The 288,358-nt window shown below is 44.5% G+C and overlaps 1 protein-coding gene across 1 annotated transcript; it reads right to left on the bottom strand.

The window, feature by feature from the left end:
• Positions 1-65,671: 65,671 nt before the first annotated feature.
• On the bottom strand, positions 65,672-277,706 carry LOC147701026 (phospholipase A2 inhibitor gamma subunit B-like). The gene is made up of 5 exons (XM_086929838.1): positions 277,591-277,706; positions 237,850-237,969; positions 235,382-235,534; positions 205,993-206,142; positions 65,672-67,277 (listed from the first exon to the last, which is right to left on the bottom strand). The coding sequence occupies exons 1-5, from the start codon at positions 277,640-277,642 to the stop codon at positions 67,150-67,152; spliced, it is 603 nt and encodes a 200-aa protein (XP_086785964.1). The 5' UTR covers positions 277,643-277,706; the 3' UTR covers positions 65,672-67,149.
• Between the last annotated feature and the right edge of the window lie 10,652 nt (positions 277,707-288,358).

Here is a 288,358-nt window from a genome sequence, read left to right as displayed (position 1 = left end):
GCTCTGCCATCCGACGAGCCCTGAGAGATCACCCAGCGTGGATTACACCTCAGCTCCAGATGCACCAGCGCTAAAACTCTGTACATGTACTTTCAACACCGTGAGACCAGGACAGTCTAAAGGGTATCGCCAAAGCAGATGAAAGCACCCTGACCATGCGGTCCAAGCTCCAGCGCTGCCTGGATGACGGCCTGAAGAGACTCGTTTGGTGTTGCATATTGTTTATTTGTTGTCTTACAGGTTGGACTTTTGTTTCTTTTTTATTAAAGTTTGGGAGGAATGTAGTATCCGGCTGGATACATTCTAGTGGTCTGCCCATGATGTCAGCCGCTTTACACCCACCCACCACAAGCGTCACCAGTCAGGTGACCCTGTTAATAAAAGGGACCGGAGTGCACGTGCTCCAGGCCAGTTACCGTACTGGTGAGTGCTGGGGCTCATTCTTTACGTAGTTTAGTAAATAAAGACCTGGTTCCTCCAGAGACTTTAGAAGGGGCAGGCATCACAGCTTCACTGTGAGACACTCGGGCTGTAGAGGGGCAGATCAGAGCCGGTTAGAGTTGAAGAGCCCGATAATGCAAGGAGGGCCGGTATTGGAGAATCTTGTAGATTTGGGTGTTTTAAGTGGTGTAGGTGCTCATGTCAAAACTGCTGGGACCCCCGAGGGAGATACATTTTACTCCCTTACAGAAGAATCTGATTTATCCAATACTAGTGAGAATTGGGATTTGGAAACCTCTGAACGGGTCAATGATAGTCCGGCTTTAAAACCATCTACTCAGAAGTGGGCTTCTAGTCAGAAAAAAAGAAGAGCTTGTGTGGAACAAGTAAGGGCTCAGAATTGGATCGACGGAGCCAGATAAAATCAGATTATTCAACTACTCATTTTGGATTGGACGCTGGGGAGTTAGAGGATGGTGGAATACAACTTGATGCTTTCAAACTCTTCCCGACCCTAAATCTAACATAGAAACCTCTCCTTCCATGTGGCTAATCTTCACTACTCTTAAGAAGACGGAGACAGAGGCACGACAGGAACACAATAGAGCTCATTTAGCTACAACAAAATGGCAAGGAGCCATTTGAAAAGTTAATAAGGCTTGTTATGAGATTGAAGAATGCACAAAGGCATTGGAGGAATGGGTGGAGGAACTTGACGCAGGTGCGGAGGCGACAGGGCAGCAAGCTACTGCAAACGAAGCCATATTGACAGATGTATTATGGAAGATTGAAGACTTTGAGAATCACCAGCAGTGGAATAACTTCGATCAATCAATTAATCAGTACATTTATAGAGTGCACAACATACCCAGGAGGGTCTCACGGCACTGGGGGCGGGGAGGGTAGGTGCTGCTACTGCTCGAAGAGCCAGGTCTTGTGAAGTCTCCTTAAGGCTAGTAGGTCCTGAGTCTGTCCCAGGTGGATGGGGAGGGTGTTCCAGGTCTTGGTGGTGAGGTGGGAGAACGATCTGCCCCCAATGGTTGTTCTTCGGATGCGGGGGATGGTGGCAAGGGCGAGGTTGGCAGAGCGGAGCTGGCGGTTCAGGGTGTAGAAGGTGAGACGTCTGTTGAGGTATGTTGGTCCAGTGTTGTGAAGTGCCATGTGACCGTCCTTCTGGTCTCAGTGGGGATCCATCTGAAGATCTTGCAGAGCATGCAGAGGGTGTTGAAGCAGGAGGATGAGACGGCGTTGACCTGCTTGGTCAAGGGAGGGATGCCTTGAGGATGAACCCCAGGTTGCGTGCATGGTCGGTGGGTGCTGGTGCAGTTCCTAGTGTTGTCGGCCACCAGGAGTCGTCCCAGGTGGAGGGGGTGGAGCCGAGGATGAGGACCTCCATCTTGTCCGAGTTCAGTTTCAGATGGCTGCTCTTCATCTCTTCGGCAACGGCTTTCATTCCTTTGTGGAGGTTGGTACTGGTGGTGTAAGGGTCCTTGATGAGGGAGAGGATCAGCTGGGTGTTGGCGTAGGAGAGAATATTGAGGTTGTGTGATCAGACGATGTTGGCGAGCGGTGCCATGTAGACGTTGAAGAGGGTTGGGCTGAGGGATGATCACTGGGGTACCCCACAGATGTTCTCGGTGGCTTGGGATCTGAATGGCAGGAAGCGGACGCTCTGCCGGAGTGGAAGGAAGAGGTCCAGTTCAGGGCTTTGTTGCAGATTCCTGCGTTGTGGAGGCATGTGGTAGATGGTGTTGAAGGTAGCTGAGAGGTCCAGGAGGCTGCAGGCTGCAGTTTCTCTATTGTCCAGAATGGCTCTGATGTCATTGGTGGCGGCGATGAGGGCTGTTTCGGTTCTGTGGTTTTTGCAGAATCTGCACTGGGATGGGTCCAGGACGCTGTCGTCTTCGAGGTAGCGGGTTAGTCGCTAGTTGATCTTCTCAATGATTTTTGCCAGGAACGGGAGCAGGGAGATAGGCCGGAAGTTCTTGAGGTCGGGAGCAGGGCGTTGATCTCGGCATGCTTACAGCTCTCCAGGAAGGAGACGGTCTCGATCTTTGCAGAGATGAGGTGCGATGGTGGGGCTGGCTTTGTTGAAGATGTGGCGTGGGCATGGGTCTGATGGAGAGCCAGAGTGGATGGTGTTCATGGCTTTGATGGTGTCTTCGTCGTTCACGTGGGTCCAGGCGTGCAGGGTGTTTGTGCGGGTGGTGGGCAGTGATTCTGAGGTGTTGTTGGCTGCCTGGGAGGTCAGGTTGTTGAAGTTGTCGTGGATGTCGGCGATCTTTTAATGGAAGAAGGTAGCTAGGTAGTCACACAGGTCTTGTGATGGTGGGATGGCGGTGTTTGAGCTGGGGTTGGAGAGTTCTTTCACGATATTGAAGAGCTCTTTGAAGTCCTGTGCGTTGTTGTCGAGGTTGTCCTTGAAGGAGGTCCTTTTGGCAGTTCGGATAAGGTGATGGTGTCTCCGGATGGTGCTCTCATGGCCTGCATAGTTGTCTGGAGTCTGGTTGTGGCGCCACTTGTTCTTGAGCTTTCGGTATGTTTATTTGGAGGCTTGGAGTTAGGCGGTGAACCAGATGGTCTTTCTGTCAGAGCATTTGTTGGAGGGTTTCATGCTCGGGCGAGCGTGTTGGCGCAGTCATAGATCAATTGTCTGAGGTTGCGGGTGGCGCTGTCGGTGTTAGTGGGGTCAGTGGGGTCAGTTGGCGGGCTTCGGGTGAAGGTGGTGATTAGCTGGTGATCCATAACTTTGTTCCAGCTGCGGCGGCGTGCCTGTTGAGTGTGGTGGTGCCTGGTGAGTTTCTGGAATGCGAAGTGGATGCAGCGGTGATCGGTCCAGTGGAGTTCAGTGGTGTGGCTGATTGAATGTGATGTGGTTGTTTACGGAGAAGATGTGGTCTAGCGTGTGTCCAGCGGAATGGGTGGGTGTTGTGATGACCTGTCTGAGTCCGAGGTTGGCGAGGCTGTCGATCAGGGTGGTGGAGTTGCTGTTGTTGAGATGTAAGTTGAGGTCTCTGAGGAGGGTGTAGTCTGTGGAAGAGAGGGCATGCATGCTGACAAGGTCGGCAATGGAGTCGCTGAACTGAGGCCGGGGTCCGGAGGGTCTGTAGGATAGTGTTCCTCTGAGGGTGGTGTTGGCGTTGATGTGAATCTGGAAGTGCAGGTGTTCGGCTGTGCTGAGGGTACTATCGGTGCTGGTCAAGATCCTGATGGTCTTGTGAATAATGGTGATTCCTCCTCCAACTCCATTGAGACTTGAGACTCTTGGGCATTGAAGAGAACTCAGAAGGGAATGATATTTGGGTGTTTGTACTTCAGCTTCTCAAGGGTACCTTTCCGGAACTTGCGCACTGGGACTGGGACGCTGAGGTGCAAAGGGTGCACTGATTCCCTTTGATGGTGAAAAAGAGAGGGACAAAGCGATCAGAACCTAGACCTATCCTTATCTTTTTTGGCAACTTTCTTTTATTGCAGGCAGTCTGACAAAGCTAGGCGTACAGCAGAAGGGCATAAATTCTTAGTTAGGCCTGATTTTGGCAACATTACAGTAGAGAGGAGATGGAGGCTCTGCGGCTAATTGCCCCCTTTAGAAACTAGGCAGAGAGGTGTTTCTAATGAGTCCTGCTCGACTCAAAGTTATTTTTAAGGGAACCACCAGGGTGTTCTCTTCAGAAATACAGGCCCAAAAGTACCTGCAAAAGATTTCATGAAGATAGAGAAACGGTGATATCTAAATCTCCTTGAAGGGTCAAGAGGATCAAGAAAAGGAATAAAAAGGGTATATGTTGTATTATCCGATTCCTTCTTATTTAGATACACCTTGATGGCCTATCATTCAGGATACAGGGTGCATTGCAAGGGTCTTTGTACCTTTTTTGCCCACATAAAAGGTGAAGGGGGGTGGGTGGGTTGATCCAAAGAATATTTTTTGGGTTAAAACTGTAACAAGTACAATGTATGAGCACAATGGGGGAACATTTACACCCAGGTGAATGAGCAAGTTAAGAGTAGCCTCTATAAATATATGTGGCCTAAATAACCTGCAAAAAAACATTGAATCAATGTTGAAGTTCAGTTTCTAAAAGTTGATATTGTTTGTCTCCAGGAGAATCATGTGGAAGCAAGTAGGCAGGTGATGGCAGAACTAGCATTTTTTCAACTCATCTGTTGCACTACACAGGTGAGACATACAAGAGGGGTGGCAGTTATAGCTCAGAAAGGGATAGCCAGATTTCCGCGATCCAGCTCAGATAAAATGGGAAGATGAGTGATTACCCAATGTTCTACAGAGCATAGTATTTTTACTCTGTGCTTTGTGTATGGCTCAGTGCTAGATGACCCAGCACTGTTTGACTGGCTAAATAGAGATTTAGTCGGGTGTCCCCTTCCCTTAATGATTTGTGGAGATTTCAGTATTAATATCAATTCTCTAAAGGATAAACTAGGGGGATGGGATTATCAAGGCTGCAAACCCAAATTTTTGTAATCTTTAACGTAGCTATGCGCGCTTCATGGGCTGTCAGATGTATGGATGAGCCAATAACCTAGGGATCCTGGGTATACTTATTTCTCTGTTCCACATCAAGAACACGCTAGGCTGGATTACTTTTCTTTCACAGGAATTACTACAGTCTTGCAACAATTTCAAATATCCAAGACTAATGTCTGATCATAATCCCCTCGTGTTAGAGGTAAGTATTCAAACTAAATCTTCCATGATGGCGCGATGGACGTTTGACAGGGCCTTGCTTAGTGATGAGGGTTTTATTCAACACATAAAAAATGGGCCCCTAGGTTCATAGAGGAGAATGGGATGCCTTTAAAGCTGGGATAAGAGGGGAAACATCTAGGTATGGCTGGACTACCCAGAAGAAAGAGAGCAAGCTGCTCCAAGACTTATACATTGAACTAGCGGTAGCTGAAACACAATTGATAGAGACGATTGCAGGAAACTGAAACACGGACAAAGCACACTCTAGAGTTTTAGTCGGGAAAACCACTATGATTGATATTTCAGCAAAATAAGCTGCATGGAGCTATATGGCCTGCCGTAGCAAGGTGTATGAAAATAATGGTGGGTAATTTACTGGCCGTACGTACGAGGAAAAAGATAGCCATGGGGGGCATCGCTGAAATTAGAGATCTGATTGATGGCTTAATCTCTGACCCTGCTGTGGTGCTTTCCTCGTTTCAGAGGTTGTATCTGCACATTTACTCTGAGGACATTTATTGTGAGGATAAAGTAATTGACAATATGTAACAGGCCTTACAGGGGAACTACTCTCTCCTGAGGAAAAGGAAGATCTAGAGGCTCCTATAACGGAGGACGAGGTAGGGAGGGCTATCGACTCACTTTGCTCAGGGAAAGCGGCGGGGACGGACTCAATCCCGGGTGAATTTTATAAAAAATATATACCCTGCCTGCAGGAATTCATGAGGGAAATCTTTTTAAGTGCACAATCAGGGGGTGGGGATGCCCCCGATTCTTAGAAATCAGCCAACATAGTAGTATTCCCAAAAAAAGGTAAACCCATTAATGAACTGGTATCTTATCGCCCAATTACGTTGATCAATAGTGACATCAAGAATTCTGTTAAAATTCACAAGCTGGCTTCCCCGACTCAACATGGATTTGTTCCAGGACATGGTACAGTTATTCATATCTGGAGAACCATCGCCCTATTTGACTCTTCAAAGATCACCAGAGACCCCATCGATCACCAGAGACCCTATTGTGCAGATAAGGCGTTTGATAGGGTCTCTTGGCACTTCCTATAGGCAATTCTGGAGAGGAAAGGGTTCAGCAGTGTATTTATAGGTGCAATACAAACTATGTACCAGATTCCAGTTGCCTGAGTAGCAGCACTGGGCGGTTTGTCTGATTTAATTAAGATTACTCGAGGCACATGTCAAGGATGCCCTTGTTGTCAGGATTCACAGGTTCCGTGCCTTCTTTATGCCTAATGTATGCCTTCCTTTTGCCTTTACTTATGTCTTGTGGTCCTCTGTACCAATTATGCCTTGTTATCTAATACATTCAGTGAATTTCGTTTCAGGTACCAGTGCTTGTTATTTTCAGTACACTACTTGTAGTTATTTCTAGACCAATGCTTGTTTGAATCTAGATACTGCTGAGGACTTTTTGTTCTTTCCCAGCCACCGTAGTTGTGATCCTGGGACTATAAATAGGACCACGCCCAATGAACCGTGCGGATTATTCTAGCCTGTTTTGCTGATGAGAGAAGATGCTCTGCTCCGTTTCCTGAGGCTCCGGTCATCTCTTGAAGACGTCCTTGCAGTTTCCTGTTCATTGGTGGTTTCCTACCACAGAGTTTCGAATGAAGACACCGCAGGTAGGATCCATCCACTGTTTATTATTCTGCATCGTGGAAGGAACCTTCATTCTGCGTGTCTTGGTGCAATCTAAATTGAAGACCTTCATTTTGCGTGTTTTGGTGCAGCAATTATTTCATTACAAGCGTCTTGCTTGTACAGGGAGTCTTTCGGCTGAAAGCTTCAACATTTAACTATTTGAGTTCTGAAAGGTCACCACTCTTAGTATTTGAGTTCAGAAAGGTCACCACTCTTAAGAACTAATTCTTTTTGAAGATTTTAACGGAGACAATACAACATCATTTTGATGCTCAGTTTAAAAAACGATATTTTGCTAACAATACTTGCTTCTTTGAAACAGTTCTTTTGCTGAATTATATTTTTGCTAACAATATTTACTTCTTGAAAAAGTCCTTTTACTGAATAATATATATATTATCTACTTAAAGACAGTTGAATAGCATATACATGAGTAAGAACTGAAGGAAGGGGACAGATTTATCTCTTTTAACTCATTCGGTTATTTTGGAACTTCAAGACGGATGTTTGTGTTACCTATTGCATAAACCTATATTGTTGATTTATTGAACTGTATTACAGAATACTCTTATCCACAACATTAGAATACTGAATATAAGTATTAGTCACACAAAGAGTAAGGTCTTGCTATTGTGTCTTAATTAACAGTCTTTCTTTTAGGTATCAGGAATTCAGTGTCGTGGGTCCAAAGGTGTTTACTTCTGTGGATCATCACTCACGTGTTCCTGTTGTTCATTTCTTCTCATTCCAGATCTCCCTCCCCGCAGTACCCTCCCTTACCTCCCCTCGTCTAGCCACTTCGATCCTCTGCGGAACTTTTTAAGTGCAGAGACGAAGCTGCTGGAAGGTGGGCTTTTGGGTACTGCTCCTGAGGAACGTAAACTGAGACATAAAATTAGGTCTCTGACAGAATAATCCGCCCAAGAATTTAGTTCCTCCCGAGCAGTACACAAAAGATGGCCACCATGAATGATCTTTGTGCTATGATAGGGAACCTGCAGAAGGAGTTAGTCGCTAGTAGACAAGAAACTGCTGCTTTAGCTAGTAAAGTCACCCAATTACAGACACGTTTGGACTCAGGGCCACCATCTAGTCAGACTCAAACAAATGGTACTGGTTCTAGTCCATCAGTTTCAGTCACAGTACCCACGTCAGTTCCTTTAGCTCAACCTGAAAGGTTTGCTGGGGAGCCGAACAAATTTCAGACATTTTTAACTCAGGTACAATTGCATTTTATGGTTAAACCAGCTTCCTTTCCAGACGCTCAATCTCGTATCGCCTTTTTGATCTCTTTTCTGAGTGGAGATGCAGCGATGTGGGCGGTTCCTTTAGTACAATCTGATGATCCTTTATTATATAATTGGGTACAGTTCAAACGTGAATTTGAAAGGATCTTTGATAGACGGACTATCACTGGATCAGCAGATAGAGAACTATTGGAATTAAAACAGGGAAATAAGGAGTTGATCCACTACCTCACACAGTTCAATCGCTTAGTGGCTGAGACCGAGTGGCCCGAAGCAAAAAGAGCAGCCTTATATTACCAAGGACTAAAAGATGAGCTGAAAGACCTAATTGCACCGATTGATCCTCAACCACGGTCATGTGCTGATTTGATAGCACTTAGTCTTCGTTTGGATCATCGGGTTGCAGATCGTAAAGGTGATAAAAGAAGAACGGACGTCCGAATATTTACTAGAGCCAAAGACAAGTCACACACAAATTCTCAAGAGACCGGAGAACCCATGGAAATCGGAAGTTTGAGGAAACCTTTAACCTCCGAAGAAAAAGACTCTCGGCGAAAAAATGGTCTTTGCCTGTACTGTGGGAAGAAAGGCCATTTTGTTAGAGACTGTCCTCTTAAACCAAAAAATTCTTGGTCACGTGAAAAGAAAGAGAACAAGTTGGAAAACTAGCTAACTCGAGATTGGATCAGGAGACTTTTTCGAGTTGGCAATATCCTCCTGAACAATCAGTAGCAAACACTCTGCAGTTAACTGTACCACATCTAACTTTAAACGTCCAGTTCATTTTGCCGGATCAGAAACAATTAATGGTAGCAGTTATGGTAGACTCAGGGGCTACCGGAAATTTCATCGACACTACGTTTGTTTCAAAGACAAACATACCAATAACCACAAAAGCAAAACCTGAAATAGTTTATGCAGTAGATGGGACTCAGTTAACTTCAGGAATGATCACCCATTGTACCAATTCTCTTTTAATGATCTGCGATACCAATAACAGAAAACATCAAGAAACCATTTCATTTGATGTAATCGATGCACCTCAATTCGGAGTAATTCTTGGTATACCCTGGTTAACCTTACACAATCCTACCATTGATTGGGTTAAGCGTTCTATTGAATTCCCATCTCTTTGGTGCAAACAAGAATGTTTTTGCACAAAGCAAGAATTGAAAGAGTCTCCAAGTTCTTTTCTTCACAATGCTTCTGCTCTTTATGTGTCTACTGCCGCCGAACAAGATATAGACTTACCACCTATTTATGAACCTTTCACTGATGTTTTTTGTGAACAAAAAGCTGAAATTTTACCACCACATAGGGATTATGATTGTGCTATTGATCTAGTACCAGGATCCAAAATACCCTGTAGTAGAATTTATGCGCTAACTGATCATGAAAATCAACATCTTCGAGAATATCTTGACAAATTTTTGAAAAATGGTTTCATCAGACCCTCCAAATCTCCTGCAGCCTCGCCTCTTTTCTTCGTGCCCAAAAGTAATGGAGAATTGCGCACTTGTATCGATTATCGGGCACTTAATAATATCACCATTAAGAATCGGTACCCTCCACCATTGATCCCAGTACTCCTTGACCAAGTGCGATCTGCTACAATTTTTACTAAGCTAGATTTGCGAGGCGCCTACCACTTAGTGCGCATAAGACCCGGCGACGAGTGGAAAACGGCATTTCGAACTCGCTTCGGCTTGTTTGAATATTGTGTAATGCCCTTTGGATTATGCAACGCCCCGGCCGCTTTTCAATTTTTTATTAATGATGTCCTTCGGAATTATCTCGACAGATTCGTCATAGCTTACATTGATGATCTTCTAATTTTTTCTTCTTCAACTGAGTAACATGTTCAACATGTCAAGACCATTTTAACTACCTTGCGAACCCATGGTTTGTTCTGTAAATTGTCTAAATGTGAATTCCATACAACAAATGTTGAATTTTTAGGCTTCATACTTTCTCCATCAGGTATCACTATGGCCCCCAGGAAAATTCAGGCAGTTCTAGACTGGCCTACACCAACTTCCGTAAAAGATATTCAACGTTTCCTAGGGTTCACAAATTTTTATCGTCGATTTATAAAGAATTTTTCGACCTTGGCTACTCCTTTAACCCAGTTACTGAGAAAGAACGTGAAATTCGCCTGGTCTTCAGACGCTGAATCTTCCTTTCAGACTCTTAAGAAAACGTTTACTCAGGCACCTATTCTGCGACATCCAGACACTGAAAAGCCTTTCATAGTGGAAGCTGACGCTTCAGATTTCGCTATAGGAGCTATTTTATCACAAAAAGATCAAAAAACCAATGAATTACATCCCATTGCTTTTCTGTCAAGAAAGTTTTTACCTGCTGAAGCCAACTATACTATAGCAGAGAAGGAACTTTTAGCAATTCGTTATGCCTTCAAAGAATGGCGTCACTATTTACTAGGAGCGAAATATACAGTAACTGTTTATACGGACCACCGAAATTTACAATTTTTAAGATGTGCAAAGGCGCTGAGTCCAAGACAACTTCGTTGGACACTGTTCTTTGCAGAATTTGATTTCATTATAACTTTCAGACCAGGCACTAAGAACAACAAAGCAGACTCCTTGTCACGCTATGACTTCAAACAAGATGACTCTCTTCTTATTCCCAAGCCTACGAACATGCTGTCTAGTAATCAAATCATTGGTGCCACAATGTTGGATGTTTTCTTTCAGCAAATAAGACAAGCCATGCCGATACCTAAGCTGTTATCCTGGGTACAAGAAGGTCCTGATAGAACTATCCATCAAAATCTACCGTTTTTCTCGAATTTACTGTTTGTTCCAACAAAGAAGTTACAAACGCAAGTTTTACAGTGGTGTCATACCAGACAGTTAGCGGGCCATCCAGGGATCGCAAAAACAAAAGACTTAGTACAGAGAAGTTTCTGGTGGCCAACTTGGAAAAAAGATGTGGTTTCTTTTATTCAATTTTGTGACATTTGTGCTCAAGCTAAGGGAGAACATGGGAGCAAAAAAGGCCTTTTAATTCCTCTTCCAACACCAACACAAGTTTGGGAAGACATTGCAATGGACTTCATTACCGATTTACCGGAAGATCAAGGGATGACTACCATTCTTGTAGTAGTAGATCGTTTGTCTAAAATGGCTCATTTTGTTGCTTGCAAGAAACTTCCTACTTCTTCCCAACTTGTACAACTCATCTTACAACATGTGGTACGTTTGCATGGTCTTCCTCGGTCCATCACTTCAGACCGGGGTCCACAATTTATTTCACAGGTTTGGAAGACCTGGTGTAAGGCTCTTAACATTAAAAGTAACACATCTACAAGTTTTCATCCTGAAACGGATGGACAAACGGAACGAGTCAACCAGATCTTGAAACAATATTTAAGATGTTTTTTGTTCAAGAAACAAGGGTCCTGGACTACACTTTTGTGGGAAGCAGAATTTGCATTCAACAACTTACAGAATGCTTCCACTGGAATGTCACCGTTTTTTGCTGTGTATGGTCGACATCCACATTTCTCACCATTACTATTGGCTCAACAGAAAACTAATATACCATCATTGGATTCACATTTCGGAAACATGAAACGTGTCACTGAGACCTTACGAAGAAACGTTATGAAAGCAAAAGCTGCATATAAAAAATTCGCTGATAGGAAAAGACAAAAGGGCCCAGACCTCCAAGTAGGGGACGTGGTTTGGCTTTCTACAAGAAATTTCCAGTTTAGAAAACGTTATAAATTCCATCCTAAATTCATCGGATCTTACAAAATTGTTCAACGTGTAAATCCAGTAACATATAAATTACTTCTTCCAAAATCCATGAAAATTTATCCAGTATTTCATACCTCTTTGTTGAAGCGAGCTACTACAAAAAGAAGGTCTCGTCCTCCTGCAATACAGATTGACAAACAAGAGGAGTTTGAAGTTCGATGTATTAAGGACAGTAAGCGTGTCAGGGGGAAGTTATGGTATTTACTGTCTTGGAAAGGTTACGGACCTGAAGAAGACTCTTGGGTATCCCAGGAGAACGTACATGCTCCCCGTTTGGTACGGCAGTTTCATGCACGACACCCAGACGCTGTAACCTGAACCTCTTGAGGAAGGGTGTTTCCATTTTTGTTGGGGGGCACTGTCAGGATTCACAGGTTCCGTGCCTTCTTTATGCCTAATGTATGCCTTCCTTTTGCCTTTACTTATGTCTTGTGGTCCTCTGTACCAATTATGCCTTGTTATCTAATACATTCAGTGAATTTCGTTTCAGGTACCAGTGCTTGTTATTTTCAGTACACTACTTGTAGTTATTTCTAGACCAATGCTTGTTTGAATCTAGATACTGCTGAGGACTTTTTGTTCTTTCCCAGCCACCGTAGTTGTGATCCTGGGACTATAAATAGGACCACGCCCAAGGAACCGTGCGGATTATTCTAGCCTGTTTTGCTGATGAGAGAAGATGCTCCGCTCCGTTTCCTGAGGCTCCGGTCATCTCTTGAAGACGTCCTTGCAGTTTCCTGTTCATTGGTGGTTTCCTACCACAGAGTTTCGAATGAAGACACCGCAGGTAGGATCCATCCACTGTTTATTATTCTGCATCGTGGAAGGAACCTTCATTCTGCGTGTCTTGGTGCAATCTAAATTGAAGACCTTCATTTTGCGTGTTTTGGTGCAGCAATTATTTCATTACAAGCGTCTTGCTTGTACAGGGAGTCTTTCGGCTGAAAGCTTCAACATTTAACTATTTGAGTTCTGAAAGGTCACCACTCTTAGTATTTGAGTTCAGAAAGGTCACCACTCTTAAGAACTAATTCTTTTTGAAGGTTTTAACGGAGACAATACAACATCATTTTGATGCTCAGTTTAAAAAACGATATTTTGCTAACAATACTTGCTTCTTTGAAACAGTTCTTTTGCTGAATTATATTTTTGCTAACAATATTTACTTCTTGAAAAAGTCCTTTTACTGAATAATATATATTCTCTTGAGGTGTTCTGTGCAGATAGGTTTTAGTAAAGTCCTTTACTTAAAGACAGTTGAATAGCATATACATGAGTAAGAACTGAAGGAAGGGGACAGATTTATCTCTTTTAACTCATTCGGTTATTTTGGAACTTCAAGACGGATGTTTGTGTTACCTATTGCATAAACCTATATTGTTGATTTATTGAACTGTATTACAGAATACTCTTATCCACAACATTAGAATACTGAATATAAGTATTAGTCACACAAAGAGTAAGGTCTTGCTATTGTGTCTTAATTAACAGTTTTTCTTTTAGGTATCAGGAATTCAGTGTCGTGGGTCCAAAGGTGTTTACTTCTGTGGATCATCACTCACGTGTTCCTGTTGTTCATTTCTTCTCGTTCCAGATCTCCCTCCCCGCAGTACCCTCCCTTACCTCCCCTCGTCTAGCCACTTCGATCCTCTGCGGAACTTTTTAAGTGCAGAGACGAAGCTGCTGGAAGGTGGGCTTTTGGGTACTGCTCCTGAGGAACGTAAACTGAGACATAAAATTAGGTCTCTGACACTTGTTCACCCTTGCTGTTCGCCCTATATATCGGAAGATTGAGGGAAACACTGGCATTCTGGGGATGACAAGCATTGGGGGGAACACGAAGATCTAAGATACGCAGATCACTTGGCGATCACTACCCCTAATCCGAGGGATGCCCTCTTTGAAATTGAAAGGGAAGTTACCAACTTTGAATGCATTTCAGGCAATCAGAGCAAGACCCAAATTGTTTTGAATGATTTGATACAACTAAATGATGCTTGAGTAGTCGCATATGTCAAGTATCTTGAAGTGGAGATTACTGCCAATGTAGAGAGAATAGTGTAATTAAATCTGAACCCAGGTGTTCAGAAATTTAAAACTTACTTTGCCAGAATGAACAATCTGGGACTTGCTCTGATGGGAAGAAGCAATGCTATTAAGATGATATTCTTGGCCAAAATGTTGTATTATTTAGAGCCATTCCCTTAGAGATTGACAACTCAAGGTTCAAAGCTCTGAACCAGCTGATCTCTGGGTTTTTATGGTCTGGTACATGCCCCCGTTGAGCCTCAAGCTTTTGACCCTCCCAAGAGATCGGGGAGGCTGGGCTGTTCCTAATTTTCAACTATACTATTGGACGTCAATTCTTCAGCAGCTGGCAGGCCTATTAACAGGGGAAAGAGTGGGAACCTTCATTTTATATATATGAATTGAAACTAGGGAAAGAGGCTAGAGGGTGTGTGGCTCGGCAAATTGATTTTCCCTATTTTAAAAGGATAACGTTTAAAGCCTTGATAGGCGCTTTTATAGTATGAACTGCAGTCCGGAAGAAGTTTGGTTTGGGGAGGGTACACAGATACACCCCGATGTACAACAGTGACTTACTCCCAATTATTTTTCATGTTGGTCATATGAAACACTGGGATGGGAGAGAGCTGAAGAAAATTGGGGACCTTGTCACTGAAGGGGGAATACTTCCTTTTGATGTAATTAAAGATAAATACGATATAGGGAATCATCATTTTTTTTAAAATATTTACAAATTAGAGACTTTTTAACTAAAAAAAAGCCTGGGGGGGTCGGCAGGTTTCTGTAGGGTCACTCTGATAGATCTATTACTGAGGTCTCCACCTACATTGACTATTAAAGATAAATTATTAAATAAGGAAATGGCAGACGATCTTACGAAACACATGAACCTCTTGCAGGACCTTTTACAGGCTGGGACTGTAGAGTGTAAACTCAATACAATTGGCTCAAACAGCATTTTTGCAGCCAATTTGCAGGCTCAGTGTTTTAAGACTTGGTTTAATTTGTATATTACTCCTGCACGGATAGTCAAATGTGCAGGGGGATTTCTGGGCTTCACTGTTCAAGATGTTGACATTTAGCTGCTGATAGCGTTCATAGGTGTGCGACATGTTCCAAGCTTCATAATCTTAAAGCAGAGATCACTAAATTCCCCAGAGATCAGCTGGGATTAGAAATTGTATTAACTCCCCAGTTTATTATTTTAAGTGTGTCTTACCTGGAAGTGTCCGGGCCGACCCAAATATTTCTGTTCACAACTATGGCTGTATTAAGGCTCTGTTTAGCTAATGCCTGGCTAGACCCTGAGCTGCCTTCTGGGCACCAATGGTTGGGTAGACTCCTTGCGGTATACCGTTGTGAGATGGAGATTTATGAGCGAAGGGGCAACAGAGCCCGAAGAAGGGGTACCAAAATGTGGGCCCTTATCAGGCTGTGGATTAACGATTCCTAGGTAGCAATGGAACCTGGTTAGGGTTAAGCATGACAGGTGTCTGTTCACTTATGGCTTTTACCCTTTTTTCTCTTAGGTATGATGAATAACAGACTGTGTGTAAAATACTGATATACTTTCTTTATTTTTCTTCCTTTCTTTTTTCTTTTCTATTTTTTTTCTATGCCCAAATTACAAGATAATACTGTGATGGGTCAAGGGGAGGAGGAGGGTGGGACACACAGAAGTCTTCATTGTATTTGGTTTATGAATTGTATGTGAAAAGGAAATAAGATATATCTAATAAAGATCTTTAAAAAAAGAGTTTTAATATGTGCGGTCATAAACAGTGCATGGCAGGTGAGAAATTTATAATTAGCTCAGCAAATTACACTTGGTTACTTTCAGTGTTTGCTGGGTTATACATTTAAGATTTGATCTAATTTAAATAATTTAACATTTTTATCAGTGAATTTCTATAGTTTTATTAGGGTGACCTATGTTTCTATTACCATACCTATCTATAAGGTCAGTTCAACTTTTGTATTTTTTTTCACTGACATCCTGCATAGGGCCAGGCACTTATGTAAGGGGAGATTTTATTACCACACCTAACTATAATGTTTTCTTAATCATTTTTCAGTGACTATATGTAGATAAATACACACACACAAATATTCACTGAAAATCCAAATGTTTCCCTAAAAACCTCACTGGTAGCAAAAGAGTGCACCATATATGTTTTACTAATCTGAATAATACTTCTCTCCAGTACTACACTGTTTCTATTTGCAGAGTAGCTTGGATTATGAGATGAGTGATGACATCAATGATGTAATCAATCATGCTTGAGATCCTAAGTAGAGCATGGTGGGGTAGCAAGTTAAAGTTAGATCAGTAAGGTATAACTGATGATTTTCAGTGTTGTTTTGATTTAAACATTATTAATTATATCACGACAGGACCTAACTGTAACATCATTTTAAGCTTTGCTTTCTCACGTAAATTCTATTTTTTTGCACATTAGCTTAAATCTTATTTCCTTACTAGCTATAAAATATCATCACTTTAACTTTATCTTTTTAAGTGAATTTCTGAGTTTTGCTTAATGTAAAGTAAAATTGTATTGCGATACCTAACTATAACATCACTGGAGCCTTATAATCATATTCACCCACGTCCACTACTGTGCATAACTTTACGCATTGTGTGGGATGGAGTTCCCTGCAGGACAAACCCTGTGCCCTACCACCTGCGGGCATTAAACCCTCCACTGGAGGCCAACCACATATGTATGCCTTGTTCTTGGTGAGTCTTTATGTTACTATGTATAAAATAGTTGTTTTTTACTTTTCAATTTTTTGCATATTTTACACACATTCATATACTATGCATGCCTGCAAATGCTACATACACATTCAAAAATGAATTAATAAGGTGGGACTTTGTTGGTAGAAAAAACATTTTTTATTTGTGTGAGCGTGCATGCTTAAGTTACACTGATAAACTGTATTGACAACTTCTAGCAGTTTAAAAATTTGTCAAAATGATGGTGTTTTCAAAAATGCATATTTTGATTCAGAGGACACACCTACTATTCATGAGTTATAATGGATGACAATATGCAAATTATAACAGGTTGCATATTTTGTGATGTCAAATTTCTATGTAATGACCACTTTTCTTTAAAAGTTGATACTTGTTTGCTTATGAATAAAACAGAGGTATCATGGAAAAATATGTCTTTTTTAGAAAATACGTTTTTCTTTTTTGTAGAGCAAGTTGTTTTTAGTAGAGCAAGATGTGTTGAGTAGTCTTCTGTACCACTGTTTCCCATTTCGCAAGAGGATTTTGGCCATCGGCTATACTCCCAGCACTATGGACGCTGTTCCGCAAACTCCTGTTCCTCTCAGGAAGATGCTGTCCCGTCCCTCACGGGTCCGAGCGTTTTTTCATTCGCTTACGATGGACTGCCTCTGGCCTGCTGCCACACTTTCCCGCCTAATTTGTAAAATATTAAGTGCAGGTGCTCACATTTTTTAAGGAGGACACACCCACACACCCCTGGCTCAACCCACTGACTCCACTGACTCTACCCACTTCCCCTATTGGCTCCACCCATCCACACCCAAAACTAGTATTGCTGAATGTGCCATAATAAGGGTTAGACTAAAATCTACATGTTAAAGATCAGGAAATGAGCCATGTGCATCGCCATAAGGATGCACTACAGGACAGTCTATACCTTGTACTGTGCACCTGTCGCTGAGGGTCAGTCAATAGCCACATGTCATCGAAGCACAGGTGGGCCAAGCTGTGGCACAGCAAGATCCTGAGGAGGTGCCTGTCACCCACAGGGTTGTACGTCTGAAAACACCACACATGCACCCAGAGAGGTGGAAGACTGAGCACCATACACCCTTGACCTCTCACCTCCACATCCCTAGCCCACAGGAAGCCCATCAAGGCCCCATTAGCTCAGATATACACAGGCTGTCAGGATCTGACTTCCAGAACCTCTGCAGGTGGTCGGCAGTGGGTTGGGAGCCATGCGAAGGACAGAGCTCCTGTCTGGAGTCAAGTGCTGCAGCGAGTGGACCCGGGTAAAGTCTGAAATTAAAGCCCTGCTGTTCCTTTCTAATGATGCTTATTCTGGATTGTCACTTATTCACACCTGAATACCCCACCCCTTCTCCCTAGCTGCAACCGGACCTGACCCTCCAAAACAGAAGCATCAATCAATGCAATGCACTTGCAAGAAAGCAGGAATGCAGGCTTGCAGTAGCAATATCCGATCATAACGTAATGTCTCACAACCACTGCACCCTAAATACAGCAGCAGTCTTGGTCCTATCACAGAGAACAAGACGTGATTCATTGTGATATTATATATATTATTTATACAGTCTATGATTTTTAGGTGAGCCACACCAATACTTCATAGACAAAAGTTGAGCTATTTTTGCAATTTCTGTTCATATTTAATTTCCTGCTTAATAAGGTCCTCTAAGTTGTTTATTGCCGCACAATGTCTGGTTTTGTTTAGCATTACTCCTTATGGACATAAATAAAACATTCCAGTCTCCTCTAACCATTCCAAGCTTCAAATTGGGTACACTGTGAGAAAAAGTGGTGATGAATGTTCAAGGCAAGAGCAAACCAACCCTCTCCATTCCAGCCTCCTGAAAAATTCCCAAGTTAAGCAGCTAGCAATTGCTTCAAACAGAAACAGTGCTAATTCATCCCTTTGCCGAACGATGAAGTGGCCAGGCAGCCAGAAGATAACTGTGGGTGAGCTAGTGTAAATTATGTGAAAGGGCACAAAGTGTGTGCGAAAAATGTGTGTGTGAGAGCGATAGTGGTATTTTTGTATTGGGCCAAAACACAAATAATATAGCGTGTATTGTTTACATTCTGCTGTTTTAATTAGTTTCAAGCTCAAAAGAAAAAAATTTCAATGTGAAACGACCCCTTTTTTTTGGAAAAAGTCAATCTCATTTTAACTCCATCAGTCGCCATTTAGCCATGGAGCCTGGAGGTTCTCCAAGCAGTTTGGCTGAAGAGTGTAGTATTCATTTGATGTTGTCTTCTGTTGGCGGGGAAGCAGGGCAGATGGAAACTGCCACATTAAACATGTCACAGTCCGGGCCTATCTGTGAGTGTTCACACACAAGGCCTGTCTGATAATCATTCAACTGCGTGATTTACATCTAAGGTTACTCCAAGAATGGAGATACTAGAGTCCTACAGTGGACCAATTTGTGCTAGAAACACAAACATAGATAACCTGCAGGAATTTCTGTCCATACATGTGTCACTGGCAATTTACTCTGGAAACCCATACATTGGGAGGTGAGGTGTGGCAGAGGAAAGGGCCATTGAGTCACGAGGTGCTGAGCTTGAAAAAGCAGAGTTGACAGTTAACTTATACATTTATTTGCTGCAAAGAAATTGGTGAAGAGGACACACAATAGTACATCTTTTCCAGGTTAATTAAGACTTGTTGTAGTACTATCTACTACCCTCTTACCTGTGACCTGCAGTCTCCTTGGAACTGGCTCCATTAGATAGCTGGCAAACAATGTGTTTTGGTGGGCCCCAGGCCAAGAGGGCCCACCATGGAATGTAATGTAAATGACAAGTCAAAAGGAATAATTTATGGCTTGCTTCTTCTGGGTTTTCATTTCAGTGCATGCTAGTTGCTAACAGAAAGCAGCCACACACTTTTTTATTACTTCAACAATGTCGTATTTAGGTTATTGCCGAGACCGGAACTTTCCAGTCTGCTTTGACCGCAGCTCACCCATCAGCCAGCAAACAACTGTAATAATTAAGCAATGCGAAAGAAAATTCTCCTTGAATGAATGAATGAATGAATGAAAAAGAAATTTATAGAGCGCACGTTCGCCGGCGGCTTCTTGGCGCTTAGAGATAGACTAGCAGAGGACAGAGCAGGAAGCGTTTAATCGAACACCTGTACAAACAACCATGTCTTTAGGGTTCTTCTGAACATCTGGTGGGAGGGATGTGATGAAGTTCAGGGGGGAGGGAATTCCACTGGCGGGGAACTTGTGAGGCAAATCTTAAACCCCCGAGCCTTTTGCGCCTAAACGTGCAGGTAGCAAGGAGGTTAAGGCCAGTCGACCGGAGTGTTCGGGAAGGGGTATAGCGGTGGAGTAGAAAGGGACCTTGATTGGCGAGGGCTAGATAGGTGAGACAGGCGACCTTGAAGAGACTGCGCTGGATTATGGGGAGCCAATGCAGACTTTTCAGGAGTGGTTTCACAGAGCAGTGTTTAGGTTGTTGAAAAATCAATCTGGCCACCTGATTTTGAACAAGTTGGAGTTGGTGGTTCTGGTAAATAGGGATACCGATGTAAAGGGAATTCGCGTAGTCAAGGCGGGACACTACTAATCCCAACACGATGTGAATCAGGGCTTCATGGGTAAGGAATCTGCTAATCTTCCTGATGCGGCGCAGATGGAAAAAAGAAGCCGACACCACATATTTAATTTGGGCTTTCAGGGACAGATCCATACTGATAGTAACTCCAAGACTCTTGACCGAGCTCGCTGGGCAGGGTGCTTCGCCCAGCGAGGATGGCCAGAAGCTGGGATTCCATGGGTTGCTCAATGTTCCAGAAAGCACCAACTCAGTTTTGTCTGGATTGAGCTTGATCTGGTTCGCTCGCATCCAGCTGCTGATGAACAACATGGTGCTTTGAAGTTCTTGTTAGAACTGGCTATTTCTGGTTGGCTAAGGCTGCGCCAAAGCTAGGCAGAAACCACCATTCTAGTCAGGGCAAGGGAGCCACACGCCAAGATAACCCCTGCTCACCCCCTTGGTAGCTTGGCACAAGCAGACAGGCTTATCCCGAAGGCAATGTGTAAAGCATTTGCGCCAGCACACAACAGCAACATCATCCTAGACGCACCAGACAAGGAACTCCACACAAGGTTATATAACAATAGCTTCTGTATTCTCGAAACACATCAGATAGAATCACACATGTACATTGTACCAACTGGCACGGGCAATATTCACAAGGGATTATTTACAGGACAGGGCCATATGGGCCACTGTCAGAATCAACTCTTTTAGAAATAACACTTCTAGAACTTAGAATAAGTAAAGCACAATATAACATTTATAGATCACAACCAGTAACTACTGGTAACAGGTAAGTACCACCGACGCAACCCTAACCACCTTAGGAGAATGTCACGCAGGGAACCAGGACCACCTGTACTAGAAAGAACAACCACCCAAGTATCACAATACAATTAGGGGTATAAGCAAGAACACATCACACATGATGCATCACAACATTCAGATGTGTAGGGAAGGAAACACATGATGCATAAAACATACATTCAGCGGTGTAAGAACATGGCACATGATGCATCAAAAACACATTCAGAGGTGCAGGGAAGGAAAAACACATGATGCATAAACCAACACATTCAGAGGTGTAAAATCAAGGAAGACACATGATGCATAAAAACATTCAGAGGTGCCAGAACATAACTCAATAGCACAAAAAACACATGATGCCCAAAAACATTCAGAGGTGTAAGATCAAGGTGCGTAATCATATTAAATGCATTATATTTCCTAGCACCATATCACATTCCGCAAAACTCACATTAGGCAATTACCATCACATAGATAATCACATGGCGCCTAAATAAAATCACATACCAGCCCCCATCTAATAAAGGGACTAAAGAGCCCTGTCTCCAGAATGTCAGGGCACGCTGCCAATGCAGCGCCAGTCAGGGGTGCGCCACCGGCGCAAAACCTAAACGTTGCAGGTACCCACTACTTGCTGGGCAACTGGGAACATCCCTAGACCTAAACGGTGCAGCTGCCCACTAATTGCTGGGCAGCTGGGAAACAAACTGTGACAGGGGCTGTCACTAGCCCCTAGAATAAATCTGCGCCACAATCTCTCACTAGCCCCTCATGACAATAAACAGGTGCCCCCAGACGTTGGAGCTCTTAGGCTCTGGCCACACACATGCGGCCTGGGCTCTCACTGGCCCGCTCTAAACAAGTGTGTCCAACGTTGGAGCCACGGGGCTCTGAAAATACACACATGCCCTTGAGCCATTCCGGCTCCTAAACCAATTATGGCTGTAGGCTGCTCACTGGTAAACTGACTTTGTGGTCGTTTTAGCACTACTTCACTGTAGCGCTTCTCTCAGGCTGCACTCTTCGCTCTTCTTAGCGAGATCGCACAATGGGCGGCAGTCTCCGGGTCCCCCCGCACTCTGCGAGGCTCTCGGGGGTTAAAATATGCCTTCAAGCGCTTCCTGCCGTCTCCGTTGTGCTCTAAAAGTGCCCACGCAACGGTCAAGGCTCCTCTGGACAAGACTCACCTCACTCAGGGCAGGCGGCAGCCACGCGACGTTCCCGCACCGGCAGGACGACTTTTCTCGGCAGCGGCATCTCTCAGCGAGAGACACGGGAGATCCACCAATCGATGCGCAGCTCCACAGGCAAGCCCCCAGTGACACCGGAACTGCAGCCACTCACAGCGCGGCTTTCCCCATGACACGGCAGCCCGGGAACCAATCCCAGCGTGGCGTTGCTGAGGGGGCTTGTCGCTCTCAGCCAATGAGGGTACAGGTGCTTCGATCTTGGTCTCCGCGGCCCCAGCCAGGGACAGCGAGGTTGTCGGGGGTGTCCAGGCTCTGGGCAAGATCGATACTCGGTGGCACAGGGTTTCTGGGGGCGCAGGTCGCATATAGATCGCCCTCACGACTACAGACCTTCTTTGAGGCAAAACTCACGAGGGGAGACACCACGATCCCCTGGACCTCGTAGAATGCGTGCCGATGAGCACACCGATCTCGGTCACAGGCATAAGAGAAAACAAAGTAAAGCACTATTAAGTGCTGGGGGCCAAAAGCAAGCGCCCCTAAGCGCTTTAACAGCAAAATAAAGCGCTCCCAGCGCTAAAGGTAGAGATAAAGTGCCCCCAGGCGCTAGGGGTGAAAGCAAAGCACTCCCATAGCAAAGGGACAAGTAAAGGTCCACAAGTCCAGCAAGGTCCTTCAGCAAAGGGAAGCAAAGGGGACCCAGTAAAAGGTCTCCAGAGTCCAGGACATCAGCAGTCCATCAGGTATCCAGGGGCTGGGCAGGGCCCAGGGATTCCCCTGGGCCCAAGCAGCAGCACGCCCCTGGTAGGATTCAAGTTGAAAACAAGAACATTTTTAGAGTGTCACAGCACCCTTTTTATACCCAAAATCCTTTGTCTAAAGAGTGCAGGCAGTGTGAGAACCAGCTAGAACTGGTTATAGGGAATTCCTTTCACTGGCCAGGATAGGGACATCAGACGCACCCCAGTGGGTGGAGCGAGCATTGTGTGGGAAAAACCCAGCCTCATTCAGGACACTCAAACCAGACGGTCAATCCACAAGCAGGCCCAGGCTCACTCCTCCCCTTACATCAGCATGCTAAACACTCCATTCACCACCGGGGCAGACCCTCCCAGACTCTTGGAGCCAGGCTCACCAGCCAGCCTCAGCCAATCACACGCCAGACACAAATTACACAAATATGCCAACTTCTAAAAGTGGCACTTCTACACTAGATACAATCATGGCGCATATACCATTGTGCAGCATTCAATCTCACGAGTTTGCACATACCAAACCCGACCCTGCACTTCCCACACATCAGGAACTATCATGGGCATACATATTCCCCATTCATTTCAATGGGAGGGCAGGTCACTCACCACACATACACAGAGAGCTCACACACTTTACACTGTACCACAGTGAAAAGGTGCGCAGAGGCCTAAAATCACCACTACCAGGTTCCAGAAAAAGCAAAAAGTCTTGGGGTGAACCTGCCAAAAGGGCCGGGTCCAACAGTTCTCTATTGAGGAGGGAGAAGTGTCACTATTGAAGATGAGCTGCATGTCATTTGAATAATTGAAAATGACCACTGGTTTTTCTCTAAGTTTGGCGATCAACGGGAGGATGTAAAGATTGAACAGTAAGGGCGAGCGGGAGGAGCCCTGAGGGACCCCGCAAGTGAGGTCCTTAGTATCGGACATAAAAGGGCCATGGCGAACTGCTTGCTTGCGTTTTTTTAGAAAGGAAGTGAGTGCGGTGCCCCTGATGCCGGCGTTCTTGACCCTCTGAATAAGGATGGAGTGATCAACGGTGTCGAAGCCCGCCGGCAAATCAAGGAGCACCAGGGCCTGAGAAAGGTTCCGATCCGCTCCCTGTCTGAGTTTGTCATGGACAGCCACCATGACAGACTTCGTGGAGTGCTGAGGTCTAAATCCAGCCTGGTGCTGATCCAGAAACTTGGAGCTCCCAATGAATGAACCGAGGCAGCTGGAGATGTGGGCCTCCAGTAGTTTGCCCAGAAATGGAAGCACCGAAGCAGGGATATAGGTCGAAAATTGTTGAGAGAGGCCGGATCCGCCCCAGGTTTTTTCAGGATAGGAGTAACAATGGCGGATTTAAAGGAATTGGGAACCATACCCAGGTTGAGGGAATTATTAAGCAGGGAGAGGGGAGCCTCAGGAAGGTCGAGCAAAACCTTCTGAGCAACATGAGCTGGTCAGCTGTCGGAAGGAGACCCAGAACGAACTTTGCAAAGAAGGGGAAGAAAAGTGTTGGTGGTGACTGGGGGGAGATCCAACAGAAGAACAGGATTGATAGGAGGGTCGCCTAAGTCAGGTCCCGGACCCGAACTGGGGATACTTACTTTGATGAGCTCTATCTTCTCAACGAAGTAGTTATTAAGCGAGTCACAAAGGGTTTGAAAGAGGGAAGGGGACATTGTAACCCGATCAGGTTTTGCAAGCTCGTTGACTATCGTGAAGATCTCCCTTGATTTATTAAAGGAATTGAGAATTTTCTGGGAGAAGTACTCAGTTTTGGCCACAAGAATGGCGTCTTTATATTCTTTCAGAGCCATAATGAAGGTCAGCTTTTTATTGGGGCAGTATTGAGCCCTCCATTTGCGCTCCGCTTGTCGAAGGGCAAGTTTCATATTGGCGAGGTCAGTAGTGAACCAACGCTGCGCATCATGACGGCATTTTGTTCTAAGTTTTTTTAGTGGGGCAAATGTGTCTCGAGCGTCTGCCAACCAATTATGAATGTTCTCTGCCTGTGTATCAATGGACAGGGGAAAACCAGCCTCTCCAATCAAAGGAGGATTCATAGTGGCAAGGGAAAGACAGAGCGATGGGAGGTCGACTCGGCCCCAGTTGTGGCTTAACAGGGGCCTACAGGGACAGGATGTTGTGGCTAAGGACTTAGACTTGGGGACTAAGAAGGAGATAGAAGAATGGTCCGACCAAGCACACGGGGAAATCTGTACATCAAAAATGTCCTGATTCAGTGACCAGACCTGATCTAAAGTGTGGCCTTTCACGTGAGTAGGTGCATGGATGAACTGGGAGAAGTTAAGCCCGGCTAGCAAGTTAGTGACTTCCCTAGAAAGGGCACTTTCGTGAGGGTCATTCGGACAAAAATTAAAATCCCCAATAACAAGGGTGCTGGTGTGGTTAATTGCTAGTTCAGCTATCATGCTACTAAAATGGTGCTGAAAGCTGGGGGCCTGGCCAGGGGGACGATAAAATAAAGCGAAGGTAAGGGGGAGGGCTTTCAACTCGAGTTTGAATAGAAGAGAGTCAATGGAGGGGATAGAGGGCATGAACTGCGCCTTAGATTTATAGGAGTGGAGATGATGGCTGCCACCCCCCTCCAATTTGACCTTGGGGGCGGTTGGCTTGGAGGACATAGTAGCCGTTAGGGACAGCTGCCAAGATGTCAGGGGAGGAATCAATGGTAAGCCAGGTCTCAGACAGCAGGAGAATGTCAGGCCTAACTGTGCCGAGCAGATAAAATATCTCAACCTGATGTTTAACCAGTGACCTGGTATTAAGATACCAGATAGACAGCCTGTCACGTTTTACATCTGACCTGTCTGAGGCCGGAGTAATTGGTGAGAGGTTCGGACCCAAGTCCTCAGGAGGTGGTGTGGTAGTGACAGAAAAGTGTGTAGGAAGTTGAAGTTGCCTAGGGCATTCAAAATTGTCTGTAGCCGGCATAAGCGATGGAAGGGGCCCTAAGCCACGTAAAGAGTGCAATTCCTCCGCCAAATACACCCAGGTGGAAGTCCGTCTGGCAGGGGGACTGGCCCCTGGTCCTGGCCGGGCGCAGACGGGCTTGCCTGCGCGTCCTGGGTAGCATCGGGTTATAAGGAGGGGGAGGAGGTCTGAGCGCTAGACCGCTCACCTCCTTCAACCGGAGGTGAGTGAGTAGCCCCTAGCAAGTGTCGCGGCCAATGGGCTCCCTGCACATCAATCGAGCTAGTTAGTCAGCTCATGGTGGAACGGGGAGTCCAGCGTCGCAGCGACACACAGAGAAGGTCAGAGGGCAAATACGAGCATGAATGAAAATAGCAGCCCAACTCTAAATCAGCTGAAGTAAGACAAGATAAAAAGTACAGTGCGCAAGTTTAAAAAACACTTCACCACTCAAGCCGCAGCCGCAGCAATTCCAGCGTGTGTCAACTCACGCCTGCTTTTGAGGGGGAGGAGGTCTGAGCGCTAGACCGCTCACCTCCTCCAAGCGGAAGTGAGTGAGTAGCCCCTAGCAAGTGTCCTTGAAAGGCAGGCGTGCACTACTGACATCACTAACGTGATGCTGTCATCATGCCTGGACCTGGGTGGGCCATCCTGCAGGAAGGACGACGACACAGGACAGGTAGGTACATTTATTTTTAATAAATATTGGGCTCATCTCACCGGGGAGAAAAATTCAATAGCCCCAGCCCTGTTAAAAAAGTGCTGGTTCTTAGCAAAGCTCCTGCACAAATTAAGCACTGCTTCTGCGGCTCTCTGACAACCCCAGCAGGCTTTTGTAAGGGAGACAAGCACAGAACTAGGGCGGAACATGGTGGCCTGCGGTTGGAGGGGGTCCAAGGCAAAGACCGCACCTACTAATACCGGAGTTAACAGCACAGCTATGACAGCCTTCGACCCGGATCATAACACAAACGGTAAATGAGATGCCGGGGGCAGCGAGAAAGCGATGGGGAAAGCTGCAGAAGGGGTGTGTGCTAAGAGGGGGCATGGACTCACAATCCTCCACCACCATCTGCCTGGGTCAAGTACAAAAGGACATTTAAGAGATGATTAGTATCACATTAATCACATTCATTGTGATGTTTGTTCACAAATTGTGAAAAACACATGTTTAATATGATGAAATCTTTATCCAAACAATGCACGTATAAATTGTGTTTTAAGATAGTATAATTTGTTTAAATTGTTAACAATGTATGTTAAACACACCAGGCAGTGCACACAGATTTTCAGGTACAATGTGGTCCTGAACATTTTTTGTAGCTTACGTGAGAATGCGCTCCTCTCTCGTAATGCTGAAACTAACAAGAATGATGAATATCTGAATCTGAAACCATTACGGTGGCTTTATTTGAGTGCAATACCACAAATTATTTTATCTGTCAGTGGACTCCAGAGGCGGAGATCTCCCTTTGGAATTTTGGTTTGCCTGTAGGTTTGGGTGTATCCAATTGTTTTTGAACAAACTCTGGGTTTTGCTTGGTATTATCCCTGTCAGAACTAGGCTTGTTACATTGCAGTTTGTTGGGTCTAACTTGCCAGATTATTGCATCCTAAAGAAGTATAGACATCAGCAATAATTATAGGTAGCTCCCCTACATGGTTGACTTGCGCCACCTGTGTGAGCCGCTGGCGTAAAGCCAGAGAAGGCTCTTCATCTTTACTGTTAGCCAGAATCATTGCAGACACCAATGGACAGTTTCCCATCTGGGGTTCATTCCCAAATCAAGGGCACCAGCTGCCCTGTATTCTGTATTTATTTTATCACTTACGGCTTGACTGACCAAGACTGAGTACCATGTGTGATGGTCAACACAATGTCAAAGACTGTGCCTCAAGTTGCACAGTCACCAATTATGGAAACCATTCCTTGGAGTAAGCACATTGACAAGATTCTGTGCTTGTCCTTTAGCTCTGTGAGTGGTAACACTTCTCAATTTAGTCAATTTAATTGGTGATCCAAAATTGAATTTCTGCTCGATTTATGGGAATTTTGGCTGTTATTGAATGAACAATCACTGGACTTATTTTTGGCACCACAGGCAACTGGCCTTGCCCCGGTAGGCCAGGTTGTGGTCGTTAGCCATCAGGGTGTGCAAAACATATTATCATTATATTTTTAGCAGAGTTTTATGTAGCATGAACTAGACCCAGAGGTATCAGGGCTCCTTAAATGAGCACCAGTTACGTTACAGACGGACACATACATTTTTGATAAGCACGGGGAGATTAAGTGATTTGCCCAGAATCACAGAATGATGAGCGCCTCTACCGAGACTCAAACCTAGTTCCCCAGCTCCGAGGTCAACCGCCCTATCCGTTAGGCCACATTCTCTCACTATATTGAGTTAGGCATCAATATAGTTTAACTAGACCAGTATATAATACCTGTAGCTGTAAATTAGGGTAGGGTGTATAACCACTAAAGGATAGCCAGGTAGTCCCTTCGTTACTAAGGTAACCCCTTTTGTACTGGTTCAAATTCATGTATAATATCGCCCCAGAACCAATTTTGACGTTTCCAATGTGAAAGTTGGATTTCCAAAAGCACATCTGCTCAGTACTATTGTTGTACATTAACATTAGTGTATTCATGAAATGTGTTTGTATTAGCATCCACTGCCAGAAAATTGACCTAAGAGTAAAGGACTTCTAAGTGGTAGCCATTATGGGCTTCGACCACAAAGAAAAGTCCCCCCCTGCATTAGTAAGGCCATGTACAGTTACATGAGCGCAGACTGCAGTCCTGCAATTGTCTGCAATGGTGATAGGCTGGGACAGTGCAATGACTAAAACAGTAAAGGAAACAAAGTGCAAACACAAAATGGGTAAGCCCTTTAAAAGGTTCAAGACTGAACAACCAACAGAAAAATAATTGGTGTTTTCTATAAATACTGTGCAGGATATATCCCCAACACCACGGATGTCTCTTGTTGTAGGTGTGAGGGTACTATGGGCACACACACCACTGCTCAGGACACCCACTAAATTGGAACAAGACCCTCCTTGGTGGTGCCACGTGGCAGGGATTCTGTTTGAAAACAGAACTGCCCCTGACTCAGGTTCCTGAACTGTAGCAGCGACGGACAGAGCGGGGCCTCGATCTTCCTGAGTTTGGTCCAGTAGAGATGAGGTCTGTTTCCCGGTCAATCTGGATGTGAGACACATCCATTGATCTGGAGGAGTACGAATTTAGACAAATAGGTCTACTTGTATCCTTTATTAAGCACATTTTTGTTTGCACTTTAGCAGTAGTAATATTTTGAAAGAACAGAGGCCCTGACGAAAACCTTGGGACCTTGTTTCCCTCCAGGCTGAAACATGGTGGCCCCTCGTGGCCTTATTGCACTGTTCTGGTTGTTTAATTAGAGGAAGAGACGTATTTTCAATTAAAATTCACTCCTTTTTTATGTCTCTTCACTCTATTTTAATTCACCACTTGACCTTATAATTTCTTGCACTGCACTGGTTCCCAAACGCATTGTTTTTCCCTCTTGGTCTTTACAGTGATTGTGGGCTTGACCCCCTGAATTTGTACGGGTGGGGAGTGGATTAGGTCTCAATGATCAATAGACGGACCACCCCCTAGGTTGGATGACCAGATGAGAATATTGATCATCCACAAATCATGTACACTCGTGAGAGTCTCACTTACAATCACTTGTGTTTACTTTGCTGTTTTGTCTGTATTACAGGCGGTATAGGATTAGGTGTCTCTGACTGATTTGGTAAACAGTCTAGCCTGTCTGGAAGCACCTCTTTGGCTTCTGATTAGACCCCCTGGTTTGTTTTGAGGTATTGTTATTAGTTTGAGGGGAGCAAAACTTGGGCAGGTCTTTAAAATCCCTTGGACCCTTCTTCTCTGTAGTGTTGTTTATGAAAACAGAACTGTGCCTTGGGAGAACGGGAGGCAAGACTGTATGGACTGAGTTTTGCTACCACATCAATACCAATAGGCCCAAATCAACCTAGCACACAGTGTCTCACCTGAATCCCTAACCTTCTAGAGTAACAGGGGATTTCATAAACCTCTAATCGCCAAGGGAACCATTGAAACAGATCAGCATCTTTCATTCTAACTCATGCTTGTCCATGATAAACAGAAGGATGACACAAAGGAAGTTTTCAATATATTTATTGAAACTATCATTGTTTATTTGAGGCATGTTTTATGCGATTAGTAAACAGATATAAATATGAAAAATAAGTAACATTACTAACAGGCTATATACTATGAGCAGCCCGACCAAGACAACTAATATAACTACCTTAGCCTACCCTAACAATGTGAGCAGGAGGACGTACTAGGACCCCTGGAATAACCACCAAACAACATACCTGGTATGTGTAGTTAGGTGGTCCACATCATAGGAGTAAACTGAGTTTATGCAAGGCTGCTACCTCCGTTCCAAGACTGGTCCCTCTGCTGGGATTCTCTCTTCTACCTCCAAGACACAGTTTATATTATACAAACTGCTGTGTTAGAAAACTTGCAGCTGTCCTACCATGTTATGTGTAAAAATGGTAGCAGATGTTGCTGACCAGGCACAAGAACAACAGTACGCCATGTTGTTCAACCTTGTACAAATTGTTCAGACTAAATAACAAGAACAATCACTAATTAACAAATAATATGCATAGCATGCTAAAAGAATATCATGTTGCAAAAACAAATGTTTAATGTGTGACCTCATGAAGCAAATGCAGCCTAAAGCTGCTTGTACATATATCCAATGGAGAACCAAAGAGGACCCAGAAGACGAAATACTACAAAACCACCTTAGTCAAATCTTCACTCAACATCTCAACAACCTGACTCTTGTCACTCTTACACACACACGGATAATGACTCTCCTTTCTACATTTCCTACAATTGGACTTCCTGGCATAACTTTGGGCACTGTTAGTCACATTACCAGGATTACCACAGCAGTAGCACTTAATCTTAACCGTTGAAGTTGTCCTTAGCAGCTGTGAGGGGTGAGAATCAGCTGTGCTGTTAGTGTAGATGATGTTTATTCCGTGGTTTCTGACAATGGCTGCAAGCTGGCTGTGTAGCTGTTGAAGAAGTGGGGCTCAGGGAGGGCCACAGGGGTACTCCCTTCTCTAAATAGTTTCTGGGCCGTGGGAACCCCATACCCCAGGGCCTGACACTTTTCATATATATATAAATATATTTTAAATTGGAAGTGCTCCAATTTTACCTTCAGGGCAGAATGAAATTTAGCCACACTACAGAACTCACCTGGAATGACCACACCATTGTATACTTCACCATCACTGACGCACAGTACACCAGCAACAGCCATCTGATCCAGCCATCTACAGCTGGAGCAAGGTCACGGAAACTCACTGGTCACTGACCCTCACCAACTCCCTACCCCAGTACTCAAAATAAATCAACCAGGCTGTCCAGAACTTTGCCACCTGATCACCAACTGCGCCAACAGAGTCACCCATGTGAAACCCACACAATTCAACAAGTACTCCAAATACGTCAGCTGGTACACCCCAGAACTCAGAACCACCATGCGCAACTGCCACCAACTGGAGAAACAATGGTGCAAAACTAAGTACCCCACCAACAGAGTACCATAAAAATCAGCCCTCAGTAATTATCACAGGCACATAAGGGAAGCCAATAAAGCAGCCATCAACACGTACATTGATTCATGGCCAACCACACAAAGGAAATGTTGCAGGGATTCTGCTTCTACACAGAACTGTGCACAGAGACCCAGGACCTCAGTGAATTGTGGTAAACCAAAAAACTCACCTCAGTACCTAGAAACCCTAACGGACCAACATCAGTGTTACATTAGCTCTTTGTCCTATAGCAAAGGAACCAATGATTAGACAACTCAGAACATGCGATTTAGGTTATACTCAAGAATGGTGGGAAGCAAGAACACTCTCTCATACCAGTCCACAACAGGAGTAAAAAGAGACACAGGAAAGGTTAAAATATTTATTTTAATGACTTGCTCTAAGATGCAGTATCTTTGCTAACATAAGCAGACATATAATTAGAAATATTATGATCAGCATTGTTAAAACACAAAAGGAGAAATCATATTACAATGATGATGACAACAGGCCTTATAACGCCTGGTATATCACCCTCCCTAGCTAGGAACTATGTTTTATAAAATCTAGAAGGTCTCTAAGGCTTGTGTGGGGGACCCCATACCTCCAAGATCAGCAGGAGTGTATCATATCTGGATCTGCAAAAGCTCTCTGTCTCTCTGGAAAAGGAATTTTTCGAAGTGAAATCATGCCTACAGTGCAATATTAAAGGCGCCAGATCCTCCGTTGGTTTGCAGCTGCATGTATGTTATGTCTAAAATGTGAGCCGATCAGCCAGAACAACAGCTACCTTGTTATGATAACCTTGGAGGCTTTAGCACTCACTGTGTAGACTAGGGGCGCAATGTAAGTCTAGGGATGCCGAAAACAAGCCTTTCTCATGTGAAGTAATTCACATAGCCTAACTTACAACAACAGCTATATTCAGTGTTGTGTGCAACATCAGAAAATGGTAAAATGGCGTTTAAACTTCTAATAAGCCTATACTAACATAGCAATGTGCACAAACGAGGCTCAGCCCTCACAACAGAATCTTCAAAATAGAAAGTATTCTCCAACCCAACAGAACACTGTCTACCCCTCCCAAAAACTTGGGGCCATGCTCTAAGACTACGTCAACAGCAAGATCACCAGCAGCTATAATCCTTTCAACATCCAACTCACCAACCTAAACCAGTCAGTCAGACCACCACCACCTGGTCTCTGCTCACCACCCTGACCATCTCAGTCACTTCCACTCTAGGGCGCACACCGACCCCTACCACCACCACCAGTACAGCCTTGCAATTATTATAATTACTATTAAATTAAATTTGTAAGGCGCACAGCTACCCAGAGGTTTCCTGGCGCCACTGGACAAATGCAACAGAGAGGACCACGTCTACTGGTTAAATAGCCTGTTTTTGAGGCCTTTGCTGAAGATCTTATGGCTAGTTTCATGACGGAGGGATTTGGGTAGCGAGCTCCACAGTACAGGGACCAGATAGGAAAAGGATGTCCGCCCATGCGTGACAGTTTAAACCTAGGAACTAGAAATTTGGCTTACGATGAAGAATGGAGCAAACGTGTCGGGAGATAAGACTGGACTAGGGAGCCTAGATAAAGGGGTGCTATGCCCTGTTTGATCTTGTGCAAATTTAAGGGGCCGTAAATTTGGTCCCTTTCTCTATCCTGAACCAGTGGAAAACACGGAGAGCACCTGAGATGGAAGATGATTTAGGCACATGGGAAAGCAGTCCAGCCGCCAAGTTCTGAACCACTTACAATTTGCGAACTAACTCCTTGCTGGCTCCTAGATACAGGACGTTACCATAGTCCAGCCTCGACATTATCAAGGCGTGGATCACAGTTCTTTGAGTGGGACTAGGCAACATCCAAAGTATTTTACTGAGCCATTTTAAGATGGTAAAGCAAGATGATGCAATCTTGACTTCTTGATGTCTTATAGACAGCTGATTGTCGATCATCAGACCTAAACTGCGTGCAGTTTGCACCAGTTGGGGTAGTTTACCCATTTCTGGCGGCCAATGATGCGGGCCGTAAAGATCACTAACAGCAAAATGGGGCTCTGGAGAGTCCACTATCTGCCCTGCTTGTGGCTCAGGTAGTGAATCTCTCGGACACTTTTTGTTTTCTTGCAAAGTGTATAGTGTTCCTAGAAGAGTCTGGTTGGCACCTATGTGCAGAAACCTTGGTACCACATGTAGTAGTGTTGCGTTGCGTATTTTATGTACAACTTCCCTTACATGAATCATAATTGCCACTGCAAAATACCTTGGGTGGGCTTGGATCATCAGGCAGAGACTGCTAGTAATGTAACTATTCTCTGCCGATGACAAGCAGAGATTGCTAGCAAATTGACTATTCCCTGCTTATGTACTGTAACAGTGTCTCCATGAAATGTATATTAAGGTTTTTAACTTTGGTCATTTAAAATCAAGATTTTAATAATGAACTTTTACACCTTCTTAATTGTTTATTAACATTGTGGTTTGTTTTATACAATGGTTTTATGGATTTGTAAGTGCTTTGTATTTTCTGAGTACTTGTACGTTTAATTGCTTCTTAATGTGTTTGTATGTCTTGCTTTTATGAGTAATTACTCGAATAAAGCACTTTTGAATTGAAAAAAAATATATATATATTTTTCCCCAGAATCAGAACCTCAGTCTTTCCCCCATTTAACTTTAGCCAGTTTGTGTGCATCCAACTAGCTATTTTATGCAGCCCTACCTGTAGAGATGACACAGTGGAGGGTTCATTGGAGGAAAAAGAGAAGAGAAGCTGGGTGTCATCCACATAAGAGAAGATAGACAACACAGCTTATTCAGCAATGGTAGCTAGAGGGCTGACATAGAGATTGAATAACACAGGGCTAAGAATCGAGCCCTGTGGTACCTCATAAGGAGATGCATAGGTCTCAGAGCTGGCAGTTGGGGAAAATACCTGAAAGGTCCTTCCAGTGAGAACCTTTTTAATCCAGTCCAGAGCTGAGCCAACTATCCCAATGAACTGGAGTTCCTTTAAAAGAGCTAAGTGGGACACTGTATCAAAAGCGGCACTCAAATCCAATAAAATGAGTGCCGCCATTTCCCCTTTGTCCAGATGCTGAGGAAGTGTCTATGTAACTCCTAGGAGTGTTGACTCTGTGAAGTACCCAGCTCTAAAGCCTGATTGATACACATGTAACATTTTATGGGATTCCGCAAACTCAGAGAGTTGTTGGTTCACATGTCTTTCCAGGATTTTTAGAAAAAGCAGGGAGCAGGGAGATCGGGCAGAAGTTTGAAGGTTCAGCCGGGTCAGCATTCAGTTTTTTCAAAAGAGGGAAAACCATGGAAGAGGTGTGGGCAGCGGCCAGGGCAGCTGACGCCAATGCTGGGGATCACAGTTTGATCACCGACAGCAGGGGTCTACCCAGCACCATGTGACTCTGGGCAGTAGCTTGCTTAATTTTCCCGACGGCCCCCAGCGCTGGAAAACCTACGGGTAGCTGTACGCTTTACAAATACAAGATTACTAGTATTATTATTATCGTGTGATTCCATTTGGCTAGTAAAGTGGCTTCCCTCAGTGACACATTAAGTAACTCCCTAATAAGTTCCAATGATGTGGGTTCAATTTTTGGTGAATATGAACATGGAGCTGACCTTTAGGGAAATCTGATTTAAGAATATTTTGAATGCAATAAAAGGACAAAGGGTCTAATGGCTGCCAATTTGTAATACTGTGAATAGACACAGAATCAGGGGTCCGTGTGGCGTGTTACAGCCTAAATGTACCCACTCAGCACATAACTCACCAGTAGCCTAAACACCTCCATCATCACTGCTACCTTCCTAGACAAATGGAAACCTGCTGATTTAAGATGGCTCTTAAAGACAGCCTCTCCCGACCCCAGGGATCTAAAAAATTATCATTCAATCTCCCTGCTCCCCTACCCAGCCAAAGGATTCCGGGTAAACCACAGCACTGAGACCGTGCTGATTGCTGCCATGACATCAGATCACTCCTTGACTGCAGAGAAACAGTGGGCCTGATCCTCCTCTGCCTCTCTGCAGTGTTCGACACATCTCCTAGAACACCCTAATCAACAGACTACACAACATAGGCGAACAGCAAGAGTTTCTCAAGCAGATTGCCTCCCTTCCTTTACAGGACAAGCACAGAGCATCCCACTGTATCCCTTTACTTCCGCACCAAAAGACATCATATGCGGCTTCCTCTAGGATCATCCATCCACCCTACCCTGTTCAAAATCTACATGGCCCCCCTAGCAGACGTTGTCAGATTCCATGGACTCAACATAATCTCCTAAACCGACAACACTCAGCTTGCTCACTGAGGACCCCTGAAACGCTAAAATCAACTTTTGCAACACCATGATCAATATTGCCAAATTTATGGGAGACAACTAACCTTCCTGCACAAAAACAATAATTTAATAATGGTGATTTGCTATTTATATGTGTGCTGCAAAAAACAATTATCTATGCAACACAGACTTTCTGACACTATGGCGCAAGTGGCCTGTGTCGGTACCAGGCAGCTATTTTTAACGCCAGGGCAAGGGGTTTTGACTGCTTTAGGAGGATTGTCCATGCAATGCAACTTTGGTCCTAAGTCTAATTAAATGATTAGGGTACAGATAATTGTACACGTAAAAAATGAGACACAAGAGCAATTATTGATCATGGGGGATCCCAAATTAGAAGAGGCAATTTCCACAGCAAAAGTGTTGGAGAAGTGGATGTCCACTGTGAAAAGTGCCAGGATGCATGTGGAGAATGTAGAGGATGTGTGTGCACTAGGATGTTCAAATGCAGCAAAACTTTCAAACACATATTCCCGATACGTTGCCTGCATGTGCTAGTGGGGCACGTGCAAGCCATTTCTGGGGTGCAAGAAAACTGTACAAGTCTGAAAGGAATGGTGTTTGTTACAGATATAATATACACATTTGGCCCGATTCACAAAGGTAAACTGTGAAAAAAGTCTAACTTTACAACTTTGGGTATTCACAAAGGGCATTTATGAGTAATAAAGTTAGACTTTTGTCTCAGTTTAGCTTATGTTTTGGTCTCAGTTAGACTTATGTCCAGAACTTAAGTTAAACTGAGATAACAATCTAACTTTATTATTTGCAAATGTCCTTTGTGAAGACTGAAAGTTGTTGGGCTCAATTCACAAAGATAAACTGAGACGAAAATCTAACTTTTTGACTTTCGGTATATACAAAGAGCATTTACGAGTAGTAAATTTAGACTTTTGTCTCAGTTAAAGTTAAGTTTTGGTCTTAAGTTTAACTGAGAGCAAAAGTCCAAAACTTAAAGTTCCCTGAGCTAAAAGTCTAACTTTTCTACTCGTAAATACCCTATGGGAAAACCGAAAGTCATACAGTTAGACATTCGTCTCAAATTTCCTTTGTGAAATGGGCCCTTTAAGTTAGACTTTTATCTCAGTTTAACCTAAGTTTTGGTCTCAGTTAGACTTAAGATGAAAACATAAGTTCAACTGAGACACAAATCTATCTTTCGTACTCATAAATGCACTTTGTGAATACTAAAAGTCATAAAGTTAGACTTTCATCTCAGTTTACATTTTTGTATCTGACCCCTTAAGTTAGACGTCTGTCTTAGTTTATCCTAAGTTTTGGTCATAAGTATAACAGAGACCACAGGGTAAGCTTCTTACTCAGGACGTGTTGGTCATTTTGCATGTGTTTGCAGGGAACTTAGGAACAATGTCAGTTAAGTACGTGGTACGGTATCATGTACTGCTGAGATGTGTGCTGTCAAATCTGGTGAGTACGGAAAATTGGTCAAAAACAGTAAAGGGATTGTTCTATCCATTCACGGTTGCGAGGCATACTCCATGGAACAAGTGGTTAAGAATTCTCCTAAATGTGTAGTACGCATTTTAGGTATGGAACTAGATCTTAAGGCAGATACTGGTTCTCCATTAACTATTATCACTAGGATATATTTCAAAGAGAAATGTGGCAACATGTTTAATGTCGAACAGTTGCAACCTTCCTGCACTGTGGCTGAGAGTCTTGTTGTTTCACAATTGATATGGCCTTGTACAGATGTGTGCAGCTGGAGTTAAAAGGTAGGTGTGTGCAAGTCAAGTTGTATGTAGCTGTGAAAGGTGTGCAGATGGTAGGCTGAACCAGTGAAAATTTGAAATAATTTTGAATCCTTGTTTTAAGGGAACCGTCTTATAGAGTGATGGAGCGTATGAGGAGCAGGTGTTATCTATTAAAGGGCGTAGTTGGGAGAGACTGGTGGAAGAATGATTTAAGAAAGTTTTCTCTGAAATGTTTGGGAAGTTACCAGATTTTGTACATTCAATCAGACTGAAAGGCAACATTGTTCCAGTGTAGCAGAAGTTGTGGGGTGTTCCTAAAAATTTGAGAGATAAATTGAGAGGTATGCTCAATGAGCTGGTTAGTGATGGTATAATTGAGGTAATTGAATTGGCTGAATTGGTCTCTCCCATTGTTTTAATGTGTAAAGCTGATCAAAAATTGAGGCTGTGAGTGGATTTGAGAGCATTGAATGCTAATTTAATAACTGATTGGCATCTATCGGCCAACATCATTGAAGTTGTATCCATGTTGGAGGATGCTAGGATCTTCTTGATCCTGGAACCGGTCTGCATATCACCAGATCGAGTTGACTGAGAAATCTAGACTCCTTGCAGCTTTCATCACTACTCAAGAATTGAGTCAATTCACCAGAATGCTGTTTGGCCTATCTTTAGAGATATTGATCGGTATGGTAAATGTTTTCAAAATTACATTTTAATATTTTCTAGGAAAGAAGAAGAACATTTACATCATATGATTTTAGTGTGCAGCAAGTTGCAAAGACATGGATTGACGCTTAAGAGGCACAAGTGCAAAATCTTTTAGAGCTCAGTAGAGTAACTTGGGCAGATTCTATCAGGTGATGGGGTTGTCCCGCAGAAATCTAATGTTGAGGCTATTGTGAATGCTCCTGCTCCTACTAACAGGGAGCAAATACTATAATTTGCTGGCATATGTGAATACTATAGAAAGTTTATAGAAACATTTTCAACCAAAATGGAGTGTGTGATTAATATTGATGCAAGTTTGTACAGAGTCGGAGGAGTGTTATCCCAGAGGATCAGCAAAGAGAAGTGGATTGTTGCTTTTGCATCTCGTGCACTTAAAGAAACACAGCACAGGTAGGCAGTTATAGAAAGGGAATTACTTGCTTTTTGGGGGCAATTGAACACTTCAGGAACTATGTAGGAGCAGTAAATTTATTTTTAGGACAGATTACAAGCCGTTGGTGAACATTTTATCTCCTGGTGTTGATTTGAACTCCACGGCACATATTGCCTGACTCACGTCAAGACTCTAAGAGTACACTTTTTGGACTGAATAAGTTCCCTGAAAAAAAAATGTGAACACTGACTGTCTGTCACGTCTTCCGTGTCAGCACAGTGAACCGGGTGTTTGTGTTGAATGTGGAATGATTGCTCCTATTAAGGATGTAATGACTGAGAGTGTGAAGAGATTTTGGAGGAAAGGTGGAAGGCATGTGAAAAGACAGATGATGTATGGCAAGATACCAAAATATGTGTTTTGGAAAGGTGGCCCAAGAGAAGGGAAGTCAGGCTCGAGCTGTTGTCCATGTACAATGTACAATGTAGCTGAGGAATTAGAAATAGAGGCAGACCTGTTGTTCAAAGGTGGGAAATGCGTTCCCCCCAAAGGGGTAAAAGATCATTCTCAAGCTAGTACATAAAGGACTTCCAGGTATGATTGTGATGTGGTGGTTGGTGCTTGCCCATTTCTGGTGGCCAGGCATGGATAGAGTGATAGACCAGAGAGCAAGAGAATGTTAGGTATGCCTCTTTTGAGAAGTGTTGAATGGTTAGAGATGCCTTGGCAGTAGTAGCTTTTGATATTTCAGGACTATTTAATTTTCTTTTCACAGATGTATGGTTTGCTTTAGTATTAGTAGATTACAATTGTAAATGATCAGAGGTGAAACTTGTATCGCAGGCCACCACTGGTGCAGTTCATGAGATTCTCAAAGAAGTCTTTGCCAGGGAAGGATGCCCTTCCACTCAAGTTGCAGACAACGGAGATCAAATTATGTCTATAAAGAACTTCTTAATCATTGTAACATTAAACATGGGACTACTGCACTGTACGAACCCCGTGAAAATGGTCAGGTTGAGAGTTTCAACCCAGTTCTTAAAGGGTATGTGGTGGAAGTACATAGTCAAGGAGGTGATTGCAAAAATACATTGCGAGAAAGATTGTGGTTGTACCACATATCTCCACACACTTTCAAATTGTTAAAAGGTTGGAATCCTGTGTCCAATGTGTGTCCTTGATGGTTTAGGGAAATGTGAGGAAGAGAAGGGGTGTAGTGTCAAGAACACAGCAGTGAGAGTGAGGAGGAAGCAAAGTAATGCCAAAGAGTGGTATTACTATAAGTGGAAGACTAAAACCACACATGATTACAGTTGGGGGCTGGGTGAGAATTATAAGGCCAGGGTTCATCAACAAAAGTGCATTCAAATTAGGGAAGACTATGGGAGTGTAGACAGTTTTCCCTAATTTAGTGATTTGTGATGTGGCAGACCCCATACGCAACATGCACCTTTTTCTGTTTGTCACCAAATTTTCAAATAAAGTATTCATAAGATGTGCACACAATATCAGAACTGCTGTCAAGGTGTGGTCTAAAAGGAGGGACTACATATGCCTAAACATACAATATGGTGCACCAAATAACAGTTATAAATCAAAGTCAACAGTCCAAAAGAAATAGATTTCTGAATCTTGTGCACATCTTTTTTTATTTTAAACATAAGTTCAAACGGTCCCTATATATACAACACTCAAAGAGTCAACTCTTTTGTTCAAGGCAGGACTTCTTCGGGGCAAAATGCGACACAGGCTGGCCAATAGTTGGCTGCTAAGTTGCTGTTCAAGGTTAATGACGCCAGTGTCGCAGTTGGGGCCTGATTGAAACCCCTCTGTTTATTTTGGAATTCCTCAGATAAGGTGCTTGGCTTAATCAGGAGTGCCACAACTTATATACATTGTATTACTGTGTGAACAGATTGGCCGTATGCACCATTTGATGTGCAGATTGAGATCTGTAATCTATTTTGAACTATGGGTTGATATATAGACTGATACTGCTAGTTGTGACACTGCTTTTGTCGCATTTTGCTTTGAAGAATTCCAGCCTTGGATGAATAAATGTGTCATGTATTGGTCATCAGTGGCAAGAAAAAAAAATCCAAGCATTTCAAAAGTGTGGGCATCCTGTAGTTTGAGTTGGTTTTGGCATATCCATTTTAAGATATGGAACACTAATCTAGTGTGCTTGGTACATGCATAACAAAAATATACAAAAAAGTGATGTATTGAGTGCTTCAATTACTCCTAGCTGCTGGTAGTCTCGGGCTGCATCTCAGTTAATCATTTTTTTGCACACCATGCTGCTGCAATTTGTACCCAGCCATATGCAAATCAGTCTCAACCACTTGCTTGTGCTCTGGTTGAGTGAGGATCTTGCCTGAACTGCCAGTCCAGGTCCTCCCTGACCTGTAGCACAAGCAACACAGGACTGGTTTTATCCTAGTTATGGTTCATAAGCTAGATAGAACTTGGTTCCAGAGACACAGTTTTTCACAAGACCCACATTCAGGCATAACCTTTCCACTTACTGCGGCACACTCAAGAAAACAAAAATGTAATGGATGGAATGTTTTAATTATTCTGAGCTACTGGTAATCAAAGTGGCTTGCACACCAGGTGACATCATTTGAACCCAGCCATAATCAAAACAGTTACTTTTGTGATGAACGAAGCTGCGTCAAATTCTGCACAAAACTGTAGAACAAATCAACATTTACTCAATTTCTATAGAAGCTCATAAGGACAAAATAGAAACGGTCACCCCACCTTTCAAAAGTTTTTTTGTGGACTGTGAGCCTCAAGCAAATATATAAGCAAGATTTACTTGGCTACATTTATCGATTGACTGTGATCATACCAATCTACTGTATAGATTGGCTTTTGGATGTGATTCTATTGAAATACAAAAACACCTGGAATTAAAGAAGTTGTTTCAGACAACAATATGTTTATGAACTCTTGAACATTATTTAATTTTGCTCAGGATAAAGAGACTAAATCTTGCTTATGATTAACAACAGTGTTGGCCCTCCTCCATTGGGAACAGTGCAGCCCAAACTGCCTGGCCAGGTCCTCCCTCAACTGGAACACAAGCAACTCAGGACCAGTTTCACCTTAGTTAAGCTCATCAACCAGATATAACTTGATTTCATTGACACACTGTGCACGAGACCAATGTTAGCAAGCTTGTCCCACTTAGGGTAATACAATAAAATATACAAACAAGTGATAAATTGAATAATTGAATCAATCTCCGTCTCTGGTAAAAATTCGAGCCACATTCCAGACCATCACTATTTTACCCACCATCCACCTCAATTTGGAGCCCAGCCATATGCAAATCAGTCTTGAACCTGCTCCAATGGGAACAGTGCAGCCCAAATTGCAGGCCAGGACCTCCCTGAACCAGAACACAAGCAACTCATGACCTGTTGCCCAGATGTGGGTCCTGCGCTCACTGTATCACTGGAACCAAGCTACACCTAACTGATGAACCCTAAGTAGGGTGAAACTGGTCCGTGTTCCTTGTGTTCTGATTCAATGTGGACCTAGCTACTATTTTGTATGGGCTGTTCCATTGGAGCAGTTACATGCACATTCTCATGCACACAAGCATACATGCAGGGAAGTGTTTTGGGACTTTAACACCTTCGAAGCGGGGCTAATTCCACCGCGGCGCTGGGGGGAGGGGAGGCCCATGCAGCGCCACGGTGCTTGTGACGAGGTCGGCTCGTCATGCTGCACAGTGGCGCTGTGCTCATGACAAGCTGAGCTTGTCATGACCACGCCTGTTTTCATAGAACGCTCAGAACAGCGGGGGAATTAGCCCTGCGTGTGAGCGCCGCACGTTTCATGACGAGCTCAGTTCGTCATGAGCACAGCGCCACCATGCCTCATGATGAGCTGTGCTCCTCATGAGCACGGAAGGAGTTAAAAGGCCTATGGAAGACTCTAGATGTGTTGCCTATCGCAGCTAGGAAAATGTTAGTTCATACGCTAGTCACCGCTCACCTGGACTATGGGAATGCTCTTTACCTAGGAGTAATTAACAAATGCATACACAGACTGCAATGCATTCAGAATGTGGCTGCCCACCTGATCTTGATGCTCCCTAGAAGATCCTACTCTAGGAATGCCTTCTCTGCTCTCCAATGCCTCCCAATGCAGGAGAGAATACTATTAAAAGCCCTATGTATCGGTTATCCTATCCTGCAGAGGAAGGGGCCGAGCTATTTACACAAGCTACTAACCCCATATATACCAACACAGCATTAAAGATCATCCGGGATTAGGCGGGTCATAATCCCCAGAGCATGGAAAGTGAGAATGGGAGTTCGCTCCTTCAGCTATCTGGCCTCGAAGCTCTGGAATACACTTCTCTCTCTCTGCGGAGTGAACAATCAGAGTCTCTCTTTAGGAAGTAGCTGAAGACCTGGCTCTTCCGGAGTTAGGCTCTGAAGGGGTGACGCTGCTTCATACCTTTGCTCCCTATGAGGTAACTGTGCCCTAGCGGGGGGACACACTAGCTAGTGTAACCATGCGCTTTACAAGCTTGCTTATTATTATTATTATATGTTGACACTAACCTCCATCTACTAACAGGGCTGGCTTTAGGGTGGTGTGACCAGTGCAGCCACACCTGTCTTGGACCCTGTTGGGAGCCCTATATTTAAAATAACTTACGGATTAAAATGCTTGTTCTTCAGAGTTCCTTGTGTGTCAAGTAGTTTTTAGGCAACAATAAAAATGTCAAGATAACTGTGGTGATTAATGTTCTTACTGGAAAGAGATCAAAGTTTTGTTTAGTGACGGTCTTGGCTCATCATAATGTATTGGAAGGGGGTTAATGTGCCAGGTATCATGCAGATAAAAGATCTAAGCGTAAATGAAATATAAGTATCACCAAAAAAACAACATGTATGTCATAGAGGGCGTACAGAATGTTGAGGAGTATTTTGTGAAGGTGGTGGTCAGGGAATTGTTTTAGGAATAGGTCATTGGAGAGGCACAAAAGGATTGCTGCACTGGGCGCCAACTGTCTCCTAACATTGTCAAAAGAGGTTTGGGTAAAAAAAGGACACCTCTTTGAGGAAGGTATATAGCTTGGAGAAATTATTTATTTCTCCAAAACTGCCTAACGTTGTAATTCGGTTGCACTGTAGGGCACAAATAAAAAGAGGTAAAGTGTTAATCTTTATCAAAGCAAAGATAGTATCAAAGCATCGACTTTTGCATACCCTTTCAGTACCAAACCTATGCTTGACATGAAACACCTATGAACTAGTGATGCAGGCCTTAGCCAAGGCTGCCTAATGTATGCCAGTGCTACGGTAGAGTACAACAGCACCATATTGTTGCACATGCAGCGCTATTGTGATCTCTCCTTTTCACACAGCGCAGTAACATTGTTACTGACCTGCACGGAAACTTCATAAATCTGTCCCTTTGTTTATCCTAGGCAAGCCCTCTTAAAAAAAGGCCCAGATTCTCAAATGTTTAGCCTCGGCTTAGGGTTACTTTTGTAATGCTAAACCGACACTAGACATTTTTGGGGATTCACAAACCAACACAAATTGGTATTTGCATTGGTTTGTGTGGGAAAGTAATGCAAAGCAGGCGCAACGTAGCTTAGCAATACATTGCTTCAAGGGGGCGCTACCTGGGTAGTACATGGCTATACTTGTGCTACCACCCATGCTTTTTGACATAAACCTCATTCTCAAACATGAGTAGAAAGGGTTTAGCGTCAATAATTAACACAGCTGAAAATCTGGAATTACACAGAGAAATGTTTTCAATTCTCCATGTACTTTCAACTTTGCATTGTACAGCACACATCAAAGTAGGAAAAGCATTTCCTCTTGTCTAGGCATAGAACCCTTCCTGTGCAAAACCAATGCTAGACTCACCGACACACCCTAGAGCTATGGTGCTAAGGTGTGTGCATGGTGCTCAGCAGCTGAAATCAGCGTCGGGGCTAGGGAGAGGGGAGGAGTGATCCATTGCTATATGAATAGGGTGCTCTCCTGCTCCCTCTCTGTCATGCAACACAGTGCAGCATACTTGGACTGCTTTACCAGACACTGACAGGAATCTGGGCCATAATGCCTACCAATGGGGATGGTGTGAATATTGCACCTTGTATCCTTCATTGCATGTGTTTGTTATGTAAAGCGCTCTAACATCCTATACCTATATTGGGATGAGAAGTGGTATACAGCAACTCTATGTGATAGGCACTAAATAGAGATGAGGGGTACTCTTGCAGGATGCTAATGAGGGAATCCTGGAAGAAAGTCATTTAGGGAGAGGCGCCAACAAAATGGTTGCACCGGGCACCACCAACGCTAAAGCCGGCCCTGCCTCCGCTCAGATATGCATCCGTCCACAGAAGTACACGTCTTTACTGGCAATAATGTTTTGAACCAGTAACTTTCTTGGAAATACCTGAGTAATCAGAACTTCACTTTCTCAGAACAGACAATGCTCATTTCATTTACTGACCAATGGTGGCGGTTCATTGCAAGACAGTATACATTATGAGTTCCTCAGGGTTCCCGAATTGGGCTGAATAGAGTGGTTTCTTGGCTCTGCATGCTCTAAATGACCTCCTTAGTTTATTTACGTTTGAGGTGCATCCCTAAGTACTTTTCAGCTGTCGGTGTGGTTTGACATGTATCACTTATTCTTTGTGCTCCCTTGGGGGAAGATAAGCTGTCTGTTGTCTACCATAAGTGATTGAAGGACTCAAGGTGCCATGAAGAAGACATTGACAGAGCAATGGTTGATGACATAAAGAGACTACTTTCAGTTTATACCTCAGAGACTAATGCTGTTCCTAGCAGAATTAATCAGCTTTAGGGAAACGTATTGTTAATGCCCAGCAAGCAGGGTAGTGGTGAGAATCAGAGCGCTGGTTCACAGTCTTCTGTCATAAGTTGGTGGACTTATGAACGAGAGAGCAGTCTTTATGAAGTTACAAATAAAAAACACTCCTTCCTTCCGTCATGGCGTGAGAGCTAATATAACAGAGTATGCACAGACTGGGCTGTGCAGAAAAAGAACATGGGAGATAGATTGTAACTTTCTAGGAAATAAACTGGATATTCTGGCTCAGCTATAAATGGAATAAAATCACACTGTTCTTCACAAAAGAGGTTAGATTTAGACTCGTTCTAGTGTTCGGGTCGGTGGTGTTCGTACAATAGTGTTCAAACACCACGCTTCTTGATAATGCCGTAACACTCACTGTTGCCTGAAACTAGTAAGAGTTAATTTTATCTGACGTCACTACTCGTATACAGATTAACATTTCTAGATCAGTTCTCAAGGCTCTCCCCACTCGGTCATACAAGTGAATCTCTTCACACACTTCTACTAATCGGATCATTGTTAACAATGCAATGTAATGATTGTGTTTTATCTACGAGGTAGGATTATGTCTGTCCATGTAGACATTTGTGGCAAGCTCTGACCTGAAGTCTATTGAATTTATAGCTGCGGAAGGCACAGAAAAAGAACCGACGAAGGCAATTTGGGCTTCGGTAGACCTGGCACAAAAGATCCTTATGGAACCCGAGACCTTTAAAAACTGGGGCATTACTTTGAAGCCCTTTACAAAGCCACGATACCCGGACGTACTGTGCTCTGAGAGAAGCCTGAACCTGAGGGAGCATGCAGAAGGCAGTAAAATCTCGGTTCTTAGGGGTGCTGTCGGGCCAAGTTGCACTGGTAGAAATGGGTTCATTGAACTCACTCTAGGGGAAAGACATGGAAGACAAGCCCCTAACGGGTGGCAGGAACAAAGACGGTTCGTGAGAACGATAACAAACAGTAATTGACAAGTGCAGCGGACAACAACAGAGCACCTACAGGATCAATTGCGTTTATGTTCCTGGAATATAAATGGCCAAGCATCCAAAATGCTTGACTCGGACTTCATAGCTTATATTCAATCCTTTCATTTAATTGCGCTACAAGAAACCTGGCTTGCCGAGCCCCCGCACCTTCAGGGGTATCTACGCTTTTTCTCCGGTGCAAAGAGCTTAGCCAAGTATGGTCACTTAAGAGGAGGTTTGGTAACATATGCAGCTACAACTAGCTTTGCGATGGCTAAAGAAATCGGGCCTTCGGCGACAGCTGCACTTGCAGTTAACCTGACTCTGACAACAGGACAAGGCAAAACAATTAATAACTGCATCCTGGTCAATGCTTATATTCACCCCATAGGAAAGAAAAAAGCAGCGGAGGTGTTATATGCATACATAGAAGAGTGCATCACGGGGGAAAAAACAGCAAACTTAGTACTCACTGGGTATTTTAACCTCAATCTTATTGGAACAACACAAGAGGAGGGTATCATGGCACAAAATACATTCTGGGCCCTACCACTACAACGCAAGCCAGAAACAGCCAATCAATCAAAACTGGGAAAGAAGGTTCTCGAGGCATCAGAAAACTTCAACATCAGGGCACTAAATGGCAGGTTTGGAGGGGATAACCCGCCAGCCTCAACTTTTCACTCAAGAATAGCGAATAGCACGCTAGATTCTACCTTCATGTCACTTCCACGCTTGCAGTTCACAATATCTTATCGGATAGGGAACCAAACAGATAGTGATCATTGTCCTCAGGAAATCACTATGGACATTGCAAAACCAATTTACGAGCGCTCGACGGCTCCTAAAGAGTCCATCTACACCGTAAACTTTAAAAAGATCAAGTATTCGGCCGCAATGGGTGAATTTTTGATTGGTCTGGCAAAACAACATTATATGGAGTGCACAGGCCCCAATGAAGTAGCGAAATGGGCGCAGTTTACTACCACCCTGGGGCAATATGCAACAAAGCCAAAAGTGCGCACAAGGACGAACAAGCTGGGCACCCTTCCCCAAGCATATAGAGGGAAAATAAAAGAAATGAAATACTCAATCTCTAAGCTAATGAGAGCAGCACAGCAGGACCATAATAACAAAGGGATGCTGCATCAACTCTCTAAATTAAAAGCTTCATTAAAAAAACTAAAGTGGGAAGCAAATAGAACTATAGAGGAACAACTTTGGGCAACACTCCATGAGGACATAAAAAAGAATGACGGTGCAAGTTTTTGGAAAACAACAAATTCATTAACGCACCCTGCAAAAATAGAGATTATATCAAACATCACAGAGGCAACTTGGGCAGCATAGCTCGAAAACCACTTTAACCGAGATCTGTCGGCCAAACAGAATATGAGCAAACCTTTCCCTGTACGAGCCCATGATGTTGGCAATAGGCTACAGAGGTGCCAAATTGTCCAGGACACGGCAGGGGACGTAGATCATATATTACTGGAACCAATAATAAAGCCGCAAATAAAGAAAGGAAGAAGGGAAGGCGCGCCGGGTCCAAATGGGATTCCGCCCGTCCTCTTCAAACAAGAAATGGACTATTGGGCAGCAGCACTTGAACCCCTTTTTCAGCAGATCAGGTACACTAACATCTTACCAGTCAATTGGAAGGGTTCCATCATTGCCCCCATATATAAAGCAGGGGACAGAGGCCTTCCTCAAAATTATCGGCTAGTTGCCCTAATCGATAATGATGCGAAGTATTTTGCAGGTCTAATACTGGAAGAACTAAAGGCATGGGCCATGAGGAAATCTCTTATACCTGTTAATCAAACAGGCTTCGTTAAAGCAGTGGGGACAACAAAAAACATACTGACAATGGGTATGCTTATAGATAAGGCAGAGATGAAAAATGCCCCTGCACCTCTGCTATATTGACTATAAGGCGGCATTCGACAACATCAACCGCAATCTACTATGGACAAAACTCAATGATTGGGGTATCCCAAAAGGTTTGTTGGAGCTGTTAATCAATCTACATACAGACACTTGGATTCAGATTAAGGTGGGGGGCGGCTCAATGCTGTCAAGGCGGATACAAACTAACAACGGCCTTAAGCAGGGCTGTGTGTTGGCCCCCACACTGTTCAACCTTTTCCTGGCGGACTTGGTGCCCCTATTAAACAACTGCAACTCACACTTGCCAAAATTAGGAGGCCTAAATCTACCATGCCTCTTATATGCAGACGACCTGGTGTTAATAGGCCATACAAGAGTAGGGCTCCAAAACCTCTTAAAAACGACCCAGAGATATTCCGAGTTAAATGATTTAACAGTGAGCCTCGAGAAAACGCAAACAATGACAATCAGCAAGAACAAAAATAAGAAAGTCTTCTTGTGGTTCTGGAATAACACCCACATAAAAGACACCTCGTCGTACAAATATTTAGGTGTGAAGATTTACAGTGGTGGCCAATTCAGTGAACAAAGGGCCAGCATAAGAGGCAAAGGCCTCGCTCTGGCAATCGCTTTAAAAACATTAAATAACAACCTCTCCGGCCCTTCTCTGACCCCTTTACTACATGTCATACGCGCCAAACGCGCCAAACTGTTACCAACACTAACTTATGGGAGTGAGGCCCATCGAGGCAGAGATGCCGTAACACTTGATAGTGTTGGCATATAGAATCATCTTCAGCCTTCCAAAGCGATCCTCCCCAGCACAGATCAGATTGGAGTTTGGTATTCGGTCACAGCTTTTGGCACGACAGGGGGCATATATCTGCTCATGGGATAAAGTAAGAAAAATGACTGAAGGAACACTGAACGAATATTTATGGAAAGACCTAGAGCAGACCCAAAACTCACCAGCAGCAAAATATCTGGAAAAGAGCATAGTGAACACCGGGCTGGCAGAACTCTGGGCGTCCCCTGCAGATCACAAATCACTCAATAAACTGGTGAAGAAATCGATCAAGCTTCAGTCATGGGTCCAGGATAAAGCCACCCTATCAAAAAGATCTCACGCATGGATGGTATTAAACACATACCTGACACATGCCTCCCAGCCTTATCTTGGTCTAGGTTATACAAAAAAAACCTGTCCTTTTTAAGATATAGACTGGGCCTGCTACCATGCATCCTACATCTCCCTCACTGGTTGAGATCGAAAGCAGGAACACTATGCAGGCTATGTGGCAATGGGTCTGAAGACATGATGCACCTGCTATGCTCTTGTGAAGAACTGCAAGAAGAAAGGAAGCTCCTGCTGAAACGCCATTTTATTCTACAGGGGGTACGCACACGAAGGAGTGCAGTGCTAACCTGTTTCTCAGCACAGGACCCTCAGTTGAGCTACAGCTTCGTGAAATTTTTTAAAGCAGTGGAAAAAAAACTACCAAAAACTGACCCATGAATGATCTACAAACAGGACATATGATCTAACTTACATTGATGAACTATCTATGTTGCAAATTTTAATGAGTTTTATGGAAAACAGGAATAGACTAACAGGCCTACAAAGTGGATAAGAAGTACAGAACGGCCTAATGTGGGCGGCCGGCAAAGAAAATTATTTTTTATGCTGAATTGCTTATGCTTATTGCACCATAGTATAGATTTGATCTTAAACACATGTTTTTTATGAGCATTTTAACTTATTTATTGTGTACTGTATCGCATTGGTTTTAATTAACTGTGCAATAAACTAAAACTAATAATAATAATAATAATAATAATGTAGATGCTTAATTCAAAACCATTCACCAAAATTGCACTTTTCTGTGACTTAGCGGACACTGTTCTCACCATCAGTCGGCCACAACGGCCCAGTTTTTGCAAATTGCTCTCTCGACGCCCACAAAATAACTAAGCCCCCTACAAAACAGTTTTGGATGAAATGGAGCTTATCCTTGCAAGGCAAGTACATGGTTAAGTCTACAATTCATTCTAAGGTTAGATTATCACCATATACTTATAAATCTATATTGCTTTAAAATATTTGTTCTTCATATTTCCAAAACTGTGACTTTATTATGAACCTCTCATTACTTAAGACAGCAAGTAGCATAAATTATTTACAAGGAGTTGACGCAGGCGCGTAGCTAGAGCTTCTGGCGCCCGGGGCTATCCCTCAAATTGCCTCCCATGGCCGATAGCGGGAGGGGGACAGGGGCAAGGGAAAACGGACGTATTTGCTCCGGAGCCCCCCAATGAAGACAACCGTGTAACTTGGCTCTATCGCGTCAAAAACCTCCAGCTTGTTATTGATATATAGAAGTTCATTTCACACAAGGCCTATTGTCTTACAGAAATTGCACACTGCTTTTGTGTTCAGACATTCTTAGCATGCTTTACGTCATAACGTTAGACATACACCATTATTCCATCCCGTTACCATGTATTTTTAACCATATTACCCTCATTCCTCATCACCCCATTCAGTACCTTCCAGCTTGGGTTGTGACCCCTAGCTATGTGTGTGCCCATCCAAGAATATATTTCTATCCTAACAAAACCCTTTAATAACATTAATATAATTAAAGACTGGAGGGAAAAATAATGTTGTAACATATAAAATGTCATTTGAATGCAGCTCCTTGATGGGAGTTCGTATGTAATTGTGCTATTAGGATATTAACTTATGAACTGCAAGTAACTAAAGGAGTTCTGTGACAAAATGCAGCAACTCACTGAGATAGCCACATAAAAATGCAGTTGCACGGACATGAACCATCTGCGTTACTTTATGATCAGTAAGATCTGCCACTAGACAAAATGCTGATTTCTCTCCAGCAGGAACATTATTAACTTGTGTTATCTTGACATTTTAACTGTCTCCTGAAAACATCTCGACACATGGGGAAAATTAACACCAGTGCTACTAGTCATGCTGGTGAATCACATAGCTGCCAAGGTTTCCGATTGCTATCTGTGACATTTTCATAATTTCAGTCTAATTATGAGTGACATTTCAACAACTATGAGTGACACTTTCTTGCGAACAAAACCAAGCAACGAAGACAACGGAAACATAAATATCAGAGATTATACCCATTTGAGCAACGTGAAACACGAAGAAGATCTTAAAACTGCTGCAAAGCAACAGAAATGAAAGGGCACTAACTGGAGACAGACTGCGTGAATGCACTTCTTAGTAACTGAAGGCAAGCACTGTCGCTGCTCAGAACATGATCACATTGATCTGATCATTTATGACTGCACCCTAGCCTAAAAAGCCTAAAAAGCAAAATGTATAGCATAGCAAGGGCTACTCTAGGGGATTATACGGTCACTTGTCTCAGGCACTTACATCTTTGCGAACCTGGTATTTCACAAATGCTTAGGCCCAAAATAAATGAAAGAATTAGACACAGTATTTTTTAATGTGTGTAAAAGTTGAACAATCAGTAAAATGGTATGAGAACACTACAAATGTACTGGCTGCTTCAGCACCACTGCCAAGAAATATGAGGAAGACCTTGCAGATGTTAAGGGCAAACGTGGCACTATAGGCACGCAAACAAAACATGTCTGATAATGAGTTCCCACTTAACAGTCATCCCTAACCAGTTTGACTACGTTAGGGTCTGCTTAAGTCCCTGTCACACTTCAGCATTACTGAAACCAAAGACAGACTGCTCAATTTAAAACAGCCTTCGTGGTAGTAGGTACGGCGTCACTGGCAGCCGTGGTGTGGTCTCAGATAATGAATGCGGTCAGCTGTGTCCAGTCCAGGGCACGTGACTCTGATAACAGCTGCATGTAAGCTGCTTAAAATGTAGCAAGTTTCAAACTAATACATTAAATCACATGCCGAGACCTAGCACAGTGTGCACACCACTCACCATGTAGGCCCGAACAACACAGATCTTCTTTTCTCAGCTACTAAGTGAAGCCAGGTGGGCCGGCGGTAAAACAATTTAAAACAAAGATTACCATAACCCAGAGTTTGTCTCCTGGGTCACCCTGCTACCGCCAATCAATAAATCAGATAAAGAGCATCAGTGTGGACTCTAGGCCCTCTGACCGACGTGGGACCCGGCCTGATGTTCGGCCATAGCAACACAGACCTTATCTCAGCAGGTGCCTAATTAAACAAAATTAGGCGTCAACAGTCAGCTGACTCGCAGACTACAGCTCCACAGACAAGCTGGAAATTGGGCAAGTCTCAGGCTGGTCGAGGTACACAGTGACCTAGGTCACAGCCGGCAGCCAGGGCGATGTAGTGTAATTATTTCAAAAACAAGATGTCAACTCTAAAAAAATTATTCTGGACTCTGTGAAGAGCGCGCCTATTACGGTATGGTTGAGCAGACATATAAGGTGGCAGCAGGAATGAGCTTGATCACGCACTAAACATTTTTTTTACTTCTAAGCACGGAGTCAGTACAAACATCACTCCAGGCACTTACTTCTTGTAGCGAGCCTTCACAAACACATGTGCTGGTAGCTGCTGCCCGCAAGTTCCGAAATGAGTAAGTGCCTTCTGTGAATACCAAAATGAGTAAGTGCCATCTGTGAATACCAAAATGGTAGTAAGTTCGGAGTTCGGATTTTGTCTTAAGTTAGTTCTGTGAATCAGGCCCTATAACTTTCCACTCTATGACACTCCACTCTATTCCCTTCCACTCTACAACAATGTATGACACTGCTCTCCACTATACACTACTCTACCTATGTACTCAACTCTCTGTCGCTCCAATCCATTTCACTCAACTGTATGACACACTACTGAAATGTACTTTACTACTACACTCCATTCCACTCCATGCTACTTCACTTCCCTCTTTTCCACTCTACTCAACATGCTACTCTACTCCACAGCACTCCTGTTCTACTTCATGACATCCACTATACGACACTCCACAACCCTCCTCTCCCCTCTATGCCATTTCAGAACTCTCCACTCCAATCTACGGCCCTCCACTCTGCACTACATCACAACATTCCAGGACACTACTAAACTCCCCCTAAACTCTAGAAAATATTATCCCATTCCCTTACTGATATGTTAACTCATGTCTGGAACTCATTCCTTGATACTGGTGTTAAATATTACAGGAATTTTTTAGCATGAGCTGAAAGCCGTTTTGTATTTCTGGCAGCCACCTTGTTTGCCATGTGCTGCCACATGCTCACCATGTGCTCTGTCCTCCCTCAGTGTTGACTGCTCTTTTAATCTGCCTAGAAACAAACTATATTTAGCATCTTCCACCTTCGCACATGCTCAGAAGGGCCTAGCTCTAGTAGAATGCATCTGCTACTTCAGTATAACTGTCAGGCTATATTTGCTGCAAGCAGATCTTGCATGCTCATCCTAGGCATTTTGCATGATTAGATGAGCCAGGACTGCCCCTTGGTCTTATGCTGACTATGTAACCCTAAGCATATATAAGGCCATGTTTTCTGTACTCCTTAGACAGCTTCATTCAGTTGATAAGGCTTCTGTGTGATGTAGTCTCCCTCATCTGAGTTGAATAAATGCATTCTTTTTATATTTCAGCTTCTGTGCCAATTTCTTCTTTGTTGGTTTAAAAGGACCAAGTATCAGTGGGACCCCAGAGAAGGTTTCTATTTTCTACAAATGGCGCTCCAATGTGGACCTCATCAGAGAAGTGGCTGTTGAAGGAGTGATCTTGTCAGGAGACAGAAATCTACTGTGGAGGACAGGACAGGACTCTACTAAGGAGGTACTCTGTGCACAGAGATTCCTGGGATTCTCTGTCTCTGCAGCCCAGTATATTTCTGGTCTTCCTGATTTTGATTCTCCACATGATGTTTACACTCCTGAGTGAGAACCTTTTTGGCGTGAGTATTCTAAAAAAGACCGTTAGGTAATTCAGAACTGGGCAGTTAGAATTTGGCAACCAATTGTTTGGTAAGAGTCGTTCTGCGGCACTTGCTGTTGGTTTTGATGCCTTGGATTGGTAAGGTAGTTTAGAAGCACTTATTGTGGCTTAGATTTGCGTTGGCCAACTTTTGATTAGTATGTATGTAATATGTAAATTGCAATTTATGTAAGCAGGTAATGAAGAGATTTTTCTCTGTTTGAATTTGTTTGAACGGTTTGAAGAGTACCTTAAGCGCTACTTAGGTTATAATATTTGCATATTTTGCAATGTTTTTGGCATGCCTGTTTCAAGCACACATCGAAGAATGGGTTGCTTTTTGGAGGTACCATAGTGAGATGTGAAGTGAATTAGCCAGCTCCCTTGAGGGAATATCTAAATAGGTTTAGGTATAAAAACATATTTCTTCCTTGGTGAATCTGTATCCCCATGGAATTCAAATATGGACATAATACAAACAGGGATCCTTTTCTGCGCACGTTTATAAATGGTGATATGCAGAGTGATTTTTTGGTGTTCTGCCAGACAAGGCTAGTGAATTGAGTGTATTTCGGCTTCTTGAAAATAAAACAGTTAGTTGAACTGGTTTTTTTTGCAGTCTTTTGGAATACTATTAAGAAGCTCTTCTTGTAAATATGACTTACAACTAGTATTTACAAATGGTTTGGTTTAAGAACAGTCTGTGGGCTGTCCTTTGTTTCTGTCTTAAGTGTTGATCTGTGGGTTAAATGTGTGTTTAAATGTCTATGTGGTGTGTGGTTTACACATTAGTGATACTTCTGTAAGTAAATAGCAATTGCGCTCTTTGTGTAAGGATTGCTAGCCTTAAGTGTGCTGTATTATGTGATTCTGAGTGTCGGACCTCTTCTGTATATGTCTGGAATGAGCTCAATGTGTGTGTTTGTGTTTTCTTGCTGTCATCAGTCTGTTATGCAAAATGTATTTTAATTATTATTACATAAAAATTAAATAAAAATACTGAAATGAACCATATGTTATGCTAAATAACCGCATATAACTTTTCAATTGATAAGAGTAAGCAACTATGCACATGTACAAACTGCTTATGCTTAAAATATAAAATTAGAATTCACATTGAATAGGAATAAAATAGGCCTAAAAATAAAAAAAACGAAATTGTGTGTTTTTGCAATAAATAAATAATTATAAAATGTTCCAACATTTTCTGAAGATACATTGTGTTAGATATAAACAGGCAAACATATAAGCTGAGTAAATTGGATGTTGTTTAACTAAAACACATATTATAGAACATGCATTGAAATGCCTCAGTTTTAAATAGACAGTCACTGTGCTTCCATTTCAACACTGAAAAAAGCTTTCCAACAGATGTGTTTTAACTGCCCCTGAGGAACAGCTGTTGTTTTGATTGTAGGCCACGGAGAGACAGGAAATGTTGACTCAGCCAGGATTTTGTTACTACAGAATATGGTGTAAAACCCTGCATTTCAGACTGCTGTTTTAAAAAGTTACAGAAATCAGGTTCTATATTTTAGATAACAGGAAAACATTTAAAGTAAAGATTTCCTTTTCTAAAACCTTTTTCCATACGCATATCCGTGGTTCTGATTTTAAATAATGACTGTCCTTTAAAAAAAAGTGTCACAAAATGTTTCAAGTTAGGCTTCTGTGCTTAAGCTTATGAATGAATGTGTCTAAATATGATAGGCAAGAGATGCAGCTTGCTTTTGCTATGTAGAATTATCAAAATGATTGGTTTTTTAAAAACAATTATGAAACAGTGATTAAAAAATAAGTGCTTTTAAATTCGTTTTTTAATATTTATAAAGCTTAATACTCATACTGTGACCTCCTAGCATTAAAATTAAATTTAAGTTGTGTTGTACTGCATAATGAGGATATTTGCATATGAAATTTCACTCTGCGCAGGTGTAAAAAACTCATTTTTATAAGGGTATAAATGATATTTCTGATGCCCAAATCTCAGGGATTTGTAGGGAACATTCTGAGGATGACTATTATGCAAAGAAATTTTAGGATATTAATTTTTAAGTGCCCCAAATATCAAAGTCAAAATTGGGAAAATTCACTAATTTAAAAACAAAATTCTGCATTCTGAACAGCTTTGAAAGTGCCTTAGGCTTCAGTAAACGCATACATTTAGGTATAATACAAATAGCCGACTTCTATATTGTTACACAAGTATATTACACACTGCTTACAATTGAAATTATGTATAAAAAACCAGCAGACGTTATTAAACTGACAAACAGGGGAATGGATCAGCTTTTTTTTCAGGGTGACTTTGAATAGGAAGAGCTGCATGGAAAATTTGCACACAGAATAGGACAGCTGGAAAGAGTTAAAAGTCAGTTCTATATTTAGAAGCAGCCTGGCAGGGCTACCAGAGCAAGGTCTGCTTTAACATTTTGACATCTGAAACATTTTGAAAGACAAGATGGCAGCGCAGGGAAAGAAGGAGGATTTGTGCTTATTTCTTGTTGGCAAAAACAAGTTTTTATGCACTCATATGAATATACCACAATACATTTGTATATGTGAGCTTGGCCATATATACAGCCCTAATGCTTTTAGTTTGGTGCTTACTAGGGCTGAGCCAATGGGATTTAGTTTCAATACATTCACCCTTATGTTTCACTTGTACATTTGCTAAAAGGATTGGGGTTTGGGTATTAATGTTTTTTTAGTTCTCTCAAATGTACTATGTACCTCCTATAACTTTGTTTATGCCTAGTTGCTACAAATAGGGGTTGATAGTGTTGACAGAAGTGAAACCTGTTTCAGGTTTCCTACTGTCAAAATGGGGGAAGGAGGCTAGCTTCTCTACAAATTAAGGCTAGGTAAAATGTATGTTGCTCTCTCTTTTTCTCAATTTTTTTAGCCTGTATAAATTGTCTGTGAAATAGCAATGAGACATTATAATTGGCTATTCGGTAATACTGTTTTAAACATTGTTAGCATTAATAAAAATGAATAAATATATATGTTATGTTACTGCCCATCCTGTTTGATGAAATTATGACAGGATCAGCAGTCTAGATTGTTGTTCCCTTAGTTGACCTTTAAGGGGGACTAGATGTGGGTAGTTTTTGTTCTACAAGTCTTAGGTGATACACATTCTGTTTTTATGTTCCCTTCAGTTGTTATGTTGCTCCCTTTTGGTGGGTACCTTCGCTAAAGCGCCGGGATGCTCCGTGGAGTGGCCGTGCGCTATAGAAGCACAAAATTACCATAACATAACATACCATTATTGTATGTTATTCCATGCTACATAGTTTTGCAAGGGCATTGCTAGTTTTCTATTAGCTAGTCCGTTTAAATAAACTGCCTGTCCTTATTAGAGCTGATGTTGCATAGTTTGGATCACGAAAAGTAGAACGCAGGGAAGATGCCCATGTGATCCTTATCATTTTTTTTAAAGGAAATGTTGTTTTATAGATAAGAAACTCCTGTTTAATTAGCCCTTTTAGATTTTCCTGCTCCTCCTATAACTTGAGAGCATGGTCCTAAGCGTACAATATAGGTGCTTTTGTTAAGAAGAATCATTTTAGAAGTGTCTGCAGTCCTGTACAAGTAAAGTAAAGTTTATGAGCAAAAGTGTAGAACATTTCCTTTTTTTTTAGAGTTTTCAGATTAGTACATAGGAATACACCAATGTAAGGATTTAGGGTATGTCTGTGTTGTTTTTCTCTTTCCCTCCAAATTTAGTAAATGAATACAGACTTCCTTGGCTGCTTGGGATTGGGTGACGTATTAGTCTTGTCAAAGAATTCCTTTTATACTTGCCAATAGGTCCAGGTTTTTTTTAACTCTCTCATAGATATATGAAAATGGTTCTTGGGTGCCTTGCTAATATATGGGGTGTCCCAAGACTAGGAAGTATTCTGACACTATCCTCTCTGTTGATAGACTGTTTCTGTGCCTTGTCTAAAGACCTTTGGTTCTGTCCACCAATAGATATTTGCTGCTTTACAACCATTGCCAGAGGGGCCCGGACATCAGATTCAGCCTGGGGAGTCAGCGTCAGCACCAGACCAGCTTGAAGCCAAAGTGAAGGTAACCAGCACAGGCCTTGCTGGCAACTAGGACCTCAGTGAAGGCGAAAGCCCTGAAATGAATTGTGTACCCATGCCACTCTCTTGGGCGAAAGACGGGGTCACAAATCAGAAAGGAGAAATTGTGGATCATGCCCAGGTGAGAGTCACAGACCGACCAGAATGGCGAGGAGACTTTGCTTGAGGTGACCCCTTTTGAAACAAGGGTTGCTTCAGAGATCCTAGAATCAGCCCTCTGAATCCTGGTCCTAGAGTGAATGCAAGTTTGCTTCTTTGTTTGTTGGTCAAGAGATACCTGAGCACACTGTATGCAGTGTTTTGCCCCAACTGTCGTAAATTGGCAGCAAGCAGGTTAGCATTTGCTGAAGTGACTGAGTTTTCTGATATTATCTTGCCCGTTTCTGGGAAGCCATTTTGTATTTCTGTCAGCCATTTTGTATGCCATGTCCTACCTCGTGTTCACCATGTGCTCTGTCCTACCTCTTTGTTAACTACTTGTGTAATCTGCCTAGAAACAAGTTATATTTAGCTTCTGCCAATTCCACGCATGCTCAGTCGAGCCACATCTGTTTCTGATCCATCAATGTTCGGATCTAAGCCCCATGCCATCACTCAAGGAGTCCCGCAGGGCTCGGCGTTGAGCCCCACTCTCTTCAACCTCTACGTTCAACCTTTGGCGGAGGTTGCGAAGAGTTGGGGTCTCACTATGGTATCATACGCCGATGATACCCAGTTGGCGGTGGCTCTTAACGGGGACTCTGACCAACTGGCATCGAACTTTGCGGATGGTTTGAGGGCCGTTGCTAGTTGGCTTACGTCCAATTGTTTACAACTCAACGCCCTCAAAACTGAGGTGATGGTGCTGGGGAAACATCCTGATCTGTGGGGTGCTAGCTGGTGGCCTAGGGAGCTGGGACCTCCCCCAAAACCTGTCTCCGAACTCAAAAATCTTGGCGTCTGGTTGGATTCCAAACTAACCTTCTCGTTCCACACTAAGAAGGTGGCATCCATGTGCTTCGGCATTTTGTGTGGCTTGAGGCCTATCCTCAAATTTTTTGATGCCCCCACCCGCCAGATGGTGATCCAAGCTAGCGTACTATCGAGGCTCGATTACGCGAGCTCACTGCTCTTGGGCGCCAACCAGGCTGAAGTCTTGAGACTTCAACGGGTGCAGAATGCGGCAGATAGGGCCCTGGTGGGCCTGCCACGCTTCTGCTCAGCCCGTAGCACAATTTTCAATCTGCACTGGCTGCCAGTAATCAGGCGCATAAAGTTCAAGGCCCTCTGCTTTGCGTTCAAAATTCTTAAATCTAACACCCCTATCATCCTTCAGCACCTTTTGTCCTCGTACACCCCTTCGCACAGCCTTCGTTCTGCTGGCCAAAATCTGGCACTTGTCCCCCGATTTCAAAAATGTAGATTGGGTGGCCGATCGTTTACGGTCTTGGCCTCTAAACTATGGAACGTACTTCCTGCCTACATTCGCTCTTTGGATGACATTCTTGCTTTCAGGAAAGCTGTCAAAACCTATTTCTTTCCTCTGTCTTATTAATCACTCCCTACTTTTTCTGTGTTATTAGTTATGTTACTTTTTCCAGTTACAGCGCTGGGACGCCCCTTAGCTGGGGCAGCTGTGCGCTTAAAAAATCCAAATAACATAACATAACATAACGAGTGTAATTATCCCAACTGGACAATCGTTGGCTCCTCCCACTAGTTGAATGTGTGTTCTCAAAATGTCCTTATATGTACATAAAACTCATTTGAACATGTGTACCGCCCTCTTTTGAGCCCCTGTGTGGGTATAAAAGGACCATGTGCCTTCCATGCGGTGTGCTACTTCATGCATTGCCTAAGGGTACTGTGTGACTGTATTACCACCTCATGAGGTCTTAATACATTTCGCTTTTCTATTCCAGTTTCCGTGCCAACTTCACTTTTATGATTTAGGGCTTCAGGCGGCGCAATTAGGCCTTGCTGAGACTCGATAATGCACAACGAATGAGCAGTGCGCCAGCAGAGCAATACAGGAGTTAGGGAAGGACTTGAGTTCAGGGTACAGGTGCTGTGTCTCTGGTGCCTGTTAGATTGCAGTGAAGAAAACTGGTGCACTGCCTGAGACACTGGACAGGATCGCTAAGAGCATTTGCCTGGTGGGTGACTGCCCTATCCTGAAAGAAGAGATTTTTTTTCCCTTGAAACTGGGCGGTGATTCTTGAGTTGCGAGTTGTGCAACTCCCCCGTGGAAACAACAAGAGCCTGCCTGTGAGGCTCAAACGGACACAGGGAGAAGACTCCCCTCTGGCTTGGTTGTACAGCGGCTTCAATTTCCCCAAGGACTTCTTCTTTTTTTGTCAATATTGTATCCTCTTTAGTCGTCCCATTTTTGAGGAGGAGCAGCCCTTTGCAGTTCTTCGTTCTAATTCTTATGGCCCTGTGTGGTCAGTGGTCCTCCTGGTCCCAAATAATTGATGTTCTAGCCCTCATAAAAGGAAAATGGACAAGTAGCCCTGAAAATGTTTACTAGATGGATTTAGGATTTGCTTTTGCTTAGGACTAAAAAAATGATAAATCTATTTGTAATATTGGTCATTACTTTCTCCTGCTGTCTGTATGTTAATTATGACCTAATGCTTTCGTTCCCTTTCTATTCCTGCTTAAACTTTATATATACCCGCTTAATGAAATGTTTAGAATGGAAAATGCCCACCTAGCACTGAATTAGGATACTGATAAATTTATGAAAATGGATGTGCAAATATTTTCTATGTTCCTACTGGATCATAGGAATGTCTTTAGCTCATGCTAAAAGGACCATCTGTTAAATATTGCAGGGATTTGTTAGCATGAGCTGAAAGCCATTTTGTATTTCTGGCAGCCATCTTGTTTCCCATGTGCTGGCACATGCTCGCCATGTGTTCTGTCCTCCCTCAGTGTTGAGTGCTCTTGTAATCTGCCTAGAAACGAGCTATATTTAGCATCTTCCACCTTCTCACAGGCTCAGAAGGGCCTAGCTAGTAGAATGCACCTGCTTCTCTAGTATAACTGTTTTGCTGCTGTATGGAGAAGTAACTCTCCTCCCACTTTGTTGAGCAAGCAGATCTTGCATGCCCATTTTCGGCATTTTGCATGCTTACATGAGCCAAGACTGCCCCTTGGTCTTATATGTAACCCTAAGCATATATAAGACCTCTGTTTTCTGTACTCCTTAGACTGCCCCATTTAGTTGCTAAGGCGTCTGTGTGATGTAGTCTCCCTCATCTGAGGTGAATAAATGCATTCTTTTTATATTTCAGCTTCTGTGACAATTTCTTCTTTGTTGGTTTAAAAGGACCAAGTATCAGTGGGTCCCCTGAGAAGGTTTCTATTTTCTACACTGGTGTCTTTCCCGATAAGTGGAATCATGCTAGCCTTCTCCCTTTGAGAAAGAAACCTACCAGGGACACAGGAGACCTCAACAATCTTAGGCCAATCTCTCTAATGCCCACTCTGGGTAAAATGCTCGAGAAGTTGGTCCAGCGTCAACTGACCAACTTCATTGAGTGTAATGCCGTTCTGCATGAAACACAATCTGGCTTCCGATCGGGCTTTAGCACAGAGACTTCCCTCCTTGAGGTGGCAGAATCAGTGAGATGGGCATTAGATTCAGGGGCATTAGCACTGCTGGTGCTCTGGGATCTGTCCGCAGCATTCAACACTGTCGATCATACTCAGCTGGTTCAAAGATTAAAATATATAGGCTTTGGGGAGAAGGTGCTGACCTGGTTGCAATCTTACCTCAGCGGCCGCTCTCAAAGAGTCGCCCTATGACCATTTACAACTAAACCTAAACCTCTTTGGTGTGGCATCCCTCAGGGCTCTGCGTTGAGCCCTTTACTTTTCAATTTGTACTTAGCTCCTCTCTTCTACTTGATTGCCAACTGGGGTGTTAAGGCAATTTCTTACGCCGATGACACCCAGTTGGTTTTCTCTTAACAGGAGCAGACGGCAGAGAGTTTTAAGAATTTTAAAGTGTGTTTGCAAGAGATATTGCCCTCTGGATGAACATAAATAGACTAAAACTTAATGCGGGTAAAACAGAGGTGCTTTTTTTTGGAAAGGGCCCCGTACCTGCTCCAGATCTCTCGTGGCCTTCAGAAATGGGACCTCCGCCCTCCCCCAGCTCTAGCATCAAAAATCTGGGGGTGAGATGGTAGACCAACCTCTCCTGTTTGGCCCAAATTCAACAGTTTTTCCCTGGTTGCTTTAGTAAATTACCAAACCTCCGTAAACTCTTACATTTGCTACCTGAAGACTGCCATAATCTGTAATACATGCCACTGTAACATCCAGGCTGGACTACGTGAACATCTTATATCTCGGCCTGCCCAAATATGCTATTATACGTTTGCAAATGATGCAGAATGCGGCTGCGAGACTGATCAGATGCATTCCCTTTCCACATCATGTCTCTCCGCACCTACAGGATCTGCATTGGCTCCCAGTAGCAAAAAGAATATAATTCAAGGCCCTGACCCTGACTTACCGCGCACTGAAGGGAAAATGTCCCATCTATCTTAAACTAAGACTCTGCTGCTATAAGCAGGATCGGTCTCTGCGATCAAACACCAGAACCTGCTCTGTGTTACCTGCTTTGCGAAAGCCCGGCTGGGTGGTTGGGCATTCTCTGCTAGAACAGCAAAAAAGTGGAATGCCTTGCCTGTGTTTCTCCTTCATGCAAATACAGAGTCCTTCAGAAAAGCACTGAAGACATGGCTTTTTAACAATAACTAAGTCTGCCCCCAGCTTCTGAAACTTCTGTGCATGCTTTGCTTGCTACTTGAGTACCGGGACACCTCTGTTGTTGCGGTAGCTGTTTGCGCTTTATAAACGTCAGTATTATTATTATTAATATTATCATTATTATTACTCTCCACCTCCTGCCACTCCACAGCCCTCCACTGTCCTCCACGGTACACCACTCCAACCCACTTTACTCCACTCTACTCCAATCTACACAACTTTATTCAACTCTACACCATTCTACACAGCTCTGCTTCACTCTACTTCACTCTACTCTGCTCCACTCTACTCTACAGCACTGTACTCTACTTAACAACACTGCTCAAAACTCCACAACTCTTCACTCTACTCCATGACAACCCATCCTATGGCACTTGATAACACCCCTCTCCACTCTACGCCACTCCACACCACTCTACACCACTCCACTCTACAGCACTCCACTCCACAGTATGGCACTCTGTGACACTCACCCTACTTTCCTTATGCTTTTAACTTTTAGCCATGCTGAACAGCTGCCACGCTGCTGCACTAAATTTCTATTTCTATTTCTATTTAGGGGGTTTTGTAAAGCGCTTGGTGACGCACAGCGGCGTGTCCCCGCGCTGAGGAGCTGATATTTACTGGAACTTACACATGCAGAACAACTTACTGTGCGAATAGTACTGTTTTAAGCTTGGCTTTAAAGAGTGGTTCTGATGGTTGAACCACATTAGCAAAGCCAATTGATCTTTCATAGGCAATACCTATTGGCTTGGCAATGCTTGCCAATGCTTGTTATGATTTTTCTTCCCCACACTTTGGAATGGCAACAAACTGTTTTGATTTGGAATGCTTAGGAACTTTTTTTATATTAAGCATTTAAAGCGTTTTAAATGTGCTTACATATTGTTGCGATATTTGAATATATCTTTTAAGAAGTTCACTATTATTATAGGAACATGCCTATTCTAATAAAAAAAAAACTTCCCCGTGCTGTGGGCATAACATTCCTTTAGTTCACTGCCTGTGAGAATGTAGCCCTTTCAGCAAAATGACATTAGTCTCAGACATCAAGCCATCATCTAGAATAACATATTCCATGATGCATGTTAATATTTAAACAAAGGCAAAGCAATATAAATGCTCTGCATTTCTGGAATAAGCATTAATCTCTAACAATTGCCATTGATGTCTCTAGCTTACTTGCAAAAAACAATCAAAACAATTGATATTGTATTGCAAGGTATTGTGCTATCAGTCTTTAATTGCAGATACAAATCAAAAGTCAATAGTGAATTATTCTGGGATTTGATACTGACCCACATTGTTTTTATCAATGTTATTAAACTGCTCACAATTTTAAGACACAACATTCTAAAGTCAATAGCTTCATGCCAATGAAGTTTTATATAAATAGTGAAAATCTTAATTTGAATGATAAATATTTGGATAAACATATGGCTATGCAACTATTACTTTGAAATGTGTGTACTTTTTACTGCTAGTTTGTGCATCTGGTGAGCAAAGTGTGTTTATATCCAAGGTGTGCTTAAGACTGTAGTACCACCTCCTGTCTACAGAGGTAGAGCTGATCAAAAAGATAAACACACTTCATGAAACAAGGGTTCCCACAAGCAATTTTTAAAAAGTTGTAGAAATTGACACAGTTGCTTCTTAAGTCATTTCTTTACATTTAGAAGACATTGCCCTGTGGGGGCCTCAGGTCACTACAATGCAATCAACTCCCTGCAGTGTATGTGTTATCACACCCAAGTCCCCACAAGCACAGTAACACAAACCCACACCACACACATGCACACACACACACATGCATGTACATATGTCAAGGACAATCATCTAAATGATAATATCTTTTATATTGTCCATTAAACCATTTAAGCAAAACCCTAAGTGGCAGAATGTATCTGGTCAAAAGGTAGGGCCTAATTCACAAAGTTTAACTCACACTTTTGTGAAAGTTTACTATTTTATTGGAATTTAAGTTAAACTTTGTGAATCAGACTTTCAGTGTTGATATCAATGGATAGTTGGGAAAGAAGATTTCTATTTTGAGGGTGGAGGTTAGGAGTAAAACCTGATGTGTGGTAGTCAGTCAGTAGTTTCATTGTCAAATAAAGTGGATATGTTATTGCTCATGCTAAAGACAATTCAAAAATGAATACCAGTCATATTTTAAGACTTTAGCCATCAATAAATAAGTTGCTTTTAAAGGTTTGACATATTGGAGTTTTCATGATAAGCATTTACTATTTTATTTGTTTTAATCATTGTTTGTGTAGGGGCATGAATTTGTCATGGTGTAAACACCTCACACCTCACTCACTCAGGCCTTTGGTAATGATATTGTATGTAGAGGCAGTATGGAGCCAAGAGTTACATTAGCATTTGCTTGCCATCCCCTTTATCCCACATAAGAGATACAGACTCGGATGTATTCATTTTACAATGAGCTTTATTCATCTACATAGCTCCAGCACAGGCAATCAATCAGGCTTTCATTGACATGCATAGCAAACCTCTCAAGAATGATGTAAAGGATTTGAGACATGCATCATATTGGTCATGATTAAATGCTGTAGTCAACATGCATAAGTAATTCAACATGATAATGGGAGTATAAAAGACTGTGAGTAAGGTAAAAAGCTTGATGATATGGAAGAACAGAAAAGAACATTTAAGTCAGTCAAGTAGTTTCATGGTATTCCATTATAGAAACATCTGAATGGTTGGCAGTGCCTCCAGAATATTTGTTGTTTGTGAAGTAAATGAGTTTTTCAACTTTATGTCCATGGTTGTGGGAAATAACACTAACTGGGCCCCAGCCCTGACAGATATTTAGGGAAACCAAAAGGTAATACAGCCCTTGATCCCATGAGGTGCAGACTTTCTCAGGGTGGGTAGGCTGGAGGCAATGAATCTGTGGTAGGACGAGAGGGTGCAATCTATACATACGCACCTCTCTCATCAAGACAGTGTTTTGAAGGATGCAGACACAAGTTAGAACAAGAGCTGTCGGTCCCAAACATAAACATCTCTCCCTACCCATCACTACATAAGAAATGTCTATTGATGACTCAACAAACTCTGTTAAAGGAGATCAGATGACCTAAAGGTGATGTACCAACACTTCCAAAGTTTGCATATGTGATATCAAAAAAATGTGTTGTGTACCCTGACCTACAGGATGGCACACCAGAGGTTTCAGATGGTTTACTGGAGATATTAGATGAGATGTCTTGCTGGAGATGACTGATGCCCTTATGGCAACTTGGCTATATCAGCTGCTGACCCCTGTTCTCAGAAGGTACTAATTGTGTGTGAGAGGGCCAGGTCACACAGTGTCAAAGGGGATTGTTGCATGCAGAGGAGCATCACATGTGTATCTCCTGCCATTATAGACAGGATGCAGCGGCCAGGGACCTAGGCCTGGCTGCACAGCAACCCTCTACCAATGTGATTTTACTGCTGTCTTTACAACCTGTTAAAATCCAGTGCAGTGGTCCTGCAGCAGGAAAAAGGTGTGGGATATCAGTGCACCTATGATGGGCAGAGCAAAATTCCACCCAACACATAATTGGGACCTTAAGGCATAAAGCAGGGGCATGTCTGTCACTTGGAGTAGTTCCATGAATAAAGGAGTACTGTACCATTCATTTGGCGGGTGTGCCTACCACTATTGGTGGGCACAGGCATAAAAAAGCACTGTGCTAGCACTAGAACTTTCTGTATGCGATGAAGCAGATTGGAAGCTGTGCAGACGTCCCAAGTAAGAGATATGTAACCTCTAGTCCATTCTATAAAATCCAATTTCAACAATCGAAGATGCATGTTCAACTTGCTTGTTTCCTATTAGCTATAGCACTCATGCAGGCGGCTGGCTAATCATCTTCTCAGCACTGGGATGGGGTTGCACATTACACTTAAGAGGCTGATGTGCACTTATACTGAGATGCAGATATGTCCACTTTGGTTCCAGGAAATAAGCGCATGATAGAACAAAGACCGGGGGTGGAACATCCTTGAAAGGAATAGGACATCAGACCAGACCCTGCAAAAAAAAAAAAAACATTAAGACATGTACTCACACCTGAGAGTAACACAACGTACACTGTTATTACTTCATTCACCGTGTTACCTACATCAGCTGCAATGTAACTCTGGAATGACTCATTTAATTAGAACAGCAGCATCAACACTTGGGTTAATACTGGTATTATAAAACATGGAGATTTTAAATAGAAAAGGTACAGGCAGATCTCGACAGCTGTTATTGAAACAAGCAAACATTTAGATTACAAAACAGAGAAAACGTAGGCAATAGGCTATCTCCATCCAGGCACCCAGAATCTGGAACATCATTTCCTATATCGACCAGGAACATCTTAACTCTTCTTCAGTTTAGGAAAGAGCTAAAGATACCCTTCTTTGGAGAACCCCACTTCGCAAACACAGTAGTCTATCAGTAAGTCAAAAAATGTGTTTATTGGGGCCAGGGTCAGTTAAATTACTGCAAAACATCTTAGAAACATTATAACATTACATTTCATGACATTTACCGTAAAGTTCTACAAGATCTAACATTATTGCAATCAAAATACATTAAGAAGTTCATATAAAATTCTATCTAACACCAACTGCGATACTACATCCACTAAATCCGTTCTCCAACATTTTAGATCCATATTTACAAAAGATTAAACCTCCATACATATTAATACACATATTTATATCTCTTCCAATATGGAATCTCCTTATCTTTTTGGTTCCCTCCTCCACTCCCTATAACCCAATTCATCTGATATACCCACCTACATCTATTCCTCTCCTGTGTAATTGACTTATTTTCTTTCTCTTGTTTTATCTATCTTATCTACTGCTCTTAGTTCTTTCCTTTTATTTCATTTATTCTTATGGGGATCCATTGTGCATCCGTCAATTAACATATTACATCTACTAATTGTGTTAGGATTTATTTTAAGATAAAAATAAACATTGCTGTTATATCGATAGCTTTAGAATTATACTTACCCCGCTTTTATTTGACCACATAGCTGCATTGCATATATGATGAAGAATGTACACTGTTTTAAATACTTTGTTATATTTCTTTAAAAACGAATAAATTATTCTGAAATAAAAAAAATTATAACCCGCCATAAGGATGGAAAAAAAGCTGGTGTCTAAGAATTTTATATCAATTAAATTAATGTTGAAATTCTGAAATACAATACTTTTAGTCGAGGTAGATAAAACTGTTTTTTTACTGGAAATAGGAACTTTTCAATGGTGATGTGAGATGGGATACAAGTACAGAAGGTAATAAATACAGTAGTTGACTAGCTTCCTTTGGAATCTTCCACTATACAATCTCCTGTGACATTCTGTTGACTTGAGTTAAATGGAATAGTATATGAGCTTCTTATAAAACATACCCATGACCACCATGCGTGATAATAAATATTGATGAGGTTCCTTTATTCACATAAAATTGTCTCACTGCCAACTGATCAATGCGATAAAGGCTGTTCTCCACAAGTTTAATGGCAGGGGACATACCCAAGGGATAAATACACTGTTACATGGATTTAGAGCAATATTTAAATGAAAAAAAATCCCTATTACCCATGCAATCACAAGTTTCCAACAATGGTGCAATAGAGTAGCATATGTTTCAGATTTTATTGCTTTTCTGGGCAACTTGGGGAGCCAATATGACCCTGTTTATGAAGTCTTTCAGGGGATCTTTAGCATTTATATTTGTCCAATGTTTACATTGATATCAGAGGGGAGAAATATTGCATTTTGGAGAGGGTGACCACGTGTAGTACCTTTCCATTTTGGTTGGTAGTATTACAATTAAGATATAAAAAGATCTCTCCCATTTTGTGTCTAAGTCATTATTTATTTGTTGTTAAGTTTTTCCAACTCTTTGTATATATTATTAGCAACATGTTTTTGTGAAGAGTTTTTTTTCAGATAATGGAAATAGTTAGAGACATGTACAGTATTTAATTTTCTGATAGCTGGATAAAGTCTTAGAAATGTATAAAAGTCTGCATTTGGAAGTTGGTGTTTAAATTGTAACACAACAAAGGAGGAAGAATGGTTGACAACGTGGTACACAACATTGAGAGTATTAATCCCTTTTGTAGCCCAGTCTCTCACATTAACATTTTCACATATACTTTTCTATTTGCAATTTGCCATAGTGGTGTTCAATTTAAGCCTCGGCGTTTGAGTTGAAATCCACACTCAAGCATTGTATTAGGATGGATTGAAGAAGCCACATCATGTACAAAGACCAATGAGACAGGAGTAGTCTGGAGGTATAAGGACTATGAAGATAGACCATCAAGAACCAGCACAGAGGACAGTGCTGGGCCTGAAGAGACTATGAGGGACAAGGGTCCTACCTAGCCACAGCTGCTTCACTACTTGAATGTACAATTGTCTGACTCCTGGTGAATGTGAGAACAAAATTGACCCTTAAGACATGTATCACTGGGTGTAAAACTATACCTCTGTTTTTATGTTGGCCTATGGACCATGTCGGTTAGAGCATGTGCTCCCAGTGCCCACCACATTTTAATGTAGAACTGCGGTGGAGACACTAAATGAAATCCCTGCATACACCTGTACCTAGTGTGTGTTAGATTGCTTTGTTGCAATGTTACTGGATTGGTTTGGGTAGGATCAGATGATTGGTTGGAGTAAGGTAGTGTAATGAATTAACCTCAATAAACTCCGCCAACGAGGATGATGAAACTGTGGCAAGAGCTGTATTCAAAGTGAAGTGTGAATTTCTCTACTTTTGCTTCCACTTTCTTGGTGGGTGCTGTTGATATTTATAAATTCTATTCATTTATGCTCAGATGAGAGCCCTTCAGTCAGAAAACAACTTGATAATGTCATACAGCCTACCCTGAGTGATGACCCCCAGGATTGTGTGCAGTGAAGGTTTATGGTTCTTGATGCACACCTGGAAGAGTGTAACTGTTGCGATAGAACATCCCTGGGATGAATAAGTTTGATAAAATATGACAGGGTGCTTTCAATCTTTAGAAGACAGAATGTCAGGATTGTGTTACTTCAAGAGACTCACTTGGACACATCAGAGCTTTTAAACTGTCTTGGAAATGGCAAAAAGTGTTTTACTCATCCTCACATTCAACTATTTCTCGACAGTAGCAATATGGATTAATTCAGGGGTCCTGTGTACAATTTCAATAGCCCAAAATGACCTGTAAAGGAAATATGTAGCCTTGCTTTGCATCCTGGACGAGATACTTCTGTCTGCTCAGAAAACTAAGAATACTATTGATTTAGAGTCGGACCGTACAACTAAACAGAAGAATCATCAGTGGTCTATGTGTAAATACCGAATAGAAAAGTAGCAGGTAATGGCCTAATATGTCTTAAAATGAAAGAAGAAAAATGTAGTGTAAAGGTGACCAAGTAGGGTGAGTCTATCCGTTTTTTCCCATAGGTAACAAGGTTTGATACAAAGGGTGTAGAAAACGGTGGCCTCTATGGGAAAGAACAGCAATAATAAGGCAAAGACAAGAGAGAGTGGTAAAAATAAGTGATATCAGTGCAACCCACAACCACATAGGATAACTAAAATATGTATCCCTGTTTCAGAATGAACATAATATTATGATGGTTTGAAAGTTCTGTACTAGAGAATCCGCGAAAGTAGGATCTTTTGCTATGTGATCGGGTAAATGATATCAGTATCTATATGAATTCCAGAAATGCGTAGATAGCTCATCGTGCATTGCAGGGACACAGGTCTGGAGTAACAAGGCATTGACATAATAGCCCATTAAGCCTAACACCAAAGAGGTGACACGATATGCTTCCTAATGAGGGTTTAAGGATAGATGTGTAATAATAGTGAGTGTGCAAAAATCAGGCGAAAGATGTGTATAAAATAACCAATGCCTTAAAGCAATTCTACCTAGGGTCCCTAATTGTACTATGAGAACATGACCATGGGAGGACTGTGTAGTTTTGAAATAAGTATGAAGATTATATTATACACATCAGGGGCCCGATGTAGGTAAATCGCTTTTTCCGATTTCAAAATACCGAAGCGCACCGAATCGGTATTCTGAAATCGGAAAACGAGATGTGAGAAAAAAAAACGAAAAAATACCGATTCGGTCGTAATCGGTATTGTGATTCGATACGTACCGAATCGGCATGGACCGAATCGGAATGTACCGAATCGACTACCACCGAATCGGAAATTGCCGATTCGGCAAATACCGATTCGGCAAATACCGAATCGGTGATCGAAATACACCACCATGGCCAAAATGCCCATAGGAATGCATTGAACAATCCGAATCGGTAAAAATCGATTCGGTAAAATCCGAATCGGTAAAATCCGATTCGGTAAAATCCGAAACAGCCAATGAGGTGGATCCACCCTCCCCCACCCAAGCAGGGAGTGGCTACCCAGGCAGGTGCAGCTCATTAAGAACTTTCTGGAGAGGCAGCCTGAGCTGAACATTCACAGTGAGCAGCAGTGGAAGCAGGAGCCAGAGCACTGTGAGAGAAAGATGGCTAGCAGCAGTGAGAGCCAGAAGGCTGGCCACAAGAGAAAACCCAAATTCAGTACCATGGAGCTGCAGGTGTTGGTGGAGGAGGTGGTGAGGGTGCACAGGCAGCTCTTTGGGAGGCTGTCCCTCAGTGTACCGGACAGCACAAAGAGGAGGCTCTGGAGCGAGGTTGCTGTGAAGGTTAACTCAGTTGGTGTTACCCCCAGGAGCCTTGATGACCTAAAAAAAAGGTTTTATGATATCCGCAGCCTAACTAAACGCAAAATGGCAGAGCTGCAGAGGCAAGCTGGACTGACTGGTGGAGGCAGGAACCCGGCGCCACCCCTCACTGAGCTGGAGGAACTGGTGTCCAGTACCATCGAGATGGTGAGTGTGTATGGATTCGGGAACCTGGATAGCTCAGCTAGAGCTACAGCTAAAGGTAAGAAGCATGCGCATCATGACACACCCTACCAGACACCTCCCCTTTAGACACAATGCACAGCCAAACCCCAGCCCAGTACTGCTACCAACAGACAAGAGAAATGCATCATGGTAAATGTAGTCAGCAGAAGTAGGCAAAATATGGCAGTGCAGAACCATAATATATAAAACAGTGGAACAGATTCAAAGTATATGCAAGGACATGTGCAATGCTTTAATTGTAGTGACTGTAATACATCGGCACTCAATTCACAAATGCTTCTTTGTACCTAGGGGCACCATCAGGCGTAGGAGCAGAGGCAACTGAGGCACCAGCACCAGCAACAACTTCCAGTGCGGTGGCAGGGCCAAGCACTAGTCAGGCTGCCCTGGAGGAGGAGGAGGAGGACAACACCATTGGCCAGGGAAATGGGGGAGACCTAGGACTTGACTTCACATTTCTTCACTCCCCCCAAATGTCTGGCACACCCCCATTGCTGTTCTCCCCTGAGAACTCACCAACAACGGCCCACCCTGCACCTGCCACATCTCCTGCCAGGAGTATTGTCGTGGCTCCACTGAACCCTATCCAGGGAGCAGCGGGTCAGGCCCCAGCTACCACCACAACAACACCAGTGGCACCCCAGCCCACACAGCAGGGCAGCAGCAGTTCCTGGAGGCGTACAAGTTCCAGCACTGCACTTCCGGCACGGGAGGGCAGCGTCTTTCTGGGGCTGGAGGGCAGCATGGTGAAGATACAGCGCATGCAGGCGAAATCCATCATGACCTGCCAGCTCCAGCTTCGCCAGCATAACCTGCAAATGGGAGAGATTGTGCAAGGGTTTGAGCCTTTCGTCAAAACCAATAAGGAAGTTGCTGCAGGTCTTGGCCATGTGACCTCAGCCATCACACAGCTATGCACCAAACTTGACGAGCACGAGCACTCTCGCCGCCGGGATGCCCGCATGAACAACAGATCAATTAGCCGCCTTGCTGCTGCTACCGCACAACTGTGCCAACGTGGGGCTAATATGGAGGCCAGCTTGACCCAGAACACCACTGAGGTCACCAGGGGCATGGCCCGCGTAACAACCGCCATGGAGGCAATGATTATTTACAACACTGTGGCCAATCCAGCCCTGGACCTGGGGGAGGCTGGGGACAGCAGCAGCCACAGCAGCCCGGCCAGCGCTGTGTCGGAGCCGCGCCTGAGCACCAGGTGCTCTGCTGAAGCTGCTGGACATGCGGAAGGGGGAGAGGCACACCCCAGTGGGGCTGCTAAGCGCAGCAAAAAGTAGGCTTGCCAGGGCGGGTGAGGCAACCCGGACCTTTGACATTGATTTACTTTACATTAACATTTTCTTTTGTTGCACATCAGTGCAGTAACGGTGTTGCAACATTATTAAAAATTTCTTTTCCTCACAACCATTTACCTGTCTGTGCATCTGTACTCACTCAGAAATAGTTTTCTGTAATCTCCTCACGTCTGTATCTGCCATCACTTGGCGTAGACACCCCAGCAGGTTGTGTTTGTGGCACAGCAACGTCGTCGTCATGGTCCTCATAGTCTGACAACTCCACCTCAGTGCCCTTCTTCACCGCAAGGTTGTGCAACATTGCACACACAGCTATGATCTTGAAGCAGGTGATGGGGGTATACTGCCTTGCACCTCCACTCTTGTGCAGGCATCTGAATCTGCTTTTCCAGATGCCAAAGGTCCGTTCAACTACATTCCTTGTGCTTTTGTGTGGCCCGGTTATACCTCCTTTGGCTGGGTGTGGAGGGGTTGAGGTAGGGGGTGAGTATGAATGAGCGGAGGGCATATGCACTGTCGCCTAGAAGGAAAAGGGGTAACATTACTCACATGCATACATGTATTTCACTTAGCTACTTTGTGTTATGGGGGTCTGATGATGTGTCTCACCTAGGAGGTATCCTTCACCAAATTTCCAGCCATCAGCCGTGCATGGATGCCGCTCTGTTAAAAAATGTAGGAGTCGTGGGTACTCCCTGGGAATTTTGCTACCAGGTCTGTGATGGTGCACTTCGCATTGCAGATCACCTGAACATTGATGGTGTGCGTAGACTTTCTATTGCGGTATATGTATTCTGTGTCAGCTGGGGGGCAAATCGGAATGTGCGTGCCATCTATGCAGCCAATGATTTGGGGAAATTGTGCCATCTGGTAGAAGTCAGCTTTAGTTTGTACCAGTTCTGCGTGGGTTGCAGGGAAAGAGATGTATTGGTCCATCCTGTGTATCATGGCGTCAAGGAATGTGTGGAAGAACCTTGACAGGCTGCTCTGGGTCACCCCTCCTACCGCTGCAACTCCACTTTGATAGCTGCCAGACGCAAGCAGGTGTAGGCTGCATAGCACCTGGACGTGCGCTGGGATGGTGTGTGCCCTTGGGGTGGGGTGGTACAACAGTGGTTTGAGGTCCCTGATGAGCTCCAGAATGGTGTCTGAGTCCAGCCTGTACCTCTGTAGGATCTCTGCCTCTGTGAGCATGAACAGGGTGATCCTCTGTCTGTAGACCTGTTCCTCTCTTTGCCATTCCCTCTGTCCTTCCTGCTGTAGCCGTAGCCGCCTTGCAATGACATAAAAAGCAGCCATCCTGCAAGTTGCAATGCATTTTGGGTCTATTTTTATGGGTTGGAGTTGGTTACCACCTGATTGTAATCCATGGTAAATACCGATTTAGAAATACCGATTTTGAGCCAAAATCGGTATTTCTGTGCTTCCCTACATCTCCCTATCTGTCCGAATCGGGAATTTTCCGATTTGGTGATTCTACCGATTCGGTAGGTTATCCAAATCAGCTTTTTTCCGATTCGCTGTCTCTACCGATTCGATACATGGACCGAATCGGATTTTTTCCGATTCGGTGTCACTACCGATTCGGTACATGGACCGAATCGGTATTTTTAAACGATTCGGTATGTTGCCGATTCGTTATATTTCCGAATCGGGGTATTTCCGATTCAGATTATTTTCGATTCGGTAGTCATTCCGATTCGGTATTTGTACCGATTTGGACGATTTTCTTTGCCCTACATCTCGATGGCTGTATACCGATCGGTAAGGGCCCAAAATCGGTATTTTCGGCCGTTACCGCTCGGTAACGGCCTACCTACATCGGGCCCCAAGTATTGTTGTAAATGTATATCCAACACGTAGGATGTTTACATAATAGTAAGATGATATCTATGTTAGATACTGAAGGAAATATGTTTATCTGCAGTATATTTTTGTCAGTGGCAACCAACCAGCGCCCAACAACAGGAGAGACTGATTACTTTGTCTTGACAAAGATGGTAGAGTATCAATAAAAGCCCTCGAAACGTGTCAACGCCTTCTTCGCATAATCAAGGGACCGAACCTAGCCTGTAGACAAAAAATTAAGCCAGTCCAGGTTCTGGTTTTGTTTATGTTAGGTCTCAAAATGTGCAAAATTCAATGACAAACAACGCATTTCTCTGTATGTCTCTCCCTTTGTGTAATTTATTTTAGTTACAGTCAATGAATGTCAATATAAATTGATTGTGAGCTATTGTGTTTTTAATTCTTATGTGTACCAAAATTGTATTAATGAAATTGTAAATGTGTTTTTAATGCAGGCGCGCAATGTGTTGTTTTTAATATAAGTGTAATATCTTGAAAATTCTTTAAAAAAATAAAATAATGAGTTATATTACTATTGTGTGAGTGCATTAGAGAGTGAAAGGATTTAGTGGTTATAGTTTGGGTGGCCTTGACATCCATACAGGTTGTGAAATGTGAGTCAGTCCGCCAAGGGAGGAACTCTCTTTACTAACATTATATGGAGCCTTATGTACAATGCAAAGAACCTTGAACATAATGTGCTTCTTTACTGGAAGCCAGGGCAGTTTGAGTCGTCCTTTGACATTTAGAGGTGTCCAGGGTAAGTCTTGCTGTCACATTTTGCACCCATTAGAGCTTTGCTTGAGTGGTTTTAATGGTCTCAAGGTAGAAAGCATTGCAGTAATCTATCCTTGATAATACAAGTGTTAGGGTTACTTTTGTACATGCCAGGAGGGCAATAAACTAAAAGATTTTCTTCAGCGTTCTAATGATCCAAAAGCAGGTCTCTATTGTGTGATTGACCTGTCAGTCTACTAGCAACTTGCTATCCAGGATAACACCTGTATTATTGCCTGTGTCCTTTGGAGTAGGTAAGGTATCCAATATATCAGCCCACCAATTGTTGTTCCAAATAGAAGCTGGACTTTGAAAGAACAGCACCTCTGTCCTGTCTCTATTTAACTGCAAATAACTCTTTCCTATCCACATTCCACTGTCATCTCACAGTCCTTGAAGTTGGCTGCATGACCTCTGTGTCTTTAGAAATAGACACAATTGTCTGAGTGTCACCAGCATGAGATACAGACTGACGTCCAAAAGCGTGTATGAGCTTGGCAAGAGTAGAGACATAAATATTAAATAAAGTAGGACTCAAAGATGAATCCTGTGACACCCCACATAGTAGGGAGAATGGGTCAGAATAAAACTGATTTAATGTTACACTATGAGATCTATCTGTAAGAAATGAGGGCAACAGTTTCAGAGCCACTGTCTTTAATTCCTGCAGGCGTGCAGTCAGCAGGGTTGGAGAAATGGTCTCAAAGATCGCTGTAAGGCCCAGAAGGATCAAAGCCACTGCCTGACCAGCTTCAACTGATCATCTAATGCTGTCCGTAGCAGATGCCAAAGCTGTTTCTGTTCCATGTTTACTTCTGAAACCATGCTGCAATACATCTAACAGACCCTGATCTTCCAAATGAATCATCAGGTGTTGGTTAAGATATTTCTCCCGGATCTTAGCTGGAACCAGAAGGAAAGAGATAGGACGATAGTTCTTGAGGTCATTTTATACACTGAACCCCTTTGTCTATCCACTCTTTAAAATAGACATCCCGAAATATTTCTGGAAATAGAAGATTCCTTGCAAAGGGAGAATATACATGAAACTGCCCAATTTCGAACATTTTGCGGACCGCCGTCCAAACTCTTAAGGCGCTTAGCAAGTCCTTGAATATTACCCTTTTAAAATAAGCAAAGTCTGTATGCCGCAAAAAAAGTCCCCTAGCTTCTGCCCCATAAATTAAACCATATATTGATTTATCCGGGCAGTCCGAAACTCCTCCATCCAATAATTCCCCTATCTGTCTCAATGTAATGGACCAATAGGAAATTTGAAAATTAGGTACTGCCCACCCTCCCCTATCTCTGGGCAGAGTCATGAATTTGATGGCCTTTCTTGGGCATTTCCCATCCCATAAAAACCATGAAACGATCCAATCAAGTTTTTTAAACCATACTTTATCTATCAGCAAGGGAATTGCTCTAAAGCAATATACAATTTTGGGGAGGAATATCATTTTAACAACATTATATCTGCCAATCAATGTCAACTGTAGATTGTTTATTCGACGGGCATCTATAGCTAGTTTTTGTATGAGTGGCTTGAGATTAAGCTCCACTATTTCTTCAGGTTTCGAACTAATTTCTATGCGTAGGTATATAGCATTTTCTACTACCCGATGATCCACTAAATTAGCTCTGTTATTACAAATTATTTGAGTTTTGCCCTCATTTAGATGGTAACCAGAGATCTTGCCAAACTGTGATGTTAGAGTTTCGATTTCTTGTAGGGCCGGCTGTGGATAGCAAGTCAAGATCGCTAAATCATCAGCGTAACCGAAAATGTTTACATCTTCACTCTTAGCCTGCACAGGTTGAATTATTGGGTCATTCGCTATCTTCCTAATTAAGGGATCTATATAGATGGCGAATAGCAGGGGGGAGCACGGGCACCCCTGCCTTGTTCCTCGCAATATATTTATTATTCCGGATTGGGCCCCCAATTTAGCAATTGGTTGTTCATACATGCTCTGAATAGATCAAATTTATTCTTCACCTAGACCATAATGCTTCAGAGTGGCCCATAAAAAAGGCCAGGAGACCCTATCAAAAGCTTTTTCTGCATCTAGCAGAATTAAAGCCATAGGGTCTCCTGTAACCTTAGTGTAACCAAACAAAGTAATATTTTGATGTATGTGATCAATGGTTTCTGGCCCTGGGACAAAGCCATGTTGTTGAGGGGATACCATTTTTTTAATAACCGATGACAACCGGTCAGCAAATATCTTGGAGTAAATTTTAATATCACTATTGATCAGCTTAATTGGCCTATAGGACCCTGTATCTGTCGCTATCTTTCCTTTCTTTAAGAACGTGACTATCCTAGCCATCTGCCAGGATTCTGGGGGCTTCTGCCTGCTCTGGACCACTCTAAACATCTCCAACATGACAGGTATAAAATGAGGCTGAAAAATCTCATAAAATTCTCCAGGTAAAAAATCTGGGACAGAATCTATAGCAAAAAATAATTCTCCTGTATTAATCAGAGCATCAAGCATGTCATAGTCATCAGGTGGCAATGGTTCAAGCTCAATATCACTGAGATACCTTTGTATTTCCGTTTGTATCTCATCATTATCCCTGAGGTCTTCTGAGTAAAGTTTTTGATAACATTTCTGAAAGGCCAATAAAATTGCCCCTTCCTTGATGATCAAACCAACATCCTGATCCATTATGCTAACAATCCAAGAAGCGGCCATTTTCTCCTTGGTCCTTATTGCTAGCATGTGGCCCACCCTTTCATTACTTTCATATAGTTTAAATCGCCAGGCTAGATATTTGCCTGCAGATTTAGCAAAGAAATTTCGGTTATGGCAGAAATTCGCAATTGTGATCCTAGTTTGTGCTGCTTCAGCCTCTCCACCTACCGATATGACCTTGACAAGATTAATCTCTGCATCTTCAAGTACTCTATACAGCTCGTGAACCTTTTCCTTCTCTTTTTTCTGGATCTCCCACCCATACCGGGTAGTCTTGCCCCTAATTCCAGCTTTGAGGGTATCCCAAACATTTTGTATATCTGTGCTGCCAATATTTTTCATTAAAGGCCTGGTTATCCACATCGCCACGTATTCTATATAAACACGATCTCTCAACAAACCCAGATTGAAAGTCCAACTATCATGTTTTTTCCCACTAAATTGGATATTAACCTCCAATACAAGCGAGTTGTGATCGGACATTACTCTGGGGTATTTAGTTATTTTAGCACCCTGTGTCAAGCATTGAGAGATAAAAAAAATATTCGAATCTAGAGTGAACTCTATGTGATGCAGAGAAATAAGTAAACCCGGGATCATTACTCCTAGCTAAAGCCCACATATCAACCATTTCATTTGGACCAGAGACTTAAAAACTTTAGGCTTCCGCTTTGAATACCCAGTTTCTGGGTGGTTGGCTGCCCGGCAAGCTATATTGATATTAAAATCGCCACATAATATGATTGGGGAGGGCCAACCAACCAGCTCTAAACTTAGCCATTTATAAAGTTCTGGGTCATCTAATACTGGGCCATAGATAGAACAAAGTACAAACATCTTATTATTGATAATGCATTGTATAATAACCCACCTGCCATACCCATCGGCAGAAGAACGAACAATATTAGACAACCCTCACCATACCAGTATTGCAACCCCTTTCATCTTTGCTTCCTGCTTTGTCCAGGAGATTAGTTGAAACCCCTCAAATTCCAAAAGTTTATTGAAACTGGCTTCAATGTGCGTCTCCTGGAGGCAGATGATATCTGCCCTCAAGAACCAGACATCTATTGTCCCCCTGGGCCTTTTTACTGGGTCATTAGCCCACAAATATTAATAGAGACTATCCTAATGCATCCCAGTTCCTTGCAAGAGACCAAAACCAGGAAAAAAATAGATCACCCAACCCAACTGCCCTCATACCCCCTAAATGCCCAACTAGTAAGACAAACCTCCCCCTTCCCTGAAATTAATCCACCACCCCCACCCCTCTCCCCACCCCCCACACCCTCACTAAGGCAAAAAAGACCCTTGCAATGCCTCCCGTGTTCCAGAGTGTCATCCTTGTCACTCCCTGACCCTTAAGAAAAAAATGGGAAAAAGAAAAGGGAAAAAAACGGAGAAACCCCCCCTTGAGAAAAAGGGAACCCTACTCCATTAGGATTATCAGAGAACTCGAGAAAGGGGCCCCCACCAAACAATTACACCTATCATATCGCACCTTCTCTTCTAACATTCCCAATTTTACCAAACCAGTTACAGAATAAGACATACCTCGCAAGCAGACCACCGATGTATCCAACAGACTATAAAACAGCTAAAGTCTGTTACCAACAGTTAATTCCTTCATGTAGCTTTCGCCTGTATTGACAAAAGAATAAGAAATAGGGAGAACAAAGGGAAAACATACCCCTAAAAAAAAAAAAAAGAAACGCCCAACTCTATTGAGATTGGCAAAGAGATCAAGAGAGGGACCCCACTCAGAAGCCCAAAAAACCACATCAATCAAATCCATCCTTCTCTTATAGAACCCAAGCATAGTGACATAATAAAATGTAGTTCACAGGCAGGATTCCGATGTATCAATCACCTATAAACAGCTAAAGTTCAAGTTCAAGTAATTTGTATAGCGCACTACTCACCCAGAGGGTCTCAAGGCGCTTGGGGGCGTGGGGGACTTTACTTATCGAATATCCAAGTTTTAAGTTGCTTTCTGAAGGAGAGGTGGTTCTGTGTAAGGCGGAGGTGGGTGGGGAGAGAATTCCAGGTCTTGGCCGCTAAGTAGGAGAAGGATCTCCCCCCCATGGTGGATCTATGGGTGCGTGGAATTGTGGCGAGTGCTTGATTGGACAATCGTAGTTGGCGGGTGGGGGTGTAGAAGGACAATCGCGTGTTGAGACATTCGGGTCCTAGGTCGTAGAGGGATTTGTGTGCGTGGGTGAGGAGATGGAACGTTATTCTCTTGTTGACAGGGAGCCAGTGGAGGTCTTTCAGGTGACCGGAAATGTGAGCTTGACGGGGGATGTCCAGTATAAGTCCAGTATGAGTCTTGCTGAGGCGTTTTGGATACGTTGGAGTTTTTTCTGTAGTTTGGCTGTGGTTCCGGCGTAAAGGGTGGTTCCGTAATCCAGTCGGCTAGTGACCAGTGCGTGGGTGACCGTCTTTCTTGTTTCGGTGGGGATCCAACGGAAGATTTTTTTGAGCATGAGTCTATTAACCAGCAGTTAGTTCTTTCGGCTTGGTTCTCGGAAGTGAACACAGGAATCCTCCTCTGGTAAATGACCTTCAACCGTGCAGGATTTATCAAATACACTTTGCATCCTTTTTTTTTTTAAAGAGGCTAATCATTTGGCGTAGCCTCCATCTCCTCTCCACTGTTGAATAGCAGAAATCAGGCCACACGAAAAAAGTCTGCCTCTCAGCTGATTTCTTGGCATCTGGCCTTGCCTTCTCAAATATGGCCTGTCTCAGCAAAAAGTTCCTCAAAAAAATTAGATTTGCTCGGGGTTTAGAATCAGATCCTGCATTATGTTTCAAGGTTAGGGGAAATCTGAGGGCTCGCTGTATTTCTGTTTCCCAGTTCCAATTTGACAGCTCTGGAAATGCAGATTTAAACAATTTCAGTACGAACCCCCTTACATCATCCCCCTCTGCTTTTTCTTCGATCCCTAATAGGCGTAAGTTATTTCTACGCTGTCTCTTTTTGGAATCTTCAAGCTTCCACATAATGTTAGCCAATCTTGCGTCATTTGGTTTGTCTTCGATTCGGTACTTTCTAGCCCAGCCTTCAAACCAACTATGTGTTCCTCGAGGGCAGTAGTTCTAGCGGCAACTTCTGAGCAGATTTAGGTGTTTTTACGAATTGCCCCTTGAATATTTTTAGTTGCCAGTTGCGCTCTTTTATGCTCTTGATGAGCTTCTATTTGCATAGCTTTCAATGTAGCATAGATCAAGCTGATTGAGGGGGGTGGATCCGATTAACTACCTGAGGCCCGTTGATCGTCTTCTTGAAATCCCAGCTCAAATATCACTGCTAGATTAGTGGTAGCATAATCCCATTGAAGGTTGTCGCTGACTTCAGAACAAATGCTCTCACGTCGTAGGCTAGCCGAGGCTTTCTTCTTGGTTCTGCTATGCAGTCGAGTGGCCCCTTTTAAAGTATTCGCAGCTGTGAGGGGGCTATCACTATCTTCTCCAGTAGTCCCAACGGAGTTATCTAAATCAGTGCTATTGGCCGAATCAGACTCTTCCTCAAGTGAAAACAAATTCTCCCCATCTGGAGTATCCAGTGCGCCCCCCCCCCCAATGTCCAGAGGACACCCAGCATACTCTTGAAGAGAAGAGACAGCAACATGATTTATCCCTTCCTCTAATATTTGCTTTCCAATATCCCCCTCAGCCTCAGCTCCCCTTGCTACAGTCTTTTGGGGGTTTGCAATCTCAGAACTCCCTAGGGTAACAGCCATGTTAATAAGATCTTTCTCTATAACAGCTGCTGAAGTGTTGCCATCCATTCTGTCACCATTGCTATCAGCATTAATGCTAATTGATTCAATATGTTTCAGCTGCCCCCCGGACACATTGCTTGTATTAGCAAAGAGTTTGGTACCCTATTTGGCATTAGTGGGCTTACCGGAGAACATTCCAGGAATGATAGGTGCTTTTCCCCGCCCACCACCATCAGTTTGTTGCAATGCACCCTTCGCTAATCCTCTCCTGTTACCTGCCGTCTCATCCCTCACATGAGAGGGTGAGAGAGCCACCTCCGTACCCTTTGCCTTGCTCACGCTGACTTTCCTGGAGATCAAGCCACCGCTTTAGAGCTGTGCTTATCACCAGCCTGCTCGTCCCTCTCATCACCGGGAGACAGCACAGCATCCGCGTCCTTGTCCAGCGGCATTTTCCTCTCTGCTCCAGCTGCCGTAGCCGCCGCAGCCGCCACAGCCGCCTTGGTGCCGAGCGCCACTTGATTTGGATTTCTGCGAGGTGACATCTGGCTCCGGTTCCCGTCACGCCGTGCTTTCCCCGCAGACCACCCCCGCCAGGTCCACAGGTGGGCGCGGCTTCTGAAGATACCTAAGCTGAACCGCACTGCTCAGAGCAACAGCTTTTCCTTTGCAAGAAGCCCGATCATCCAGCTCAGTTTTTTTTTTAATCGCCCGCTAGAATCCCCCTTTTTTTCAATACAGTTCCAGCTTGGGATAACACTTATACTTCATTTCCCATATTCACTTTAGAGATAGCCGCGGTTGGGGAGTGACACCCGCTCAGGTCAAACAGCCGCCATCTTGCCCCCAATTATGTTTGCGGTCATAATTTAACTGCAGAAAAAAAGTCTGTGCTAATCAATTGGTTTAGATTTTTGATCACCTGCTGGATCTCACACATGAGGAGGATGAAAGCGTCTCTAAGGACCTAAATGAACTTGAAAGGTGTACTAAGAAACTGAACAAGCAATATTTCCCAAAAGTTTCCACTGTTTTGGAAAGGCACCACTGTGGCTGACGTGTGTAAGGAGAAAAAGAATCAGAGGAAGATTATATGGCTTCCCTGCGTCAGTTGACTGCCACATGTAATTATGGTGATAGCACTGATGAGAGGATAAGAGACACATTCATGTTATGATGTAGTAACAAGTATGAGTCAGAGAAGAGCTTTTGCTGAAAGATAACCCCTCTCTCTCGCTCTGAAGTACTTTTGGCAGGTAAACTGTTTGAACACTCACTAGCCTTCATAGCTGAGCTACGCAAAGAGAAGACTCAAAATGTGAGTGTGACTACAATAGGATGCAAACCAAATTAGACATGTCCTTTAGACTAAGGGGCGATTTTGATGGGGTTGGAAACGCCGTTACGACCGCATCAAAATGTCCCATTTGGATTCCTTTCTGACCGATCAATTTTGATGGGGTTGGTCGGAAAGGAATCAAAATCGGATTTCCGAATAGCCAACGAGCTTGGCTGCCATTCGGAAATCCTCCATCAATCCCTTAGGCAGCTCTTTCCGACCGAGGGATTACGATGGAAGATTCCCACAAACTATTTGTGCTGGCCTTTGCAACAAATAAAGTCTGTGGGGATCCGACTTTAGGGGCCCCCAATGGGTGCAAGGCCTCCAGAGGGTGGTCTAGGGGGCACCTTTGGTACCCCCTGTTGATCCCAGCACCCCGTGTCAGGCACCCTCATGTGTGTGCCACAGGGTACAGGGATGACCTGCACCACTGCTCTTTACAATGAGAGCATGCATTCCATTTGGAATGCATGCTCCCTAAGTAAAGAATAGGATTGCGACCAAACAGTGTTCGGTCGCATCCTACTTGCTGGGCTGGAACCGACGACAGGAGGTAGTTCAGTTCCAGTTTCCAAATCATGTCGTACTGGCTCCAGTCCATCCGACATCGTTATCGGGCCCTAAATGTGAAGTTTAAAGGTGTTTGCTAATGGTGGAGTATTCCAGGTCATTTGTTTAATCTCAGACAATCCTTGTTATCAAGGTATTTTACAAAACCTATGGGGAAAAAAGATCATATGTAAACATTTTGCAGAGGAAAAAAAGGTGTTAATAACATGAGTCTAGACACAACAGATATGTATAGGTTTGTCCCACAAATGAGAAATTATGTTAATAATATGTGTGATAAAGATTTCCCTTATCCAATAGGAGTTGGAAAAATCAATGGTATTGCTGTGAATTTGATAATGGAAAGCTGACTGCAGTAGCAGAAAAGAGCATGATGAGATATTTAAATATATTGTGCCTCTCAAGCAACCAGATGTAAGACCATACAGTTATGGGGTAAGCCCATCAAGCTCAGAGGGTGTTTTGTTGTTATCATTGCAATCAAAGGAATGATATGGAAGTGAAGGTGTATGTCTATGTGGTAGGGGACACTGTACTGACTGAGTTGCCCACATTAGAAATTACTTGGCATATGTTTGAATCCAAAAACCAATCCACAAGTACAAGTTAACTGTGTGAATGATTCAGCAAGCAATATTTTGAGTTGTTTTCTTCAAGTATTTTCTGACAAAGTGGGTGCCTCCAAGGATATTCTCGTTGTAATAAAGTAAAATATGGGGCTGTATCCCTAGCCAGTAAAGTAGGGCGTATTTCCATTAGTGCTAGATAAACTGTGAAAAGAGAAATTAAGACACTCTGACCTGAAGGAATCATTGAGCCAGTAGAATCTATCAAATGAAAAAAGAGTTGTAATAGGCAGATTTCTTTACCTCATGTTACAGAAATGGTTAGTATCTCTGATGTGAAATATTGTACGACCTTAAATTTAAACTCAGCATACAATCATGTCAGACTTTGCGAGCAATCTAAAGATGTAAAATCATTGCTAACATTTTTTAGAAGCATTTACAATAATCGCATGCCATTATGTTCTGCTAGACCAGTTTTCCAAAGGATTATGGCTTACTTACTTGAAGATGGAATTGAAATACAGTTCTTCTAGGATGATATCTTGATTTTTTGCAGTTCTCTTAATCAACACTTTGATAGACGTAGGGAAATATAGGATATGCTTGGTAGAAAATGTTTACCTCTCAAGGACCCACAAATATGAATATGCCCAAACTATAATAAGTTATTTAGCCCATATTTTTTTAGGAGAAGGTATTAATCCCAAAGAAGAGTTAATCCATCCAAAATATTGTGAGTCCAAGTAAAAAAGGTGTGCAGACATTCCTATATTATGTCAAGATTTTTGTATCATTTAAATCCTAATTTTGCTAATATAACTGTTGTTGTTGCCAATTGTTAACGAAGGGAACTCATAGTGTGTGGCCTGCAGATTGTGATATAGAGTTTAAGTTGATTAGGGATCGTTTTCATGAAGTACCTAGCTAAACTGAGCAGCATTTAGCCTGATCTTTCCTGTATGCTAGTCACTGATGCCAGTGAAAAATGCTTAGGAGCAGTTTAGAAGCAGGTACGAAAAGAAATGTAATGTACAGTTGCATTTCAGGTGACCGCAAATGTGAGCTTGACAGGCGATGTCCAGTATGAGTCTGGCTGAGGCATTTTGGATGCGTATCTAGGGGATTACAAGGTGTGGAACACAAATATTCTACTATTGAGAATAAATAGCTAGTGGTGTTTTAGGTGATCAGAAAATGTAATATTGAGATTTTCTCATATCACAAACCACTCCAAGAAGTATTTGCAAATAAAGGACTTGATTCTGGCTCATCTAGAATATGCAAATGAGTTGTGACTCTACAGGAATTTGAATATGTGGTTAAAAAAGGACTGGGGATCTAAACAAATCTGAGGATTGTCGTTCTCATTTAGAGGTGAAGTCTCATGAAAAGGATAAATCTGAGGCAGGAGGGTGGTCATCAAATACTATTAAAGTGTGTATCTTTATTGAGGGATACATCACAGAGGAAGAGTTGATAAGAGAAATAAACAATGAAACTCTGTTGAAGGAAGTTTGTGAATCAGTGAGTAATGGTTGGAAAAAGAGATATGAGCATCTTGAACATCCTAAGGGGTTTGAGAAACTGGAGGATGAGCTACCCATACAAGACTGTGTGGGTCAAGATTAACTCAAAATACTAGTCTGAGGTCTCAGTTAATTGATTCTGCCCACATGGACCACCAAGGCATCTGTAGGACCAATAAACAGAGTTATTGGTGGCCAGAGATGTATGTTACTGGTGGCCAGAGATGGATGTATATGAATAAGTAAATAACACGATTGTTTGGAGTGTTATCAAAGAGATAAGGTCAGGACGACCATAACTCTGCTAATGTTGTGCAGAGGTCCCCAGGAAGAGGTGTTGCTTGATATTTTAGGCCTCATAACTGGTGTCTTGAGTAATTTTGTGTTGGTGTTAATAGATGTGCTCTCCTGTAGGCTTTAAGATACACTGGTGACCAAAATGAAGACAGGCTCTGTCATTAGACTTTTTAAAGAATTCTTCAGGATAGAGAGCAACCAGGCTTTTGTTCTTACAGACAGGAGTGTCCAACTAACATCCTATGATCTAAAATATTTTTGGGAAGCAAGGGGTATAGTTCATGAAAAAGTTCCCTCTATCTTCTCAGACAAATGGAATGCTTGAAAGATTTAACAGGGCATTGAAAGAAAGTATCCAACTGGCAAAGCGTGTGGAGAGAAACTGGAGAGAAGAAATATGAATTGTTGAAGAAAACTGTACAGTGATGCGTTCATCAAAGGTTAGGCAAAAAATGGGGATCAAGATCTTTCTTCACTGGAAATGCCAATTTGATGCGTTATTTAACTAGTCTGAGGCATCGGTTGATTCAGCACATTCATTTTACTGTATACTTTCAACCTGTATAACTTTGATTGCTGGTTAAATGTTTTACATCAGAAAATAAAGTGTCCAAAATATATTCTAAAGTAATTAATTTATCTATTACTTACCAAAAAGTTAAAGATTGTTTACCTAAATTTAGCGTTATTCCTTAGCCAGAGAATTAGGGCCATATTTACTAAAAGGGCTCCATCGATGTTGCCTCACGCAATGGGGGTGCATGCTCGATGCAACCCTAAACTATGATTATCAGGCAATGCAAGGCCAAATTGCATGGCCCTGATTGGCTTGATAAATTTAGAGTAACGCAATGCAGTGCAAATCGCTGTGTTACTCTGCCTCAGGGAGGCGTTTCATGGATGGTGCGTTGGTGTTCCCATGCAACACCCATGGATTTTGGCATATTCCCAGATTTACTATTTTTTGTAGACCTGGGAATGAGACAAAATGCTAAACCTTCCCAGTTGATGTGTAGCGAGGAGAAATCTTTGTATTTCAGCTCGCTATTTCCTCTTCTTGTGTCTGCTTCATTGTGCAGCACACATAGAAAGAGGAAAATGTCTCAGGATTGTTTTTTTGCAGTAAGGTGACCCATCCTGCACAAAACAATCCTTCTTATAACGCAGTTTTTTAAGGATTTCATTGAGTCCTGAAATATAGATGCCCAGGGTGTTGATGGCCAGGGTGTTTAAGAGTTCAACTTATATTTATAATTTGTTTTATTGATAATTTAAAGTTTTTGTTGTAGCTTCAAGTGTATTTAGTAGTGTTGCCAGCATGTTTTGTTTGATTTCTGGTATCTTGTATCCTGGATGGGTTGGACTAAAGTGTTATTGCCTGCACATATGCTATATCAACCAAGTGTTTATAATGCTAGCTGTAGGTCTACTGGCATTACTAGTGGTATTCCTTTGTATACTAACTCTTTTGTATCTTTCTTCCCTGTTTTTGTTTTGTTCACTTCTGCTCTACCAGGAGGATCTAGTCAAGTCAAGTCAAGTCAAGAGATTTATATAGCGCGCTACATACCCGGAGGGTCTCAAGGCGCTTGAAGGAGGGTGGGGAGTTATTTGTCGAATATCCAAGTTTTAAGTTGCTTTCTGAATGCTAGATGGTTCTGAGTGAGACAAAGGTGAGTGGGGAGTGAGTTCCAGGTTTTAGCTGCGAGGTAGGAAAAGGATCTACCTCCCATGGTGGTTTTATAGATGCGAGGTACGGTAGCAAGGGCTTGGTTGGAGGATTGTAGCTGACGGGAGGGGGTGTAGAAGGAAAGACGTGTGTTGAGGCATTCGGGTCCAATTTCATAAAGTGCTTTGTGTACGTGGGTTAGGAGTCGGAAAGTGATCCTCTTATTGACAGGGAGCCAGTGGAGGTTTTTCAGGTGACAAGAGATGTGGTCTTTACGCGGGATGTCTAGAATGAGTCTGGCTGATGCGTTCTGGATGCGTTGGAGTTTATTCTGGAGTTTTGCGGTGATACCGGCGTATAGGGTGTTTCCGTAGTCCAGGCGGCTTGTAACCAGTGCATGAGTGACCGTTTTTCTGGTTTCGGTGGGGTTCCAGCCAAATGTTTTTTTGAGCATGCGGAGAATGTTGAAGCAAGATGATGAAACGGCGTTGACTTGTCTGTTCATAGAGAGTGAGGAGTCCAGGTTGACGCCCAGGTTCCGTGCGTGGTCCGTCGGAATGGGTGCTTTTCCAGGGGCCTCTGGCCACCAAGAGTCGTCCCAGGCGGAGGGGGAGGTGCCTAAGATAAGGACTTCTGTTTTTTCTGAGTTCAGTTTCAGACGGCTGTGCTTCATCCACTCGGCTACTTCTTTCATTCCTTCATGTAGGTTAGTTTTGGCGGTGTTAGGGTCTTTGGTGAGTGATAGGATCAGTTGAGTGTCATTCGCGTAGGAGATGATGTTGAGGTTGTGTTGGCGTGCGATGGCCGCGAAGGGGCTCATGTATACGTTGAAGAGGGTGGGACTGAGTGAAGACCCTTGGGGTACGCCGCAGATGACTTCAGTGGCCTCTGAGTTGAATGGTGGGAGGCGGACTCTCTGGGTTCTTCCGGTGAGGAACGAGGTGATCCATTCCAGTGCTTTTCCTTGTATTCCGATGTTTCTGAGGCGCTGTAGAAGGGTGCTATGGCAGACTGTGTCGAAGGCTGCGGAGAGGTCGAGGAGGATGAGTGCGACTGTGTCTCCATTGTCCAGGAGAGTTCGAATGTCGTCTGTTGCTGCGATGAGGGCGGTCTCCGTGCTGTGTTTGGCTCGGAAGCCGGACTGTGAGGAGTCGAGGGATTTGTTGGTTTCGAGGAAGGCGGCGAGCTAGTTGTTGACAGCTTTCTCGATGACTTTGGCAGGGAATGGAAGGAGCGAGATGGGGCGGTAGTTTTTGAGTTCGGTGGGGTCAGCTGTGGGTTTTTTCAGAAGGGCGCTAAGTTCTGCGTGTTTCCAGCTTTCCGGGAAGGTGGCGGAGTTGAGGGAGCAGTTGATGACGTCTCGAAGGTGCGGTGCTATGATGGAGTCTGCTTTGTTGAAGATGTGGTGAGGGCATGGGTCTGTGGGGGATCCTGTGTGGATGGAGTTCATCAGGCGGATGGTGTCCTCAGTGGAGATTGGGTTCCAGTTATTAATGATATTCAAGGGGGGTGAAGGTTCTGCAGAAGGTTGGGTGGGTTGGTCTCCGGGTCGGTTATCGAAGCTGTTGTGGATGTCTGCGATTTTGTCGTGGAAGAACGAAGCTAGGGAGTCGCAGAGGGCTTGAGAAGGGGTGATGTCATTGGAGTTGGCTGAGGGGTTGGTAAATTCTTTGACGATGTTGAATAATTCCTTGCTGTTGTGGGCGTTGTAGTCTAGTCGGTCTTTGAATGCAGCTTTCTTGGCAGATCGGATTAGTTGGTGGTGTATGCGGGTGGCGTTCTTGAAGGCGTCCCTGGTGCTGGTGTTTGGGTCTTTTTTCCAGGCCTTTTCGAGGGAGCGACAGAGTTTCTTGGATTTCTTAAGATCATCGTTGAACCAGGATGCGTTTTTGCTGCCTATTTTGGTTTGACGTTTTTTCAGCGGTGCTACGATGTTGGCGCTGTTGGATAGCCTTTGGGAGAGGTTAATGGCTGCTTGGTCGGGGTTTGAGGAATGGGCAGGGGGGTTTTGGAGAAGCGATGAGGAGATCTGGTCGATGGTGATTTTGTTCCAGTTTCTTCGCATAGTAGGTTGAGGATGGTTGTGAGTTGTGGTCTTTTTGTAGATAAAGTGCACGCAGCTGTGGTCCGTCCAATGGAGAGTAGTGGTGTGACTGAAGGAGACATGTTTGCTGGAGGTGAAGATAGGGTAGAGTGTGTGCCCAGCGATGTGGGTGTGCGTAGTGACAAGTTGTTTGAGTCCGAGGTTGGCGAGATTGTCCAGAAGGGAGGTGGCGTTGCTGTCATTGCTCTTTTCTAGGTGAAAGTTGAGGTCTCCCAGCAGAATGTATTCCTCGGAAGGGAGGGCGTGTGGGGTGATAAAGTCAGTGATAACGTCGCTGAACTGTGCACGGGGTCCTGGGGGTCGGTAGAGGAGTGTGCCTCTGAGTGTGGTTTTGGGGTCGGTGTGGATCTGGAAGTGAAGGTGTTCGGCACTGGTAAGGTTGACGTCTGAGCTTGTTGAGATGCGGATGGAGTTCCTATGGACGATAGCGATGCCTCCTCCTGTTTGGTCGGTGCGGTCCTTACGGATGATCTTGAATCCTTCCGGGATGGCAATGGTGATGTCTGGAGCTGATGAGGTGTTCATCCATGTTTCTGTTAGGAAGGCGACGTCAGGAGAAATGGTGTCTAGTAGGTTCCAGAGGTCGATGGCGTGTTTGTGGACTGAGCGGGTGTTGAGCAGGATGCATTTTAGGTGGTTGGAGTCAGATCTCGGATGTGAGATCGTGGCTGAGGAGTTTTTCTTGGTGCCGTCGAACTTGCAGGAGTAGCAAGTGAAGGGTCCATGTGTGTGTCCAGGAGCGGAATACTGGAATGGCATATTTGTTGTTGGGAACGTCCTGGTCATAAAACCTGTCTTCCGAAAGGTTTAAAAGGTTGTGCTTTGGGTAACATACTTGAAAAAGTTGCATTTTAAGGATTTATGCTCTCTGTTTCCACCTCTCTGATTAGTTGTCTCACACTAAGAGACCATGTTTTTGTTTATTTGCATGTCCTCATTTTTTTTGTCCCCTTTGCTTCACTGCTGGATCTGTGAAGGATCTTAACAGCTTAAGTACAGTGGATAAACTGTTGATGCCCCCAACACACATCACACGCTCATCCTCCGCACTGAGAAAGGTTCTGTTTTTTAAATGAGAAGCATTTTCTTTTTCAAAATCTAAGTCGGGACTTCAGGCTGCAAGTTCCTTCATGTCCCAAGTTGGATTTTGTTTATTTTGCTATAATAGCAACCATACAGCGCGATAATGTCACAGGATAATAATAATAGTGCATTTTTCACTTTTCATTGGTATTGGTGGCATAACTCTGCCCACATCCATTAATATGTGAGCGACAGTGCTCAAAAAGGGGAAGTGTCCCCTTTATAGTGGTTCCTTTCCTAGTGGATCCCTGTTTGGGGATCTAATCCACTAGACCCACAGGGACAAGGAATATGAAGGGAGTGGCCCCTCTGTGCGTGGGCCTGTGCATTCTTAGTATTTTTGCCCCACCCTGGGTGAGGATGGGAGTGTTCACCACTATCTTATCCCATTGGGGTGAACAGAAAGCACACAGTAATTTTGTGAGGGCAGTTCCAATTACATGGGCCTGTGCTCCCCTTAGCTGAGGCTCACTAAGTCCTTTTGCTACCCCCTGGGAGCGGAAGGGAATGTTCTCCACCAATAAAGGATGACTAATCAGCAGAGATATTTATACATCAGTTTTATCTTTCTTTGCGGGGGCAGCCCCAATGAAATGGGCCAGGTCTCCCCCTGCCCTCGGCCAAGCTTGTTTTTCTTCCTCAATGGAGAGAAAATATGGTTGTTCGCCCCTCATCGGCCACCCAAGTGGGCAGAAAGCTCACCAGACACCAGATATAGGTGAAGAGCATTATTTGTTTGGAGAAGAGTGCTGCCCATGGCTTGGGCCAATGCACCCGCCTCTGCCCAGTTAGTACTTCTGCAACTCCTGAGGGTACAGATGGGGGTGTTCACCCCTGAAATGCCCCCCAGGGGGGCAGAAAGCTCACTAATAACAGGCATAGGTTAATGGCAGTATTTTCAGGGGAAACAACACCCATAGAATTGACCAGTGCACCCTCATCCTGGGCTCAGCTAGTCTTTCTACACCAGATGTACAAATGGGGATGTGTGCCTCAGATCTGATCCCCCAGACCAGGGGCAGAAAGCCCACTAGACAAGAAGGGTTGGGGAACATCAGTATGGTTTGGCTGGGAGTGACCCCCATGGCATGGACCAGTGATACTATCCTGCCCCAGGCCCAGTTTGTTTTTCTGCCTAACCATGTGGTACAGGGGTATTCACCTCCAATCTGCTACCATTGGGGCAGAAAGCCAACTATACACTTGGGATAGGGTAAGGGCCGTCCTTTATATTTTTTCGTAAAGGAGCGGAACCGCATAAAATGGGCCAGAGCTCTCCCATTGTGTCGATCTCAGCTAGGTTTCCTGTTCCCACTGTAGTTTTGACATATGGTCTGGGAGAGTAGGAGTAAATGCAAATTTCCTCCTACTGGCCATTGTGGATAATCCCACTGTTCGAGCCCTTGTTCTGCCATCCAGTAAAACAACTAAACCAGGAAAATGTTCAAACTAGGCACCCAGGCAACTCAAGGGAGGTACATGTTTTCTTCCCACAATGCACTGTAAACCTTAAAGTGTGGCTAACATGACATTTTCCCCTACATTTCCCCACTTGCCCTGATAAAAGTTGTTCTCTACTTATGTGGCTAACCTTAAAGGCCCTGAAACACAACATGGGAAAATCACCAATAGATGTAGGTATGGTATTTGGGCCGGGCTGGACTGCCGCCAAGGGAAACCTACCAAACCCAGACATTTCTGAAAACTAGGTACCCCGAAGAGTCCAGTGTGATTTGCCTTGTGTGAATCTGACAGTGTTTCTTATTACCCACAATGCCCTGCAAACATCAAACTTTGAATAATATTTGTACATTTTACTTGCATTTTCTTTGATGTATACTTCCAGAATCCGCAGAGGGAACCAAATTTCCTACCACCCAGAGTTCAGCCACTTGTGCTACTGAAAAAGTGAAGCCAATTGTGTGCCAACAAGAAAGGATCAATCCAGGGTCACTTGAAGTCCTCTTAAAATAATTTTTAAGGTAAAAAATGGTTTCTTTCTTTCTTTAATCTTTATTCGGTTTAAAAAACCTTGTAAGATACAGTACATTTGATCATAATACATCATATCACAATAAAAAAAGAAAATTTGTTTGAATACATAAAAATAGCGGGTGGATAAAAATATCGACACACTTCCTTTGCATATAATACATAGAATTCAATTCATTTCCCAGATTGTCCAATTGGGGGTAACTTGGTCCTAGTCGGCCCCTCTAATGTACAAGAACACTGAATAAATATACAGAATAAAACAATAAATTAAACATCTGTTTTTGTTAAAAGTGTACACCAGAACAGTAAAGCAAGCAGCACTTTAGCAGCTAACAGTTGACACAGTAACATGGTAAACTAGCCTATTTCCTTAAGTTTTTTTGGTCTTTCATCTTCCTAATCAAGGCTACGCATAAGAGGAAACGGCTCAGGCTGAACACAATCGGTTGGGCAGTGTCTCCCTTAAAAATTCTGAGCCCAACCTTAATTTGTCGGAGGCCTAGCTTTTTACAGATTGGCTTTAGCCATTTTTTCCTGGCTTTAAGGTATGCTGGGCATATAAATAAAACATGGGACACATCCTCTTTCAGCCCCATCACGCAATACTCACATATAACGGAGCCAGCGGCCCCGGCCAGCCCCTTATTGCAGTTCCAGCTTGTTGTCCTTTCTTTTAATTGCAAAATACCATACCGGAACTTTAAGTATAGGCTTTTGGCCAATGGAGGGTAAATTTCGTCCATAAGGGGCTCTAATTGCATGGTCACTTTTAATTCAAAAAATTTCGAGGTTAGAGTCCCTGTTCTGGGGTTTGACAGCACTGAGTCTCTAATATAGTCCCAGTACCTTTGTTTCAAGATCCTTTTTGAGCTATTTGTAAGAGAATCAGGGTCAAACCAAAAATCACTTAACCCTAGTTTTTCAAACCATTTTTTGACGTACTCTAACCATGGCAAATGCGTGATATTCCTTATAGCCAGTATCTCTTTCAATGCTTCTCTGTAATCAGTCAGCTCCTCAGTGGACCATAAGCGGACCCAATAGAGCAGCGGACAAAGAGAAGCATAGTCATCTGTACGTCGAAAGTAAGCATGGGCGGAAAATCCGTTTCGCTCGCGGATTTTGCGGATTTTCGGGAAATTCGCAATCCGCGAGATTCGCGAATCTCCCGCAAAATCCGCAAATCCGCGAGCAGCGGATTTTGCTCGCACTGCTCGCACTGTTCGCGTGAGTTCGCGCCCCGCGAATAAGTGCAAAATTGCAGAAATACGATCTTAGCAAAACTGAAAGTAACTACTTACCAGGTTCAAAAGTTCAGGCTCATCATTAGTAGCCATTTCCTGTAGTGCTTCCTGAGGGGCCCCTCCAGAGTTCAGTTGCCAGTTGAAACTATTATGTGACCCTGCTCTGAACCTCAGAATAGTTACACATATGCCACAAAGGTCCTGAATTACAGCTAAGGGAGACAAGCAGGAGCCAGGCTGGAAGTTAAAATCCATTAATCAGCCCCTAATTCATTATTGTCAGTTGGGGCAGGGCAGGTGTTGTAACTAATTTTGCAACAATGAAAGCACTTAGCAAGTGCAAAAGATCAATAATCAGGGCGCACTAAGGAAGCAGGTGCCAGCTAAAAAAATATTCTGTGACACATTAATCAGCCCCAAATTAATTCAGGTCACTTGAGGCAGGGAAGGTGTGCTTTGCTTTGCCGAAAATAATGTACACTGGACAACCAGAGGGTGTGGTGATGAAACAGAGGGTGGCATGGGTGGGCCAGAGGGTGGCATGAGTAGTCAGAGAGTGGCAGTGGTGACAGAGAGTGGCAGTGATGAAGAAGAGTGTCCCAAACAGGCTGGACACGTAGAAACAACAAGTTCGCGAAACTTGCGACCCGACAGGTAAGTTCGCAATTTGCGACATTGTACAAAACCCTCGCGAACTGGCAGAAACCCGCGCAAACACACAAAAAAAAAAATCCGCAAATTCGCGAGAATTCGCGGATTTTGCGGATTGCGAATCCGCAAATCCGCAAAATTCGCGAACGCGAGATCCGCAAAATTCGCTCATGCTTAATCGAAAGTTGAGGTCCCATAATACGGGTGTCAGTGGTGTTGACCCAGGTATCCCTAAGAGTTGCCTAATAAAGGAATTTTCCCTCACCAAAAGGGTTTGTTCAAGAGGAGGCAGTGATTCAATAGAGCATTGCATCTTTTTAAACAAGTAAAAAAACCTTTTTTTAAGCAGAGATCTGTAGTGTTGCATATTATTAGGAGATACCATGTATCCCACTGTGCAAGGAGTGAACCGGTTGGAACACCTCTGAATGTACTGTAAAGAGGGCTGGCCCGGCGTACGCCTTGCCAGTGTAACAAGGGTTAATAAATAGCCCGGGACTCCGGATGTGGTCCAGCTACGATCTGGCCACTACCATAACTGTGCCTCCAGGTCATCATTGCTGGCTTCATATAGGCCCAGGGCCAAGACTTTACACTGGCGACAAGGTAGTCTCATAACCTCACTGCACCGCCTCGCACCTACTGTGTCTGCAGCCGCCATCGCCGATCCAGGTGCACCCCATCCGCATGTCTGGAGACTTCAGCATTGGTGCGCAGTGCCGGCTTCCATCCGATGCACAACACCGTTCCAGCCATCGAGCGTGCAATTACACGTGTGGTCTGTCCTCCGACCTCGCATGGCGCAGCTGCACTCTTGATGCTGTGTGCATTTCTGGGCGATGCGCACCACCGACTGCAAGGACACCGGTAAGAAGTGTGTCTGGCCTCCGCTGCTGCCTCACCGGTGGCCTTTTCCACAACGCACACCATACACTGAGGGCAGAAAAGGTTGCACTGCTTTGCCTATGAGGCCTATTCACCAGTCTCCATTGCAGCCCACATGATGTCCCTGCTACCCACACAACCCTGCTGCCAGCACCCACCTGAACGAACTTGGCCGGCCCAGAGCTGTATGGGCCCACTCTGCTCAGAGTCTCTCTCCTACCTCAGCATGCTCCTGTTCAACCTGCTCAGTGGCTAGGTTCATTGCCATCCAGCCTCCAGGCCCTTCACTGCTATGCCTGCAGGGCTCAGAGGGTGACCAGAACCTGCCCATTGCACATCCAGGACCTGCATCCAACACCGTAAACCAGTGAGCGCGCCCGCTCATGCCCTCATCCAGCGAGGGTAGAGTCCTGATTGCTGTTGCACCTATCTCTTCTCCAACATGGTGTCTGTCCCACCACTAGAGCTGTTCATTGTCACTGGTCCCCTGCTCTCCCAAGCGGCACGCTGAAAGGTGTGGGTTGAGTACCTGGAATCCTACTTTGATGCAGCAGACATCCCAGCCCCGCGGAGGAGGCCCATGCTCCTTCACGTAGGGGGAGCAGATATTCACAAAATCTCAAAAACAGTAAGGTAAGCCGGACCCCCGAGGAACTATGCCACGCAGCGCGATGACATTACAGCTCATTTCGAGCCGTATGCTAACGCCGACTATAAACCCATTCTTCTCCGCTAGGCGCGTCAACTGCCGAATGAGTCAGTGGATGTCTTCTATGGGCTACTGAAGGAGCTAGCAAGCACCTACACCCTCCCAGATGAGGATGACCAGTCCGGGCCCAGTTCATTCAGGGTTGTGCATCATCCAAACTGCGCGAATGCGTCCTGCAGGAGCACAACATGCCGATGAGGGACATTCTGGTGCTAGGATGTTCCAAGGAGCTATCCAAGGCCGGGCAGCCCACATGGATCCCAAGCCAACCACTCCGATCAAAAAAGAACCAGTCTGCACCATTCCCACCGATGCCCCGGGAGACCAAACCAAAGGTCGCCAAGTCAACCCCACACTCCTCTAAACAAAGTTCACAGAGTCGCCCATTAAGGTGGTGCAGAGGTCCATTCTCCCATGAAGGAGCCTGCCCTGCCAATGGCAAGACTTGCAGTGTATGTGGAAAAATATACCACTTCTCCAAAGTGTGCCGCTCGACGCAAAGAAGACAACTGAAGGGCCCGCAATGGCAAGTACGAGCCCTCGAACCACTCCCTGACAGCTCTTCTAATAGTGACCTGGATGATGATGACACAACCACTGTCCATGTGGTACGTATGCTGAACTCACTCACAGCCATCCAGCATGCCGCACCCATTTGGGAGATTGGTGTGCAAGACCACTTTATTGCTGCACTCATCAACACCATTGCCACCATCAACCTCATGGCCGCCAGCATCTATCGGAACCTACCCAACCCACCGGCACTCCGCAACAACAAGGTACAGGTGTATGCGTTCAGCACCCACTCCGTGCTACAGCTGTGTGGTGTCTTCCAGGCAGATCTCCCTCATGACGACACACACCTACGGGCCAAGGTCTACGTGATGCAAGAAGGATCAGGCTTCCTACTCAGCAGTCGCACTACGCAAGATCACAACCTTATCCAATTTGCTTTCTCTGTGCAAGTTCATGACCTGGACCGACTGCTACAAGATTTCACAACCCTCTTCGATGGTATTGGATGTGTAAAAGGCCCGGCTATCCAGCTGCACATAGACAAGTCTGTGGCTCCAATAGCCCTAAGGCACAGAAGGATTGCCTTCCACCTCCATTTAAAAGTGGAAGCAGAACTCCGTCTCTGGAGAGTGCTGGTATCATCAAGCAGGTGTGAAGCCCTACTCTGTGAGTGTCCCCATCATCATGGCAAAAAAAAATAAGCAGCCTGATGCAGTCCGCATCTGTGTGGACATGAGAGTCCCAAACCTCACCATCAAACATGAACGCTACCTTACGTAAACAATGGACGACATTATCAGCGAACATACTGGGTCCAAATTGTGCTCAAAAATGGATCTTCGCTCAGGTTACCACCAGATCCCTCTGCACCCTGACTCTTGCCCCATCATCACTTTCTCCACTCATGCAGGGCTCTGGTGTTACACCCATCTCAACTTTGGAATCTCAAGCACGGCCGAGGTGATCCAAAACATTGTCAAGAATGTCCTCCAAGGGCTGGTAGGAGTGCTCAACGTCAGCAACAACATCTTGGTGAATGCTCCCATGTTGGAAGAACATCTCCTTCATCTTCAAGCCATGTTCACCCGCCTCAGAGACAGTGGGCTGGCCTTGCACCAGGAAAAATGCAAGTAGCTGAGAAGAGACATCAGTTTTTTCGGCTAACGATTCTCTGAAAAAGGTGTAGAGCCGGATCCTGACTAGGTGAAGGACATCCAAGAAGCACCTGCCCCAACGTCGGTGTCAGGAGTTTGCAGTTTCCTAGGTATGGTCACATACTGCTGGCATTTCAACAAGAACCTGTTGATTTGACTGGCTGTCTCAGAGACCTATCCAAAGCCACCAGCCACTGGACGTGGGGATCTGAACACGATGAAGCATTCCAACACACAAAAGCTGCACTATCTGCTGATACCACAATAGTGTACTTTGACCCCAGAAAAGAGTCCTAGCTCACACCTACACCCACAGAACAACGATACTCTCAAATTGAAAAAGGGGCAATTGTGACCCAACGGAGGTGTCGCCATTTCTATATTTACCTCTATGGCCACCCTTTTACAGTCATTACTGACCACAAAGCTTTAATCCTGCTGTTTCAGGGCTCATTGTCCCGCCCTCCCCCAGGGATTGAAAAATGGGTTCTGCAGCTGCAGGAGTTCCAATTCACTGTGGAGTATAAACCAGGCACCCGGAATCCGGCAGATTCCTGTCAGGCACGCCCGGCCAGTCACCCTCCCAGAAGCCGCTGAAAAGGCACCCATGGAAGACTATGTTAGGATGGTCATAGAAAGGTCTAGACCTCTTCCAATGTCCAATAAAGAGGTCATAGAGGCCACAATAGACAATCACTGCCTCCAGATCGCCATCCAAGCAGTCAGCTCTGGGGACTGGAAGCCTCTGCAAAGCCTAATGTCGCTCGACACAGTGAAAGCCAAGCCATCCTGAAAGCCTTATACCAAGTGCGCCATTAACTCTCCGTGTCAGCCAATGGCTGTCTCTTGAGAGGCCCACGCCTCGTCCTACCAGAGAGTTTGACCCAGCCAGCAGCCCTGTTTGTGCATGGAGCCCACCAAGGGATAGTCAAATCGAAAAACCGCCTCAGGAGTAAGGTCTGGTTTCCTGGCCTGGACCAACGGATAAAATCAACAGTACAGTACTGCCCTGTTTTTCATGCAACAGGCCTACCAAGCAAACCAGCACCAGTCATCACAGAAGCAGCTTGGAGTGCACTGTGGGAAAGGGTGAGCGCTGATTTCGGCAGTCTACCCGGAGGAAAGTACATGCTGGTGGTGGGATACCGATTTCTCACAATGTTTGGAAGTTGAAATTGTCTCTTCAACATCCGCGGTGGAAGTGTTCCCCAAACTGGAAAAACTCATGGAGAGACGTGGACTCTTTGGCGAGCTCCGCACCGACAATGGCCAGCAATTCACCAATGTGGAACTAACAGAGTATCTGGCCTCACACAAAGTCAAACACCGCAGGATAACCCTGAGATGGCCTAAGGCCAATGGCGAAGTGGAACAACTAATGGGGACTTTAAACAAAACAATCTAAATTTCCCTAGCCAACAGTCACAATCTAGAACACGCCTTGTACCAGTTCCTTCGAGAGTACTGACTCACTCCTCATTGCACCACCGGTCTCTCCCCGAGCAGGTTGTGTTTTGATTAGCTGGCATCATCCGGTGTGGGGCGAAACACCAAACCCCCGAACCAGTCAGTCTCCAAGCGGATAAAGAACAATAATAAGGCCTCATGGAGAAGAAACGCTAGGGAGAGCCCAATTGTTGTAGGCAACTGAGTGCTGGTACAAGACTGCCACCCAGAAGGGACATTCTGGTTACCATTTCAACTAGACCCCTGGACAGTAATCAAAATCAAAGGTACTATGGTAACTGCTCGAAGGGGACACGAGAGCGTGACCCACAACATATCCCTTTTCAAGAAAGTCCCAGAGGATGACGTGGAAGAGTTTCTGATGGCCGGTTTGCAAAACGAGACCGTCCCAAATGAACCTCCCTGCAAGCCCGCACCCTCTACCACTGAAGATCTGCATACTACGCCAGCTCTTGGGGGAACCCAAGATCTGGAACCTGAGCAACCCGACAGTCAGGAGGGCAGCCTGAGGTCCAGAGGCTGTGACAACCTGCCTGCATCATCACCAACACCCTTCGGGCGAAGCAGTCAAGGTTGGTACAACCTGCGATCACATCCAAAGCCGTCTCAGAAGTACAAAGACTTTGTATCCTGCTGTTTGTCAGCGACTGCAGAGCTGTTGATGGATGGAAGAAACCACGGCGCCCAAAGACCAAGTAAGAATGTTCCATAAGCGTCCCACTGTCATGGACTGTGTTTTGTGAACTGAATGTTATTCCACTGTTTTCCATTCATATTGTTGAACGTTGAATTGGTCCCTATTCTCCTGGTAAAGGAGGAATGTAGTGATTCTAGTTATTAGGAGATACCCTGTCTCCCACGTTGCATGGGGTGACCGAGTTGGAACCCCTCTGAACATACTGTAGAGTGGGCTGGTCTGGCGTACGCAGAGCCAGCGTAACAAGGGTTAATAAATAGCCCAGGGCTCCGGGCGTGGTACAGTTACAATCTGGCCACTACTATAACTGTGCCTCCAGGTCATTATTGCTGGCTTCACATAGGCCCAGGGTCAAGACGTTACAAGATCAATTTTCCTTTAAAGGTAACAGACTGCATTTGAAAACAAAGATTGCTTTATTAAAAAAAAAAAAAACACAGACGAGGTGGTGTGCTGACCCAACCAAGCCATTATTCCTGTGGTAGTGACTGTCCCAGTGGGTTGCAAATTGTGACATACCTCATTAGGTAGGTTGATTTGCAATCAAATAGGAATCTCTCATTTAAAAAGAAAACATTCATACATTTAAACTAGTGATTACCCAATATAAATTTGGAAAAATCACATTTGGAAATGTCTTATCTAAAGGTACATACTTCTGGCACTAAATTCCTCAGCCACCAATGTTGGTTTTTGAGTGGAAAACATTGATCAGTCCATGCCGCTTATTGGACAATTTCCCGTCGCAGACACTAGGCCAACTTACAAAAAGTGATGTGCCATTTTTATCATGTAACTTTGGCTTGTGATTTTAGGCACTGTTTAAGGTTTGCAAGGGCTTCTAGGGAACAAACCCACATTGGAACGACTCAAGTCACTCACCCTGGACACTTTTCTGTGTCTAGGTTTCAGAAATATTTAGGTATAGTAGGTTTTCCTGGATGGTATCTGAGCCAGGGCTCAAATCTATAGCTACCCACATTGTTAAAAAGCATGTATTGTGCTGGGTAACACTTGACAACTCAAGGTCAAGCTTTGTGGTGTATTAAGTCACAGGCGCTAGGCCCAGCCACAAAGCTGGAGTGCCCCAAATAAACAAAAAGTGCTCACCACTGGGCATTTACAGGATATCCTACCTGACCTCCTTTTTTGTACCTTAAATAAGGCTTTGCAGCAGCAAAGTTTAGCAATTTTGAAAACTGTAGTTGTAAGAAATTGAGTTATTGGCTGAGGGAGGTGTAAACCCTTCACAAGCTACAAAAAACCCTAAATTAACCTATGCTTAATCCTCTGGTAGCTTGGCACAAAAGCAGTCAGTTTAATGTAAAGGCTATGTGTTAAGTATTTATGCAACAAACAAACAGTTAACAAAGTGAAATCACAAAACAAGCAAAATGTAGAAAAATTAAGTATAGTGCCCAAAAGTGCAAAGCGCCATTCACGATCATCTGGTTGTGCTAAACCCGAGGAAAGTAACACATTTAGACCAAGTAAAGGAACCAGGTCAGTCCCACTAAAAAAATAACGATCCTAAAGTCTAGAGCGAAGGGTCCAGTTTGCGGTGGAGGAGGGCGTGAGGAGCAGGTAGAGAGTCACAGATGGTTGTCACATGAGGGTGAAGAGCAGGCCTGGCATTGCAAACGGTCCTTGATGCAGTGTGAAGATCAGGTCATATAATGCATTGCCTGTTGGCACTGGTGGTCACTGTAGCGAAAAGGTTGGGTTCACTGGAGGTTTGCATTGGCGGTAGAGTCTCTGAGAGAATCAACCTGTTTGCAGCTGCAAAGATCCAAAAACTTCAGGATTTCTCCTTATTTCACAGAGGAGTGCACTCTGATGCCAGCCAAGGGCCTAGAACATTAAGAGGCACTCTGGAGGATCAGTGACTCACTCCAGCAAGAATGGCTCAGACTGGTTCAGTTGTAGGACCAGGCAAGTCATGTTGCAACAGGTTAGCTGGGCAGTGGCACAGAGGTCTCTGGAGTTTGTGTGTCCCTGTCTCTCAGAGCAGGAGTTCAGCAAACGTACACTTGGAGACACTCAGGTCTCCTGGGAACAAGGATATGGTCCAGGTCTCCTTCACCAAGGAATGTTTCAAGCATAAGAACAGTCCTCTGGGGGCCCAGGCAGGCCTCTAGCAGCAGGGCATTCCTCTGGTAGCAGCAAGGAGTCCTCTTGGGGTTCAGACAAAGCTATAGCAGTAGGGAAGCCTTTCTAGAGTCTTCCAAAAGTCTATGAGTATAATGAAGAATCAGTCAGAGGGTCCTAGTTTTATACCTGGTGCCTCCTTTAAAAGGGAAGAAACTCCTGGAGGTTTTTTTTTTACCACACATGGTGTTAGAATTTCCTGCCTCCCTGCCCTCGTCCCAGAATGTCTGGAGTCATAAAAGGCAAGTGCGAAGTGTGAAGACCACTTATTGAATGTGGAGTTGAAACGCCGGTGACACACATTCAAACTAACCATTTTCTTAGCCCTCACTAAAGTTCTAGACGGCGAAGAACAACAAATATGTATTGAATAATGGTCATTTTTATTGATTATGAAACCTCAATGTATGGTACAATTTGTCACTCTGGCTGTATAGGTTCTAGGTTCACTTGGGACTCTGAGCACATTTACAGCTATATTGCAATATAAATATACTATTTGCACTAACAATAATTGGCCCTTATATTGTGGTCTGTGTAATTGGTGTTCTCTTTCAGCATTCATATACCAATAGTAAATGCCATTGTGCGCAGGAGCATTAAGTATCCTGCACATTGCCCACATGACCCGTTGTTTCTCTGCCCCGGTTCTTTGGGAGTAGGGCATTTATTAGAATTGTGACTTGAAATGTAACTTTACCATTAAAGAGGATTTTAATGTACAATTAATTAATTTACAATTCTCTTGAGACCAAACATGATGTTGCTGTCTGTTCCTAATAAAAGCTAGCACGTGTTAAATGTAATATAACCCAAATGCATCATTTGGGAGAGATAGCCCTAACAAATGACTTTGGGAGTTTTTCACTACATAAAGTACTTTTTAAATATGATTCGCACTGCCCTATGGGATGTTTATACCTACCCTAGGGGGGGTCCTATATGTATTAAAAGAGAATGTTTAGAACTAGCAAAACGTTTAATAAGCCAAGTTGAATTGGCAGTTTAAAACTGCACTGCAGGCCTGAGACATGATGTAAAAGGATACTATATTGGGTGGTACACTAATAGCAATTACTATGTAGGCCCTGGGTACGTTTAGTACCACTTTATTAGGGACTAACAAGTAAACGAAACGTGTCAAATGGGTGTAAACCAAGTTTACATTTTTTAAAGGAGCGAGTGCAAGCATTTATCAGTGGTTAGAAGTAGTGAAGCGTACATAGTCTTAAAAGCCAACAAAAACACTCTGCAGGGAGGAGGGGTGAAGGAAAAAGGTTTGGGGTGACCCTGCACAGAGAGCCAAGTCCAACAGTAATCTTCTTTGTTCCTCCTTTCCTTTATGGCGTCCATCACATAATGTATGTGATGAACCATTTCCTAGCATAGCAATACTATAAGCCTTGTATTGCTGAAATTGAAGTGTTGTGGTGCTCCACTGTTCTCTGGGTCTTCTGCTCTTTACATGAACATGGTTTGATGAATCCCAAAACTGAGTTTTTGAAACACTGTGAAACTTACAAACATGGCTGTATTCCATGTATGTTGCTGCGCTGAACCGAAAACTAGAAGTAATGAGAAGTTGGAATTTTATTGCCAGTTGCAGCCGGTGCAGGTAATCGTGGTGGTGCATTGGGAAGTCAACGGAATAGGATCTCATTATTTATTTAATTTTCCCTATACTGTCATCTGTTGACTTCCATCCTTCACCCTACCCCACCCCATCACCAAACTGTACTTATCTGCACCAGCTGCTGCTATTTTTGCCTCTCTGCTCCTTTCCAAATGTAGGTGATTTTGTTTCTTGGACTATTGCTTAATTGCTGCTTGGTTCCTACTCATCCCTTGCCTGCTTGCCTTGATAAGGTGCTTGGTTTTTGTCTGGATGAGTGTCTATTGATTGCTGCCTTCTTTACCCTGATGAGGGCCTTTCTTCCCCAGCATGCTCATGGCTGTGCCTAGGGGATGCCAGTGAGTGGATGAACCAGCACTGAACAGGAATCTTTCATTCACTTGAAAAAAACAGGGGGGTGGGGGGGTCGTAAGTCAAGCTAAATCCAAAGTAATATTTTATGATTACAAGATTATTACATTGGAGTAAGTTGGAGATTTACTGGTAGCTGGTCGGCAAGTAAATAAACAAGCACACTGGGTGGGCAGCAAAAGAACAGACAATGTAGGTCACAGAGGTGGGCCAAACTACATAGACTGGAAGGGCGGTGTGGCAGAATTCAAGATCAAAATGTCTACCATTGAGAATCGCTAAACATTCCATAACTACAGCTCGGGCCACTTTAAAAAAAACTTCATTTGGGTAAATAAGCATTATTAGTTATGCATTTGAGTGTACAATAATTTCAAGGCACCTTAGTCATGGATAAGTCAGCATTGACAGTTAGGGATAGTATGTATGTCAACATGTACAAATACTGAGCATAAGAACGACTTACAGCCAGGCTTTGTGAGAAGATGCCGGCTACCGGTCCTGGTCGATTGCCACCCTACGCTGGGCAAATATCAGAGAGCATTGCGACCAGTCGTCGGCTAGCATCTGGAATCTCCTTGACATACCCTTAGAGGCAAATCATGGGGTCTAGTGCAAGAGTGTCCGTGGTGATGTCTCATGTGATGCAGCAAATGTCACATCAAAAAGTCGCAATTCTGGGGCATGTCCAAGCTAGGTGCACAAATGATGCTTTAGGAGTGGAGCATCTCATGTAGTAAACTTCTGCAGTCAGTTCCATTTTGTAAAAAGAACTGTAGGCGTGCAGTACAATCTATGTAAATATTTGAAATTTATGAGGCGTAATCGATAATTGGGAGTACGTTTTTGACATTGATTGCAACAGTATAGCCACTATTGAGAGGTGGGTTTGTCTCTCAGATCTGGCGATCCAGGCGAGATTTGCCCGATTAGTGTCAACTGGGAAAGCTGCGAGACTCAATGCGTAATTCCTACTAACCAGTTTTCGCAAAGAAGTGCTAGAGTGAATATTTTAGAGTGTAGCTCCCCGGACAGAGAATTGGGGAAGGAGTAATTTGTGCCCCTACATGTAGTTTTGATCTGATAGTAAAGTAATTTATCTAGTGGAGTTGTGTTCTCTGGGGGGGTCAAATTGACCATTGGGCTAAAGATCAGCATTGGTGCTGATGCCTAGTGCAGCCGAGCAGCGCGCAATGCCAGTTGTTTGCAACAGGGGAAATGAGTTGTTGTTTGCCAGTTGCATCGCCGGAGCTTATAAAGTCTTAACTCGTGTGTATCTGCGAATCCCATCCCAGTCACAGCGCATGCATTCTAGGGTGTCTATTTCACCCTTTGGGGCTGTGTAAGGAAGGAATATGGCCATCTGCAGTGGCCACAGGGAGGCAAGGTCAGTTTCGACCGTGACATGTGGTTGGAATGGTGTGGAATGCAGCCACAAGTGGAGGAAGCTGGCCTGAGCTGATTATGCGTAGAGTTTGAAATTTGGGAAGCCCATCCCACCGCGAGAAAAAGGTAGTGTTAATGTTTTGTATGCTATGCGTGATTGGCGACTCACCCAAAAGAGCGAGATGATATTAGAGCGCAGTCTGTGAATAAATTGATATATGAACGGCATTGGGATGTTTATAAACAGGTTTGGGAATTTGGGTAGGAACACCATTTTGGCAATTGCGATTCTACCTGCTAAGGAGGGTGGGAGGGTTTTCCAAGTAGGAATTTTGGACTTGAGCCAGTCTATTGCTTTGCCGAAATTTGCTCTCTACATCTCTTCTGTATCCCTTGTGAGCCAGATTCCCAAATATTTGGTCGGGCCAGCTGCCCATTGTATCGGGTATTCTGTGGGGAAGGGATGGGTTGGTTCCGTTAAAGGAAACAGGATTGATTTTGCCCAATTGAGCTGTACCCCAGAGTAAACGCCAAATCGGATGACCTCTCTGGTAATGGGGGCTAAGTTTTCTTGAGGTTTGCGAATAGAAAGTGCCACATCATCTGAATACATAGACGTTACAAGACAGCGGGATCAAAACCTAATGGCCTTTTGCATATGATGTTGCCGCAGCTGTGCAGCAAGAGGCTGCATGGCAATGGCAAAAAGCATAGGAGACAGAGAACAACCTTGCTTGGTGCCTCTGGTGATGCTTATAGGTTCGGTGAGTTGACCATTTATACAGATGTGTGCCACTGGTAGTGTGTATAATAGCTTAATTTTACTAATGAAGAATGGACTGAGGCCCAGGCAGCTTAGCAGGGCAAAGAGAAAAGACCATTCTAAAACGTTGAATGCCTTAGTGGCATCCAACAAGGCCACAACTGCTGGCAGATAGGGATAAATCTGATGTATAATGGAAAAGTGGTACGCAAAGTGTGCGAAGTGGCACAGCCAGGGATAAAACCGGATTGATCCAGCTGAGCATGAGAGTAGAAGGCGGTTGGTGAGCAGTTTTGTATAAATCTTGTTATCCGTATTGTTTAATGAGAGTCGGCAATACATGTCTTCGATTCGGGAAGTTTGCCAGGCTTAAGCAAGAGAGTGATTAATGCCTTGCGGAGAGTAGTTGGAAAGTATCCCACCATGATTGACGTTTGAGATCACCTGCACAATCTCTATTCATAAGTGAAGGGTTCGTCCAAGTATTCCCGATGTGCATTACTGAGCCATAGCAGCTCAATAGTGTCAAAATATTGTGTGAGGACATCAGAAAGAGTCTCGGCACTGGTGGTATATCAGTTAGAATAAAATGTAGAGAGATTGTCGAGTATGCCTTGAGAGGTGATGATTCTGCCACCATTGTCATAGTGTAGTTCTGTAATGTAGGAGGAGGTGTGGGGCTTCCTTAGTAAATTTACAAGGGTCCTGATTGGGCGGTCTCCCTCGCCATACCGGCGCATTTGCATTTCATGGCCTAGGTGTGTGACCATGCGTTCAGCTTCTGACTGATATTCAGTCATTTTTAGGTGTAGTCAGCTAATAGAGAAGGGGAAGGGTTGCTGCTGTAATTTAAGTCACGTTGTTTGAGTTCTGCCTCTATTCTCTCCAGAGTACTCCTAAGGGATCTAAGGACCAAAGATTGCTTCGCTATACATTCACCTCTGATCACAACTTTAAATGTTTCCAGAGGGTAGAAGGGGAATTTCCTGAGCTAAAGTTCAATAAAAAAAATGTGTCCATGGCCCCACAGAGCTCCTCCCGAAACGTTGCATCACAAAGCCGATGTGGGGTAAGGCGCCATGCAAACATGTTTTTAGGTGTGTCAGGGAGCCGGACAGCCAGGAGCACCCGTGAGGGATCGGATAGTGTTCGGCAAGGTGTTAATGTTAAATAGATTTTTAGAGCGCATGGCTACCCACAGGCTTCCCAGCGGTAAGAAGTGGACTGATAAAAAGACAGCGGGAGAACAGGCACTCAGTTAACTTCTGTGAACCACCATGTTTTAAATTTTTTTCTAAATGTTGTCTCTGCTTATGTAAATCTCAACTCTCGCGTGAGAGAGTTCCACAGCTTGGACGCCATGTAGGAAAAAGCTCTCCCACGCCATACGGCCCTTTTTATTCTTGTGTTTTTTAACAGGCGCTCAGAGCCTGACCTCAGACATCTGTTGGGAAGATGTCGGCACACCAGTTTCCTAATCTTACTGGGCCCTTTGTTATTTATAGCTCTGTGGGTTAGGCAAAGTACTTTGAACTTGATTCTAGCCTCGATCGGAAGCCAGTGTAAGTTTCTGCGGAGTGCCAAGAATGATTCTTTCATTGGTGATTTGATACAGGAGTCGGACCGCAGCATTCTGAACTACCTGTAACTACCTAATCACATATCTGGTTGCTCCCAAGAAGAGCCAATTCCCATAATCCAGACGTGAGGTGACCAAGGAATGTATGACCATTTTCCTTAGCTGTGCAGGGATAAGCATAATGGATCTTGGGAAGCATTCTTAGTAGCCCAAAGCACTTACCTGCCACCTTCCATGCTTGGGTCTCCATGGTCAGCTCATGGTCCAGCCAGAAGCCAAGGTGTGAAGTAGAAGTGATCCAGCCCAGCACATCTCGGGTGATGAGCCACAGATCAATGCAGGACCAGGAATTATGAGTGGTGGAAATGCAAGTGCTTTTGCGTTTCTCAGGGTGGTCCTGTACAATAGAGTGCAGTGTGGCAGTAGCCTGTGGGTGGAGTGTGCGTGAGCCAGAGCGATCAAGAGTGTTGTGTGGGGCAATGTTGAAATCTCCGCCCCATAGCAGTGGGAGTGGGCCAAAGGAGGAGATACGTTTCCAAATGTGGGTATGGAATTCTAGACTGTCTGTGCTTGGGCCATAGACAGTTGCTATGACCACGGGTTGGACATATAGAGTGCCCATGATAATCACATAGTGATCTTCGGAATCTGTAATGGTGTGCCATGGTAGGCCCTTCCTAATCAAAATCACAACACCCCTGGCTTATTTAAAAATAAAAGGAAGAATGGGTGTCACCCCAGTGTCTTGATCTGACCCTAGCAGCATTCTGGACTGTCAGGTGGGTCTCTTGGAGAAAGCAGATATCGATTTTGTGTCTGGTAAGATAGGCATGTATAAGACAGGCCTTTTGAAAGTCGTTCATATCTCTGATGCTCCACGTCATGAGTGTTAGCTCAGTCATTGGGTCAGTATAATGCGGTTATAGGCGCATAACCAACGGCCGTTGCAGGAACAAACTGGGCTTAATCAATTACAGGCATAGACAGAGTGAGTCATTGTCACTTGTGCGTTCTTCCTCGGTTGGCGACTGGCGATCGCGGAAGTGTGGCATTTGTAGTTGCTTAGCAAAAACGAGGGCAGCTTTTGGACCAGTGAAGTAGCGGGGTTTATTTCCAGAGTCAATATTTAGCTTGGTAGGGTGCATGAATGCATATGTCACATTAACTTGTTGGAGGTTGCACTTAGCTGGGAGAAAGCATCTGTGGGCAGTCTGCACAGATGTGGTGAAATCAGCATAAAAGGACAGTATGTTGCCTTGATATCTGCTTTCCCCCAGCTCTCTCGCCCTGCAGAGTATAGCATTGCGGTCGTGATAGTTTAATAGGCAAATAAATTGAAAATCCTTCCGTGCACTCTTTGATTCATTTTAACTCAAACAATACTCCTTCTATTTCTTAGTGCTACTCCATCCTAGCACCTTGTCTTGAGGTCCCAATATTATATGGATACTATGTGGTGTAGAGAAATTCTGTTCCAATGGATGTGTGCATTTTTCAAAGAATATTAAAGTTTCATCAATATTTCTCTGCGGTAATAATCAATTCTACCTCTTTTTCAATTTTCAACAAAATATTTAATTCATATTTTGGTTTCCATTATTATTCATAGTTATTTGTTGTGCATTATGGGCCATATGTATCCTCATCACTATTTCTAAATAGTACATTTTAAGGAATCGCTATTTAAAGAAATCGCTAAATGGTATGTATGTACAAACCGCTATTTTTTTGCGATTTCCAACTATTCCGTATTTGCGAATTCGCAATTTGTGAATTCGCAAATAAGGAATAATTTCCCATTAATTTCTATGGGCCAGGAGGCCCATAGAAATGACAGTGAATTAATCCTCAATTTGCGAATTTGCAATTTGCTAATCGTAATTTGAGAATTATTTCAAGGGTGCAGGGGTGTCTCAAGGACACCCTGCTGCACCCCTGTAAATTACATGTGTGTGCATATGGTGCACATACATGCCCAATGGGCATGTATGTGCGTCATATGCCACCCTCACGAATGCACAATTGTGCATATTTACAAGAAATGGCAAATTACCACCAACTACAAGTTGGTGGTAATTTGCGATTTCTAAACCTGAATTTGCAATTTAGAAGAGCTTCATACATAGCATTTAAGGAATCGCAAAATTGCGATTCCTTAAATGCTTAAGCAAAATAAAGAATCGCAATTTTTTGCGATTCCTTATTTTGCAATTTTTTTTATACATTTCAAAATTGGTAAAAAGGCAGTTTGTGATTCGCTAAGGCCGAAATTCTGCGAATTTCGGCCTTAACAAATTGCAAAAGGCTTGATACATATGGCCCTTTGTCATTATATCCTTATTCTTTGTTAAGATTACATTTCACCCAATGCATTTTGGGTCTAATGAATGACCCTACCTCAGGGGTCTGGAGAAAAGAAAGAAACGGAAACATATTGAGCTAGTCTCTACATTACTGATAAACAGTAATAATAAACTGTTCCATTTGTTGTCAATAAGTTATTAAAGGCAACATCTCAAAGTCCATGCAGTTCTAAGATTATAGTTATCGATATTTAAGGCATACCTTTTCTGAGCGCTAAACTCTCTTAAGTATTATTGTTTTTGGGGGCTGACTTACTTTATATGTAATCTGTGGAGAGGTCCCTTATTCCTCCTATCGGTGCGATATGTAGGCTGTTGAATGAATGGCAGCCATGTTATTCCTTTATATTTATTATGTTTCATGATTGGTGTAGTCTATGTCATGTGGCTAGTGTCATAGGATGTTAACTCATGTTTCTGTGGTCGAATATAAATGTCGTGATCATCGTAATAGAGACCGTGCAAATAAATCTCGGAATGGCGGTCTATATAAATGTTCACCCAAATTGCAAGTAATGATTATGGGGAAAGGTCAGGATCAAGTATTAAAACACTGTCTCTGTGGGCTTGGATTGTCTGGATAACAAAATACCACATGATCGTTACTTAGGCCAATCAGGCGGCGTCTGTCTATAAGCACAGGATAAACTTAAGTTATCGCTTATTCAATTGGTGCATATTTGAGCGCAATGTTTCTTGTAAGCAACAGAGGTTTGAAATAAAGTTATATTGAAGATTAGGATCTGTACAATATATTTGAAAACATTCCTAAATTGCAAGACTGTTAGCTCTGTCTCTTACAGTGGAGAATCAATTTAAAGTAGGTGTTCAATTATATTGTCTGAATCGGGAAGGTGTGTCAAAATATAGCGGCCATCTTGGGTGAGTGTCTAATCAGCATAGGCTAATGTTCCCTAATTCTGTATAGGTAAATAATTGTATTTTCGGAACCGAAAAAATTGGAGCAATCAGTAGCTAAATCAGAAAAGTGTGGCTAAGTATAGCAGCCATCTTAGGTGAGTGCCTATTCGACATGTACTATAATTCTCTCATACTTATATATGTGACATATATGCAGGCATAAAGACATCATTACTTTAAATAATCATAGAAAATCCTAAGAAACAAGCCAGTTCTATCCGATCGTTCATACCTTGGGGGTACAGGCTCCCCAGTTTCTGGATCCAATTGTATTCGTTCCTAAGTCTTTGTTTATGAGGATTCATATCGTTCTGTGGATGGATTACTTCTAGGATCGTGAATCTGAGTTGTGCTATGTTGTGGCCAGATTCAATCTAATGAGTAGCCACTGTGGATTTTTTTTATTTTTACGAATATTACTTTTATGTTCTGTTATTCTTATTTTAAAAGTTCTCTCTGTTTGACCCACAGAGATTTTTCCACATGGACATTTTATTCCATAGATCACATTTTTTGTGTCACACGTACTTGAATGTACTAGATACATTTTCTGCCCCGTCATAGGGTTAGTAAAGTTATTTCCTGTGATGACATTATTGCAATGTGTGCAATTTTCACATCTTTGCATCCCTTTCCATGTTTCTTTTGTGTTCTTCTTTTTCTGTGTTGTTAATAGTTCTTTCAAATTCTTTGATCTTTTATAGGCAAAGGTGATGTCTTTTGAAAACAAGCTTTCAAACCTTGTTCTTGAGTAATCAGTGGCCTATGTTTCCTCATGATACTGGTGACTTTATGTGCTTGTGTTGAGTATTTCAGAGCACATACTGTGAGTTTTTCATTCATTTTCGTTTTTCTCTGGAGTAAAGTGGCTCTATCCATGTTCATGACTTTTGTTTTAGATTCTTCTAAGATTTGTTTTGGGTATCCTCTTTTCAAATATCTTTTGATCTGTCTGTCTATTGTGGTTGAAATAACTTAGGGATCTGATGTAATTCTCTTTTGTCCAATGAATTGTGATAGAGGGAGGTGTTTCTTGAGTGAAATTTGATGAAAGCTTTTGAACTGCAAACAGCTATTACGGACTGTACTCTTGGTGTATACATTGGTTTTAATCTGGGTATTTTCTATGGTAATTATTACATCCAGAAATGGTAGTTGATAGTTGTTAATTTGATGATTACATTTAATCCATTCATGGCATGAGTTGAGTTGTGTAATGTTCTCTAGTAGTTTATTTTTTTCATCTTTCCATAGTATAAAGATGTCATCAATATACCATTTGAACAGTATTAATCCTTGTTGCCAATTTGGGTCGTTTAAAATGTGGTCCGGTTCGAATTTAGCCATATAGATATTTGCGTAAGAAGGTGCTCCCACAAATCCCATTGAGGTTCCACTGCATTGTTCAAAGAAGGTGTCTTTCCATTGAAACTAACTATGAAATAGTGCATAGTGTAATAGTTTAAGTAAAAAGCCCACAGAGACAGTGTTTTAATACTTGATCCTGACCTTTCCCCATAATCATTACCTGCAATTTGGGTAAACATTTATATAAACTGCCATTCCGAGATTTATTTGCACGGGCTCTATTACGATGATCACAAGGTTTATATTCCACCATAGAGAAGTGAGTTAACATCCTATGACACTAGCCACGTGACATAGACCACACCAATCATTAAACACAATAAATATAAAAGAAAAAAATTGCTGCCATTCATACAACAGCCTTCATATCGCGCCCATAGGAGGAATACAGGACCTCTCCACAGATTACATTTAAAGTAAGTCAGCCCCCAAAAACAATAATACTTAAGAGAGTTTAGCACTCAGAAAAAGGTATGCCTTAAATATTGATAGCTATAATCTTATAACTGCATGGAATTTGAGATGTTGCCTTTAACAACTGATTGACAATAAATGGAATCGTTTATTATTACTGTTTATCACTATTGTAGAGACTAGCTCATTTTGTTTCTGTTTCTTTCTTTTCTCCAGACCCCTGAGGAAGGGTTATTCATTAGACCCAAAATGCATTGGGTGAAATGTTATCTTAACAAAGAATAAGGATATAATGACAAAATGCACAACGGATAACTATGAATAATAATGGAAACCAAAACATGAATTAAATATTTTGTTGAAAATTGAAAAAGAGTTAGAATTGATTATTACCACAGAAAAGTATCGATGAAACTTTAATGTTCTTTGAAAAGTGCACACATCCATTGGAACAGAAGTTTAATAGGCAAGCCACTATTGGCCGAGCCGGGGCCCCAGGAGGGGGACACAGACCCAGCGATCTGTGAGCTTGTTCAATGATGAATAAGCCTGACGGAACTTCTCCAAACAACTCTCCCAGAAGTGTTTCCAGGTAAGTCTCCATTTTGTTGATGGTGGTGGATTCAGGGAGGCCAACGATGCGAATGTTGTTCCAATGGGAACGAGATTCAAGGTCTTCATTTTTGGCATGAATAAGTTCAAGCACCCTGTCCATTTTTATGAGTTGTTGCTTGTCCACCGCCCCAGCATCATCAAGATCCAAAACCCTTGCATAAAGCTGCAATATACTGACATCATATGAATCTACTAGTTGGTTTACCTGATCCATGCGGGAAGTGAGGCTGTCAATATTTGCATCAATAGTTTTTAGACTGGACTTCACCTCAAGTAGCAAGTAGCGGAGGCTGTCGTCTTGGGCCTCCGCGGTCTCTCTCTGCATGGCGTGTTCTCCTGTGTCCTGAGATGGCTCCTCCGGCCTGCCAGCCATACGGCCTCGAAAGTAAGTCTGGATTGCTTTGCGCCGGCTTTCCCAGATGTCCAGCTAGGGACCAGGCCACACAGCAACAGTGTCATTGAGTAGCAGGTGACTCCCCTTCTTGTGCAGCACAGGGGTTAGCGCACAGTGGCTAATTGGGTCCCAGTATGGCCGGAAGCAATAAAATGGGAGATGGCAGGCAGGGGGGGGGCGGCATCAGTACCTTTACCTATATCCTCTTGAATATAGCTAGGGGAGGGCATGTGGCAGAAGTCTCCAGGCCAGGGAGATGAGCAGTGACCGCTTCCCGCCAAACCTCAAGCCCTGCAAATGGCACAAGTGGGGGGAGCCCCTCTATTGAGTGAACAAGTGTTTCAGCCCACAATTAGAGGCCAGGTTCTGGGCATCGCGGTGAGCGCTGGGGCCCCCTAGTAAGTCAGAAGTACCATGGTCAGGGAGGAGCGGGTGCCAATTGTCACACTAATGTCGCGGCAGGCCTTCCGTTGGCCCAGCAAAGGAGAGGGATCTCCAACAGAGGAGAGTGGAGGAGGACAGGAATAGGTAGGACGATTAGCTGTTGGATGGGTCCAGTAAGCAGATCAATGTCCCAGTGTACTGTCACATTAGCGAGCAGCCTCGCTCCGGGATTCCAGCAGGGTGTACAGTGGCAGCCTGGACGAATTCAGGTATTTCAAGCGGTTTTGACTCCCACCACCTTCACTCCTTACTGGGCATTTTGATGCGGTGCTGGGCCAAGCCTGGGACTTCCCTACAGGCCTTTGGCCCATGCTGTGCCAGCCAGGGTCCTCTGGAATAGGCAGGCAGGATTGTGCCCCCCACACGGGCCTCACAGTGGTAGGGGCTCAGGATTCAATCGGGCCCCCGGGCTGCACACCGCAGCGTCATCACCACAATCTTGACCTCGGCCAGGCCCAGCCGCCACTTTCAGGAGATCGGACAGAGGCCGGAGGCAAGGGCACAGCCAAGCCGCACCGGCTGTAGGAGAAGAGGCCGCACAGGCCAGGAAGGAAGCTGCGGGGTACCGGGCATGATGAGGGCCCACAGGATTCTGACAGTGGTGGTTGCAATATCGCCAGCAAAATACACAGCTCAGTATACGCCTTGAATGCTGTAGAGCCAGGGCGCACGTATTGCGTGAGTTTAGCCCCCGCACTCAAGCAGGATGATGCAGGATTCTTCACTCGGCCAGCAGAGCTCGCCTAAGGTGCAGCCATCTTGCCGGTGGCGAAACCACATCCCCCACAGCTCATGCAACTTGAACCACTTCGGTCCTCTTGTCCTCACAGCCACATTTTTGCAGCATTCATAGCTTGGTCCGCTGATATCCTCTGAATTGGCCTGTAGCCTGTTCTGGGCTCATTCACTTTCTCATCCCCGACTATGTCCCCCATGCTGCTCATTTCAGGCTACTCTTAAGCATTTTTGCAATGCTCCTCCCGCAGTACAACACTGCACAATTCCACGCAATGTGCTCATGTCACCACAACCATCACTATTAGTGCCTATTTTCTCTTTTCTGGGTGGGATGGCTTGCCTTCTATGACTGTCCCTGTACATAGTGACAATGGACATTTGGCAAAGGCATACAGAAACCCTGAAGGATATTATTGAAATGCATTTGGGTTTGTGTTGAAAGCTATTATCAATGCGAGGAAGGTTACCTTCCTCAAAGGTCGAAGAGTGTACAAGATTTGTAATTGAGAGGAAGTATCTAAAGGCCCTGAGAGATTCACCCTGGTCTAAATGGAACAGTTTTGGTAGCCATAACGGCGGACATAAAGTACCTAGTTTCCCGAGATGAGTCAGAAATCAATGTCAATTGAATTAACATTGAAGAATGAGTGAGTAAGAACCAAGGTGCTGGATGTCTCTTGGTAAATGATTTGATAGTCTCCATTTAGTACCAGTCAAGCACCAGAAGTTTAGATGGCTTGGACCAAGTTAGCTATGCAAACCAAAGAACAGGCTGGACATCAGTTTCAAGAAAAGAACACCCTCCAAGATTTGTACAGACCTGGATACATTAGCATGCAAATTAGAGCACATTATAAGCAGGTACTGGTTAGTGGTGTCCATAACCTCTGCTCATAAAAAAGAAGTGGATGAAACACCTGAGGAAGACAAGTCGTTAAGGTTTGGGCTATTGCTACAACTGCAAGAGTGGAAAGGGGCGACCACTCGGTCCCCCCGAACGTATGGTGGAGTACCCCGATCCCCCCGGGAAGCCATCTTGGGCAGGAGGCGAGTCTCGGCTGGTATGCCCGAAGCGGCGTAGCCGGGGCGCGCTTTTTCCCGCCCTGGAGTGGGTTGTCCTAGACACTGAAGCCGCCAGCCACGCCCCCGGAGGCGGGCGGAGGCGGGTTCACGCCCGCCCGAAGAAGGATAAAAGGAGCAACAAGCCAAAGAAGCATCCTCTTGTTCCTGTGCTCTGAAGCTGCACCTCCCCGCTGCACGTGAGCTCGAGACGGAACGAAGAGCCATTTTTGAGCGTTGTAATTTTGTCCTTGTTCTTTCAGATATCATCGTTGGAGAATGCCGGGCAAGAAGGTCGGAAAGCGGGTCGGTACCGATCAGATGCTCCGCATGCTCGTAAAAGACATGGCCGAGATGAAGAAGCAGATGGCTGCAATGAACAGTGTAGGAGGCCCTAAGCGAGTCGTCGGACCAGCATTGCCGGGAGTAGTCCCCAGCGGGAGAGGCAAGAGGTCCAAAAGGGGGGCATCTGGGGGAGAGGCCCCGGTTCCCGATACACCGACTGAGGAGCCAATCCCGGTTCCGAAGGAGGGGCAACCAATCCCCGTCGTAGTCACCCCTGTGAACGGGGGGGTTGGCTGCACAACTGGCAGCGTGGTTGGGGAAAGATAGTGAGGGCACCACGGCAGATGATGCCAGGGCAGTAATGAGGCAATTGCGAGAATCTAGAGAGGCTGCGAAGGCACCATGTTCTTCTGTTCCCCCACAGGCTTCGGTGGGTGAAACCGCAGCGGGCACGAGTTCGGCAGCGACTACAGCTTCTAATTTAGGTAAGCGGCTACTGCCGATTGCGGGGGAGGGGTCTGTACCCTCACGAAGGGAGAAAGTGGCTCAGCATATTCCAATTGAAGTCAAGGAAAAGATTTGGGCTGATAAGTATGTAAACATGTTTTCTTTGCTAACTGATCACTACGAGATCGAGCATGTGAAGGGTCAAAAAGAGTTTCTGCATCCGAGTGTTTGGCGCGCCAAGATGGCCGCCTTTAAGGTCGATGAGAACATAGGTAACTGGGGCAGAGCGTTTGGCATATTCACTTCAATTATGGGGGAACGAAGGCCTGAGATGTTGACCGAATTGCCTATATATCAGACACGTATTATGGAGTATTCTCAATCATATGAGGGCAATCAGTGGTTTTGCTATGATAATGTTTTTCGGAAGGCCAAGGAGCACGACCCAGCTTTGACCTGGGATTGTTACGACTCCATTTCCTGGCAAAAGATGGAGAATTCAGGCATGTTAAAGGCACCATTGTCGGGGGGTAACGGGGGTGAGTTTTCCCACCAGGCACGACTGTGGGGGGTGTGGACAGTCCTCGCATCCTGAGACCATGTGCAGAGCCAAAACGGGTGATAACGGAGGTAGGGGAAGCGCCAAACAGGTCTGAAATAGTCCGAGGGGCGCCTTTACCTACCCCGGTTGATACCATGGCAATGATTCCTTGGCTCAATGAATACCCGGATCATGTCTCCGCTGGGGTGTTGCGAGACGGGTTTTCGTATGGTTTCCGCATCCCAGTGGGGAATTTTCAGGGTAAGACGCATTGTAGGAACCAATTGTCGGTCCTGCAAAATACGGCGGTGGTACAGGTAAAGATTGGGAAAGAGGTGACTCGGGGGCGGGTTGCCGGACCATTCGACATACCACCAGTTGCTAACTTTGTTTGTTCCCCATTGGGAGTGGTCCCCAAGAAGGACCCGGGTGAGTTTAGATTAATACATAACTTGTCAGCCCCGCGAGGTCTTTCTGTGAATGATGCGATAGACCCGGGGGTGTGTTCGGTGCGGTACGCATCTTTCAATGAGGCCGTCGCCATGTTGAATCGCCTGGGGCCTGGAGCGCTGATGGCCAAATCAGACATCGAGTCAGCGTTCCGGTTGCTCCCGGTACACCCAGACGATCAGCGTCTCCTTGGTTTTATGTTTCAGGGTCGCTATTACATGGACAAATGTATGCCAATGGGATGCTCCATATCTTGTGCTTATTTTGAAAAATTCAGTTGTTTTCTGCAATGGGTATTCAGGAGAAAGACGGGGTTTCAGCATGTTTTGCATTATCTCGATGATTTTCTGTTCCTGGGGGCAGCCGGGGACCCAGAATGTGCACAGGCTTTAAAGGAATTTTGTGGTCTGATGAGTCATTTTGGTGTGCCATTGGCGCCAGGTAAGACTGTGGGGCCATCAACTTCGCTCGAGTTTCTTGGAATAGAGCTCGATTCAGAAGAAGGTTGCTTCCGGTTACCCAAAGAAAAGGTGGTGAAATTCAGGGCCTCCCTTGAAACATGTATTCGGGAGACTAAGGTGAACTTGCATCAATTGCAGCAAACTGTGGGTCAGTTGAATTTTGCCCTTAGAGTAATGCCAATGGCCCGCCCCTTTTCCCGCTCGATTGCACAAGCCATGGTCGGTCTTAAAGAGGGACACCACCGCACGAGGCTCTCGGCAGAGATTCGCCAGGACATGCGCATTTGGTTGGCATTCCTGGCGGATTTCAATGGTCGGATTGTCTGGAACAAGCCGGCGGTGTCCTCCGAGGAGCTGGGGCTGTGGACAGATTCGGCGGGGAGTATAGGTTTTGGCGCCATATTCGGTAATCAATGGTCGGCTCAAAAGTGGCCGTCATGGTGGCACGAGTGCGGGCTGACGAGTAACATTGCTTTTCTCGAACTTTTCCCTATTCTGGTGGCCCTGAAAACATGGCCTGAGGGGTTTCGGGATCACTCTGTGGTGTTCTGGTCCGATAACATGACCGTGGTTGAGTGTATCAATAGTCAGGCAGCACGTTGCAAATGGATTCTGAGATTGCTCAAGGAAATTGTGTTGTTGTGTATGCAATTGAACGTGCTCTTTAGGGCAAGACATGTACCGGGGGTACTGAACCAGGCGGCTGATGCGCTTTCTCGTTTCCGTATGCAGGCCTTCTGGGGTTTTCTGCCCACAGCGGACCCGGTGGCGGCACCCTTTCCCGAAGCTCTCTGGTCTCTCGGTGCCCCGAACTACAAAACCTCGTGGGAGAGAGTTTAGCACCCAGGACAAGGAAGGCATATGAAGGGGCGTTCCGTTCCTATTGGTCCTTTTTGGGTTCTGCTAGGGGGGAGCTTTGGGGTCAAGAGGAGTATGTCGTAAAATTTTTGCTGTCTTTATATCAGGCAGGCAAATCGGTAGCTACGGCCCAGAGGCATCGGGCCGCCTTTTCCTTTATGGCAAGGGCTCATGGGATCCAGGACCCGACAGCGTCTTTCGTTGTGCAGAAAGCGCTACGTGGGTGGCAACGCCTTGAGGGTCGCAGAGTAGATGAAAGGCACCCGATAGGTCTGGAAAGGTTGGCCCTGTTATTTTCCGTACTCCCTGCGACATGTTCATCCCAGTATGAAACAGTGTTATTCCGGGCCGCTTTTGCATTAGCATTCCATGGGGCGATGCGAGTAAGCGAACTGGTGGCAAAGAACAAGCAGGATACGGTGGGGGGACTGTGCCGAGAGCACATTCAGGTAAAGGGGGAGACGATGAGTGTCTCGTTTCTCAGGTCCAAGACCGATCAGGGTGCGATCGGGGACTGCATAGTCATACATCGGATTCCCGGATCTCCCATGTGCCCCGTTGTTTGCGTAGAGGATTATTTAGCGCAGAGGGCGGCATCATGGGGGGGGACCTTGTTGAGACACGCTGATGCCACCCCACTGACGAGGTTTCAGTTCCAGCGGGTGCTTGCAATGGCAATTTCGGCCGCGGGCTTGAACCCCGGCGAGTTTGGGACCCATTCCTTTCGGATAGGGGCTGCTACAGAGGCTACAGCCAGGGGTCTGAGTGTGGAAAAAGTGAAACAATTGGGGCGTTGGTCCTCGAATTGTTATAAAAGGTATGTGCGGTTGCACATGTTGTGAAGCCGATATCATGTACTCACGCTTCTTGTTTTTGTTTGGTTTACAGTTTCGCAAGCTTACGAGGCGGGGCGGACTGTGCAGTCGACCCGACACCTGGGAACCAGCGGTCAGAGATCACCGGCTGCGGAAAAAGTGGTGTGGGTCGTGGGCCACTCATACGTGAGGCGTGCCGCGGACGTATTCAAAGCAGGTGACATGATTCACATAGCTGGGGAATACGGGTACAGGGTGACCTTCTACGGAAGGGGCGGGCTCTGTATTGACCAGTTTCAATCCTTTTTCGAGGGTTTGTTAGGGCGGACAAGGTCACCGCCATCTATAATCATAGTGCATCTTGGGGGCAATGATTTAGTGACCACTGGTAGACGACTTCTTCTCGAGGCGATACTATCCACAGTAAGTTGGTTAGCGAGAAGGGTTCCAGGGTGCACAATTGCATGGTCCCATATGATTCCACGTAAGGTGTGGCAGGGGCGAATTCGGTGTCTGCTATAAATCATTCGGTGAAGAAAGTGAATAACAAATTGGGTAGACTGTTCCGTTCAAGTGCATTGCATTCTATTCCTCATGGTTGTATCAAGGGAGACAGTATGTATCTAGAGGATGGGGTCCATTTGTCCCGGGTGGGGAATGCGTTACTCATAGGAGACCTCGTAGCCTGGCTAAAGTGTTTACAGCATGACCTTTAGGTAGGAGTTTTGTGGGGGGTCCGGATAGCCGGTCAACTATCCGGCCTGTGGCGGTAAGGTCATGATCGGTGAGCAGTAATTGGAAGATCCCTATGGGGGGGCGTCACCCATTACGGATGGGAGCGCCCGGGGGGAGGTGGCCATTGGCCCTTCAACGGGGAGGCGGTCCCTTCTAAGGATGGGACGCCGAAAGGAAAGGGAAGGGGGTCAAGGCCCCTCCCTGGATAGGAGGGGCTACGGGCCCCTCCTGGGAATTTCCCGGGGCCAGGACATCTGCGACGGCAGATGTGGTAAGTTGTGTGGGGTGGGGAGGGGGGTCTACGCTACCTTCTAGACACCTCACACGAGTCCTCGGACAACCATAAAATGGCGTCGAGTTAATTGGGGCCCCCGTCAAGACAAGGGAAATTGGTATGTGCACATGAGGTACAGCCCTCTGTGCTGTCGCCCCTCGCAAGTGAGGGGGTATTTCTGGTTTAGGGATCTGACACCGGTTACGACCTTGCCGTTGGCCCTTAACGTTAGGATGTACAATTTCAAGTTTAAAATGTATTGGTAGGATGTTAGTTTCGGCTAGGAGAACCTTTGTATTAGAAATATGTTAAGGTTAGCCAAAACATCGTAATGTGGAAATGAAATTGTACATGATATGAAACCGTTATTTTAATGTTTTTAATTTTGTTTCATATTTTAATAAATACGGCCGGGAGGGTAACTCCCTCCCGCCTTCCAAAAGTTCAGAACTGTTTCCGGTTTCCCATCCTTGGGGATTGTGTTGAGAGGGGGTGGCGGGTATCTCAGCCATATGGAAAGGGGCGACCACTCGGTCCCCCCGAACGTATGGTGGAGTACCCCAATCCCCCCGGGAAGCCATCTTGGGCGGGAGGCGAGTCTCGGCTGGTATGCCCGAAGCGGCGTAGCCGGGGCGCGCTTTTTCCTGCCCTGGAGTGGGTTGTCCTAGACACTGAAGCCGCCAGCCACGCCCCCGGAGGCGGGCGGAGGCGGGTTTACGCCCGCCCGAAGAAGGATAAAAGGAGCAACAAGCCAAAGAAGCATCCTCTTGTTCCTGTGCTCTGAAGCTGCACCTCCCCGCTGCACGTGAGCTCGAGACGGAACGAAGAGCCATTTTTGACCCACCCACCAGCCCCTGGAGACAGCAAGCGGTTTTGAAATAAAGTTTTGATGTGCTAACTCTATTTTCTTACAGGTTGTTGTGATTAAAGTAGTGATTCAGTATGCAATAAAGTGGATAATTCCTTACAGTATATTTTATCGAATAAAGTATTTGCACCAGTGTTGATCAGTGATGTTTCAATAGTCATACTTTGAGCATCTGTTGTCTTTTAGTTTTAGTATTTCTAGTTTAATGTCGTATTTATTTCGGTCGGGCGGTAAGGTCATGATCGGTGAGCAGTAATTGGAAGATCCCTATGGGGGGGGCGTCACCCATTACGGATGGGAGCGCCCGGGGGGAGGTGGCCATTGGCCCCTCAATGGGGAGGCCAATGGCCACCCCGTTGGGTGGCCATTGGCCTCCCAACGGGGATCTGACACCGGTTACGACCTTGCCGTTGGCCCTTAACGTTAGGATGTACAATTTCAAGTTTAAAATGTATTGGTAGGATGTTAGTTTCGGCTAGGAGAACCTTTGTATTAGAAATATGTTAAGGTTAGCCAAAACATCGCAATGTGGAAATGAAATTGTACATGATATGAAACCGTTATTTTAATGTTTTTAATTTTGTTTCATATTTTAATAAATACGGCCGGGAGGGTAACTCCCTCCCGCCTTCCAAAAGTTCAGAACTGTTTCCGGTTTCCCATCCTTGGGGATTGTGTTGAGAGGGGGTGGCGGGTATCTCAGCCATATTGTTAGATGCTGGAGAGTCAATCTGGGAAGAAATCCACGAGACACCTGCTAAGTGCCCTATACTTGCGTAACTTCAGAAGGAAGCCCAAGAAAAGATCAGCAAGTTAGTTGTTGGAAGTATAGACTGCTGTATAAAAGCCTGTGAAACCAGAGCTCGGTACTAGCAAGTGTCTAATGGTTCTACTAGTACACAGGAGTTCATGAAGCGCTCTTAGCAGAACACTTGGGCTTTAGAGCAGCAATTCAGAAGGTTTGTGTTTTGGCCATCTGTGAGGCTTACATTTGAATGGGTGTGAATTGACAATGTCCAATGGCCCCTCCCACACAGACCCCTGGCATAGGAGAACAAGTATATCCTGTTTTTAGTGCATCATGCTACAAATTATCCAGTGAAGATGCCTCTAAGGAGCAGGATTGCAAAGGTGGGATATAGGGTTATGCTGGGAATCTTTTCTACAGTTGGATTTTCTAACCATATGATTAATGAGTACTGGACCAATGTTTTCTCCTTATGCATCAGAGAGATATGGGGTAAAGCTGGTGTGATCTACCACTTCTGCATGGCATACAACTGACAAATATGTAAATGGACATATTCAATTAGACGCTTATGAGCTTGATTGAAACTCTGCCTGCAAGAAATGGAGGAAGTGAGATTTTCTTCTGTTGTGCCTCTTCTTTGCTTATAAAGAATTAACTCATGCAGAGGTAGGTTTGTATTCCCTTTGAACTTCTGTTTGAGTACATACTGGGCGACCCATTCACCTTCTTAAAAGTGGAGAAAAATCAGTCACATCACATCAGAATGATATGGTGGATTCCTGACTGGCCTCAGGAATTTGGGGCCAGATATATGATCATTGTAAATTGTGCCTTGCAAATTGCGCTCAATTGCGAGTCGCAAATTGCGAGTCGTAATTTACAATGTACTACAGTGTCAGAGACACTGATTGCGATTCCCAATTGGGTCGAAAATGTGAGGCTCATGCATATTAATGAGCCACTCGCAATTTGCCACCCCATTGGGAATGGCAGGCCCTCCCAGGTATGGTGGCCTGCTGGGCTCAGCAGACCACCATTTCTGAGACTGCTTTTAAATAAAGCAGTTTTCATTTTTTAATGCAGCCCATTTTCCTCAAAGGAAAATGGGATGCATTTTAAGAAAGAAAAATTAACGCTTTCATTTAATTTTTTAAGGCTAGATAGTGGTCCCTGGGATCACTGGCTGCTCCTAAAAAAAAAATATTTTTGCCTGCATTTGCAAAGGGGAAGGGGTCCCCTGGAGACTACATTGAATGTTTTACCACCCGCTTGAAGAGGGCTGTAAATTGCGAGTGTTTTGCAACCGCAATTGTGATTGCATAACATTTGTACATAGCTTTGCGGTCACTATTTGGAAGCGAACGCCCCTTCCTAATAGCAAGTTGCTAAACACTATTTTGCGAGTCACAATTTATTTGCAACTCACCTAAATAGTGTTTGTACATTGGCCACAGGTATTTAACATGCACAAACAGGTCGCAAACCCGTTTGCACATGCTAAATACCGTTGTACATCTTGCCCTTGGTCATATAATGTGAGTCAGGCAAAGAAAAACTTGCACTCAAAACAAAAGCTGATGAAGGAATGGTTTGATCTTAAAGATATGATGGCAGGGAAAATACACAGTAATTATCATGACTATGGCAGGGAAAGTTGAGGAAGACAGGGATCCTCTTTTGAACCTGCTGCTTAGTGAAATTGTATTTTCTTGCTGACTCCAGGATTGACACTTGTCTGTGTCCATAAGATAGTCACAGGAAATAGTCTGCCAGTGAGTGAAAGCAAGACTTACCAGATGTATTAAGGTCTAACTAGCCAATATGTTGGACTTGGGGGTGAGTGAGTGACCCTCTAGTCTTTGGGTAAGTGGGTAAGCCTAGTAGTGTTGATGCCCAGGCAATGTTGCACAGTCAAGTCAAGTCAAGTCAAGTCAGAAATTTATATAGCGCGCTACATACCCATAGGGTCTCAAGGCGCTTGAGGAAGGGGGGAAATTACTTGTCGAATATCCAAGTTTTAAGTTGCTTTCTGAATGCTAGGTGGTTATGAGTAAGGCGAAGGTGAGTGGGAAGAGAGTTCCAGGTTTTGGCTGCCAGGTAGGAGAAGGATCTACCTCCCATGGTGGCCTTGTTGATGCGAGGAACAGTGGCAAGGGCTTGGTTGGAGGATCGTAGCTGACGGGAGGGGGTGTAGAAGGACAGTCGTGTGTTGAGGCATTCGGGTCCAAGTTCGTAAAGTGCTTTGTGTGCGTGGGTTAAGAGGCGGAAGGTAATCCTCTTATTTACGGGGAGCCAGTGGAGGTTTTTCAGGTGACCAGAGATGTGTTCTTTACGCGGGATATCAAGTATGAGCCTGGCTGAGGCGTTCTGGATGCGTTGGAGTTTTTTCTGGAGTTTTGCGGTGGAACCGGCGTATAGGGTGTTTCCGTAGTCCAGGCGACTCGTGACCAGTGCGTGAGTGACCGTTTTTCTAGTTTCGGTGGGGATCCAGCTAAATGTTTTTTTGAGCATGCGAAGAATGTTGAAGCAGGATGATGAGACAGCGTTGACTTGTCTGGTCATTGAGAGTGAGGAGTCCAGGATGACGCCCAGGTTCCGTGCGTGGTCCGTCGGGATGGGTGCTGTTCCCAGGGCCTCTGGCCACCAAGAGTCGTCCCAGGCGGAGGGGGAGGTACTCAAGATAAGGACTTCTGTTTTGTCTGAATTCAGTTTCAGACGGCTGTGCTTCATCCACTCGGCTACTTCTTTCATTCCTTCGTGTAAGTTGTTTTTGGCGGTGTTGGGGTTCTTGGTGAGTGAGAGGATCAGTTGGGTGTCGTCAGCGTAGGAGATGATGTTGAGATTGTGTTGGCGAACGATGGCTGCGAGGGGGCTCATGTACACGTTGAAGAGGGTGGGGCTGAGTGACGATCCTTGCGGCACGCCGCAGATGACTTCAGAGGCCTCTGATTTGAATGGAGGGAGGTGGACTCTCTGAGTTCTTCCGGTGAGGAACGAGGTGATCCATTCCAGTGCTTTTCCTTGGATTCCGATGTTACTGAGGCGCTGTAATAGGGTGCTATGGCAGACTGTGTCGAAGGCTGCGGAGAGGTCAAGGAGGATGAGGGCGACAGTTTCTCCATTGTCCAGTAGGGTTCGAATGTCATCTGTTGCTGCGATGAGTGCGGTCTCAGTACTGTGTTTGGCTCGGAATCCGGACTGTGAGGGGTCGAGGGATTTGTTGCTTTCGAGAAAGGCGGCAAGCTGGTTGTTGACAGCTTTCTCGATGACTTTGGCCGGGAAAGGAAGGAGCGAGATGGGGCGGTAGTTTTTGAGTTCGTTGGGGTCAGCTGTGGGTTTTTTCAGAAGGGCGCTGAGTTCTGCGTGTTTCCAGCTTTCCGGGAAGGGGGCGGAGTTGAGGGAGCAGTTGATGACGTCTCGGAGGCGTGGTGCTATGATGGAGTCTGCTTTGTTGAAGATGTGGTGAGGGCATGGGTCAGTTGGGGATCCTGAGTGGATGAAGTTCATCAGGCGGATGGTGTCCTCAGTGGAGATTGGGTTCCAGTCGTTAAGGATGTTCAAGGGGGGAGGAGGTCCTGCAGAAGGTTGGGTGGGTAGGTCTTCGGGTCGGTTGTCGAAGCTGTTGTGGATGTCTGCAATTTTGTTGTGGAAGAAGGAGGCTAGGGAGTCGCAGAGGGCTTGAGAGGGGGTGATGTCGTTGGAGTTGGCTGATGGGTTGGTAAATTCTTTGACGATGTTGAATAACTCCTTGCTATTGTGGGCGTTGTTATCTAGTCGGTCTTTGAAGGCGGCTTTCTTGGCAGACCGGATTAGTTGGTGGTGTATGCGGGTGGCGTTTTGAAGGCGTCCCTGGTGCTGGTATTTGGGTCTTTTTTCCATGCTTTCTCGAGGGAGCGACAGAGTTTCTTGGATTTCTTAAGATCATCGTTGAACCAGGAGGCCTTCTTGCTGCTTAGTTTGTTTTGATGTCTTTTCAACGGTGCTAGGATGTCGGCGCTTTTGGATAGCCATTGGGTGAAGTTAATGGCTGCTTGGTCGGGGTTTGAGGAGTGGACAGGAGGGATTTGGAGGAGCGATGAGGAGATCTGGTCGATGGTGAGTTTGTTCCAATTTCTACGCAGGGTGGGTTGAGGGTGGTAGTGGATTGTGGGCTTCTTGTAGAAAACGTGAACGCAGCTGTGGTCCGTCCAGTGAAGAGCTGTGGTGTGGCTGAATGAGACGTATTTGCTGGAGGTGAAGATAGGGTCGAGTGTGTGACCTGCAATGTGGGTGGGGGAAGTGACAAGTTGTTTGAGTCCGAGGTTTGCGAGGTTGTCCAGAAGGGTGGTGGCGCTGTTGTCATTGCTCTTTTCCAGGTGAACATTGAGGTCACCCAGTAGGATGTAGTCCTCGGAGGGGAGGGCGTGTGGGGTGATGAAGTCAGCGATGTCGTCATTGAATTGCGCCCGGGGGCCCGAGGGCCGGTAGAGAAGGGTGCCTCTAAGTGTGGTTTTGGGGTCGGTGTGGATCTGGAAGTGAAGGTGCTCGGCGCTGGCAAGGTTGTCATCTGAGCTGGTTGAGATGCGAATGGAATTCCTATGGACGATGGCGATGCCTCCTCCTGTGTGCTTGACGCGGTCCTTACGGATGATCTTGTATCCTTCTGGGATGGCGATGGTGATGTCTGGGGCTGATGAGGCGTTCATCCATGTTTCTGTTAGGAAGGCGATGTCCGGTGAGATGGTGTCTAGTAGATTCCAGAGGTCGATGGCGTGTCTGTGGACTGAGCGGGTGTTGAGCAGGATGCATTTTAGGTGGTTGGTGTCGGGTCTCTGTGTCGCGTTGGTGGATGAGGAGTAGGTTTTGGTGCCGTCGAACTTGCAGGAGTTGAATGAGAAGGGTCCATGGGTGTAACCAGGAGCGGCTTGGGCGCAGTTGGGGGAGCGGGTGGAGTTAAGGGCTTATATGTGGAATAGAAGGCACTCAATGAAATCAATAAGATAGATGCATCCCTGATCCTCAGAGAGATTGCCCATTCTGAGGTATATATGTATATATATATATATATATATATATATATATATATATATATATATATATATATTCACTGAAAAAACCATAGGTTATAGACCATATATAGTTAGGGATTAGCATTTAAAAAACCTTATTTTATTTGCACAAAACCATTGAAATTCCATATATAGTTAGTTACACTAACTATATATCGCGGACCCGCAATCCACTGCTAATGATGTCACATATTACATCATTCATGACATGGTCAGTGACATCACTGATGACATCACTGATGACATCTCAAATGACATCACTGATGACATCACTGATGACATCACTGATGACAACACCCAGTGACTGTATGTTTCTGTAAAGTTAAAATATGTCTTACATATTGAAGAATGAGTGGATGTATAAGTGTCTGGATGAAGGATTTAGTAGGTGCATGACTGACTGTATGAGAGAATGATTAAATGTGTCTCATTGAGTGTATGGGTTAGTGATTAAAGTGTCTTAATTTGGCAATCATTATTTATGTTGTTCTGTAAACTGCTGCATGTTTAAATCAGTAGCTATATCAGTAACTATATGGGTTATTGAATGGTTGCCCAAGTATTTGTATGGGAGACTGAGTATGTGTGTGGGTGGCTGGGAGGTGTATAACTCTGTGCATAGATGTGTGAGCAGTTGATTCCCTAGGTGTATGGGTTCAAAAGTGCATGTAGAAACAGCTGTATGGACAGTTGACTGTGTGCATGAGTATATTGGTGAGTGAATGGATATCTCAGTGCTACATGTCAAAGTAAGTACATATGTAAAACACACTCCATGTGAGAGTTGACATATATAAATAACTGAACATAAGAGCCAGTGAATGTGTGAGTGGCTGTATGAATCATTGTGAACTTGTATCAAGGATTGTATAAGAGAGTAAATATGTGTTACTATATGTTTGAATAAGTAAGGTGTTTATAACTGTATAGTTGAGGAAATGGAGATGTGATTGATTCTTTGCATGACTGACTAGGTGTGTGAGTAACTCCATGGATGTGTGACAGTCTGTGAGTGCCTGTTTACACTGAGTGTATCTAAGGTTATATTAGAGTCTGAAGATGTATTATCACATAAATGATATCATCAGTGATGTAATCAGTAATGTCAAATGAGATGTCAGTGATGTCATCAGTGATGTCATTTGAGATGTCATCAGTGATGTCATCAGTGATGTCATTTGAGATGTCATCAGTGATGTCATCAGTGATGTCACTGACCATGTCATGAATGATGTAATATGTGACATCATTAGCAGTGGATTGCGGGTCCGCGATATATAGTTAGTGCAACTAACTATATATGGAATTTCAATGGTTTTGTGCAAATAAAATAAGGTTTTTTAAATGCTAATCCCTAACTATATATGGTCTATAACCTATGGTTTTTTCAGTGAATTTTCAAGGTTTTGTAAATGCAAATTCCTAACTATATATGGTCTATAACCTATGGTTTTTTCTTTGAATTTCATTGGTTTTTTAAAAGCTAATATCTATAGCTGTAAAATATATTCTTTATTAAGTGACGTATCACGTAGCCCGTGAGACGCCTCATGATGCATCGCATAACCGTGACGTATCGTCTCTGCAGCGCAAACCAAACCCAAAACGTAAGCGCGCCAGAACACGCTTAAAGATATATATATATTTTTTTAACCTTAATTAGACAAACTCCACACGTGCACATATCACAAACGTTCAAAAAACACAATATGTCGGACTCCCGTTACGCTGCCGGTTAGCTGCCCGGTTAACGTACCAGGAAGCACCTTTACCGCGAAAAATCGCAATTTTTTTTTTCTTATGCCCCGCAGGGAACTTTAATAGCCCCCTCATCAATCCTAGGGGTTCAGGAGGGGTCTGCCTTACCCCTTTCATTCATTTACACCTTTTTTTTCCCACCTCTTGTCTCTCGATCCTACCGAGAGACAAGATGGCGGCCGCTCCGGACTGTTTACAATGTTGACAGCCAATCAGCTACTCCTCAGACTCCCGTTACACTGCCAGTTAGCTTCCCGGTTAGCTGCCCGGTTAGCTGCCCGGTTCGCGTACCAAGACGCGTATCTACGGCGAAAAAATCAGATTTTTTTTTTTTTTTTTTGGGCCCCGCGTGGCTTTATAATATCCCCCTCATCAATCCTATGGGGTCAGAAGGGGTCCACCTTGCCCTCTTTCCTTCATTTCCCCCTTTGTTTTGGTCTCCTCTTGTCTCTCGATCCTACCGAGAGACAAGATGGCGGCCGCTCCGGACTGTTTACAATGTTGACAGCCTATCAGCTACTCCTCAGACTCCCGTTACACTGCCGGTTAGCTTCCCGGTTAGCTGCCCGGTTCGCGTACCAAGACGCGTCTCTACGGCGAAAAAATCAGATTTTTTTTTTTTTTTTTTTGGGGCCCCGCGTGGCTCTATAATATCCCCCTCATCAATCCTAGGGGGTCAGAAGGGGTCTACCTTGCCCCCGTTCCTTCATTTCCCCCTTTGTTTTGGCCTCCTCTTGGCTCTCGATCCTACCGAGAGACAAGATGGCGGCCGCTCCGGACTGTTTAGAATGTTGACAGACACCGGAGAGCCAATCAGCTTCGCTTCGCAAAGTTCCGATACGCGAAATGTACGCGAACCGGAGCGCAGCCCGGAGCGCTGTTACAGATATATATCTTGTTTTAAACGTTAATTTCTCAAAATCCACTGAAGCACATATATTGAGACCTAGCAAAGGCACATCGGGCTAACAGTCCCTACAATTTTGCCAAGTTTCGTGGAAATCCATTCAGCCGTTCGGGCTAAAAGTGAGGCCAACCGCCCTATGGAAATTAACATGGGAAAAACGCGTTTTGGGACCCCCCTTTTTTCTCGGCCCCCCCCTTGACGAACCCCCCCCAAATTATCAGGGGCTGCTCAGAAACAAAATGTGCCATTTTCCTGAAAATTTCAGCCAATTCCGTCCACAAACGCCAAAGTTATTAGGCATAGAATTTTCAAAAGTTCCATAGAGAAAAAATCCTAACTATATATACCTACTGGCGACCGCCAGTAGGTAATATATATATATATATATATATATATATATATCCTACTGGCAGTCACCAGGAATTAGTTATAGTTAGGATGTAGTTTCCATAGGAAGAACATTCTTTGTTTTGCCAATAACGTAGGCGTCATTTGACGTATCTTTGTGAAATGTTTAAAATTAGTTTGATGCTCACTTCAGCCAGTCTTGATAATTTCCGAGTGATCTGTCAAGCAGGGGCCGAAAAAAAAGGGGGGTCCAAAACCATACTTTTGACATGTTGATTACCATAGGAACTTTAGACCAGGCTATAGCCCAAACTGCTGAACGGAACTACACCAAATTTGGCAGAAAGGTAGCTGCTGGTCAAGAAATCAACTTTTGTTAAATTGTATAAATCTGTTCAGTAGTTGTGGAGTTATTTAAAGCCTTTTCAGCCGTAGAACTGGGGACACGAAGGATCGAAGATTTTTAAGAAAACAAAGCCGGGGCTCCTACACTTTGTTTCAAATCAGCCCCTGTGATGGGCCCGTTACTTGGCACATTTATAATTATAGGAGAGGGTGCATAGGCCCCCATCTTGGGGCTTACTAATGTCCCGGGGAGAACCACCTTCTTCTGAACTTCTTTTTAAAAAAAATGTGTGCCCCTGGGACCCCCACCTCCCAAGGCGTATTATGTTTTAATCGGGGAGCACCTTGGCCCCCCTGTCAATGGGGACTGAAGCTTCTCTGGGGCTTTGTGTTTAGTAAATGCGGGGGCTGGACAAACCCCTGCATCCCCGGGGGCTAATACCTGAGTGAGTGGGTGCATGTATATGGGTGAGTCTGTGAGTGATATGTGAGTCTCAGAGTATATGAGTGAGAGACCGAGTATAAAAGTCTCTAAGAGGGTGTGTGACTGAATGTGTCAGTGACTGTTTTAGTGTGTGAGTGGGTGTATGAGTTTCTGAGCAGATCTATGACAAGTTGTATGAGTGTCTCAATGGGTCTGTCAGTGGGTGTTTGAGTGTCTCAGTGGGCCTGTGAGTCCATACAAGAGTGTTTGAGGGAGTCTTTGAGTGGGTGCATGAGTATCTGAGTGGGTCTCCGAGTAGGTGCATGAGTACCCAGATGGGTCTGTGAGCGGGTATAGGAGTCATCTCCAAGTAGGTATGAGACTGTACGTGTGTCTCTGAGTGGGTCTGTACATGGGTGCCTCACTCTCCAAGTGAGTCTCTAAGTATATGCATGAGTACCTGAATGCGTGTGTGAGTGCGTATGTGGAAAGGTGTATAAGTGTTGTGAATATCATGCAGAAATAACATAACTTGTGTCACTAGCATCCCCATTTCTCAAAGATTGGGTCAGAGTACCTCTACCCTTATGTTAGCTTTCACAGAAATGTTTAGCCCCCGGGAACCGTTCCCGATCGATAAATGGCAGTAGCAACTTTCTGTTTAGGTTGCGGCCAGCCAAAAAGAGCACTTCCGATGGAGCTCACATTTGCGATTTACCACTGATTCACATATAAATATCAGGGACACCAGTGAAACAGCCGTGAAATATCAAAGACCAGAGATATCACTATATAGTTCGGTTTCATTTCTCAAAAACTATTGAATGGATTTGCATCAAATAACAAAAAGCATAATCTGCATAACAACATCTACCCTTCTTCCAAATTTGGTGTAATTCCCTGCAGTGGCTAAGGCTCTAAGTTTGACAAGGCATTCCTATGGGAAATAACATTTCAAACACACCCTTATTTTGAGCCCCTATTTCTCTGTCCCTACCGGACAGATCACCCCCAAACTTTCCATGATGCACAGAACCAACTTTGACACTTTTGGGGGAACATTTCATGCAGATTGGTCAAACGATGCCAAAGTTATAGGTAGGCACATCCAAAACTGTTTCCCTATGGAAACTAGGACCTAACTATAATTACATACTGGCAACTGCCAGTGGGTTATGTGTGTGTGTGTGTATACATAAATGTAGCTAAAGAGCTTATTTTCTCCCCCATATATATATATATATCTACTTTACCAGTAGAGCCTTTTAGAATTGTCTTGGGCTTTTGCAATCAACACAGGGATCTGCGTAAAATTATAAACAGAAATTGGCCAACAATACTAAAGGATGCCACAATTGGAAGTTTGCTTCCAAACAAGGCATCCATCACGTACAGTCGTGCTCCCTCAATGAAAGACAAATTGGTGGATACGAGTCCTGAAGTGCTGGATAAATCATCTTGGTGGCAGACCAACAAAGGGTTCTTCAAGTGTAAAACTTGTAAGGCCTGTACACATGGCATTAACAAAAAGACCTTCAGGGATGGTTTTGGCAACAAGGACCATCTAATTAGCAAGGTCCAATTTCCAATTTAAAACATTTATAGAGCGCAACGTTCACCGTACGGTTTCTTGGCGCTAGTGGAGGGTCCAGCAACTGAGAGTGAAGTGAACCTGTCGTAGGGGAAGGAGGGGCCAGTTACACAGAGAAGGCCTGTTTGAACAGGAACGTTTTTAGGTCTTTGCGGAAAGAGACATACTGAGTGGCAGAACGAAGGTGGTCGGGGAGAGAGTTCCAGAATGTGGGAGCCAAGGTAGAGAAATTGGCTCCACCCCACTTTTTACGTTTGAAACGTGGGATTTGCAGGAGAGACTTGGAAGAGGAACGAAGGTCTCCGATCGGGACGTATTCATTTATCAGCGAGGAAATGAAGGCGGGGGCAGTGCCCTGGCGGGCCTGAAAAACCATACAGCCGGTTTTAAAGAGGGAGCGTTCCTTAACAGGTAGCCAGTGAAGCTCCTTGAGGAGGGGTGTGGAGTGGTGGAAACGTGGGAGACCATAGACCAACCGGGCCGCCTGGTTCTGGACCATCTGGAGCCTCCGCAGGCTGTATGCTGGGATGCCGTTGTACAGGGCATTGACATAATCCAGCCGCGAGATCACCAGCGCGGCCATGATCAACTTAAGTGCCAGGGGGGAAAAGAAACGGGAGACGGTGCGGATGGTTCGAAGGGTGAGGAAACAGGAAGAGATTACAGAGCTAATTTGTGAGTGGAGGGTGAGTTGGTTGTTCATTTTGACACCCAGTGTTTTGACTGTAGTTGAAGGAGTGGGGGGGGGGACCAAAAGAGGAGGGCCAGAAGAGAGAGTTCCAGGGACTGGAAGAACCACCGGTGAGAACCAACTCGGTTTTATCCGGGTTCAACTTGAGATGGTTGTAGTTCATCCAGTCCCTGATGAAAATTATAATAGACTGGAAGTTTGAGGCAGAAAGGGGAGAAGAGGACAGGTCAATGATGAGCTGGAGGTCATCCGCAGAGTTGTACACGGTGACCTCCAGCTGCTGAAGTGCGAAAATGAGAGGGAAGATGTAAAGGTTGCACAGTAAGGGGGAAAGAGAGGAACCCTGGGGAACACCATTGGTGACTTGAAGTGAGGTGGTCGTGAAGTCTCCCAGCCGAACCGCCTGGGTGCGGACCCTCAGGAAGGAGGATAGCCAGACCAGGGCTGATCCCTCAATTCCAGCCGCCTTGACACGGGACAGTAAGATGGTGTGGTCCACCGTGTCAAAGGCGGTGGAGAGGTCGAGGAGCACCAGCGCCTGGTGTTTGTTGTGATCCATGCCCTTCCTGAGGTTGTCTAGGACCGACACCACGACTGATTCGGTCGAGTGCCTGGGGCGGAAGCCGGCCTGGCGGGAGGCCAGACCCCCATTTGCCTCTACGTGGGCGCTGAGTACCGAGGTGACATGGCGCTCAAGCACCTTGCCCAAATAGGGCAGCAGGGAAATGGGGCGGTAGTTGGCAGAGATGGACGGGTCAGCGCCAGGCTTCTTTAGAATGGGCACTATGGTGGCTGATTTGAGCGCGGGGGTCACCACTCCCTGCGTAAGGGAACTATTGAGGAAAGTAATGGGGGTTCGGGACAAGAGGAGTAAATTTGTTGCAGGATTCATGCCGGACAGATGTCTGCCGGAGAACCCGATTTTACTTTGGGGAGTGTCTCCAAGAATACTTCCTCAGTGAGGGGGGGAATGGAGGTAAGATGGCATTGAATAGTGGGAGGGGAAGGATCAACAAAGGCAGACGAGGGGAGGGGTATGTTGGCCTTGATGGTTGCGATCTTGTCCAGAAAGTAGGTGTTTAGTTGGTCACACAGGGGCTGGGATGGGGGGATTTGGGGTGAGGCTCTGTCGGAAAAGGCTAGGTCGTTCACTATACCGAAAATCTCCCTAGGTTTATTTTCGGCTGTCGTTATTTTAGTTGAGAAGTAGATGGTTTTGGCGGCTAGGATTGCTTTTTTATATTCGGTAAGTAATGTGAGGTAATGAGTTTTTAGTGAGGGGCAATAATTTTTTCTCCATTTCCTCTCTGCTTGCCGTACGGTCAGTTTTAGCTCTTTTAGGTGGTCGTTGAACCACCTGTTGGAGTCCTTGGGTCGTCGGATGGAAATACGACGCAGAGGAGCCACTGAGTCACAACCTCCAGCCAGCCAGGTATTGATAGCGATGGCTTGAGAGTCAGATGAAAGTCCAGAGAGGGTCGGAATGGAGTTCCGAAGCAGGGAGGTCAAGGAGGGAAGATTAACTCTGTTCCAATTCTGCGCCCAGGTGTTTTTGGCGTGTGGGTTGAGAGAAATGGAGAAAAAGATAAGGGCATGGTCGGACCAGGGACAGGGAGATACAGACGCCGGGGAGACAGGAAGATTGAGGGACCAAGACAGAATTTGCCATCCATACCCTGCAATGTCCATGTGCCCTACGTTATGTCGGGAGTACTAAACTCCTGGTTCATAAACGAATATTACAGCACCTTAGGGCCATTACAAACCAGGACAACACGTATCCCGTAGCTAGACATTTTAGGGAATTCCATTAGAGCAATATTAATCAGCTACAGTACTATGTTATTGACTCTATTTGTGCCAGCAGAAGGGGTGGCAATAGAGAGGCCCAGTTGAGGAAGCTTGAAACCAAATACATTCTTCAGCTTGATACCAAGCAACCTAAGGGTCTGAATCTGACAGAGGATATGTATACATGTTTACACTGAGGCCCCCAAGCTTAGAATTTTTTGTTCCGTTATGTGGTATTGTTGTATTATATACATTTTAAATGGTTTTTAACTTTTTGATAGTTATTTATTGTTTTATATGCATCAATACTTATGAACTTGGCTTACTGTATTGCACTTTCTAGTACTGTACTGCATATTTTGCACACATGCCATTAATCAGGGAGTTCTATAAAAGCACTTGCTCTGTTTTCCGAATTTCCCTTATTTTTCGTCCAATATGTCTTGCCCTCATGAAATTGATGTGATGTGTAGTGGACTGTTAATGGAGTAAACCAGCAGTGGGGTCAGTCCCTCTGGGATCAAGTCTGGGCTCAGTCTGATCCAGAGGAACCAGTCCAGAAATATTCAGTCTCATTTTTTCTTAACCAACACTTTGCACTAATACACTTTATTATACAAGCACCTTTGGGTACATGTCACTGTGCTGGAATTCATATAAGGGGATTTATCCCGTGATTGAACATGCTCAAGACTAGTAACTTAACTTATGAATCAGAGAACTATGGTATAGATATTATTACACATGGGCTCTATGTTTCTATTTGGCATTATATTGCACATATTTATGTAATATACAGGGAATCATTATTTTAGATATAAATGTTTTAATGTACTTTAACATATACTTTTATCCCCTACATATGCCATTATTTAATCGTATTTTTTTACAATGTTTTTAACACGATGTATTAATTGTTGACTAGTCTGTTTTCTATATCCATCCCATGTGACGTAATCACTATGTGGCACTAGCACTTTAAAAGTAGACTTGCACTATTATCACGTTGTCATGTGATCAAGGCTCGAATGAGCAGAAACGTTATGGTGACAGCACCTGAATAAACCAGCATCCGACAATTTGGTGGTCCGTGTCTGTTCTTGCCCCGCGTCTGGGGAAAGTGTCAGCGTGTGGGGAACGGAGTTCTTCATATATATATATATATATAATTCAAAAGGCTTCTTTCCTTGTGGGAAATGCAAGGCCTGTATGAACAGTAGCAATGTCTCCACCTATAAAGTGGCAGGTCTGATGAAACCTAAGGAGATCAAGAAATTAATGAACTGTTTAACAGAATTTACTGTGTACTGCCTCTTGTGTTCATGCCAATTGTAATATGTGGGGAGCACAATTCACCCGACTAAACAAAGGATTTTGGAACATATGATGGCAATCATTAACAAAGATACCACCTACCCAGTGTCGAGACATTTTGAATCTCATCATCAGAGTAATAGGAATTTGTTGAAATTCTTTTGGCTAGACCATGTACCTCAAGAAGAGCGAGGGTAGAATAGAGAACTTAAGCTGAGGAGACTGGAATCTAGATATATAATAGATTTACAAACAAAAAACCTCATTAGGTCTGAATGTCAGTGTAGAATTGGTGGTTCACTTTTAGAACAGAATTAGATTCAAATTTGTTTCACCTCTAGGATAGAATGGCAGATAATATCTATCTCAATTGAGATACTAGCCCATCTAGGGCAAAATAGAAAATAGAGTGAGAGCTTTGACATAGGAAGGTATTGAATGTCCATTCAGGGCGAGATCTTCAATGTGATCAATATATTTATAATAAGACTCAGAAATCGGGCAAAGTGTAATAAATTAATCAATTTCTTAAATATAGGTCTGCTCTGAACATAGCATCATAGGACCATGCACAATATGATTATCAATGGTTCAACTTCTCAATAGGAGCAGTAAACATATACTCCTAAAAGCAATAGAATATGTAAAAGCATAAGTATTGCATTACATTTCACAGAATCAATTTTTTAAAAATGCCACAAATACAAAATGTTTGAATAACAAGTTGTATGCACTGAAAATGAATTGTAACAAAGATGAATGTTAATGTTACAAGATGGCGCTGATGCTTAACTCAGTTTACTATATTTAGTGACATATTCGGTGGCCTTTGCCGTACAAGTCAGAGGCCACCGAAGTCATCTGCGGCGTCCTTCAAGGATCCTCGCTGAGCCCCACCCTCTTCAACGTCTACATGAGCCCCCTCGCGGCCATCGCACGCCAGCACAACTTCAACATCATCTCCTACGCTGACGACACCCAGCTGATCCTCTCCCTGACCAACGACCCCGCCGCCGCCAGAGCCGACCTTCACGGAGGGTTGAAACACGTAGCCGAGTGGATGACGACCAGCCGCCTGAAACTGAACTCAGATAAGACGGAGGTCCTCATCCTGGGCTCCTCGCCCTCCGCCTGGGACGACTCCTGGTGGCCCCCCGCCCTGGGCACCGCACCCAAACCGACAGACCACGCACGGAACCTGGGCGTCATCCTGGACTCCTCCCTCTCCATGACCAGACAAGTCAACGCCGTCTCCTCGTCGGGCTTCAACATCCTGCGCATGTTACGGAAGATCTTCCGGTGGATCCCCACCGAGACCAGGAAGACGGTCACCCAGGCCCTCGTCACCAGCCGACTGGACTACGGCAACGCCCTCTACGCCGGGACCACCGCCAAGCTCCAGGAGAGACTCCAGCGGATCCAGAACACCTCAGCCAGACTCATCCTCGACATCCCACGACACAGCCACATCTCCGGACATCTGAGAGACCTGCACTGGCTCCCCGTCAACAAAAGAATCACCTTCCGTCTCCTCACCCACGCACACAAAGCCCTACACGATCAAGGCCCGAGCTACCTCAACAACCGCATCAACTTCTACGCTCCCAAACGCCATCTCCGATCAGCCAGTCACGCCATCGCCGCCATCCCCCGCATCTGAAGAACGACAACAGGAGGAAGGTCCTTCTCCTACCTGGCCGCCAAGACCTGGAACTCCCTCCCGACCGACCTACGCCTGACCCAAGACCACCTCTCCTTCAGGAAGAAGCTCAAGACCTGGCTGTTCGAGCAGTAGCAGCACCCCCTCCCCCCCCCCCCCAAGCGCCTTGAGACCCTCCGGGTAAGTAGTGCGCTCTATAAATGTCTTTGATTGATTGATTGATAGCAAAACTCTGAGCACTACAATCAGGCAGGCCTGATTGTGATAGGTTAGGCAATGACGTCAGATAAGCAACAAGCAGACCCCATATGTCTTTTGAGTGGGAAGATGCACACAACTCCTCCGCATATATCTCTAACTGTTCTTTACTGTACACCATGTGATCTATCCAGTGCTGTAGTTTAGGAGATTATTTTCTGTCCAAATTCATGGCCACTCCTCTTTTAGCAAGCAGTAAGGCTACAACTACAAATCTAGGACTCGGTGGCTGCAGAATTCTCACAAGGCCAAGTAGGCAAAGCTGGGAGTTGTTGGAAATAGAATCTGATACCATGGTCTACAGGGCATCTGTCACCTCATTCCAAAAGTGATTTACCAGTGGGCACACCCAGGCCACATGCAGAAAATCCTCCCACATAATCCTATATCGAGTGTATTTTGCATCCATCCACAGTCTGTATCTATGTAGTCTAACAAGTATATAATATGTTTGTTGTAAAAACTTTTTTTTTTTTGGCGTTCAACTGTTTATTGCATCTTTCATACGGTACATCGCTTTTGCACCTACAACCCTGGGGTCGGTAGCATGTCAGTTGTGGTGATAATAAGGTATTTAACGGATTGAGACAGCCTCGTTACCGACAGCCCGGAGGTCCGGTGGCGTTGGGTATTAATATTTGTTACGCACTATGTACCGTGTGCAAAACATATCAGACATGGCATTACAGTAGAACCTTTTTTAAGATTTTCATGTATAAACATACTTGAAATTTAGTTAGATTTTTTCCAAAAGAAATACAAAAAGAAAGAGAAGTATACAAATGCAATATAAAATGACGTTTCATAAGGTGTCGCTCTAGTCACAATCACTAATAGTACAATCATTTAAACATACTCAAATTGCACGGCCAAGATAGGGATAAAGGTCCACAGTGGGGGGACATATCTACTTTAAGCACTTAAGGCAACATTACCACTCAGCGTTCCCATCTGAGCATGGACAAAACGGCCGGCAAGGCGCCTGGCCAAAGGGGGGGGAAATCCCACAAAGTGTGTGTTTATCAAAATGATCAACATTGGGGTATCCTCACAGCCCTCAACCAATACCCTCCGGGGCCATTGCAGGTGTAGGGGTGTGTTGACTATCTCAATGGTGCCTGCTATATATTCGCGGTATGGGCCCCAGATGTCGACCGGTCTGGATGTGGCAGGGACCATGTCTGAGTATTCGGTACTGTTGAGATTGCAGTGTGCCATGCTCTGGAGCCAGGAGCTGTGTAGTGGGGGTCGTCAGTCGCACCATCTCAGTGCAACTTCTCGTTTGGCTAGCAGAAAACCCAGGGCCGCCAGTCTGCGCACTGACTTTGGAAATTCAGCCACATATCCCAGGAGAGCGATCTCCGGGATTGGGGCCAGGGTTAAGTGAAGCATGGAACTGAGTGTGCTGTGTACTCGGGACCAATAGTCATGCAACCCAGGGCAGGTCCATGAAAGGTGAGCGAAATCTGCGAATGGGCCGCTGCAATTGGGACAGGCGTGAGATCTTGATGGGTCTATCCTGTGGAGCCGCGCTGGTGTGAAGTATAACCTACGTAGAAAATTAAAATGTAAATGTTTGTGTTTGGTATTGATAGAAATGTTTTTGTCGCTCTACAGCACCACTGCCATTGATCATCCGAGATGGCGTATCTCAAGTCTGCCTCCCAAGCAGCACGAACCACTTGATCTCGAGAGGGGAGGAGGTCGCAGCACATCCGATACAACTTAGAGACCAAGTGAGTGCCCGACGGGTGTTGTATGATAAAAGTGAGGGGTGTCATCTCCTCGGGGGGAGGGGGAACAAGGCGAATGAAGCGCGCAGCAAGGAGCGCAGTCTGGTAAGTACAAAAGAGTCCATGAACGTCCTCTCCGTAAAACGGTGATCCTCCGTAAGTGTGAATGCATGACCTTCCGGTATAAATAAATCCCCAATAGAGGTTATGTGAAACTTGGTCAACGTTTGTCGCACCACAGTCTCTCAAGTTATCGGGAGCCAAGAGGCGTTTGGCAACGGGAGGGCCTGGGAATACAGCTGCGGAAGGCCTACCAGGTGGGCCAGTCTCCCCCATGCCCAGCATGTAGCCGAGACCGTTTGGATATCTTTCGGACGGGAGTGTGGTAGATAGTGAACCCGGCAGTACCAAATCGGCCTCCGGTTTCAGGTATGGGATTCTGGCATTAGGGTGAAACCATGGGTATGCATATGAGCACTGCACCACCAGAAAATAGAGATAAAAGTCCGGAACGCCCAACCCACCCAATTCATATGGGAGCGTTAGCACGCACCAAGTCACCCCTGGGGTCTTGTTGCCCCATACCAGTTTCAGGAGTGAAGAGCGGAGCTGCGTGAAGAAAACTTTGGTGAGGGGGTAGAGGTATATTATTGAACAGGTATAGAAACCTTGGCAGTACTATCATTTTGATGATGGCAACGCGGCCGGCCATGGACAATGGGAGTCTTTTCCATCTTTCAACCTGCCCCTCTAGGGACGTCAGCGCAATACCGTAATTTAATCCGATAATGGATTCTATCTCGAAGTGTATATGGATGCCTAAGTATCTCACCGAATCCTGGCACCACGCAAGGGGGAAAGAGTTGGGCCATTCGACAGTACTGGGCGTAAGCGGGAATATGACTGACTTGTGCCAGTTGATACGAAGGCCAGAGTATTTGCCAAATCGGGTGATTTCCAAGAGTAATGGCTCCAGGTTGGTTTGGAGTTGTCTGATATAGAGGATGGTATCATCCGCATATAACGAGATCAGAAGTGGGCCGGTGCGAAATTGGAGGCCACGGTGCAAATTCCTTTCCTGGAAATGACGGACCAATGGGTCCATTGCCAGAATATATAACAGTTCAAGTTCAAGTTCAAGAATTTATATAGCGCACTACTCACCCAGAGGGTCTCAAGGCGCTTCGGGAGGGGGTTCATTATTTATCGAATAGCCAGGTTTTAAGTTCTTTTCTGAAGGAGATGTGGTTCTGTGTAAGGCGGAGGTGAGTGGTGAGTGAGTTCCAGGTCTTAGCCGCCAAGTAGGAGAAGGATCTACCTCCCATGGTGGATCTTTGGATACACGGAACTGCGGCGAGGGCTTGATTGGAGGATCTTAGTTGGCTGGTGGGTGTGTAGAAGGATAGTCGAGTGTTGAGGCATTCGGGACCTAGATTGTAGAGGGCCTTGTGTGCGTGGGTGAGGAGACGGAACATTTTTCTCTTGTTGACAGGAAGCCAGTGGAGTTCCTGCAGGTGGCCGGTAATGTGATCTTGCAGAGGGATGTCCAAAATGAGTCTTGCGGATGCGTTTTGGATGCGTTGGAGTTTTTCCTGTAATTTGGCTGTAATTCCGGCATAGAGGGTGTTTCCGTAGTCTAGTCGACTCGTAACCAGTGCGTGGGTGACAGTCTTTCTTGTCTCGGCGGGGATCCAATGGAAGATTTTTTTGAGCATACGAAGCACGTTGAAGCAGGAGGATGAGACGGCGTTGACTTGTTTGGTCATCGAGAGTGAGGAGTCTAGGATGAAGCCAAGGTTACATGCGTGGTCTGTGGGTATGGGTGCTGAGCCCAGATCCGAAGGCCACCATGAGTCGTCCCAGGCAGAGGGGGATGATCCTAGGATGAGCACTTCCGTTTTGTCTGAATTAAGTTTTAGGCGGCTGTTTTTCATTCATACGGCTACTTCTTTCATGCCTTTGTGAAGATTTGTTTTGGTGGTGTTGGGGTCTTTGGTGAGGGAAAGGATCAGCTGGGTGTCGTCAGCGCAGGAGATGATGTTAAGGTTGTGTTGACCCGCGATGGAAGCGAGTGGACTCATGTAAACGTTGAAGAGGGTGGGACTGAGTGATGATCCTTGTGGTACACCGCAGATGACTTCGGTGGCCTCTGATTTGAATGGGGGAAGTCGGACTCTCTGAGTTCTCCCAGCTAGGAACGAGATGATCCAGTCCAAGGCTTTTCCTTTTATGCCGATGTTGCTGAGGCGTTGTATAAGGGTGCTGTGACAGACAGTATCGAAGGCGGTGGAGAGGTCGAGTAGAATGAGGGCCACTGTTTCTCCGTTGTCCAGTAGTGTTCGGATGTCATCTATTGCTGCGATGAGGGCGGTTTCGGTGCTGTTTTTGGCTCAAAAGCTGGACTGTGAGGGATCGAGGGAGTTGTTGGATTCAAGGAAGGCGGCGAGTTGGCTATTGACGGCTTTCTCAATGACTTGGGCAGAGAATGGGAGGAGGGATATGGGGCGGTAGTTCTTAAGTTCAGAGGGGTCTGCTGTGGGTTTCTTCAGGAGGGCGCTGACTTCAGCGTGTTTCCAGCTTTCTGGGAAGGTAGCAGAGTTGAAGGAGCAGTTGATGACATCACAGAGATGGGGTGCGATGATGGAGTCTGCTTTGTTGAAGATGTGGTGGGGACTGGGTCGGTTGGCGAGCCAGAATGGATGGAATTCATTAGGCGGATGGTGTCTTCAGTGGTGATTGGGTTCCAGGCGCTGAGGTTGTTAGAGGGCGGTTTAGGTTCTGAGGGGGGTGGAGAGGATTGTTCGTTGGAACTGTTTTCAAAGCTGTTATGTATGTCGGCGATTTTGTTGTAGAAGAAGGAGGATAAAGAATCGCAGAGGTCTTGGGAGGGAGTGATGTCGTTTGAGGCTGCGGTGGGGTTGGTGAATTCTTTGACGATGTTGAATAGTTCCTTGCTGTTATGGGCGTTGTTGTCGAGTCGATTCTTGAATGCTGATTTCTTGGTGGATCGAATCAGCTGGTGGTGTTTGCGGGTGGCTGCCTTGAAGGTGGTCATGTTGTCAATGGTTGGGTTTTTTCTCCATGTTTTCTCGAGAGTACGGCATAGTTTCTTGGATTTCTTAATCCATGGGTGGGGGTGTCAACAAGTTGTTTGAGGCCGAGATTGGCCAGGTTGTCAAGAAGGGTGGTGGTGTTGCTGTCGTTTTTTTTTTCCAGGTGGAAGTTGAGGTCTCCTAGTAGAATGTAGTTCTCGGAGGCGAGGGCATGTGGACTGATGAAGTCAGTGATGTCTTCGCTGAATTGTTTACGGGTTCCTGGAGGCCTGTAGTTGAGGGTGCCTCTGAGTGTGGTCCTAGGATCGGTGTGGATCTGGAAGTGGAGGTGTTCAGCGGTTGCAAGGTTATCATCGGAGCTGGTCGTGATTTTGATGGTGTTCTTATGGACGATGGCGATGCCTCCTCCTGTTTGATTGGAGCGGTCTTTTCGGGTGATCTTGTAAGTGTCCGGGATGGCTATGGCGATGTCGGGTGTTGATGATGCGTTCATCCAGGTTTCTGTAAGGAAAGCGACGTCAAGTGAAGCAGTGTCGAGTAGGTCCCAGAGTTCGGTGGCGTGTCTGTGGACCGAGCGGGTGTTCAGCAGGATGCACTTCAGGTGGTTAGAGTCGGAGCTGTGTTTGGGGTTAGTGGATATGGTATGGGTCTTGATGCTGGTAAATTTGCAGGAGTGGCAGGCGAAGGGACTGTGGGTACGTCCCAGGGCAGCTTCGTAGCATTGTGGTGTGCGTCCGGGATTAAGGGCTAGGAGGGTGGCGGCGTCATACGTTATGCGGGAGGAATGCGGTTTGCGGGGGCCAGGGGGTCTGGCGCTGGGCGTGGTCCAGGCGCGGACGGGCACAGACGGGCTTACCTTTGGCGCACCTTCGGCGCTCATGGGGCTCGATCGCTGCACGTGAACGCTGCGCGCGAAAGCATCTGTCATATGTGTTGATAGAGGGAGGGGTGTGGACAGGGGGCAACCCTGCCTCGCGCGCCAGTCGGAACTGGGCAGTGATTGTACCATTTAAGCGCAGTCGAGCGACGGGAAGAGTATACAGTAATTCAACTGTGTTGACCAAGCATTCCGGGATTCCCATGCGGCGCATCACAGACATTAGAAAAGGCAACTCTAAGGAGTCAAACGCCTTTTCGGCATCCAATAGTATCGCCGCCGCCGGTGTATCTGGGTCTACCCGGTGCAGAACGGAGAATAGGGTGCGGAGGTTGAGGGATGTGGAGCGGTGTGGGATAAAGCCTGATTGGGCAGGAGAAACTATGGATTCCATCAGGAGCGAGAGGCGAATGGCGAGAACTTTCGCTAAGATCTTGTAATCAAGATTCAGTAGGGACAGTGGGCGGTAAGACTCACAAAGCGTAGTGTCTTTGCCCGGCTTAGGTAATAGCACGATGACCGCCTCCCGTAAAGTGGGGGGCAGACAACCAGTTCCAAGTGCTTCGGCGTACATTTTCACCAAATGCGGAACCAGCAGATCCTTTTAAGCCTTGTAGAAGTTAGCTGAAAACCCATCCAGCCCAGGGGCCGAAGAATTCTTCATGGAGTCAATGGCCTCCTCTACAGTATCCGACGTTATGGGATCCGCCAAAAAATCAATCATCCATTTATCTAAGTACAACATTGCAATCTCATTCAGATAATCTCCTCGCTCAGTAGCATCGTCAGTCAATGTGGAGGTGTATAGTTTGGTGTAGTAGGATAGAAAAGTGTCGCAGATCTCAGGTGTGGTGCGTAATATGTCTCCCGTCTGAGGTTCCGTGATGATCGTAAGTGGTGTTTTCGACTCGCATGAATATGGTCGAGTCTAGTATCTATGAACCGCAAATGACAAGTTTAGTGGGTGTACGCAGTTTCGCTGTGCTAACCTAAACCGTTCGTTTGTTTCGTGGGTTTCTACATCCGAGCCCACGGGTTCCATCTTAGATGCGGCATCCATTTTGTCTCTTGCCCTCAAGTAGGCAGCAAACGGAGGACGCTGTCCGCTTCGCGACCCTGGGATTCCCAAGACTCTTGCGGAAGACACGTTTCCTCTGAAAGTGTCTTTATGATGAGGGGGATAATACTGTAAGGCAGATGGCCTCGCTCGAGGCTCATCTTGCTGTGCCGGTCTATTGTCTTAGCCGTGCATCTCATTAGGCGCGTCCCTTTGATGCCTGCAGCTCGTGTTTCCCGATACCACCCCCTTTTACACCCTTTCCGATCTCCCCACTGTTTCTGCCTTCCTCTGCACCTGTTTCTGTTCCTTCTTCGATCTGTTTACTGCCAATTGGAATGTCCTAATGGTGGGAAGATGGGTTTTTACAGTTGGGAACCACCAAATGTTTCCGTACTTATGTACGGGCCCTGAATACATGAAAGCAACCTCTTCTGGTGTTTATGATGGGAACCAAGTTGTAAACCTTTGTGTATCATGTTAACCTATGAGAGAAATGTGTATAAAAGGAGCGACCCACAGTAGCAATTCGAATCAGGCTCCGTGAACCTACGTTATGTACTTCTCGTGACTTCTGTGTTCCCTGCAGTAATAAACCTCGAATCTTTGTCGCCGAAGGAAGTGTCCCGTGTCTCTGTCATTTGTACGCCGGAACAGGTTACCCACGAAGGTTTCAGGTGTTGTCCCCTGGCACCGCTGGGTCTTAGAAAAACCCAGTCCTTCAGTTGGCGCCCAACGTGGGGCTGCATCAGTGGTACCGGTCCAAGCCCGACGATCGCGAGGAACTTCGTGTGAAATCTCCGAGGGAAGGTGCACCCCGCTTCATCGATCCTGTTGTCGAAACAAGTGGCCCGACGACTTTTCCCGCGAAGATTCCTGCCTCCTGACGGCTGCAACGGACTGCTGCCCTGACTGTAGACCTGTTTTGGCGCCTGGCGTAGACCTTGGTACAGCGAGACGATTGACGGGCCTTCCTGGTGACGCCATCGATCTTTGAGTTAAGTATTTGTGGGTCGCTCCCAGAGTCCTTAGTTGTGGGTGCTTAGTTGTTGCATGGTTCCATTGCATTTGTGGTTCTTAGTACTTGGTTCTTTGTTGTGATATTTGACGTCTGCAGTCGCCAAAAACCGAGGGTTTTTGCTCTTTGCGGGGACTTGGTAAATCCCGTAACCCTTGAAGTTTGTGAAACTCGGCTAGTGTGCAAGATGCCTGGCCGTAGTACTTTGTTCAGTTGTTTTGGTCGTTGTGGTGCGGATTCCCGACTGGAGGACTCGTGTCCGATACCTCCGGTTGGAACTCCAACTTATGAGCTCTATAGCAAGCATGGGTTAGGTCCGATTACCTTTAATGAATATTGGATTCGCTATACTAGAAAGGACGGTGTCCTTAGTTGGCCACCTCATGGTAGTTTCGAGACCCCGATTTTAGATAACCTCGAGGCTAAATTGTTTAAGAAAAAATCAAGGCCGGCCATGTTTGATGCCTTTCAGTTATGGCGCAAAGAAGCCAAACAGAAAGAAATCAGACAGACAAAACGTAATCAGAGAGATGGATTTGCTGCCAAAGTGAAGAAAGCAGAACAGTTTCAGCGAGATAAGGAGGAAAAGGAAAAGGAAGTTTTCGATAGGCTTCAGCGTATGTCTATAGATAAATGTTACCCCGCTTTGCCAACGGAGTCGGATAAGAAAGAGGAATTAGTTGAGGACCCAGTACTGTCCTATCTTTTGAAATCGCCACCTCCATACGCACAGGGTACCGCAGTTCCTGTGGTTCCCCCTGTACCTGCTCCCGTACCTGTTCCCCAACCTGTTCCCCAGCCTGTACCCGTTCTTCCGACTGTTCCTGCTCCCTTGCCTACTTCAGTTCCTACTGCTCCTCCACTTGTACTTCCCCATACTCCCGCTCCCGCTGTTCCCGCTGCTCCTGCTGTTCTGGTTACTTCTCCTGTCTCTTCTGCTTTTGGTACTTCTCTTGTTACCCCGTTGGGTTACTCTTTGTCTCCGTCTGTTCGACGTCGTACCCCCTCTGTAGCTGCTAACTTCTTCAATTCTCTTGGACCTATTCTTGAGTCCGCTGGTTCGGACGGTCCTCAAAGACGTAGTCAGCTTCCCGGTAATCGGGAACGTGCTGCACTGTATAATATGGCGATGACTTGGATGAAATACCCCCTTAGAAATCCTCCACGTGCGGTGCATGATACGTTTTGTCAATTCAATATACCAACACAAAGATACGTTTTCGAAGAAATGTGTAAGGTTTTACGTGATCAAATATCGGCCGATGCATCGGACGATGTATTGACTGCTTTGACTAATCTGCAGCTCCAGTTTTCGAACGGAATGATAGTAGACTCTAATGTTCGACGCGCTGTTGAGCAATTATTGTCTTTTCGTCCTTCTACGATGCCTCGAGCATTGTTTGTGGAGGACATTGTGGGACCGCTTGCAGCGCCTGGTCAGTATCCCATGCGTGAAGTTCCACCGGTGTGGATGCCAGGTGATGCTACTCAAACACTGCAGTCTTGCCGCACTTTCGGAGGGTGTGGATTCATCTCCCGTAGAAACAATCGGAAGTTCTGCAAGTGAAGCAATCTTTGCCTGACCCTCGCAAAAATCCTGCAGGGTATTATAAAGAATTATCGCAGCTCGTAGACGCTACGATAATGAATCTTGCCGATATCGATATGCTGTTTGGCAATGTCGTACCGCAACCGGTATGGGCAAAGATCCGTCAAGAGAACCATGCGGTAGAATTAGGTGGTGATTGGGCTGCTCTTGTAGCGGCAGACGCCTTGCAAGTTGGTGGGGCTAAACCTGAACAGCTAATTGCCGATCTCCCTCAGAGAATAATTACCCTGATGAAAACGCTTATGCCAGCTATGAAGGTAAATTGGGACAAGTTGTCCGCTTGCAAACAAAAGAAGGATGAGAGCGTCTCTGATTTCTTTACGAGATTTGAGGAGGCTTTCATTGACCATAGTGGTCAAGACATGGGTACTGAAGGAGGTCAGCGATTGTTTGTGGATAAGTTTGTTTCCAATTTACTGCCTGACTTAAGCAACAAATTGCGTAATTCAGAAAGTGCGTGGGCTGTTTCTACTTCTGCTCAAATATTGGCTACGGCCCAATATTATGAGAATAGGGAGAAAGAGGAGAACGATCGTGCTGATAAGAAAACGAAAGAGCTCAAAACAAAAGTGTTGTTGCAACAGGCGTATCCTCCGCGTTCGAATCAGAATGACTCGCAACAGGGTAATCGATCGCAGTCTCAGTCAAATAGGTCGCAGTCACGAAATGATTCCTCTACGCAGAGATCTTCGTTAGGGTACAATCAGTGTGCCTATTGTAGGAACGAGGGACATTTAAAATTCGATTGCCCAGTTCTAAATGAGCGTAATAGTGGTAATTCGTCTAGAGGAGGTCGTGGTGGTTCTCAACAGACATCACGTGGTAGAGGTCGCGGTGCTCAAAACGATCGTTCCACTAACACTTCTGACTCCAATAATTGTTTTGATCAGCGCGGATCGTCGCAAGGGCGATCTGCTCAGTACAATGTGGATGATTATTACGTCGATCAGGATGCTGACGACGGTAATTACTAGGACAGCCATAGACAAGGAGAGGGAGTGGTATCAGTTCCGGTTGATCAGAGAGGGCCTTACGTCGCAGTTGCCACCTCGGGCGTCGTTGAGCCTTTTCTGTTGGACACTGGTGCAGCGAAAAGTTCCATAATGCATTCGAAACTCCCTGGCGCACCTTTGTCTGGCTTAACAAATGTTTCCGTTGGATTCTCTGGCGCCCCTGTTAGCAATCCGGTTTCCTGCCCTTTGCCCCTTACAATTGGGCCTCGTGAGCTGAAAGCTCCGTTGATTTTGACCACTGGTTGTGGTGAAAATCTCTTGGGTCTGGATTTGCTAAAACGTCTATATGCGACTTTATATTGTTCTCCTGCGGGAGTAAAGCTTACTTTGGGTGAGAGAGTGATCTCTCCAATGTACTTGTCTCTCGATAAGCTTCCACCGGAATTGAGTTCTCTTCCTGCATCTTTGTGGGCAACAGGTCCCAATGACGTGGGCCTGCTTGACATCTCCCCTTATGTTGTCCATTTGAAATCTAATGTGCGATTGCCACGTATTCCCCAGTATCGTATCTCCCTTGATGGTGAACGAGCATTGTTAGCGATCATCTATGACCTAATCGAGAAAGATGTTATTGAGGAGACTCGGGGAAACGTGTGCAACAGCCCTGTACTGCCCATTCTGAAACGTACTGACCCTTCGAAACCACCTGTTTATCGTTTTGTTATCGATTTACGGGAGGTAAATAAAATTGTGATTCCTCAGTTCCCTGTTGTGCCTGACATCACGGCGCTACTGACTCTGATTCCAGCCTCTGCATCTTGGTTTTCAGTGATCGATCTGAAGAATGCGTTCTTCAGCATTCCGATTGCTGAAGAGAGTAGAGACCTTTTCGGGTTTTCTCTTGGTGGCCGCAGCTTCCGGTTTAAACGTGCTCCTCAGGGCTACTGTGAGAGTTCATCGATATACAGTCAAGCCTTGAAGGGCCAACTAGATGCGTTTGTGTTGCCGGCTGGTGCAGCCTTGATCCAATATGTTGACGACTTATTGGTGGCTGCAGATACTCAGGACATTTGCAAAATTGCTACGGTATCGTCGTTGCAGCATCTCTGTGACTTACATCACAAGGTGTCTCCTTCTAAGCTTCAATATTGTTGTCAAGAAGTAACCTATCTAGGTCACTTATTGTCAAAGGAGGGAAGAAGGTTGACCCCAGAGAGAATTGCAGCGATTGCCCGAATGACTGTGCCAACAACTCAGAGAGATGTGCGTGCCTTTTTAGGTATCACGTCATACTGCAGGCAATGGAATCCAAATTTTTCATTGCTAGCGAAACCATTGGTGGCTCTTACGTGCAAGGATGTTCCAACTCCTTTACCATGGACGGAAGAATGTCAGAAAAGTTTTTCTGAATTGCGTGACGCGTTGTGTTCGGCCCCTGTGTTAGGTACCCCTGACTACAGCAAGCTGTTTACATTATACGTTCACGAGAGAGAAGGTTGTGCGTTGAGTGTTTTGACGCAACCTTTTGGTGGTAAGCAGCGTCCATGTGCATATTTTTCCTCGACCTTGGACCCGGTAGCTAGAGCATTGCTGAGTTGTTTGAGAGCAACAGCGGCAGCTGCGGTGTCCATCCGACAATCTGCAGGATTGGTCATGGATAATATGCTTACGGTGATGGTTCCGCATGCAGTTGATACTCTGTTGAATCGTACAAAAACTCAGCACTTGATGAGTGCAAGGTTGTCTGGGTACGAGTTGACGCTGTTGGCAAGTCACATTCAGATAAGACGTTGTAATGTCCTGAACCCGGCGACTTTGTTGCCAATTAGCATGGAGTCAGATGAAGTAACACCTCACGACTGTTACTTACAGACTGAGGAGGAAACAAAAGGTCGCGTGGACCTTAAAAACACTCCTTTGGAAGATCCCGATGGGACCTTGTATGTGGATGGTTCATGTTTTAAATTGCCGAATGGTGATGTGACGACTGCGTATGCTGTGGTAACTTTGAATACTGTTGTGGAAGCTGCGAGATTGAATCAGAACTCTGCCCAAGCTGCAGAGCTGATCGCTTTGACTAGAGCGTGTGTGTTGTCGAAAGGGAAACGGGTGAATGTGTTTACCGACAGCCAATACGCTTTTGGCGTCGCCCATAGCTTTGGACGATTGTGGCGAGAGAGAGGTTTTATGACATCGCATGGTACTAAGATTCAGCATGGACAGCTTGTGAACGATCTTTTGGATGCACTTACGTTACCTAAGCAGGTGGCGATTGTTAAATGTAGTGCGCATCGTAAGGTGACGGATGATGTTGGTCGTGGTAATGCGTTTGCGGATGAGACTGCTAAGGAGACTGCCCGGAACCTTAGCACTAGAATGTATGTGACGAGTTCGGTTAGGTGGCCTACAGAGACTAGTATGTGCGAGGATACCATCGAGAGTGTGAAAACGATACAGAATGAGGCCACCGAGACTGAAAAGACGAAGTGGAAAGAGAGTACGGGAAAGTTGGATGCGAATGGGTGTTGGATTGATTTGTCGGAGCATAAGAGATGGATGTTGCCAGATGCGTATGTGCTAGCTGTTGTGACGATGGCACACGGGTTAGCACATATTAGTGCGAAAGGTATCTGCAAGTTGTTGTCCCCTGTGTGGAAGAATGATGGTATCACTAAATGTGCTGAGAGATTGGTGAAGAATTGCATGATATGTATGATGTACAATCCTGGTAAGGGAACCCCTACGCCTCCTGGCCATTTTGCTCCACCTTCATGTCCCTTTGAGGTGATTCAACTAGACTTCATCCATATGGAGCGATGCAATAACCTGAAATACGTTTTAGTGGTGGTTAGCGCATTCTCCCGATGGATCGAAGCCTACCCTCTCAAAGACAATACGGCTCTGTCCACTGCGAAAATCCTACTGAAGGAATACTTTCCTCGGTATGGAATGCCACGGATTGTATGGTCTGATAACGGAAGTGAGTTTGTGGGGAGTGTGATGAAGAGTGTGTGTAAGGGCCTTGGAATTAATCAAAAATTCCATAGCGCCAATCATCCCCAGTCAGCAGGTTTAGTTGAAGGGTACAATGGCACCCTCAAACTAAAATTAGCAAAGATTCAGGCTGCGACTGGTCTTTCGTGGCCTGACGCTTTGCCTCTAGCTTTGTTGTCAACAAGGGCGACAGTACACTCCCGAGTAGGGCTTAGTCCCTATGAAATAGTGTTCGGCCGTCCTGCGAATGTTTGGGGGGTCACTAGACCGAGTGTGTTTTCTGATCTTGAGTACCCAATGTTGATTGATTATCTTCATGATCTGACTGCTAAACTGAAGTTAATTCACCAACAGGTCTTTGAAGCACTGCCGACGCAGACGGAGGGTCCAGGCCACCAGCTCCAGCCCGGAGACTGGGTGGTGACGAGGAACTTTGGAAGAAAACGAAATCTCGAACCTCGCTTTACTGGACCTTACCAAGTCCTCCTTGCCACGAGAACTGCTGTCCGTCTGGAAGGCCGGAAGAACTGGGTGCATGCCACCCACACCAAAAAGGTACCTATACCTTTAGCAGCGGACTCATGGGTGAGGAAAGGCATTGCTTCGTCTGAAACTGAAAGATTGCAGACCTTCGTACCTTTTTGCGACGCCCAACCTGTCGGAGAATCCTCAGTGCAGCAGGACGACATTGTTGAACATTTGTCACCACAAAGCTCAAGATCTGAACAATTGACTGATCAACAGAACTCTGTTCCCTCATCGGATCCATTGTTTGACGAACAGACACGTCCTGGAAAGAGCCGATACTTTTTGCGATCTAATACCAAGGACAAATAAAATTTGCTTTTGTTCCTCGACATCTACGTTACCCCATTGCCACGATCAGTCTAAACACTCGTACAACTGTGATTTTGTAAATATTGAGTTTTTCCACATCTGTGTTTTTGCTTCCACAGCTGAGAGACTTTGTACATATTTGTGAATTAAGATACCTTGCATCCAGGTGTACCGTAGGGCCGCGCGTGTACTTCCTTCTGGTTAGTAGGTCTTGACACTAGGTCAAAGGCCGTCGGTTCCTGGGAACTCCTAGGGATTGACTACTGCTACACAGAACGAAGTGCGTCAAGAAACGTTGCGGACGGTTTTAGAGGATGGCGTTTTCAAAGCTTGTGGATTTGGAAAAAGCTCAGGCGCAAAGATTTAAACTCCAACAAATTACTCGTACAAAATGCTTTATGTTTCAGGTGCTCCTTCTGTTTCTAATTGTTTCCTCGTTATTGGCGGGTGGGGTGTATTATATGATACAGTACTTCCTACCTTCTGCCATACCTACTCCTACTTCTGAACCTAAATCTACCACCACTGTGTCCCCTCATTCCTTCCATATTCTACCCCAACACGAGCAGGCTAGACGTGCGGAATTCAGAAATAATTCTTTCATTCAGCTCCTTCATCAGCATCAGCTAGTGGTTAATACTACTAATTGTTGGGTGTGTGGGTTAATGCCACATACCACGGATAAGGGAATTCCATACCTGGTCCTTCCTTATAGTTCCCAGGGTTCAGCTCGAGCATTCCAAACAATGTTTCGAAGTGCACTAGATTCCTACCCCAATCGAGAGCCACGTCCTTCCCACTTTGGTCCTGGTCCGTATCACAAGCCTTTGGCTATAGCGATCGCTGATTTAGATAGGGATATCTATGAGCCGTCGCTCATCCCAGAGGAAGAGGTGCGAGCCTATAGGGACCTGAGTGAGGCTGAGTATAGTGCGCTCGTGGGTGAAAGACAGCTTAGAAGCTCGTCTCCGATATGGATCGTACCCCACAATGGTAATTTCTGTCTAAAAGGTCGTGGCCGAAGACCGAGAGCTCATCTTGGAGAGAGTGCTTGCTTCGAGACGTATGTCTTGCCGATGCTCTCCTCCCCTGTGTTTCTGACTGCCAAGGGTACATACTTTGTCTGCCATGATCGTGCATATAGGTGGTTGCGGGCACATGTTACATTGCAAATTTGTTGCCTCCGACGTTCACCGTAGATGCAGATTACCACAAGACTAGAGTTGTGAGGGGCGTGATTAGCGAAGAGGACACTGCCGGTCAAGAGGCAGGAGACTTTTTCAAGGGTTTCTTTCCGTTTTGGGGGCCTATGGTCAATAGTAGGAACCTAAGACAGTTGACCCGAGTAGTGGAATCGACAGCTAATATCACTGCCAGTGCCCTTGGTAATATCACCGCAGAACTTCAGGCTCATGACGTTACAAAACCGTATGGTTTTAGATGTTGTTTTAGCAGATCGAGGTGGAGTATGTAAGGTGATCCATTCGAGCTGCTGTATTTTCATTCCAGATAACGCTCCGACTGTATATCAAGCCATCTCAAAGTTGCATAAGATCTCTGAGTCCATACACATGGACGTAGGGGATTGGACGCTACTTGGGTGGTTTTGGGGCCTAATGTCGACTTGGGGTTGGAAGATTCTGATGATCATCGGAGTCGTTGTAGCATTTCTGTTCACGTGTTGCCTTTGTGTGCAGTGTGGTCCTGCCTTATGTGGCCTCTGTGCTACGACGTGTATAAGACAGCCGCCTGTTACCAAAGGAGCTCAGATGGATAGAATTATGTTGCAGCAACATCTAGATGGTCTGATGAATATCGAATATGATTCTGACTAGTGCTTGTCTACATGAGGGCAAAAGGAGCGTCTGAGGTTCCATGACGATCGTAAGTGGTGTTTTCGACTCGCACGAATATGGTCGAGTCTAGTATCTATGAACCGCAAATGACGAGTTTAGTGGGTGTACGCTGTTTCGCTGTGCTAACCTAAACCGTTCGTTTGTTTCGTGGGTTTCTACATCCGAGCCCACGGGTTCGATCTTAGATGCGGCATCCATTTTGTCTCTTGCCCTCAAGTAGCCAGCAAACGGACGCTGTCCGCTTCGCGGCCCTGGGATTCCCAAGACTCTTGCGGAAGACACGTTTCCTCTGAAAGTGTCTTTATGATGAGGGGGATAATACTGTAAGGCAGATGGCCTCGCTCGAGGCTCATCTTGCCGTGCCGGTCTATTGTCTTAGCCGTGCATCTCATTAGGCGCGTCCCTTTGATGCCTGCAGCTCGTGTTTCCCGATACCACCCCCTTTTCCACCCTTTCCGATCTCCCCACTGTTTCTGCCTTCCTCTGCACCTGTTTCTGTTCCGATCTGTTTACTGCCAATTGGAATGTACTAATGGTGGGAAGATGGGTTTTTACAGTTGGGAACCACCAAATGTTTCCGTAATTATGTTCCGGGCCCTGAATACATGAAAGCAACCTCTTCTGGTGTTTATGATGGGAACCAAGTTGTAAACCTTTGTGTATCATGTTAACCTATGAGAGAAATGTGTATAAAAGGAGCGACCCACAGTAGCAATTCGAATCAGGCTCCGTGAACCTACGTTATGTACTTCTTGTGACTTCTGTGTTCCCTGCAGTAATAAACCTCGAATCTTTGACGCCGAAGGAAGTGTCCCGTGTCTCTGTCATTTGTACGCCGGAACAGGTTACCCACGAAGGTTTCAGGTGTTGTCCCCTGGCACCGCTGGGTCTTAGAAAAACCCAGTCCTTCACGTCGACCCTCTAAGCTCAGTGATATATGAAGAGGAGTGAGGGTGACGGAGTAGGTGTGCTAATAGCCTGCCTTGTTGTCTGGCCGTGTATGATCTGGTCAACAATCGGAGCTCTCGTTCTGCTTCTTCCCTAAACTCCACCATCAGTTGTAAGCACCTGCGCTCCCTCTCCTTTGTGTGCTGTTGAAGCTGTTCCGTGTCCAGCGCCGCTATGTCGCGCTCTATGCGAGAGAGGGCAGCCCGCACTTCGCGCAGCATTCCAGTATATTTAGCGATGCACACACCCCTGATGGTTGCCTTAAATCCCTCCCAGAGGACAGCCCAGGTGTCCAACGTGCCTGTGTTTAATTCAAAATAGTCGACTATGGCCTCCCTGATTTCTTCTGTGAAAACTGGATCCATTAAAGCCTTCCCAGGGAAGCGCCACTTCCTTTCATTGCCCTCCTCCCGCGGGATCCTCAACCGAAGCACTATTGAAGAATGATATGATAGCGTGCGTGGCAGTGTAAGTAGGTCCGTTTGCCACCCAACCACCTCCGGGGATATCAGCCAATAATCGATTCTGGTCCATGTGTCATGAAACCCAGAGTAGTGGGAGTAAGCCGGTGTGGAAGTGTGCAACAATGCCTCAATGTCTACTAGGGAGAAGTGTGTGCAGATGTCACGCAGAACCGGAAGTGATTGGGGTCTCGCGTCCGGGGTAGCTGCCGTGCTGTCCCTTGACGGATCGAGAAGTAGATTAAAATCACCGCCAATCAGTATTAGGCCTGGTTCCGAGTTCAACAATTGTACCTGCAGATCATTGAAGAAAGTGGGAGTATCGGTATTTAGGCCATATATCCCAACGAGCGTGATCCTGTGCCCCATTAAGGTTCCCGTAACAATGACGTATCTGCCATCCTTGTCGATGACAGTGTGGTGTAGTTTAAATGGTAGTCACTTGTGGATGTAAATTGCCACCCCCTGGAGTATCTATTGTAGTTAGCAAAGAAGCGATGTGTACCCCAGCTTCTGGCCACCCTAGTGGCGGAGCCGGTGGTCAAATGTGTCTCCTGCAGGAAGACAATGTCTATTTTTTGCCTGGCTATATAGTTCAACACCTGTTTACACTTTCTGTCGTTGTTCAAACCCCTAACATTCCAGGTCATCATTGACAATTCCGAGGGGCCCGACTGCAATCCTAATGTGGCCATGGGAACAAAGTAGGGCTAAATGACCTATAGCATGAGCAATTTAGTACCAAGACTGTAATTGCATAGACTTTTGGACACCTGCAAACAAAACAAAACCCAACAAAACCCTGTTCCCTCCCTCTACCCAACCTCTTACAAAACCCAAAGAGGACCATCCAACCCTGCACTGAGGTAAAATAGAACATTATGAACAGTAGAAGCGCATTTGCAACTGAAACCTCCGTAATGAAAAAAACAAGAAATTCCCCAAGCAGAACGGCGTTGGCAAGGGGGTCGCGACGCCTCGAAATCAGGGCAATCAAATCACTATTGTGTAGTAGTCAATCTAGTGAGTCTCCGGCAGCAACGCTGACGGTCCAAAATATGAGAGTAGAAGCAAGCTGAAGAGAACAGATGTCAGCCATGACCAGTGTCCGTGAACAGATCCAGGCTTTGTTGAGTGTCTCCATGCGCTGGTGACGGTGGGTGCCCTGGAGTTGGGTGTGCTCTGGGAACCTTTGGCTTTATAAGTGTGACAAAATTCTTGCACCTCCGATGGGGAGTCAAAGACGCGGGCCCTGCCGGCCACCTCCACCCTGAGGCGTGCGGGGTAGAGCATACCATATTTTAGGCCCATATTTCGCAGGGTAGCCTTAACCCCGGTGTATTTCCGTCGTGCCTCCTGGACCATGGCGGTGAAGTCAGGGTAAAATGACAGTGAGTCGCCTTGCCATCGTATTTCACATTTCTCCAGGGCGGCACGTAGGGCTGCATCTCGGTCCCTGAAGTTCATGATCCTGGCGATGATAGGGCGTGGTGGCAGGCCCGGTTGTGGTCATGGTCCAAGTGAACGGTGAGCCCTCACCACCAAGAATCCAGGCGTAAACTGGTCCCTTCTAAACAGGTCAATGACAAGCTTTTCCACGAAAACGTCCATCCGGCCGGTTTGGGTCTATTCTGCCACACCCAAAATGCGAACGTTATTGCGTCGTCCGCGCGTCTCCAAATCCTCATTCTTTTTGGCCACTTCCTTCAAGATCTTTTCAACTCTATCAAGACTTTTCAGCGTTTTAGAGCACGCGTCTTCAATATCAGAAATGCGGGTTTCGGCCACGTCCAGACGGCGATCATGGGCCTGCACTTTAGATCCCATGTCTGCGAGTTTTTGGTCCAGCGGATCAAATATATTGTCTAGTGCCTTAAACCCAGCCCTAATTTCGGACATCATTGTCGCGACCAATGTAGTGGTGTTGTCCTGCTGAGTAGGGGGCACCACTTCCGACGTGGTGCCCATAGTAGTGTCATTGCTCAGCAGGGGGGTCTTATCAAAACTGAGCTTACGCTGGTTAGGGTGCGCCTGCCGCGTGCAGCAGCTAATTAGCCAGGTGGGGGGCAAGTGCTCAGGCCTAGTGTGGATAATATAATATAATAATATATAATGAGCCAGGCTAGTAGGGTAATGTGGCAACTGTCCCTCAATGCTCTTGGCGTTCGGAGGTCTTGCAATGGGCAGGCCGTGTCAGGCAGGGCAGAATGGGCTGTTAAGTCTGGTTCCCGGCGGGCATCAGGTTAGTCAGCGTCCAGGGGATTAGTCTACCAGCACACCGCTACTGACCATGCAGCTGGGCCACGACTCTCTGTCAACTGTGCTGCCGGAGAGGCTTTGAAGTCGTTGCTGGACGGTAGAGCACTCACCGCGCCACTGGCGGGACCATCAGATAAGATGGCGGACCAGGGCTGTTAGTCCGCCGAGAGTTCAGTCCTCGCCCTGCTTCACGCTGCCGACTGGCATAGGGGAACCTCCAGGGGGGGTGAGGCGGGCCGCCCAGTCTCGGGGAAGCCCCGAACTGAAGGCCGCCCACCCCCGCCCAGGCGTCCCCTCCTGGCACCCGGGTCCGGCCCGCCTCCCGATCCCCGCCCGGGGCAGCCGCAACTCTAGCTCCCGGCTCCGGCCCACGCACTAGGCCCGATGCTGCGCGCGGGCCGGAACCACAGAGCCAGCACGGATAAACCCCCAGGCCGGCACCCGAAAGGCAAGCACAAGCCCCCCCGGCACCCAAAGCGGACCCCGGACAGCAGGCGCAGCGCCCCGGTGCGGAACTCACCGGTGATCCAGGTGCAGGGAGAGCAGTCGCCGGTGGGGTGGCGATCCGCTCCTCCATCGGTGTGTCCCCCTCCGGGCACCCCCGAGCCCAAGTCTGGTGTTGATCAGCGGTTGACGAGAGCGGGGTTAACGAAGCCTCAGGCCCTCAGGATGTCGTGTGTAAGCCGCCCGGACGGCGGAGCTTCAAACAAAGGCAGCCATCTTAGTCGCCTCCGTGGCAACGCCCCTGTTGTAAAAACTTGAAATTAATAATACGTAAATTGCAATTTGAAGTTAGCATACCTGTGAGAGTTCAACAAGAACCCCATTCATCTGTAGACAAGGGTGTGTCAAGTATGGCATTCCACTTACCTAGGGATTTATTTGAATCAATGAATTGGTCTCCCTGTGCAGCATTATACAATTTGGTAATGAGGCACCCAGTAAGTCGGACTGGTGAGCAATATCTGGAGGGACCCAAGGGTGGGAGGCTCTAAGGGACAGAATTGATATAAAGGGCATGATTCATAGAACTAATTTACGATAAAATCCTAAATGCACTACTTTTGGTATTCACAGAAGGCATTTAGTAGTCTTAAGTTAGGATTTTGTCTTAAATTAGGATTTTGTCCTGAATTAGGATTTTGTCCCAGGTTAGGATGTTGTCCTGAATTAGGATTTTGTCTTAAGTTAAACTTAAGTTTGTCTTAAATTTAACTTAGGACAAAATCCTAATTTAGAACAAAATCCTAATTTAGGACAAAATCCTAATTTAAGACTAAATTCTAATTTCGGACAAAATCCTAATTTAGGACAAAATCTTAATTCCAGACAAAATCCTAATTTAAGACTACTAAATGCCTTCTGTGAATATCAAAAGTAGTACGTTTAGGATTTTGTCCTAAATTAGTTCTGTGAATCGGCCCCATAGCTATTATAGCCACAGGTAAGTAAAAACCAAGAAAGCAGAGTGTGTGGTATATTAGAGTAATGAGGCTATAAAATAATGAAGGAGCCCTCTGGGAACATATAGCCTATGGTTCCCAAACCAGCACTCACCAGCACTGCTAAAACCTTTTGGTTGCTGTGTAACTGATATGTCAGGATGATGCATAAGAGGGGGGGGGGTGAGGGCATAAAGTGAGAACTGAGGAGCCTATGTTCCCAGGATTCCCCAAGCAGTAATAGTGCACTTAACAGTTAATCTCAGAATGGGGAATAATAATTTTCTCTCTGGTTTAAGAGCGGGTAGTGGGAGGGGATATGCATCATCCAATTCTCCAGAGGTATGAGGTATAAATTCGTGAGGGTGGTGCAAATAATTTGTGAAGTGTGTCTAAGCACTTAAATAATACAAATGCAGGTCTGGAGCTCAGAACCCTCCCTGGGCGGTGAAGTAAGCACTTCCCATCTAATTCTAGGATGTTTACCGGCCCATGTCAGAGTGATCATGTGGGAGCGTACTGTTTTGAAGAAATGGAGAGGAAGTTTGATGGTAATGTTCATGAATAAATATAGAAAGCGCAGAAGCATGATCATTTTTAGGATCGCTACCCAAATCCACCTTGCCACTTGATCCTCCAGCTTGGAGACAGCCCATCCATAAATTTCCTATATTACCACCTCTGGATTCATGTGGACTCAAATTCCCAGATATTTGACTGGATCTTTAGGCCAGTCCAGAGGGAAGTGGGAAGTGGCAAGGAATTTTTAGGATTTAGGATGGGTATGGGCTTTTGGGTGGTAAGGGGCCTTTTTAGGGTTTATGATGCATATGGGTTTTTGGGTGGCAAGGAAATGTTATGGTTTAGAGTGGGTTTGGGTTTTTGAGTGGTAAGGATTTTTTAGAGCTTAGGGCGGGTATGGATTTTTGGGTGGCAAGGGAATTTGTAGGGTTTAGAGAGCGTATGCGTTTTTGGGTGCTGAGGGATTTTTTAGGGGTTAGGGGGTATTGTTTTTTGGTTGACATGGTAAGTTTTATTTATTTAGGGTGGATATTGGTTTTTGGATGGGCATTCTGATGGCAGTCAGACAGCATTCGACTGCTCATCAGATGCAGTCTGACAGCCATCTGCTGCTGCTATCTGACTGAAGCATTACAACGCATGTGGTTGGAGGCAGAAGGCAGACGGACAGTTTTAACGCTTTACCTGTCGGACCGTCAAAGGGTCAGTAATCTCTACAATTGGGGTGGTGCCTGCTCAGGCACCATCATAGGGATTACAATGTCCCTTTCTGCCTACCCTTTGATGGCAGTTCGAAACGCCATGTAAAGGCAGACCAAAAGTGACTCTGGTTCTCAGCTATGGGCCCTAAACATCCCTTCACCGAGTGTGCAAGCTCAGCATTTGGCCTCCCACACAGTGTAGGGATGTTTTTAAGGTGTACATTTTCTATTGCTGCTTGTGTTGCAGCCTGCAGCACAAGTAACAGTACAAAATATACACTTTGCAACTTCCGTGAAGGCCGTCGTATTGTAATAACGGCAGTGGAACTGCCGACTCCTTGTCAGGCAGTCCCGCATCAGGTATGGTGCCAGTCGGATGGAAGTCCGACTGACATCACATTGACACCCTTAATGTTCTGTTGAGCTGATATTGCCCCTCCCACCTGCCTAGCATGGTCAGATGGCTGACTCCTGTCTCTGCCACCTCCACCGTGCCTGTCCAAGTTCCATGCCCCTATTCACTCCCTTCTGTCCTCCATGCCCATTTTGCGGGAACTCCCTTCTGCCCTCCATGCTCTTGTGGGTTTCAAGTGCTCTTCCTGTCTGCCCTGCGTGGTCTGTTGTGAAGCCCTTCCCCTGCCTTATTTTGTCTGTGTCCAGACCCTCCCACTCCCTTCTGTCCTACATGGTCCTTTTTTGCATGGCCCTGCCCCCTCCCTTTTGTCCACAATTGTGATTGCCATTAGGTAATTTCTAAGGTATTCTAAATTCTATTTCCTAAATTTAATGACCCTGTCTACTGTGCAATGTGAAAGTTATGAAATAATCAATTGTGGGAATGGACACTGGTATCTACAATAACCATTGGTTATTCTTTGACAACCCTCATAGACGCTGATTGATTCGGATGTAAACTGTGCGGTATATCTTTTCGTCCGCCCCTTGTCAAGCGTCAGGACATAGTCATTGGGTTGTCAAATGTTGTGCTATATGCCTGCCTCACCCGAGGCAACCTCAAGTTAGTGTAGAAGTGTCCAGAGATTGGGGGACAGATCTCAGGAGGTAGTGGGTAGAAAAAAAAGGTTTAAAAAAACGGTGACTCCCCAAAAACAAGATTTATTAAAGAAAAAAGGTGAGTACTGTTGGTTAAAAATTTTTTGGTTATATTGAGTAATTGACTTACCGGATTCCCATATAACTCTTAAAAGACAGGTCGACATGTTTCAGCTCACCTAGGGCCAGGAGGTCTACGGAGCTTTTGTCAGGACAAAAACAAAAACAGGAGAAAGAAATAGGGTTGGAAAGTACTCACACAACTTATGTAGTTTTCATGGGTTTGTACGAAGATCTCATATTGAGATTCCTGTAATATGGGAACAAAAGATAATACAAATGAACGTTTACATGAAATAATGGCATATAACACGCTTGCGCAGCTTAGGGCTTCAAGCTGGGAGAGAAGAGCATTAGTTCTTCAAGTAAAGTGCACCTAGTTGCGGGCACTGTTGGGGGACGGGGTCTAGAAGAGAAGAACGGAAGGAGGTTCAGTTCACTGGAGTTAAGGACAATTGTTAAGATAGTTAGGTAGTGCGCAGCAACAAGTTTTAGGTATTTAAGGAAGGTCACAGGTTTCAACATGTCTAAGGCAGCGTACTTCGGGGAGGTAGTGCTAGAGTAGCAATATCTCACATACCTTCGTAAATAGTTAATTTCTCCACATCAGGTTGCAATGGAGTCGCTAATAACGAGGTCTTTGCTACAAAGGAGAAACAAACAAACAGTATTATCAAGGTTTGGGCCTCACGGGTGTAAACTAGTACCAAAGGTCTAGAGATGGTTGTAAAAGGAGCTAGCCGCCATTCTTACCCGCGTGTAGGAGAGCATTTGCTCCTAGTGCTGACTCTGCCCCTGGTAACTGAGGAGGATCAACTCAGGTCACTATTTATAGCGGAAAAATAGAAAAGGGGTTACCAGGTAGGAATGACCTACTTAAAGATGGTGGGTCTGCGGAGGTAGGTAGTGCACTCATTAGTATGCGATTGAATGCAAACATATATGAAACTTGTGTTAACAGAACAGTTTCTACTGAAGAGATTTGTATAGGTCTATGTTACATACGGATTCTCTAGGATCAAGTTAATCAGGGGCTACTCTTTTCAGTGCTCAAAAGAAGTTGGACTGAGTTTATAGGGAACAGATTAGGAGAACTGATGCCAAGGAATATTGTCGTTCAACCCCGATATATGGGTTTTGAGGCGATTGACCGATCGCTGTTCCTTTTCGAAAAGGATCTGTTCAGCATTTTGGTTTTTGTCATGGAGCATCTCAAGGATTGTCCAACTCAGGTCATCGCATGTGTGTCCAGCCTCCACAAAATGTGTACAGAGTTTCGTGGTGTTTTTCTTCAGTCTCACATTGCTTCTGTGCTCACCTATGCGTATTTTGACTTTTCTACAGGTCATGCCCACGTATTTCAGTTGGCAGGGACATGTGACCAGGTACACCACATGTGTAGAATTGCAATTCGTGTGTGATCTTTGGGTCCAGATTAAGTCATCGGTCAGCTGTAATGTCTTAGTGGTCTTGGTAAGTTTGCACACACCACAAGTGCCACAGGGAAAATGCCCTGTTACGGGGGCCATGTTGACATTTCTGATGGTCGACACGGTGGAATTTTTCTTCTTTGGTCGAGTGTGCACCAGCACATCCCTCAGATTCTTTGTTCTTTTATTCGCGAATCTTGGTTTCGGCCAATTGAACGTTCCTGAAGTTACTATTCTCCAGTTTTTTCTTATCAACTTTTGTATTTCGTAACTTGCTGGGCAGTAAGTTGTGACGCAGGTGACCAGATCTTTTATTGGTTCTTTGTCATGCATCTGTAGCAGGCATTCACGTGGTTGGTTCTTGGCTCTCTTTCTGCATTTTGCAATCACCCGAAGCGTATAGTCTCTAGCTCGCAGTTTTTTACTCAGGACTGTGGCTTGTTCTTTATAATCACATTCTTTGCTGCAATTGCGTTTATGTCGGAGAAATTGACTGTATGGAAAATTGTCTCTGAGTGGACGAGGGTGGTAGCTCTGATAAGACAATAGACTATTTTTGGCCGTTGGTTTAGTGTAAATCTTAGTCTCAAGTTTACTGTTTTCTGCGAAGATAGTCAGATTGGCTGACGTACAATCCTGCTACTGATGGCGCACGTGAATGCCTGCTACAGATGCATGACAAAGAACCAATAAAAGATCTGGTCACCTGCGTCACAACTTACTGCCCAGCAAGTTACAAAATACAATAGTTGATAAGAAAAAACTGGAGAATAGTAACTTCAGGAACGTTCAATTGGCCGAAACCAAGATTCGCGAATAAAAGAACAAAGAATCTGAGGTATGTGCTGGTGCACACTCGACCAAAGAAGAAAAATTCCACCGTGTCGACCATCGGAAATGTCAACATGGCCCCCGTAACAGGGCATTTTCCCTGTGGCACTTGTGGCGTGTGCAAACTTACCAAGTCCACTAAGACATTACAGCTGACCGATGACTTAATCTGGACCCAAAGATCACACACGAATTGCAATTCTACACATGTGGTGTACCTGGTCACATGTCCCTGCCAACTGAAATACGTGGGCATGACCTGTAGAAAAGTCAAAATACGCATAGGTGAGCACAGAAGCAATGTGAGACTGAAGAAAAACACCACGAAACTCTGTACACATTTTGTGGAGGCTGGACACACATGCGATGACCTGAGTTGGACAATCCTTGAGATGCTCCATGACAAAAACCAAAATGCTGAACAGATCCTTTTCGAAAAGGAACAGCGATGGGTCAATCGCCTCAAAACCCATATATAGGGGTTGAACGACAATATTCATTGGCATCAGTTCTCCTAATCTGTTCCCTATAAACTCTGCCCAACTTCTTTTGAGCACTGAAAAGAGTAGCCCCTGATTAACTTGATCCTAGAGAATCCGTATGTAACATAGACCTATACGAATCTCTTCAGTAGAAACTGTTCTGTTAACACAAGTTTCAAATATGTTTACATTCAATCGCATACTAATGAGTGCACTACCTACCTCCGCAGACCCACCATCTTTAAGTAGGTCATTCCTACCTGGTAACCCCTTTTCTATTTTTCCGCTATAAATAGTGACCTGAGTTGATCCTCCTCAGTTTCCAGGGGCAGAGTCAGCACTAGGAGCAAATGCTCTCCTACACGCGGGTAAGAATGGCGACTAGCTCCTTTTACAACCATCTCTAGACCTTTGGTACTAGTTTACACCCGTGAGGCCCAAACCTTGATAATACTTTTTGTTTGTTTCACCTTTGTAGCAAAGACCTCGTTATTAGCGACTCCATTGCAACCTGATGTGGAGAAATTAACTATTTACGAAGGTATGTGAGATATTGCTACTCTAGCACTACCTCCCCGAAGTACGCTACCTTAGACATGTTGAAACCTGTGACCTTCCTTAAATACCTAAAACTTGTTGCTGCGCACTACCTAACTATCTTTACAATTGTCCTTAACTCCAGTGAACTGAACCTCCTTCCGTTCTTCTCTTCTAGACCCCCGTCCCCCAACAGTGCCCGCAACTAGGTGCACTTTACTTGAAGAACTAATGCTCTTCTCTCCCAGCTTGAAGCCCTAAGCTGCGCAAGCGTGTTATATGCCATTATTTCATGTAAACGTTCATTTGTATTATCTTTTGTTCCCATATTACAGGAATCTCAATATGAGATCTTCGTACAAACCCATGAAAACTACACAAGTTGTGTGAGTACTTTCCAACCGTATTTCTTTGTCCTGTTTTTGTTTTTGTCCTGACAAAAGCTCCGTAGACCTCCTGGCCCTAGGTGAGCTGAAACATGTCGACCTGTCTTTTAAGAGTTATATGGTAATCCGGTAACTCAATTACTCAATATAACCAAAAAAAATTTAACCAACGGTACTCACCTTTTTTCTTTAATAAATCTTGTTTTTGGGGAGTCACCGTTTTTTTAAACCTTTTTTTTTCTACCCACTACCTCCTGAGATCTGTCCCCCAATCTCTGGACACTTCTACACTAACTTGAGGTTGCCTCGGGTGAGGCAGGCATATAGCACGACATTTGACAACCCAATGACTATGCCCTGATGCTTGACAAGGGGCGGACGAAAAGATATACCGCACAGTTTACATCCGAATCAATCAGCGTCTATAAGGGTTGTCAAAGAATAACCAATGGTTATTGTAGATACCAGTGTCCATTCCCACAAAATTTGATTATTTCATGATCTACCCAGGGGAACTGAATGGACCTCAATTCCTCTTCCCTCCCTTTTGATGAAAGCAATGTGAAAGTTAGCCACAAGGCAACCCCGTCAAAGGCAGCCAACCCCACTCTGCATACATGCTTCGGATGTACACAGCAGGAGTTGGCCCTTTTTTTTTAAGGGAATGTGTGGTGCGTAACCCCCATCCCCAAGCCTCATTAGGCTCTACGGAACCCATTCTTAAGGCCTTATTTATTTTAAAGAGGTGACAGACTGCGTGGACCTCCAGGCTTTTTAAATCCATGAAACTCTCCTTCCCCAGGGCCAATGCTTAAAAAAAGGGGAAGGGGGCAACACAGTCCCCTTCACAAGCCTTAATAGACTCTTAAGACCCCATTGCCCATTGTGATTTTTTTAAGGGTTGTAGCCCCATGCTCCCTCTCAGTGAGCTTTTTTTGCCCCTTTGCCTCAGCAGTAATTGGCCCCTGGGCCCAATTCCACCATGGCCCAAATTGCTTAAGGGTGGGTATCTTTTTACCCACCCAGGGTACCTACCATATAATCATTGAGGTAAGCATGCATTGCTCTCACCTGGAGGGAGACTACTACTAATGCTGCCCCTTCCAGACAGGAGAAATATTTTGATCTGTTTCCCTGCCTGCGACAGTGGGAGTAGGCAAACACATCAAATGTCTGATACTAGCTGCCGGGAGCATTTTCAAAACTTTCACCAGATGGGAGCAGTCTGCTCCCATTCAGCAAAAGTTTTGTGTTTTGTGTCTGCTCTCGCATGGAAGGACTTTTGTAAATACTTCCACCAAACAGGAGCTACCACAGATTTCACTGCCCATGCCACTGCGGACAAGGAAACTACTATTTCAAGGGGAGGGACTACCTGGGACCTGCTTGTGAGCTGTTGGGCTATTGATGGGTCAGGGAAAGGGGCCGCCCAGACTCCCTTCTTTAAAAATACATTGGCGCCCAGGGGATCAGGTACCTGGAGCAAAAAATGGCCCAGGGAGGGGGCACATGCCCCCCTCTTTCCTGAAGAATATGTCTGGCACCAAGGAATGGGGTCTCTGGGGCTGAAATCAGCCCGTGAAGAGGCCATATGCCCCTCCCCTTAAAAGAAGATGTCAAGCCCGGTTGATGAAGTGCCTGGGGTAAAATTTGACAGGGTAGAGGGAAATGTGCCACTTCCTCCCCCAAACATAAAAGTATTCTCCCCAGGCGCTGGCTCACCAAAGGGGGGAGGGGGTATAAAAATAAGCTTGAGAGCATGTGTCTGTTTTTTAAAAAAAATCACATCCTCTATGAATTTGCAGCAACACTTTGTAGAAAAAGTCTTGGGCCCAAGAGCCCTGGGACCTCAGCACCAGGCCTAGGAGTTAGGATATCCCTACTCTGCCCCCTTATGTCTTTTTTTCACCTTTTTTAGGACTCAGAACTGAGTCCTGAATCCTAAAATGGCTGTCACCACTCCCATGGTGATGAGGTGGCAGCTAATCAGATCACAGCAGAAGATCAGTCAAATGCTCGGAGGCTCAACGTCCCCAGTTATATAAAGCTTTTGAGTATTATTGGCTCAAAAGTTACTGAGTAGATTTACACCAAAACACAAAAAGGCACTCTTTCTGGACGAAGATCTAGTTTTCTGCCAAATTTGGTATAAATATGTTCAGTGGGTTAGGCTGGAGCTGTGTTTAAAGTTCTTATGGAAAAATTAATGGCAAACATATCTTTCTCGGACTTGCTTCATGGAGCACCCTGAAACTTTCTGTAGAGGTTTGTAATACAGCGCCAAAATTATTAGCAACAAAAAAATGCTGTTCCTATCAACCAATCAAGTTGAATTTGTATAGAAGAGAATCAAGAGGCAACAAGACAAAGTACACATGCAGAATTTGTTCATGGAACATCAAAAGGAGTTGAATTAAAAAATACTGTGGTTGATTCTGTGACATTTTAATGAAGTTTTTCTTCACCAGATAAAGATTTATCTGGTGATTTGCCCGGGGATCGGTTCCCGCTAGCTGGAAGAGTGCAGTGGTGAAGGCACTCCTTAAAAAACCCCAGCTAGACACAGCAGATATGGCCAACTACCGGCCAATCTCACTCCTCCCTGGTATTAGCAAGGTAGCCGAGAAATTGGTCAACGGACAATTGTCTCAGTTTCTTGAGGCAAATAACATCCTACGGCAATCCCAAACTGGGTTCCGCCCGGGCCATGGCACAGATACTGCCCTTCTTGCCGTCATCGAGGAGGCAAGGCGCATTCTAGACTCAGGAGGGTCAGTGGCAGTGATCCTCCTGGATCTTAGTGCAGCCTTCGACACAGTCAACCATCGTGTCCTCCTCCATCGGTTGACGGCAGCAGGGCTCACCGGGACGGCACTCAGATGGATAGAGTCCTTCCTTGCTGGGCGCACACTCCAGGTTTGGGACGGCAACCATCGCTCGTCCACTCTTCCCCTCATGAGCGGGGTTCCTCAGGGATCTTACCTGAGCCCGACGCTTTTTAATGCTTACATGGCCCCCCTTGAAGACATGGTGATACCATTCGGTATAAAAATAGTGAGCTACGCTGATGATACACAGCTGGTCGTCTCCCTATCCCAACTAGACGACCACCCAGACAACCTGGCAAACTGCCTTACGGAAATCCACGGTTGAATGTGTGAGTCAGCACTAAAACTAAATGGGTCAAAGACCGAAGTGATGCTCATGGGAAAGCAATGGGTGACCATCCCCCCAGCGGTCTGGCCAGACATGTTCGGGGAAATTCCTACCCCGAAACATGAAATTAAGACCCTAGGAGTATGGTTAGAACCCGAGCTCTCCATGAAAACGCAAGCGGCCAAAACTGCAGGAACCTGTTTTGGGCTTATGCGTACCACCCGCAGGATTCTCCCCCTACTCCCCCCCCCTGCATCCAGGAAACTACTGGTCCAAGGGCTCATACTGTCACGTTTGGACTATAGTAACATGATCTACCTGGGAGCCCCTGAGGCCACCCTGGCGAAACTGCAACGAACACAGAATGCAGCAGCCCGTCTACTCATGAACCTTCCCTCCAGAGTGTCAGCGAAACCTGCTATCAAGGCCCTGCACTGGCTCCCTGTGCGCCAAAGAGTGGAATTCAAAGCCATGTGCACAGCATATAAACCGATCAATGGAGGTGGCCCTTCGATCCTCAGCGACCTGGTTACTCCATATAAAACGTCCAGATCCCTGAGGTCCGAGAGTGAGCACCTAGCCAACATCCCCAAATTTAAAAAGACACGCACTGGAGGTCGACGCTTCTCAGTGAAGGCTTCCACTGGATGGAACTCCCTCCCACGTACCCTTAAACTGGAATCCAATTATTTGATTTTTAGAAAAAAATTGAAAACACTTTTATTCCCTAAATAACGTCATCCCCCTTCTTTCCTCCCTCTCATCTGGACAGCAAAATTTTTATAGCGCGGGGATGCCCTTGGGTCACCAGGCGCTTTACAAGTCGCTAAATAAATAAATAAAATAAATAAGTGCAGCCAACTTGTTTTGCCTGGTTACAGGCTTCCTCAGGGCAAAATGATGTGCCTAGCCAGACACATTGTTTGAAGCAGACACGTGGTACCAATTACCACTAGTATTCCTCGAAGGTTCTCATACCTGCAGTAAGCTAAAAAATCTGTCAGCTTCCTGTATGCAGACAAACAAGATATTATGCAATTGTTGTGAGAAATGACGTCCATCCATAGGGTGCTGTGTTCTGCAATGAATAATCCAACCACCAGCGTTCGCAACTATATGCCGGCCCTTCTACCCCAGAATTATTGAAAAAAAATTAAAAAGCCAGGCCCCAGGGGAAGGGGTCCTCACGGCTGAAATTGGCCAGGGAGGTGTTCCTCTTACAAAAAAGCATGGCCCAGGGGCATGAGGTCCCCTGGGCTGAAATAGGTTTGGAGAAGGAGGCCACACAACCCACCTTCCCTAATAACATAAAAAATATATAAAAAGGCCCTTCAGGAAGTCTCTTGTGGCCCCTCTTTTACCACCACTCTGCAAATGCACCTCTTGGTGCATAATGGTTGGAGTATGAAGTCTCTCGGCTCCTGGCAGTTCTTGGGGGCCAGGAACCTCTGTTATCTCCAGTAAGTCCTACACAGTGGGATTGCTGAGAGGCCTTCAGATGCCATGCCCCTTTCTCCACCACTCGGAAAACACACCTCCTGGTGCACTAATTGTTGGAGGATGATGTCCCCTGGATGTTGAGGGTCCTTGGGGGCCGAAACCCCTACTGTTACCTTAAGTAATTCCCACACAGCAGGATTGCTGAGAGATGATCAGAGGTCCCTTTCCCTTTCTCCACCACTCTGTCAGTGTGACTACTAGTTAAAACACCATAGACATCCACTTAAAAGAAAAGTTTCCAGGGACAATATAGTTAGGAAATAGAACTAAAAAAACCATTAAGGGATGTTATACTTAGGCTCAAATTTCACTCATAAAAAATAGATATTTGGCAGTTATAATTACCTGAGCTAACTATAACTTATGTCCCCACAATACAATGCCTATTACCTCACATATTACATCACCAATGACATGTCAGTAACATCAGTGATGATATCATCCACAGAAGTAACCATACAGTCACTCACACTCCATACAACCTCTCGTAGCTCACTCACACAACCACTCATTCACAGACCAATGTCAGTACTCACACACCCACTCACTCACTTCTACAGCAACTCACACAACCATTCACTCATCCATACAGCCACTCATGCAACAAGTCACTAACTCTCACAGCCCCTCAAAGTCATACACTCACCCATATAGCCACTTACAAACCCAGTCACTCACTCATACAGTCATTCAGATACTCACTAACATACCCATACAGTCAATCACCCTGCCACTCACTCACCCAACCACTAACACACAGTAACATCACCACTCATACATCTACTTACTCATCCAAACAGCTACTCACATTCCTTATTATATACCTATACAGCCACTCTCACATCCACTCACACACCAATACAGCCACTCACCCATCCAGAAAACCACTCACACACTACCTCACACACCTGTATAAACACTCAAATACCCGCTGACACACCAATACAACCACTCACTCATCTACAGACTTCATCAGAAATCCACTCACCCATACAGTCACTCACGAATATACTCACACACCTATACATTCACTCACAAACCTACTCACACACTGATACAGTCACCCAACAACTCAGGTCAAACGTTAGAGATAGTATAACTCATTAATAGTACAACTAGTATAGTAATGTATCTTTTGTAGCAGGTTAGTATATATGTTTTACGCCCATAAAGTCTTTTGAAAAGGTACACTCACTAGATTATGACATCAGTGATGTCATTTGAGGTGTCATTAGTAATGGTACCAATCATGTCATGAGTGATGTAATAGGTGAGGTCATAAGCAGTATCTGTATATATAATAAGCAGTGTATGCATCTAGTTCAGTTCAGTTTGATGCTATGGCTTCCCTTTGAGAAAGGTCAGGGTGACCGAAACGCGTCAGGACTGCCAGCACTGTAAATGAATACATTATTTAATGCCACCGCTGAGAGTGCAGCTCTGTTTCTTTCCGAGGAGAGAGTTTGTGAGATGTTTAGCAGCTTGGTTCTGCCAGGAGCGACGCACCACCAGCAACGAGTGCCATGAATGTCCAAAAGTGAACCATCTGGGTAGCTTGTGAAAACGTTAAGGGACAGTAGGCGCTGCCGAAGACTGACTTTGACATGGATTCCTGGAGCCATAAAATTGGTAATGCAAGGGAACAACGGTGAGTAGGAAAACAACTGAAAAGAAAATAATCTTTAACCCCTTCGCTGGGGGGGGATATTCCCCCGCTGTTCTGGGGGGGAGGGGGGCGCGCACAGCGCTCACATGCTCATGACGAGCTGAGCTCGTCATGAGGCACGGCGCTCCTGTCCTCATGACGAGCTCAGCTCGTCACGGCCACACCCGTTCCCGTGGAACACTCAGCACAGCAGGGAAATTATCCCCACATGCGAGCGTTCACGACTCATGATGAGCTGAGCTCGTCATGAGCACCGGAGCGCCGTGGCTCATGACGAGTTCAGCTCGTCATGAGCATTCAAGGGGTTAAAGGCATCATGTTGTAAGTAGATTAGGTAGGCAGCAGGAGACGTCTTCAGGTTATTAAGATAGATTTATTAAGTTAGACACAAAGTAGCCATATTGAATGAAGTATAAATATGCAACATATCTTCTCCCTTTACAAATAAAACAAAATAAAAGACTCAAACACATTGTAAGAGTTAAAGCATGGAAAACATGAAGAAGAAAACATACAACACATAGGAGGTCAACTACCTCATGGACTTCCAGAACACAAGGAAGAGAATCAGGATCAAGATGAGAATGATGAAGAAGATCATGATGACCACCTTCTCCCCTTCGATCGACAAAACATGAAGAGCCAGTCTGCTCTCTACAATCCATCATTGTGGCCATCAAAAACGGAAATAGACAGTTTACTTTCTCCAATTAGTGTTTGTCCGTCACGGCTTCCCACTCATTGTTGAAGATAGAACAACAGTTCAAAAAATGCCTCAATGGGTCACAAGTTCTGGAAGAATGTTCCCATAGAAAAATTTAGAGCCAGATCTCTTGTCCAAGATAAAGTTCTGGACCAGGTGTCTCGGTTCTGGGTTTTTTCTATGGGTGTGGGCCTCTAGTTGTGATTCGGACCTCTGAGTTTCCTTTAAATTTCATTTCTTTTGTGGACAAACTATCTCAGTACTGTGGGCTTTAAGCCTGGTTCAAAACGTGGAACATTTATCCCGGTTCAGAGAACTACCTTGTCACAACCTTTCCTGTTGTGGTACTGGGACTGTTGTCTATCACGAATCTCAGTCGTGAACTCTTCTGGTTGTGGGACATCCTATGTCTTCTCCCGATTCTATTTCTGGGACCTTTGTCCCCTTCCGATCCTGGGACGTCCTTTGTCCTCTCCCGGTACTGACTCTGGGACCTTTGTCCCCTTCCGGTCCTGGGACATCCTTCGTCCACTCCTGGTACTTACTTCTTCCGGTCCTGGGACATCCTTCGTCCACTCCCGGTACTTACTTCTTCCGGTCCTGAGACGCCCTTTGTCCACTACAGGTATTGATTCTGGGACATACGTTGTCCTCTTCAAAGCACAGTTTGGAACCTTTGTTCACTTTTTTCCTGGGACCTTTGTCTCCTTTTGGAACCTTTGTTCACTTCTTTCACCTTAGACCACATGACTCTCCATCCAGGTCTTGTGACTCTGTTGAGATACTGAATTGCGCTGCCTCCACAACACTGCACTACCGCTGCTTAACGGTTGACAGCAAATCTTTCATAACTGCTTTTTTTTTTGCATGCCTTTTGCACATTAGGTGGTAATTCCGTAAAAATGACACTATGTGTACATAAACTATGTACGTGGCTCACAGTCTTTCATTCGCAGTATGCAAAACTTGTGAATAGCACTGATGTGATGACTCTGATGTGAAACAGAATCAACACTAAAAACAACACATTTAGGGGCAGATTAGGATAGCGGTTTTTCCGCATTCTCCGGATACGGAAAAAACGCAGCGGACCCACCATAGACCCGCCGCCACATTAGGATGGCTGGTGGGTCCTAGTTTCCGTCTGCAGCTTTTCCGCCGCGGTTGGCTTACAACCGTGGCGGAAAAGCCCTAATATGGTGGCGTTGTCTCTCAGACACCGCCAGCCATATTAGATGCCCAATAAGAAATGCTTTTCCACGGCGGGTTGTCCGCCGTAGAAAAGCATACAGAGCTTCACTGCGGGGGCCCGTTGTGGGCCCCCTGGGTGAAGGGGGAGTGGGGGGTGCACATGGGGGGTACCTATGGTACCCCCCTGCATTTGTATGCGGTGCTTGCCGCTTTCTGCATACAAATGCAATGTATGCATTTTTAACATTGCGGCGGGTGCAGCTTGAAGCCGCACCCGCCGCAATGTTAAAAATAGAGGTGGCCATGCGGAGGTTCCCTCCTCCTCGATGGTCGCGGACGGACTCAAGTCCGTCAGCGATCATAATGAGCCCCTAAATCTGGATTGACACTCTGTTGTTTTTACAAAAATCCAGTAGGTGGCACTGTTGTGAAGATTTCAATGAATAACAGTGACTATTCATGTACGAAAATGTTCAAAGGCTCGTTTCAATTACTGATTCTTCACCGGCAGCACAGAACTAACACACAGATGGTCATCTTCTGGGGCATAAGGAAGCAGACTGTTAAAATCATAATTACACTAACTTTGAGTTGGTATTCATGCAAGATTAAAGACAAGTTGCAAACTAGATCACTGGAAGTGCATCACAAAGCTTAACTGGCGATCCAATATGATCCTTTCCATATAAAACCATTTTGTTGAATGCATTGCATACCATGAAAACAAAACAGAGTATGCTTCAGGTTTTAACTTCGAGGGACAGGCCGTAGAATACAAATATAGCAGATGTGAGTACAGACAGACCCTTTGTAACTGAGACTCACCGGCATTGCGATATGCTGCAAGATTGACAGATTCTCATTAAAAGTTTCTAAAACCGCATTTGTCATAAAATACACACACATTCCAGCTGTCATTAAAAACGGCTGTTAACGCATTCCATAGGTTCCGCTTGCGCTTCCCTTACCTCGAGATTGCCTGGCAAAGTATCTACCAAGTGCAGTCTTTTGTAACTAATTAGAGCACAGAACAGTTCAAGTTGGCAAGACGGGAGCGTTGCGTTGTTCCTGCTGACTGGCGTTTCATCATGACGTTCCATGTTGCCCTAACGTCGTGACGTTTCACGTAGGTTTCCAATCGGACAGCACACTGGTAAAATCAACACACATACGCTGTGACGCAGAACACTCAGGCCCTCCGCTAGGACCCATGAAGATTCTGATACGTCATCAGAGAACCGATGACTGCCTAGGAGAAGGATCTCTCTGCACACCAACTGCGAAGCAGCCAATGTAAGGTAGGATCGCTCACCTGCAAATGAGCAGAATGTCCCCTGGTACTGAACAGCTGACTACCCTCTGAACAGCCAACTGCTGAGTTCGATTGGGCTGATCTCCTCTTCCCCTTCTCTTTTCCTTGCCTGTAAATCCCCCGTTTTTGGCAGCAACCGTCAGACAGTAACAGTTGAGAAAAGAAACATGAATAACTAGTTTCTTACTTCTTCTTGCGTTTCTGTCAACATTGAATTCAAGGGCTAGCAATTACTTTCTTGTTTTCTCTCTCATCTGACTTGGTCAGGCAGAAACTGGAGAATACTTGTGTCAGATTTAAATGAGTTAACAGTTTCTTTGCTTAAAGAAGAATTTATTTGAAATGACAGTTTCTTTACCATAAGATTTTTGCTGCAGTGGCACAATGTCTTCTTTAAATTTCTCTGTTACTTACAGTTGCTCCATGCTTGTTTTAACGTGTTTCACAGGTTTAACTTGCAGCTTGCACCTTCAAGTTTGCGGCTAATTTCATCAAGCTTTCTTGTGTTACTCTGGTTTTTTAGTTGCTTTTCTTCTTGTTACAGGCCACAGTTAGGTGGGTTCTTGTTTGTGAGGTCTTGCTCGTGCTGCGCAGTTCTTCTGGATTTTCTTCACTGGTCTGCTCCTCTGGTCTGATCAGAGCAGAATGTCGCCAAAATGTTGTAGGTAGATTAGGTAGGTAGCAGGACATGTCTTTGGGTTATTCAGATAGATTTATTAAGTTAGACAGCAGAGCAGTGAATCTCACAGGTGACCAGACCATCAACTGCCAAGGTTGGAATCCTCACATACTAGATAGTACACTCTTAGGTACTATGGGGGATTAGTAAGATAGGAACACTAAGAAAGGACCACTGACACCAAGTAGCCATATTGAATGAAGTATAAATATACAACACATCACCCACTGGAGGGTAATGATTTACTGAATAACGCACCACAAGTACCAGCATGATTCAAAAGGAAGACCCACCAAGGGTGCCCAGCAGGGGGCAAAAATTATACATAGAAGCAATCCCCTTGTTTTGATGTGAATTCAGTTTGATGCTATGGCTTCCCTTTGAGAAAGGTCAAGATGACCGAAACGCGTCAGGAATGCCAGCGCTGTAAATGAATAAAGTGCAGCTCTGTTTCTTTCCGGGTACCTCTCAATCAGACCTCAGCTCTGCCCCAGAGCAAATCTGAACATGACACAAGGGAGAGTCAACCAGGACAAAAACACACATTTGTTGAGGAATTTGTTTTTGTATGCAACGACAGAAGGCAAACCCTCCGACCAAGAACACAAAAAACCAACAATGGACAAGCAAGAACCACAAACGTCAACAAAGAAGGAAGGCCAATAGGAACAGGTCAAAATCAAAGGAAACGGGGAGGGTGGAGGCGAGGCAAATAAATGAAGAGAGTAACATCAACAGGACAATAATGAACTTAGCAAATATAACGCTTAGTGACACGGACAAAAGAATATTATGTTTGGGCCTCTCAGACTGCCCGTGAAAAATTTCAATTACTAAAACCAGGGTGGATGTTTTCAAAACTCAAAAAGTCCAATGCATTGAACAGGGCAGATGGGAGCTTTACACATGACAAAGACACTAAAGGACGGAAATGACCATTGGTACTCCGGTGACACTGTGAGATGCTACCTTTTGTGAAGAAATGCAAGAACTTTGGCAAAGCAACGAAACAGCCATTGCGGATACAAACATTGAACCCAATTCAACTGAATCAATTCAACTTAACTACTCTACAATAAGAAGCAGATTGAACGGGGCTATAAAAACACCTTTTTTAAGCCAAATTGACTTTCAACCCTATTATGACATGAAATTCCATCGATATTTTCCACAAAATAGTGGTATAACAAGTTAAACAACTGAATCTAACAACAAGAAGTAAAAAGATGGAAGTACAATGAACAGAATCAAGAGTATGACCTACTCATGAAAAGGTTGCAAGAAAATAACAGTATCATTATCCGCAACTCGGACAAGGGTGAGAACATTGTCCTGATGTTCAAAGAGGACTACACAAATGAGGCGTATCAACAACTAAGGGACAACACATGCTATTCTAAAAGCAACATTGTTGAAGTTAAACCTATATATACAATCTATTATTCTAAACTAGGGACATGGTAAAAGAAAGAAGTGATATCAGCTAAAGAGTACAAACTTTTAAGGAATGATCATCCAGTGGTACCCACAATCTATTTTATCCCTAAGGTCCACAAAAATCCACAGAAACCACCTGGCAGGCGGATAATATCAGCCAGGAACAGCCTACTTGAGCACACGTCTCAATATTTTGACTTTTTTCTCCAAAACGCATCTAAAGCTTTACCATCATAAGTGTGTGATACTAGTGCTTTCTTAAGACAACTTAAAGATTTCACTTGGAAACCAGAATATTTATTCACAGCACTGGATGTATGTTCATTATATACCGGTATTCAACATCCAGATGGTTTGAAGGCATTGAGATTTTATCTGGAGAAAAAAGCTGAAATTACAGTAATCCAAAAGGAAATGTTAATTGAGATGGTGGAATTTTGCTTAACGAAGAATATATTCATGTTTAACATCTACTGTACAAACAAATGAGAGGTGTAGCCATGGGAGCTAGCTTCTCCCCCAGCTATGCATGCTTGCATATGGGCTAGAGGGAGGAGTTGGTACTCAAAACCCAACACAGACAGGTGATGACAAAGAATGTCAAGATGTGGTTACGATTTATTGATGGCCTGTTTGTGGTTTTGGGAAGGGGATACAAACAAAGCCAATGATTTTGGTAAATCATTGATATTCAGTGACATTTCACAGCAACCATTAGTGCTACAGAAGTAAGCTTTTTAGATACTAAGATCTTTGTGGCCAACAATAAGATTGAATCCAAACTATACCGTAAAGAGACCGCGGGAAACTACTATCATCAAAGCACCAGATTACTGAAACTCTCACCACACAGCCAGCAAATAAGCATATGGGAACCAACAATGAATTCAGAATCATTGTTCAGTACAGCCAACAACATGGACAGCTCAAATCAATGATTTCCCGCAATTGGCCCATGGTATTAAGTGACCCCATCATTGGCAAGAGTTTACCGACTTGACCTTCTATTACATATAGTAGAGATCTTTCAATGCGGGATGAGTTGGTAATAACCAGCCCAGAAGTCATTGACAATACAAGCTGGTTACAGACACTTAAAGGTTTTTATAGATGCAAAACCTGTAAGGCCTGCCAACAAGGGGTAAACCGGATGGCATACACAACATCATTCAATGCCAGAAGCATAAAAATAACTAAACTTCTAACGTACAAGACTGACGATGCAGTGTATATTTTAATCTGCCCATGTAACCTACAATACGTAGGTAGCTCAAAATTACAGGTGCATTAAAGAATTTTACAACACATACCAGCGATTCGTAATCATGACAATACCTATCCGGTGGCAAGCCATTTGAAAAATAACCCTGAACTAAAAAGTCAAGACCTCAGATATTAGGTGATAGATTCTGTGGGAATAGAGAACAACGTTTGCGCCAATTGGAGACTAGATACATCTTAGAGCTGAAAATAAAATATCCAACAGGGCTGAAAGTAACAGAGGATCTCTATACATGTTTGTGACTTGTTATGGGTATTTATACATTGGCATTTTAATTCAATTCAATAATTTTATGCAAGTATTTTAGTTTGTTTTATTCAAGTTTTATTGATGTATTTCTGTGTTTAATGATGTTTTAAATCAAGATATTTTACCATGATTTTATATTTTGATAATAATATTGGTATTGATAACATTTAACATTTACATACATTGATCATTGTCAATAATGAATTGTTAATAATTTATGGAAGACATCGAAGGTTTTTTGCACAAGCTATGTTGCATAATGTACATGTAGAAAGCTGGCACATGCCCATAATTCTGCACATTCTGCACATTTTGCACACAAATCTTCATATTAGGGACTTATTGCACGATTAAAACAACTCACTTAGGACCAAGGAATTGATTTTATCACCTGGTATTTACACTGGTATGAGCATCCAGACAACAAACCACAATATTGCAGCCCAGGGGAGGCTCTATCTAATCAGGGGCATAAGTTAGAACCAGGTAAGCATAGAATACCGTGACTGTGCTTAACCTACACAATCGGGGCAAACACAATGAGACAACCAATGCCACAAATCCATATGAATTCAAATAAACAGCATCCAATTAATTTATATCAAACGAAACCCACATGGGTGGTACATAGAAGGGCAATGCACCTTGGCGTAGCTTACTGTGGCTCCAGTAACAATAAACGCACAGAGCAAAATATGTACAACCGCATTTATTAAAAAGGATTTAAAAGAATGGAATATATGCCAGAACATCAATTAGACAAAAATGCATTTAGGTTTATGAAACATATGCTAAGTCAATCTGACAAATAGTAACTGGAAATATTGCAAACTGATCTGATTCAATGTAATGTAATTTTATCAAGAATCAAATGGTGTTTTTAAAGGCAAATCGATCAGAAGTTTATTTAATGCACATATTGTCGTTTTATGTATCCTTAAACTGGAGGAACTAAAGAAGTAACTCTTTCATGTCCATTATGTATTTTACACATGTGTATGTAACCACGCCTGTACTAGTCACTTTAAAAGCACTAATGGTAATGCAGAACTCTGTCATGTGATCAAGGCTCCAGTGAGAGCTGAAACGCATTATGCCGACTTGCACCAATAAAGAGTAAAATATTGCACTGATTCACGTGGTACGGCCCCGTTTGTTTGAGTATTTGTAACAGTAAACGGTGACGAGTGGATATATCATATATATATATGTATGTATGTATATATATATATTCATATATATATATATATATATATATATACATATATATATTCAATGAAAAAACCATAGGTTTTAGGTACAATATAGTTAGTTGTACTTTTTGAATTTTTACTTGATACATAAGCAGAGAAATTCAGACGTTACAGTTAGTTGAGCTGACTATAATTCGTGCCCCCGCAGTGCACTGCTGATGACATCACATATTACATCATTCATGACATGGTCAGTGACATCATGGATGACATCACTGATGACATCTCAAATGACATCACTGATGACATCATCCAGTGACAATCTGATGCACCTCTTCACAAACTAATATAAACTTTGATACACCCAAAAAATAACAGACTACCATTTTCAAAACCATAGACATACTAATACCAGTTACTAAACTCACTGATTCCTAGGTCTACACACACATCCACTCATTCACCCATACAGTCTCTCATACATGCAATCACTTATCAATACTGTACTATCATTTGCACTCATACACCTTTACAGACACTCACACATCACCACTCATCCATAGAGTTACTCACACACCTAGTCAATCATGCAAAGAATCATTCACACTCCCATTCACTTACCTATACAGTTATTCACACACCACCTCACTAATATCATACAGATACTAACACATACTTACACAGCACCGAGACTGCCCTGATCGCAGCCACCGACGACATCCGAGCCCTGCTCGACAACGGAGAAACAGCGGCCCTCATCCTCCTAGACCTCTCCGCGGCCTTCGACACTGTCTGCCACCGTACCCTAGTGCAGCGCCTCAGCAACGTCAGAATCCAGGAGAAGGCACTGGAATGGATCATCTAGTTCCTCGCCGGAAGGACGCAGAGGGTCCGCCTCCCCCCGTTCAGATCAGAAGCCACCGAAGTCATCTGCGACGTTCCTCAAGGCTCCTCGCTCAGCCCAACCCTCTTCAACGTCTACATGAGCCACATGCGTTGTGAAGACTCGCAGTAAAAAGAAGATTGCGGGAAGATTGGAAAGGCAAAGGACTCGAGGGTGAGTGAACCGGCTGGGGGGTGTGTCAGTTTCGCTTTACTCTGTAGCGCGGCGGAGGCGGCGTTCAGGTGGGGTGAGGAGACAGCCTCCTGTCGGCGAACCAGCCATCTGGAACGGTAGCCGGGGTGTAGCGGGAAAAAGGAAAGCAATACATCTGAGAACTGATTCTTCCCTTGCCAGGAACCGCTCGCCTCACAATCCGCAACCCGGCGAACACCCGCGGAAAGCAGGACAAGCCGACATTAGAGATTCACCCGGAGGGGGAGCCAAAAAACTACATCGTCAACGACGGTGAAAGTCAATATCCCTTAAAGCAGCATATCAAGAACCGAATGGACACAGGGTGTTCAGTAGGAGCAACAGACACTCTGGGGGCCAGCAAACTTTGTTACCAGGGAGCTGATCATCCTTGAATTTTACAAACAAAAGACACACCTGGCAATAACAACGGTGCATCAATAAGAAGTTAACAAAGTCAACCCTGCACTGTCAAAAATGGCAGACAAATCCAGGAATCGCCAATTAAGGGCGAGCGAGTTATTGAACGATGATAATCCCCCCACAGCAACCACCGAATCTAAAGGGGATGGAGGAGAGAAAACAAAAGAAACAACAATTGCAAACATAGTTAGAGAGTTACAAATACAGCAAATCCAAGAAATAAATAAGTGGTGGGAAAAAACAACACTTGAAAAATACATTGAATATAAGAGAATTCCGCGAGGATTGAGGATCCTCATAATGCCAACCCTTAAATGACTTGGATATGGATTTAATCAAACTATGGCAAACAGATACAAATGAATGCTCCTTCAAGTTAATGAGAACTTTGATCATCCATGCCAAAAGGAAACTAGAGAAAATCACGAGCACAATAATGGCATTAGAATCTGAACTCGCAGATATCCCCACATCGGAAGAAAATAAAGAAATCATTGAGAACATGGAAAAGAAGGTGGCAAAACATGAAATGGAGGTGGACAAACGAAAGGCCAATAAATTCACCAGAGACAGGCGGGATTACATGAACGGGCGAATTTATACATTTGCACGTAAATATGACACCCTGAGAAGCCATGTGGCAATGGACAAGAACATAGATACAGTCACTGAACCGACGGAGGAGGTTGACAGCTCGGAAGTGAGCACTGTTGAAGGAGAATCCACTAGTACACCACTGGATTTTCGGGGGGAAATACAGCTAGCACACATGGTGACGCGACAGAGAGGAAGAGGCAGATCCAATGCGTGGGGAAGGGAGCAACGACCACCGAAGAAACCCCCAACAAACCAAAAACCAGAAGGGGTGGAAAAAGAAGCAAAACCAAAAAGAGGCAAAGGAAGCAAAAGTAGCCATAAGAAAGAAGATGTCGATATCCAACAATATAGTTATAAACTTATCAAGTAATAAATTGACGGATATACAGCTAAGACTTTTAAACAGAGGCCTCTCATATTGTCCAACGAAAACTATGAATATACCAAATGCACGCATTGATCTATACAAATTTTGCCGGAAAGTAAAACTGAAAAAATATTTTGCTGAAAAGGACTCTAGAAAATCACATGTCCCTAAAATGAAAAAAGTAACATCTACTGTCGTACAAAAAGATCTGCCAGCCATGATAACTCTTGCATCAATTAAGGAGAGCCCCTCAACAAGTCAGGAAGACAACACAATATCCCCGGAAATGGAAATCGAGTTCTGCAACACCCTGGGGATACCAACGAATTTTGGAGGTAATAGCGGATTGAAAAGAAACTCAAAATTTTGTCCGCAGCTTTCACCAGGCAACAAAGTGGATTTGTTTCATGAACTGATGGTTGAAGAAATCACAAAGATCGCTGATAAATCAGCCAGGGAAGTAAAGAAAAAACAAAATCTCTCACCAGAGGAGTATAAAGCCATGTCTGAATTGAAAAACAATACATCTATAATTATCAAATCATCTGATAAAGGTGGCAATCTCGTTGTACAGGATGTTTCCAGCTACATTGAGGAAGCAAATAGACAATTAAATAACCAAGAACATTATGAAAAATTAACAAAAAACCCCATGGAGGAATGGACCAGGGAATATCACTCCATGTTGTTGTGCTGGAAAGAAAGAGGCCTACTTGACTTCGAGGAATATTGCTACCTAAAAACTGATAATCCAATTGTGGCAACTATATACTTTTTACCAAATGTGCACAAATCCCTCAAATGCCCTCCAGGAAGACCGATCGTAAGTTCGATAGGATCATTACTGGAATCCACATCAAGATTTATAGACATTTTCCTAATGAACTACGTAACAGCTTTACCATCTTTTCTGAGGGACACAATGGATATCTTACACAAAATCTCTGAAAGTGAATGGAAACCAACTTACTTAATGGCAACCATTGATGTTGCCTCGCTCTACACCTCAATTCGCCATGAGGATGGCGTAAGGGTTGTTAGAAATGCACTAAAAGCACGCTCCGTTAACCTGCTGGAACATACAACAATGTTACTAGACATGCTTCTTTACTGCCTGACACACAATGCTTTCCTGTTTCTGGGGGGAATGTACCTCCAAAAACAAGGGGCTGCCATGGGGACATCATTTGCGCCCACCTATGCAAATCTCCTGATGGGAGCAGGGGAAAGCGAGGTAGTGAGAAAAGACAAAGAGAATCTGGAGGGGCCCAGAATAAAACTTTGGTGTCGTTTCATAGACGACTTGTTCGTCATATGGGAAGGAAATGAGAACTCACTAAAAACTTTCATTGGGTCTCTAGAAAACAATGATTATAATCTACACTTCACCTCAACAATCAGTTCTAGGAACTTGATCTTCCTAGACGTGGAAATATCAGTGAAGGACAACAAATTGTGCTCCAAGATCCACAGGAAACCAACCGCATGTAATAGCATCCTCCACGCGAATAGTGGACATCCTGTAAGATTGAAATGGAGCATTCCATATGGCCAAATGTTACGAGCAAAAATAAACTGCTCTGAACAGGAAGATCTGGTAGAAGAAATAAACAAAATTAGTATACGGTTTCTTGAAAGGGGATACCCTGAAGAAGTAATATCCTCTGCAAGAACCAGAATGCATATGAGAAACAAAACTGATCTACTGATTCCGAAGAACAAAAGGCCAGAAAGCACCATGGATCCTGAAACCAATCATGAGAATGGAGTAACTAGATTAATCATGGATTTTGACAACCAGAGTACCAACATGAAAAAGGCACTTCGAAAACATTGGCAAGTTCTACTTTTGGATGATACCTTAAAAAAGACCTTAACGGTGCACCCTAGCATCGCATACCGAAAGACTTCTTCCCTAAGGGACATCTTGACACAAAGTCATCTGGAACAAAGGGAAGGGAGTAAACAAACTTGGTTAACAACACCAGGATTCTGGAGATGCTATAAGTGCAAGGCCTGTGAGCACGGAGTAAACATCAAAGACTACAAGTTGCAAAACGGCAAAACAGAAAAAATCAAAGACCATATCACATGTGATTCGAAGTGTGTGGTCTACAGACTACAATGTCCATGTGACAAGTTTTACATCGGGAGCACTATAAACAAACTGAAACTAAGAAAACTCCAACATCTAAGGGCCATTAAGAACAAGGACCCATGCTACCCGATGGCCACACACTTTGCCAAATACCATCAGAACAATCCCGCCCTATTAAAATACTCAGGGATCAAGTTAAGCAAAATCTCAGAAAGAGGTGGTGATCAAACTGTACAACTAAGAAGACTTGAATCAAGAATGATACTGAGTATGGGAACTGAGGTGCCGTTTGGGCACAATCTGGATGCCGAACTACATGTACATCTGTAGATAGAAATTGATGTGGTATAAATCATGAGACTGAATTTTTCACTACGGAGTATGCTAACTAATGTACATAATGAGTATGATGAATTATGTAAAAAGATGTGGATATTATTGGATATTGCACATACCGGAACCCAAACCATAATATCATTTAACCCTACTGCTTCTGTGTACAGGATATAATCAGGGAAGTTAAACAAAAACAAATAAAGAACTCAAGAGAGATTATTGGAATATGGAATTGTTTGATATAAGGTACTTTACAGATATCATGAATAACCAACCCCCCAATTTCAGCATAATTGGCCATAAAATCTAGAACCAACTGAGTATGTACATAATTGTAGATACATGATTTTGATATCGGTTATGATTTGTGAAAAAAGTGTATATATATATCTGTGGGATTTTTGTATGGCTATAAAAACTTGAAAAATTGTTTAGAAATTAGCTGACCCTGAAAAGAGAATAGTACTTTACTGGAAATAGTAAAAAGTAATAAGTTTTAGTTTACAATTTTTTAGTTTAAAATTTTATCTTATGATTTGAACTGTTCATAGGAAGGGGGTGGGGAAATGGACATTATGATTAGACAAACATAGCATTGTAAATACCTTATTTTGGTTTGGAAAGCCTTGTTTGAATACAGTAATTTGAAAATGCAAAATGGCCACGAGTATGAGCCGGCCTAAACATACTGTGCAGGCTTGATGGTCTAGATGACCATGGAAAGGGAAGAGGGTACTTACACATAGCACTACATTTAAATCAGGTCTAGACTCGAGGACTCTATGGTCCAGTTGAAGGCAAGGAGCAGAAACGCGTAGACCGTCAGTTTTTTGATGCACTTTTATTTTGCACATGGTGTGTAAATAAATCAGTGAATACTAACCTGTTGCTGTGGTGTGTCTTCATCTGCGGGAATCATGAGGGGGAAGAAGCTGAAGCAATATATATATATATATATATATATATTTTTTTTTTTTTTTTTCTCCCCAATGATGCGGCACTCAGCGTTTATGGGTTTATAAACAACAATTCCTTTATTTCTCCAGCTCGGACCAACGCGTTTCAGCCATCACAGGCTTTGTTCACGGTAAGTGAGCTTTTTTCTATGTCCACTATTTATCCCATTTCAGACAGTTATGGTGCATTATGGGATTTGTGGTCAAGTTACATTTCATGCAAATTGCAGATAGCAACGTTTTTAGTACTATTTACAGATTTAGAAACAAACGCTCTGCTTTACGCGCTTTAAACATTTTTACAGCCTCATATTAAATGCATATGTAGACATTTTCTCAAGTGTGGGGTATCGTACCCTTTTTCCCATTTACAGTTCTCATTCAACATTATACTTTTCCCAATGTCTGTCGACTGCTCGCTGTTATACTATAAGTTTTTAAGGGATTGTTCTGGATGTCGAGTTTACCAAACCAGCATCATTAAACCGGGTATAGTACCCTATAGTACAGTGATCGAATCTTAGTCTGCATATGAATCAAGTCATTATTTACAATTATTCCAAATGTACATAAAGTTCCTCATCAAAATTCATCCCTCTCGGCATCTTGGTCTTTAATCTGATTATGAATTTGGATTCAATTTGTCTTAATTTGCGCAGTCTGTTTCCTCCCCGTTCTCCCAAGTTGACCATGTGTATGCCATAGTAGGACATCGATTTCCAGTCTCCTTTTTGACATGATATCATGTGTTTTGCTGTGGCATATGCCAGATTTTTGTTTTTTACAGCTCGGATGTGTTCTAGGATCCGTTTTTTCAGGGCACAGGTTGTGCTTCCAATGTAACGTGAACCACATTTACACTGTATCACATAGACTACATATGTGGAGGAGCAGGTAATTTGACCTTCTATGAGTGTTTTTTTGCCATCTGATTCATCATATGTGTTTGTATTCAGGCCAATTTTACATGCTTTACAAACATTGCATTTACGGAATCCATTTCGTTGGTTGGTTAACCAGTTATTTGTTCCACCCGGTTTTCTCAATTTAAAGTGACTCTTTACCAAATGATCCTTTAGGGACATGGGTTTTTTGTAGCTCATTTTTGGTCCGTCACCTATGATTTTCTTCAAATCCGGGTCTCCTGCAATCAGATGCCAGTATTTTTGGATCTTGTTTTTAATGATGCCACTCTCTTTGCTGAACGTTGTCACGAATCTCGGTGCTTCATCAGACTTTTCCTTTACTCTTTGTGTAGACATTATCATAGGTCTTGTTTTCAGTTCCACTTTTTTCTTGCTCTTCTCAAGTGTTCTTTTACTGTATCCTCTCAATTTTAGACTTTCTGTGGTTTCCATTATTTTCTTTTCTGCATCCTGTTCTACGGAGCAATTTCTTTTCATGCGAATAAATTCGCCAAATGGAATACTCGCCAGTAGAGGTTGTGGGTGGAAGCTTGTCCCATGGAGGATACTGTTGGTAGCCGTTTGTTTCCGAAAAAGTGTAGTTTGTAACTGCTCGTTCTCTACGTACACTTTTATATCTAGGAAATCGATTTCCTTTTCACTGATGGAGTGAGTGAATTGTAGCCCAATGTCATTGTTGCACAGTTTTTCAAAGTATACCTCAAAGTCCTTTTTGGTTCCATTCCAAATTATGAACAGATCGTCGATAAATCGGACCCACAGTATTATTTTTTCCAGGTGTTTCTGCTGTGTTAGGTTCATACAAGAGTCCGAAAATGCTCTGGAGATCAGGTAATTCTTCAATCTGCCAGTCTGATTGCTTGTCTGATGCCTCTCCAATTTCCGTGTTCAACGTTGTTTTCGGGCGTTTGGCATGAAATTTCGCAAGTTTTGATAACAATGGATGCAGTTTCACTGTACACCTCGATAAGACATAACATTGGCTTAGAGGCTTGCAATTATTTCCTTAAGCAACGAAACATCGGAGAACGTAAACACACAGAAATGCTCATGACAATGATTGAGTTATGTTTAACCAACAATGTATTCTTATTTGACACCCAATTATACAAACAAGAGTGTGGAACTGCTATGGGGATTTCGTTTTCTCCCAACTATGCTAATGTGACTATGGGATGGTGGGAGAAGACCATTGCATGGGATCACGCAAACCAAACAGACCTGGAAAAAATAATACTGTGGGTCCGATTTATCGACGATCTGTTCATAATTTGGAATGGAACCAAAAAGGACTTTGAGGTATACTTTGAAAAACTGTGCAACAATCCAGGATGAGTCGTGCTGAGGCGTTCAGAATCCGCTGGAGTCTCTTCTGGAGTTTGGCGATGGTTCCGGCGTAGAGGGAGTTGCCGTAGTCCAGACGGCTTGTGACAAGGGCCTGGGTGACCGTCTTCGTGGTCTCGGTGGGGATCCACCGGAAGATCTTACGTAGCATGAGCAGGATGTTGAAGCACGACGAGGAGACGGCAGTGACTTGTCTGGTCATGGAGAGGGAGGAGTCCAGGATGAAGCCCAGGTTGCGTGCATGGTCTGTTGGTTTGGGTGCGCTGCCCAGGGCGGTGGGCCACCAGGAGTTGTCCCAGGCGGAGGGTGAAGATCCCCGGATGAGGACTTCCGTCTTGTCCAAGTTCAGTTTCAGGCGGCTGTTCATCATCCACTTGGCTACGTCTGTCATCCCTTCGTGTAGGTTGGCTCTGGCGGTGGCGTGGTCGTTGGTGAGGGAGAGGATCAGCTGGGTGTCGTCGGCGTAGGAGATGATGTTGAGGTTGTGTTGGCGTGCGATGGCTGCGAGGGGGCTCATGTAGACGTTGAAGAGGGTTGGGCTGAGCGAGGAGCCTTGAGGAACGCCGCAGATGACTTTGGTGGCTTCTGATCTGAACGGGGGGAGGCGGACCCTCTGCGTCCTTCCGGCGAGGAACAAGATGTTCCATTCCAGTGCCTTCTCCTGGATTCCGATTTTGCTGAGGCGCTGCACTAGGGTACGGTGGCAGACAGTGTCGAAGGCCGCGGAGAGGTCTAGGAGGATGAGGGCCGCTGTTTCTCCGTTGTCGAGCAGGGCTCGGATGTCGTCGGTGGCTGCGATCAGGGCGGTCTCGGTGCTGTGTAAGTATGTGTTAGTATCTGTATGATATTAGTGAGGTGGTGTGTGAATAACTGTATAGGTAAGTGAATGGGAGTGTGAATGATTCTTTGCATGATTGACTAGGTGTGTGAGTAACTCTATGGATGAGTGGTGATGTGTGAGTGTCTGTAAAGGTGTATGAGTGCAAATGGTAGTACAGTATTGATAAGTGATTGCATGTATGAGAGACTGTATGGGTGAATGAGTGGACGTGTGTGTAGACCTAGGAATCAGTGAGTTTTGTAACTGGTATTAGTATGTCTATGGTTTTGAAAATGGTAGTCTGTTATTTTTTGGGTGTATCAAAGGTTACATTAGGGTGTGAAGAGGTGCATCAGATTATCACTGGATGATGTCATCAGTGATGTCATTTGAGATGTCATCAGTGATGTCATCCATGATGTCACTGACCATGTAATGAAAGATGTAATATGTGATGTCATCAGCAGTGCATTGCGGGGGCGCGAATTATAGTCAGCTCAACTAACTGTAACGTCTGAATTTCTCTGCTTATGTATCAAGTAAAAATTCAAAAAGTCCAACTAACTATATTGTACCTAAAACCTATGGTTTTTTCATTGAATATATATATATATATATATATATATATATATATATATATATATATATATATATATATATATATATATATATATATATATATATATATTTATATCAGGTCTAGACTCGAGGACTCTATGGTCCATTTGAAGGCAAGGAGCCGAAACGCGTAGACCGTCCGTTTTTTGATGCACATTTATCTTGCACATGGTGTGTAAATAATATATATATATATATATATATATATATATATATATATATATATATATCCACCAAGACGATCCAAAGGCTCCGGGCGCACAACTGTGGGTGCTCTGCAAAGGGGCCGGATCAGGGCCCTTTTAACAATTTTCTCCCCAATGATGCGGCACTCAGCGTTTATGGGTTTATAAACAACAATTCCTTTATTTCTCCAGCTCGGACCAACGCGTTTCAGCCATCACAGGCTTTGTTCACGGTAAGTGAGCTTTTTTCTATGTCCACTATTTATCCCATTTCAGACAGTTATGGTGCATTATGGGATTTGTGGTCAAGTTACATTTCATGCAAATTGCAGATAGCAACGTTTTTAGTACTATTTACAGATTTAGAAACAAACGCTCTGCTTTACGCGCTTTAAACATTTTTACAGCCTCATATTAAATGCATATTGAAATAATGTAGATGGGACACAGGAAAGATACTCTTCAATCGTAGTTTATTGCAAGGTGAAGGGAGAGCCGTCCCAGCAGGCAGGTCGATGGCAAGGAAATAACTGCCCCAACTAGAACACTGTACAAGGAACATTCACAATGACATAGGACAGTTCCAAGTTGCGCAATGCACATCACCACACCTCCCCTCTTTTGGAAAGAGAATCACCAAAACATCAATTACAGTGAAAGTAAAACACAGATCATGGGAAAGTAAATGAGGGATACCATAGGGTTGAACATAACTTCGCAGCTTGTTGGATTCAAGTGAAAAGTACAACAGGGTTAAACATAATCTCGCAATTTGCTAGGTCTGACAGACATTCTAGTACTTTTCCTAACCCCATCCCCCTCTGAAACATTTTTAAAGTTGACATTACTTGAAAAACCAGAGGGATCTTTTGCGATTTGGGAAGTACACCACCAATTGCCATTGGTCAATCTGACCGCATTCTTGCGAGTATCCACTACTTGCTGAGAATCTAAAAACTTTGAAAGACCTTTCCTAACTAAAACAGGATTTTTAACTTTAACCCAATCTCCAATCTGAATGTTGTGAGACATTTTCTTTCCAGGTTTAACCTGTTTAGAACACACATCAGAGGATTTTCTATGAGCAGCATCCCACATATTGCTCATGTCGCCACTTTGGTGAAAATTTCTTACCATCCAGAAGGGATATACTTGTGAACAAGCTTTCCTCCCTCTCATGAGTTCAAAAGGGGAATAATTGGTAGCAGAATGAGGGGAAGTGCGGTAGGACCATACAAGATCTTTAACTGCTTTAAATACACAACTTCTAGATTTGAAAGCAGACTGAACACACTCCACGATAACTCTATTAAATCTTTCAGTCTTGCCATTGCTTTGCGGATGATAAAGAGGAGTTCTGGTGTGTTTGATACCACACAACCTCAAAAAGGAGTTCATTTCATGAGAGATGAATTGAACTCCGTTATCGGTTAATATTTCCTCTGGATAACCTTCTCTCAAAAAGATACTATTCAAGCAATCAATGACACTTTTGGAATTTGGTATACTGATTGGTTCAACTTCGACCCACCTTGACAAATGATCAATGAGAACCAAAAAATATTTGGAGTTGTTGGGAAGGACATGGAATGGTCCCAAGAAGTCCATTCCCAACTTCTGCCAAGCACGACCTGGAACAGAAACCTTAGATTCAACAAGACCTTCCAACACTAATACCTTGTCACTGGCACTACAACGTGGACATAGTCTGACCATCTCATCTATCTGAGAGTCCATTTTTGGCCACCAGAAATCCGACCTCACTTTTCTTTTAGTAATGGTAGCGCCGAGATGGCCAGAATGTGCTGCCAAAATAATTTTCTCTCTAAAACATGATGGAGGAACCAACTTGTCACCACGGACAATTACACTATTTTCCATTGAGAGCTCAGTGTTAATTTTCCAAAACATTTGGAGATCGGGAGAAAGACATTTCTCTTTCGGCCACCCCTTTTTGATAAGGGAGGAAACTTCTTTAAGGATTACATCATTACTTAGTGCTTTGATCCAATCATCCTCTAGAAAAGAAATGGGTTCCTGACAGACATTAGCAACAAAACATTCCTCTACCTCAGTCTCCCAATCTTGTTCATCACTGTCGGTTATGGGAAGCCTGGAAAGGCAGTCAGCTCTGCTGTTTCTTCCCCCAGGTATGTATTCGACGCTAAAAGAGAATTCAAGTAATTTCGTGGACAACCTTGCTAAACGAGCTGTTGTGCGTTTGACATTTTTTCCATTTAAGATATCAACTAAAGGTCGATGATCTGTTCTGAGAACAAAAGACCTGCCCCACAGATATGATTTACATTTTTCCACACTCCATGTGCATGCCAGAAGTTCTTTTTCAATGACGGAATATTTCCGTTCCACAGGACGAAGAGTACGGGAGGCAAAGCCGACCGTATACTCCTTCCCGCCAGAACATTGGGAAAGAACTGCACCCAAACCATACTCACACGCATCAACCGTGACAAAAGTTTGTTTTCCTTCAACAAATGCCTGTAAAGCTGGAGCTGAAAGTATGTGATCTTTGATAATCTGGAAACCTTTTTTACATTCTTCTGACCACTCGAAAACAGCTCCTTTCTTCAGTAAGGTCCTGAAACATTCAGTAGTTTTTGCGAAGTCTTTCATGAATTTTGCATAAAATTCACACAAACCGAGGAAAGACAACAGTTGTTCTCTGTTTTGAGGAGCTGGAGCCTCAATAATACTCTTAACTAAACCAGGCCTAGGCTTGATGCCTTTTTCTGAAATAATATGTCCTAAATACTCTATTTCTTTGGCCTTGAAAATGCACTTAGCTTTCTGCAGGGTCAGACCTCGAGAACTTCGAAAACTTCATTAATCGCTTGATCGTGCTCACTCTCTGTTTTGGAAAAGATGAGAATGTCATCCTGAAAGACAACTACATTGGGATTATGGGCAAACATCTCCGACATAAGTCTTTGAAAGACAGCTGCGGCTGACGCCAGCCCAAAGGGAAGACGACAAAATTGGAAAACACCATCAGGGGTGACGAAGGCAGTGAGATGTCTAGATTGAGGATTTAATTCTACCTGATGATAGGCAGCCTTGAGATCGAGTTTCGTAAACCACGAAGATGACCCCACTTTGGCAATAAGGTCTTCAATTCGTGGCAAAGGAAACCCATCAACCCAAATGGCTTCATTTAGGGTGCGTAAGTCAACACACATTCTCAAATCTCCTGACCTCTTCTTGGCTAAGACAATGGGGGAAAGCCACAGAGTAGATTCGACTTTTTCAATGATCCCTTGATCACACAGAGCCTTCAAATGTTTAGACAGATCGCTTCTGATGCTCAAAGGAACATTGCGTAATTTGTGTTTGGTAGGAACAACATTGTCCTTTACTCTGATGGTATGCTGAAAGTTAGTGATTTTTCCAAGACGGTTCTCAAAAATTTTACTAAACTTTTGTTCCCAAGTGTTGTGCGCATGAGTGCACAGTGTATTATTAGTAATCGCGGAAACAGGAGTGTCTTTAATCTGTTTGTCGATGAAAACTGGATTGGCTAATCCTGGCTTGATAGTTAGACCTATTTCAGCTTGGTGGATAAGACCAAGAACATTAATTCCTTTCTTGGCCACATATACCTTCCCCTTGATAGTTACTCCTAACACCTTGATGTCGGCCCAGAAAAATCCAAGTAAATTAATCCTACTGCCTTCAAAGGCCACAGTAAGGATATCTGGGGGTAATAAACTCTTGTTATGCCAAAATTTGGTGTATTTATCTTGTGAAATAAGGGTTATGCGTGCACCAGTGTCGACTAGCAACTGAACGTGATCTTTTCCAATGATAACATCAACCTCGGGATCAGGGATGTCATGAGAAATACTTTTGTCATGGGAATCCATGACTACTACCACATATTCTTGATGCATGACATCTTCATGAGAAAGATCATCCTCATACGAAAAATTGTCACCATTCTTGCTCATACTTTCATCATTGATGACACATCGAACATTTCCTCTTGTGCCTCCTCTCCTGCCTCTCATGCATATCTTAGCAAAATGCCCCATTTTACCACACTGTCCACACTGTTGGTTGGCTGCAGGACAGTTCCTAAAAGAAGAAACATGAGAGGAAGAACCACATCTATAGCAAAACATTCTAGAGTCAGACTGTCTGAATCTACCACCTCTAGAAGAATAGGGTCTTCTGAAATTGCCACGCGGCATAAAAGGAGTTCTGGTTGCAGGAGAATTAGATATAGCACCAGAGATCGTGGTACTGGACATAGCACCAGAGATTGTGGTATTGGACAAGGCTGTTTCCAGCTGTTTGACATCATCCATAGAGGTTTCTATGCTTTTAGCTATATCTACCGCCTTATCTAATGAGGGGTCTTTACACGTTAGCAACTTCTTTTGAATTTCTTTACAATAGCAACGTGCAACAAGCTGATCTCTAATGAGCTGTGATGTGAAATTGTCAAATTCACAATTTGCAGCTAACATTTTTAGAGCAGTTATGAAGGTATCAATATTTTCATCACTCTTTTGTGTCCTTGTGAAAAACTTATACCTATGTACAACTAAGTTTTTTGTTTTAGTAAAATATTTCTCTAATTTCGCCTTAGCTATTTCAAACTCATCAGGATCTTGACCCTCAGGTGGATCATATGGAGGTAAATGGTCAAAAACATTTTGACCTTCGACCCCCAAATGGTAGTACATGAGGTTCTTTTTCCTCTCCGGTCTATATCTTTGACCATCAATGGCACCCAAGTAGGCCATGAACGATCTGACCCATAATTTCCATTCCAAGGGAGGATCACCAGGTACCTGCAAGAATGGAGCTGGTGGGGTGACACTTTGCATAGTTAAATGGATTAGTTACTGATGAGATGTAGATTAATTTTGATAGTTTGGATTGGCTTCAATAAAAGTTGTTTGAAAATTAGAACATGTTCTGGACCTTCAATAAAATAAAATATGTACTAGTCGTGAAAAAATGAAATCCCCAGAATTTACTTCTACCCACAAAAATGTGAGCATATCACAGAAGTAATATGCCGCAAAAATTGTACACACTGTAATAATTGTGTGTGTATCACAGAAGCAATGAGTTGTGTTGAGGAAAGGAGAAAGAGAAAAAAATATATATATATTGTCCAATTCTAGTTTAGTTCCAGTTTCTGTCACTAGATGGCAGTATGAGATGGAAAATCCTGTCTTTCGTTTTGAATTCCGAGGCAGCGTGAGAATTTGTTCAAACAGACGAACTCTGCATTTCAAACGCTGTGAAATGCTTGACAAACACGTGTAGAAGCTGTGTGTGTCAGCGCAGCGTTACATGACAGGGTGAGCGATTTGATCTCGGAGTTTATTTATTTTGTTATAAGGCACAGATGTTCGATGTCTACCATTTGCACTCATACACCTTTACAGACACTCACACATCACCACTCATCCATAGAGTTACTCACACACCTAGTCAATCATGCAAAGAATCATTCACACTCCCATTCACTTACCTATACAGTTATTCACACACCACCTCACTAATATCATACAGATACTAACACATACTTACACAGCACCGAGACCGCCCTGATCGCAGCCACCGACGACATCCGAGCCCTGCTCGACAACGGAGAAACAGCGGCCCTCATCCTCCTAGACCTCTCCGCGGCCTTCGACACTGTCTGCCACCGTACCCTAGTGCAGCGCCTCAGCAAAATCGGAATCCAGGAGAAGGCACTGGAATGGAACATCTTGTTCCTCGCCGGAAGGACGCAGAGGGTCCGCCTCCCCCCGTTCAGATCAGAAGCCACCAAAGTCATCTGCGGCGTTCCTCAAGGCTCCTCGCTCAGCCCAACCCTCTTCAATGTCTACATGAGCCCCCTCGCAGCCATCACACGCCAACACAACCTCAACATCATCTCCTACGCCGACGACACCCAGCTGATCCTCTCCCTCACCAACGACCACGCCACCGCCAGAGCCAACCTACACGAAGGGATGACAGACGTAGCCAAGTGGATGATGAACAGCCGCCTGAAACTGAACTTGGACAAGACGGAAGTCCTCATCCGGGGATCTTCACCCTCCGCCTGGGACAACTCCTGGTGGCCCACCGCCCTGGGCAGCGCACCCAAACCAACAGACCATGCACGCAACCTGGGCTTCATCCTGGACTCCTCCCTCTCCATGACCAGACAAGTCACTGCCGTCTCCTCGTCGTGCTTCAACATCCTGCTCATGCTACGTAAGATCTTCCGGTGGATCCCCACCGAGACCACGAAGACGGTCACCCAGGCCCTTGTCACAAGCCGTCTGGACTACGGCAACTCCCTCTACGCCGGAACCATCGCCAAACTCCAGAAGAGACTCCAGCGGATTCTGAACGCCTCAGCACGACTCATCCTGGACATCCCCCGTCGCAGCCACATCTCCGGACACCTGAGAGATCTGCACTGGCTCCCGGTCAACAAGAGAATCACCTTCCGTCTCCTCACCCACGCACACAAAGCCCTACACAACCAAGGCCCAGGATACCTCAACAGCCGCCTCAACTTCTACGCTCCCACGCGCCAGCTTCGATCGACCGGCCACGCCCTCGCCGCCGTCCCCCGCATCTGAAGAGCTACCACAGGCGGAAGGTCCTTCTCCCACCTGGCCGCCATGACTTGGAACTCCCTCCCGACCCACCTCCGCCTGACCCAGGACCACCTTGCCTTCAGGAAGCAGCTCAAGACCTGGCTGTTCGAGCAGTAGCGGACCCCCCCCCTCCCCTAGCGCCTTGAGACCCTCCGGGTTAGTAGTGCGCTATATAAATGCTTGATTGATTGATTGATTGATTATACAATCACTGAAGCTTACACTCATCCATACAGCCGCTCTGACATATAGTCATGTATGGGTTTTTTCAGTGAATTTCTATGTTTTTTAAATGCTAATTGCTAGCTATAATATCCCTGAAACCCATGTATTTTTTACTGAATTTCTAAGGTTTTTTAAAGCAAAATGTCTAACTATAACGTCCCTGAAACCCATGTATTTTTTTTGTGAATTATATCAATACGTCCATAATTCTATGCTCAAAAAAATGACTGTAACAGTGCTGTGTCATGACTCATAAATCAACCACAATTTAAACTTACTTTGCACTAATTAAGATATTAAACAATTCTAATGCTGAATGTTTCCTGTGTTGTTTTAAATTCTTTGTAATCTGAACCATAGTTTATTCATATGTCTTGTATTCAATATCATAGCAAGTATTAGGCGTTTTCAGTCGCGAGAAAAGCAAATGAGACTCTTTGGTGGTTAACAGTTTTCATCCTCTGCCAACGTTTGCACATGTCAAACAGTTAACAAGTGTGATGATGCAAATGAGAATATTTAGCGGTTAACAGTTTTCAACCTTTTCCCAACATGTGCACATGTCAAACAGTCAAAACGTGAGCACATGTTAACAAAGATTATCTAAACCACACCCAGCCCTTTGACAATCGATTAGATTAGTTTAGTTTTTGCGAGTCATTTCCCTGTCTCCAGTCAGTGATCCAGCTTCCCTTCTCCTGCGTTGGATGCTTCTTTTGTGACAGTAATAGAGATTACGTACTTCTAAATTGTTAGATTAAGGGATAGTAGATATGTATAAGACATAACTATTTATCCGACTGATGGAATTAACCATTGTAATTGCTTTTTGTGTTCTAGGAAACACCTAACTAAAAGTATGTCTTCAAAGAACCATATTTAGGTTAAAATTGTATTATATATGGATAGCAAGAGTCATCAAGATTTTTTAACTTTAGGTATTTGTATAAAAGATTCTAAAAAGTTCAGTGTGTTTGATATTCAGTTGTTACATTGTTTGTTTTTTTTGCATTTATATCTAACGTCAGCAACATCTGTTCAGAAACACACAGAATTCAGGAGACACTTATCTTTTTCCCTCTTCTTGCCCCTATTGTCCTTCTCCCCTCTGGTGAGATAATGTGACCGTTTATATTCTACTACTGTCTTTGTATTTCATCTCAGAGGAGTTCGGGGCCTGTCGGCCATAGGACTGAACATTCCCGAGTTCCAGAGAACACAAACATGAAACCAGTAAGACGCTTGATAGCATTTTGTCATTTTGTCTCTTGTAGTCCATATTTTTCTTCTCCCCTTAGATGATATAGAGGAGCTGTGTATATTCTACTACTGCCTTTCTATTTTATCTCAGAGGAGTAGGAGGCCTTTTGGCGCTAGGACTCAACATTCCAGAGTCCCAAACAACAAAAAGTTAAAAACAGTAAGACGTTTTATAACATTTAGTAATTTATCTTTTTCTCTCTTCTCACCCCTATTGCCCTGCTCCGCTGGGGTGATATAGTGCAGCCATGTATATTCTACTACTGTCATTTTAGTCCACCTCAGAGGGATTGGGGGCACGTCGGTGCCAGGACTCAACATTTCCCAGTCCCAGAAAACAACAACAGTAAAAATGTTAAACGCTTGATAACATGTTGTTATTTATATTTTTCTATTCTTTATTTCGTATTCTCCTTCTCCGATGTGCTAATATAGTGCTGCAGTGTATATTCTACTACTGTGACCCTGTAGTACCTCAAAGGGATTGGGGGCCTGTCGGCGCCAGACGAAACAATTTGGAATACAGTACACTGGCCTTCAAAACTTAGTGGCTCACAGTTTCTGATAGTCATACTGTACTGCCAAATAGTAAACAAAAAAATTAATGTCTACATACATGGGGGCATAGTATCAAGTCCCTATCGCCATCACAGTGTCACTTTTTTTGATGTTGTGGTGGGGATAGGGTCAGCTCTCTATTATCAAGGCAGCGCTAAGCCACTTAATGTGGCTTAACCACTTGCATGCATTTTTTAAAGTGAGTGGGGTTTTACGCCCCCGACCGTCCTCCGCACACGCCCACTGTGATGCATGATGGCTGTCATGAGCATCCAGGGGGTTAAAGCCATGTTACGTGGCTTAACGCTGCCTTGATAATAGTGCCCCTTTCACGCTAAACTTAGCGTGAAAGGGGGCGTGCAGTGGGTGTTGTGGTGGCCGTTCCACCGCAACACCCATTGAACTTGACACTGCCACCTATTATCAAGGGTGGCGATAATAGGTGGAAGTGCTGAGCTTAAGACCAGGAAAATCCTGGTCTTAAGATGGCGAAAAAATGAGAAATGCTTTATTTCTCCTCTTTTTTGCTTTTTCCCTGTGTGCTGCCTTGTGCAGCTTTTGTGAATTGCTACTATTCCTGCACATTAACAAACCTCCCTGCTCGCAGACACCCTTGTACTCTGGTGCAAGGGTGCCTGCGTTGGCGCTAAGTTGTAAAACTTAGCGACATCGCAGGGGGAAATGCGAGGCTGCGCCATATCCTTGATAATATGGTGCAGCCTCACGTTTCCGAAGTGGCAGGGAGAGGCGTTAAGCCAAGAAGGCTAACGCCTCTCTCCAACACTTCCTCGTTAATATGCCCCATAGTTCCTAACTGAATGCCTTGAGAATCCCTACATTTCCAAGTGACATTTCCTCATGTCATTTTCTGTCTTCTAATTCCTATTCTTCTTCTTCTCTTCTGAGATGATATATTGTGACCGTTTATACTTTACCACTATCATTCTATTCCACCTCTGAGGCGTTGGAGGCCTGTTGGCGCCAGGATTGAACATTCCCAAGTTCCACAGAACAGAAACTTGAAAACAGTAAGACGCTTGATAACATTTCCACATTTATATTTTTCTGTCTTTGGGTCCTTATTCTCCTTCTCCCATTACATAATATAGTGTATATTCTACTAACGTCACCCTATGTTTCTTCAAAGGGGTTGGGGGCCTGTGGGCGCCAGGACTAAAGAATCTGGAATACACATTAGTGGCCCTAATGCACTGGCTGCTTACATAGGGCGAGCTGCGGGGCGATGGGGCACAGTTTCTATGAGTCTCAGTGTACTCCCACAATAATTAAAGAAATACTTTATTTTTACATCACTGAATGGATATGTTGAAAATACTACTTCAAAAAGTTCAAAACTGCATAGTGCCTCTATGAATGCTTCAGTGCAAAAGTACTCCCTCTCTCGCTCATTGCATAACTGCATAAGTAACCCATGATTGATTTCATTTGTGTGGTACTACTGCCTACTTGATTCTATAACTGCATAATTTCTGCCTAAGTAAGTACATAAATGAAAGGATTATTTTGGAATAAGAACATTTATTTATAAAAGCAAACTGAGCGTAGGATTAACAGTAGCTAATGGAGTTTTTTTTACAAAACAGTTTAAAATAGGAGCAGAAAGTTAGAATTGCCTTTTAATTTAACTTGTGTATAAATTAAAGAATTTTAAACAAAGCAAAGTGTTACTAAAACTTACTTATCTTTATTTCGACAGCAAAATGCAAAAACAAACAATTCAATTCATGAATAAAAGTAGTTTCAAGCTTGTTTAATAAATAAACTGGGCAGTGTTTTAAGCAATCATGGAGGCTGTGGTATACAGAGATCAATCAATCGGACATTAGCAACAGAATTATGTAAAACTTCCATTTTTATGTTTGCACTAAATTAAGGATTGAGGCAGTAGGGAAGCACTAATGCATATCACAGTGCTTCTGAGTTCTTGAGCTTCAATGAATCTCCATAAGTGTGCATGGTAACCCAACTTGACAAGCTCTTATTTCTACAGTTCAAGAACACTGTTTTTTTCTCTTTTCTCTTTTCCTACCTTTTTGGATTTTCAGATGTTGACTTTCTTTACGAATTCCCCTTTACAGACTTGATTACCCTCTTCAGATGTTTACACTCTCTTTATCTGGTTATTACAGAGCTACTCGAGAAAACGGCCGACTTGGCAGTTGGGAACTTTACTATCTATATTAATAGGTATGCAGTCTGCAGACAAACCTCTGACATGTTCTTTTTTTATAATAGCAGTTATTTTTAGCTGCGAGAGAAACGTAACTCAAAATACCCTTTCTCTATTCTCTTTTTCTGATAACATCTTCATTTATCAGATATTGATTTACTACAATACTGATTACAATTCTATCACACGCTTTCTTTTTTTGTTATGGCACATATACTTGACATTACCCCATCTACTTTAAAATGTATCATGTCTGTGTCATATGTAACACACTCATTACTCACAGATAAATCCTTTCCCACTATGTTTTTAGGTCCTTTGCAATTCGAGTTTAGTATGCCTGAACTCAGAGTAATAAAATACATCTTTTAGTAAAGTTTATTTTAATATTCTGTGTTTGCAAATACCACTTTTAGAAAGTAGGTTTTTGCTTGCCTAACCATTTGAGCCCGCCTCTGCTAGGTTGTGGATTCCTTGTCTGTGTTTGTGTGTGATAGGACTGGGGATTTCCAGGAGACAGGCTGGGGCTGCCGGGTGGTCAATAGAGGATCTGCATCCAAGATGGGAAGGAGGAGTTGCACCTGGGACCTGAATAAGGCTGGGCCTTCCCTCTACAATGCTGGCTCCACCCCCTGTGGTGTGTCTGATGTCTCCACCCTGCACACTCAAAGAAGAGAAGGAAGACTGTCAACAAAGTGATCCTGGCCTGTACTTGCCTTCCACAATGCTGGCTCCACCTCCTGTGGGGTGTCTGATGTGCCTGCCCTGTGCTGTGAAAGGGAAGGAGAAGTCTGGTCAACAGAGTGCTTCAGAACTGGCTTGAACTGAGCACAGGCCCCTCTCCCCTCAGAGAGCAAAGGATTTTGGGGTGTAAGTATTGGGACCCTTAGCCCATGAAATTAGATCACTCCTGGAATTGAAAAGAAGAACCCTCTGGAGAAGAGAAGCAACCTGAAGACACTGAGGAGAGACTATTCCCAAGCTGAAGTGCTGTTTGTGGGATTGGACTGAAGTGGTTGCCTGGCTGCCTAGAGAGGAGATTGTGGATTTTACCTTTGCTTTTCAATTTGCGCTAAAAAGATCTCCAAGGGCTTGGAAGAGAGCTTGCCCCTGACCGAAGTCCCAGGACCAGCTTTTGTGAATTGCTACTATTCCAGTGGCTAGGGAGGCAGGAAGCTGTGACCGACTCTCACGACCGGCCCGGTGTCCTGTTGGCACCGCACTGAGAAATGTCTGCCTCGAACACCGCAAGCTCTGCGCTCACCGACTCCGTCTCGACGCCGTCAACGAGCCGTAGCCTGCACCGTGACTGAAAGGACTCCGCAACGTGCAACGCCGCGCTACACCGAATCGAACTGGTCTGACCGATGCGGTCACTGCTGCTGACTTCGAGTCCTGTGACCGCACCGGAGTTAGGCACCGCCTCGCACACTTCGCAACGCACGGCCCAACTCGCACCGCTGTCCGGACTGACCTACGCCAGCTCCCGAGCTCCGGCTCGTGCGCTGCACCATAAAGCTAGAAGCACCACAACGAGCAACGTCCGCCCCGAACAACGCAAGCTCTGAGCTCACCGACGCTGTCAATGAGCCGTAGCCTGTACCGGGATGGAAGGGACACCGTGACCTGCAACGCTTTCTTTTTCTGCACAGCGACGTTTACTGGAACAGGCTCGCACATCCGTGCTGGCCGCCCCAAGGAAAAGATACTGTGTTTGAGTTCGTCGACATTTGAGTGGACCCGGACCGCCGCGGTCCGCTGGATTGTTAGACTCTGTGTTCTTTCAGCACACTGTAGCCGGACAAGGCTACCGACTCGCACAGAACTTTGATTTACACCATTTTAACCAGAACTCTCGAAACTTGATAGTACTGTGGATTCTTTTTGTCGTTTGTTGGTCTTGTGGTAACTCTATGTAAATTATAACTTATTTTTGATAAAAAACCTTGTGTGGTGTCCATTTGTAGTGTTGTCACTGGATTACTGTATGTAGTCACTAATGCTTACCTTACATCGCCTCCGAACTAGCCTTGACTGCTCGCGTCACGCCGCCTAAAGGGTGAGCAGGGGTTTTTTAAGAGGGTAGTTCCCTTGCCCTGACTAGAGGAGAGGGTTCCTGCTTGGCACAAGTACCTACCTACACCAACCAGAGACCCACAATTCTAACAGTTCCACATCACACAAATAATCTCAATACGTTTCCATTACACACCACATAATTCAACAAGAAACCGCATAACACAAATCAACAACACAATTACATAAAACATCACAGTCATATAATCCACACCACATAATTCAACATTGCACCATATAATGACAACAGCACACGACATAATAAAACTCCAATACATAAAACCGCACAAAGTATCATACACAAAATTACTCTCTATATCACAAAATCCCAATATCCACATATTTCAACAGCACAACATACCACATACTTCCATTACACACCACATACCTCCACTCCACTCCAAAACACATAAAGAAAAAACAATTACATTTACAACGTCAAAAACTCTCACTCTTGCCAATCCAAGACCTACTGCATTGCAAATGCTTGTTTTACTAACAGTTAAGTTTGCAGAGTGGTAAAAAAAATGGGGTTGGGTCTCGGACCAGCTCTCAGGAATCTCACAGTGTAGGAATTTACAGGAGGTACCAGAAGTAAAGTGGAATCATCCCGCAACCGGTAGTGCACCACAAGCCGCATTTGCAGAGTATTGGAGAAAGGGGGCATGGCCTCCATAGACCTCTTAGCAATCCTGCTGTGTGGGACTTATTGGAGATAACAGGCGGGTAGTTGGCCCCAAAGGACTTCCCTGGGGGGCCAACTAGGACTCCTATTACCTCCAGTAAGCCCCATACAGCAGGAATGCTGAGACCTGATAGCAGGCCACACCCCCTTCTCCACCCCTCTGCATTCGTGCCTCCTGGTGCACTACTAGTAGGGGGGGTGAATTACTGATGGTCCTTGGGGGCCAACCACCCCTCCTGTTGCCTCCAGCAAGTCCCACACAGTAGGCTTGGTGAGCGGTTTTTAGTGGTCATGCCCTCTGTCTCCTCCACTCTGCCAATGTGCCTCCTGCACACTACTAGTTGGGGGATGAAGTTCCATTGTCTGTTGAGAGTCCTTGGGGCCAACTAGATGCTGTTTACTCCAGTAGGCCCCAAACAGCTGTATTGCTGAAAGGGGGTCAGAAGTTTTGCCCCTTTTCTCCACCACTCTGCAAATGAGCCTCCTGATGCACTGCTGCTTGTGGGAAGAAGTCCACTTTAGTCCTGAGACCCTCAGGAAGCAAGGGGACGTCATCCTCCCACCAGCAGTGTGTCAAGAGGTGCAATTGCAGAGTGTTGGAAAAAGAGGGTGTTACCTGTAACCACATCTCAGCAATCCCACTGTGTAGGGCTTACTGGAGGTAACAGGTGGGCTAATTGGCCACTAACGACCCCCATCAGTGAAGGGGATTACTTCATCCCCCAACCAGGAACCCACCAGGAGGCGGGTTTGCAGAGTAGTGGAGAAAGGGGGCGAGACCTCCAGTGAGTTGCCTGCTTTTGATTTTATTTGTATTTTTAGGAAGGGGGGCTGTGTGGCTCCCCTTCCCTTGACCCTTTTGGGCCCCCGGGACCCATCCCCCGGGCCTGAGACATTTTTTATGTTTTAATAAATTGAAACCGGAGTGGGCCGCGCTGTCTCCCTTCTCAGGCCAATTTTTGCCCCTGGCACCACATACCCTGGACATGGCCATCTCGTTGGGGACAGCAGGGGGAGCCAGAAGGCCTCCCTGGTCCCGGCCGGCTCTCCCACAAGGCACATTCTGTTACCACCCAACTCTAAACCAGCCCAATTGCTTTAGTGTATCAGAGATTCTGCTGTCTAGAGTGTAAAAAACCTAAATTATTAAATAATCAATGAAGAAGAACATTTGGCACCAGAAAAGGCATACAATGGACACTACTACCTCCATCTCTGAGTATTTGAAAGGACATTCCAAAAGCTAAGATCTCAACCACCTACTGCCAAGCAGCTGCTGGGTGACAGCCAAACTTGAGTGATGCCCTTACCTGGCCGTTCGGCTGTACCATGATAATTGAAGCAATCCGTCTCCGGTCCCCTACATTCGATGAATTTATCAGCTTTACATTCCTCGAGGGTGTCTACTTTGAAGCAGTCTGGGCACTTCTTTCCATTGGGGATCCATTTCCTTGGAGTAACTAAAAAATTGGCAGAACAAAAGAATTAGACACCTACAGTTTCAAAAATAAGTAACAAAAGTCACTGAAGGCGCCCACATAGTAAAACATATATAACAGTAGGAAAACGCCACTATAGATTGATGCTAACATTTAAAAGTGCTGTGGCACAAGGAGCACTGCCTAGTGTTGCAGTTCACATCTTAGGCAAATCTCTGGATTACATCAACTCGAATAAGAAGATAAAGTAGGCATGGCTCTGAGAGTCCTATTTACACTCAGACATTTTTCAGGGATTGCCCTGCCCACAGTAAATAGAAAGCTGTTGAGTGATTTAAAAGGGAGGCAAGGTGTTACCCTGTGGTGTTAGCAGGATGTGAATCAGTACATGATGTCACTTGCTATAGTGCCAATGCCTTTATGCCATGAGTTGTTTTATATAACGTGCCTGTCAGCCAGCATTCTTTCTTATGCAGTTTTCTGTCTTATCTGTAGCTATTTCACCATGTCTACTGCGTTCTTGTCTTCTCCAACTTGTATAGTTGTTTTTCGTAAGTACAAGTAATGTGTTTTCCCTATTAAAACAGTATACTTCTCATCAGTAAGTTCATATCTTTGTCCACTTCATAAAACCTGCCATAACAAATGTGACCTCTGCTCCAGTTATTTCCTCCTAGATTTGAAGTATATTTGTGTCTTTTTGGAGACTATGGATTGCAAAGGGTGGTAATTACTCGGTCAAGGCAACAAAGTAAAATACATCATTGACCTGATGGAGTACCCATCCTCTCTACTTAGGGCCTGATTATTAGTGTGGCGGTCCCAGCCAAACCCCTGGTAGAGATGTGGCAGCTACCACACCAGCAGTCCGACAGCCCTATTATGGCATTTGTGGTCAGCCCGCCATAGGACCACTGCAACGGCCGGGGATCCATGAGCCCTCGCCAGTGGTGTAGATCCCTCTGCAGTGTCATGGCGGTCAGAGGCTCGCAATATGCTGGTGGCACCCCTGCTAATTTAGAGATTAAGAGAGACTAGTATTCAGGGACCAGCGCTAAAATGGTTTGCAGACTTTTTGGATCAGCGCTCTCAAACAGTGAGCCTGGGTCTTTTTCGTTCTCACACTCTGAAGCTCACCAAAGAGGTTCCCCATGGCTCCTGCCTTTGCCCCAGACTGTTTATTGTTTATGTGGCCCTCCTTGCAGGAATCATCAGAGACCATGGGTTTACCCCCAGTTATATGCAGATGATACACAACTGCTTTTATCTTTTGATAATGATAAAGACCTGTCCAAATGTCTCTTCGCTGAGGGCATGTTAGCAATAGCTTGATGGATGACTGATAACTCCCTCCAGCTAAATGCTGCTAAGTCCTAGATTCTGCTATTTGGTTCCACTCAGAAAATCTGGTCCCCATACTGGTGGCCTGCAGCCCTGGGCTCAGCTCCCTGCCCTAAGCCCATGGCTTAAAACCTTGGGGTACGACTGGATCACTCTCTGTTCATGAGAGACCAAGTCATGGCCACCTCTGGCACCTGCTACCATACAATGAGTCTTCTTCGTAGTGTGTTCCAGATTCTCCCTTTATCAGTCCGCAGAACTCTGATTTAGTCTTTAGTTATAAGCCATCTCGATTATTGCAACTCTCTCCTGGCTACAGCTAATGAATCTCTTTTGAAGAGAATGCAGGTGATTCAGAATACAGAATCCCGCCTCGCTCTCAACATGCCTCTCAGAACATCTTCCAGGCCTTTGCTGAAGTAGCTTCATTGGCTTCCCATACGCCAGAGAATTAAATTTAAAATCTGCAGCCTAGCTCTCAAGGCACTTCATGACAGGAGCCCCAGCTACCTAGCGGAAAACTGTTTACTCTACCAACCTGTCAGATCTTTGCGTTCTGAGGGCATAGGGCTGCTTGTTGTCCCCCACTTTAGAAAATTGAGAACTGGGGCCAAACATTTGCCTATTTGGTGCCGAAATATGTGAACTCTTTTCCCGTTGAGCTACGTAACTGCCCCAACTTCCTTCTCTGTAGGAAACTTCTAAAGACAGAATTGTTTCGCTATTAAGGGCTACAACCTGGCATACCCTTCCTCTCTCTCACGGAGATACCCCTTAGGGGTTGATTCCAGCACATTACAATTCCGTTACAAATAAAAATACAAGTTTCTCATGCCACACTTCTCATGGCGGTGAGCGTGCCATGAAAAGTGTGGCAGTGAGGAAACAAAGAGGGCCCTGTTGGCTCAAGGCAAGGAGATGCATGTAGGAAGGCACATGGTATGCCACCCTGTGTGCATGCACCCCTTGTTCCTGAATGGCATGAACTTCCCAGTCTGGGCTGTGCAAGAATAGTCTTCGGCGCTCTCCTAACGCTGCAGCGCTAAGGTTCACTAACAACCCTTTATGTTGCACAGTAACAGTACCACCAAAGGACCTCCCGCCAGACTGTGAGGAAACTCGTAATCTGATGGGCAGGTGGCGGTTTAGTTTGGCGGTGTTGGAGCAGGGCAGTGGCATGCCACCCCACTCCCACACCAGCAAACTCATTATCAGGCTCTTAGAGTCAGCCCAGCAGATGACTCTCATCACTGACAGGAACCACTTTCACAGCAGCTGCTGTCAATGATGTAATGTTTGTCTGAGAGCACTGTCAAGCATGATGGACGCCTATCTAACTTTTAACTTGTTTTTTTATATTCAAAAACAAAATCTCAAAGCACCAAAAGAAAACAAAAACTAAAGACCCACACATCATGCGGGAGTTCTCTCATAGTGTGGGGATCATTTATACATCTTTATTTTCCCTTACTTCCAGGTTTTTCATGGAGGTAAGGGATAGTAGGAATACTAAAAACTGGTCATTGGACCGCTCACTTACAATCCAGTGAGCAGTCGATTGCCAAACCTCCACCGGTCCACACACTGTCATGCCATCGGAAAAGAATGTCGTCGAGAGACTGGGTAGACTCCGCTGCAGACATATTTAGGGTTTCACTGACTGTAAATCAGGTGGGTGGGCCTTCAGTTTGCAGGACAGGGGACTCCATCGTCATTTCACCAAACTTTAAATCAACCCCTCTGTACGAGAGTTGTAGATGTCCAGGGCTATTGGTCATTATTCAGTTGTGGTTGTAAACCACAATATCGAGGTAAGAAATAGACTATAGAACACTGACTAACACTGTATTGTTAAGTACAAGTACATGAAGGCCATAGTTGCAGTCGACAAATACTTTCAGCACAATATTAAAAACTTGATAATGTGACGCAACACTTGACGTTTTCATCCATGTTTTCCATGAACTTTTTTTCCTTGACGGTGCATCTCCATGAAATGTGTGTATGTTGGCTTTCTGCTCCCACTAAACGTACACAGGGGGTTATTTACTAAATGTTTGTCTGGGCGTTGTAAGGTGCAAAGTTACATATCGTTGATTTACTTACCATTAAAATAGCACTCACATAAAACAAAACTGCACCGCATCGTGGGACCGCCGGCACAGCTCTTAGTAAGTCTGAGCCTGAGTGACAGCATCTTGAGTTAGGATTTACTGTAGATGTGTTTTCCAGGGTTTGAATGAGCATGCAAAACAAGTTGTGAGTCTGTACACAAATGTAGGAGTCTGTGGGTGTTTTATGATCATTTCCACATCCATCTCCATGCCACACCTCCTTCCCTATCTCTACCACTTAGTTATGTTTATGTTAAATGTGCCATACCATCAGATTCTCCAGAGTTGCATATGCATTGCACATTGCTAGAATTCCACTGATCCTGATTATGTGAAAGAGAAGGCAGAGTATAGAATCACAATTGATTTTATATTCACCCAAATTGACTTTAGATGCAGACACCTTTCCAAACTTTGTCCAGTCATTTCCTTTTTATCTGTAACAATGAATATGAACTTTTTTCCCCATGGTTTTGGGAGCTGAAAGAGTAATCTCTTTATACTCTGAAGCTGTATAGTGGCAAGACTTTGTGTAATTTGTGGTCTGACTTACAAACGTGCACTGCCCAATGATTATTTCATTTTGGATTCATTTCTTATCTATAGGTCTGGCTTACAGACAGCTTCAGCTGCCTTACCTGCCTCATTTTTCCTCAGACTAATATATATTATTTTGTAGTTTAACTTCCAGAGAATGGTTTTTGATCAGCCCGCTTTAGTCATTGGTCAGACAGAGGACCTGATTTTGAGTTCCAAACGTGCGGTGGCCGACCCTTGACCTCCAGACTGGTGGTCCACCCGCTGTATTTACGAATACGACATCGGAAGATCTTGGATCCCACGGTGGTGACGTGGCGGTCAGAGGCCCTAACATGCATATTAGGAGTTTCCTGGCCACTTCACTTCCAAAGGTGGTGAGTATGCCTCTAAAAGTGTGGCAGTGAGGAAACAAAGGGGGGCCTGCAGGAGCCCCTGTTGCTTCAGGGTTATGGGATGAAAGCAGGGCTGCACTTGCACCCACTTTCATGCACGGCATAGACTTTACAGTCCAAGTCATGCAGGAACAGGCTTTGGAGTTCCCACGGCGGTGCCTTTTTCATAGGTACCACCATGGAAAGGCCAGAGGACCACCTGCCCGACCAGGAGAAAAGATCTAACCTGGCGGGCGGCCAGCGGTCGAGTTTTGCAGTGCAGGAGCGGGGCAGGGGAACGCTGCTGTTCTCCAGCTCTGCCATACTTGTCATGAGGCTCAGCGTATCAATCACATGTCGGTCAGTCCACCAATCAGCACACATACAGCAGGACAATGATATTACACACAGACTTTGTAATGACAATCTGTGTAACTCTACATTCTAAGGAATTTAAACCTTTTGCTTAATGCATGCCCAGAAACTCCCTGCAACTGCAGGCAAACTGAGTCATGTCAGTAGTGGCGTGCCCACTGGCTCAAATCTTACGGAGGGTACTCCCTGCTCGCCTCAAAACCTGCCATTGTCCTCCAACTGATAGACTGCAAGCTGTTCAGTGCCAAGCATTATTTTGTTATTACAAGCATATTCGCACAACATTTTGGATGAGTCAATTGAAGTTTTTATTTTATTTTGAAAATTTCGAGAACATCCTTGCAATACAAAATGGCATCACTTATGTTTGTTTTGAAGGTAAGTATGCCTTCTTTTAGTGCCCCCACCTTTAAACCTCACCCCCCGCTCATGGGCAGTAGGACTCCAAAATGTTGTTCAATCGGTTTCAGAGAAGGAAAGAAACTTGAAAACCAACACATGTGGACTTTGAAGTTCATCTACGTTTGAGATGATCAACATACTTAATATTTCACTGTGTGATGTTGGGTTTATTTAGCGATAAGAACATCTTTGGATTCCATCAAGTATATGTTTGTTAACCAACCATGAGGCCTATTCACAAAGGCATTTTAGACTATTACCGTATGTTTGCAGTCGAAGATACCACATTTATGCCTCCCAAGAACATGTCCAGGCATTCCTGGCAGGAGGAGATACATTTACTACTCTGGAGTTCAACGCGATAATGGGAAGGTGAGCTGATCATCCATGGATTATACTGATTTGTAGTAAAATCTTTTTCCATGAGAATTTTTTTTTACACCAGTGAGAAAAAAGTGGTTTTGCAAATGTAGCTCCATTTCCGATGTTCAATGGTATGTAGAACTCTAGACTGGAGAGAATAGGAACTTCTGTGACCTGTCACATGACATATGCCTTGGAACCTGCACCTAGCGCACTTTTCAAGGTATGCTATGACAAATGTGAATAGGAAAAAAATTACAAATATGTTTTGTAATTAGGGCACTATGTATTACCTGTATGTATGCACACATATATGTGTGTGTGTGTGTGCACGAGTGTGTGTGTGTATTTTTATATAGAACGAACTAAAAGAACTAAATCACTAAATATTTTGAGGGTGGGTGAGAGAGGAAGTATTGAGAAATAAAAATAACTCTAAGGTATGTTTCTGGAAGAAGAGGCCAATTCATTTAAATAACAATGAAGGAATCATTAAAAGAGGCCTTTAAAATGAATGGGGCCAAATCCCAGCTCTCCATTGTGCTGCCAGCCCCTGCCGCTGCCTCACTCATTCTGCTGCTCAACTCTTGTGCTCTTGTTCGACTGAGCTTTTCTCTTTCTCTTTTCTTAATTCCTTTGTCTGTTTCTTGTGCCATTCTGCTGCTTAATTCTTGTGCTTCTGTCTGATTATGCTTTCTCTTGCTTAATCCCCTTGCCTATTTCATGCGCCATCTCCGCTGTTTAATGTTATGCTTTTGACGCCAGTTTTGTTCCTCCTCCTGATCACTGACACCATTCTCCTGCCTCCCACCTAGCCCCTCCCAGCAACCCTTCCTACTCCCGGGACGTACTTAATGGAGCCCACAGTTCAACCCCACTGAGCAGGTCTCAGACCCAGTTCTTGCCTGTGCTGCCAGCCCCGCCGCTACCTCGCTAATTCTGTTGATCAACTCTTTTTCCTGACTGCGCTTTTCTCCTTCTCTTTGCTTAAGTCCTTTGTCTATTTCCTACGCTTTTCTATTTCTCTGTGCTTAATTCCTTTGCTTATTTCTTGTGCTTTTCTTCCTTTCTTTGCTTAATTCCTTTGCCTATTTATTGTGCCACTCTGTCTCTTAATTCTGGTACTACTGTCTGGCTGCGCTTTTCTCTTGCTTAATTTCTTTGCCTATTACTTGTGCCATTTCCGCTGCTTAATTTTGTGCTTTTGGTTCTTGTTTTCCCCTCCTCCCACCTCTCGATTGCTGCTGCCATTCTCCCGTCTCCCTCCTAGCCCCACCCATTGCCTCCCGCCGCCCCTCCCTCTTCCCAGGACCTACTTCATGGAGGCCACAGAGCGACCGTGCCACTGTGGTGCTAGAGACAAGCCCATATGCGCCCATCTGTGCCTCAACCATGTACATTGCCAGGACACCTTGGCTCCCGGCCCACCCACAGGTACAACACCTACATCCTCGGCGCACTCAACACTGAACAACCCGGCAAGCACTGATACCATGCTGCACCGAACTCTAAGGTAGGACAATTTTCCTGTGCTAAATGCACCTTCTCCTGCACCAGCATGACCACCATGACACTGCAAAGTAAAACACCATCCTCCCACCGCACCACAACAGAAATGACCACCGACTCCACTACCTACTCTTTAATAGAGCAAGCATGCCACCAAACCTTGGGACCTCATAACCTCCTTTGCACCCAACATTGTCTTCCTCACAAAGACCTGGCTCAACCCTGCATCTGCCCTGATGGATATAAAATCACACACTATGACCACACCAATAAGCCATAATGAGGAACAGCCATCATCCACAAAGAGACCATAAAGTGCACGCAGCCTCGGTCCATGCATGTAACATTCGTGGGGCAGTGGGGCCGGGTGTTGGAGATTCCGACGGACGATGCAGAGGGAAAATTAATAATTTATAAAATGTTCCCTCTGCATCATCCCTCGAAATCAGCCTGCACCCAGCCTCAACAATGGTACCTGCACGAACTGCAGCTGAGTGCACCACCACACCTATGGAACACCTCAACTTCAAGTTCCAAAATGAAAGAAACAACCTTCATAAGCACCCTCACATACCAGGCTCCACCATATGGAACACAATCACAGACTTCATTGCACCCTTAGCCCTGGACTCCAAGGGATACATCTTCCTCTGGGTCCTCATCTTCCTCATTGACGACCCCAATGTCAACGACATCGCACATCTCCTCAGAAGTGTGAGCAGCCTTGTACAGACCCAGATCATCTGCGATCCCACACACTCTGCAGAACATAGGGTGAACCCCTTCATCACCTCCAGCAACCAGGTCAAATACAGCCCGGTCACAGAACTCACCCACTTCAGCATAGCCAGCCCTCATACCGCCACTCCAAGATGTCCAGCACTCTCTCCACAGCTGGAGTACAACTTCATAGACCTTCTGGACAGAGCCCCCAACACCTTCAACTCAGTTGCCACCCCCAACCTAGAACAGGGAATTAAGAGCTTCAACACATGTATCACCAACAGCTTAGCCCCCATGAAGAGCAACAATCAGAGAAGATCCTCTGGAGTGACCAGTTGGTTCACCCATGAAATAAAAACAGTAAAATGTGGCAGCAAACAGCTGTAAAGTGGATGGCATGCCAGCATAGGCACCACAAACAGGACAGCCTTCAAGAGCACCCTAAACCGTTTTCCACCCCCCACCTGCTGAGGGCAAAAAATTAAGGCAGCCCTAGGCACACACATCAAAACCAGCACCAACAGAGGCAAGGAACTTTTCAACATTGTTAAACAAATTATCCTTCCTGGCTGCCAGCAAAAACAACATCATCCCTTCACAACAGCTATGCAACAACCTCACTAATTGCACCCATGTACAGCCACTTTGAACCCCATCCTACATCTACAGTCTTCCACAATAGATTCCCCTCTACCACAACTGACACGAACCACAGACTGACTACCTGGAACCACCTCTCCAACAAGTAATCCCTCCATGCAGTCAGGAGGAGCTCCCACAGACCCATGCCCACACCTCATTTTCACCCTAGGAAAGCAAAGGATTAGCTAGGAACTCACCACCCTGTTCAACACCTCAAGCGCCACTGCAATATTTCCCAATGTCTGGCAACACGCCAAAGTCAGACCACTACTCAAAAAAGCATACGCTGACCCTAGCAAACTAAAAAGCTACGGTACTAGAAAAGACTATCAACAAAATATCTTGGCATACCTGGAGTAGGACCAGCTACTCGAAGCCTCCCAATTTGGCCTCCGCAGAAATCACAGCACTAAAAAAAACCTGATCGCAGCTACCAATGACTCCTGAAGAAAAAAAACAGCTCTGATCCTCCTTGACCTCTCTGCTGACTTCAATACCATATCCTACCACACACTGATGGAGAGACTCCACCACATAGACATCAAAGGTGACTCACTAATGTTAGATACCCTCATTCTTCACTGGTAGAACACAGAGGTTCCGCCTACCATCTACCTCACTGACCTTGTCATCGTGTGTTTCTTCCCCCATCGCACAACTCCACCTGGTAGTGGCTTGCCCACTTGAGGTCTAGGTTCTGTGTTTGAGGCCCTCCTTCACCCACAGGCTCCGGCCCTCACCTAATCCCTCATTGCCAAATGGTGAGCCTGTCTCTGGTTTATGTTCTTTATGTGTTGTCGCACGAGGCGAGAGGGTGGTGTATGCGGGGACAGGTGAGGGGAGGTTGATTGAGATCCTGTTGGAAAGGCTAGTGGGAGAGGGAGTGGGGGAAGTATCATAGAGGTGGTCAGTTTGAGGAAGAGCAAGAGCACCGTGAGTATAGGTTACAGTCTGGTCAGGTCGTGGCGCGACGGGTGAGTTAGGGGAGCCTGGTGTTGGAGAGGCTATGGGCAGAAGGGTGTTGATAGGGGAAAAAGATGTCTTCCTCAGAATGTGGTGCGATAAGGAGGGATCAGGGACCTCCTGAGAGGAGGTACAGGAAAGAACATACCTGGGTTGAGTAGGGGGGTCGCTAGGGACCAGGATCTTTTAAAGAGAGCAAACCTGTCATCAAAGACGTCAAGGCTGTGATCAGTGGCCTGAATAAGAATAGTCCCATTGTTGTAGATGGATATAGTGGCATTAGCTCTAAAAGTGGGGGACTTTGAGACCAAAAGTCTCAGACCGTGAGGGAATTTTTTGGAATGGGTGATGTGGAGTAAATCATGGAACATAGATCCCTATTGAGCTCTTCTTTTAGTGTAGAATATCAGGTCACTAGTAATAGTACCTTTTTTAGGGCAGAGGTAGGGGTCTGAGATAAGGGATTATGGATTGGCTTTGAGTAGTTTGTGTTTTAGAGTTTTGGTCGCATTTTTGGGTAGGTTGTCCGGATAGTTAATTGTGCAGCTGTTAGATCCTGACTTCAAGTCTGGGGTCCATGTTGCGAAGTGAAGGAGTGGTCCTGGAGGAGAGAGCTTAGTGAACGTGCGAAGGCAGTGAGGAAGGTGAGTGCAGGAACTAGTAAACGTGGTTTGGCATTGTGGTAGGAGTGCGCAGCCATGCAATGAGGCACCTATCAGGTCACCCACCGAGTAGGATACATGCCAATTAATTAAGGGGATAACAATAGTCCGAAATATCGAAATACCAGCAAAAGGAAGCATTGACTATGGTTTACTTTGGCTCCCCTTTTGCTCAAGAAAGCAGCTGAAAAGAGAGAGAGAGACTATAAACTAAATTGCTGTCAGAAGCCCCTCATTTTCAGCTGATTACATTCAATGCGAGTTAGCAGACGGGCAGAGGTGTGGGGGTTGATACACACTGGTAGCACTATTCCATGGGCACCGGAGGGGGACACCCGATTTGCAAAAGGGGCAGTAACCAGATGGATGCCCATGAGTCGGTAGCCGTTACAAGATGGCTGCCAATAGTATGTGACATAAAATGGCTGAGGTTAATTTCAGAGGCATGAAATGTAGTACTCTAAACTAGCAAGCAGTGTGCTGTGTTGTGCATAGGGCAAAACAAAACAGATCCGGCCAGTTCAAAACTCCCATGATTATTCAAAGATCGCAGTCACGCAAGGCAGAGTTAGGTCACAAATCAGGGCATCCGTGAACACTCCAGCTACCAGGCAAAGGGAGAGCCTTCTGCCTAACGGGCCAGAGCAAGGAGCTTAAATCGGAGTTACGAGCAGAGCTCTGCTCGCAACGTGGGGCTCACCTTGAATAGGAGTTCGACACCAGGCTCACGAGAAAGCAGCTGTCCAAAGCAGAGAAGGCATCAGGAAGGGCCACGTTAAACCTGAAATTTCCAAGAGGCCCGTGGCAGGATGGCGTCCCGCAGCTCGCCCAGTTGAGGCTCCACTGGACTGGCACAAAGCGTAGCAGGCGTGATCCAGGCTGATTCCTTCTCCGGAGGCCCGCTGTGAAAATGAGACCGTAGTCCAGGATCAGTGCAGGCGCGACCCGGGCTGATTGCTTCTCCGGAGGCCCGCTGTTGAAAAAGAGTCCGCAGGTCAGGATTGGTGCAGGTGCCATTCGGGCTGAATCCCTCTCCATGGCCCGCTGTTCTAGAGGCCACAGGTTAGGGATCCGTGAGCTGCAAGGGGGCGCCCACTCCAATTGCAGCGCTCACAAGTTGCAGCTACCGATCGAGCCCAACCACTCCAGACCCAGACCGCATGAAAGGGGAACCGGGTGGGGGAGTCGGCTCCAAGTGAAGTGCCAGCCGTTACAAAGGGACCAAGTACTCACTGGAATCGTCTTCGCAGGGAGCAGCCTAGAGGAACACAGCAGAGGAGACTTTACCGTGCTGGTCCGAGTCCACCGCAGAGAGGTGCCGGCCAGAATCAGGTAAGGTGCAGACACTAGTTCAGCGAAGTCATTTAATCCGTTGTTATGGCTCGATGGGCAGAGTTATACAGGGATTTACGCTGATGGCGATCCCTTAACTCAGGAGCCCTCTGGTAGAGACCCTTCTCCGTCGGAATGGAATAAGAGCTTACCTGCATAGTCTTTTTCTTGTACCTTCTTTCATATATTTTAAAATTGCACCTATACATGAAATTAAACCAAAACACTTCTTTCAAACGAATGGCTGATGTACTAAGCCATTTAGCAGTTGCACACTTGCTAAATCTCATGGTCGGCGACCAGTAAGGGCCCAATTACGACAGTGACCATGCAGGCGTAGAGCTGCCATGCGGCTGCCCCGCTCCCACACCACCAAAGCCGAATGACCACTGCCTGCCAGATTGAGAGTTTTCCTGTGTCCGGCGGACGTTTCTTTGGCGGTCCCATGGCGGTGCCTTTGAAAATGAGCACTGGACTGGGAGCACCAAAGGCTGTTCAAAAGTGCAGAGTCCATGCCGTGCAGGAACTGGTGTGCATGTACACAGGGCGGTACAACATGTGCCCACCTGAATTCACCCGTGCACAGGGCCAAGAGGAGGCCCATTAGGGCTCCCCTTCTTTCCCACTGCCAGCAGTTTCATGGAGTAAGAACCCCCTTCAGAGCCCGCTGGCGGTGAGGAAAGTTGTAATATGCTTGGCGGTGGTGCCGCACACCACCAAGCATATTTTCGGCCCTTAGACCTCCACACCACCACCATAGATCTCTGATCCCTGGCAGTTGCAGCAGTGCCATGGCGGTCCGACCGCAAAGTTGCAATCTGGCAGACAGAGTGCTGGTGCAGCAGTGCCTGGACTGCCACCGCTGCACCGCCATGAGTTTGGCGGTCTTCGGGCAGTGTACCTAAGTCCAAGGGTGTATGCATGATGTCTGGCATACAATTTGTTCTGGAAGGGTACAAAATACAATTCTTAGATGGCTTTTAAATGTGTTTTACTTTGTATGTGTCCTGTATAATTGAGCACACATGAAAAGCTGGAAAGATTGGAGCAATAAAAGCATTTGTCCTTGATATTACCAATGTCAAAACAGTGTTATTTTTGTATGCAAAACCCTGTGCACTTTTTGTAGTTGGTAAGGTTTTGCATGAAAAAGGTTGTCTGTATGGGAAAACACATATACCACCCAAGGAATGCCTCCTAGATGCTAAGGAATGCTAGGTGAAGCTCTGCAATATTTGTGGTGACTTTCCAGCGGAAAACAAGTTCAGCGCTGGAAAGTATATTTCAACTAAACATCTTACTTTAATTTGTGCCACTTTTGTAACTGAAAACCCAGTGCAAATGTTAGTAAATATACCCTTAGGTGCCTACATTTGTCCCACAGACTACAAGTTCCAGTCACAGTAACATACTGCTTGTGAAATCCCCATCGACCCTGCAGATGCTACAATTGAATCCATAGCAGGCCAGCTCAGGTTTTCACCTTTTTGGGTGATCAAAATTTATATATTTGAGTATGGTAATAGTTTAATAAAAGTTGTTACTCAAATAGGTGAGTAGAACTCATGTGCTTCTGTTAACTTACTTCCTCTCCTCCAGACCTCGCCCACTCCACTCTTTAAAAATAAAGAAATACGTCTGTCAATGTTTAACTAAATGCATTTTTAAGAATAAAAATGGGAGTCTAAAGCACAGAAATTGGCAAATTGATATCTGAGTTGCTTCCGACCAATATTGTTGCAGATTGGTCGGCGGTTCCGACCCCGCAATTAGGATGCGACCACACAAGGTGCGGTCACAAACTTCCATTTTTCAATGGGAACTAGTGTGGCAGCTCGAAACTGCCCATAGAAAGAGCTCCCATTGAAAAATGTACGTTTTAAAACATCCCTGCACTGTCTGGCACACAGTGCAGTAGGACCACATGCAGTGGGCCAGGGGGCCCTGATAGGGGCCCCAATGTCATTTTTCAACAGCCTTTCCATATCGGAAAGGCCGACATGGAAAGGCTGTTGGAAAGAAGACATCATAATTCCGACAGCAGAAACGCCGTCCTTAAGGGATTATGAGGCCTTTCTAACCAACCGACAGGCAGATTGTGTCAGTCAGACCCCCCGACTGCTGCTTCCAACCACATGCATCATATAGCTTCAGTCGGACCGCAGCAATTGATGCGGTTTGGACCGCAATCGACAAGCAGTCGGTTGCGGTCTAAACCTCATTGTAATAAGGCTCTTAATTGTAAAATATTTACTAACTCATGTGATTCAAGCCCTGATTTTACATCTTGGTCTACAAATCGAGGGATGAATCTCCATTCATTGTAGTACTACCTAGGAAGTAAGATTCCAAGATGCAGGACTGCAACCTAACCTCAGCCTTCTACTCATCCTCTTTGAATGAATATTGGAATAAGAGAATCTTCCTGATGTTTGTAATTATATCTCTTTTATTTTACTCTAAGCCTGGGTGAAATTTTCAGCACAATGGTGTGATTTCCCGTATTTTGGGGAATTTCAAGTTATACTTATTATGTGAAATTGAAGTCTGAAATTGCTTCGTAATACCACACCATGTTTCAGCAGGTTGGCTGGGGCTCAAGAAAATGAAGACCATTAGACTCTAAAGGGTCCGCCTATGAAAACACACAGACATAAGCATGCAGTCAACATCTGAATCTAAATGTATATTTAGGTCAAAGCTATAGGTTTTCCTACTAGTTCTTGAAAAAAGTAATGATTTCAAATTGCAACATAAATGTGTTTTAATGGGCATTTGCTTCTGTGGCCCGGCTCTTTCACAATAGTTAAAGAACGTGAAATAGTTCTTCAACCGGTTAAAGTCTTCCGAAGCCCACTTCGGCTCTTTTAGTGGGGTTGCTTTATTTTACAACACACTTCAGCGCCGGGATTGTAACTACTAAAAAAAAGACAATAGAAATTGTACTCTGTCGTGCAGTTTGTGAAACAGTAATCTGGAACTATGAACAACACTGATGGATTTTTATGTGTATAATTAATAAAATGACAATGAAGACAAAAAACGAATATTAAAAGGCTGCAGCTTTAAACATGTTTATTTTTCACTGAAAGATTTACCTTGCTTTAAGGTTTAAGCCTTTGTGCTGTGGGCATGTAAGAATTGGTGAAGTGAGTGCAGTTCTCAAAAATCTACAGACACTGGTGTCAGGAGGTCAAAGCGACTTGGCTGGGGCTGGGAGTGTCAGGCTAGGCCCTTTGTCCTGCAAGAGGTTTTCTTCGCACCTCGTTCGCATCCCCTGGAATGACAATGCAAGCCCTCACCTCGCATCAGCAGGAGGGGGAAGGGACTGTCTCAAAGATGCATGTGAATCGCGCTTTCCTCTTTGAAAGTGTAAAGCTCTCACTGCGCAGTAACAGGGAAGGGAGTTTCCATTCTTGAGCCCGGGAGAAGGTGCAAAACAACATATTTACTATCTAAAGAAGTCACAGAGGGTCAGGATCTCGCAATGGCACAGACCAGCAAGGTAGAAGTTCAGCAGCCGCTTGACACTTCATGTCCTAAAATAATTTGTAAACTAAAAGAAATATTCCCGGTTTTAGTTTGGCTTAAACAATCAGTTCATTTATCCTGATTCTGGTTCTTTTCCTTCTTATGAAAAGTAAACATGACCTGGAGAATGCGAAGACAGTGGAGGCCTTTTAACCGAACTTCCTCTACTGAGCAGCCACGTATAAAAGTGTGGCAAATGTATTCTAATGCACACTTTTAATGTGGTGTTTAAACCCCCACGGCCAAGGCCCTCTTTTCATGAGAAGTGCCTTCCACTAGGATGGATGCATTTTTAAGCAAATACTTTCCTGGACAAGGTCCCTTGTGCTTTAATCTTCGATTACAGTATTCTGATGAGTGTCGCTCGCTCTGACTGTTGAGGTACGTGACACAGGCTTCCATTAAAATATGTAAGACCGAGAAATCAATGCATCACACTTTCATGGTTGGTAGAAACAGCCATTTTTGTTATTAAAAAACATGGATCTCGTGCTTTTATGATAAGCACTTTAAACAGAGCTTTTGGGAATGTGATTTGTATCCTGCTAGTTCATTTCATCAACTCTTGATGACGAAAAGACTATTGAGAAATTAAACGTGCAACCTGCAGAGGTGAGAGTTTAATCCATCGAGTTAGACTGAAACGCAGTGCTAAAAATGATATAGGGACACAAGGAAAAACGTTTGGTTATTGTGGCACAGTGTAATCAAAAGCATTTTCACAGATTTCACTAAAGGCATGGGAAGGAATAGTGGAAGCCTCCTTAAGACAAGGGGCAGGTACTATACAAGTACCAAGTGAAACGTGTAGATGCAAAAGACACCATGTCCCTCTACGCTGTCTTCTTGGATTGGATCGTAATAGTTTACACACAGATTTAGGTAACAGATAGCGGGCTCATTAGCTATTCTATTGAGATTTAACATGTAACCATGCTGTTCTCAGAATTTTTTTCAACTGAGCTATTGCTAACATCCCTCCTTTTCTCAGAACTGAGCGCTCAGTGATGCTTGGCAGTAGAACAGAGCATCACAGGAGCACTCTATCTCGGTATTATAAATATCAGTGCAGAGTTTAGCTCAACCCATGCCAATGTCTCACTTATTGGATGCCATTGCTTGGTGCATCTTCGGATAAAGGTGCAATGTAATTCTTGAGTAGGAGGGTTCAAGGTTCAAGACCTCATAACTTTGGGAATTCAATATTTACACTTCACCAGTTTTGCTAAGCAAAGAGCTCACAAAGTTTTAAAAAAAGCACCCTCTATAGCAGTGGGACTGTCCCAACTGTCATTTTGGGTATGTCAACTTTACAATGCATCCTTCACCACATAGCACCTTTGCCAGGTATTGTTTACTGTGCAGGAAAGTACCACGAGGGCTATTTATTGGTACCTTACAATGCAGGACCTTACCATGCAGGTAAGTTATGTTTTTTTAATTTCATAAGCACATATATAGTTCAGTGTAATTATGTGAAATATGGCACAATTACATACAATTAAGTTCAATCACATGAAATAGAAATCCGTCATTTTGTATTTCATTTTAGCACAAAATGCATCCCTGCATTAGTTTTTGGCACATCAACATGTTAAATAAAAGCACTGTGAACACAGTCATTTGCGTTTGGCTGTTCCTGTGTATTTGTGGCAATTGTTTTACAGTGAATTACACCATTCACTGTAAATTATTACCACCATGGGCACATAAATTGGCATAATGGTTTAATTTTTTCTGAAATTACCCAAAGTAAGCCAGCGTAATTTACATTTTGCCCTAGACCTAGATATGAAGTGGGTAATTTTCCAAAAATGTTAGGCTATCTGGACCATTGGGTCCTGCAGGACTTCTATGGAAGTCCATCTGAGCCCAACATTTTAAAACTGCTTGAATCACATTGGCTGATTGAGCCTTTTCTCCTGACACTCAATGGGGTTCAACAATTACCCTGGACTGTACTGCAGGCCTTCACACTCATATCACAGTAACATTTTGCAGGTGCCATTACTGGATTTCGGGGCTCAGTACCAAAGTCCTGGAAAAAAACAGAATAAAGGCGCATTGTAGGCACCCCTTGGCCATCAGGCTTCTTACACAAATAATTACAACAGTGACATCAGACAAGATTTCATTAGTGACCATTACATGCAGGATTACTAGTAATGACCACCACTGTACATCTGGCAAGTTCACTAACATTGTCCTAAGAAAATGTGTTATCAATTTTGATTTGGAAGGACTTTAGATGCCCCCAATGATTTTCTTTGGGCCCTATGTACCAAACTACTCTAATGAGACCAAACGAGGCCCTCCTGTGAGGTTTGCCTGTACTCCTGTGGGAGTCTGTACAAGTGTCTGCCTCATGATACCTCGTAACTGTTCAAACATCCTTGGGAGTACCACAGTACTAGAAAGTAATTACAAAGTACTGACAGCAAAAGATGACAAAATAACAGGGAACAGAGTAACAGAAAGTAGAACGTGCACCAGCAGAGAGGCAGACAGAGGGCTGGAACCTACTGGCAGGGGTGATGCTGGGTCGGCGGTGGTGGCACACCAGCTGGGCTGCTGTGGGGGAGAGCAGGACCCTGGCCGGGAGGTCAGGGGTCTTGCTCGTGCGCCCTCGCAGTGGCCGCTATTAAATAGGGAAGGGGGAGGGAGGCGCAGCTGGGAGGCGGGAGCGGGAAACCGGCTGGGGGGAGGGGCCGCGGGGGCAGCAGTGATGGGAAAGTCGGTAACAACAGGAAAAACAGGGAGAAGGAAAACAGGCAAAGAGGCACAAAAAATAGAAGGCACAATCTCAAGCACAGATCAGAGGTACAATTACAGAGGCACAGGATAACAGTAATTACTAACCCTGGGCGAAGCACTACGCTCGCGAGCTGCACGTAGCACAGTGCGAACACGCGTAGTGTTGTGCAGCGGTCAGTTTTTGCTTGTTTGCGGTCCTCAACGTCATGTTTGGGACCGCGAGCAAGCAAAATGACATCCCGGCGATATTCTCAATGTGGGGAGGTCAGGTTTCTCATTGCGAGTGGTTAGGCATGCTCGCGACCGCTTGCGATGAGAAACTACCAGTTCCCGTTAAGAAAGCTGCCACTCGAGTAAAAATCTACTCGGGCAGCAGAAAACTACAGCTCGCACTGTGCAAGATGCCGTTTTCAATGATTGCACAGTGCCGGATGCTTGTCCACACTGTGCAATCATTGAAAACGCATCTTGCACAGTGCGAACGTGCTACTACACAGCTCGCGTAGTGCTACGCGAAGTTCGCATAGTGCGAAGTGCACTTTGCGTAGCTTCGCGTAGCGCTACTGTGTCTCCCTCCCTCTGTGTCTCCCTCCCTCCCGGTGTGTCTCCCTCCCTGTCTCCCACTCTCCCTCTGTGTCTCCCTCCCTGTCTCCTACTCTCCCTCTGTGTCTCCCTCCCTGTCTCCCATTCTCCCTCTGTATCTCCCTCTCTGTCTCCCACTCTCCCTCTGTGTCTCCCTCCCTGTCTCCCACTCTCCCTCTGTATCTCCCTCCCTGTCTCCCACTCTCCCTCTGTGTCTCCCTTCCAGTCTCCCACTCTCCCTCTGTGTTTCCCTCCCTTTCTCCCACTCTCCCTCTGTGTCTCCCACTCTCCCTCTGTGTCTCCCTCCCTGTCTCCCATTCTCCCTCTGTATCTCCCTCCCTGTCTCCCACTCTCCCTCTGTGTCTCCCTCCCTGTCTCCCACTCTCCCTCTGTATCTCCCTCCCTGTCTCCCACTCTCCCTCTGTGTCTCCCTCTCCCTCTGTGTCTCCCTTCCAGTCTCCCACTCTCCCTCTGTGTTTCCCTCCCTTTCTCCCACTCTCCCTCTATGTCTCCCACTCTCCCTCTGTGTCTCCCTCCCTGTCTCCCACTCTTCCTCTGTGTCTCCCTCCCTGTCTCCCACTCTGTGTCCCTCCCTCCCTCTGTCTCACTCTCTCCCTGTGTCTCCCTCCCTCCCTCTGTGTCTCCCACTCTCCCTCTGTGTCTCCCTCCCTGTCTCCCACTCTTCCTCTGTGTCTCCCTCCCTGTCTCCCACTCTGTTTCCCTCCCTCCCTCTGTCTCACTCTCTCCCTGTGTCTCCCTCCCTCCCTCTGTGTATCCCTCCCTCCCCATGTGTCTCCCTCCCTGTCTCCCACCCTCCCTCTGTGTCTCCCACTCTCCCTCTGTGTCTCCCTCCCTGTCTCCCACTCTTCCTCTGTGTCTCCCTCCCTGTCTCCCACTCTGTTTCCCTCCCTCCCTCTGTCTCCCTCTCTCCCTCTGTGTCTCCCTCCCTCCCTCCGTGTATCCCTCCCTCCCCCTGTGTCTCCCTCCCTGTCTCCCACTCTCCCTCTGTGTCTCCCTCCCAGTCTCCCAATCTCCCTCTGTGTTTCCCTCCCAGTCTCCCTCTCCCTCTGTGTCTCCCTTCCAGTCTCCCACTACCCCTCTGTGTCTCCCACCCAGTCTCCCACTCTCCCTCTGTGTCTCCCTCCCCGTCTCCCACTCTCCCTCTGTGTCTCCCTCCCTGTCTCCCACTCTCCCTCTGTGTCTCCCTCCAAGTCTCCCACTCTCCCTCTGTGTCTCCCTCCCTGTCTCCCACTCTGTTTCCCCCCCTCTGTGTCTCCCTCCCTCCCTCCCTACGTATCTCCCTACCTCCCTCCCTCTGTGTCTCCCTCCCTCCCACTGTGTCTCCCTCCCTGTCTCCCACTCTGTTTCCCTCCCTCCCTCTGTTTCTCCCTCCTCCCTCCCGGTCTCCCTCACTCCCTCTGTGTCTCCCTCTCTCCCTCTGTGTCTCCCTCCCTGTCTCTCACTCGGTTTCCCTCCCTCCTGCCCTCACTCTGTGTCTCCCTTCTCCCTCCCTCTGTGTCTCCCTCCCTCCCTCTCTGTCCTCTCACCTGTGTGTGTGTCAGCCCTGGCTGAGACAGCTTCCCCGGGCGCACACAGCCGCACCAAGTACTTCATGGGTCTTTAAAAGACAATTTACATGTTAATTAGGCTTTGTTGAATTTCACCTCTTAGGCCCCTGCAGCTCCCCTATGACAATCACTGGAATCACCCGGGCCCCCACAGAGCACAGTCTGAGTCCGAGCTGCTGCGGCTGTATTTGCGAACACTATTTATTTTTAAACACAATTGTCTGCAATGTCCGTGGGCCGCCCAGGAAGGCTTGCCGTGCCGCCACCAGCCCGCGGGCCGTACTATGAGTACCCCTGATCTAAAAGTTCATATTACATTGTGCATATTAATATACAAACAAAGGAAAATCAAAATAAAGACTCACAATTCCTCGTACATACATTAAAATGTAACAATAGGCATTGATGCCTGTAGATTATGTGCAAAAAAAGGATAGAATCAGTTTATATTGAATACCTGTGTAGTGCACCATCATTGTTTTGTTTCAGATAAGGATCAAATGGCAATAGCAAAGTTTTTTGGGACTTGAAGCTGACCTATTTTGCTTTTAGTGATGTTCATGAGAGCACTAACAATTTTCATGCTCAAAAAAATATAAATTCAGCAGCTTCATGTAAACAAAGTTTTATTTTAATAAATAGAGAAAAGGTTAATATTCATGAAAAATATTTAGATAAACACAAGTTATAAAGCTTTTTCTTTCAAATGTCTGGCCTTCTGGCTAATAGAGGGTTTTCTGGTGAGCAAAGTGTGTTTAAATGCAAAGTGTGTTTAAGACTGCAGTACCGCCTCCTGCCTACAGGGACAGAGTGAGCAGAAATATAAACACAGGTCCCCACAAGGTCATTTTTTTAAAAGTTGTAAAAATTGACACAGATGTTGTTTAAGTCATTTTTTATCATTTAGAAGACATTGCCTTGTGGGGACCTGGGTTCAAGTCCCCACAGTGCAATCAAGTCCCCACAGCGTGAGTGTGTTATCACACCCAAGTCCCCACAAGGATAGTAACACAAACCCACACATGTGTGTGTGCGCAAGTGTGTGTGTGTATTTTTATATAGAACGAACTAAAAGAACTAAAGAGCAAAAATTATAATCACTAAATATTTTGAGGGTGGGTGAGAGAGGAAGTATTGAGAAATAAAAATAACTCTAAGGTATGTTTCTGGAAGAAGAGCCCAATTCATTTAAATAACAATGAAGGAATCATTAAAAGAGGCCTTTAAAATGAATGGGGCCAAATCCCAGCTCTCCATTGTGCTGCCAGCCCCTGCCGCTGCCTCACTCATTCTGCTGCTCAGCTCTTGTGCTCTTGCTCGACTATGCTTTTCTCTTTCTCTTTTCTTAATTCCTTTGCCTGTTTCTTGTGCCATTCGGCTGCTTAATTCTTGTGCTTCTGTCTGATTATGCTTTCTCTTGCTTAATCCCCTTGCCTATTTCATGTGCCATCTCCGCTGTTTAATGTTATGCTTTTGACGCCAGTTTTGTTCCTCCTCCTAATCACTGACACCATTCTCCTGCCTCCCACCTAGCCCCTCCCAGCAACCCTTCCCACGCCCGGGACGTACTTAATGGAGCCCACAGTTCAACCCCACTGAGCAGGTCTCAGACCCAGTTCTTGCCTGTGCTGCCAGCCCCGCCGCTACCTCGATAATTCTGTTGATCAACTCTTTTTCCTGACTGCGCTTTTCTCCTTCTCTTTGCTTAAGTCCTTTGTCTATTTCTTACGCTTTTCTATTTCTCTGTGCTTAATTCCTTTGCTTATTTCTTGTGCTTTTCTCCCTTTCTTTGCTAAATTCCTTTGCCTATTTATTGTGCCACTCTGTCTCTTAATTCTGGTACTACTGTCTGGCTGCGCTTTTCTCTTGCTTAATTTCTTTGCCTATTACTTGTGCCATTTCCGCTGCTTAATTTTGTGCTTTTGGTGCTTGTTTTCCCCTCCTCCCACCTCTCGATTGCTGCTGCCATTCTCTCGTCTCCCTCCTAGCCCCACCCATTGCCTCCCGCCGCCCCTCCCTCTTCCCAGGACCTACTTCATGGAGGCCACAGAGCGACCGTGCCACTGTGGTGCTAGAGACAAGCCCATATGCGCCCATCTGTGCCTCAACCATGTATATTGCCAGGACACCTTGGCTCCCGGCCCACCCACAGGTACAACACCTACATCCTCGGCGCACTCAACACTGAACAACCCGGCAAGCACTGATACCATGCTGCACCGAACTCTAAGGTAGGACAATTCTCCTGTGCTAAATGCACCTTCTCCTGCACCAGCATGACCACCATGACACTGCAAAGTAAAACACCATCCTCCCACCGCACCACAGCAGAAATGACCACCGACTCCACTACCTACTCTTTAATAGAGCAAGCATGCCACCAAACTTTGGGACCTCATAACCTCCTTTGCACCCAACATTGTCTTCCTCACAAAGACCTGGCTCAACCCTGCATCTGCCCTGATGGATATAAAATCACACACTATGACCACACCAATAAGCCATAATGAGGAACAGCCATCATCCACAAAGAGACCATAAAGTGCACGCAGCCTCGGTCCATGCATGTAACATTCGTGGGGCAGTGGGGCCGGGTGTTGGGGATTCCGACGGACGATGCAGAGGGAAAATTAATAATTTATAAAATGTTCCCTCTGCATCATCCCTCGAAATCAGCCTGCACCCAGCCTCAACGATGGTACCTGCACGAACTGCAGCTGAGTGCACCACCACACCTATGGAACACCTCAACTTCAAGTTACAAAATGAAAGAAACAACCTTCATAAGCACCCTCACATACCAGGCTCCACCATATGGAACACAATCACAGACTTCATTGCACCCTTAGCCCTGGACTCCAAGGGATACATCTTCCTCTGGGTCCTCATCTTCCTCATTGACGACCCCAATGTCAACGACATTGCACATCTCCTCAGAAGTGTGAGCTGCCTTGTACAGACCCAGATCATCTGCGATCCCACACACTCTGCAGAACATAGGGTGAACCCCATCATCACCTCCAGCAACCAGGTCAAATACAGCCCGGTCACAGAACTCACCCACTTCAGCATAGCCAGCCTTCATACCGCCACTCCAAGATGTCCAGCACTCTCTCCACAGCTGGAGTACAACTTCATAGACCATCTGGACAGAGCCCCCAACACCTCAACTCAGTTGCCACCCCCAACCTAGAACAGGGAATTAAGAGCTTCAACACATGTATCACCAACAGCTTAGCCCCCATGAAGAGCAACAATCAGAGAAGATCCTCTGGAGTGACCAGTTGGTTCACCCATGAAATAAAAACAGTAAAATGTGGCAGCAAACAGCTGTAAAGTGGATGGCATGCCAGCATAGGCACCACAAACAGGACAGCCTTCAAGAGCACCCTAAACCGTTTTCCACCCCCCACCTGCTGAGGGCAAAAAATTAAGGCAGCCCTAGGCACACACATCAAAACCAGCACCAACAGAGGCAAGGAACTTTTCAACATTGTTAAACAAATTATCCTTCCTGGCTGCCAGCAAAAACAACATCATCCCTTCACAACAGCTATGCGACAACCTCACTAATTGCACCCATGTACAGCCACTTTGAACCCCATCCTACATCTACAGTCTTCCACAATAGATTCCCCTCTACCACAACTGACACGAACCACAGACTGACTACCTGGAACCACCTCTCCAACAAGTAATCCCTCCATGCAGTCAGGAGGAGCTCCCACAGACCCATGCCCACACCTCATTTTCACCCTAAGAAAGCAAAGGATTAGCTAGGAACTCACCACCCTGTTCAACACCTCAAGCGCCACTGCAATATTTCCCAATGTCAAGCAAAACGCCAAAGTCAGACCACTATTCAAAAAAGCATACGCTGACCCTAGCAAACTAAAAAGCTACGGTACTAGAAAAGACTATCAACAAAAATCTTGGCATACCTGGAGTAGGACCAGCTACTCGAAGCCTCCCAATTTGGCCTCCGCAGAAATCACAGCACTAAAAAAACCCTGATCGCAGCTACCAATGACTACTGAAGAAAAAAAAGCAGCTCTGATCCTCCTTGACCTCTCTGCTGACTTCAATACCATATCCTACCACACACTGATGGAGAGACTCCACCACATAGACATCAAAGGTGACTCACTAATGTTAGATACCCTCATTCTTCACTGGTAGAACATAGAGGGTCCGCCTACCATCTACCTCAATGACCTTGTCATTGTGTGTTTCTTCCCCCGTCGCACAACTCCACCTGGTAGTGGCTTGCCCACTTGAGGTCTAGGTTCTGTGTTTGAGGCCCTCCTTCACCCACAGGCTCCGGCCCTCACCTAATCCCTCATTGCCAAATGGTGAGCCTGTCTCTGGTTTATGTTCTGCTGTTGTTTCTTTTTCATAGCATTTTTCTGTCGTTCATTTTTCTGTCTTTCATTTTTCTGTTTTTATTTTCTTGTTTTATTTTTATCCTTTTCCTGTCCTTTTAATTTTGTTCTGGTACACTTTTCTTTCTTTCCCTTTCTCCTTCTCCATTTCCCCCTTCCCACCATTGCCGCTGCCCATTCCCCACTGCCCAACCCCTTTCCAGGGCCGTTTCCCACCTCCCAACTGAACACCTCCTATTCCATACCAACGTGAACGTGTCCCAGACCCTGCCCCTCCTTTTGCAAAGCCAGAGCCAACTACATCGCTCCTCACACTCTTGTCTCAATGGACTCCTTGGTGACCTTAATTTCTATCTGAACAACTTCAATGACCACAACAGATCATACCTACTAGAAAACCTCACCACCATTAGACTGAAAAAACTGGTCTCCTCCCCAACCCACTCTGCAGGACACATGCTCGACCCCATCTTCTCCGCAGGCAACAACATTTCCGTCAGCCACACCTTTAACTACATTGGATAGATCATCACTGTGTCCCCTTCTCCTTTATCAAACCCACCGAACACCACCACACCCACCATGACCAGAGCTGAAGCTGGAACAAGATCTCCAAAGATGAACTCGTCACCTCCTTCAGCTAAAGCCCTACCACCGACCACCATGAATGCAAACGCCTCAACACACAACCTCTACAGATGGATCTTCAGCTGCGCCTACTCACTGGCCCCCCTTAGAAAACCCTCCAACAAGCAGCTCTCCGGGAAAGCCAGCTGGTCCTCCCCCACCCTCCAAGGGTCCACGGGCACCTGCAGATAGTTCGAAAGAAGATAGAGAAGCAGCAAGACCTCAGGGGACCAGGCAGCCCTCAAGACCGCTGTAACCGCATACCACTACCTCATCAGAACCACCAAGAAACTGCCATAGAGGAACGCATCAAATAATTCACTAAACCCTGCACGGATAACACAGACATCCCCCCCTCCCGAGATCTCAGTGACAACTTTGCCACATATTTCCATCACAGGATTTTAGACATCTAAAACAGCTTAGCAATCTAGGAACCACCCTACGGATTCCAGCTGACACTGCTCAACTGGACACCCCTCCTGCTGATGACACACTAAGCATCACAAAAACAATCCACTGTGAGAACCTACCCCCATCACATTTTCAACTGGGTAGGCACCGCCATTGTCTCCGAACTCTGCTGCCCAATCAACTGCTCCACTGAATCTACCATCTTCCCTGAAGACTGGAAGCAAACAGAGATCAAGCCCATGCGGAAGAAATCCTCTGCCAACCCGACTGACCTGAAGAACAACAGACCCATCTCACTGTTCCCCTTCCCAGCCAAAGTAATTGAAAAGGCCATCAATGCCTAACTAACAGAATTCATTGAAACAAACCACACCCTGGACCCCTCCCAATCTGTCTTCAGGAGCCACCACAGCCTGAGACTGCACTCCTCGCCGCAACTGACGACATCCGCACTCTCCTCAACCAAGGCGAAACTTCACCCCTCATGCTCCTGGACCTCTCTGTCACCTTCGACTCCCACCTGTCTCCCACTATACCTTCTGCACAAGACTCCACGATGCTGGCAAGCTTTGCAAAGTGCTGGAATGGATCCACTCCTTCATCACCAGCCGAACCCAGTGAGTCAGGGTCCCACCATTCTCCTCAAATCCTACAGAGATCTGCTGTGTAGTTTCCCTGGGCTCCTCCCTGAGTCTGACCCTCTTCAACATCTACATGGCCCTGCTCTCAGCCAACGTCAGAAACCACAGACTCAACATCGTCTCCTTTGCTGACAACACACAGCTGATCTTCTCCCTCACTAACAAAACAACAGCTGCTACAAGCAACTTCCACTACAGAATGAAGGCAGTAGCCACCTAGATGAAGGAAAGCTGCCTAAAACTCAACTCTTACAAAACCAAAGTCCTCTTCCTGGGCTCTTCTCCCTCCCTGTAGGACAACTCCTGTTGGCCAAAAGCACTTGGAGCCCTCCCACACCCACCGACCACGCACGCACGCAAACTCTGCATCATCCTCAACTCCTCTCTGTCCATGAACCACCAAATCAATGCTATATCATCCTCCTGATTCCACATGCTTCATCTACTCCAAAAGATCTTCAAATGGATCCCCAACAAGTCCAAGTGAACTGTCACCCATGCTCTTGTCATCAGCAAGCTCAACTACGGCAACACACTCGATGCCTCCACAACTGAAAAACTTGAAAATAAATTAAAGTGCATCCAGAATGCCTCTGCCACACTTATCCTGGGCATCCCCTGCTGAAACCAAATCCCTGGTCTCCTGAGAGTCCTCCACTGGCTCCAAATCAACAAAAAACAAAATAATGACCTTTAAGATCCTCACGCATGCCTCCGAAGCCCTGCACAACATCTGATCTTTATACCTCAACCACCGCCTCTCCTTTTACACATTGACCAGACACCTCTGCTCCGCCCATCTTGCCTTGGCCACTATCCCATGGATCTGCAGGACATTGGATGGAGGAAGATCCTTCTCCTACCTCGCTGTGAAGACCTGAAACTCCCTACCTCTGCACCACAAGCTACCACCATCACTGCCTCAATTCAGGAAGGACCTCAAGACCTGTCTCTTTGACTGAACTGTAGAACCCCCTACCCCCAGTGCCTTGAGACCCTTACAAGTGAGTATGATTGCCGAACCCAAGGACATTCTCTGTGATCTCTTGACTGGGTAGGAGTATTCTGCATCATTCAGAAACTCTGTCCATCACCACCCCCTTTTCCAAAATCCATTCTCTGCGGTGTCCCCAGAGCTCATCCGTCAGCCCCATGCTCTTCAACCCATATATGATCCCACTGGCCAACATCGTTAGATATGATGGTCTCAACATAATATCGTATGCACGCAACACCCAACTCATCCTCTCACTCACTGAAGACCCAACCACTCAGGACCAACTTCCACAGATACATGATAAGTGCAGCTGACTGGATGAAGAACAGCTTCCTGAAACTGAACAAGGACAGAACAGAAGTTATGGTCTTCCGCAATATCTGCAACCCATGGACTCCTGGTGGCCATCAGTCCTAGGACCTGCACCCAAACCTGCTGACCATGCCAGAGACCTTTGAATCATCATTGATAACAAGCTCAACATGAAATCACAGATCACCACTGTCTCATCCGCCTGTTTCCTCACTCTGCACATGCTACGTAAGATCCTCAAGTGGCTACCCTTAAGCATGAGATGCACCATGACACTGGCAGTCATCACCAGCCGACTGTACTATGCGCTCATACACAGACTTCAAACCATACAAAACACGGAAGCCAGACTCATCCTTGACCTCCCTTTATTGAACACACATCACACCCCACCTCAAGCAACTTCACTGGCTCCCCATACAGAAGAGTTGCTATTTAAAGCTACTGCCACACAAACACAAGACTCTACACAACTTAGGACCCACCTACATTAACCACTGTCTGACCATCTACCAACCAATGAAAAGACTACCATCTGCATATGTATCACTTGTCCACATTCCCTGCATCTACCGAAACAGAGGTGGAGGATACTCTTTCTCCTACATCGCAGTAAAGACCTGGAACAGCTTCCCCACACAGCGTTGGACCATCACCTTGCTTCCGGAAAGACCCGTTCGGATGATTAGTAGTGCTTTATAAAGATTGATTGATTGATTGATTGATTGATTGATTGATTGATTGATTGATTGATTGATTGATTGATTAGGCTGCTATCGGTAGTTGTCATCCCCATTATTGCAGCTGAAATTCCAGTTGGAAGTTAAGGATAAATGAGGAATCCCGGGGAATATTGAACAGGAATTACTGATTTCCCCAGTAATTCCCCAATTTTAGTGGACTCTCGGGTGTGCACCTTGTAATTGGCCAGATTGTCCTTACTTTTAGAGTTACAAATAACCCCAGTCTCAGTCACTTTGTAAGGAAGGAACATCTGACCCATTTACTGGGCCACTCCTAATGAGAGCAGAAGCCCAATTAATGTTTTATTTCGATGAGTTCAACAATATTTCCCAGAGATAGAAATTAACATAACATTTAATTTCAAAGGGTCTGCTTTAATCCCTTAGCTGCGGCGGCTATTCCTCTGCAGTGCTAAGGGGGTGGGGGGGCCGCGCGGCGCTCCCGTGCTTGTGACGGAACCGCTCCCTCACGAGCCTCGGGTGGGCTGTGCTTGTGACGGAACGGTTCCGTCATGGCCCCGCCCGCCCAATAGAACCCTCAGCGCAAGCGCGGAATTCACGCCACGCAGCCGCGGTGAGCGGGCCGTTACGGAACCGTTCCGTCACCAGCACAGCCCACCCGAGGCTCATGACGGAACCGTTCCGTCACGAGCACGCAAGGGGTTAAATACATGTTTGAGGTTTATATTTGACCAGTGTGTTCTTCTCTCAAGACCACTAACACGATTTCCAAAGGAGATTTTCCCAGAACAGTTTCATCCTTGCAAATCAGTTACCACCTCAACCCCTGGATCAATTACAGATAAGTGATGTTCCACTGTTATTGGCAATACTTTTCCTGTTCAAATATAAATGGGGAATATCCTTTTAATGCCTCCTCCTATTTGCTGCCTTTTATGAGCTGGGAAGATGTTTTACACTGTAAAAACCCTGTGATTCTGAGAATTGCAGGGCTTGTCACCTGAAAAAAGGCGTGCTGACACAGATCCAGATTAGCTGGAGTAGCTGATGCTGTCAGATACATATAGGGGAAGGACAGTGATACACAGGGCTTAAATGATGTGGGTGGAGGAGAGTAGAGGATACCTCTTTCAACCCTTGGTGACAGGGGAGATGTGCAGTTCTATTGGCTGACACCAGTTAATAGGCACTTACATGCCTTCCAGTGGTCCTTATAGCTGCTCAGGTCTAGAGATGTTAAACAAAAAGCCAGATTCCCCTGGAATAATTCTCAGAAATCCCTCTAAACACTTAGCCATGAAAAAGAATTGCGCCCTCTCTCTCATTGTGAGTTAAGGTTTCCAGACTGACATGCAACCTTAACCCTTCGCAAGTGAATTAGGAGCAACCATACCCCTTGGAAAGGACGTACCGTTCAATTCTCCCAGGTCTTTGCCGCACTCTGCCACAAAACGATAGTTTAGGTCGGAATTGCTGAAGGAGTGCTCGGGAGCTTTACAGAGAATTGGCGGCATTTCCTGTGGATTGTGGCACCCCTTCACAGCCGTTAGACGGATATTACCACCTGTTGGGAAGAAAGTTTGGTATGAACACAACAGCGACTCTGGATGTAGGCTTTCGCGATACCCACTAACGTGCATTTATTCAATGACAATGTGTTGATACATAGAATGTCTGCTGCTAACACCAATAAATAACAAATGCTACTTTTACCCAATTTAATGGTACTCAGTTTAACCACTTTTAAGGATGGCAGACTGAAAAAGCCGGGGTGGGGGGTGGGCAAAGGCTTCCAATTAGCACATGATTTTTTCAAACCACAGCCAAGCTCTATCCAAGAGATTCTGAGTCAAATAACCACCGTGAAACTGTTTAGTTTCTCTGAGCACCCTCTAGTGGCCATGGAGGAACCCTTTGATTAGCACCAGTGGACTTAGGACCTGCAGTGGTTTGAAATAAATACATGGGTCCAGGAGCATGGAGCGCCTTGAGACCCTCACGATTGGGTAATCACGCTTTATATGATTACTGATTGATTGATTGACTGGACCATGGGGAGATGGGAAACAGAAGACATATGCCTTGGGTTAGCTGCCATCTGCTGGGATATGCGTCTGGACTCCAGCCCACAAGCTAATTCCCAATGCAAACCATTGAGACGGGTTACTAATAGCACCATCTGAGCAGGAAACAACTAACATAACAGTCTGAGTGTTTAAGATGACCGGAAGGTAATGTGCCAGATGTGACACAATTGAGTCAAGGGCAGAGAGACAAGCATGACATCGTATGCACGATGGCAGAATCTGTGGAAATTCAGTTTTACAACCTGATATGGTCTTAGGTAAATTCCCTAATCCCCGTGAGCTTCACTCTCCCATATTCCTTCACATCGTGGCCAGATCTGGGGCCTCATTTATGAGGCTGTGCGTCACTTTTACGCCACCGGTGCGTCACTTTTTGTGACGCACCAGTGGCGTACAAAATGCGCCTTGTTGCGCCATATTTACAAAGTGACGCATCTAGGTAGATCCGTCACTTTGTAAACCCCTGCGCCACATTATATCTGCGCCAGGTATAATGTATGCAAGGGGGCGTATTGACGCAAGGAAGGGTCGTAAAAGTGACATTTCACTGCGACACTTTTAGGACGCCGTTGCGTCAAAATCTTGCGCCTGCCTCACAGCAGGCGTAAGACTGACGCAGGCCCTTTCACATGGGGCTTGCCCCATGTGAAAGGACGCATTGCTGGAGTTGCGTCACTTTTGTGACACACTCCAGCAATTCGTCACTTTTGCGCTTACAGATACGTCAGAAATACTGACTATCTATAACTCCTTGCGACATGATGCGTCATACATTAAATATGACGCATCAGGAATGTCGCAAGGAGTGCGCACTGAGAAGTGACGCATCTCTGCTTTCACGCAGCGATGCGTCATTTCTAATAAATGAGGCCCCTGGTGGCTTAGGGGCAGATGTATCATCTTTGCAGTCTGAGAGACCTTAATAGCAGATTTCAGCGATTCGCTATTAAGGACTCGCAAAATGCAATGTATGTAGGTTTCGCAATAATAATTGCAAATCCTACATATTCCTTAATTGCGAATCGGCAATAGGAATGAATGGGAAGACAGTTGCAAGTTGAGAGTACCCAATAGGTACTCGCAAATTGCGAATGCAATCTCAAGGGTGCGAGGGTGCCAAAAGGACACCCTGTTTCACCCCTGAAATATGCATGTGTGTACATGTGGCGCACATACATGCGCCACATGGCACTTTGAAAAATGCAAGAAAATTCATTTTTCAAGGAAAACGCAAATTACCACCAACTTGAAGTTGGTGGTAATTTGCGATTTCTTAAGGCAAAATTGCACAACTTGGGTGCTTCCAGAATTGCATTTAAGGAATCGCAATGTGCGATTCCTTAAATGCATTCGCAAAATAGGGAATCACACATTTTGCCATTCCCTATTTTGCAAGGGTCTTTTGGGATGGTACATCCCAAAAGGCTTTTTACGGTTCGCAAACTGGACGACTCTGAGAATCGGGCCATTTGCAAACAGGAAAAATGCTTCATACATCTGGCACTTAGTGTACTGTCACAGGTTCAAATTCCGGCGGGTCCACTCAGCATTTCATTCTTCTGAAGTCGATAAAATGAGTACCATTGAGTTGGGTATCAATAACCATCTGTTATTCAGCACCAGGGGCCTTTGTGGATGAGCCTGCGCTTTATAAATACGTATGTTATTATGTTTTTGAGGCTGCTCCTAGACAGCAGGAGGTGAGGTGTCAATGTGTTCATATATGAATGTGTTCCCTTGTTGCATCCACTCAATTAGAATTGCGATTGAACCTATAATTCAGGATACTCACCAAGTGTGTTGTTCTCGAATCCCTGGTAGCACGTGTCACTTTCCTTATTGCACAATTTCATGGGGCCATGACAGCTGCTCGAATCGTGACTTATGCACTTCTCACAGGACAAAGAGTATCCTAGAAAGGAATGGTAGATGTAATATGAAAGTTTCTGACACCAGACAACTTTTCTATGCGGGGCAGAGCCACAATACAGTGTCCTTCAACGCAAATGGAAGTATGTGAAACAAAGACTGCATGCACATTTAATACACAACTATAAACCCCCAAATCAAAATCTCAGGCAATGCAAACCGCTCCCTACACACATTTCAATCTACACTGAGCAGAAGGAGGCGATCTGCCAACTTTGGAAATGGGGAACAGAATTTGAATCCTGGCGAAGGTTCGTCATCCTGTGATTCTGGGAGAATCTAAAAAAATCTGACCTTCCTTATGTAATGTTTGCTCTTGTAAAGCGCTGTAATGGCCTGGGGCCAAACTGCACAGTAAAAAAAAAGGAGTTGGCTATATACAAGGCAACGGGCCAAATAGTACATAATCTCTGCAATTTAACCAGCGGTGGACAAAATAGTACATAATCTCTGCGGTTTAGCTGGCCACAGGTTAAATAGTAGAGATGATGTACAATTTGATTGGCGCCCGGATAAATAGTGTGGAGGTCTATATTTAGCATGAAGAAAAAGAGACTCCACGCAATGGTGGCCCTATTGTAGTTGTATGCATCATTTGAAGTAAGTGCAAATACGAATCTACAGTAGATAACATAGCTTTTTGGAGGCTGATAGCTAATGGAAACCATCTAGGCAGAGCGGTTAAAGACGTCTATCTAGACGAACAGACATGGGTAAACCACTTTTCTAACCTTTATAAGGAATATGAGGCACCCATTTTAGATAGAACTCTAAGCAAGGCTACCACGGGGGGTTCCCTGGATTTTACCCTAGGTGAGACAGAACTGGCAATAACCCAGATTAAGTCGGGTAAAGCCCCTGGGCTAGACAAGATTCCGGGAGACCTATATAAACACAAAGTAGAAATATGGGCTCCATATATTAACCATCTGTGCAACGAGCTATCCCGGAGTCTAGAATTCCCAGAGAGCTGGAAGGGGGCGGAAATAGTTTTAATATATAAGAAAGGTGATAGGATGGATCCCTCAAATTATCGACCAATAAGCCTCATGGATATTTTACAAAAAGTTTACTCCAGACACATCCTATTCCGAGTTAATGACTGGCTGGAGGAAAAGGCAATTCTGTCTAGATATCAAGCAGGATTTAGAGCCAAAGTGAGCACTATCGATCAAATCTTTCGCTTTTGCTGCCTTTATTGGAAGTATATTAAGATCAAAAAGGGGCAATTATATGTCGCGTTTGTCGACTTAAGGGCGGCATTCGATTTGGTCCCACGCAATTTATTGTGGGAAACATTAAGTCTAGTAGGGATGCCACCCACTTTGATAACACAAATAAAAGAACTCCATAGAGGCAACTTTGCCAGAGTACGATGGGGCCCCAAAGGCGAATTAACTCCAAAAATTCCAATTGAACGTGGCGTGCGCCAGGGGTGTGTACTGGCCCCCACTTTGTTCTCGCTATTTGTAAACGATATCCCTACATACTTGGAGGGGTGTAAAAATGACTCCCCCAAGCTGAATGGCGAAAAAGTTACCTCCCTATTGTTTGCGGACGATACTATCTTAATCTCCCAGACAAAAAAAGGTCTCCAAGCCCTCTTGAACTCGTTTAATGATTATTGTATTAAAAAAGGATTGGAGATAAATGGGAAGAAAACGAAATGTATGGTCCTAAATCCATCTAAAACTGACAAGGGTTGTTTAAGTTTGAATGGATTAAAATTGGAATCAGTCCCACACTTTGGATACTTAGGTGTAACTCTGGACTCCAATTTTACTTGGAAAGCCCAATTGGAAAAATGCAAGATGATGTTTAACCAGAACGTAAAACCCATTCTTAGGGAGCAGGGTAAAAGTACAAGCAAGGCCGTGTCCCCTGCAGTTGAACTTTTTAAATTTAAGGTCCAACCGGCAGTGCTATACGGCTCGGAAATTTGGGGCCCAGGGTCTAGAGATACCTTTAGGGTCCTGGACAACAACTTCCTGCGAAGCTTGGTCAGAGCCCCCAGAAGTACTCCACTGGTCCCACTTCAGCTTGACCTAAACTTCCGTAGAACGGACCATCATATCATTCTACGTCCTTTACTGTTATGGATTAGGTTGTGGTGTGTACCCGAGCTGAAAGCATATAAGGATGGGTTAGTAGAAATTATGGAGCTTGACAGCTTCAATGTGATACCCTGGTTTAAACATATCAAATTCTGGCTTACCACAATAGGTTTGTCGCATTACTGGGAACATCCTGATTCACTCTCTTCTCAATCAAAAAACATGGTAAAAAAGAGTTTTTGGTCGTACATTATGGAAATGATCAAAAACGCTTCTTCAAATGGGTCTCTTGTAACAAGGTTTCTAACCTTTAAAGACGATCCATTTTTCGAGAGTTTCCTTGATGAAATAGAACCACCCCTAGCAAAGACCCTATTTATGAAGTTTAGATATGGAAATCTTCAGATTGGTTCCACGCTAGCCCGCTGGTCTGGTGGTGCAAACTCGGAGAATTATGTAGAAGATGAACTGTGTACCATATGTGGTTGTAACCAAAATGAAAATGAATCACATATCCTCTTCTTCTGCCCAGCATATGCACAGGCTAGAAATAGATGGATTAAACCCATATGTTTAACACTAGGTGTAAGATCGTGTTCCCAGGCTCTAAGGATCCTTTTGTCTAACACTAGCCAACCCATTGTATTTAGTGTAAGCAGATTCTTGCATAGTATCTTCTTCCTAAGAAGAAAGATGGGCTATAAACTGTAAAATGTGGTTATGTTTAAAGTGCTGTCGAGCATTAACTGAGGGCCAATTAATGAAATCTTATCCATGATGCCCATAAATGTTCTCACCAAGTATTAGGTATGCCTTGAACATTGTGGATTCTATTGTATGTATTTTTAATATTGACATGAAAACTGATTGTTTTATATTGCATGTTTTGCATTTTTTAAAAAAAAAGAAATGTTTTATTGTATTGATGTATTTGTCTTTTATGGTATACATGCCGAAATAAAGATTGAAACTGAAAACTGAAACTGAATCTACAGTAGTTTTTTATAATGGTAAGTGTGCGGGTTAAGGTAGGCTGTTTACAAATTAAAAGTCAGTGACATCAATTTTCAATCAATACATTTATGTATTTTTATAGTTCAACTAAGAAATGAAGGCACCAGAAGGGATATCACACACAGATATTTTGCGCTGCAGTCTCAGAGTATTTGTCTGTCTGCAAATAATAATTATTATGGTTTCAAAGCAGGTCACATAAATGTTTTATTAACTCAAAAGAAAACATTGCTTTTTAAATATTCAGTTCAGTTCAGAAAAACTTTATTTCGGTCTATGCGACCATAAAAGTATACTAACAGTAAACAATGCATTACAATTCATAACAGTTTTAGAATTGTAAAAATGATAACCAGTCCTCTTTGCAAAAATATAGTTACATCACCTCGGTAATTCGAATATGGACGAGGGATCTGCACTGACACATGTCTAAGTCCAATAGGTTTGTTAAAATACATGTGCGGGGTGGGTGCCACTCAAGAGGCAATAACTTGGAAAAGCCAGCACCAGCTGAAACCAATCAATAGTAGCAATAGGGATAGATGTAGTGCAAGTAAACATTTCATTAAATAGCCATACAATGATAATTCATTACAGGTACGTTCTAGCCAACATAAAAACAAGAAGTTTACACATATTAAACAATAAGAGCTTGATTGGTTTTAAAGTTAAAAGTTGTAAAAAGGTTTTAAAGGTAAGTTAACAAAAAGACCCTAGAAAATCAGGGACAGTGTGCTATTTGATACTGGACAGGCATATGTACAAAAGACCAGTGCGTACGCCAAATTGAGGTAACAAATTGCGATACAGCAAAAACAATGGGCTTGCAGATGTCATGCTTTAAAACTCTAGATGCCTCTATACAGTGTACGAACCCTAGATTCCCACACAGTGGGACAAGCCAGTGCTTCCTCGCTAGTTTGTAGGCAGGACAGAAAAAGATGACGCACAGCACTGACTTTTACTCCCAGTTGTAGGCTGGACCCTCACTCCCGGCCGTGTTGACCACTTACAGGAAAAGGCACGGATCAGCAGGGTGCCCAGTCTGAACTGGACATATAATTTTTTTGCCAGGAATGGATAAATGTCATATAGAATGGGTTCAAATATATACTTGCCCTTCAAGGATAAAAATGTAACCTTCAAGTGTACTATGGATGGGCTCCCTTGCACCTCTGCTAGCTTACTCATTCGATAGGCATTTACTACTTTGGAACGGAAGGCTGTGAAACACACTTCCTCTGGGTTGCTCCACAGGCTTGGTTTTCCCAGCCTGCTACATTCTTTTTTTATATGGGTAGACCAAGGGATTTTTTCTGCTCCTGGAAAGCTCAATATCTCTTTTAATTCCGCTCTGTAGACTGCCAGTTCCGGTGTCACCCATAGTCTGCCCCAAAAGGATGGGGGTCTGAGACCTATCTCCTCTCCAATGGGTCTGATTCCTAGGTCCAGCCGTAAAGGGATGAGCGGAGTACTGGAGGAGAGACTCAAAATAGGTCTTATAAAACTGTTTCCTACTTTACTCACATCTCCACAACAACAGTGCCCCCATAATTCAGCTCCATACATTGTTGCATCCCTGGCTTGCACCTTGTAGATCTCCACTAAAGGCCCAGCGGGATTGGAGGAGGAGTTTCTCAATAGTTGAATAATTACTCCACTAGTCTGGGCTAGCTCAAGCCTGGCTTCAGCAATTTGTGGGCCCCACTCTATGTTTTCTGTTAGGGTGACCCCTAGGTATTCAAAAGCCATCACCCTGTCCAACATGATGCCATCTAGACCAGGGTTTGGACGCGGTGTTTTAGGTGGATTGAAGACCATAAACTTTGTCTTCTTAGCATTGATCTCCAACCCCCTGCTATTGCAAAAGATGGCAAAGACCCCCTGGATGCCCAATGTTCATAAAGTTGTGTAATTGCTTAGTATTTCAATCCTGGCAACACAGTATCTGTTGACAAGCAGCAGCAAACAGGGGATAAAGACAGATATGCTGTATCAGTGCCCAGAGGTAGGGACACGCATAGCAGTCAATTGGTGCTTATGGGCACAGTGCTTTGGGACACTTGCAGGAGGTAAACTGAGTGAGACACAAGGGATATGAGTAAGTAATGCATCTGGGTAATACACATGACAAGTTCTTCCTCCTGTCTGTGAATAAACACTTTTTCATACTATTCATCCAGAGAATGGGTTTCAGGCATAGATGATTATTGGTTCCTAGTCCTGAGTGACACCTTCAGCCACACTGACATTTTAGTCTCCTACACAATGTGCCTTAGGAATAAAAGTTTTGATTGGCTAAGCATTATTTTAAGTGGGCAAGGCCCTATCTCTACTGAGCCCCCATTTCTGTCCTTGACAGTGCTTTCATGGCAAAAGAAATCCTGAAGACAATAATAATAATAAAATCTGAGTGACAGGTTTAGAGGCTCTACCTGATTAAAGTATTTGTGGAAGGAGAATGAAGTAGTAGGACTAGTAGGAGGAGGATGATGACAAGTGTGAGAATAAGGGCCAAGACGTGGCCCACCTGGAGGGCGATGGCGACCCTAACCACAAGACCCAGAAAAAGAAGAACCAGGCCCAGGGAGACCTAATCTACGAAGACCAGGGTTACCAATGCCATAGGGGATCAGCAACAAACGGATAATGAGAAACAGGACAAGGAAAAAGAGGACTGGGCTACTGAGACTAGGGCGAGAAGGCTCAGGAGGAGCAGGAGGATTTGGGAAAGGGAATCGGAACCCACTTTACAAAGGCATGAAGTAACCTTAGGTTCTTGACTATAATGATGAGGAGAGATTGGAGGCTGTGAGTACCCTACTAGGACTGGAAGGATGTGGGTAGAGACAGGAGTAGCAGACCCAGGTAGACAGAAAAAGGAGGACAAGTTGAGACCAATTGAAAGAAGGGCCAGAGACAGTGGGCTACAGAGATCCGATCAAGGAGGGCCAAGGGGCCAGAAGCAAAGGCACCAGGTCTGGGAAGAACAAAATCAGCAATGACTAGGGCTAGCAGGACCTGGAGACCCTATATTAGAATTATGAGGCAGTATATAAAGGACCTTAAAGACTAGGCTCATTATGACAGGATTCAAGGAACCATTAGGGTCGGACTCTGGATCCTAAACCAGGATGACAAAGACTACATGAACCAGGGTGACCCACAAACTCTGAACTAGGAGGATCAGTGCCACAAGGGATAAGGAAGACCAATCCACGACTAACTATTACTAGTAGGACCATGCTAGAGGGGATTATAACAAGATGGAAAAGGCAAACCTGGCTACCATGAGGACTAGTAGGACTAGGATGAAGCAGAAAGTCCAGAGGACTTGAAGAACCGATACAGGAGGACCAGACAAAGGAGTACTTGAACTAAGACCAGCACTACATGGACCAGAAGAACCAGGAGCAGAAGGATTAGAAACAGGCAAGTCAGGGTACTGGATAAACCAGGAGCGAATGACCAGGTGGACTGATGGTCGAGAACTATGATCAGTGGGGTGAAAGGGTTCAGAAGAGGAAGCCTGTGAAACAGGAGGCTCCGAATCCAAAGGACTAGGTGAAGGAGTAAATGGGAATAACAACTAGACAGACTGGGAGGTACAGGGTCATGAAGTTTTACAGCTGGAGATCAAGGAACCTCAGAACTATGAAAGGCTAAGATATGTTATTGCAGAACCATGAGGGTAAGGAGCAGAAGACATAAGACAAGAGAATCAGAGCCAGATTGAAGATGACTGTGAATATCAGGAACAGGAATCCAAGATAAGAAGGACAGGCATTAGGACGATCAAGTTGACCAATACCAAGGGCAAGCAGAAAACCAGTGCAATGAGTACAAAATGTACTAAAAGGATCATTATAAGGAGGACAGGAAACAGGACTAGGAATGTAGGAGGACAAAGGTGAAGGGGATCAAAAGTAAAAAGGCCAGCCTGAATCTGTAAAACTAAGGAGACTGGGTGGTGATGGCCAGAAAGACCAGCACCAAAATTACCAATTACAGGAAGATCTGAACAAAGAGAACCTTGATCAAGTGGGTCAGGCTCAACACTGCAGGGCCAGTAAGACTATCAGAATAAGCAACAGATCCAGGAGGACCAGGGAAACCCAAACCAGAAAGACAAATACTGAGAAGCCCAGGATATGAGAGGCCGGATGGGCCAGGGCCTGTATAATCAGAACTAAGACAACATGACCAGGGCCAAGATGGCCATAAAGAAAGAGCCAGTTGAGCAAAGACTAGAGGAAACAAGAAGAGATACAATGATCAAGGGGATATGGGAATTCAAGACCTATGAATACAGCTCCAGGTTGACCACAAAGACAGGGGCCAGGGCTAAAGAAATTACAAATACCCAAACCAGGAACACCTGGTGTACTAGATCCCGGAGAACCAGAACAACAGGTTTAGGTGGAGAAGGACCAGACTGGCAGGATCTGGGTGAGGATCAGTAGTACCAGTATCAGGAGGCCCAGGAATAGCTAATACAAAATACAAATAAGGGTCAGGAAGATGAGGGTCAGGAAGGACTAGAACACAGAAGAACCATATTCAGGAAACTAGTACCAGGGTACCCAGTGGTAGCTGAACCAAGGCCAGGATGAGGGTCAGGAGGACAAAAACAGCTCAGTAAAGGATGACTTGAAACAGGTCCAGGAGGAGGACCAATGCCAGATGGCACAGAAGGACATAGAGGAGACGAAAGATGAATGCCAGCAGGAGAACACCTATGTGATTTTATGCCACATGTATTAGGATACCATCTTTGTAAACAGTTTTTATAGATGCCTATTATGCTGCCTACCGTACACCCTTTCTAGCCCACATATAGAACTGGCAAGTATTTGATGAAAAAGCAAAGCATGAAAAGAGAATAAAAGTCTAGGACTATCACACTCTAACCTATGAGTAATAGCAAATGCTGTTTAATGCTGGCACAGTAGTCTAAGGGTTGATCTGATTGGCAGAAACTTAGCAGAGGGGTATAAAGTTGGATAAATGAAATGTGGCCTGTGAAGAATGGCAAAAAGAGTTTGAGAAACTCAGATGACTGTAATCATCAAAAATGGTAATGGTTAACAAAGAGTGTCAAAGGTTTACAACAGTCAGCAGAGGGGAAACAAGGATCATAAGGATCAGATTAGCAGAAATGGGTGTGAAGGAGGATTCCGGGTAACAAAAGGCTCTGATTGCCATCTCTGATATTACTGGGAACCACGACCAGCAGTAATAGCTTAAGCCCTAAATGAGTGGTATGTGAACCTCTAAGGGCTAGAAATAGTGGGCCTCATTTACAAAGAATTAGTAGAGTAGGGCAATGCCACAAGTCATTTTACTGCACTGCCCTGCATCAATTGGAAAGGGCAGGAATAGACTGTTTTTACAAGAGACAGTGCATACCTGTCCTTTAAGCCAGTGCCGGCACACAATTTGTAGCCAAGCGCAAAAGCAGACACCTTTGCTCAATGATGCAAGGGTGTGTGTGTTGTCTGCATTATTTTTTTTGTGCAGAAAGGGGCACCTTCATGTAAAAAAAAAATCATTAGAGGTATTTCCCTTGTTCTATTTGTACTGCAGAATACAGCACACTTAGAGAGCAGAAAAAATGAGGGGAAGAATCTGCTCTGGGGAGGCATACGTTTTTGGCACTGCCCCAGATTTACGTGATGTTGTAAATATGGGGCAATGTCAAAATCCATGGGTGTTGAGTGAGAACACCCACAGCAACACCCCTGGAACGCCTCTGAGGTTCTTCGGTTTCCGACTTTGTCCTGTATTTAGCCGCCATTGTGTGTCCCGTAGCCATTTTGTGTTGCCCTCACTCAGGCATCACGGCAAACGGAGTGTTTTTGCCTTTTCCAGTGGCTACGTGTCTCTTCTGTTAAAAAGCAACCCCCTGCCCTTGTTTACGAAACTGATGTCAGGGTCTGGCCGAGTTCACTAATCCATGTCTGGGTTGATTGATCCCTGTCTCGACTGACTATTTGGCTTCTCCTATTCTTTCCTTACATTATCTTATCTGACTGGCCTTCGTCTTCGTTATCCTCTCCTAGTATTCTCTTGTTGCACAACTATCCTTTGAGGCACACAAATATGTCCTGCCACCTGCAAATTGGATTGTCGGAGCTAGCACTGATTAATTTGTGGGGAGGGGTGACACACAGGGTTTGAAAGAGAGGCGTATTTGGGACACGTGATAGCTTGTTTTTCTTTTCCTTTTGGCTTGCTTTGTATATACTGGGAGTATATGTTGTAAATATGTATGCTGTAAAAGATTGTACGCCACGGACTGAAGTGGCAGTCTCCTCAGAATATACGCTGTACGTACGTTTGGGACAACTGTTCTTAGCTGCAGCTAATAAACCTGGTTTTCTACGCCTAACAGAGTGTCTCGTGTCTCTGTTCAACAAGGCAGGTGAGCTTGAGGATTTAAGGCATGCCCTGCGCCGCCAGGCCCATAAGGCTCGGTTCTCCAACTGGCGCCCACGTGGGGCGGCTTCAGTGGTAGCGGTTCAGCCCGAGGGTCGTGAGACGCCTCGCAAGAGAATTCCGGAGGATTCGCGAATTACGTCAAGCGACCCCTGTATGTCGAAGTGGACCGAAGGTCTTTTGTAGCGCGGCTACTCTTTTCCGACGGCTGCTGACGACTGCTGCCCTGACTGCCGCCCTGCCCTGGTCCTTTTGGAGATGACTGGCATTGCGAGACGTTAGACGGACCTCTGTTGGCGTGAGAAAACACTTAGTTAAGTATTCGTGGCTAGCGCCCACTTCTTTGTTTTGTTTTGGGGTTTTGTTATTCGATCATTGCAATAGTCGAAGCCAAGTGGTGAGTACGTTTGTGCTGTGTTATTTATTTTAACCCCTTGAAGTTTGGAAACAGACCAGTGAAGTAAAGATGCCTGGTTTTTGCAAATTTAGGAAGTTTTGTTGTTTTGGTTGTAATAGGGATTCCCGACTCGAGGACTCTTGCCTGATTCCTCCGGCTGGAACTCCCACTTATGAGCTCTATTCTGAACATGGTGTTGGCCCCATTGCCTTTAACGAGGCATGGATCCGATACACAAAGAAAGATGGTGTTCTGCAGTGGCCACAAAATGGTAGCTTTGAGCCTGATATATTATACAATTTAGAAGCAATTTTGTTCAAAAGACAATGCCAGCCGGCAATGTTTGACTCTTTCTGCCTTTGGCATAAAGAAGCCAAGCAGAGAGAAATTAAGCAGGCAAAAAGGGATAAGAAAGCGAAAGATATTACGATTATACAGGCTGCCCAGCAGTTCAAAGAAAATGAGATTGATCGAGCGATTGAAGTTTCAGACAGACAGCATCGTATGACAATAGATAGATGCTACCCTGTGTTGCCTACTTCTCCACAGAGTAAGGATCTTGACGAACATCCCTTAATGTCCCATTTGTTGAGATTGCCTCCACCTTATGTACCAGGAGCCAATGCCCCTTTATTGCTTCCACCTGTCCAGCAACCTGTTGTTCAGCCAGTTGGTCTGGCTCTTCCACAATTGCCTCTTCCTGTATTGCCACCCCGCCTCCTTTGCCACCAACTTCTGTACCTCAGTCTCCTTTACCCTTGGTTCCTCTTGTAACGATCTGTCCTTCCCCTCCTTTGCTTAATACCTTGTCTCCAGTTTTACTGTCGGATTCTCCCACAGCTCGCAAACGGTTGGTCGATACTGTTTCTGGCCTTCTCTCCCTTTTCTTTGGGTCTTTTTCCATGACTCCTGCTCTGTCTCGAAGGCAGTCCCGTAGTCAAATCCCAGGTTCCAACGAACGGATTGCGTTGGACTCTCTTGCTCACAAATGGATCATGAGTGGTCCACAGTATAGTGTGCCTGATATCCGTAAAAAAAGAGAGGTCTTTTGGATTTTTACTCTCGGAACTTTCAATCATGGACTAAACCATGAATTACCATGGGAAAATGCAATAATATAATACTAACATGACCTTACGAATCATGAGCAATCTCTGTCTGATGAATATATTCCGCTTGATGAACGAACAGCTCTTTACTACACTGCCCCTTCTTTAAGGACTACGCAGCAGAGGGCTTCTGTTGTGCCTTCTATCCGTTCATAACCCATAGCAGTAACTTTAGTTTATATACATTTAGCATTTCCTCCCGAAAGCCACAGATTAGGTCATTTATTGATAAAGCATCGGTTCATTTTGTTTCGCTTTAACTTTGTATCGCTTTAAATGGACGGCATACATTTAAGATTTTTTTTTTTAGAAAGGGGCGTAGCCACTTTACGAAATAAAAGGGTCTCGAAGGATGCAACAGGTCTGATCGCTTTTGCCGACAGGAGCAGTAGAGGAAGGTCGAGGCGCCGCAGTCTGGTAGCGAAGGTAAGATCCTTTCACACCGTGTGAAAACTCCGCATCATTTTGCTCGTAACTCCGCACTCCGCATTCTGTAAGGGATCAATTTAAATTTCCCGGTGCTAATTTTCGCGCCTTTTTTCGAGAAAGCGTTCATAAAATCGATATGTATATAGTTGAATCTTTAGCCGTTCTTCGTTTCTGTAAGTAAAAAAGATCGCCGTATACTCGCTAATCTTAGCTCCCCTGTGGGTATTCCTCCCTTTCTATATGCAGGGGCGTTTTTCTACGACTACTTCAGGCATCAGAGACGCCAACAGCAGTCCCCGTGGGAAACGAGCATTTCGGAAAAATAAACAAAGGTTTCCACCGCCGCGTCTTACGAACTACTAGCAACAATGTTGCAAGAACACGGCTACCTTGGATAAATAACAAACATAAGGATGAAGCGTAAACATGAACTCTTTAAAAGTCAATAGATAAATAGAAGCAGTATTAGAGCGCATTTTCTTTTGATTATGTCTCCACTTTAGTTACAAATACCGCTGTCTATCAACTGCCACGTACTGACGAAATAGAACCGGCAAGCTTTGTTTTCCTTCCTCCACTCCAAAAAAAGATGAAAAGTTTTTTGATAGGTGATAGTAAGATGGAGGCAGTGAATACTGCATAGACAGGTAAGATTGGCATCTGGGACAATTAATAAATTAATAAATTAAAAAAGAAAGGATCGTAGATGGCTTTTAATTTTAAAAACAATGACACCAAGAACTAAATAATTCAATGGGTTACTTATTTTTATTCTTTACGTAGTTATCACATACCGAGTCCGGTTTTCTGAATAAAAGAAGTAAAGGTGCCTTACTCCCTACAACTACCTCATATCTTTCTGGTTACCAATCTTTATAGGTAAGAATAATTTATGTATAAGGACACAGTTTAAGTACATATCCTTCCTTGGTTTGTTCTCTCCATCAAATATCAGCTATGATCTTTTATGTAACTAGCGAACCATCAAGGCTGTAGGAACTCTGAAATACTGAAGTACATCTCTTTTAGAATCTCCTAGACAAAACACTATGTATCCTTTGCTTACCACTTCTAGTTAAAGTTTTCAATTCAATCCTCTAGTATAAACCTATCTATAAATACAGGCCTCCGCCCATATCTGCTCAAACAAACCTAATTAGGGTCCCAGATAAAAGACGTAGGAAATAATAACGATAGGCTCTTGTGTGTTTGTTAATAAATAAAAAAAAATTATTTTCCAGTATTAGGTAGGGTGACTTTCCTAGGTTTTTAAACAATATGGATGATACACCAACCTCTATGAGGTTTTGATATATGTCTGTATTTGAAACGTAAATGATCATGTCTAGTTCATGATAATTGTGAAAGATGGAATTTTTATATATATATGGTTGTTCCTACTACTTTTTCTCAAATATGTTTTGCATCTATACATGAGCTAGGTTGATGAACTTGATTAATTTATGAGCAAATTTATGTTTTATGAAAAGCAATGCACTGTGATCTTAAATCCAAATTGTTCTTAAAAATTATCATTGTATCTTTTTTGTCTAGAAAAAGGAAAAAAATTATTTTGGCTGACCATCCAATATTGTCCTGATGAAGACAATTGTTTTTGTCGAAACGCGTAGACACACGACACGCAGCCTCATTCTCTGCAACTAGAGAATACTTTGAAGATAAAAAATCAATTTTATATGCTATGAAGTCTGTTTATATATATTGAAAATAATCACATGAACTTCATGATTTAATCTGTTTATTGTGTTAAAAAAATTTTTAATCCATGTATACATTTATCTTTTATAATTATATTAAAGAGTATCTCTTTTTGATATCAGTTCAGTCCATTGCTTTAATCATTTTTATCAATTTCTTGTGTTTTTTTGAATGTTGTTTCCTATAATCAGCTAGCTCTTGTTTTTATAGTCTGCCTGGGTTTTTACCTTCACAAAAAAAAAAAAAAAAAAAAAAAACCTGATATATTGAGTACCTTTATGCAATGGAATGCGCCCAAACAAAGATATGTTTTAATGTTATATTAGACAATCTGGTCAAAGGATGGGAGGATATGGAGTTGGGTCTAGCTCCTCAGGGTCTGTTGGACGTGCAGGCTAAGTTTGATAAAGGTCTTATTGTGGATTCTGAAGTTGAAGATGCCTTTAGGACACTTGTTGCTTTCAGGTCTTTATTTTCTTCTCAGACTATTCTTGAACCTGATCCTGCAGTTCAACAGAAAATGAAACATTATCTTATGAGAGAAGTTCCTCCAGTATGGAGAGAGGAGGTTCCACAGGCAGGCATTATTCCGCGTCTCCCTGCTCATTTCCAGCGTATATGGGTGCATGTCCCCTGTAAACGATCTGAAGTTTTGGCCCTCAAACAGTCTTTACCGGACCCTCGTACAAATCCTGCTGGATATTACAAAGAGCTGTCCAGACTGTTGATGCGTGTATTATGAATTTGGCCGATATTGACATGCTGATGGGGGATGTAGTTCCACAAGCGTTGTGGGCTTGGATTCGTAGGGAGGACCACGACCAAGCTTTAGGTGGTAATTGGGCTGCTACTACTGCCGCAGATACAGCACAGGGGGGTGGTGCTAAGCCAGATGATTTGATTACACAATTGCCTGGTAGAATCATAACTCTAATGAAAACGATGATGCCTGCCTTACGTGTTAACTGGGATAAGTTAGCTGCGTGTAATCAGAAGAAAGATGAGAGTGTCTCCGATTTCTTTACTCATTTTTAGGAGATGTTTATCGACCACAGTGGTCAAGATATGAGTACTGAAGGTGGACAGCAATTTTTCGTTGATAAATTTGTATTTAATTTACTTCCAGAATTATCACATAAGTTGAAAGACTCCGAAAGTTCGTGGGCTGTTTCATCCTCTGCACAGATATTAGCTACTGCTCAATATTACGAGAATAGGGATAAGGAGGAAAAAGATAAGATCGAGAAGAAGACTAAGGAATTAAAAACGAAGGTTCTTTTGCAACAGGCTTATCCCCCTAGTTCTGCTCAGCGCCAGTTTCAACAGCCTCCCCAGCTTCAGAGGTTGTTACAAAAACCTGTACCTTTTGTTCCGTGACCTTTGCTAGGTCCTAATCAATGTGCCTATTGTAAAGAGGAAGGTCATTTTAAGAATAGCTGCCCGGTTTTTTTGCAGCGTAATGGTGTATTCCCAGGGCCGCGAGGCAGTGGTGGTTTTCAATCAGCACCTAGAAGTAGAGGGCGAGGTGCGTTGTCCCAAGGACAGTGTTCCTTTCCCCCTCAGAATTCTCTGAATTATTTTGATCAGCAGAATACTCAGTCTGCGCAATTTTACAATGACGATTATTGTGTTGAGAGTGAGGCTCAGGATTTTCACACTAGTTAGGACAGCTATGGACAAAGTAAGGGAGTCGTATCAGTTCCAGTGGATCAGAATGGACCTTATGTTGAAGTTGTTGCATTGGGTGTTTCAGAGCCATTTCTATTGGATACTGGTGCAATGCGAAGTTCTATCATTCACTCCAAACTCCCTGGGGCACCTTTGTCTAGCTTAACTAACGTTTCAGTAGGATTCTCTGGCGCCCCAGTTAGCAAACCCGGTTTCTTGTCCTTTGCCTATCTCGATTGGTCCTTATAATTTGGAGGCTCTGCTCATTTTGACGACTGGTTGCGGCAAGAATTTGTTGGGTTTGGACTTGTTGAAATGTCTTCATGCAACATTGTATTGCTCCCCCTCTTGTGTACATCTTACCTTAGGTGAGAAGTTTGTTTCTCTTATGTATTTATCTAAGGACCAATTCCCACCTGAATTGCATTCTCTTCCTGCTACGCTTTGGGCTACGGGTCAAAATGATGTTGGTCTGCTCCAGATTCCACCTTACGTGGTTACTATTAAGCCTAATGTTAAATTACCACACATTCCTCAGTATAAAATTTCTAATGATGGTAAACGAGCTTTGTTGGCTAATATCTATGATCTGGTTCAGAAGGGTGTGGTCGAAGAAACGAGAGGCAATGTTTGCAACAGTCCTGTTCTACCTGGCCTTAAACGCACTGATCCTTCTTAGCCTCCTGTATATCACTTTGTGATCTATCTTCGGGAGGTCAACAAAATTGTTGGCCCCCAGTTTCCTGTTGTCTCAGATATCACTGCCTTGCTCACTATGATACCCGCTTCAGCAGCATGGTTCTCGGTCATTGATCTCAAAAATGCTTTCTTCAGCATTCCTATTGCTGAGGAAAGTAGGGATATGTTTGGCTTCTCTCTCGTAGGCCGAAGTTTTCGATTCAAACGTGCCCTATTGTGAGAGTCCCTCTATTTATAGTCAGGCTTTGAAATCACAGCTCGATGCTTTCACTTTGCCTCCAGTTGCAACTCTTATTCAGTATGTGGACGATTTGTTAGTTGCTGCTGATTCAGAGGATGTGTGTAAGGATGTGACTGTTTCGTTGTTGCGTCATTTGTCTGACCTGCATCACAAGGTGTCACCCTCTAAGTTGCAATATTGTCGCCAAGAGGTTACCTACTTAGGTCATCTCTTGTTGAAGGAGGGATGACGATTGACCCCAGAACGTATTCAAGCAATCGCGCAAATATCTGTACCATCCACACAAAGGGAGATGCGTGCCTTTTTGGGCATTACCTCTTATTGAAGACAGTGGATTCCAAATTTTTCTTTGTTGGCTAAACCTTTGTTGGCACTTACGCTGAAAGATACACCCCAACCTCTTCCTTGGACTGATGAATGTCAGAAGAGTTTTTCTGACTTACGTACTGTCTTGTGTTCTGCCCCTGTGTTAGGTACTCCAGATTACAGTAAGGCTTTCACACTTTAAATTCATGAAAGAGAAGGTTGCACATTGTCAGTTTTAATACAACAATTTGGAGACAAACAACAGCCATGTGCCTATTTTTTGGCTACTTTGGATCCAGTAGCCAAGGCATTGCCTAGTTGTCTCAGAGCTACAGCAGCGGCAGCGATTTCCATTCGTCAATCTGCTGGATTGGTAAGAGATAACACTCTTGTTGTTTTGGTACCACATGCAGTGAATACTCTTTTGAACAGAACGAAAACACAACATCTTAGGAGTGCCCGCTTGTCTGGATATGAGCTGACGCTCTTGGCTAGTCATATACACATCAAGCGGTGTAATACTTTAAATTCAGCAACGTTGTTACCCATTCCGGAAGAAAAAGAATCTCAAGAACAGCATGATTGTTTTCTCCAAACAGAGGAGGAAACGAAAGGCAGAATAGACTTAAAAGACACACCACTTGTGGACCCGGATGGGATCCTATGGGTGGATGGGTCTTGTTTCAAACTTCCTAATGGCGAGACGACTGCGGCCTATGCTGTTACCACTTTGTATACGGTAGTGGAGACAGCATGCATTAGACAGAATTCAGCCCAAGCAGGTGAACTGATTGCCCTGACAAGAGCGTGTGTGTTGGCGAAGGGAAAGAGAGTGAATGTTTATTCGGATAGCCAATACGCCTTTGGCGTGGCTCATAGCTTCGGTCGGTTGTGGAAGGAAAGAGGATTCTTTACTTTCCATGGGACTAAGATACAGCATGGTCAGTTGGTAACTGACCTTCTCGAATCACTTGCTTTGCCTACCCAAATAGCGATAGTGAAGTGTAGTGCTCATAAGAAGATCATTGATGATGTGGGTTGCGGGAATGCTTTTGCAGACTAGGTAGCAAAAGAAACAGCGAGAGATGCTATGAGTCGCATGTGTGTTGCAGGCCCTGCAAGATGGGTCAGAGAGGAAGGAATGTGTGAGGACTCAATAGAAAGTGTGAGAATGATTCAATGAGAGGCTACTGAAAAGGAATTGAGTAAGTGGAGAGAAAGTACGGGAATGTTGGACGCAACAGGGTGCTGGACGGAATTGTCAGAACATCAGCGTTGGCTGTTACCAGCCGCTTATGTATTGCCTGTAGTTACTATGGCGCATTTTCCAGCCCATATCAGTGCAAAGGGAATATGCAAATTTCTGGCTCTCGTTTGGCAGAATGAAGGAATTCCTAAATGTGCGGAGAATGTGGTGAAACTTTGTATCGTTTGTTTAATGCATAATCCATGAAAGGGAACCCCAACTCCAGCAGGACATTTTGCTCCCCCTAGGTACCCTTTTGAGGTATTACAAATTGATTACATTCATATGAAACGTTGTAATAACCTCAAGTATGTTCTGGTGGTGGTGTGTGTCTTTTCCAGATGGATAGAGGCCTACCCCTAAAGGACAATACTGCTTGGTCTACTGCCAAAGTCCTTTTGAAGGAATTTTTCCAGAGGTTTGGTTTGCCGCGAATTGTCTGGAGTGACAATGGAAGTTAATTTGTAGGCCAAATTATGCAGAAGGAGTGTGTGCGGGTCTTGGTATTAGGGAGAAATTCCATGTGGCAAACCACCCTCAGTCAGCAGGTTTGGTAGAGTGCTATAATGGCACTCTCAAGCTTGAACTGGAGAAGATTCAGGCCAGCACGGGTCTTGCTTGGCCTGACGCATTACCTTTGGCACTTTTTTCCAGGGGAACTACTGTACATTCTTGTTTAGGACTCAGCCCATATGAGGTCGTTTATGGGTGCCCAGCTTATGTCTTGGGAGTCCCTCGACCTAAAAAGTACTCTGACATCCCGTATTCAATGTTGATTGACTATTTACATGACCACACCACTAAATTGCGTGTTCTTCACCAACAGGTTCAAAATGCTTTGCCGGAGGCCTCTGCAGATCCAGGTCACTCCATCCAACCCATTGACTGGGTCTGCCTGAAGAATTTTCAGCGAAAAAAGAATCTGGAACCTCCTTGGGGCCCACCTCGGCAAGTTCTGCTAGCAACACGTACAGCAGTAAAGGTCGTCGGGAAGAAGAATCGGGTCCATGGCGTGCACTGCAAGAGGGTACCTTTGCCTTTACCTTTCGATCAGTGGGTCCGTAAGGGTATAAGTGACAGTGAAGGCGAAAGGGTCCCTCGGTTTGTACCTTTCAGTAATGCACGCCTGGATCGAACGAACTCTGAGAAAGAAGATGACGACGTGTTGCAAGAAGCTGTACCATCACATTTGCGATTGAACACAGTAAATTCAGAGACTTTGTTTCGAGAACAAACGGTACCTAATAAGACTCGGTTCAATTTAAGATCTAGATTATTGAAAGACAATTGAACTTTCTTTTTCCTTTTTCTTTTTCTGATCACACTTTTTGAGAGACATTTCTTTTCCACTATCCATCAAGTTGCAGGGTCACAGTAGGAGTCTTAGGCTGTGACCTGAGTAGTGACAGTAGGTCTGATGGACTTGCAGTGTCATAGGACGGCTAATAATCACAGCTAAGTGATCTAGGAAGATTGCTGTGAGCAACACTTTAGAAAATGGATATTAAAGTGGAAAAGAGTGATAATAATAACTGTTGGTTAGTCCATGTGGCATAGCCTTATGTATTTTAACATGTTCACGTATTTTATTTACTTGTGTGAGTTGGGTTGTTCACACTATGCAGCAAGCACCTGTTCCAACTTCTGTTTCCTTATCTTTTCCTACTACTGCCTCCTCACATCAGTTTCATACACTCCCGGAACATGAGCAAATTAGAAGAATAGAATACTTCCACAATTCATTTATCCAGTTGTTGCATCAGCATCAATTGGTAGTCAATACTACTGACTGTTGGGTTTGTGGGCTCATGCCCCATAACACAGAGAGAGGGATCTCATATTTAGTCCTTCCATTTTCCTACGCAGGCTCCTCTTGGGCCTATTTGGCCATGTTTTCTAATGTGTATCAAAATCAACTTCGATATCCTCCTGGTAGTCCATATGGTGGTGGAGCAGATTTTAGTCATAGTTCTTTCATAAAGGGAATAGTGGCCAAGGCTAGAATTGCTGAACTTACTAAGATTCCCGTTGATGAAAAACAAGCATATGATGGCTGGAACGTGACTCGTTATGTTACTAGCCTTACAGATAAGGCTAGAAGAAGGAGATCCCCACCAATTTGGACCGTACCCCATCGAGGTAATTTCTGTCTGCAGATAAATGGCCACAATGTTAAAAACAAACAGGATTTGAGTGTTTGTTCCCATACATATATCTATTCACCTTAGATTTCTTCACCGTTAGTGCCATCACAAGGCACATATTTTGTCTGTCATGACAGAGCCTATACGTGGCTTCCTACCTACTTTTCAGGAACTTGTTATGTGGCTTTCCTTCTTCCTCCAAAATATACCGCTCCTTCAGGTCATCATAGAAAAAGACATAGCAGAGGGGTTATTGATTCTAAGGACACAGCATGACAAGAAGGAGGTGACTTTATCAAAGGGTTGCTTCCTTTCTGGGACCCAATGGCCAACAGCATAAACACCAGACAGTTAGTTCGCGTTGTTGAGGCTACTATAAATGTAACTTCTGGAGCCTTGAGTAATCTGACAGCCGAACTTCAGGAGGATCGCCTTATGACTTTGCAGAACCGGATGGTTCTAGACATTGTCCTTGCAGATCGTGGAGGAGTCTGTAAATTAATCGGGTCTAGTTGCTGCATTTATATTCCTGATAATGCCCCTACGGTATACCAAGCCATCTCTAAATTGCATGTAATTTCCAGGTCTATACACCAGGACACAGGAGATTGGACTGTGATAGGATGGTTTTGGGGACTACTGTCCACATGGGGATGAAAGATACTAACCTTCCTTGGAATGGTTTTGGCCATCATTTTCTCTTGTTGTCTTTGTCTACAATGTGGCCCTGCCATCTGCAGTCTTTGTGCCACCATGTGTGTCCTAAGGCCTGTGTCACAGAAAACAGAGAACATTAAAATGATGTTGCAGCAACAGCTCGACGACCTCATGGCCATTGACATCGACTCAGATTAACTTGAGTCTTTTGTGTTTTGCCTGAGTAATGGGAAAAGGAGGGTCTGAGGTTCTTCGGTTTCCGACTTCGTCCTGTATTTAGCCGCCATTTTGTGTCCCGTCCCTATTTTGTGTTCCCTCACTCAGGCAGCACGGCGAACGGACTGTTTTTGCCTTTTCCAGCGGCTACGTGTCTCTTCTGTTAAAAAGTAACCCCATGCCCTTGTTTACTAAACCGATGTCAGGGTCTGGCCGAGTTCACTAATCCATGTCTGGGTTGATTGATCCCTGTCTCGACTGACTATTTGGCTTCTCCTATTCTTTCCTTACATTATCTTATCCGACTGGCCTTCGCTATTCTCTCCTCGTATACTCTTGTTACACAACTATCCTTTGAGGCACACAAATATGCCCTGCCACCTGCAAATTGGTTTGTCTGTGCTAGCACTGATTAATTTGTGGGGAGAGGTGACACACAGGGTTTGAAAGAGGGGCGTATTTGGGACCCTGATAGCTTGTTTTTCTACTTTTCCTATTGGCTTGCTTTGTATATACTGGGAGTATATGTTGTAAATATGTATGCTGTAAAAGATTGTACGCCACGGACTAAAGTGGCAGTCTCCTCAGAATATACTCTGTACGTACTTCTGGGACAACTGTGCTTAGCTGCAGCTAATAAACCTGGTTTTCTACGCCTAACAGAGTGTCTCGTGTCTCTGTTCAACAAGGCAGGTGAACTCGGGGATTTAGGGCGTACCCTGCGCCGCCAGGCCCATAAGCCCCGGTTCTCCACCTCTTTGACATAGAGTATGGCAAGGCAGTATCTTACCTCATTCGATATCTATGAAGGTGGCTCTGCTTCATCTCATACATATGTTTGAGATGCCTGCACCAACAAAGCATTAAACCTGGGCACTGAATCCTGCTCCGCTGGCAGAGTTTGCTGGATTTTGCATTCTGTGCGTTCTGCGGAGAATGCAAAGTTGCTGCAAAACCTTTGAATCTGCAGCGGAGCGGAGTTCAGCCCTGGACCCTCCCGCCTCCCACACCCGCAATAAATATTTAATAAATACAATTTACAATTAAAGTAAAATGAAACCGCACTTACCTTATCGAGGCGTCCCGGGCTGCCCTCCTCCTCGCCGTAATCCCCTACATCAGACATAAGTCATGGTAGAACTGCGCAAGCACCTGCATGTGCAGTTCCACCATGAGGTAATGGATTACGGCGAGGAGGAGGAGGGCAGCCCAGGATGCCGCAATAAGGTAAGTGCAGTTTTATTTTACTTTAATTGTAAATTGTATTTAGAAATATTTATTGTGGGTGGGTGGGAGGTGCGTTTTAGAGTTTCTGGCCAACTCCATAGAGCTCCGCTAGGGGAGCAACTCCGCCTGCTACACCCGGGCTTACAAACCATCATAAAAAGATACACTCCAGCGGCGCAGGCCTCTTGTCATTAAGACTTGGTGTGTAAGAAATTGGATTATTGGATCGGAGGGTTAGAAGCCCTATTCAAGCAACAACCACAACTCTTACCATGGTGAACCACACACACGTCACTAAAGTAAGCTTCTCTCAGCCCCCTGGTAGCTTGGCACAAAGCAGCCTGGCTTAACATTGAGTCTTGGTGTAAAGTACCTATACAGCACACAAACAGTAATACAGTGAACATTCAATACAAGAAAAATCCCAATTCAGACAAATAGAATACATTTTAATACATACATGATACCAGAATGACAAACATCCTATCAGTAGAACTGGAGATATGCTATTTTAAGGTTTTAGGTAGATATTGCACCCAAAAGAACAAATAGCACCAGTCGCGCTCCTCTGGTCATGCTAGACCAGGGGAAAGTTATAGGTTCAGGTTGATCATGATAAAGTGTAGGTCAAATACAGGGAGCCGGGTTGTCTCCCTGAAAAAGTTACCTTCTCAAAGTCCAGTGCAAAAAGTTCAGTTCACAGTGGAGGAGGCCTCAAAGAGCATGGAGATAATTGTGGATGGTCGCTATGATGGAAAGAGCTAGTCGAGTGCCACAGTAAACTAAACAATGGTTCCCTCTAGGGAAAACTAATGGCCTGTGCTTCCTATGCAAACAATCACAGAATGGTCAAGTCAAACATCAAAGTTTTGGAAAAGACATATCATTTAGTCATCAAACACATGTTCACTTATATGCATATATATGTGCAAACACTGAACATATATACATATTGATGGTCTCTCAACAGGAATATGTACATCTGTTCAAGCTGTTCAAGCCAAATAGTACATGATCTCTGTCATTTAGTTGCAGGACAGATAAACAGCCATTGGCCCATTTGTATTTAATCTCTGATATTTAGTCAGCAACTGGGTAAATAGGGAGGTCTTGTTGCTATTTGCATGTTGCTCACAGCTACTACGTATTCTCTGCTATTTATTCAGAGGGCAAGTAAAATATGGAGGGGCATATTAACAAGGACTTTATTACCGTTTTCTTGTCTTAAAAAGCCAAAAAAGCGGAGATAAAACTATCACCCTATTTACAAGAGGGTGCTAACATGCATAATCGCATGTTAGCACCCTTTTTACCGAAGCCAACTTTTGCATCTCTAATGAGATGCAAAGTGGGCATCACTGGGCGTACTCCGGATGGACAACCTTGAAAATATCGCTGATGTTCACATCGCGATATTTACAAGGCTGCCCCAGCATTTTAGCACACGTTCGTTTTTGGAGAAAACTACTGTTTTCTCCTAAAACTAATGTCTGCTAAAATGCAGACTTATCTAGCCCTAAAATTGGGGTGGATTATGCTGATACGACACTGTGGGTCGCATCAGCAAGGGTATCGCCATTTTGCAGGGAACATCGCTGGAAAATCAGCGATGTTGCCTGCAAAACGGCGATAACCTTGCTCTCTCTGTAATGTTTATCGCCCTGGAGTATTGCATTGTTAATAACGTGATACATTCCAGAGATAGCCTGCCATACTAAAATTATCGCTAAGCACGGCCAGCGTTAATTATCGCTGGCCATTGATAATATGCCCCGAAGTTTTTTAACTGTTTGCATGAAATATTCCATGATCTCTACTAATTTTTTGGCATCCAGCTGAATGGTGAATGTTAGAAAGTGCCCTTTTTTGTCATGGTAACCCCCCACTTGTTGCTCTAGATGCTGTTTTTTTAGGGCTGGAAGAGCACTGGGACTTGCTAAACTGGCGGTAGTCCCACAGCAGCTTCGTCCCTTGAACAGTAACTGTGAATTGGTACACCCAATCGGCAAGCACCTATCACTCTCTGTAAGTCCCTAGTAGATGGTACCTGTTTTAGACAAGGCAAAGGTGATAAGAGTAGTCCCCAGGGTTGCAGCACTTTATTGTGCCACTGTGGGTGACCGAAGTAAAAGTGTGTCAGCAGGTCTGCCCTTGCAGACCTGGATGAGCAGCTTGTCTGCTCGAGAAGAGTTCTGCACAAACCATGTGCTGAAGAGACATACCACTGCCTTAATGTAAGTAAGTCACTCTTAAGGTGCCCTCCTTAGCCAAGGAGTTGGAGTGCATTATGTTAAAGGTGTGTATATATATGTTCCTACATGTATATCCCTACAGTGACCCTGAAAAGCAAGGTTTTACTGTAAGAGACCAGTGTTCCAAAGAGTAACATGAGCTGGACTCCAGGCAAATTCAAGATAGCCATCAATGATACGGAACAACCGAATTGTGTTGTATATCGTATCAAATGCCATGATTTTTCTCCCCAACATGTTTCTCGTGCTGAGGCTGAGCTGGCATGCACAGGGATACCACCCTGTGTGGGTGCCCCTCTAGGATACAAAGCATGAATGCCTTGGCGTGCTTTCCTGAGCCATTTGGTGTGAAGATAAGAGTCTTCCCTCCTGGTAGGATGTATACAAAGGTCTGGCAGGAAGGAGGTCACAGCTAGGCCCTCCCATAATGGCTTACAGTGATCAATGCGGTGAGCATCAAAGGCTTCACCACTCTTGATATGTAATTTACCTTGTCCCCCAATCAAGGACAAAGCCCTTACCGCCCAGTCTAGCTGACCAGTAAAAAAAGTAGGTATTCAGGAGGCATACACCTCCAAAAGACTAGCCACAACTTTAGGGTGGGCTAGAAAGTCTGTACAGGCAGGGACCAAAAATTTAGTGTTCTGCATAGCTTAGTAATGTACACGGACAGGATGTTGTCACTACAGGGGTGGGTTTGCTGCAGGGACAGCCGCAGGGATCAGTAGCCCATTGGTCACTGTCCCACAAACCATTCTTGCTCCCTAAACTAGGATTCAAGGGGCTCTCTGGCACCAGAATGGTATTATTACCTTGGAATCAGAGAAGAGGTATGAAGAAGAAACCATCAGCAAAATCAGGACTTTGGGCTATGCCGCACTGTAAAGAAAGGACACTTAAGTGCCTGTAGAGTCCATGAAATAAACCGGTATGCCGACATGTTTGTGGTGAAAGTTTTTTGCTTGCAGCAAGATGGACTTCAGTAGACACAATAAATCTGAAGCAGACTCCCCGGACTGGTGGGACCAGTCAACAGCGACCTGCAGGAGAATCAACATGCTGCGACACAAGAATTGTGACCCGCTAAGCCTGTCGAGAGTGAGCCCAAGGAGACGTGGTGTCTTAAAAGCCTAGAGTGGTTGCCAAGCACACACAAAGTTTTGAGCTGCTAATCCACTCCTGTCGGCCTCCAGCTGCCAAAGTATTCAAAGACTACATTTGGCGCAGTCAAGGTTGGTGAACTCATCATCAACATCTCCAACCCGAGAGCACAACACAGTGACAGCGACCGACAACCTTAATGACCTGGCTACAGTGTCCCTGCAACTTGAAGTTGGTGTTGTCGAGTGTGCAGCAAAACATCTTTGGCACAACCTGAAATGCTGATTGACAGCTGCCGGTTACTCTCTGCACCCAGCTCCACTGAGCAAGCTTGAACAAATCCAGCTGTTGCACCTGGGACTTCAAAGGCCTCTATTTCCTAAGGGTTGAGTGTCTCTCAAATGGCAAGTGTTGTTTTGCCAGGTGCCCGGAATCCCTGGTCAAGGTAACAAAGAACAGACTATCAGGTATTTGTTTAGGAGCCGACAGCACCTTAACCACAATAAATTTTTTGATGTTTCTGTTAAACCTGCTCTGCTAGTATTGAATTGCTAAGTGTGTTTCCTCCCATTGTCTTTAATGGTGACTGTTTGACAGCTTTATTGCAATTATTTGTCAACACTTCGAAAATCCAGAACTCCAGTTATATGAAATGTATCTTGTTCATTTTTGTGCCTATATTTCTATTAACATACAACCTATTTTTATACATTGGTGTCAAAGTTTCTTTCTAGTCATGTCACTTACTTGCTGTCAATGTTGGTACTGTGAATTTCTTGATACATGTTCCTCTGAGTACACCTGATGCTCAAATACATTACCAGGACCGAGTTAAGGCTGCTGAAAGTGAACTTGAGGTCAACTTTTGTGTATTGTGGTAGTGTTACATGTTAAGTCCCACCAGTGATATCATATAATACTTCCACCTTGCAACAATGGTGTTTCAGCATGGGTTCTAGAACCTGTATTTCATTTGTACCACTTGACACTAAGTAGTTTTCCCAGTGCATGAAGAAATCCCTACATTGTCTTTGGACTTAAGCTAAAGACTTTTTTTTTTGTTTGTTTTTTCTAAAAAGCAAAATTTAATACTACTGATATTCCGGTCTTGAGCACTCTGCACTTTCGGGGACTACATCCCCCAATAGTCCAAGCTCCTAGTGGCACTAACACGTCTTTGCCTGCACTGGGGGCACATAAAGCAGCTGTGAGCTCCCGTGGGACGGGCGGGCCTGTCTGCGCCCATCAGAGCCCGGAGAAGGCTTGGCTTGACCACCCCTCTGAGGTCAGTATGGTGACCTTGGATTTTGATGCTCAATACAAAACAAGAGATTGAGGGCTAGATGTAGGAAGCCTAATACCGATGGGTAACAGCCAACATTACCGAATTACGTCCGTTACCGACCGGTATTAGGCTTTTCTGATGTAGGGGCCTAATTTAAGGATTCGGTAATTTACCGAATCTGTAATTTAAGGAATTCTTAAATACCGATTCGGTAAATTACCAAATTCCTAATGTAGGGAGGACTTAAATCAGTGATTTCCCCATGTTAGGATTCGTTATTTACCACCAACTACAAGTTGGTGGTCAATAACGATGTGCCAGATGTGTGCCCATACACAATTGAGGGGTCCAACAGGGTGTCAAAGTGACACCCTGCCACCCTTCAATATTTTCCCCCTTTTACCGAATCGGTATTTACCGATTCGGTCATTCCCATTCCTTCCTATGGGCCTCCAGGCCTATAGGAATGAATGGGGAATACCTAATCGGTAAATACCGATTTGGCAAATACCGAATCTTAACGATTCGGTAATACTTACCGAATTTCTCCCCACATAGCATTTACCGATTCTAAAATACCGAATCGGTAAAATTCTGTATTTTAGAATAGGTAAATGTCCCTCACCTACATCTGGCCCTAAGTGATTTAATACTTCTTTGCCCCATCTTGCTGCTTAAGTACCTTTAAGCAGCTCATGTCCTCTGGTAGTTGCTAACATCTTGGTTCATCACTGTTAATTGTTAATTGTAAATATTTATTTGTTGATTACTTAAAATCATTACAGTCAGCAAAGTACATGTCCAAAACAAAATTAGATTAAAAATATGCAGATACAGTGAACATTTACAGCAAAGCCAAAATCTACAGCTAAGCCCTATCATAGTTTGTTTTAGTGCAAATAATCAGTATGCAAAAATAAAGTGCATTGTGCCAGCAGCTATAATTCACAATATACAATACTTTAAAATGATAAACATACAGAAATAAAAAGACACAAAAGAATAACATTTAAGACAAATTTGACAATAAAATGCAATTGAGCTAAGAAACTTTTAGCATCAGAAACTAAGGTGCCTTGTGCTAGCAGCTAAAGTTGTCCATATACCAAATAAACTTTAGAATAAAAGCTACATGAAAAACAACCAACCATCGTACAATTGTCGTTAGAAATGGCATTAGCAATAAAGTGCATTTGTAGTAACACACTTTAACCAGACTTCAGAATGCCCGCACTATCCCTAAAAACATTTGATAGCAATATAAAAAACTGCATTTGGGCTAACAAACCCTAACAACTATGGTTTAAAGACAATGCATAACCCAAGAAAATCATTGCAGCTTTTTAAATAGTTTTCGTAGCATAAATATCTTCACTTAAATTGTCTATATTACAAAGTTTCTTTTCAGCTATAAAAATAAACTTAACAAATCGGGAAATAAGACGGGTGGTGGCTCCACTTAAACATAAAATGATGGTGTTTCTACAAGATCTTACTCCCAATTCATTAAAAATAGATTTTAAGATGGTTTTTCGCTCTTCTAACAATTTGGGGCATAAAATTACTATATGCAATAAGGTTTCCTCACAAGAGCCACATAACCTACATAGCTTGGAGGGCCACTTGTTTTCCCATTTTGGTATTCTATCTTTAGGTGGATATCTCCCAAACCGTAGTAACATACATTTATTCTTTATTAAGGGTTTTAAATGAAACAACAAATAAGGTTGGGGAACTAGTTTACCAAAGGAGTTAGCAATAGACCATTGGTGTTTTTTTCTCCCTAAATTCATCTTTATCTACTATAGTTGACAATAAAATAGCTGATTGATTAATTGATTTTTTATAAACCACTTTACTCCTGACTTCATCTTCTAAATTTGGATAATCAAAGTAACGTAGACACTCATTTAAGTATGTTTGCCAACAACTCGCATATTCACTTCTCATCATCTCATTCTAACACTGATTTGCAAGAGAACCCTCTTCGGCACGAGACAATGACAATAAGGTCTTTAAAAATGTAGATTGTCGGGCCAATATTTGTTTTTTTATACCAAATTCTAGTCTTATATTTGCGCGGCTTATATATCTAGGAATCCTAAAAACTGATTTATATGTCCTTATTTCGATGTCATCAAGAATTTTTGCGTCTTTACCGCGGAAAATAATGAAACCGCAGTCCATGGATGGAATTAACTTTGCTTTCATAACCTTCAACAGGTGGTCATAATTTGGGCATAGTAGCTATCTCTCAATTTTCTAAAAGCAAATGATAGTGATGTTCCCTTAGCTTTGAGATTATTAAAGTGCTGCCTAAATGACATACTATCATCAAATGTGATTCCTAAATATTTGTACGATTTTACACATTCAATGACCAAACCATTGATATTCCATTCTTTTAATCCGAATGTACTTTTTCCCATGGTCATTATTTTTGTCTTTTTTGTATTTATTTCTAGACCATTTTGAGTAACATATTGGTTAAAAGAATCTATTAATGTTTTTAATCCTATAATCCTATTAATCCTATCTGGCAAAAGTCCTGGAGGCTCACGTGGCTAAATGCCTCTCCAACTTCCTTGAGGAGTCCTCCTGTTTTGACCCCCACCAGGCAGGCTTTCGGCCGGCACACTCTACAGAGGCAGTAGTCACCACAGTCTTGTATACGCTGCGAGACTGCGCTGACAGAAGCTCCCCACAGACCCTGGTGCTCCTGGACCTATCTGCCGCATTTGACATGGCTGACCACAACATCTTGGTCAACCGCGTCGAACAGGCCGGCATCCGGGACTTGGCAGCCTGCTGGTTGAGGTCCTTTTTGGAAAACCACACTCAAATATTACGTCTTGGAGACCTAGTAGGTGCCAAACAACCCATCACTTGCAGAGTGCCACAGGGATCTTCCCTGTCACCCCACCTATTCAATTTATACATAATCCCTCTGATCCAGACTCTTAGAGACGAACAGGTGAGAGTTTTCAACTATGCCGATGATTTACAACTGCTTTTTACCATCGACAACACTGAAAACTCCATACTGCATTTTCAGTCTACTATGAGATTCATTAAATCATGGATGGCCCAAAACCAGCTTAAACTGAACCCGGGAAAAACCGAGTTAGTCCTGACCGGGGACAGTGCCAAGTACTGGGGCCCTCACTACTGGCCTTCTGATCTGGGCCATGCTCCGACACCCTCCTCGTCGGCCAAAACACTTGGAGTCACCGTGGACTGTGATCTTTTATTGAAAGCACAAGTAGGCCAGGTGGTTTCCAAGTGTTTCTTCCAGCTAAAAAAAATCCGGAAGGTCCGTCGTCTACTCACGCCCGAGGCAATCACCCAGGTTGTGATCTCCACTGTCCTGTCCCATCTGGACTACGCGAACGCCATCTATCTAGGTCTTCCCAACTACCTATCTAAACGCCTCCAGATGGTACAGAACCATGCTGCGAGGCTAATCCTGAATCAACCGATGCGACAGGAAGCTACTCCCCTACTCAGGAAACTGCATTGGCTTCCAGTCACCCAGCGCTGTGCCTTTAAAACTGGATGTATAATATTCAAATCCCTGTACTACAAAAGCCCCAAATTCATTAATCAACTAATTACCAGATACATCCCATCCCGAAACCTACGCTCACTCCATCAGAGCCTCCTGCAGATGCCCCCTTTCAAACTTAAGCGCACCGGAGGCCGTAGGCTCGCTACACTTGCCCCCTGCCTATGGAACACCCTTCCTCTGGAGATCCGGAATTGTCAGTACCTTCTTTCTTTCCGGAAAGCCTTGAAGACCTGGCTCTTTAGACAAGCACTTCAATAACTCTCCACCCTTCATCCACGTTTATGCTACTGTTGATCGCAGCGCCAAGAAACCAATCGGTGACAGTGCGCTTCATAAATATTTTAATAACATAACATAACATAACATTGTTTCAAATAGTAAACTAATACGCAAGTTAACCAGAACCCTCGAAGCAGTAGTGAATGAGACTACTTCTGCCCTAGGTAACTTAACAGAGGAGCAGTCTGCTATGAGACTTGTTGTTCTTCAGAACCGCCTTGTCCTTGACGTCATCCTGGCCGATAGGGGCGGAGCTTGTAGAGTCATCGGATCCAGTTGTTGTGTGTTTATTCCTAATAACGCACCATCAATATACAAAGCTATAACCAGGCTTCACGAAATAGCTCATCAGCTACACCAGAATCCAGGCACCTGGACTTGGTCCGGTTGGCTCTGGAGTGTAATATCAGCCTGGGGATGGAAAGTACTGTCATTCCTAGGAATCATACTGCTCATAGTATTCAGTTGTTGTCTATGCCTACAATGTGGGCCAGCGATTTGCGGCTTGTGTGCCACAGCCTGCATTCCACATCCAAGTTCACGTTCCAGTTCCCGTATGAGAAAAGATGAGCAGATGATGTTATATGAACAGATAGATGGTCTCATGAAAATAGATATCTCCTGAAGGGAACGTAGGGGACAAGGAGGGAATGAGGTAATTGAAATTTTTATGGTCAAGTATGTCCCCTAACGTGTACCCCAATGTCTCCATGTACGTGCTTAAAGTACATGTAATTTCCCACCATGACCGAATATGAAGACGCAAATGCATTTGCGTCCAACGTTAACATGTCCTCTACCAGATCCACCATGAATGGATCGATAATTCAGTCTCTAAACATGCCATGCCAACGTCTTTACATGGTATACTTTTACGTTTTCCTGGCTCTGCCGAGCTAGGCCCTGATTTCTGACTTCGAACCACTTCTGTCTCTGCCTCTGAAAGCTGCAGCATGGAGATGCATCCCTGACCTCTGCCTTACTTCCTGCCAAGCGAAGCCGTGCCTGGCTCAGACTGGCCTGCCTGCCAAGACAGTATTCTGCCTTCAAGTTATCAGGTCAACCTCCTCGAAAACACATTCCAGTCTAGTGATATAGGTAAACATATTCCCGGCTGCAGAGCAAAGGGCCAAGCCTTCCTGTCTCCTTCATGTAATTCATTGCTCCCGTTACCATGGTAGGCCCATGGCCCCGCGCATTACACTTAGACACATATGCATTCAGTATAGTATAGCCTCTGCCCGAGAGACCTTTTACTTCAGATATAATATCCTCCAAACACAAGATATCAGGTATGTTATAGGAACAGGTCGATCTGACATGCCAGACTTCTGTCTCCTCTACTAGTGCTAAAGTCAAGCCCCCAGCTCTCCCTAGTTCCACGTCAATCACACGTCATACTAATTGCGCGCGCACCCATGTCAAAGGTTTCTGCTGACCCTGCAGAATCCTCTATGCATCCACCCACTTATGACACTTTCTGTGACGTTTCCAGCACACGCCTCCGTGTACGCCCTTGTACACGCCCTCTTGCTACGCACATGTGTTCTTATCTTATTCTTTTCACTTGTCACGCCTACTGTATCCATCACCATTGTACAGTTTTACTATATATATTATGTACTGTTAATAAAACGTTGACATCTTTGCCATCATTGCATATCCCCTCCTGAACCCTTGTATTGATGGATCTGATCTCCACTGGCTCGAGCCATTTTTATTAAAGCCCGTATGACTCCGATACCACGGACTCTGCCTCTCATTTGATTGAGCTATTCTTTTACCTGTCATTATTATACGGAAAAATTGCACGGTAATTTTATTTACCACAGATTGAAAGTAGAAAAAAGCAGCAGCGGGCCCTCGATGCCGCTCCTCAGTACCAGTTCCAATAATTATTTGGAGTAATCCTGCAAACTACCCCTGCGTCAGCAGCTGAATGACGTCACTGTGCTCCAGATCACAAGATAATTTGAAATAGAAATGGGGATGCACAATTTCAAAAAGTCCAGAAAGGCAGAAGGTGTTTGAAATGATTTCTTCTTTATTTAATCAAGTTCTTTTAGATAAGAATCAGTTGCATCAAAGATCTACCAACGCGTTTCGCTCCCACACTGAGAGCTTCCTCAGGGAAAATAGTAAGAAATACTTTGGTCAGTCTGAAATGGTGAAAACACAGTCCAGTTGTTGGGATTTCAAATGCAACAGGTGGTAAGGTGGCGAATTATAATGGAACCCGAAGTTGTTCCAAAAGGTACTGTAGAAAATGTATAGTCAATTCTTATAGTTGAAAGAAGTGTAAGTTGAGGCAAAGACTCTATGGTCACCGCTTCCACCCCTCTCAAAGTATGACTGAAGAAGCCTCCAAACTAAAGGAAAGGCCTCCGAGTGGTGTATAAAACATCCGACGTATTGTCTTCTTCAATTCTTAGTTTCACATATGGACCATCAGACGATTCTCATAAATGGTCCTGCCCTGAAAATTAATTCTGAAGTATGCAAGGCCCTTAGCTTGCATTAAAAGCTGGAGCTAAATACTCCAATGCAGATGTCTTGCTAAATCATCATCAGGCTTAAGCTTAAATATCAACCCTCCATCCCGGCGCCACTTCCTGCTATGGCCAATGCATAACTTTAATTACCATTGGTTAAACCCCTATTCCCAAGACTCGTGCTCAGCCTCAACCTTGTACTCTCTGAAATGAACCAGCCCTTGTTTCTCCGTCCATCGAACCTAAGCTTGATCATCCCACTGCCCTCAACTCCAGCCCTCTGCCTAAGAAGTTCAGATAGTGCCTCTAGCAGGATCTTTTGACAAAACTTGACAATTCTGCATAGGTTTTGGGCTTGAGCTAGGGTGGAGTATCAAACTCTATGCCTTTTCAATCAATCAAGCAAACAACATTTGTAAAGCACAACATTGTCATCCCTAGAGGTATCTGAGCTCAGTGTCTCCATCAAAGAGCCAGGTCTTGACTGTCTTTCTGGAGTCTGCCAGCGAGGGGTCTTTAGGGAGCTTGAGCGGTAGGTCAGTCCAGGTATTTGCAGCGATGTAGGAGAAGGAGCCACCCCTGCTGCAGCTGTAACAGTTGGGGGGGATGTGTGCGAGGGTCAATGAAGAACAGTTCAAGGGTCTAGATTGTTATGGGAAGTTCAGTCGTGGTTGATGTAGGCAGTTCCTAAGTCATGGAGGGCTTTGTAGACATCTGTGTGGGTCTTGCATTGACATCTTCTCTGGGTGGAGAGCCAGTGTAGGAATTTCAGGTGGGGGTTCATGTGGGTTCATTTGTGGAGGTCCAGTATGCGTCTGACTACAGTGTTCTATATGGTCTGGAGACTTCCGAGGAGCTGGGTGGAGATGCCAGCGTAAAGGGAATTGCCGTAGTTGAGGCAGCTGGTGACAAGGGCCTGAGTGATGGTCTATCTGGTGTTGGTTGTGATCCATGTGAAGACTGCAGAACATGTGGAGTGTATGGAAGCAGGAGGGGCGACTGCATTGACTTGCTGTTTCATTGTCAGTTGGCTGTCAAGGATGATGCAGGGGTTGCATGCATGGTCGGTCGTTGTGTCTGTAGGTCTGAATTCTGCAGGCTAACAGCTTTGGTGCCATGTGGGGGTGTTCTAAACGATGATCAGTACTTCAGTTTTATGGGATTTAAGTTGGAGGCAGTTGTCTCACATCAATTTGGCTACTTTGATCATGACGTTATGGAATTTGGATTTGGCGTTTGAGGGTCCTCAGTGAGCGTGAGGATCAGTTAAGTGTAATCTGCGTAGCAGATTATGTTGCGTCTGTGGGATCGTGTGACGTCTGCAAGGGAAGTCATGTAGATGTTGAACTGGGTGGTGCTGAGGGATGATCCGTGGGGTACGCAGCATTTGATGTTTTTAGATGAAGGCAGGTAGGAAGTAGGATGCTCTGTGTGCATTCTGTAAGCAAGGAGGCAATCCACTTAAGGGCATCTCGCTGTATGCCTATGTTGTAGAGTCAGTTGATGAGGGTATTGTGGGAGACAGTGTTGAATGCTGCTGAGAGGTAGAGGAGGATCAGGCCCACAGTTTCTCCATGGTCAAGGAGTGGTCTAATGTCATCTGTGGCGGCGATCAGCAGTTTTAGGGCTGTGGTTGGCATGAAATCCTAATTATGAGGCATCGTGGAAGTGGTGTTGTTCCAGGAATTCAGTGTGCTGCTGGTTTATGGCTTTCTCAAGTGCTTTGGCCGGTTAGGGGAGCAAGGATATTGGATGATCATTTTTGAGATTGCTGGGGTCGGCAGAGGCTTTCTTTAGGAGGGGTCTGACAATTGCATGTTTCCATCTGTCAGTTAAGGTTGCTGTGGCGACATGGGTGGTGATGGCTGCTTTCTTGGTTTCTATGATGTGCTGATGATAGTTACTAAAAAAAAAAAAAAAAAAGATGATAGTTACTAAGGCCAGGTTTGTGTCACCTGCCATCTCCATGCATGTGGATAGGAGGTTTTTATGGCAATCTAATTGCATCTTTCACTTTGTAGTACTTGTTGTTTAGTGCCGGCTAAAAGCACATTATTGAGTTTAGCCTACACGAATAGGTGGCTTTGACAGAAGATTGTGTTGTTGGGAAATAAAATATCTCCTTCTTAGTACAAAGAGCATCTTTCCTTCCTATGGGTTCCCCAAGATGTGTTCTGGATGGGTCTTTGAATTTCAGGTCTCCGCACACAATAATTTTCTGCTTGTATGCTGAAGAACTCATGGCCTGGAGGAACAAAGTGTGCCTATCCTTTAATGAGTATGACTGCCCCCCAGGGCACTGGGCTAAAGAAGTCTGACAGCAATGGCAGCATGTTGATCTTAGCCATATTTAAGAAACCTGGCTTACTCCATCTTGTTTAGTTAATGTGCCCCTACAACTGCAGTGTATGGGCCCGCAGCAGGAATAATTTTAGAAATAATAGAATGGTACACTGTAGGGCTCAACTTTCCTGTACTGTGAGAATTGTTAGGGAGGGTGACTAGGGTGTTCTGCTCTCATGCTTGCAGCTGTGTTTCAAGGTTGAATCCATAGTGGAAGTAATATTCCTTTATCATTAGTCTTATCAGCCTTGCCAGGATGACCTATCACTTATTACTAAAGAATGCTTATTGCTTCTCTATGTGCTTCCACTGGTTGAAAAGTGTACATATATTCATCCATAGTGATTGACTATTAGACATGTGGTAGCTTAGGCTAGCTTAAGATGCCCTTTTGGGCTGAATAAACACTTCGCTCCCAAAAGAAACACCCGCCTAATTGTGTCTATTGACTTGAACTTTCACAGTCACAGAACAGGCCTTTCTACCTCTCTGATTTAAATTGGTCTGGCAGTTCCTGGGGACTGTTCCTTGAATACATTCCTATGGGATATGAATGTGGCATGCTGATTTGACATGTACATCTGTGGCACAGTGAGCATGGAGTATGTATGCTGTAATTAACTGTTGTAAAAACCACAGGAGTATAAACTCTTCGAACACGCTGGGATTGGGGTAGGTAATCGGAATAAACGCAGAATGTCCCAACTGGTATAATTCTTTAGACAATTAGATAGGATATGTGAAAACATTACCAACAGAGAAAAGAGGAGACTCAATACATCTATTTAAATGTGCCAGTGGCAACATAGTTATGCTGGAAAGGCAGGATAAATTATATTAGTAGCAACACTGTAGGTAAACAAAAAATTAAAACCCCAATTGTACTTGGTGCATTAAAGGTGCATGCGGTGAGCAAGTTTGAGACGCAAGTGACAAGGTGATCAGCGTAAATGGGGCATTAGTGAAGGGTGTTCAATATATACAGTGATAGGATAAGGCAATGTGGCTTTTAATGAATTGAGAAGCTGGTTTTAATGTAGGCAGACTGTTAGTAGGAATAGCCACATTGTGGGTTGAGCCTTTTATTGGGCTGAGTAGTTGACGGCGTTTCGATCCTCTTATGTTGGGATCTTCATCAGGACAGGGTTATTTGTGGAACAGTGCTAAAAGGATATCCGTAGGCTCCGAGTCCAAAAGTAGAAGCAAGGCAGTCTTCTGTGTAGTTCAGGGCCTCTAAGAAAGGTCGTCCAGGGGTGTGAGAAGGAGTGCTGAAAGTGATCGCACCCGATCCAAACAGTGATCAGAGCGGCAGAGACTCGATCTCTATGACACAAGTTGCAGCACGTAGGTGGTCGAAGCAAATCAGACGTAGTTAATTAACTGTGGCACATTGCACTCTATTTTGAATTCCCTGCCTAACCACCTGCGTAACAACATATATGGGGTGCATGGAATACGTCCCATACCATTGAAGTGTATGTCGTTCCTACTGATTGGTGGAAATTATCCAACATGGTGCCGCCAATGTTGGTTGGTTTCTTATTTTGTATAGATCAACTGAGAAGTTCCATCGTGCTTTGTACAAGATCTCTACACACCTATTAACAGTGAGAGGTCAATGGGGTTAGGGAAAATCCTCCTCAGCTGAGTAAGTATATCGGGGCATATTTACAACCCGCTTGCGCCACTTTTGTGTCACTTTTCCCATGATAAAAATGACGCAAAAATGGCGCAAAGGGCTTGAAAATATGCCCCATCCTATTTATTGGCTGGTGGTAAATTCGAGCTTGAAAGGCTATGTTCCCACTGTGTTAGCTGAATTCTGTAATTCTTCATTCTCTTAACATGGCACAAAATATATCTGAGAACTGCCACATGAGGTTACTCAAAATCTACTACACCATGGCCTCACCCTAGATCATGGGATTGTTATTTTCATGATAGAGGCACACAAAGCATTTAGGATGGAGGTATTTTACTCCTGGTTAAATTCCCTTCTACAGATTATGCTTCACGGGCATAATAGGGATTTGAAGTTGGTGAAACACCAGACGAATAAACTCCTTACGAGGAGATTAAAATACTATTACCTTACCAAGAACATAATAATTGGTTTAAAGGCGCTCTTCCCCATAGTATAGGAAAAGTGAGATTGGCCCACTCAGCAATGAGGGGGCGATATGGCCAGTCCTAGCTGGTTAACATCAGATCCTGATGTTGATCATCTGGCTGCAAGTCAAATTTAAGGATTATATAATAATCTAGTAACAATTTACAGAAGACTTACACAATATGTAATGCAAACATTAACACTGGCTCCTGTGTAGAATGTTCGAGCTGTAGCACTACAGTTAACCACGCTGGGCGTTAGCCCACACACATTGAATGCAGTAATTGGGAAAATCCCAACCAAAAGGGAAGAAATTCAGTTTTGTATAGAGCAAAAAACAAGCCAGCTTTAAGCAGTTTTTCCCGATAAGAGCCTGCAGAAGAAACATAGGATACTAACAATTCGCTTGTCAATGGGAATTGCTCCCCTGGTAGAGGATTGTGCCACTTTGGGCACAGATGTTGCTGCACTATATGCCAGAACACATGGTTCCCCATCTCTGGTGATTTTACCTGAAGTTTTAAAATGGGTGCAGAATGAACACGAGGCAGCACCTGCTCTGGACTTAGGGATGAAACTGATAGGCAGTTTTGCCATAGTATCTGCTATAATGTTGAGTAACATTGAAGGGGTAGCAGCTGGGTTAGCTATACGCTAATGCCTTAGGATTTGACACCTGCCCAGCAGGCAAGCAAATTGTCTAAAATTATCGAGGAAACCTATGCTACACTGGGTAGAGATAATTTGAGAAGAAGATAGCAGGACTAAAGGTCAGGCATGCCCCGGATTTTGAGGACTCTGCCTCTAAATGGGTAGTGGGCATTGACGATGCTGGACAGTGCAGAAGAAGTCACAATATTTCATCAGAAACTGATGAATTGTCTGGCGGGAGTAGCACTGAATGAGTATGTCACAGTGGAAACACCTGATACTAGGGTTAGAATTCTGCATTGATTGTACGAAGTCCAACTGCCGGGACATTTCCAGATTTATAAATGTTCTCTTTGGGAGAAACTCACTCATAGTTATGACTTTTTACTGGCCGAAAAGGATTGGCCACCTGACTTCATAATGGATACCCCAAAAGGGGAGAGGGTAATTTTACCGGCTTTCTCTGACCATGTTCCAAAATCAATCAAACACTCATATTCAAGGGAGTGGGCTTTAAAGCTAGCTCCTGAATTATACTCGAACCACTGGGGTTGGATGACAGTTTACCTTATCATGATATACCATTGAGGACAACCCCACAACCTCAAAGACAATACCCAATAAAAACTGAAGCTAAACAACATGTTAGAGAGATATTAGAACTTGAATATCAAGGTGTAATTGAACTGGGTACCTCTTCAATGAATAATCCTTTATTTCCTGTAATGAAACCAAATCAATCATACTGTCTAGTATTAGATTACAGACATCTGAACACAGCTACTCGCACATTCACAGTATAAAATGCACACAGTGCTGCACTAATGTATGGCATGGTGCAGAAGAAATACAAAACAACACTAGATATCTCAAATGGATTCTTCTGCCAAAATATAGTGCCTGGAAACAGATTTGTGTCTGCCTTGATGGCGCTAGGTGCACAAAAACAATTCTGCTGTTCACCCCAGGTGTATAAGAGTAGCCCGGGCTGTTTTCAGCCAGAGTCACAAAATTACTAGAGAACTTTGATGATCAGGCATTGCCATATGTCGATGACATATACTTACTGGACAATGACATGATGGAGCATTTGACCAGAGTGGAGCGCATCATTTTAGGGTTTGTTCACAAGGGCTACCAAATCAATTTTAAAAAATAAAAAATTGCCCACTTCACTGTCTTATTTTTAGAATACGAATTGTCAAGTGAAGGCAAGAGCCTGGCAACTCTTTTTTTAGAAAAATGTGCAGTGCTCCAGCACCCAACAACTCTGAATAGATTGCAATCCATATTAGGATTTCACAATTTTTACAGAACATACATTCCTATTTACGCAGAATGGGTAAAACCATTCTACAACCTTATATAACATATTTTTAAGGGATACATTGAACACAGCAACACACAGAAATCTTACTTTCCATTCAAGCTGGCATGATAGCTTCCAACCATTTACACACAAGTGTAACCCAACACACCTGGTGAATCGTGTGATCATGGGGACATCAGGCTACACATATGTCATGTTCAATGAAGGTGACAAAGTACTGATCGCATATAAATCGCATTAGAGTCCTAACTTCACTACTCCTAAATTGAGAGAAATCCTAACTTTAAGACTTTCGGTATTCACAAAAGGCATTTAGGAGTCCTAAAGTTAGCACTTCTAACTTCTGTGAATACAGAAATGAGTAAGTGCCTTCTGCGAATGCCAAAATTAGTAAGTGCCTTCTGTGAATACCAACATGGTGGTAAGTTTAGGATTTTGTCTTGTTAGTTCTGGGAATCGGACCCTTAGACTTCAGCACATTTTGAATTACCTTGTTCCACTCAGCAACGTTTCCTGTGGTTGTAGTATAGTGAAGAGGGTGGAATAAACATACAGTAAAACACCCACCTAGCAGGACAGTTGCTACAAATACTGAATTAAAGTATAAAGGTTTGGTGATCTTATCTCACCCTCAGACAAGACAGCAGCAAGGAAACCAAAGACTGCCAGTAGTGACGTCATAGTGCTGTATGAAGGTGTGAGTTGATGAAGACCGTCTTGCCTTGTTCCTGTTTTCTGCTCTGTTGTGAACCACACCTCTGTGGATGCTGCATTTATCCCCCACGGAGGAGGGAACATCCTCCTTCATTCTGCCTCGTGCCATTCAGTAGGATATGGTAACTGTTTCAGAGCCGGTCTGTGCTGAGAGCACAACTGCTGGCAACTTGCCTATGAACACAAACATCTTGCACCTCCTCCAGCTCACCTGACTCATCCACAGTACATTTCCATCAGGCTAGTGCCAAGTTGTTTTTTATGCACAATGTGTTATTGATGTGTTGCGTCATGGGGTGAAAAGTAGATGGAAGGCTGTGGTGTAAAGACCCTGATAATAAAAAAACCAGACCACAAACTCTGGTGTACTGCTAGTAGTCTTGTGCTTGACAACACCCAGAGCCCCCAGGCTATTTATTCACTTGTCTGGCATGTACACCAGGCACTTTCTCTTCACTTATATGTGCAGGGGATGCCTGTTTTTCCCTCTGAATTGCAAACAACAAAGTGTTTTGCCCCACCTTTTGCAACACTACATTCTTCCTTTACCATATAATAAAACATAACATGATATGCAAACTCAGAGCATCATATCGTTCCGGTCCAAAAGTCAATATTGCATACCCCCTCCTTATTTCATTACTTACAACACGTTAGGTCTGGTGAGTTACTCACAAGTGCTGGAACACATTCTGGCCCCAAAGTCAATCACACCCAAAGTCAGCATACTGTTGAGATGGCTTAGGGTGGGGCCTTAGCAGATAACATCCACAGTGACCACCCACTGGCAGTCAAACTTGGTGAAAACTCTCCCTGGTTCGGTGCATCAGTGGTCTTTTGACTCCGACTCCTGGCAGCCAATAGTGGGTCAGATGCACCTGGTATTGGAGAAGGGGGTGACACAGGGAACAGCTCCTCTGAAGGCACATCCACTCCCTGGTCTGGGCCATGGCTATCCTCACTGTCCGAGTGGCCATCTGTTGAGGGGTCTCTTGGTTTGTCAGCCTCTGCAGCTGTTTTTTGGGCAACCTTCTTGAAATGGAAACACATCCTGTGTGCCATATTCTGCACCCCTCAGTTTGGTTATTTTTGCGTCCTTAACTTCTGCGATGGTCCATGGAGCGATCTCAAAGGGCAGCCTGAATTTCCCCCCAGGGCGGCAGTCTTTGACTAACACTTGGTCTCTCACCTTGATATGGCTCCTTTTTGCTTGCTGCCTCTGTGAGGCGTACTCATTGTTGCTGGCTCAGGTATTTGGTGTGCCGTCCCACTCAGGGTGGTGTGCAATGATATCAACCACTGTCCTCTCGAAACCCAGTTTGCTTGGGGAAATACCAGTAATGGAGAGGGATGTGAGTCTGTATTCCCACAGGAAATGGTATGAAGTGCACTCACTGTTGTTAGCTTCAGCCACCACAATATGGATCACTTTTTTGAGAGTTCTCATCCGGGCCCCACCTCCCCATTGGTTTAGGGCAAGCAAAGGAATATACTGTGATGCTTGGTGTTCCTAGAGCGCATATACTCTGCAAGCTCTGTGCCATTGAAGGGTAGCCTATTGTCTGCGCTGATTTCTCCAAAGAAGGCTGTTATTGAACATGAGCTTATCTAACTTTGGGATCACCACCACGGTGAACATAGTTGTCACAATTTTGACCTCAGGATAGCAGGAATAGTTGTTTATCACCAACAGCATGTGGACACCATTGGGGAGGCTGCCAAAATCTGTACTGACCCTTTGCCAAGGGGCACCAGGATGTTCTTCTTTGATAACCAGTGAGGGGTGGTCGGGCTGGCCTGTTAGAAAGACAAACGGAGCAATTTCGCACAACTGGCTCCACTGTGTGATCAAACCCTGAGTTCCAGACCTTGTTCGGGAGGCTGTTCTTGGATTTGACAATGCCCTGGTGTGGTCCGTGTGCAAGGATGGCTGCTTTCTGCGTTAGGCCTCTTGGTAGCACCAACCATGGGCCTCATACCATGCAGCTCTCACTGGTAATGGACAGTTCATGGTGGACATTATGTAGCACCTTCACAATTGACCTGGCCTTTCAGTGCAGAAGGAAGTAGGACTCTGAAGCGGTTGCCAATCTCCTGTTATGGCAGCTTTGATGGCTAATTGTAAACAGTCATCTAGCCGAGTGACTTCCTCCATCTCAGCTAAAGACATAGGGAGAGGTCTGGAGTGGTCTGAAATTAATCTGGTGTTCTCTTCAGTTGCCAGGGCTTCAGCCATCCTAGGAGGAGTGGCTAGCCGAGCATACCGGGACAGAAAATCAGCTGGGTTCTAGGTACCTCATCAGTATTTGATGGAGCATTGGAACTCCTGCAACTGCAGGATGCATTTTTCTATTCTTGGTTGAGGCTTTAATGAAAATCCAGGGAACAGCGGAATTAAGTAACTGCTTGTGATCCATGAAGATGGTAAATGAATGGCGTACCGATAGATGTAGAAATGGCAGCAGGCCCCCAAGACGCTGATTGCCTCGCGTTTGATTTGGGAATGATGCTGTTCCATGGGGTTACCATATGGCTCACAAAGTGATAGGTAGAGTGCATACCGATTCATTTTATCCATTTTAATCAGTTGTATCTATATATTGCTTGCATCCTGGGAACGTGGTCAGCCCTTCAACCACGTAAGACAAAATCCACCATTAGTTATAGGGAACGTGGTATCGCTCCCATACCGGAAGCACTGCTGAAAATGCTGTGTTGCACAAAAGATGACACAGTTTAATCAATGATGTAGATTTATTCCATTATTCCAATTTTTACATAAGGTACTGGGGTAGTATCTCATGAAGGATGGCCTAATTGGGTCTTTACCCCATCTAAACGTACTACTCCACTAAATGTCATTCACACAATGTACGAGGATAGTCGAAAATAAGAAAGGCAAAAAGGGAGGTGGGACTGGAAAATACTATTGTGTAATGACGAGAACCCTCACTCATCCTAAGGTGACATGCGTCATCATAGGGTCCCATCTTCACGCTCGAGCGCCGCATCAAGACGGGGTCTCGATGGGCGCTCAAGACCCATATCTCTGACCTGCCCTGAAGGCACTGATGAAGGTGGAGCTAATCTGATATACTACATAATAATCTTGTGGATTTCACCAGAGGATGGTGCCACATGAATGACCAATATCGAGAAAGTATGGTCTTTTGACTTTTCACATTTTCAAATAACCTTTTTACTTTAGCAGAGTGACATATATATCTTTGGTCCTGAGGAATGCCATGAACATTTTGGGCTATTCAATCAATCAATCAATCAATCAGAATACTGCTTGAAGAGACAGGTCTTGAGGAGTTTTCTGAAGGTGAGCAGGTCCTGTGTCTGCCACAGCTGAGCCGGGAGGGTGTTCCAGGTCTAATACTCGTTGAGAATCCGTCTGTGGGTTGAAGTACGCAGGAGTGGTGTCAGGTGATGTCTGCCAGGTTTGGCATAAGCGCATACAATACATCAGAATCCCCAGGAAGCTTCTAACTCTGGACACCGAGCAAGGAGCAGGGGCATCTTGTATGTCCTTTACCTTGTCCTGGTCAGGCCCAAAGCCTTTATCTGAGAAACAGTATCTGAAAAAATCTGATGTCCCTCCACAAAAAGTCACACTTTTTGCCATGAAGTGTTAATCCTCATTCTTTTAGTCGTGTGAATATGGAATGAAGGAGAGCCAGGTGTTCTCCCAAAGTGGGAGCGTGTATGAGATTATCGTCGCTCATATTCAGTACGTCGGGTAAACGCTGTAAAACATTCCTGACAATGTTTTGGAAAACTTTGGCTGGGCTGAAAATACCAATGTTTAGCCTGTTCTACCTCCATTGGCCAACATGGGTTGAGAATGTGATGGGGCGAGAGTCTGGGTGCAGTGGGATCTGGTGGCATCCGAACCACAGATCCATTTTAGAGAACAACTTGGGTCTTAACGACTCTCCAATAATGTCATCTATGGTTGCCACAAGCTGACTTTCACACTTTTATTGCCTGGTGGGGAGCGCTCATGTCCACACAGATGCTGACGGCATCATGGTTGCTAGGGTTTTTTCACTACCACGATGGGTGAAACCCCCAGTATGGAGCCTTTCAGACGTTCAATGATGCCTGTCTTCTACAGCATCTTTAGCTCAGCTTCCACTTTGGTGCAGAGGTAAAAAACAATTATATGATGTTGCAGTGCCACCAGTGCGACAAACTCGTAAATGAGTAGCTGGACAGCTGGTCCAACTAGGCAACTGATTCCTTCAAACAATGGTGCAAGCTCTTTCAAGCGGTCGAGCTCGTGGGCATGCACACTGAAGGTGAATCCTATGAGGTTCAGGTCTTGGACTGTCCGGTAGCTGAGGAGGAACGCTGATTTTAATTTCAACACATACACCTTGGGTCTCCTCTTGGGAGTGTCATGGGAGAGGTCCACATGGAAGATGCCTTCGAGCCTCAGTGATGAACGGTTGCCAAACGGAAATACCTGCAACCCAGTGTGGTGACGCACTGGTGGATTGGGTAGACTGCGCTAGACATCCATGGCCATCAGGTTGATGGATGAACACCGAAACGGGGTCATATTGCAATTCCACATGGCATATGGGAGCTGCCTGGCAACTGGCATTGAGAGTATCCACTGTACTTTTGACATGAACCTCTAACGCAACGTCATTGACCATGTCACTGTCAGGCAGGTTGTCTGGATGCGGTGCCACTATACAGACGGCTTTTGTCGGAGCTTTGGGTCATCATGCGTGAGATAAGCAGCATACTTTGGAGCAATGGTTTTGCCACACGTACTGTAGGTCTTGCAGTTGGCGAGGCAGGCACCTGCACCACCAAACCATAATAATGTGCAGGTTAGCATTCCTGACTTAGCGGGACCCAGAGACACTTTGGTGGACTCCAGTTTCCAATTTTGTGACCAATTGTGGACAGCGTTGACAGTCTCCTCCTTGATGGAAGTTGATGCTTTAGGGTCCATGTGCTCCTTTCGAGCCTTGGACAGTTCATTGGAGTGGCCTGCATCATAATGTATATCAAGGGCATGTTAGGCTTCTGGAGGATTTGTTTGGGGAACTTGGAGACCCGGCACCCTTGAACGAATTGGCATACACTTTATCGACCTCATCATAGTGCAAATGCTGGCAAGCTCTCTCAACCAACTGTGGAAGGCATCCATTGACTCATCAGGGTTGGAATAAGGTTTGAAGTGCACCGTGATTGCATGTTTTAGGGTAGCATAATTATGGGGGGCTCCAGCTTTAAAAATGGTCTTTGAAATCTTGTGGATGTCAGTCGAAACCTAGGTATAGGAGCATGGGGCACCTGCTGCCTGCATGCATCTTGACTGACTCAAAGTCGGTCTCTTGCCGCTCTATCCATGCCTTCCACTGGCGGCCTGAGAGGTTCTAGGTCACATGACTGTGAAGGGCTCCAAAGCAGCAATGGATGCCATTGGATTGTTGAGGGTGAGCACTGCGAAGATGATGTCCTGTTGGACCTGGCGATCAAATCTAGGAAGCAAGACAGGCTAGGTAGCCAGAAGGGGTGAGAGTCTCTTGCTGTGGCTAGTCGGGGAGGCAGGTCCCAGGACAAGGAGAGTAGCAGAAAGGTGTTAAAACCGAGGCAGGGTATACAGTAGGTAAACCACTGAAGAGAGCACGGGGGCACATAGAACCAAGGAGGGCCTACACAGAAGCAGCAAATGAGGATGAGTGAGGCCACTAACCTCTTCAGGCCCATTGCTCCTGTAGCTTGAAGCAGAGTGTGTGGGCTTGCTGGGCCTGTTCACACCTGGTAGAGAGTCCTTCATCAGTGTTGACCCATCTGCTACGGTAGATGTTGTGGGACCCACACCATTGGGTAGGACTGTACATTCCCTTACAAAGTGGCCTCACGTACCACAATATATGCAAAGGCTGTTTTTTCTCCATTGGTACTTCTCCTCTTCTGTAAGAGGTTTCTTCACACCTACGATTTCCATTGGTTCTGATGTGTCATGAGTTCCATTTCTTTTCACTAGAACTCACATAGGTTAAAAGTTCAGGTTGTCTTTTCTCAACTTTATTATCAGACAAACCATGATCGAGCTGCAATGTTAAGGGAATCAACTCTTAACAATTCTTTGGTTGTGGTTCCATTGGTTTTATCAGATCCTTAATCTCATCTCGTAATCCCTGGTAGAACAAAGTAGCTCTTTTGTCTTCTGGCTAGTTAGTTTCAGCTATGAGACGGGTGAATTGTGTTAAATATGGAATCAAGTCCATATTGCCCTGACTTAGTTCTAATGACTAATTACTGGTTTCCTCGTTGACATAGTAGCCCTTTCACTATCTTTAAAGGAAGAGGGACGGTGCTCCATGATGACATCAAAACAATCTGTGTATATTCCAAAATAGGTTCTTTATTAAATTTCCAATTAAAAGCATTGACATCAGCCAACGCGCTTTGTTCCAGATGGAACTTCGTTAGGGCTGAAAGGATACACAAATAAAAAACAAACTAAGTACAACTGACATTTAATACAACACAAAAAACGGCTAGACTAGACAACATTTATAAAATGCATGAACATATAAAATAGATGCATGCATTTACATTGAAAGAAAAGCAGAACAAACCGAAATTATCTACATACAATAAGACACTAGGTGTATAACCATACCATAGAATAAATACATAAATAAAATATGTTCATTCCCTATTTATGTTGACATAGAGAAAAAAGTCCCTCATCACAGACCATAACTAAATAAAACATAATGAAGGAATTGTTTATAGACAAAGAACAAAAGAAAGAAGGGGAAAGCTAGGTGAAAGAGAAAAGAAACAGGTAAAGAAAATGGTATTGCGGTAACCATACTATAAGGTGTGACCACATAGATCAACAAACAATCTCACCAAGACAGTCTTTATCCCGGTTTTTATAATCAATGGATTTCACAAATGGCTTACATTTTTTCAAGGACCGGATTCTAAACTAAAGACAAGAGCAGGCATTAATTAGGAGGGCAAACCACCAAACCCATTATTCATATTAAGATATTCCACCCATAAGTAAGGATATCCAAAAACGTTTTGGGTTCACTAATTAGGTCTGTTGCTGATTTGATGCATGTACACATCTTACCACAAATTTTATTGTAAGCACGTTCAGTATTTCGCAGTTTTCCAAGATAATCAATTTGTCTCGACAGAACCCAAGGAAGTCCTAGCTACAATGGAAACAACGGAAATCAGGCATTGCTATTTGTAGCTCATACATATTAACCTACAGTGTTGATATCAATGCATTTCCAGCCAGTGCAGCCTCTAACTCTAACGTGTATCGGGCATTGCTACTAGTTCCTCACATATACTAGAAAACAATAGTGATACAAATACATTCCAACTAGTGCAGCCTCTCCAACTCACCACCCAGAATAAAATCAGACCAAAGAAAATCGTTATAGAACAAATAAACACACAAAGCCAAAAGTATAATGGACATCATCTTACCTTGCGTAATAAATTTGACTTTATACTTCAAGGTATAGAAAGGAGAATCCAAGGGCTAAAATGGCAACCGATGTTCCTGATGGCAAAAAATTGTTATATTCATAATCACTTTCTGAGCTTGCACAATTAGACTTTTAAAAAAAGATAGAGATACTTCCCCTGTGTTTCAAACAACCTAAATTAGAGGGTCAGAATCAAAAGTTAAGTGCCAAGCTTTATTAGGCGGCTTATAACGTTATCAAGCCACTATTTAATCCGCCTCGGGGGATCAACAATTCCATGCCAAGTACATGATAGTAAAGCAAGGTTAGAATGATATACCTTACACATAATACCGTAGCATGTCATTATTACCCTGAAGTGCACAAAAGTATGCATATGGGGAAATACAGACCCAATAACTCGGGGTGCCCCCACCCCCGGGGGGCTTTCATGTGTGATACATTAGTTTAGCAGCACACTCACGTTTAAAAAGTGGTGCGTATTCAAGGTTTAAATAGATCTTCACTTCACGTGCACGATATAAAGCCTCAGTCATCCCCGGTACTAGACGTCCAATGTAATGAATAGCAACCCGCCAAGTTAGCACACCACATTAAGCCTCAGTCCTCCCCGTTACTCTAAGGTCCTTTGCAATAAAAAGCAACCCTCCGAGTAAGCACAGTTTCAGATTCCCGGATGACCCCCCCATCTTACCTTGTCAAGTATCAAGGGTCGCAGTCTCAGTGCCAGTCCCTCATTGAAACTCCCAACCAGGCACACCACTTTCGGCTGGATTTTGCGACCAAGGAATGGCTCAACAATCTGGTTACAATCTCCACCTAGAATAAATAATTCATCTTTATCTTGAATACACTTATTTGCAATGAGAGGCCAGAAAGAACAGTCAGGTTGAGTAGGACCATAGATATTAAAAACAGTTAAAGGTATAGAATTGACGAGCAACCTAGGTAATATCCCTCTACCATCATTGTCATTTTCTTGTGACAGAACTTTACATTTTAATTTTTTGTGACACAAAATAGCTACCCCATTTTTTTGTTGTTGGAGGGGGAAACGAAGACTGTTCCAACCCAATTTCTTTTTAATTTAAGGGATTCAATGTCACTAAGATGGGGTTCCTGTAAAAGGACTAAATCGGGATTATAAGATGCTAAATGGGAGAGGACCCTCTGCTGTTTAATGGGATTAATAAAACCTTTCACATTCCAGGAAACAACTCTGAATTTATATAAAGTACAACATTAATAAAAACAAAAAATGCAAAACATTGTATACTTAACATACAGCTGAAAAATAGAAGAAATAGCAAAAGGAGATGTATATAGGAATGAATAGGGCAAAGAAAAGAAAGGAAAAGAAAAATGAAACGAATGCGGGAATTGATAGAGAAAGAGTAAAGATGGACCATAAACTCATAGAACCAGAGAATAAAGGATAGGAGCCAATGAATAGGAAGAAGGGGTAGGAAGGGAAAAGAAAGGAAGAAAAAAAGAAAATAGACGAAGAGATAGTACATATCCAAAAGAATGACTGAGAATAACGTACCTGAAGGAAATATAGAAGAGGAATAAGTGGCAATGGCGACACTCAACAAGACTAACCCGTCAAGGGAGGGAATCCGAACCGCACTAGGACAAAGATCCAAGGAGACAAACCACATGGATTAAGGGGAAAATGCTCGTGAACCTATATAAGGATATAAAAAGGCAAATGACAATAGGGAAATAACAACAATAGGGACGTACACTGCAATATACCTAACAAACAAACATGACAAATGATCAAAGAAAGTAAATAAGAAAAGAAGCAGTTACAATGAGGAGAACCATAAAAATGTGTGCAAACTATCTAAAGGTAAACCTGAATGCAGAACATCATTAGGAATGCTTTAAGAAGAAAGGACACAAGCAAAATCAATAATGACTCAGTCAGCCACTAAGAGAAGTAGAAGTATCCATGGTGCCATTGGATTGAAGAAGAATAAAATTCTTAAGTTCTCCAGGATCATGAAAAGTCCATGTTCTATTTTGGTGAGTGACTTTGAAAAAACATGGATGAAACAAGCCATATCTAGCTCCAAGAGATCTAAAAGGCGCACAAACATTCAGAAACTCCTTTCTTCTTGATGCAGTGGTATTGGAAACATCTTAAGAGAGGAACACTCTCTGACCCAGCCAGGAAACTTGATGCTTGGATCTAGCTGCAGAAAGGACTGAAAGGAGATCCATAAATTTCCAAAAAAAGGATAATAACTCCTTGTGGTTTTGGCAAATCAGATGAACGGGGCCAAGTCTATGGCCTCTTTGAATACTAAGCAAAGTAGCGGGAGGCATGTCCAGAACTTCCGGATTGAAAGAGATGAAATTTCACAGGATCATTGCCTTCCAAAGAATCTGGTAAGCCGTAAATACGAAGATTATTCCTTCTATTCCTGTTTTCTAAATCTTCAGTATGTTGCTGGAGGGCAAGGACTGACTTTTCCAGGGGAAGAGATGCGTTGAGAATTAGTTTGTATCTCCGCAACTTGTTGTTCTACAGATGTAATCCGAATGTCTATAGTTGACCATTTGTCTTTCAAAAGTTGCATGTCCTTGTTAGTTTCCTCAACAAAGGGGTGCAAAGCGCGTATCTCCTCTAGAAGTAACACCATAGAAATAGGAGAGTTTGGCTTATCTGGAGATGGAGAATCATGTTTCAAACGTTCAGACGAAGCATTAGGAGAAGAGGACTTATTTGGTGTTGATTGTGTTGAAGAAGGACGATTAGGAGTTATTCCAGCCATTTGATCCACAGTTGTAGAAGCACTGGAGACTGAAGTGGGCGTCTTTAAATGAGCCTTAGACGGTACAAAAACAAACTTTGGCTTACGCAGTTTGCCCATATAAAGAAAAAGACTGCCAGTTGTGAGGAAAAATGAGAAAACTTCACCTTTATCAAGTGCACAGAAAAAGACAACGTGTTGTAGATCAAATGAGAAAGCAGAAACTGTGTTTAAACAGAGCACTCCAGTAGCAGTAACAGTAATGACAACAAAATTCCTTCAGGCTGAGAGCAAACTGTGCAAAATAGCATAAATGGCTCAGGAAACATTAATAAAATGTTTGACCAGAAAAATACTGCTTCTTGATAACAGCTGCATTATAAATGGAATGATATAAGGATGAAGAACCTGAGAAAGAAGGCAGTTAA

Source organism: Lissotriton vulgaris, chromosome 7 (assembly GCF_964263255.1).
Source record: "Lissotriton vulgaris chromosome 7, aLisVul1.2, whole genome shotgun sequence".
NCBI lineage: Eukaryota > Metazoa > Chordata > Amphibia > Caudata > Salamandridae > Lissotriton > Lissotriton vulgaris.
This window is presented reverse-complemented; position numbering and strand designations above follow the sequence as displayed.

Excerpts from the sequence above, each read along its gene's own strand:
- LOC147701026 (XM_086929838.1), bottom strand. The coding sequence starts at position 277,642 with ATGACGTCACTACTGGCAGTCTTTGGTTTCCTTGCTGCTGTCTTGTCT. Across the intron at positions 206,143-235,381 it reads AGACCTGGGAGAATTGAACG|TTACTCCAAGGAAATGGATC; the intron begins GTACGTCCTTTC and ends CCAATTTTTTAG. Across the intron at positions 67,278-205,992 it reads TGGTACAGCCGAACGGCCAG|GGTCTGGTCTGATGTCCTAT; the intron begins GTAAGGGCATCA and ends TTTTTTTTGCAG.